Source organism: Scyliorhinus canicula, chromosome 1, assembly GCF_902713615.1.
Source record: "Scyliorhinus canicula chromosome 1, sScyCan1.1, whole genome shotgun sequence".
Lineage (NCBI taxonomy): Eukaryota > Metazoa > Chordata > Chondrichthyes > Carcharhiniformes > Scyliorhinidae > Scyliorhinus > Scyliorhinus canicula.
Window position 1 is genome coordinate 186,729,457 of NC_052146.1, and position 221,473 is coordinate 186,950,929.

Below are 221,473 nucleotides of genomic sequence, written 5' to 3' on the forward strand. Positions count from 1 at the left end.
TGGGGGGCCCTGCACAAGCTCAACCTCACAAGGTTGGTGGAGCAGATGGAGGAGGAGTTTAAGAGGTGGGATATGTTACCGCTGTCACTGGCGGGGAGGGTGCAGTCCGTCAAGATGATGGTGCTCCAGAGGTTCTTGTTCTTGTTCCAGTGCCTCCCCATCTTTATCCCAAAGGCCTTTTTTAGGAGGGTCAACAGCAGTATTACGGGATTTGTGTGGGCGCATGGGACTCCAAGGGTAGAGTGTTCCTGGAACGAGGCAGGGATAGGGGGGCTGGCGTTGCCCAACCTCTGTGGGTACTACTGGGCAGCCAACGCAGCGATGGTGCGTAAGTGGGTAATGGACGAGGAAGGGGCAGCATGGAAGAGGATAGAGGCGGCGTCATGTGTGGGCACGAGCCTGGAGGCGCTGGTAACGGCGCCGTTGCCGCTCCCTCCAACGAGGTATACCACGAGCCCGGTGGTGGCGGCTACTCTCAAAATTTGGGGGCAGTGGAGACGGCACAGAGGAGAAATGGGGGGCTCGATGGAGGCCCCGATACGGGGGAACCATCGGTTCGTCCCAGGGAGCATTGATGGCGGATTCCGGGGCTGGCACAGGGCAGGGGTTAGGAGGTTGAGGGACCTGTTTGTGGAGGGGAGGTTCGCGAGCTTGGGGGAGTTAGAGGGGAAGTTTGGGCTCCCCCCGGGGAGCATGTTTAGGTACATCCAGGTGAGGGCGTTTGCCAGGCAGCAGGTGGAGGGGTTCCCCTTGCTGCCCCCACGGGGGGTGCGGGATAGGGTGCTCTCGGGGGTGTGGGTCGGAGGAGGGAGGATCTCGGACATATACCGGGTAATGCAGGAGGTAGACGAGGCCTCGGTGGAGGAACTGAAGGGTAAATGGGAAGAGGAGCTGGGTGAGGAGATTGAGGAGGGGACATGGGCGGATGCCCTGGAGAGAGTGAATTCCTCCTCCTCCTGTGCGAGGCTTAGCCTCATACAGTTCAAGGTGCTGCATCGGGCCCACATGACGGGGACAAGGATGAGTAGGTTCTTCGGGGGCGAGGACAGGTGTGCTAGGTGCTCGGGGAGCCCAGCGAACCACGGCCATATGTTTTGGGCGTGCCCAGCGTTGGGGGAGTTTTGGAAGGGGGTAGCAAAGATGGTGTCGAGGGTGGTGGGATCCAGGGTCGAGCCAGGCTGGGGACTCGCAATTTTTGGGGTGGCAGTGAAGCTGGGAGTGCAGGAAGCGATAGAGGCCGGGGCCCAGGCCTTTGCGTCCCTAGTAGCCCGGCGGAGGATCTTGCTCCAATGGAAGGATGCGAGGCCCCCACGCCTGGAGGCCTGGATCTCGGATATGGCGGGGTTCATTAAATTGGAGAGCGTGAAATTTGCCCTGAGGGGATCAGTACAAGGGTTTTTCAGGCGGTGCCAGCCGTTTCCTGACTTCCTGGCAGAATGGTAGGGAAATAGGCCGACAGCAGCAGCAGCCCCGGGGGGAGGGGGGTAAGGATTGGGGGGAGGGAGAACTGTGCACATGGGTTTGTGGAGGGGGCTATCTCCCTCTTGTTTGTTTTTTTTTCTTCCTTTTCTTTTTCTTTCTTTGTTGTTTTTTCTTTTTGTTTGAAGTTGCTATTGAAGCTGGGGGGGCATTGTTCATGGGGTGTTACCGCGGTTGTATGTTAATAGAGCTAAGATGTTTATATTTTGTATTCTATTTTGCAAAAATTTCAATAAAAATTATTTTAAAAAAAAAGAAAAGACAGCACAACAGATTGAGAAAGCATCAATAACTAACTGAGTACATCCAGTAGGTCATTGTTTTACTGACCGTTCCTCTCCGCTTGCTTCACTAAAGAGGTAACTTTGAACTGCAAAGTCAATTTGAATGGCCAACAAATCAATGATACAAAAGGCCAGGCCGTGACTGATTGAGAGAAAGAATTGCCACACGTGTGCTATGCGAACATTTTCATTTATTCTTTTACATTTTCTTGCATGACTTGAGTGCTCATAACTTCAGTAAAATTGTCTCTGCATTCATGCACAAGAAAATCGCTGACTTACAATTACTGATACTGCATGCCAGAGAACAACCATTAAATTAAACAGTACAGCCACACCTGTTAAAGGCATTAATGGAGGAAATAGTACAACGGGCAATCATTCCAAACTGAGCTCTGCCCACTGGACACAACTTAGATCACAAAAAAATCGAACGCAAACAAATAAAAATGCAGTCTCAAAATGTTAGTCCTTTCTTTGACGAGCAGGCAAATATATCATTATAGTAAAGAAATCTACCTTAAAAAAGCTGATTCAGGTAACAGACATCAAATATCCTTTCAGTTAAACATATTCTTAATAAAGGTAAATAATGTGTGTTTTATAAAGACAAAGACTAATGCAAGACAATTTCCGTAATAAACACAAATCCGATATATGGGCAGAGGTATTAAACAAAAACACATAGGCTTAGATTGCAAACAACGCCCTTCTTGGTAACTCATAGGCACTTGATATACTAAGCTTTGGGTTCATTTGGAGGAGGAATCTTCACATCAGAGGGCTCCACCCCCCAGATCTCTCTAGCATACTGCTTGATGGTTCGATCGCTTGAGAACTTGCCAGAGCACGCAATGTTCTTAATTACCATCTTGGTCCATTCCCTTTGATTCTGTGAACAAACAAAATTGATTTGCAAAACATGACCAGGAAAAAAAAACTTGGGAAAATATACGGGCACGTGTGGCGCTAAGCGGGGGCACAGACACAATGTAGCCTGACTGAAATGAGGGAAATGTAAAAAGGGCTTTCAACCACACTTTGGGAAACTCAGTTTACATTTCTTCCCAGAAATAGAATATTAAGCGGTGGAGTGGGTTAAGTGTTCACCTTGGGAAACTGAGTTCAAATCTAGCACTGAGGGAGCTGATTAAAAATCAACTTTGTTAACTATCAAGGTCATAAATTAAATTAATCTGTACTATTTCAATTCTGATCATAGACTGTACCTGATGAAGATCCATGTTCCAACACCATGAATCCTCTCTGTGACGAGCACAAAACTCAACTGATTAACACAAATCAAATACCTGATCGGCAGGCATTCTACTAGCATCCCTTTGTGCCTCGTTAGCTGCTTGACTGAGGAACTTCTAGTTCTCCTGTCTCTGCTTAGATATAACTTAATAATTTTCTCCACTTGCCCCACCTTTGCTTCCACATTCACATTTAGTTTCCTACTTAGGATGGTGATTTGTCTTTTTTTTTTTTAAATTTAGAGTACCCAATTATTTTTTCCAATTAAGGGGCAATTTAGCGTAGCCAATCCACCTATCCTGCACATCTTTGGGTTGTGGGGGTGAAACCCACGCAGACACGGGGAGAATGTGCAAACTCCTCACGGACAGTGACCCAGGGCCGGGATTCGAACCCGGGTCCTCAGCGCCGTAGGCAGCAATGCTAACCACTGTGCCACCGTGCCGCCCGTGATTTGTCTTTTTTGCTGGTGGTATGATATCTGATGCTAAACCTTAGCCCTCTTTTCTGGGTAAGGCAATACCGGCGATGAACAACCACAGCACTTCCTTTAATAAGTCTGCCCCTAGCATTAGCAGCCATGATGCAGAGTTCAATTCACGCAATGGATATATTGGCTTTAAAGCACAGTAGATTGTGCTCTATCATTGTAACTATCATGAAAGAATAATTGATGGTCTGGGTGACCAATGGTGGAAGGATGAGGGTGGAGCAGTTGGAAGTCATGCGATGCATGCTTCCATTCGTCTCTGCCCCTCACAATAAAGCCCAGAGTTAACAGGTCAAGGAGTGATTCACCAAGTGTATTTGGAGACTGCATTAACCGGACAGTAAGCCCTGTATAAGCCTCACCTTATAAAGCTCACTAACTTTCTCTTGACTTTTGATGTATGCGGCAAAATCAGCAAACACTTTAAACCTGAAAGAAATTAAAGTGAAGTTTAAGTGCCCAATACACAGATCCTGCAAACAACCAGCCCAAAGAGATGGATTAAACAAACCAGTACTTAAAAACACAAATGACAGATAGTTAATTGCAGTTAATTGGAATAAATAATCAGATTGTGTACGTACGACCAGGGTTTCAAATGAGAATTTTAAAAAAAAAATTCAAAGAGCATTTAGTTTATTTTCTCTTTTGATACCCCAGCTAAATTAATACCTGCTGAACGGGTATAAAGCCTGGAGACAGCGCTAGGTGACTCTTTATTGGGGTGGAAATTGAGAATCTGGTGGCGAGGAGGAAGGTGGTATCTCACATCAAACACACAAAAAAAAGCTAGTGAATCATAGGGTTCTAAAGTAACATCTAGGGTAAATATTTGGATATCTAATATGTAGGTTCATTGTGTTTGGTATCTCAGTGGTTCTTGTTAAGAGGACTAAATCATATCATGGCAGGATAGACCTATTCAAGGCATCTGAACAGAGCTGGGACAAATATCCTTAGGAGCAGGTTAACCTATGCCTTGGAGGATGGTTTAAATTAACTTTGTGAGGTTTGAGAATAAAAATGCAGTATCATAAAGTAGAAACCAGGTGCACAGAGAACTGGGAGAGACTGTGTTGAAAACAATAAAAAGAGTCACGTCGGATCATAGAATATATAAACAAGTCTAACTAATGTTTGGAGTGCATGTGTGTAAATGCACAAAGTATGGTTAATGGGGTCAGTGTGCTGTCGGCAAAGTAAAGGTAAAGTTGCCATAGTCCCAGGTGACCATAGGCTGCTTCCCCCTTGAGGGGGAGAGCCGACTGGTGGTGATTTAACCTGAGGATCACCACACTTCAGGTGAGGGGCAAGGTTGAAAAGGCGGGGCCTTCATGAATAACATCAGCCAGTACGGGAATTGAAAGCAGGCCTTGCTCTGTATCACAGACCACCTCTCTCGCCAAGTGAGCTAAACCGGTCAAAGTCTGCCAGGCAGAAATGTAGCAGGAAAATGGGACAGCCTGTGAAGAGGAGATAGATTGGGTGCCGTTTAAGTCCATTTCCACTAAAGGTAAATGGAGGGCTACCAATGCCTGAACATTTTATGATGAAGGCACTAGTGGGTAGGATAAGGTAGAATGTATACTGGTCGTATGATAAATATTAGCTGTGATGAATGTAAGAAATTGTTATATATTAGGTTTCATACTTGTGGCAGTAATGTTACTGATAGAATTCAGATTTTGTGGTTAACTATAGATTAGGTAAAAGGTTCAATAAAGAAATCCTGGTTGGAAAAATCCGTTAATCCTTAAGAGTAATTAAATAAATCAAAATATATTAACCATGAGAGTGAGGAAAAAGCTGCCCAGCTGTGAATTGATCAGATAAGACACACCATTCTCACATTTTGCAAGTTGTTTGAAGACTGCGAGCGAATACAAGGCAAAATAGCAGAAAATACCCTTTGTGTTATGGAGAACTGGGCTGACATCCCAGTTCAGTTTCGATGGTAATGGCTAGTCAGCCCGTAGTGATAATTTCTTGTAGAAAACGTGTTTTGCTCAGACCACCATGGAAAATTACCACAAATCATTTATCTCTTAAATTTGACAGACAGACACTTTGGTTGAATTAAGTGAATTATAAATTAGTTAAAGCCAATCACAGCTGCCAAGAGGACAAAACTTTAAAGATAGTAATCTTCTTAAAAAGTTCAGTTGTCGGGATGAGAAAATACCCTTTTTCTATTCCGGAATCACTCCAACCTATTTTCTGAAACCTATTCTGCTATCTTCTACTAAATCGCCATTTTTCTTTTGTTTAAAATCACTCAGTCATTTTTAATAGTGTGTATCTGATTTGAAGAATTACAGAGTTGTATTTTAGAACTCAACCACTTGCTAAAGACAACAGATCTGACTAGCTTGTTGCCGGGCTAGTTGGAACTTCCGAAATTTTATATTGAAAAATTGACACTAAAGGTGATGAATAAAGTTTCAAATAACTTTACCAAGAAGCGTAGTCTGGAATCTCTGTTATTTGGAAACTAAGAAGGGATAACGCATATCCAGGGTTCTGAATAGACACAGAGATCCAGCAGTTAAGAACACTGGTTTAAAATACATACAGGGAGTCTGTGTGCTAAAGCTGTTATTAAGGAATCATAAAATGGGAGGTCATGATTGATTCCAACCATTTACTGGGTTACAGATAAAGGGCTAATTGAATATTGGCTGATTGCTAGAGATTGCCTGGAAAGTAGCTAATTTATTATGGGTTATATTTAGTGCTAGCTAAGCAGGTCATGTGACCTCTTAGTGGGATACAGATAATGTAATTAATGGGAGGGGCCCGGTCTGTCTGTAGTTTTTGAGTTTTCCATAGGATAATAATAATAATCGCTTACTGTCACAAGTAGGCTTCAATGAAGTTACTGTGAAAAGCCCCTAGTCGCCACATTCCAGCGCCTGTTCGGGGAGGCCGGTACAGGAATTGAACGCGCGCTTCTGTACAATCCAGCTGTTCAGCCCACTGTGCTAAACCAGCCCCTAATTTGAGACGGACAAGGCTTTAGTTTTACCAAATGCTGCTAGGTTCTGCAGAAGTGTACTGAATCTGCTCTTGAAAGGAACTCTCTCCAAAGGTCTGCATAGCTAAGCAGTTTTGTTACCTTTATTTATAGGTGGATTTGAACTGCAGCAGGTATAGATAGCAAGTTTAAATATTTCTTGTGTTTAAGAACTGTTTAACAGATAATTGCAAAGCTCTTTCTTTGATGTCAATGTGGTTAATTCTGTGTTTAAATTAATAAAGTTTGCCTTAACATAAAAGATACCTATTGGTTAGAGTCATCGCTCCTGGAGTGAAGTATCCTTTCCTCAACAGTTTTACAAATTAAAAAAAAAATTGTTTGGCGTTCTTGTCCGACTTCCTAACAAATGCCGGAGTCTGATCCGGTATCCTAACACAGCTTAATATGAGGAACAGTCGGGCTGAATATAAAAAGTATGGAGTAGTGAAAATTAATTAAGGGCAAACACACAACAGAGGGATAGATTGGCAGCTGACATAAAAGGAAATCCAAAAGTCCTCTATCGGCATATTAATAGGAAACGGGTTGCCAGAGCCGCAATGGGGCCAAATGGAGACCTCTTGGTGGAGTAAGAAAACACTTACCTGGTGTTTATCAAGTAAGTGGACTTTGTCAAAGCTATGGTAAACCAGGAGGCAGCCAGATAATGAAAACAATAGATTAGGAGGTACTGGAAAGGCTAGCAGTAATTAAAGTGAATAAGTCATCTGGTGCAGATGGGATGCATCCTAGTTTCTGAGGGAAGTAAGGATAGAAATGAAGGTGGTTCTGGCCACAATCTTCCAATCCCCCTTTGATGCCAAAGGAATGGAGGGTTGCAGATGTTCAAAATAGGGGGGAAAAATGAACCCGTAATTTTAGGCCAATCAGCTAAATGTCAGTACTGGGAAATCTTTTAGAAACTACATTTTTGGGAGAAAATGAACAGCCCCTTGGACGGGCAAATAAGAGCCAACACGGATTTTCTTTATGGGTAAGTCCACACTGCATTTTGAATGTGGAATTAACTAACCTTCTGAGTTAATCACAACCGAGTTTGCTCTGAGTTGTGAATAGGATTACCCAAACCAAGGATTTTGGAAAACATGCCACAGCGTACTTTAAAAATAAATCAAAACACCTTCTGCTAATGGACAATTTGAGAGAGGAATGAATTGCAGATTGCTTTTCTTTCTGCTGTTAGTAACAGAAATTGGGGGCTCGTCTGCGATTGGCCCATTACAAGCAAACCAAAAGTTGATCAAACAAGAAAATCTGACCAAAGAATTTGAGCAAAGTCCAAATCTAAGACAACAGTGGAGTCAGATATACAAGGAACCAACTAGACACTAAGAGGACAAAAAAAAAAATCAGTGTATCATGATAGGGAGATATTAGAAATTTGAGTTCAGAAATGGGTCCAAAAATAAAGCAGACAATTTAAAGGTTGAAACAGATTGAAGGAAAATGCAGTTAACTTGAACTCAAAGGGATATGCCCATACCTGGTTCAGTCACATACTCCCATTCAGGCTTAAGCTTGTTAGGAAATACATAATTTGATTCACCAAACATCTATCATCTTTCAGGACATTCCTGCATGACCAGCCATTATCCCATTAACAGAGTCTGATTACCTAATGGTCTATTAGTGGAGGGAATGGCATAACTCTGGCCTTTTGTGTAAACAGGAATGGGCTATCAGCCAAATAACGAGAATCAATTTAAGTTTGTGGGAGAAGCTGTGTTTGAAGGACTGGGTGGAGTTTAGAGGGAGGGAGAGAGAGAGAGAGAGAGCGCAAAATATTTTTGGAACAAAGGCAGAAGCAGAAGGACAGTCAAGATGACAGGTCAGGAAACCCGGACGTGGAAGGCTGTGGTGAGCAGCCAGTCAGGCCATGGAGCCTGCTAGCTTAAAGATGTAAGCACCCATGGAACAGGTCATGAGAACTGCCACCAGGAGAGAAAGCTTTGAAAAAGGATTCTGAAAGAGATGAACTAACAGAAGAAAGATTGCTTTCTAAGTGAAAGTGCTGCCTTTGTCTGCATATGTTTTTTTAAAATTTAGAGTACCCAATTCATTTTTCCAATTAAGGGGCAATTTTTTTTAGTGTGGCCAATCCACCTACCCTGCACATCTTTGGGTTGTGGGGGTGAAACCCACGCAGACACTGGGAGAACGTGCAAACACCACACGGACAGTGACCCAGAGCCGGGATCGAACCTGGGACCTCGGCGCCATGAGGCATCAGGGCTAACCCACTGCGCCACCGTGCTGCCCAGGGATCTATTTTTTTAATACAAAGTTTTGTTTAATGGAACCTCCTGCGTTAAAATGAAGAAACGGCATTTAATCTGTTAGTGTTAGAACTGTGAAGTTTGAATGTTTAAATATTCTTTTCTTTTAATAAAGTTTTGATTATAAAATAACAAAGTCCAATTTCTTATATTACCATTCCTGGGAACGAATATATCTTTTCTTCACAGTCTTAAAACTTAAAAATGTCATGCGTCTGGTTCATTATTGCTGAGAGCTGACCAAGCATCTGTAACAAGTGGCTGGGTTTTAAAACCCAAGAAAATGACCACAGCAAATTCCCTTCACGAAATGCCGAGAAAATGACAATTTTAGATGTGGATAAAACCAAGAGACTGAACACAGCAAAACATTAGCTTCCTTAAGCACAGAACAACTGAAAGCTGTAGCTCAGGAGATACAATTGGAACCACCTACCCAGCAAGGTTAAAAAGTGAACTGATCTAGTTGCAGGGCGAGCATTTGAACCTTACCCATCAACCAGGTTAGGTAGATGGGGATTTTAACCCCGATTCCAGACCCTTTGAGAGGTGGGAAACTCAGAATGCAGCTAGAGTTTCAGGTGGAAAAAAAAGAGAAACTCAGGAGAGAGAGAGAGAGAGAGAGAGAGAGAGAGAGAATGATAAGCTCAGTAAAGAGAATGAGTGAGTGAGGGAGAGAGAATAATTAAAGCTCTGAAAATTAGAAATGCAGTTCGCAGCTCAAAGGGAGAGAAGGAGACCAGACACAGCTGGACACCTCTATCTACCTGGTGTGAGCCCCTATCTCCCTATCCCAAAATGAATCACGAAGGCCCTTAGCTATGCTACATTTATTCCCGAATTTGGAGGTAGTGATGTAGAATCCCTTTTTTGCCATTTTTAAGGAAGTAGCAGAGCTTCTAAAATGGCCATTAGATATCCGGACCTTTTTAATTCAAGAGGAGCAATCAGGGAGACTCCGGACGTGTCCACTAATTATGAACAGACCAAGGCTTGTATCCTATGAGTTAGTTCCAGAGGCACACTCGTTAGAAACCCATGGAGACCTAGAACCCGAATGGCTGAAGAAAATTATGTTTTTCTGATAGATCCACTATTTAAAACACAGCGCACCTATGAGGGATTATGTGACCGGATAATACTGGAAGAATTTTAAAACTGCTTACCCTCCAAGGGTGCACTTGGAGGAGCAGGGAAACCTCATGGCCAGGAACGTAGCTGCCACAGCAGACGACTATGACCTAGACCTGGAAACTCAGGTCAAACCACTCCTCTATGAATGGTACCGTCCAAACCTGCAACTGCTACCACGTAGAAAGACAAGGGCTAAAGCATGGAATCCCCTCCACCTACAAGTTCCCCTCTTAGCCCCACACCATCCCAACTTGGGAACTATATTGCCTTTTGTTACTTTACTGCCGCTGGGTCAAAATCCGAAACTCCTGAACCATGGACTGTAGCAGTTCAAGGTGGTAGCTGACCAGTGCCTTCTCATGGGCAATAGGGATGGGCAGCAAATGTTGGCTTTGTCGGCAAGGTTATTTCCATGAACAATTTTTTTAAAAATGCACTGCATAAAAGAAACAAGAAAACCTGCATCATGATACTAGTTAAAGCTTCTCGTCTCACTTGATACAGTGACAGAACTAGTCATGTGGCTGAGCCAAGCGCAGAAAAATTACAAGGCGCACAATCAAAATATATGCAAGCGTACAGATGCTTGAATTTCTCACATAACCTAATTTAAATTTAAAGAAAGGCAGCAGAAATTGTTGAAGATGCAGAAGAGATGCTTCCTTTCTTGGACAGCTGAGGTGTGTTGGATCTCCAGGATTCAGTGTTTTGACTGGTCTATTTTGTTTGGTTTCGCATCTCAGAGGTACTGGATGACAACACAAGACCTTTCCTGGACAGGACCCTGTACCAAGCATCAATCCAACTCAAAATCCAAAATTATTGGTGCACTTAGCTCTTGCTTAGCACCTATTGACCTGGCTCAGTGTAATGCCATGGGTGATAGCTTGGTGTGAAATTGTAGCCATCATTACTATCATCAGGTGCACACTTTGTAAGGCAGTATTTTAAAAATTAGTTTGGAATTGTGTTCTGAAATCGGAGATTACTGCAAAATTCTGTTGGGGAATTTTACAAGAGCTCTGAATTTCAATATATAACAGGGAGGTATATAAGCTATGTGTGCACTGCATCCAAAAATAGCATATTAATACTGCAATTAATATGGGCATCTCTGGCAAAGTCAGAATTTACTGCCCAAGTCTGGTGTAACCGGGTGCTTTCTAGGTCACCTCTGACTGAAAATTAACCGCGCTGGCTAAGGACAACCGATTTCCTTCCCCAAAGGACACTCGTGAACCAGTTGGCTTTTTAACACGGTAGTTAGCACTGTGGCTTCACAGCGCCAGGGTCCCAGGTTTGATTCCCCACTGGGTCACTGTCTGTGCGGAGTCAGCACGTTCTCCTCGTGTCTGCGTGGGTTTCCTCCGGGTGCTCCAGTTTCCTCCCACAGTCCAAAGACATGCAGGTTAGGTGGATTGGACATGCTAAATTGCCCTTAGTGTCCAAAAAGGTTAGATGGGGTTATTGGGTTAAGGGGATAGGGTGGAAGTGAGCGCTTAAGAGTGGAATGGTGCATACTCAATGGGCCGAATGGCCTCCTACAGCACTGTCTTATCTGTGTCTATGTCTATTAACATAAGTTACATGGCCAGTTTTACCAGATTTTTAAACAATTCAAATTCTCCATCTGCCATGGTTGGTTTTGAACTTTTTTTCTGGATGGCTCATCCAATAACATAACTATGGCAGTGGGTAATCCGTCAGTGGTTCATCTGTCTGATGGCAGTTACCTGTCATGATGCATCAACATGTTAACTATGTCTTTAAACTGCTCTGGCTCTTTCGGGGAGAAGTATCCACTACTGATCTGATCCATGGCTTGTCTCAGCTCTGGCAGTTTATCGAAGTAGTCTCTGGCATTGTACCTGCACAAGACACAAAATCAAAGAGTAACTTGTACACAAACCGTTTTTTCAAAAGTGCAATTAAGGAGCTTTAGGAAGAGGAGGTGGTCTATCAAGCTTTTTCATTCTTTAGTGCTCATCAGCATCTCAACTTTACCCATCTTTTCACAGTAAGTTGTGGATAAACCGTTTCCTGGGCTGTCCCTTTTTGTAATTATTTTTATTCAAATTTTTATCAAAACATAATTTTTTGCGTAACCATTAACAACATTTAACATAACAAAATAAATGTTAACCTTACATACAGAAAAAAGAGCAAATCCCTTAAGAGCCGGGCATGCCCAGAACATATGGACATGATCTGCAGGGCTTCCCGCACACCTCGCACATTTATCCTCAACCCCAAAGAGCTTGCCCATCCTAGTTGCTGTCATGTTTTCCCGGTGGACCACTCTAAACTGGATTAAGCTAAGCCTGGCACATGATGAGGAGGAATTGACCCTGTTTAGGGCATCCACCCACAGGCGGATCTAGCTCCCCGCCTAGCTCCTCCTCCCATTTACCCTTAAGTTCCCCCACTGGGGCTTCCTCCGCCTGCTGAAGTTCCTGGTAGATGTCAGACACGTTCCCCTCCCCTACCCAGGTGCCGGAGACCACCCTATCCTGTATCCTGCGTGGGGGTAGCAGCGGAAATGTCACCATCTGTTTTTTGAGGAAGGCGCGTACCTGAAGATATCTGAAAGCATTTCCAGGGGGCAAACTATATTCTTTGTCTATGTAAACTGAATTTCTCCTCAAGTGCTTTGAAGCTGGGAAAGGTCCCGTCTACGAACAGGTCCCCCATCCTTTTAATGCCTGCCCTATGCCAGCTTTGAAACCCTCAGTCTATCTTGCCCGGGGCAAATCTGTGATTGTTGCGTATCGGGGTCCAGACTGAGGCTCCCTCCACCCCCTGTGCCTTCTCCACTGACCCCAGATCTTTAATGCCGCCACCACCACCGGACTGGAGGAGTAGCGGGCCGGCGAGAACGGCAGAGGTGCCATAACAAGTGCCCCTAGGCTGGTACCTTTGCATGAGGCCGTCTCTAACCGCTCCCACGTCGACCCCTCCCCCAGTATCCATTTCCTAATCATGGCTATGTTAGCCGCCGATAGTAGCTGCAAACGTTCGGCAGCGCTAGCCCCCCCCCCCCACCCCCTGCACTCTAGGTACAGTCTCTTTATTCACGGGGTCTTATTTGCCAATACGAATCCTGAGATGATTTTGTTCACCCGCTTAAAGAAGGACTTGGGGATGAAGATGGGAAGTCACTGGAAGACGAACAGAAATCTGGGGAGGACCGTCATCTTAACGGTCTTCACCCTTCCCGCCAGAGATAGCGGAGCATGTCCCACCTTTTGAAGCCCCCTCCATCTGCTCTACCAGCCAAGATAGATTAAGCTTGTGGCGGGCGTCCTACTTTCGGGCCACCTGTATCCCTCGGTACCGAAAGCTCTTCTCGACCATCTGAAGCGGAAGCTCTCCCAGTCTCTTTTCCTGCCCCTTAGCTTGGATCACGAACATCTTAGGGCAGCATGGTGGTTAGCACAATTGCTTCACAGCTCCAGGGTCCCAGGTTCGATTCCCTGCTTGGGTCACTGTGGGCGAGATACTCCGCAAATGCGGAGAATCGTAAAGGCTGCCGTGGGACAGGCCGTGACCCACGGCAGCCTTCACGGCCACTTCCGGGGCCAATTCTCCCCCCCGGGCGGGGCTAGGAACGCGGCCCCGTGCGTCACGGCTGACGCGGCCGATGACGTCAGCAGCGCATGCACAGGTTGGACAACGCCAACCCGCGCATGCGCAGTTGGCGTCTTTCTCCTCAGCCGCCAGGCAAGGCGTGGTGGCTTGATCTTGCCGGGTGGCGGAGGGGAAAGAGTGCGTCTGTTTTGGACACTGGCCCGACGATCGGTGGGCACAGATCATGGGCCTGTCCCCTCCCGAGCACAGTCGTGGTGCTCCCATGCCAATCGGGCCTCTAGATGCCCCAAACGGGATCTGCCGCCCGTTTCACGACGGCAGCGAGCAGGTGTGTTTGCTGCCGTGTTGAAACGGGTGTGAAGGCCCGGCCGCTCGGCTTTGAAGAATCGCCGCTCGCTGTAAAGAACGGCAAACGGCAATTCGTGGCATGGTTCAGGCGTGGGGGGGGGGGGGGGGGGGGGGGGGGGGGGGGGGGGGGGGGGGGAGAATAGCGGGAGAGTGTGAAAAATGTCGGGAGGCCCTCCCACTATTCTCCCACCCGGCGTGGGGGGTGGAGAATCGCGCCCTGTGTGTGTGGAGTCTGCCCGTTCTCCCCGTGTATGCCTGGGTTTTCTCCGGGTGCTCCGGTTTCCTCCCACAGTCCAAAGATGTGCAGGTTAGGTGGATTGGCCATGCTAAATTGCCCTTCGTGTCCAAAATTGCCCTTAGTGCTGGGTGGGGTTACTGGGTTATGGGGACAGGGTGGAGGTGTGGGTTTGGGTAGGGTGCTCTTTCAAAGAGCCGGAGCAGACTCGATGGGCTGAATAGCCTCCTTCTGCACTGTAAATTCTATGAAATCTTGCTTTTCTTCTTGTTCAATTTTTTTTTTTTACATAGATAGAATTTACAGTGCAGAAGGAGGCCATTCGGCCCATCGAGTCTGCACCGGCTCTTGGAAAGAGCATCCTACCCAAGATCAACACCTCCACCCAATCCCAATGACCCAGTAACCCCACCCAACACTAAGGGCAATTTTGGACACTAAGGGCAACTTAGCATGGCCAATCCACCTAACCCACACATCTTTGGACTGTGGGAGGAAACCGGAGTACCCGGAGGAAACCCACGCACACACGGGGAGGATGTGCAGACTCCGCACAGACAGTGACCCAAGCCGGAATCGAACCTGGGACCCTGGAGCTGTGAAGCGATTGTGCTATCCACAATGCTACCGTGCTGCCCCGAAAAATTGCCAAAGTCCCTCAAAATCTGCATGACCTCCCCAACCCCTCTCGTGGGTCAGAGATGTACAGGAGCAGATCTTCCGCATAGAGCGAGACCTGATGCTCCTCCCTCCCACCCCGGACCAGCCCCTGCCAGTTCTTTGAAGCCCGCAGCGCTATTGCCAACAGCTCTATCAGAAGGGCAAATAATAACGGGGAGAGGGGGCACCCCTGCCTTGTCCCGCGGTGGAGCCTAAAGTATTCCGACCTCACCCTGTTCGTGCACACACTTGCCACGGGGGCCTGGTAGAGTAGCTGGACCCAACCTATGAACCCCTCACCAAAACCAAACCTTCTTAGAGTTTCCCACAGGTACTCCCATTCCACCCGGTCAAAGGCTTTCTCTGCGTCCATCGCCGTCACTTCTTCTGCCTCCCCTCCCTCTGAGGGCATCATAATGATGCTTAAGAGCCTCCGTACATTAGAGTTCAATTGCCTGCCCTAACCGAAGTCTGTCTGATCCTCCCCTATCACCCCAGGGACACAGTCCTCAATCCTAGCAGCTAAGATCTTGGCCAGCAGTTTGGCATCTACATTCAGGGACGATATCGCTCTACAAGATCCACACTGCAGTGGATCTTTCTCTCGTTTGAGGATGAGTGAAATCGAAGCCTCTGGCATTGTTGGGGGGAGGGTCCCTCTCTCTTTGGCCTCATTAAAGGTCCTTAGTAGGAGTGGGCACAGCAGTTCCAAAACTTTCTTGTAGAATTCTACAGGGTAGCCATCCGGCCCCGGGGCCTTGCCCAACTTCATGTTCCCTAGCCCCTTTACCATCTCCCCCAGCTCTATTGGGCCCCCAGTCCCTCCACCAGATCCTCTTCCACCTTTGGAAACCTCAGTTGGTCCATGAATTGCTTCATCCCTTCCCCTCCTGCCAGGGGCTCTGACTCATACAATTTACCACAATTTACCTAAAATGCCCTAAAGACTTTGTTCACTCCCTCTGGGTCAGTGACTGTGTTGTCATCCTCATCCCGAACTTCCGAAATTTCCCTGGCCGAAGTTCCCTTTTACGAAGTTGGTGAGCCAGCATTCTACTTGCTTTCTCCCCGTATTCGTAGACAGTCCCTTTAACCTTCCTCACCTGTGCTGTCGCCTTCCCTTGTGGTCAGCAGATCAAATTCCGCCTGCAGTCTCTGGCACTCTTTCAGTAGCCCTGCCTCGAGGGTCTCCGAGTAACTCCTATCTACTCGGAGTATTTCCTTCACTAGCCTCTCTCTCTGCTCTTTCTTTCTTCTCCCTATGGGATCTGATAGAGATCAACTCCCCTCTAATAACTGCCTCCAGGGCCTCCCACACCGTGGTCGGCGTTTCCTCCCCCATGTCATTATTTTCCAAGTAATTTTTAATGTTCCTCCTTATCCACCCACAAACCTCGTCATCTGCCAGCAGCCCCACACCTAGCCTCCATAGTGGGGGCTGACCTCCATCTTCCCTCGAGACGCAAATCCACCCAGTGTGGAGCATGGTCAGAGACTGCAATGGCCGAGTTGGCCCATCACCCTAGGGATCAACGCCCTGCTCATCACAAAGAAATCTATACGGGAATAAACTTTGTAGACGTGGGAGAGGAAAGTGAACCCCTTCGCCCTCAGCCGGGCGAATCTCCATGGGTCTACGCCCCCCACCGGTTCCATGAATCCTCTCAGTTCTTTAGCCGCCGCTGGTCGCTTCTCCGACCTGGGGTTTGACCAGTCCAATACAGGGTCATTGACAGTGCTGAAATCACCCCCCATAATCAGATTGTGTGAGTCTAAGTCCGGAATTTTACCCAGCATGCATCTCATAAATTCCACGTCGTCCCAGTTCGGGGCGTAAACATTCACTAGCACCACCCGAGTGCCCTGCAGTTTCCCACTAACCATTATGTATCTGCCCCTTTATCAGCCACAATACTTCCTGCCTCAAAAGCCACCCATTTGCTGACCAGAATTGCTACTCCGCTGGTCTTTGAATCCAGCCCCGAATGGAACACCTGGCCTACCCACCCTTTTCTCAATCTTGTTTGGTCCGCACGTTTTAGGTGCATCTCCTGCAGCATGGCTACGTCTGCCTTTAACCCCTTTAGGTGCGAGAACACGCGAGCCCTCTTGACCAGCCCATTCAGGCCCTGCACATTCCACGTGATCAGCCTGGATGCAGGGGTTTAACTCCCCCCCCCCCCCCCCCCCCCCCCCCCACCCGCCGACTAGCTATCCCTCTTTTTCGGCCAGCCACGAGCCCGCGCACCCCGCTTATTCGAGCCCTCCCATAGGAGGCCCCCCCCCCGACTCTCCCTGTTCCCCCACGTTGGCTCCTTTACTGTCAGCAAAGCAGCATCCCACCCCCCCAGCAGCCCCCCAGCAGCCCCACGATCTCAAACCCCCAAGTCAAGCACCCGCTTAACACTGACTCTCCCCTCATTACGCTTCCATGAGTCAGCTGACCCATGCTGACCCCGGCCGCTCCCGCCTCTGTCTCCGATTACTCAGGTGCCTCTTTTTTCGGGCCCCTCCCTCCCTAGGAAAAGCCCAACTTAACTACTTTACGAGCCCCCAAAGAACATTTCCCTTCCCCCCAACGAAACTAACAACAAACCCTGGGTGCAAACCCGGCCCCATAAAAGAAACGGCCAGAGGAGCGGCCCTACGTGTAGGGCCCCTCACCTCCCTCTGCAGCCGAACTCGACAAAAGCTGAAAACATGGCCAGAGAAACAGGGAACAAACAAAAATAAGAGGGAACAACATAATGTCGCTGTCCGGCTATCCAACAATTACCATCCCCACCAGAGTAACGTCCCAGTGTGGCTGTCCTTTAGGTCGAGTTCAGCTTTTCTTGCTTGATAAAATTCCACGCCTCGTCCGGTGTATCAAAGTAATGGTGGCGATCTTGATACGTGACCCAAAGCCTCGCCGGGTGCAACAGTCCGAACATCACCCCTTTATTGTGGAGGGCCACCTTAGCACGGTTGAATCCAGCGTGCCTCTTGGCCAGTTCTGCTCCCAGGTCCTGGTAGATGCGGATTACGCTGTTCTCCAACCTGCTGCTCCGCTCCTTTTTAGCCCATCACAGGACTCGTTCCTTATCCGAGAAGCGGTGGAACCGAACCACCATGGCCCTCGGCGGTTCATTCGTTTTGGGCTTCCTTGCAAGGACTCAGTGCACCCCATCCAGTTCCAGAGGCCGAGGGAATGCTCCTGACCCCATCAGGGTCCCCAATAACGTGGTCACAAATGTGCTCGCGTCCGACCCCTCCGCACCCTCAGGTAGGCCCAGAATGGGCAGGTTTTGCCTCTTGGACCTGTTTTCAAGGTCTTCCAGCCTCTCCTGCCACCTCTTATGCAGGGCGTTGTGTGCCTCCACACTGACGGCCAGACCTAGTATCTCATCCTCATTATCCAAGAGCTTTTTCTCGATCTCCTTGATCGCCTTCTCCTGCATTTTCTGGGTCTCAACCATCTTCTCCATTGAGGCCTTCATTGGAGCCAACATCTCTGTTTTAAGGTCAGCAAAGCAACTTCTGAGGAACTTCTGCTGTTCCAGCGACCACTGGGCCCACGCTGCCTGATCCGAGCCAGCCGCTATTTTCTGTTCCCGCGCCTGTTCCAGCCGCTTCTCGTTGCTAGTTTGTTTCGCCGTCCTGCTCCCTTCCATGAACTGATGCGGGGAGACTTCTAGCGCCGTTTGCCTGCCGAGTTTCATCGGAAAGGAGCCGCTAAAGCTCCTTGAAAAGGCCCGTTAGTCCGTTCATGGCGGGAGCTGCCGATTACGCGACCTACCCGCGCATGGCTGCCACCGGAAGTCTCTGGGCTGTCTTTTAAGGGCCATTTGAAACAGGCGAGGAACTAAAAGCGCCACAGAGGACAAAGGAAATAGGAATCACTGACTTTCACTGCAATGCTCTTCCTCTAACCATACAGGAGGAATATTGATGGGACAAGATTTTACAAATACTTTAATAGTACAAGTGGCAGACAGAAAGAGGTGTTGCCAAATAAATAGATTTTTGTATTTATTATAGTGCTTTTCACAACTTCAAGGTTTCCCAAAGCATTTTACAACCAAGGAAGCACCTTTGAAGTGAAGCCATGCAGGAAACACAGCAGCCAATTTGTGTACAGCACGATCCCACCAATGGCAATGTGGTAATGATCTGCTTTTAAAGGTGCTAATTGCGGGATAAATTCTGGCCAAGGCACTGGGCAGAGTCCCCCCCAGCTCTTCTTACTCTATTAGTGCAGGGAGATGGTAGATGGGGATTTTATTTAATGCCCCATCCAAATGATAATGGCATTTCTGACACAGTAACATGCCCTCAGTACTGTAGTGGAGTATTCACTTGTATTTTGTATTCAAGTCTTTGCAGTGGAGCCTGAATCCATGACCTGCTGACTCAGAGGCAGGGGTCAGACTACTGAACCATGGCTCAAAGGGACAGATGGATCTAATCGCTGTGATAAAGCACATTGTCATCTGTTATTTTATTACCAACCCCTTTTTATTAAGTGCCTCGACATCGTCCACTCTCATCCCAAAGATGAAGAGGTTTTCCTCTCCAGCCTCTTCCGCCATTTCTACATTGGCACCATCCATGGTTCCTATTGTCAGGGCTCCATTCAGCATAAACTTCATGTTCCCTGTGCCGGAGGCCTCTGTACCAGCTGTTGAAATTTGTTCGGACAGGTCGGACGCAGGGATCACTGTTACGAGAAATGAAGGGAGAGGGAGAAAAAAAACAGCAACTTAGCTCCTATGGTTTTAAAACGTTGACAATCCTTAATTCCTCTTTTGCTGGGTTCATTCTTTTTAAATACAGCTCATGCTACAACCACAGCAAATTACATTTATATAGCATCTTCAACATGGTAAAATGCCAGGGTGGCACGGTGGCGCAGTGGATAGCTCTGATGTCTCATGGCGCCGAAGTCCCAGGTTCGATCCCATCCTTGGGTCACTGTCTGTGTGGAGTTTGCACATTCTCCAGTGTCTGTGCGGGTGTCTCACTCCTATAACCTAAAGATGTGCAGGGTAGGTGGATTGGCCACGCTAAATTGCCCCTTAAGTAAAAAAAAAAGTACTGGGTAGCTTAAATTTTTTTTAAAAATGGTAAAATGCCCCAAAGTCCTACAGACATAAATTGACACCATGACATAGGAGATATTACAGCACGACCAAAACCCTGATCCAAGAGGTGGATTTTCAGCAGGCTCTAAAAGAGGAGAGAGATTTAACGAAGGCCTAGATAGCTGAAGGTACAGCGAATGACCCAAACTTGGAGAAATACTTGTACCAGTTCTTGTCAGTAGTTGTTTTACTGTCACATTATATATTTTTTTCTTACCACATAACATCCAAAAGCACTTTGCACCCAATTAAGTACTCTTGAAATCTGATCACTGCAGCGAGACAGTTGCAGCAGCAACTATTTAGTGCACAGCAAGGTCCCATAAACAATACAATAATAATCAGATCATCTGTTTAGTGATGTAAGTTGAGAGATAAATATTGGCCAGGACACTAAGGACTCCCTTGTTCTTCGAAGTGTCATGGCATCCTTTACATCCATCAGAGAGGGGAGGTGGGGCCTCAGTCTAACATCTCATCCTAAAGTCCAATTTTCCCTCAATATAGTGCTGTTGTTGCGATCAAATTGGTAGTCTCGAATCCACCTCGAAACTTTCTGACTCAGCAGCATAAGTGCCACGACTGAGCTACGGCTGACACCGGAGATAAACAAGGAATAGGGGCTGGTTTAGCACACTGGGCTAAATCGCTAGCTTTTAAAGCAGACCAAGGCAGGCCAGCAGCACGGTTCAATTCCTGTACCAGCCTCCCCGGAACAGGCGCCGGAATGTGGCGACTAGGGGCTTTTCACAGTAACTTCATTGAAGCCTACTCGTGACAATAAGCGATTTTCATTTAATTTAATTTCAAGAGTCTTAAGTTGATGTCAGAAAATGAGCCCCGTAATTGGAATTTTTTTTTTTTTTTAAAAAGAGCATCGAGTAAGAAGCTGTCACCATTGATTGAAAGTCACAGTTCAGCTTGTCTGTAATTATACACAAGGTAGTATTTTTCTTTAATGTCACTAGAAGAAAGGAACAACACCCTCTAGGGGTTCCTTTGATGGAGTGGTTGTGATACATTTTTCCATAAAAGCGAAAGAAAATCACGTTTCATTTTTGTGTTGAAAGTTTGCATTGACTCCTGAAAGGAAAATAAGTCGTTATGATCCACCTGCAAGATTGGTGGAACTGGATTCAATAATAACATTCAAAAGGTTACAGGGTGAATACAGTGCAGTGGGAATAATTGGATATCAGAGCTGACAGAAGGAAGATGAGCTGAATTGCTTCCATCTCTGCTGTATTATTCAAATTCAACTTTTCTGCTCTATGAAAACAGCCTTTGTTCCTACAGGGTTGGCGTTGATGGGGCAGAGCCCGCTCTATCCAATGTTTTTAATGGCCTTCAACTTGGTTACAGCCTGGAAACAGATATGGAGCCACCCAACCATAGGACAATGCAATCCCTGCTGTGTGTGCACTGTGCTTCAGCACGACCTTTGTTCAGGGTTCAGTAACTTTATCTTTAGGGATATCACCCAGCTCTGCCTCTGTCCATCTGCTCTTGATAAACTGTAAGCCATACATTTGTTGTCTCATCTATTCCATGGCTGCTCATCCTCCACCGTCTCTGTAAACTAAATCCTCCGAAATAACACAATTCCTTTCCTTAACCCATCTGCCTCTTGCTTTCTCTCCTCCTTTAAGACACGCCAAACATTTGTTCACCTGCCTTAATATCTCAAGTATCATTTTTTGTCCAACAATGCTCCTGTATATCGCAGTGCACTGAAAAGTACATTTAAAGGTGTTTTACGAATAGGTTGTTGTGGTTTACGTTTCCAGTCAATGCGAAGTGTTCACACTCAAATTTCTCAATAGTATTTGAGCGGGGCCAGAAATGTTATTCTAACTTTTTATTGGTCACCTGTGCAGCCAGATTTAGAATACTGTGCAGAGCATTTGACACACTATTGTCACAACACTCTGGGTTACTGCGCGGTCAATTCCAGCCACATTTCACCCAGAGTCGCAACACAGGTGAAATTGGAGTTTATTTAAAATACCCGAGGGACTCATTGAGCCCAATAAACTACAGCCGCCAGGTTTGTAACATTAAAACACAAGTAACCTTTTATTATGTACAATATTATAATTAAATGGACAGAAAATGTAACTCCCCCCCCCCCCCCCCCCCCCCCCCCCACCTTTCTAACTCGCCCCACTCTCTACACACAAAGGGGAACAAAGGTGGAGAATATTACAGGGCAGACTGTAGCGCTAGCAAGAACTAGGAGACCGGAGATAAACACTGCTGTGGGAGCAGGTCGGGAGAATTAGGAAGATGAGAGATGTGCAGGGTTTCGGTCTATGGGGAAGATCACCCCATTTTCATCAAATGATGTACCCAAACGCCTAACTATTTTAAGGGCCACAGGAGCTACGCAGGCCTCTTACTAGACAGGGTTTTCTCTACCTATGGAGAGTTAGTTCAATGAAGGCTTTTAAAAAATAAATTTAGAGTACCCAATTAAGGGGGAAATTTAGTGTGGCCAATCCACATCATTTTCGGTTGTGGGGGTGAGACCCACGCAACCACGGAGAGAATTTGCAAACTTTACATGGATAGTGACCCGGGGCCAGGATGGAACCTGGGTCCTCAGCTCCGTGAAGCATCAATGCTGACCACTGTGTCGCCGTGTTGCCCGTAGTTTCATGAAAGCTAAGGTGTGAATGGGATAAATGGAGATTACAGACGGGATTCTCCATTCTGGAGGCTAAGTGCTCCCACCAGCAGAAAATCGGGACTGGTCTCCGCTGGCGTTAGGAGCAGGGCCAAAGTGAGAGTCTCACTCCTGAACCATGCAAATGTATGCATCGCAGAGAGCTCACTGGATTCCATGGGGATCACGGTATCAGGCCATTTTGGACAGGTGACTCAATCACAGTATAGCGGCAGGACCCCTCCTCCCACAATGCAAATCCTGACACCACTCCCTGCTGGGGGGGGCATAGTAGTTAGCACTGCTGGCTCACAGCGCCAGGGGTTCAGGTTCCATTCCGACCTTGGGTGACTGTGTGGAGTCTGCGTGGGTTTCCTCCAGGTGCTCAGTTTCCTCCCTCAGTCCAAAGATGTGCAGTCTGCCCTGTAATATTCTCCACCTTTGTTCCCCATGCTATATTGCCCCATAAGTGTCCAAAGGTAAGGTGAGGTTAGGATGGGGAATTGGGCCTAGGAATGGGTGATGTGTTGGAGGGTCAGTGCAGACTCAATGGGCCAAATGTCCCCGATTCTATGACAAGGAGGGGCACCCCACCCCACCACCGGAATAATGGATCAAGTTCCCCCCCACAACACCACACTCCCATGAGTGTGCACCCCCCACCCCAAGTTCCACCCATCAGTCACCCCCTTCAGTCACTGCCCCCTGACATTGGTACTGCCCAAATATCGTAGGAAAACACAGTGGGTGGTACATGAGATACCAATGACACTACAGGTGTGAACTTGGAAAACTCAGGCAGCAGTCAGCAGACATTTGTCATGGTCAGGACTGCATAAGAATATAATTCAATTCTGTAGAACTTGTCATACATGTCAGGTACTAGCTAAACCACAACATGTATTTAGACTTTGGAAATGAAAGGAATGCACTTTCTCTCTTCTGCTGAAGTGAAAGAACTGCTCCATTATTCTGAAAGCAGTGATTGCCTGACACACCCTTTGCTATGAAGTGAAAAGATGCGGAGGGTATGATTCCTGTGACTGTCGGCAGTACCTTTCTCAGCCAGAGACACCCGGTAGTTCTCCAGGAAGATGACCTTCAGTCGATCACCCACAATGGGGTCATTGTTAACAACATTCCCAACAGAAGTGATGAGTTTGATGATCAGCTTGGCCATGTGATAGCCTGGAGCTGCCTGTAAAGAACAAGGGAAACGCATTAAGCAATGGGGCAGCCTGTGGAACAATCTTCATGTGCGTGCAAACCAAGATGCTTGGTACACTGGTAGACATCAGCTCGTCACTGTCAAGGAAGATGGAGAAATGCAGCTCCAACATGGCACAGAACAGTCCAAGGAGCTTGGAATCTATCCATTACATTGTGGAAGTGTTGGCCAACACCTTGGGGACCCAGCCAGAATGCAGCATCTGTTGGCTGCCTTCTCAGCCAATTGGAAACCACTCAACATTGCAGTGTTGCAGTGGAAGCTCAGATGGAATATGTCAGATCCATTCTTGCTGCCATGCAGAGTGCTGTCATCATGGCTACGGATCTGAGTGTTCAAAGGGGGACAGCAAACCTTCGCAGCACTCCAGCAATAGATTACTAGGATTGCGGAGATATGGGCGAGTATGAGGTCATTCACTTTGCTCGCAAGAATAGAAAAGCAGAATTTATTATAATAAAAAAAGCATGAAACTTGCAAATGTTGATTTTCAGAGAGCCTTGGGTGTGTTATTACCAGGGTCTCAAAGTTAGCATGCAGGTTCAGTAAGCAGTTAGGAAGGAAAATGGCTTGCTGGTCTTTACCACATAGGGAATAGAGTATAAGAATTGCCTTGTTACAATTGTACCAGGCTTTGGTGAGACAATTCCCAGAATACTGCTTGCAGTTTTGGTCTCCATATTTGTGGAAGGACATGGGTGGCATGGTGGTTTGCACTGCTGCCTCACAGTGCCAGGGACTGGGGTTCAATTCCTCCCTTGGGTCACTGTCTGTGTGGGGTTTGTTTGTTCTCTTGTGTCTGTGTGGGTCTCCTCCGCGTGCTCCAGTTTCCTCCCACAGTCCAAAGATTTACAGGTTAGGGGGATTGGCCATGTTACATTGCTCCTTAACATGCAGGTTAGGTTACGGGGATAGGGCGGGGGGAAGTGTAAATGGGAAGCCCCTTCAAAAGGATTGGTGCAAACTCGATGAGCCGAATGACCTCCTTCTACACTGTAGGGATTCTATGGTATACCTGCCTTGGATAGTACAGCGAAGGTTGGTGCCTGGGACGACAGGCTAAATAAATTGGGCCTAGATTCTATGAAGTTTAGAAGAATGAGAGGTTATCTTATCCAAATAAACATGATTCTGGAGGGGCTTGACATGGTAGACACGGAGGGGTTTATGCTGATTGACAAATCTAGAATGGGGTGCAACGTTTCAGGATAAGGGGTCAATAATTTAGGATTGAGATGAGGAGCAATTTCTTGATTCATAGTGTTGTGAACTTTTGGAATTAACATTATGGATGCTCCATCATTGAATATATTTAAGTCTGGGTAGACAATTTTGATCTGTCAGGGAAGCAAGAGAAAGGGGAGAAGGCTCCTGCCTGTGGAGTTGCAGCTCAGGGTTGCACTGAATGGTGAATAGCTATGATTTGCCGGCTGTGTCGCATCCCAAGTCAGACGTGATGCGGCTGCTAGATCGCGCCCAAGGTCTCTTCAGTCTTTTGCTTTTCCTTACCTTCCCTCCGATCAGGACTGTCCTTGGCACAAAGGTTTTGTTTGGGTCTTTTTTGATACCTGAAAGAAAAGAGAGATCATTCCAAAATAAAATGCTATTGTTGGTATCTTTGCTCTTGTGTTTACAATTAATATGAGAGCATCTATGATTATTAATTAAAATTATTATTATTAACTCAGCATTGCCGAACTTTAAAAATCCATTTTTGGCATTACTGGCAAAGTCAACAATAATTGGCAATCACTAGGTGTCCTTCAGGAGCTGATGGTGAACTGCCTAGTGCTCCTGCAGTCCATGACTGTGGCGCAACCACGATGAAGGATTGGTGATAAATGTTCCACAGAATTCTTAAAATATGTTCAGGAGAACCGTTTTTAAGCTATCATGTAGGAAGCCCAACAAAGAGCAGTTCTGGACTTAAACGAAATGCAACTGAGCAGGTGGAAGGAGCATCAATGGCGAGCATTTTGATGGCGATGATCATAATTCAGTTATCATAGCTGTGAGAAAAAGGCAAAGACAGACTAAAAGTAAACATTTTCAATTTGAGAAACGGTCAATTTTGAAAAGCTGAGAGGTGGTATGGTAAAAGCAGATTGGGGACGACTATCTGAGGGTAAATCAGTGTCAGAACAGTGGGAGGCATTCGAGGATTTGATAGAGAGAGTTCAGAACAAATATTTTCCTGGAAAGAAAAGGGGTGTGACTCTCAAATAAAATACCAATGGATGTCAAAGAGTAGAGTACAATAAGGCAGCAGAACAAATCAGAGCGAACCTAGCAGCTCAAAATTTGGCACCATAAGACGTAGGAGCAGAAAAAGGCTGCTCAGACCATTGCGTCTGCTCTGCCATTCAATGAGATCATGGTTGATCTGATATAATCCTCAACTCCAACTCCACTTTCCCACCTTATAGATAAGATCTTATTATAAGACCGTAAGATATGGGAGTAGAATTAGGCCTATTGATCGGACTATTGATCATGGCGGATATGTTTCTCATCCTATTCTCCTCCCGTCTCCCCATAACCCCTGATTCCTTTATTAATCAACAACCTATCTAGGTCTTAAAGACACTCAGTGACTTGCCCTCCACAGTTTTCCACGGCAATGAGTTCCATAGATTTACCAGTCTCTGGCAAAAAAAATCTTTTTTTTTTCAAACAAACCATTTTATTGAGGTATTGTAAACAGTTGCAGATGACAAAAAAAAAGCAAAAATGTGCAAACAGCAACGTAAAATCAATACTTCAATCAAACCATACTGCACAAGCCCGCTCCTCTCCCATAGACACTAACCGCCTATTTATCCCTCCTACTCTATTCTAATCTCTCTCTCTTCCTCTTCCCCCCCCCCCCCCCCCGGGCTATTAGGGAAGCAAAGGCCAAAACATCGGCGGCCTCTTTCTCCCCCTGGACTCCCGGATCTTCCGAAACCCCGGAAATTGCCACCCCTGGACTCATCACCACCCTTGTTTTTAGGACCCGGGACATGATCCCTGCAAATCCCTCCCAGTACCCCCTAAGCTTAGGACATGCCCAAAACATGTGAACGTGGTTCGCTGGTCCTCCCGCATCTAGCGCACTTACCCTCCACCCCAAAGAATTTGCTCATCCGAGCTACCGTCATGTGGGCCCGGTGAACGACCTTAAATTGAATCAGGCTGAGTTTACCCTACTCGGGGCTTCTGCCCACAGCCCGTCCTCCATTTCCCCGCCTAGCTCCTCCTCCCATTTAAGTTTCAGTTCCTCTGTCTGGAACTCTTCCTCCTTCATGAGCATCTTGTAAATATCCGAGACTCTACCCTCCTCCTTCACCTCTAGAGACTATTCTGTCTTGGATCCCTATTGGCGGGAGGCGTGGGAAGGATGGGACCTGCCTGCGGATAAAGTCCCGCATCTATAAGTACCTAAAGTTATTTCTCCTTACCAGCCCCTCCAGGAACATATCGCCCACCTTCCTCACCCCCGCCCGCCGCCATGCTCGAAACCCTCCATCCATGTTCCTGGGGGCAAATTGATGATTATCACATATTGGAGCCCAGACAGACGCACCCACCTCCCCCTACATGCCTCCTCCACTGGCCCCATATCTGCAGGCCACCCCCACTACCGGGCTGGTGGAGTACCTGGCCGGCAACAGCGGCAGGGGAGCCGTGACCAGGGCTGCCAAACTGGTGCCCCTGCACAAAGCCGCCTCCACCCGCTCCCAGATAGACCCCGTACCCACCATCCACTTCCTTATCCTGGCTATGTTAGCTGCCCAGTAGTAGTTGATCAGACTCGGCAATGCCAGCCCTCCCTCGCTGCGGCTCCTTTCAAGCATCGCCTTCTTCACCCGTGGGGAGTTTCCCGCCCAGACAAAGCTCATGATGATTTTGCAGGTCCTTTTGAAGAAGGACCGTGGGATAAAGATTGGGAGGCACTGGAAGATAAACAGGAATCTAGGGAGAATTGTCATCTTTACCTGGCCGGCGGCAGCGGTAGAGGAGCCGTGACCAGGGCTGCCAAGCTGGAGCCCCTGCACAAAGCTGCCTCCACCCGCTCCCAGATAGACCCTGTACCCACCATCCACTTCTTTATCATAGCGATGTTGGCCACCCAGTAATAATTAATCAGACTCGGCAAAGCCAGCCCTCCCTCGCTGCGGTTCCTCTCCAACATCGCCTTCTTCACCCGCGGAGATTTTCCCGCCCAGACAAAGCTCATGATCATCCTGTTAACTCTTTTGAAGAAGGACTGTGGGACAAAGATCGGGAGGCACTGAAAAACAAACAAAAATCTAGGGAGGATTGTCATCTTTACAGTCTGCACCTTCCCTGCCAGCGACAGCGGGAGCGCATCCCATCTCCGAAACTCTCCCTTCATTTGCTCCACCACCCTGGCCAAATTTAACTTGTGCAGCCTGCCCCAGTCTCGTGCCACCTGGATTCCCAAATACCGGAAATTTTCCTCAACCAGCCTAAACGGTAGCCCTCTCAATCAGTTCTCCTGGTCCCTTGCCTGTACCACAAACATTTCACTCTTGGCCGTATTTAATTTGTATCCTGAAAACTGGCCGAACTTCCTCAACATTCCCAGTATACTTCCCATCCCAGCCACTGGGTCCGACACGTACAGGAGCAGGTCGTCTGCGTAAAGAGAGACCCTATGTTCTACCCCGCCCCTCACCATCCCCTTCCATCCCTCTGCGGCTCTCAGTGCAATCGCCAGCGGCTCTATGGCCAGCGCAAACAGTGGCGCAAATCTACCCCGTACCTGAAGTAGCCTTACTGTATTACACCCCATATGTGATGCGGGGAGAGCGGGCAGCCCTGTCTGGTCCCTCTGTACAGCCTAAAGTACTCCGACACTTCTCTGTTAGTCCTGACGCTGGCCTTCGGGGCCTGATATAATAATTTGATCCAATCCACCAGTCCCTCCCCGAACCCAAACCGTCCGAGCACCTCCCATAGATAGTCCCACTCCACCCGGTCAAAGGCCTTCTCGGCGTCCATCGCCACCACTACCTCCACCTCCCTGCCCACCGGGGGCATCATTATCACATTAAGTAATCTTCTCAGGTTGGCCGCCAGCTGCCTACCTTTCACGAACCCAGTTTGGTCCTCCCCAATCACCTCCGGTACACAGTCCTCCATTCTAACCGCCAGTACCTTTGCCAGGAGCTTGGCGTCAACATTAATCAGGAGAATTGGCTTGTAGGACCCGCACGCCTCCGGGTCTTTACCCCGCTTCAATATCAGTGATATAGTGGCTTACGACATTGTCGGCGGCAGGGTCCCTCTGTCCCTTGCCTCACTGAAAACCCTCGCCAAGACCGGGCCCACCAGCTCAGAAAACTTCCTATAGAACTCTACTGGGTATCCATCCGGCCCCAGGGCTTTCCCCGACTGCATGGCCTTTAGGCACCCCCAATACCTCCTCCACTCTAATCGGGGCCCCCAGCTCATCCACTCGCCCCCCACCCACTATTGGGAATGTTAACCCGTCCAGAAACCTTTTCATCTCCTCCGGTTCTTCCGGCGGTTCCAAAGTATACAGCTTGCAATAGAAGTCCCGGAATACCTTATTCAATCCTGCCGGGTCCTCCACTTTGCACCCCTCCCCATCCATCACTCTACTTATTTCCCTGGCCGCCTCCCTCCTCCTGAGTTGCTGCGCTAACAGTCTGCTAGCCTTTTCCCCATGCTCGTACACCACTCCTCTCGCCTTCCTAAGCTGTTCCAAGCCCTACTCGTGGATAGTGCCCCCAGTTCCGCCTGTAGTCTCTGCCTCTCCCCGAGTAAAACCTCCCCCGGGGACTCCACGTGCTCTTCATCTATCTGACCCATTTCCCTGACCAATCTATCCATCTCTGCCCTGTCTGCCTTGGCTCTGTGGGCCCCAATTGAAATCAGCTCCCCCCGCACTACTGCCTTTAGCGTCTCCCACAGGGTCGCCGCTGAGACCTCCCCCATGTCATTCACCTTCAGGTAATTTTGCATACACCTCCGAAGTCTCTCACAGATCCCCTCCTCTGACAGCAGTCCCACGTCTAGCCTCCATTGCGGGCGTTGATAGCTCGCCCCCCCGATCTGCAGGTCTACCCAGTGCGGGGCATGGTCTGAGATAGTAATTGCCGAATATTCCGTGTTCTTTACCTCCCCTAAACAATCCCTGCTTAGTACGAGGAAATCTATCCTAGAATATACTTTATGGACGTGCGAGTAAAACGAGTAGCCCCTTCCTGTTGGCTGTCCCTCTCTCCAGGGGTCCACTGCCCCCATTTGCTCCATAAACCCTTTCAGCTCCCTTGCCATTGCTGGGAGTCTACCCGTTCTGGGACACGACCGATCCAAAGCCGGGTCAAGGACCATGTTAAAGTCCCCCCCCATTATTAGCCTGCGAAAGTCCAGGTCCGGGATCTTCCCCAGCACTCTTTTAATGAAGTCCACGTCATCCCAGTTCGGGGCATATATATTTACCAGCACCACTCTTCTCCCCTCCAGAATGCCCCGTACCATCAGGTATCTGCCCCCCCTGTCTGCGGCTATGCCCCTTCCAGATTGTTAATGTATATCGTGAATAGTTGTGGTCCCAACATGGACCTCTGTGGAAGACCACCAGTCACCGGTTGCATACTGAAAAAGACCACTTTATCCCCACTCTCTGCTTTCTGCCACTCAGCCAATCCTCTATCCATGCCAACATCTTGCCCCTATCACCATGGATTCTTTTTTTTTTATTTAGCAGCCTCTTGTATGGCTCCTTGTCAAAGGCCTTCTACAAATCCAAATAGAGCGCGTCCAGACCATAGGCTCTTATCCTATTAAAGTAGCCTTTTGTGTGGTGCCTTACCCAAACACTTTTTGGAAATCCAAGTATATTACACCTACTGGTTCCCCTTCCTCTACTCTGCTCGTTACAACTTCAAAGAATTCTAACCATCTTCAGCTGCTTCACCCATGACCTTTCCTCCATCACAAGGTCAGATGATTGCACAGTGTTCAGTACCTATTGCGAGTCCTGATATATTGAATCAGTCCGTGCCCGCATGGACCTTGATTTGGATAATGTTCAGGTTTGAGCTGATAACTGGCAAGTAACATGCACACCATTAAAGTGCCAGGCAATGACTATCTCCAACAAGAGAACCTAACCATCTTCCCATGCTGTTCAGCAGCATTACCATCACTGAATCCCCACCATAAACATCCTCAGGGTTACCATTCACAGAAACTTCACTACAACAACACACCATGGCTCCTTCGACAGCACCTTAGAGGCCACATAAATACAACAGAAGGTCAGAGGCTGGAAATTCTGTGGCAAGTAGCTCACCTCCTGACTTCCCAAAATCTGTCCACTATTTACAAGACAGGAGTGTGACAGAATACACTCTACTTGCCTGGATGAGTATAGTTCCAACAATGCAAAAAGCTAGACACCATCCAGGGCAAAGAATCCCATTTAATTAGCACCTCATTCACCACCTTAAACAGTCACTTCCCCCAGCAGCAGTGCAATGGTAGCAGTGTGCAGCATCTGCAAGATGCACTACAACAACTCACCAAGGCTCCTTCAACAGCACCACCTTATATTCATGAGGCCATGTTACTTGTGGAATATGGGACTTAATTTCCCTTTATAACATCTGACACACAGGGTCAAGTATATTACAGATCATTACAATGTGAAGTACCCTTTCCTCTACAATCACAAGTTAAAACAACAAAATGTACTGCAACGTTGAGGCATTTTCCATATTAGCTAGTCCCATGGCTAGAGTGAGATTGTCAAGTTGGGACCAATTTTGCCCTGCAGCATTTTCATGAAAGATCAAACTCATAGGACTCTTATCAGAATTTAAATTGTCCTCCCAAATGTCAAAATAGTATGTATAACAGTACTATCTCCCCATACCACCTACTTATAGCAGATGGTAACTAGCAGTAGCTGTGCAAGTAAGGGGCTGAATGTGAAGTCTTAGTCTCCTCTCAGCAAACCAATATTTGGTCATTAACAAAGAATGCATAATGGGTGTGACACTATATAAACCATTCGCAGATTGTGACTTACGGTTGTAGAGAGTGATAACATGTAAACAGTTCAATAGCTGCCTCTTATACTCATGGATCCGCTTCACATGGACATCGAAGATAGAGGAAGGGTTTATTTTGACCTTGTACTCATTTTCCAAATAAGCGGCAAATTTCAGTTTGTTTTCCTGAAATAAAACAATGTCACCTCAACAAATAATTCATTATGTTGCATATGCAAGTGCAGTCACTGTTATAATGCAGGAAACACAACAGATAATTTGCACAGAGTAAGGTACAACAATGATGAGGCAAGTGTTTTACGGATGCTGGTTCAAGGACAAATATTGGAGAGGACACCGGGGAGAATGCCCTTCCTTTCCTTCAAAAATATGCCAGGGTATCAAGTACATTCATCCAAGGGAGAAGAAAGAGCCTCAGTTTAATGTCTCATCTGAAAGACAGCAAAGACAGTAAGTCTCTGGAACAGGATTTGAAGCCACAATCTTCTGACTCAGCAGAGTGCTACCATTGAGCCAAGGGTGGTACCTAAGGATGTGTTGATGACACCTTACAATGTATGTGATCTATAATTTCAAACTACAGGAAAACAGCTCATTTAATTGTTAATTGTACCTGTTTAACATTGGCCACATCTCTAATGAAAGCTTCATTGTTAACGTGTTTCAACAATTCCTTCAGCTGGTCCAGGTCTGTGATGAAACTCTCTCCAATCCTCTGTGGGGAAAAAGATTATGTTATTCTCGCTGGCTAAATACAAAGTAGACTGAGACAAAGCAGGGTTTTTTGTGAAGGGCACGTTTCCTCACATTGTAATAACTGTAATATACTAATGGAAATCGTTAATATTGGAAAGCATCCCAAGGTGCTTCGCAGGAGATTATTGATTTTAAAAAAGGCACCATGTTACACAATCATGTATTAGGGCAGATGACCAAAAGTCTTGTCATAGAGATAGGTTTTGAAGAATGTCACAAAATAAGAAAAGGGAAGGGGTTACTGGGACGGTTAAAATCACAAGGCAATATCAAACGTTAGTTTTCATCAAAACTGCTGTAATATCGTTTAAGCTCTGCAAATCTACAGTTGTTAGGAGGACCTATGGATTGAATGATTAAGAGAGAGTAGAGAACTGTCGTTGCTCCCAATATATTCCAACTTCCTTCCTAGGATTCCTCCTAGGTTATTCATGAAGGCCCGCTTTCTCAATTTTGTCCCTCGCCTGTGGGGTGGTGATCCTCAGGTTAAATTTTTTTTTTTTTAAAATTCAGAGTACCCAATTGTTTCTTTTTTCCAATTAAGGGGCAATTTAGCGTGTCCAATCCACCTACCTTGCACATCTTAGGGTTGTGGGGGCTGGTTCAGCACAGTGGGCTAAACAGCTGGCTTGTAATGCAGAACAAGGCCAGCAACGCAGGCTCATTTCCCATACCGGCCTCCCCAAACAGGTGCCGGAATGTGGCGACTAGGGGCTTTTCACAGTAACTTCATTGAAGCCTACTTGTGACAATAAGCGATTTTATTATTATTATTATTATTAATAAAACCCACGCAGACACGGGGAGAATGTGCAAACTCCACATGGGCAGTGATCCAGGGCCAGGATTCGAACCCGGGTCCTCAGCGCCGTAGTCCCAGTGCTAACCACTGTGCCGCCTTAGATCCTCATGTTAAATGACCACCAATCAGCTTTCCCTGTCAAAGGGGAAAGCAGTTTATGGTCAACTGGGACTATGGTGACTTCTAATTCCTAGTTTTAGAGACAGTTTCCAAGGCTTGATTGGAAACACAACTTATACAGAAAATGAAGTTGGTAAAATAACTTAGAGGGTTACATTACGAGGACAGACAACATAAACTACACAAATTTTCCTTTGATTAGAGGACACTGAGGGGCAATCTACATGAAGTGTTTAAAATTATGAAAGGATTTAATAGGGCAGGTTCAGAGAAAACTTGACAAGGTAGGTTTAAATTTAGATCTAGGTCATTGAGGAGCGATAGCAGGTTATAAAAGGGGGGGTGGCACGATGGCGCAGTGGTTAGCACTGCTGTTGAATGGGGCCGAGGACCCGGGTGCAATCCCAGCCCTGGGTCACTGTCCGTGTGGAGTTTGCCCATTCTTCACGTGTTTGCGTGGGTCTCACCCCCACAACCCAAAGATGTGCAGGGTAGGTGGATTAGACAGACTAAATTACCCCTAATTATATATTTTTTAAAAAAAGGAAATAGAAAGGGTAGTAGAAATTTGGAACACACTCCACCAAAATGTTTTCTTGTTCCGATATCTCTCTGCCCCTCCAATTCACTACAACCTTTTAACACTAATCTTTATTAGTGTCACAAGTAGGCTTACATTAACACTGCAATGAAGTTACTGTGAAAAACCCCCAGTCGCCACACTCGGGCACCTGTTCGGGTACACGGAGGGAGCATTCAGAATGTCCCAATTCCCCTAACAAGCAGGTCTTTCAGGAGGAAACCGGAGCATCCGGAGGAAACGCACGCAGAAACGGGGAATACGTGCAGACTCCGCACAGAGTGACTCAAGCTGGATATCAAACCTGGGACCCGAGCGCTGTGAAGCAGTGCTAACCACTGTGCTAACAACTCACTGTTAATTTAACTTCTATCCCAATCTCTGCCAGGCAAAGAATTCTTACCTCAGCTATGATATCTGCAAGGCCAGGGTTGCATAGCAATAACCAACGTCTTGGAGTGATCCCATTTGTCTTATTCTGGAACTTATGTGGTTCAAGTTCATAGAAATCCTTGAAACTGGAAAATAAAACCAAAAGATTAAAATAAGGAGGGGTCTTATTTTCATGTTTGCATGGCTAACCTGATTTTGTGGTGACAGAATAGAGTGGAAGATGTGACAAAACAAAATGCCTAGAAGTAAATTGCATCCTGTAGCACAGATTGTTTTGGTAGGTTATTCAAAATGAGGGAAAAAAAGACATGCATTTATATAACACTTTTCATGACTTTGGGACAGCCAAAAACACTTCACAACCAATGGATTAATTTCAAAGAGTACACACTGTTGCGAAGTAGGGCTAAAATGGTGCTAAATTCAGGGCTAGGATTGCAGCAATAAGTGGACAATAGAATGATATCTTTTGGAAATCTGCTTTCTATTTGCTGTGTAGCGTTTTAAACATAGTTGGATGATTATTTCCTCCACAATCAAGCATAAGGAAATTGGAATGAGGACAATACGTAGAAGTTAATTCTCAATTTAATTTGTTGCATAATAATAACCCGATTATTTCAAATTAAATTGTAATATCAACAAAAGTATCATAAATAGCTCATTCATGTAACAACATTCACCCATACCAGTTTTTAAATGGACTGTCACAAGTAGAATCTGAGCCATATTCTATATATAAATTGCCCAACCGTTATCCCACAAGCAGTTCATTTGAAAGAGGGTTGCAACATAATATTGATGGTACAATGTAAAATGGATCTAAATAAGTGCCATGCCAGTCATAAAAATTGAAGCAATTTTTTAAATGTTTAAATTTAGATCTAGATCATTGAGGAAAACTTAAAATTAAAAGCACTCTGAAGTTACAGAAATGTTACATTTAACAAATGCAAGTTTATTTCATAAAATTGGATTTGCGAATGTCATCTTGAAACCATGATAAAAACGAAGGAAAATTTCACTTTACTTTATGCTCTATACTTAGGCTTTATCAGTTCGCATTTACCCAATGCATCAGGTTGAAATACAATTGTCTAATTGTACGAAAGGTTCACCAATAGCGGAGACTTAAAATAAATGTTTATCTATACAAACACACATTTATCGACTTTGACATATGCTCTTTCTCCATATCTGGCATAGCTAGAGAGACCATTTGCTTTGCCCTGGTATAAAATTGAGCTTATTTTCTTTGTTCACTCCCCTCTCCTGCAAAAAGATTTTCACCAAAATTTCTAATTTCTGCATCTTTTGATCACATTCTTAGGATGTGGGTGTCACTGGCAAGAGCAGCATTTATTTTCCATCCCAAGTACCTTTGAGGGCAGCACGGTAGCATAGTGGTTAGCACAATTGCTTCACAGCTCCAGGGCCCCAGGTTCGATTCCTGGCTTGGGTCACTGTCTGTGCGGAGTCTGCACGTTCTCCCTGTGTATGCATGGGTTTCCTCCGGGTGCTCCGGTTTCCTCCCACAGTCCAAAGATGTGCAGGTTAGGTTGGCCATTCTAAATTGCACTGAATGTCCAAAATTGCCCTTAGTGTTGGGTGGGGTTACTGGGTTATTGGGATAGAGTGGAGGTGTGGGCTTGGGTAGGATGCGCTTTCCAAGAGCCCGTACAGACTCGATGGGCCGAATGGCCTCCTTCTACGCTGTAAATTCTATGATTCTGTGAGAGGGTGTTGGTGAGCCTTCTCTTGAACCACTAAAGTCCCTGCGAAGGTATTTCTACAATGCTGTTAGATCGGGTTTCCAGAATGTTGACCTTGCAACCATGTCTAAGTCAGAACATTGTGTGGCTTGGGAGAATTTAGAGGTGATGCTCTCTCATATTCCTAGTGTACTGGGCTGGTTTGGCACACTGGGCTAAATCGCTGGCTTTTAAAGCAGACCAAGGCAGGCCAGTAGCACGGTTCAATTCCTGTACCAGCCTCCCCAAACAGGCGCCGGAATGTGGCGACTAGGGGCTTTTCACAGTAACTTCATTGAAGCCTACTCGTGACAATAAGCAATTTTCATTTCATTTCATTGTCCTTCTACATGGTGCAGTATGTTGGTTTGAGACATGCTTCTGAAGAATTCTTGGCAAGCTGCCGCAGTGTATCCTGGGTTAGGATGCCAGATGAGAACCCAACCATTTGCAATTTTTAAAACTGAGGAAATGTAACTGCACCACAGGAGTGATAAAATATACGTATTGGTCAGTGTTATGTTAAAACAAACTTTAATTTAAACACAGAACTAACCACATTAGTAACAAAAAAATAGTTTTACAAAAATAGCTTTACGTTAACAGCTCTTGAGTAAAAGAGAAAACCTTAAACTGGTTTCCTAAATCTGCCACTATATTTCAATTAAGCAAACTAATATATTTCAAATACCACTCATGAATAAAGTTAACAACCAAGTTTCTACTACCTATTCACTGTGCAAAATATTTGGAGAACCTTTCATGACCAAACTGAAACACTTCTATTCAGATGAGACTTCGAGGACAAACTGCCTTTTCAGAAAGACCTGGCTCATAGATCATAGAATTTACAGTGCAGAAGATACTCCTCCCATAACTACATCATCTGTACCCAAATCATAAGGCATTCTTGTGTCTCTTCTTACAGGATGCCCCTCGTCTTGTTTAGCCAGGACCAGACTCAATACCACTCAATAAAATATCTGCATCAGAGGGTCCTTCAAAGGTAAACCATATTGCACTAGCTAGATATCTGTAAACAAGTGAATGGTTCTTAAGATCTATGAGCAGAACACTTCACCTGCAAATTAATGTACCAAACATCCATCACATTCCTCACTTTAATGACCCTTTAATCACAGCTCTAGCAGTCTTACTGTCTGCATGCATCTTAACCTAGATTTTAATAACATTACTGCAAAAAGTCTAAAACATGACAATTTCTTACATTCATCACACTTGACATAACACATGTAGCCATGTTACACTACTGATGAATATTTATAAGTCGCTGCTTTTTGAAAATTAATTCAGGGAATGTGGGTATTGCTGGCATATATTGCCAATTACCAACAGCCCCCAAGAAGGTAGTGGTGAGCTGCCTTCTTGAACCACTGCAGTCAGTCTATGTAGTGTTGCTACACCCACAGTGCTGTTAGCGAGGGAATTCCAGCATTTTAATCCAGGGACAGTGAAGGAACAGTGATGTATTCCTAAATTAGGTGGTGTATGGCTTGGAGGGGTACAAGCAGGTGGCAGTGTTCCCATGCGGCTGTTGACCTTCTCCTTCAAGATGGTAGAGGTTGTTGGTTTTGAACTTCGAAGGAGCCTGGGTGAGTTTCTGCAGTGCACCCTGTAGGTTGTACACAGTTCTCACCTGTGTATCAGTGGTGGTGGGAGTGAATATTTGTGAATGGGGTGCCAATCAAGTGAGCTGCTTTGCCCGGAATGCTATTGAGCATCTCAAGTGTCGCTGCAGCTTTGTCCATGCAGATGAGTGGAGAGTAATCCATCACATTCCTGACCTGCACCTTGTAGATGGTGGAGAGAACATAGAACCTAGAAAAATACAGCACAGAACAGGCCCTTTTCCCATGATGTTGTGCCGAACCTTTGTCCGAGATTAAGAACAAATTAATCTACACCCCATCATTCTACCGTAATCCATGTACCTATCCAATAGCCGCTTGAAGGTCCCTAATGTTTCCGACTCAGCTACTTCCACAGGCAGTGCATTCCATGCCCCACTACTCTCTGGGTAAAGAACCTACCTCTGACATCACCCCTATATCTTCCACCATTCACCTTAAATTTATGTCCCCTTGTAATGGTTTGTTCCACCCGGGGAAAAAGTCTCTGACTGTTTACTCTATCTATTCCCTGATCATCTTATAAACCTCTATCAAGTCGCCCCCTCATCCTTTTTAAAAAATAAATTTAGAGTACCCAATTATTTTTTCCAATTAAGGAGCAATTTAGAGTTGCCAATCTACCTTACCTGCACATCTTTGGGTTGTGGGGGTGAAATCCAAGCAGACACGGGGAGAATGTGCAAATTCCACACGGACAGTGACCCAGGGCCGGGATTCAAACCCGGGTCCTCAGTGCCGTAGGCAGCAATGCTAACCACTGCGCCACCGTGCTGCCCGCCCCCCCCCATCCTTCTCCATTCTAATGAGAAAAGACCTAGCACCCTCAACCTTTCCTCGTAAAACCTACTCTCCATTCAGGGCAACATTCTGGTAAATCTCTTTTGCACCTTTTCCAAAGCTTGCACATCCTTCCTAAAATGAGGTGACCAGAACTGTACACAGTACTCCAAATGTGGCCTGACCAAGGTTTTGTACAGCTGCATCATCACCTCACGGTTCTTAAATTCAATCCCTCTGCTAATGAACGCCAGCACACCATAGGCCTTCTTCACCGCTCTATCCACTTGAGTGGCAACTTTCAAAGATCTATGAACATAGACCCCAAGATCTCTCTGCTCCTCTACATTGCCAAGAACCCTACCGTTAACCCTGTATTCCGCATTCATATTTGTCCTTCCAAAATGGACAACCTCACTCTTTTTAGGGTTAAACTCCATCTGCCACTTCTCAGCCCAGCTCTGCATCCTATCTATGTCTCTTTGCAGCCGACAACAGCCCTCCTCACTATCCGCAACTCCACCAATCTTCGTGTCGTCTGCAAATTTACTGACCCACCCTTCAACTCCCTCATCCAAGTCATTAATGAAAATCCACAAACAGCAGAGGACCCAGAACTGATCCCTACGGTACGCCACTGGTAACTGGGCACCATGCTGAATATTTGTCATCCACCACCACTCTCTGACTTCTATCGGTTAGCCAGTTTGTTATCCAACTGGCCACATTTCCCACTATCCCATGCCTCCTTACTTTCTGCATAAGCCTACCCCGGGGAACCTTATCAAATGCCGTACTAAAATCCATGTACACCAATATGGCCTCCCCTCTGGTCGGACAATCTACATACTGTATTAGAAAAGCTTCCTGGACACACTGCACAAACACCACCCCATCCAAACCATTTGATCTAAAGAGTTTCCATTCAATATTTGGGAAGTTGAAGTCACCCATGACTACTACCTGTGACTTCTGCACCTTTCCAAAATCTGTTTTCCAATCGGTTCCTCCACATCTCTGCTGCTATTGGGGGACCTATAGAAAACTCCCAACAAGGTGACTGCTCCTTTCCTATTTCTGACTTCAACCCATACTACCTCAGTAGGCAGATTATACTTGAACTGCCTTTCTGCAGCTGTTATCCTATCTCTAATTAATAATGCAACCACCCCACCTCTTTTACCACCCTCCCTAATCTTATTGAAACATCTAAAACCATAAACCCTCCAACAACCATTTCTGCCCCTCTTCTATCCAGGTTTCCGTGATGGCCACCACATCGTAGTCCAAGTACCGATCCATGCCTTAAGTTCACCCACCTTATTCCTGATGCTTCTTGCGTTGAAGTATACACACTTCAACCCATCTCCTTGCCTGCAAGTACTCTCCTTTGTCATTGTTACCTTCCCCACTGCATCACTATGTGCTTTGACGTCCTGAACATCGGCTACCTTAGTTGCTGGACTACAGATCCGGTTCCCATTCCCCTGCCAAATTAGTTTAAACCCTCCCGAAGAGTACTAGAAAACCTCCCTCCCAGGATATTGGTGCCCCTCTGGTTCGGTTGCAACCCGTCCTGCTTGTAGAGGTCCCACCTGCCCCAAAATGCGCTCCAATTATCCAAATACCTGAAGCCCTCCCTCCTACACCATTCCTGCACTCTCTCCCTATTCCTAGCCTCGCTATCATGTGGCACCGGCAGCAAACCAGAGATGACAATTCTGTCTGTCCTGGCTTTTAACTTCCACCCTAACTCCCTAAAGGATCCTGAAGACATGATCCGAGACATCCCTGGCCCTGGCACCCGGGAGGCAAATATACCTACCGGGAGTCTCGCTCGCGATCACAGAATCTCCTATCTATTCCCCTAACCATTGAGTCTCCTATCACTATTGCTTTTCTATTCTCCCCCCTTCCCTTCTGAGCCCCAGAGCCAGACTCAGTGCGAGAGACCTGGCCGCTAGGGCCTTCCCTCAGTAGGTCATCCCCCCCAACAATATCCAAAACGGTATACTTGTTTTGAAAAGGAACAGCCACGAGGGATCCCTGCACTGTCTGCCCTTTTGTTTTCTTTCCCCTGACCGTGACCCAGCTACTCTTGTCCTGTACCTTGGGTGGTTACCTCCCTGTATAACTCTTGTCTATTACCCGCTCTGCCTCCCGGATGATCCGAAGTTCATCCAGCTCCAGTTCCCTAACACGGTCTCTGGGGAGCTGGAGTTAGGTGCACTTCCCGCAGGTATAGTCAGCAGGGACACCGGTGGTATCCCTCACCACCCACATCCTACAGGAGGAGCATACAACTGCCCTAGCCTCCATCTCCTCTTACCTTACAGAATATAGCTGCACTGTGGACCAACTGGAAATCCGCCTTCCGACTCTGCTCCCAGTCAGCTGCACTCTCTGTAAACTCCCGGCTCCCTTCACGCTCTTCGAGGAAATGTAGGAAATGAAATGAAAGGAGCACCTTGCTCCCTCCTCGGGCTAACTCCCTCAGTCACCAAACTCTCACTATTACACTCAAATGCACCCAAATTCAGCACTCAGTGCAAACAAAGTCTGCACTGTAGCTGGCTCACTTTTATACTGTGAATCTAGCCTCTGAAAACTGGCCTAATCCAATTAACTAATTAACAAGCTCCAGCTGCAAGTAGCTGCAAGTAAAACCTTTGTTTAAAGCTGATTGAGAATTCACCTTCTTCTAAACCAAACAGCAACTTTTAATTTAATTAACCAAATAAAAGACTAGACTTTAGATAAAAAAATAACCCTTATTATCCCTCAGTCACCAAACTCTCACTACAGCACTCAAATGCACCTAAATTCAGCACGCAGTGCAAACTGAGTGGCTTTGGCAAATCAGGATAGTTACTCACCAGAATGCACAGCTTCTGAGTTACATAGAAACATACATAGAAAATAAAAGGAGGCAATTTGGCCCTTCGAGCCGAGCGTGCTCGGCCAATCAGCTGATCATAAGAGGTCAATTCCCTGACCCCGCCTTCCCCTCATATGGCTAGATCCCTTTAGTCCCAAGAGCTATATCCTTCTTGAAACGTTTTCATCTCAAATACTTTTTGTGGCAGAAAATTCCAGATTCACCACTCTCTGGTGAAGATCTTTCTCCTCACCTCAGTTCTAAAAGGTTGACCCCTTATCCTCAAACTATGACCCCTAGTTCTGGACTCCCCCACCATCGGGAACATTCTTTCTGAATCTACCCGGTCTAATCCTGTTATGAAGAATTTTATAGGTTTCTAAGAGACTTGCTTTAATAGCATGTGTAGCTGGTCAATGGCAACTCTTTTTTCTCAAGCCTTGTTGTCACTCACCCGCTTTATTGAATCACAAAAGTAGTAATGGTTGGTAAAACTACATCACTTTTGTAAGACCATAAGATATAGGAGCATAGTTAGGCTATTGGGCCCATTTGGTCTGCTCCGCCATTCAATTATGGCTTATATGTATCTCATTCCCATTCTCCTGCCTTCTCCCCATAACCCCTGATCCCTTACAAATCAAGAACCCATCTATCCCTCTTTTTTTTTAATTATAAACTTAAGAGTGCCCAATTCATTTTTTCCAATTAAGGGGCAATTTTAGCATGGCCAATCCACCTAGCCTGCATATCTTTTGGGTTGTGGGGGCGAACCTCACGCAAACACGGGGAGAATGTGCAAACTGCACACGGACAGTGACCCAGAGCCAGGGTCGAATCTGGGACCTCGTCGCCATGAGGCAGCTGGGCTAACCCACTGCGCCACCATGCTGCCCTCTATCTCTATCTTAAAGATACTCAATGACTTGGCCTCCAGAGCCTTCTGTGGCAACGAGTTCCACAGATTCCCCACCCTATAGCTGAAGAAAGTCCACCTCATCTCGGTTTTAAAGGATCGTCCCTTCAGTCCGAGGTTGTGCCCTCGGGTTTTAGTTTCTCCTACCAGTGGAAACATCCTCTCCACGTTCACTCTAGCTAGGCCTCTTAGCATTCTGCAAGTTTCAATGAGATTCTTCTGAATTTCATCAAGTACAGACCCAGAGTCCTCAACTGCTCCTCATATGACAACAGCCTCAACAGGCTTAAGCATCCCTTCATGAAACCAATTGTTTAGTCTGACACACTGATTTCCGTGTTCCAAAGATCCTACAACCATGCAAACGTGGAGATGGTGATGAACAGGCCTTCAGCCAGATCATCACATCTTAGCTATGATAATATCATTGAAAGTGACTTGCTACGATGAACAAATATGCTAAAACCTTGTTTGGTACTCGGTAGTGACGAGTGTGATGTTTGCCTCAAGTGGCAAGAATTATTTTTTTTTAAACTGACTTTAAAAAATGCTGAACATATCGTTTCATTAAAAACAATCCCAAAGCAATTACAAGCCTTTAAATCGCTGCCCACGTGCAATAATTATGCATGAATTAACTCTTAATACACAGGGCAGCATTATAAATTTTGCCCAGCGTCTATCATCCCATCGAAACAGTCAATCATGGTGGAAAGTTTAAAACAGAAAAAGTTAAGATTTCAGCTTACAACAGAGATTCAACTACAACTGCAATGCAGCGCCTGGATACTTCAGCTGCAAAGAAGAAATCAGTTGCCCTTTTCATAAACCAAAGGTGTGGCATCAAAAGGAGAGGGTCTTTAGCTCCAAAGCACTTCAGGGATGTTTAGCCAGATTTATGAAGGATATCCTACTTGAAATTAAAATAAACGACAAAAGTATCTTATTGTAAGTGGACTAAGTATAGAAGTTTGATAAGATGATACAGTAAGAGACATAGAAAGATGAAGGGAGAAGGAAAGATTTCTTCTGGTTCCTGTTCAGATATACTCCTTCGTTTCTATGGACTAGGGAAATTGGTTTGCATACTTGATAGTATTCTGAATATTTTGTCTGGAAATCAGGAGGTGCAAAAGTAATTTAAAAAATCAAATGGAATGCTAATCTTTATCTTAAGTGTCTGAAGTATTAAGAGGTGGAAGTTAGACTTCAGCATTGCGCAGACACCATCTAGAGAGAGTGCTGTGTTCAGTTTTAGGCATCACACTTCAGGAAAGGTATGATGGCCTTGGAGGGTTGTTCATCAGAATAACGCTGGGGCTAAAAGGGCTAAATTATGAAGAATTTAGGAAATTAAGGGGTGATCTAATTGAGATTTTTTTAAATGATTAAGAATTTGATAGGGCAGAAAGGTCAATGCTTTCTGTGGTGGAGGCAGCCAGGACAATTGGCATAACCTTCAAATTAGAGCTAGGACGTTCAGAAGCAAAGTCAGGAAACATTTCTTCACAACAGGAATTATGGAAATCTGGAACACTTTCAAAAAACTGTTGAGGCCATAACAGACATTAATAAGATTATAGATAGCCAAGAGAACCAAAGCGGTAGGGAACCAAAGAAGGTAATGGGAGTTAAGATACACATTAACCATAATCTAACTGAATAGCGGAACAAGCTCGAGGAGAGGAGTGGTCTACTGCTGTTCCTATATCCTCACTGCCAAGAGATTTGTGGTATCTCTCAAGGCTGAGCAAACAAAGAGCTTGTGGCCTTTGCTGAACCACGTTATCAGCTAAAACAAGAGGGATTCCAGTCAGCCAATGTGTCCAAAAACTCACTTAAAAGCTAAAGTTAACTCTTCCTTTAAACAAGGACAACCATTTATCTGCTGCTTAGACAACACTTACACTGTGCTTTTCACAATTTCTGAGTGGATTCGTGCAACACCGTTCACAGCATGCGATCCAACAACGCTCAGGTGTGCCATGTTAATCCTCTTGGGATCTCCCTCTTCAATTAACGACATGCGTGCCAGGCGGTCCATATCACCAGGATACAATGCAGCAATATTCTAGAACAGAGAGTGAGTACTTGGGTCAATCTGAACTGGTAAACATTAAAAGATTCTTATAGTCCTCTATCCTAATGAAAGAGCTGAATGGGTTATAACAAGGGACATCTAAATAGCAGAGTAGGGAACGATGCACAACCTTAGAAAAGTCCTATAAGCTGGCAAACAGCGTAGTTAACATTGAATCTTAGGTTACTATGTTCTCCGTTATTCTCCGAAAACATGTTTAAAAACTGAACATGCCCAAGAACAGCTTCACCAAGACAACTGGGACTGATAGTGTGAACAGACTTTGATCTTATTAACAATTATAATATGGGAGCAAGTGTTGCTGGATTTAACTTTTCCCAACTGACTGTAAAAAGCTATGAACAGTTACATTTTCCACAAAATGTTTAAAGGGATAAAGTACCATTCTTCAAACATGCCATATTTGATAGAAATAAGTGTTTTAAATACAACAGAGACATGACCGAAATATGGGTGTAATCAATTTTGAAGCGAGGGATCCTGCTGTCCTGGATTGATGGTCAAGCTGTAGCAAATGATCCATATCCATTACATATCTTGGAGTAAATCTTCACCTTAATTGCATGATTGAAATTTAAACCAAATTGTCACTCCACTAACATAGATAGAACTTTATATTGCACCTTTTCTGACGGGCTGTTCCAAAGCAATTTATAGCAAAAAAAAAAATAACTTTTGAAGTGTGGTTATTGTTGTAATTTAGAGAAAACAAGTCAACTGTCTCACAAAATCCCACAAACAGCAACGTGATAATGACCAAATCACTCTCTCTCTTGCTCCCCCCCGCGGAGCTGTAAGAATAATTCAAGGCGTCAATGAGGTTGAATGGTGAGGTTGGCTATGAGACTGAGTGCATGATGTAGGGTATGAAGTAAGCAAAGAGTTTGTGGCGTATGGAGATCAAAGTGGAATATGAAGTACGAGTGTGCGAACAAGGTAGCCTCTCATTGTCTCAGCCATTTATTTCAGCCGTAAGGCTTGGGCTGCCTTGAATTCTTTTTGCCTTTTATGTTTTTACTGCTACATCTTCCTTCTTTCCAAAGTGTCAGTTGTGCCACCTTGGGAATTTTAACTGTTTGAAATGCTTGGGCATGGGGTGGGGGAGTGCAGTAGTATACAGAAAACCCAGGAGTCTGAATTCTCCCATAGGTGTTAACTCCATCACTGATAAGTTCCCAGCCCAACGGTTGACTTCCAGTTGGACAGAGAATACTGGAGAAGAGGCTGCAGAACTAGGTAGGTCTGATTTTGAACCCAGGGGATAACATATTTAAAAATACCAACACCTCTTCTGGGAGTGGGTTGTGTTCTGCCTGAGTAAAAGCCAAAAGTTGATGGGTTAGAGCCAGTTTCCTGACATGTTTCCAATATCTTCGCCATTTAAATCCCATTTGCGCCCAATCTGACCCCCTCACCCATTTTATAACTGTCTCCAAAGGCTGCCTCTTTTTACTATATTGTGATAGTGATTTATTCCCCACTCACCCCTTCACATATCTGTTAACTTACAGGATACTGCGAGGCCTGGATAGAGTGGACGTGGAGAGGATGTTTCCACTTGTAGGAAAAATTAGAACCAGAGGACACATCTCAGACTGAAGGGACGATCCTTTAAAACAGAGATGAGGAGGAATTTTTTCAGCCAGAGGGTGAATCTCTGGAACTCTTTGCCGCAGAAGGCTGTGGAGGCCAAATCACAGTGTCTTTAAGGCCGAGATAGATAGGTTCTTGCTTAATAAGGGGATCAGGGGTTATGGGGAGAAGGCAGGACAATGGGGTTGAGAAAATATCAGCCATGACTGAATGGCGGAGCAGACTTGATGGGCCTAATTTTGCTCCTATGTCTTATGGTCTAACAGGGCTCGAAAGCTGGGAAATATGATGTTATTCAACACGAATTGGAAACCAGATGTTTGCTCAGTCTCAAGAGTTCAACAGGTTACTTCCTGAATTCCTTAGAAGGAAGAAGGACTTCACACTATCAGAGACCCAGTATTATCTTTGTTCATGTACAGGCCAAACTTTAATTCATCCAATGTTCTGTATCTTATCCCGCTGACCCATCGCCCCATCTCATTCTTGTCCCCCAATTCCTAAAGTAAAATTCTCATCCTCACTTTTTGCTCCTACAGATCTATGCCTTGCCTCATCTCTGTAAAAGATGGGTTGAAGGGGGTAGGGATGCACAAGAGGCCTTCATTGGGAGAAAGCAAAGTGCTTGGTGAGTTCTACAGCTGGAGAACTCGAGAGAAAGATGGAGGGGTGAGGCTGTGAAAGGTTTTAAATACAAGAATGAGAATTTTAAATGTGAAGTGTTGGGCGGGATGGACAGCCAATTTAGGTCATGGAGATTAGTGAACAGGATACGATGTAGGATTTAATTTAGCCTGTTGATGAGAGTCGAAGGTTTTAAGGGGTCGGATAAATAAAAAAAGAACACGTAGAATAAGGGTTTCACGCAATCTACCGATGCCTCACTCACCCCATCTCCTGAAAGAATTTTTAACAATCTTTTAATTCAGCCAACGGTGATTATCTGGGCTCTGCCATTCATGCAGGCGCAAGACATCTTGCTGCTGTATTTCTTCTCTACACCCTGCATCGGAACCCCTATCAGGTGCCAATTCCCCTCATTCGAGCTTTGATCTGATGCCAGCAATAAGTTTCACAAAGAAATGTAACATTTGACGAGGGCACTCATCAGTAGAGTGCAATTCTGCCAAGCTGTGTTAATTCAACGTTATTACAATTACGCAGCTCTTCATTGAGATTTTTCCCTGCCTGGAAGATGCTCTGTAGCTACAGAACTGAATTTAATTTTTTTTCCATCTCATAGGAAGTTTCAGGCCAATCCACTTACTGAAAATTCTGCTGATGTTTTGGCAGTTGTGACAAATTCCAAAACAGCAGTTCAGACAACACACCATCTTTTAAATTAAAAAAAAAACTCAACAGCTACTTAAAAAATCAATTTGCCCCATTTCCCAAGGTCCCTGGAAATTCCAAGATCTGGATCCACATCTTTGCCAAGAACTAATCAATTCTTCCTTGGGCCATAACCAGTGTACTATGCTTTGTTGAAATCTGTCCCTTAGGTTTTGAGATAAGCAGCTTACAGACAAACATAAGAGAAGCAAAAACATTACCTCTGCCCAGCTTCAGTGGCAGAGGTAATAATAAATATATAAAGTTTAATTGTACAACTAGCTTTCATAACATACATACTTGTGCTTTGTTTTTTTTTTAAATTTAGAGTAGCCAATTATTTTTTTCCAATTAAGGGGCAATTTTGCGTGGCCAATCCACCTAACTTGCGCATTTTTGGGTGTTGGGGGTGAAACCCACGCAGACACGGGGAGAACGTGCAAACTCCACATGGACAGTGACCCAGAGCCGGGATCAAACCTGGGTCCTCAGCGCCGTAGGCAGCAATGTGAACCACTGTGTCACTGTGCTGCCCTTACTTGTGCTTTGTTATTGCCTCCCTTCCCATCTCATTTCTGAGTTATGTTCTGATTTGAAAACACGGAGTCATGTCTCCCTGGACAACAAAGTACTTAGGCAGTAAAATGAATCCGGAAGGTGACGATACCAGCTTGATAAGAAAAGGGTGAACCAGGTTGAATATAAAAACTGTATAGAAAGTATAAAGTGGAAGTAAAACAGGGAATAAGTGGGTAAAGACAATGGGCGGGATTCTCCGACCCCACCGTCGGGTCGGAGAATCGCCGGGGGGCGGCGTGAATCTCGCCCCCGCTGGCCACCGAATTCTCCGGCGCCGGAGATTCGGCGGGGGCGGGAATCACGCCACGCCGGTCGGCGGCCGCTTGCAGCCCCCCCCCCCGCCGAATTCTCCGCCCCCCCCCCCCCAACCGGCGTAATTTAGACTAGGTCCCTAAATTACAACAATAACCACGCTCCAGGACCCCGGAGCCCGCCCGTGCCGCCAGGTCCCACCAGTAAGGGATGAAACCCACGCAGGCACGGGGAGAACGTGCAAACTCCACACGGACAGTGACCCAGGGCCGGGATTCGAACCCGGGTCCTCAGAGCCGTAGGCAGCAATGCTAACCACTGTGCCACCGTGCTGCCCAATAAGTAAGACATATATGGGGCAAGGCAGATTTTGAGGTAGAGATGAGCTGTAATCTAATTGACTAGCAGAACCGGTTAGATGGGCTGAATTGCCTAATCAAGGCCTTAGTGTAGGAGACCTCAGAGTTAGAATAAAAGAAGACAAGGAGTCAATAATCAGGTGAAGCTAAACCTGGGTAATAAAAGCCAGAAAGTGTAGAGGATAGTAGAACACAAGTGTGCAGAGGAAAAGACCATATGACGAATAGACCAATCAGTCTACTCCAGCCTTAAATATATTCAACGGTGGGCCATCCACAACCCCCTGGGGCAGGGAATTCTAAAGATTCACAACACAGAGTGAAGAAATATCTCATTTAAATCCTGAACAATCGTCATCTTATCTCAAAATAGTGTCCCTTTGTTCTAGATTCCCAAGCCAGAGAAACAACCACCCCATCAAGCCCCTTCAGAATCCCTCTGATTCTTCTAAACAACAAAGAATACAGGTCCAATCAATTCAGGCTCTCATCAGAGGGCAACCCTCATCCCAGGAAATGGAAAATTGAATCAGACAAAGAACTCTCAGTGAGGGAAGCAAGGGAAAGTGAAGGAGAGCATGTGGAAATTAATATTTCATACGTCCAAATGTTTCTGGTTGATTGCATAGATGATTGCTAAGTGTCTCGGCAGAAGATGCTCGAACATCTGAACTGGCCAGCGTTCCAAAGCCTCAGGCAGCACCGTGTGGTTGGTATAAGCACAGGTTCGTTTGGTTATATCCCAGGCCTTTCAAGAGAAAAGGAAAAAAAAAAAATCATACAATGTAAGAGTAACGTGAGGCACAATAGATCATAGAATTTACAGTGCTGAAGGAGGCCATTCAGCCCATCGAGACTGCATCAGCCCTTGGAAAGAGCACCCCACCCAAGCCCACACCTCCAACCTATCCCCACAGTCCAGCAACCCACCTAACTTCTTTGGACAGCACGGGCAATTTAGCATGGCCAATCCACCTAACCCGCATATCTTTGGACTGTGGGAGGTAACCGGAGCACCCGGAGGAAACCCATGCACACACAGGGAGAACATGCAGACTCCGCACAGACATTGGCCCAAGCCGGGAATCGAACCGTGGATCCTAGAGCTGTGAAACAACTGTGCTAACCACTATGCTGCCATAAGTGTAACATGCTTTGGTGATTCAGGTAACTTTGGTCCTGAGTCCCAATGCTCTCTACCATTAGTACTTTCCTCATCTCATGTCTGCGTATGTTTTGGACTAATTGGTAGAGATTGATTGCTATGATTAGTCAACAATGCAGCTAGCAGGATGGTAGATGGTGAACTAGATGGCCTATGTACACACTCGGCATTTTTATGTCAAATGATTCCTTAGGCAATCATCTTGCCATTCTCACACAATAGATTCCAGTCCTTTCTAAATAAAAAGGGAGAATTAGTAGCATCCCCCAAATTAGTGATGACCACTGGCAAAACGTTAATCACAAATGACGGAGTGGAGCCTGCACTTACGTGGAATAATTAGGAATACAAAAATCACCTACATAATTAAGTTATATCATTTCAGAATCAATCATCTCGATGAAAGTCTTAGTTAAAACAGTCTGTTTTAGGCTAGTAAAACCCAACTGGTTCACTTATGTCCTTTCAGAGAAGGAAAGCTGCTGTCCTTGTGCAGTCCAGTTTATATGCATCTCTTAATCCCACATTAATGTGGTTGACTCTTAATGCCCTCTCAAGTGGCCTAGTTAGGCATTCATTTGTGTCACCCACTATCCAATCCAGGCAGTAGCAGTTAAAGATGAAGGCTCACCACCAACTTTTCAGGGCAACAAGAAATGGACAATAATTGCCAGCATTGCCAGTGATGTTTTAATCCCAAGAATGAATAAGAGTGAAAACTATTGTAGATTACAGATGAACAACATTGGAACACATGTCTCACACCAAAAAGGTTTTCTTGACATAAATAATTAATGGATTTCTTTCCCAATTCATAGAATCCCTCCGTGCAAAAGGAGGCCAATCGGCACATCAAGTCTGCACCGACCCTCTAGAAAAGCACCATACCGAGGTGCACGTCCCCTCCCTCTCCCTGTAACCTCATCTACCCTGCACATCTTTAGGCTGAGAGGTAACCGGAGCACCCAGAGGAAACACGTGCAGACACGGGAGAATGTGCAAAAACCACAGAGTCACCAAAGTTCGGAATTGAACCCAGGTCCCTGGTGCTGTGATGCAGCAGTGCTAACCACTGTGCAACCGTGCTGCCCCAATCAATTCAATTAAAAGTGCACTGTCGGGGAAAAAAAGGATGGTGCAAGTTGTGTCAGACACAATGTGATGCTGTACTTCCTCACTATGCTGTTAACTTATTTTCTCCCTTCTCAAACATAAACAAATACTTCTAATGGTTGCATGTTATTGATGGCAGCTGTGTTTTCAATTTCAGATGAATTTAAGTATTTTGTTTTGAATGGCTGTTTTTAATGATTCAATCTCTGGATGCCCTGATAAAGTTTTATACAACTGAGTAGTCACCAGGAGACTTCAAAAGGATAATATTGTTCTGAAATTGAACATAGAAAATACAGCACAGAACAGGCCCTTCGGCCCACGATGTTGTGCCGAACTTTTGTCCTAGATTAAGAACAAATTAATCTACACCCCAGCATTCTACCGTAATCCACGTACCTAATCCAATAGCCGCTTGAAGGTCCCTAATGTTTCTGACTCAACAGTGCATTCCATGCCCCCACTACTCTCTGGGTAAAGAACCTACCTCTGATATCCCCCTATATCTTCCACCTTAAATTTATGTCCCCTTGTAATGGTTTGTTCCACCCAAGGAAAAAGTCTCTGACTGTCTATCTATTCCCCTGATCATCTTATAAACCTCTATCATGTCGCCCCTCATCCTTTTCCGTTCTAATGAGAAAAGGCCTAGCACCCTCAACCTTTCCTCGTAAGACCTACTCTCCATTCCAGGCAACATCCCACATCCTGAATTGGACTCGCAGGTAGGCCAGATCAGGTAAGGACACAGGTTTCATTCTCCAAGCACATTAGTGCACCAATTGGGTTTTACTGGCCAAAAACTAACTGGTTTCAGCAGGAACACCATTGGTGCAATAGCACAGTGACGAGGCTGCCTCTTTGCTGTGAACCCAAGGGTGGCATTTTTCAGAACACTCAGCGCATGGAATTTCGAGCAATAGGTTAGGTCACAACCAGTCTAGGTCCAACAGAAAATATTCACTCATGTAAACTAAATTTTGGTTTCAAGATTCCTATACAGAACATTAACTAAAGATTCAATAGGATGGACAGTCAGCATCGCAAACTGAATGAAACGTCTTGCTCATGAAATATATACGAAACCCATCTACCTTTGGTTACTTTTCCTAATATTTCTTTTTGATGGACAATATTCCTGAGAAACATCTTTGGATGTTTTACTACATTAAAGGGACTATATAAACATGTGTTGTTGCAAAGTGCCACGGCTGGTGTTTATTTGTTTTAAAATGAGAAATAGAAATTATTTGTCAAACCCATACCTTTTCCCAATCCAGCTTCTCCACATCTACTAGGATTCTCATCAGCTCAGGAATGGCCAGTGCTGGATGGGTGTCATTGAGCTGAATGGCGACCTGTGAACAAAGGAACATCAACTTTAATATCTTTTCATGAACCGATAGGATCATCAGGCTTACTGAAGAGTGAAGTGGGAAGTGAAGTAACAAATGCAACTTTTCATTGCGGGTTTGACTCTAAGTCAGTCCATTTATGGGACAATGCGATAGGCGTGTTCATTCTCTAACTTGTAGGTTGGCAGCATTACTTCCTCTACTTATATGCAAGTCATTTCAGTATTACCTCGAGGCTCAGTGGTGACTATCACTTTTGCCTCAAGAGTCAGAAGGTTGTCGTTTCAAGATTCACTCCAGAGACTTGAGCACATAACCTCCACTGGCACACCCGGTGGTGTACTAAGGAAATTCTTCAGTGTTGGAAGTGTAATTTTTCAGAGACATCAGTCCTCAATGGATGCAAAAAGGTTCTACAACGTTATTTTGAAGAGCAGAGACATTTTCCCCGTTGGTCAATATTTATTCCTCAACATCACCAAGAAAACAAATGATCTGATCACCATCCCAAGTGGTTTGTGAGAACTTACTGTGTGGAAATTGGCTTCCAAGTTTCCTACATTACAACAGTAACCGCACTTCAAAAGTACTTCATTTTAAAGCAACTTGGTATAGCCTACAGTCATGGAAGACACAATATAAATGCAAGAGTTTTTTTTTTACATTACTGCACAAGTCTTCTCCATCATGAAATGTGCCCTGCTACAAAAAGAACACATTTTACATCCTGAAGTGTGAGGTGTTTTATTTTGGCAAGAAGAAACAGAGGCAATATAAAATAAAAATACAATTCTAAAGTGTAGGACCAGAGGAACCCAAGGGCACACATGCACTAATCACTGAAGAATTGTAGGGGAGGCTGAGAAAGCTTCTAATATAGCAGACAAGATTTGGGGCTTTATAAGTGGGTTTTAGAGTACAAAAGCAAGGAAGTTACAATAAACCTGTATACACAATGGTTCGACCTTGACTGGAGTGTGGTGTCCAGACGTTAGGAAGAATATCAAGACATTGGACAGGATGCAGAAAAGATTCAGGAGAATAGTTCCAGCACGGTAGCATTGTGGATAGCACAACTGCTTCACAGCTCCAGGGTCCCAGGTTCGATTCCGGCTTGGGTCACTGTCTGTGTGGAGTCTGCACATCCTCCCCGTGTGTGCGTGGGTTTCCTCCAGGTGCTCCGGTTTCCTCCCACAGTCCAAAGATGTGCAGGTTAGGTGGATTGGCCATGATAAATTGCCCTTAGTGTCCAAAATTGCCCTGAGTGTTGGGTGGGGTTACTGGGTTATGGGGATAGGGTGGAGGTGTTGACCTTGGGTAGGGTGCTCTTTCCAAGAGCCGGTGCAGACTCGATGGGCCGAATGGCCTCCTTCTGCACTGTAAATTCTATTTATGATGAATGTGGAGCTTCTGTGACGTGGATAGACTGGAGAAGATGGGACTTTTTCTTTTTGTACAGTTTTTAACTAATGCCTGTATGATTATATTTTATGATGGAGGTAAAGCCAAAAACAGATCTCCACTTTTGCGTGGACAATAAAGTTCTATTCTATTCTCCCTGGAGAAGAAAAGATTAATATGAGATTTAATAGAGGTGCTGAAAATAGAGTCTGGACAAAGTTGATGAGGATAAAATTAACTGTTGTCATTGGCAGAAAGATTGAGAACCAGAATGTACTGATTCGACCCGAGGGCACAACTTCAGACCGAAGAGACGATCCGTTAAAACAGAGAAGGGGAGGAATTTCTTCAGCCAGAGGGTGGTGAATCTGTGGAACTCTTTGCCGCAGAAGGCTGTGGAGGCCAAATCACTGAGTGTCTTTAACACAGAGATAAATAGATTCTTGATTAATAAGGGGATCAGGGGTTATGGGGAGAAAGCAGGAGAATGGGGATGAGAAAAATATGATTGAATGGCAGAGCAGAGTCGATGGGCCTTATGGCCTAATTCTGCTCCTGTGTCTTATGGTCTTAGGTGATTGGCAAAAAGAAGTATACATGACATGAGGAATTTTTTTTAAAAATGCAGTGAGTGATTAGGTTTCTGCTCTGCTTGAGACTATGCTGGGAACAGATTCAATCATTTTTTTATTTAAAAAAAAAAATAAATTTAGATTACCCAATTATTTTTTCCAATTAAGGGACAATTTAGTGTGGCCAATCCACCTACTCTGCACATTTTTGGGTTGTGGGGGCGAAACCCACGCAGACACGGGGAGAATGTGCAAACTACACACGGACAGTGACCCAGAGCCGGGATTGAACCTGGGACCTCAGCGCCGTGAGGCGGTTGTGCTAACCACTAGGCCACCGTGCTGCCCAACAGATTCAATCATAGCTTACAAAAGAGAATTGGACAGTTATCTGGAAGAGAAAAAAAATTACAGGGCTATAGGAGAAAAACACAGGCAAGTGGGACCCGTGGAGTTTTTTTCTTCAATACTTTTATGGGATTTGGGCATCTCGTTTGTAGCCCATCCTAATTGTCCTTGAACAGTCACAGTGACTTAGTGGTTTGCACTGCTGCCTCACGGCGCTGAGGACCCGGGTTCGATCCTGGCACCAGGTCACTGTCCGTATGGAGTTTGCACATTCTCCCAGTGTCTGCATGGGTCTCAGCCCTACAATCAAAAGATGTGCTGGGTACGTGGATTGGCCACGCTACATTACTCCTTAATTTGGGGGGGGGGGGGGGGGGGGGGGGGGGAGGAGAATTGGGCAGTTTAAAACAGAGTGGCTTGCTAATTTCATTTTAAATTCCACCATCTGCCGTGGTGGGATTCAAACTCAGGTGTGCAGTGCATTACCCTGGGTCGCTGGATGACTAGTCCTGTGACAATACCAATATGCCACTGCCTGGTAGAGAGCCAGCACAGACAAATGATCCCGTTCTGAGCTGCAACTATTCCATCAATCTATAAACTTGCTGCCTATTGCAGGCACACAGCTCACAACTCTCATTAATTTAATCTGCCCTTCCTGCTTGGCAGAGCAATCAGTCCCATTAGCAATCGAAGTCCATCGATTGTTGCATCAAAACAATTGCTTATTTATGTACTTTGTTCATCCTGTTGAGTCACCTACACCAGTGCAGCTGTTTACTGTTTAAATATCAGGAATAAAGCCAGCTTCATTGACGGGATGAGGAAAAAGAGAATGAAAGAGACACAGACAAACAGGCGGATGGACCAAGAGGGACAGAGAAGAAACAGAGAAACAAATTGTGTGGGGCATTGAGCCATAGCGGCAATGAAGAAATCCATTTGGTCCATTAAGTTCCATCCCAGCTCTCAAGAGCAATGTAGTCAGTCTCATCCCTGCTCTATCCATGTAGCCGTGCAATTTTATTTCCCTCAAGTGCACAACAAACCTTCTTTCGAAATCAATTATTGATCATGTGTCCCTCCACAACCTTCATAAGCAGTGAGTTCTAGGTCATTACCACTCACAGCATAAAATTGTTCGTCCTCACATTTTCCCTGTGCTTCTTGCCCAAAACCTGAAATTTGTGTCCCCTCATCCTTTAAAAAAAAAATAAGTTTAGAGTACCCAATTATTTTTTTTTTCCAAAAATTAATTGATGAGGGAAAGGCCGTGGATGTCATCTACATGGACATTAGTAAGGCGTTTGACAAGGTCCCCCTCATGGCAGACTGGTACAAAAGGTTAAGTCACATGGGACATGGAGTGAGCTAGCTAGATGGATAAAGTACTGGCTTGCCAACAGGAGACAGAGAGTAAAAGTGGAAGGGAAGTTTTCAAAATGGAGATCTGTAACTAGTGGTGTTCCATAGGGATCAGTGCTGAATCCATGCAAATGACAGGTTTGTATGGACCAGCCAGTGCAGGGTGCAAACATTGATATCGCTGCCAATGAGGGACCAGAGCATGGCGTCGGAATCGGCACAAACCTTGATTTTATAATTCCCCCTGATTCTCCGCTCGATCGCGACTCCAGCATTGCGAAGCCAACATGTTTGGTTGTGGTATGAACACACTTTCCTTAGCCATCAAATCCTGGAGTGCGACGCAAACCCAGAGTTTCTGGGTCAGAGGCAGGAACATCACGGAGTATGACACAAGACCGCCACATCTTCTTCCTACTCCTGTAAATTTGACTGCAGGACTTTTGAACCTTCCTCTCTATGTCACCGGAACTGACGTGCACCACAACTTCTGGCTCACTCACTTCCCATTGAAGAATGTTCTGCATTCTTTGTGATTTCCTTTACCTTGGCACCAGAGAGGCAACACACTGTGGGACTCATGATGACGGTCACAAAAATATCCATCTGTCCCCCCAACTATTGAATCGCCAATAATAACTGCATCTCACTCTTTGCTGTTTACTCCTGTGAAGTCCATTTCCCATTGGCATCATGAGCTGGACTGCAATACTTCAAGGTGCCATCATTCCCAGCAGTCTGCAATGCTGAGTACTGGTTTATACAAGAACTAGGAGCAGAACTAGGAGCAGGAGTAGTCCATCTGGCCCCTCAAGCTTGCTCCGCCATTCAATAAGATCATGGCTGATCTTCTTGTGGACTCAGATCTATTTACCTGCCGACTTACCATAACCCTCAATTCCTTTACTGTTTGGAAAGTGGTACACTCCCCAAAGACACCGGAACTTCCTGACTCTTCTGGATGGCGATCCATCCACTATCCTGCTTCATTATGCAGCTGGAGACACTCCTATATTGGTCTTGGGGACCATTTAAAAAAAAAAAAATGTTTTATTCTTCCAATAAAGGGTAAATTTAGCATGGCCAATCCGCCTGCCCTGCATATCTTTTGGTTGTGGGGGTGGGACCCACACAGACAGATGGGGAAATGTACAAACACCACACGGACAGTGACCCAGGGCTGGAATCGAACCTGGGTCCTCGGTGCCGTGAGGCAGCAGTGCTAGCCACTGTCTGTGTGGAGTTTGCACTTTCTTCCCGTGTCTGCGTGGATTTCCTCTAGATGTTCCGGTTTCCTACCACAGTCCAAAGACGTGCAGGTTAAGCAGATTGGCTATGCTAAATTGGCACATAATAATTGGCAGGGTTACGGGGATAAGGTGGTGGAGAGGGTCGGTGAAGACTCGATAGGCCGAATGGCCTCCTTCGGCATTGTAGGGGTTCTATGGTGTCCCCTAGTCCTACGCTCACCAGCCAAGGGAAACATCCTATCGACATCAACCCTGTCACAACTTCTTCTATGCTGTAACCATTCTATGTTTACTGGAAATATTAGTGGCTTTTGAAGATTATGTTTTTTAAATACTTGCATTTATATAGCATCTTTTATATCCTCATAAGACCCCAATAGTGCAGTGACTGTTACAACGTGAACATTTCAGGAGCCAATTTGCACAGAACAGAGCAAACAGCAATGTGATAATGATCAAATTATTTGTTTTAGTGATGTTGAGATGAATATGGTCTTATTTTTTTCATAATAGTGGGTCTTTTTAAAATATAAAATTCATTTAGTCTGCGCATACAATTGGAGAGAATTCCTGACTTGTGCCTTGTAGTGTGAAAGGCATTAAGGAGTCAAGAGGTGAGTTACACAGTGTTGAATTCCCAGCCTCTGACCAGCCCAGTACTTATGTAGCAGGTACCGTTAAATTTTTGGTGACTGGTAACCGTCAGGATATTGATGGTGATATACTGCAAAGTAGATTCAATTATGCCCCACATAAATTCTGCTAATGCATCATCCTTGGGACGCTTACCTTGTCTGGGAAGGTTTCAAATGAAGTTCGGACTGGATCCCGACAACCAAACTTTGAAGACTTGAAGCGACGGATAATGTCCTGGAGTGAGGCAGCTACCACAAAGTATTCTTGCTTTAAACGGAGCTCTTTACCTTCAAAGAACTAAATGGTATGATGATATTTAACATTGTAACTTTCAGTCAAAAAGCCAACTACAAACTTAAGACAAATGTACTAAAACAGCGATATGGTCCCATTCATGATGTGTGTGTGTGTGTGGTGTGTGTGTGTGTGTGTGGGTGGTGTTGGGGGGGGGGGGGGGGGGGGAGGAGGAGGAGGAGGAGGAGGAGGAGGAGGAGGAGGAGGAAAGAGGGGAGGAGGAAAGTGGGGTCACTAAAGGTGGGACGGATGGCCCTGTCTTACCGCCAGTTATTACATAATTATTATTTCAGGCAGAAGACGACGACATTTGATCCATCTATCTCCCCTGATCAAGCAACTCACTTGGCTCATTTCGTTTATCCCTGAATCCAACTTGTCCACAAGAGCATATTCAGTTGCTTCTTGAAACCCACAAGGGCTATTTTCTGTCCCATCTCTCATGCCAGTTCCCCATACTTACCATCCTCCTGGTTTAAAAAAAAAAGTTCCTCATGCATTTCCAATTTTCTTTTGTAAACATGACGCACTATGCTTAAATTCTGCATACAGCAGAAAAGCTTACTCGGATTCAAGTCGTCCAAATCGTTCAATATATCAACCATTTCTATCATATTCTCTCTCAGTTTTTTTTCAGGTTAGTTTGCGTTAGAAAAATTCCTTTCTTCCCTCAGAGAACCTTAAAATTGCTTCAGGGTTATTTGCATTGATCTCGACTTTTCTGTTCCAGATTTGAAAATCTGAATTCAAGTTCTCTAACTGCCAAATTTCCATTTTTCTGGATTACTAATCGAGGCCCCTAAATTATTAGTGCAATGATTTATCTATTGTGCTGTAACATGGTAATTGAGGTTGCACCCATTTTGACTACTTTCCTCAAGTGCTCACGGTCAGATTTTCCAAGCCCACAACAGTGATCAGCTAGCATGTGCTGCTTTATGGGGTGGCCATCACTAAGGCCTGGATTTTCAGAATGATGTACAGCTCCGCCGCCATTGAGAAAATGGTGGAAGAGGCTGAAATCCAGAAACTGATACCTGAACACGGCACCTCGCATTTTCACAGGGGCAGGTCAGGATTTGCGCATGCACATTCCATGGGAGCAGGTGTCCATTTAAAACAGCAGCTACCTCTAGTAAGGTCGGAGTTTCATTAGCTTGCGCAGATTAGATCTGGCAATAGATCCGACAGCAGCAGGTCTAAACTTTATAAAGTCCTTTGGATAATTGGGGCACCCTTTGGATATGGTCGCAGGACATCTTTAGAGGAGGTCATGTGGGCGAGGTGCCCTTTGGACATGAAAACAGCGTAAAAATGCACAAACTCCTTCCCTTTAAATCTTTGAAAAAAACCATGGGGTTAAAAAAAAATTGTTTGCTATTTAATTGTTTACTTTAGCAGAAGCCTGAGGGAGCTATAAGTGCTGGATTAGTGCTGTATGACTGATTTCACAACCTACCATTGTCACAGCAGAATTCTAAAGGATTTTGTAGTTGAAGGAATGTAAAGATAGTGAATGTTTCTTTTCAAATGACTTGTTATTTTAAAATATAAAGTCTGCAACAGACACATACAACTCTATTTTATTCAATCTCAGCATAGGTCCTGAGGTCTGTTCATGATGGATACTATAAGAGTTGGCATGTAGGGTGTAAAGAGTGGTTGGGGTGGGGAGCATGGATTGGCACGAGTTGGAACTATGTTGGTATAGGAATTATAAAGAACACAGCAGCAAAAACTCAGGCCTAAAAGAAAGTGTCCGCTCTTTTCCTTAGAATTGCATAAAATGGAAGGAAACAGGTTATTGAGCTCCCCCCACCTCTCTTAATTTAACCCTTTCAGCATATTCTCCTCGTCTTTCCCCCCTCATATGCTTAGCCAGTTTTTCCTTAAATACATCAATGTTATTTGCCTCAACCTCTCATCAAGGTAGCAAATTTTGTAGTTTTGCCTGGATTCCCCAAATGGAAATATCTTCTCTAAAGCTACCCCATCAAACCCCTTCATAATTTTTCAGACTTCTACCAGGCCACTTTTCAGCCTCTTCTTTTCTGGAGAGCATTTGAAATACAGGAAGTACTTAAAAAGAGAACAACTGCAGAGCTATGGAGAAAGAATAGAACGGGACTAACTGGTCAGCACACGAAAAGGCTAAAAGATGCACGATGGCCAAATAGCCTTCTTGTGTTCTTTAATATTCAACGATTTCCTGCACTGAGAACAATGTCATCTTTCTTTCATCAGCCAAGGTTACTTCCCCCTCCACCCCAGTCTTTCCTTCTCTCAATCTCCAACATCAGCAAAAAGGAAGGGCACAGGAACTTTGCTTCATACTAAAACATTTCGCAAAGCGACAATGTAATTCTTCTAGGATGGCACCATCCTGAGACGGGAATTAGGACAATGGCTTTCAGGGCTCACCTTGGTGTTGGTGGTTTCTAGTAGTGTAAATGACTGGAATTTAATGGTGCCTGTCAGAGCGGGCATGATAGCAGGGGCACATGGAGAAACAGGTGGGAATACCCACATCCAATTCCCATCGTCAGGAGAATTTAGTTTGGGGGAGGACAGCCCCGAGAAGGACCAGGTATGGAAATCTTGCCCGCTGGTAGCAGGACATCAATTAGGGTCACGAATGAGCCACTTAAGAAGCAACCATCCAGGAGTCTGTTGGATTTAATTGTGGATCAAGGATTTAACGGGACTCGCAGAGTTTTCTGTGCCAGCCAATCTGAAAATCCTGTTTGGTCAAGGGACCCTACATCGGGAAGGGGATGGCCACTGAAAAAGCCACCCCATTTCCTTTGCATCAAAACCCCCCTGTTCTCCACTCATTGGGATCCAGTAATAATTCATTGTGAAGGCTGCAGAATTATTGGCATCTGGTGGTGCTGCTGGCAATGGAGTGCTGCTGGTCTCTGATTGGCTGGAAGCTCCTGGGGCCTTGATCACGTTGAAGGTAGATGCTGGCCAGTTAATTGTCCAACTACACTTTAATAATGCCGAGCCAACCGATCAGAAGCAGCATGCCATCAGTTCTCCAATTGGTGGGGGTAAACTTACATCACAAGAACAGAATTCCACTCATTGCCTACCGAAGTGGGGGATGGGCGGTGTGGCCCACAGAAAAAAGTTTGGAACTGCCTTGATAAAAGCAGAAGTTTAAGATAGCATACTTACATTGTCATTGGGATACAGCACTCGGGATATATTCTCAGCCAGGTTTCGATCCAACACAGCCTGGATATAGTCACCAACATTAACTATAAAACAAAACGTTTCCCCATTTAATACCACCATAAATTGAAAATAATTTCAACACAGGAAAAGCAAAACTCTTGTCAGTGTTTTGATCTGTCCGCAGAACCAGAGAAAGGTTACGGTGCAGCAAGAGGACATTTGTGCCTGCGCTGGCCAAAAAAAAGAAACTAGCCATCGTACCACTATGTCAGGACTGTATTCCCTTTGCCACCACCTCTTCTGGATCTGGCCTACTGGTTGTAAAGGAGACAGGAGATATCCATGGATGGTGTTGGAAGTGTCTGGGACATTGGCTCCAAAATCTGATTCTGAGAGTACGACTTATGTTGGGATATTGCTAGACTAGTATGCGAGACAGCTCTCCCAATTTTGGCACAAGGGCCCAGATGTTAGTGAGGAGAACTCATCAGTGTCACCAGGGCTGGGTGTGCCTTCACAGTGCTTGGGCCCAGGTCAGTGCTGCTTTCTCTCACCTTTCAATACAACTGAGTGGATTGCTAGGCTACTGCAGAGAGCAGTTAGGAGTCAACCACACTGTTGTGGGCCTGGAGTCACATGAAGGCCAAAGTGGGTAAGGGCAGTATATTTTCTTCCCTAAATGAATTAGTAAACCCGATGGGCTATTATCGCAATCCAGTCATTTCATGGTCAGCGCTACTGAAATTAGCTCTTTATTCCACATTTATTTAATTGAATTTAAATTAGGGCAGCACAGTGGCACAGTGGTTAGCATTGCTGCCTACGGCGCTGAGGACCCGGGTTCGAATCCCGGCCCTGGATCACTGTCCGTGTGGAGTTTGCACATTCTCCCCGTGTCTGCGTGGGTTTCACCCCCACAACCCAAAGATGTGCAGGGTAGGTGGATTGGCCACACTAAACTACCCCTTAATTGGAAAAAATAATTGGGTACTCTAAATTTTTTTATTTTTTTTAAAAATTGAATTTAAATTCCGGTAGCTGCCATGGTGGGATGTCTATGTAACATTAGTCCAGACCTCTGGATTACCCGGTCAGAAACATTAATGCTACCATCCCCTTAGTCTACCACATGAGCATTTACAACAATTCAACAACGTCCTAGTTACCAGTTTTAAAATCATATTTAAAAATTCTCAATCCAGGATGCAATTCATGGGGCTGGATTTTTCCTTTGGAGATGAGAATTGTTCTGCTTTAACTTACTTTTAAAATCTGCAGCAACTGGAAACTGCCACGTTCGGAGTGGGAGGGAGATGCAGTGTAACTGATCGGAAGCTCCAGGCGCTTGCAAATCCTACAGTCTTGTGCAAAGCTTTCTGTTCTTGCTAAATTCCCCTCCAATAAAGCAGCAACTTCAGAAATAATGGAATCAAACTAGGCTGCATGGGAGAGGTTGTGTAATGCAGAGCAGGGTACAAAATCCTTGCATGCACTTATGTACACGAGATACCATGCATTGTGCAAGGGTCCTGGCTTCCCTATAAGTATGGGTATTTGTACATATACAGGGCTGAAGTAAAACTGCCTTGGCTAAGACTTGGAAAGATGTATCGCCATTTCTACATTTGGTAGTCAGCTAAAACCAGTTATCAAGGGCGTTCAGTAGCACAATAAGAAAATGTTGCACATCCTACCCATTCCTAGGTTTTATTTCATGTTGATAGTACTCAAATATCAGAGTCAGAAGGTCCTTGCTTCAAGCCCTATTCCAGAGACTCGAATACAGGTCCTTTGGCCTGCACTGCAACAAGTGGACAGCACGGGCGACACAGTAGTTAGCACTGCTGCCTCACAGCGCCAGGGACCCAGGTTCAATTCCGAACTTGGGTGACTGTCTGCGTGGAGTTTGTACGTTCTCCCCATGACTGTGTGGATTTCCTCGATTGCTCCAGTTTCCTCCCACAGTCCAAACATGTGCAGATTAACCGAGGTTGTGTGGGACAGGGCTTAGTCAGAGTGCTCTTTCGAAGAGTCGGTGCAGACTAGGTGGGTCAAATGGCCTCTGCTTACACTATAGGGATTCTATGAATCTAAGAATGTAGTTGAAGAAAGAGTTCTTGCAGTTCCTGGCCAACATTTATTGCTGTTAGTGCCTCAAAAACCTAGAACTCCCCCTTCTAATTGCAGTGTGCATGCGCCTACAATGCATCGACTGCCATGGTTTAAGGTGGCTGCTCACCACCTTCTCAAGGGCAGTTAGGGATGTGCAACTAGTGCTGGCCTCTAGTGATGCTCACACCCCATGAAATAATTAAAAAGGTACTGAGGTAATGCAGTTCTGCTGGAGATCAGTTTCTCAGATGGGATGTCATTCATACTCAAGCCCTCCCAGGTAAATGTTAAATATCCCACGGAATTATTGGAAGCGCAGTGAGTCACATTATTGTTTGTGGGAGCTTGCTGTGTGCTATTTGGCTATGTTCCATAAATTACAAGAGTGATTACACTTCAAAAGTACTTCATTGGCTGTGGTGTACTTTGCGACATTATATAACAGTGCTCCCTCTAATTTCCCTTCAAACGCACGTGACGCATTTCTGGCATAGCACAATCCTTTGTGCGGTAGAGCATGCGCTCATCTTAAAAAGGAGCATTGCTTCTGCGCGTCCTGTTCCTTATATTGTTCCTGATTCTGCAGGGCCATGCACCCACACAGCTTAGAGGGATCAAGGTCATCAATGCAAGTCCTTTCTTTGGCAGTAAACAGCCTTTGTTCTGATGCGGTCGCACCCAAGATATTTTTATTTTAAAAATCAACACACTGAAGAATTTCTAACTGATTCACAGATTGCCTCCATGTTATTATGTTCAAACTGTGAAGACTAGATGTCACAACAAACAGTTCATAGCACAGTGCCAAAAGTTCTCAAGTTTATAATCTATTCAGTGAAGACTCTCAGCACTTCAGGGAGCATGTCACTCACCAATACTTACAGCACCATATAAAGGAGAAGAATGGTCAAGCTTTTAACTACCTCACTTCTGTACTGGAAACTAACAGCATTTAAATCTGCTATCACTAAGACTGGAAAAAGTCTGTAGATTAGTTCTCATTGCTGGAAATTTATGTTTTAAAGCCAGTACAACAAGACCTAACCTTTAACTAGCATCATAACCAAGCAAAAATATCCTATGGCACTTCAAAGAGTGTAAATCAGATGACAATTGACAACAAACCCAAGAAAATAAGATCAGAATGAGATGACTAAAAGCTTGGTCAAAGTGATAGATTTATGAAGTATAATGAAGGAGAAGAGCAAACTGGAGAGGCAGAGGGTTTTGGGGAGAAAAGTCCAGAGCTCAGGACCCAGATGGCCACGGGCACTGCACTAAGGGAGGAAAAGGAATTGGGAGATAGACCAGGGGTCAGAGTTAAAGGAAGTTGTTGGTGGAATGTCGGCCTGGAAACGTTCAGGATGACAGACAAGAGCAAAAATCAAGGAGGGATTTGAAAACGAGGATGATAATTTTGAAAATTGTGATGTAGACATAAACAATCCCATGGCAACTATTTAAAGAGGAGAGGGGGATGTCTTGCAGTGCCCTGGCCAACATCTATCCCTCAACCAACAACAAAAATTATTTAATTCTCCAGTTATTTGTTAGGAGGCCACTGGAAATGCGATCTAAGTGGAAATATTGGTGCAAACCAAAATGGAGAAGGCTCATTCGGGAAGGTACTGAACACAGAAAAATACTTTTTCAGAATGTGCAGAGGTAAAGTCAAGGCATCAGTGAGAACACTCAAACTCATCTAGCCAACCCTTCAAGCATCACCCGCCCCACCTATGGTAGGGTCTGCAGGTCACACATTGGATTTATCAACCATTGCAGAATCCATCGAACTGGTATAGAAGCAGGTCATCCCCACCCCGGAGCAACTGCCTAAGGAGGAGGAAGAGGTTTGGTGCAGCAGCAGAAAATTCAGAATTATGAACTATAACCTTCTAGGATTGTTAACCATTTGGAATTGTTCAGATATCTCCTGCAATTAAAGATTATTGTCCTAGATACGGTTGAAAGCAATTTTGTTTCTTGTTGTAAAAACATTGGAGATGGGGCAAAAAGGGCCAGTTGAGTGTGAGTAAGAGTTATGAATCAGCCAATCAGATAACGAAGATTGAGTTCACTTTTCAATTGACATGGAAAGCCAATAGAACAGACACACAGTGACAGGTGTTGGGACAGTGCAGTTGGAGGTCACTAGATGACAGCTTCTGGAATTTGTTCAGTTTCCCAGTGTGGTGACCCACCAAGGGTTCACGAGCAAACGTTATTTATTTGTTGCCCTACAGGCCAAGTTAGCCTCATTTTAGTGTCTTTGAAAGGAATGTCAGTTAGCACACACCTTGAAATAGAATGTGACTTGACACAAACCAGGATTGAGTAACAGGAATGGAATCTGTTTCACTGTTTGTTTGAGCAGCATTGTTGGCCCTGCACCAACACCCATCAACGCTAGGCTTGTTTAGTCGAGTGCAATCTGCTTCCGTGGCTGCAACCGTCATGGTGTTGTCTGTGGTCAGAATCTGCAGATCTTGGTGAAAGTTCGCAGCCAGTAGTTGAGTAAGATCTTTTAGAAGCTAGGGAAGCTATTCAGACCCATTTCAATTTAATGGATTAACTTCACAAACACAATGGTGATGTGATGGGTAAACTGGGTTTGCGAGGACTGCATTTACTGCAGCAGTGAGAGAGATAGGCTTCCAACACTTGAAGAAATGCAACTCGATTTTATTGAACTCTTAACTATCATACATACTTTAACTGTGGGTTGGCACTATGCTGACTTGACTGGAGACCTGAGGCTAACCTGACCAGACTAACTGACTACCACATGGTGTTTGTACTGGCTGCTGCTCACGAGCTCTGACTGTCTCAAGGGTGGATCCCGAGAGAGCAGGAAAACTAGTGCCCTCTGGCTTTATAGTGGTCGTGTCCTGTCTGGTGATTGGCTGCTGTGTTCTGTGTGTTCACTGGTCATCCTGTGTGTCAATCACTGCACCATCATATACCTGTGTGTATATTATGACAAATGGAACAACACTTGTTCCAGCTTTTATTTAGCAGCCTGCCTGCTTGGTGGTGACCTCAAGTATCAACTGATGTTGGCAGGTGACATTCCAGTGCAGTACTAAGGAAAGCTATACCGTCAGAAGTCCGCATTTCCAAATGGATGTAAACAATCTTCCCTCTCTGGTACACATAAATGATTACATATTTCAAAGAACATCAAAAGCATTCTCCCTGGTATAATCGCAAATATTTATCCATCAACCCAACCTAAACAGATTAATCAGTCATTGCTTTCTGTTATTAGTGGGATATTACTATTCATAAATTGGCTGAAGTATGTTTTCATACAAATAAACAAGGTTCCTTTCAGTCATTGGCTGTAACGCACATTGGAATGTCCCGAATTGATGAAAAGGCACTGCATAAATGCAACTTTTTCTTTTTAAACCAATTTGGTTTCATGTGCTGGACTAAAGATCGGTCTTTTCCGGTTTAGGTTTATCCTTCGCTACATTTAGGAGTCCATGATAAAAATCTAACTCAACAGTTCTACACAAGTATAAGCTACCATTTGTTTGCATTCTTAGAAAGTTTACAGGAGTGCTTCACCTGGGATGTAACAGCAGCATGCAGCCCATGGATTGAAATTAAGACTGGTGACAGGCATAGTTGTACAAGTGTGTTTAAAGAGGTTACCGTACCCTGGTTACTCCTCAACCAACACCACTAAAACAGATTACATCATCCAAACACTAAAGAAAAATACTGCAGTTGTTGGAAACTCTAAAACACACACTGCTGGAAATATTCAACATACCCAACGCTATATTTAGAGAGAGAGAAACAGAGTTAATATTGCAAATCTATGAGCTTTCATTCTATCTGATCATCAACATATGGTTGCAAGATCTTGCAGTGCATAACTTGGCTACATCTTTTCCCATGTTGCAACAGTGATTACACTGCAGAAGTGCTTCATTGACAATGAAGCTTCTGAGACTTTCTAAGATGGTGACTGTCCTTTCTTTCCTCAAGATTTAGCGCATCAATGCTGGAGGATCTGCACTGATTATTTGGCCATGTCCATTGCTCACAATTGTGTCCAAATCAATCAGGGAGAAATATTATAAAGGCAATAAAAAAGTTTTTTTTCTTTTTTTTGTTTATTAATTCTATATATTTTTGTTTAAATTAGAGATGGGGAGAATAGCTGTTTGATTGAGTGGAGTGGTTAAAGGTTGTGTGCAGTAGCCTGCTGGAACAAGTCAACACGAGTTGGCAATCCATAAGAAATGAAATAAAATGAAAATCGCTTATTGTCACGAGTAGACTTCAATGAAGTTACTGTGAAAAGCCCCTAGTCGCCACATTCCGGCGCCTGTCCGGGGAGGCTGGTACGGGAATCGAACAGTGCTGCTGGCCTGCTTGGTCTGCTTTAAAAGCCAGCGATTTAGCTGAGTGAGCTAAACCAGCCCCTGGAAACACAATGTGCTGAATTCACTGCTGCAGCAAAACTGGAGGGGGGGGGGGGGGGGGGGGATCACCACTCCATTCCCATTGGACTCTGGATGTCAACCCAGAATTCCGAGGCCCGAACTCTGATCCCCTGCTCATGGGGGCTGGGAATGCATTTAACAGCATAAAAGATTTGATTCTCGGCCAACTGTTCCTCTGTACTTACTTTAAAAATAGATCTGAAACTTGCTAGTTGTACAACACTCAGTTTCATGCAAATAAACAAGGTCTTTAACAGTTCTTCTGTAGCTGTATATTGTTATTCAGGTGAAGGAACAGTTATTTACCTGGCATTAACTGGCAATCATGTCCTAAATCTACAGCCCTCCAACTTTATATTACACACAGTTTGACCCATTCCCTGCCTTTTTTCAGATAGTTGAAAGTAATTAGCAACCCTTCCGCTCCCTACACAGTGGATGCCTCATAGTTCACTACATAATGCACTCAATAGTTCCAAACACTTTTAGAGATAATGCCTCCTTCTCACACTCATGGTGCCTCAGATAGTTCAAACTCTCTATACTGACCAATCTGCTTAAACACTGGGGCCGGGGTTCTCCGCCGGCGTGATTCTCCGTTATGCCGACGTCCAGGGGTTTCCCAACGGCGTGGGGCTGCCCCACAATGGGAAACCCCATTGACCGGCTGGCGTAACGGAGAATCCCGCCGGCCGGTCGGGGGGAGAGATGTGGCGCGGCGGGGCGGAGAATCCCGGTCACGGTGCCTCAAGTAGTTCTAAGAGTCTGGGGGGAGGGTTGAATTTAATCAGGCGAGATGGTGGTGGGTGGGTCCCCATTGTCACAATATACACATCAGTACATGATGGTGCAGAGACACACACTGACTGACACACTGCAAAACCAATCAACACACTCAACATAGCAGCCAATCACCAGTTAGGGCATGGTCACTATAAAACCAGAGGGCACTAGTTTTCCCGCTCATTCGGGATGCAGCCTCTGAGTCAGACAGAGCCCGCAGTCAGTAGCACAAACATCTACCATGTGCTAGCAGTATAGGCTGGTCAGGTTAGGCATAGGTCTTCAATCAATCTAACATAGTGTCGACCCACAGTGCAAGTATGTTCAACAGCTCTTAAGTTAATAAAATAGAGTTGTATTATTACAAGTTTTGGTAGCCTGTCTATGTTACTGCTAAGGTAAATGCATTCTCCACAGATCCAGAGTACCCAACACATCACCCATCACCTCCATTGTGGGAAGACCGATGGACTGCTTTTCCATCCTGCCACCAATTGAAGCCCTTAAGTGGGCAATTAATGCCCCATTAGGGGCCTCATCCCACTACAGCTGGTATTCCACCAGTAACAGGCAGGCCTGTCGCCATGCGGAAACGCGGAAACATGAAAAGTAAATTGTGAAAACTGCTTGCGGTCTTTGAGTATGCATCTCTTAATCTCTTATTTAAAAGTGACTCGGTGCCTGACAACGGGTCTCGGCACTGGGCAGTGGGCCCTCGTTGAGAGCCATCCTCTGGCCTTATTGCTGACCCCCGACACCAGGCATTGTCAAACTTAGGGGCGCGACCCCAGTAGGTCGCAGGCAGGTGTTGGGAGGGTCGCGGAGCCGCCGTTGCGGCGCTCCCAATCGCACAAATCTGCGCCCAACAGCCGCAGAAGCTGGCTGTTGATAACGGCGGCTGCAAGCGGCCTTCAAAGTGGCCACGAACATGTAAAAAAAAAAAAGCGCCGCATTGCGCATGCGTGCCAGATCATCGGCACGCTTGCGCAGAACTATACGCATGTGTGCCGATGATCGGGCACGCATGCGCAGTGCGGCCATTTTTAAAAAAAATGGCCGCAGCTTTTTGTTTACAAATTTGGGGCGGTTTTATTCATTTATTTTATTCATTTTATTTCTTTTTTTTTACAAGTTTAGGAGGGGTTTTTTTTGATAACATTTTATAGGAAAAGAACACAGAACTTTGGACAGATGGAGACTCCATACTTTCCGACACCAGAAGGCTTCACCTTCATCCAACACGTTCCATTGGAGGAGCGTGTATGAGGGCCAAAGGGACCCAAAACCATTTCCTCCATTTTTGTCAGCAGCAAACAAGGTAAGAGAAAATGATGGTCGCCGTGAAGGTTGGCCGGTGTGGGTCGCGAAGGTCGGCCGGGTTGGGTCCCGAAGGTTGGCCGATTGGTAAAAATGGGTCCCGGAAAAAAAGTTTGAAGAACACTGACCTACACCATACCAATCCCCCATGACACCAGCAGAAACCCAACCCCACCATCACTTACCTCTGGCCTGGGTCTCTCTGTAATCCTGGGCCTCCTGTGGCTGTATTTCCCTCAATGGCCAGTGCCTTCACAGTGGTGTTGCCGAGCAAATGAACTCCTGGCCACTGAATGGTCGGCAGCTCTCTGCAGGTCTTCCCGCTCTGGGTCCTGATCGCATAAAAGGTTCACCAACGGCCTGTTAATTGCCCGATTGGGGAAGGCCTATCAAATTAAAAGCCATTGGAGGCAATGTGGGTCAGTGGCGGAGAGCCCATTTATCACAATAAAATTCCCACAATGGGTGGTGGATTAAAACCCAAGAAAAACAAGTAGGTTTGAATCAGGTGGGAGGTTCAAAGTCTGATATTGCACTTTCCCAGTCCTACCCTACCACTGAGACTGGATGGCGATCAGGCAATCAACACGCTCCTAGGAGGTAGGTTAGTACCTGAAATGTGATAATGAGCTTATATGAGGTAGCTTTATCAAGATGACAACTTGGTGGATTCAAGAGTTGAGTGCCTTCACACCTACCTCCCAGATCCACATGCCCACCTGCAAACTGGCATCTCCCAACAACCTTCGCTCTAGAATCTCAGACCACCAGGCCCCCCAAATTCCCACCCCATCAATCCCTGGAGCTCTCCAGTTCCCCACCCCTCCTACAAAGCCCAACCTCTCCATTCACAGGATCAACAGTTCATCTGATCAGCCTCACCACCTCTGCTCCAATCAACTCCCTCCTCAGTCCAGCCCCCCTCCTCTAGCGCTTGCGTATCTGCTCCTGTGGCCTTCACTGCTCAGCTCCCCATGCGACTGAAAGCCATCCATCAATTAGGCCGACAACCAAGGTAAATCATGGATAAATGTGGAGTTAAACTCCACAGTGTGGGGAAAATCCTCAATCACAGGCTCCTCTCTACTTTCTGACCAAGCCATTCTCTGCAAGTCAGGCAAGTAAGAATTCCCCCAAACATCTCACGGATAGTTCAAACAGCCATTTGAGAATATCCCACTTATTCCTTACACATAGAGCCTCAGATACCTGCAACAGTAACCCGCCGCCAGGCGCATCGAAGACAACGGGACGAGGTGAGCAGCTGCCTGCCTCCACCTCTGATATGCATCCTGGGATACACCAAGACGTAGCGGTAGAGTTATGAGGGCGAAGCACATTGATGATCACCGAGGGCATCGCGTAGGGAAGGATGGCACCATCGGGAGAGGGGTATTATACGGCACATTAAACACCTTTTTGCACAACCATTATGGCTGTCACTTTCTTCTGCAATGCGTGCTGACCCCTGGACCCTTTGCCCATCTCTCCATGCATCTCCCCCACCCCCCCCCCCCCCCCCCCCCCCATCTGTGGCACCCACCCTCCGGCCATAGACATGCCCTAGAGCTGTTCGGATGTTGCGTGTGCAGTTGTGCCTCCCACAGTGTTCAGGCACCAACGTGTGATTGTAATGCTCGGCAATGACTCCCACATGAGGAAGCCTCTGACACTACAACAGCTGCTACTTTAAACACTTGTGCCAGAGGCAAGTGAATATGCAGTGATGCTTCACTCAGATGCCTAGGCTGCTCTTCAGCTTTTAGGCAGGGCTGGCTGGGGTGGTGGCCCCTGTCTGGGGGGAGGGGGTCGTTGTCCAGGGATGAAGCATTATTCCCATGGTGGTGAGGGGGAGGATGGCCTTACTCGTCAACGCAGGGGGTGGGGGGCCTCCCCATTCATAAATTCACATGGTGAAGTAGAGGGGCTCACTTCCCGGGCCCTGCTCCTAGCACCAACCAAGACCAGTAGTGATTCCCCACTGGTGGGAGCACTTAAGCTCCGGAATGGAGAATCCAGGCCCTGATTTTTAAAAATAATTAATTATGGGATGTGGATGGTGCTTGTTGGGTCAACGTTTATTGCCTTTGAATTGGGTTAGCCTGCTCGGCCATTTGAGAGCGCAATTAAGAGACAACCACACTGATCTGATGTATATGTAGTCCAGACCAGGTGAGAATGGTAGATTTATTTTCCAAACGACATTAGTGGGATTCAAACCCTGGGTCTCTGGATTCCTAGTCCAGCGACAATACCAGTCTGCTACCACCGCCTCGATGATACTTAACTGCAAGTCAGTCAGCCATTATCCCATCCCCTTTTATATATAATTGATAGGCAAAATATTCAAGAAAATGAAAAGAACACACAATTGTTTGATGTGCCCCATGTCCTCCTGCTCCTTGATAATGGGCAGCACTGTGGCACAGTGGTTAACACTGCTGTCTCAGTGCCAGGGACCCGGGTTCAATTCCATCCTTAGGTGACTGTGTTGAGTTTGCACGTTCTCCCTGCGTCTGCATGGGTTTCCTCCGGCGCTCCAGTTTCCTTCCATTATCCATATATGTGCAGGTTAGGTGAATTGGCCATGTTAAATTGCCCCTTAGCGTCCAGGGATGTGCAGGTGAGGTTGTGAGGTTACTGGGATAGGGCGGGGTGGAAAGGGGAGTGTAAAAATGGACAGCTCATTCAAAGGATCGGTGCAGACTCGATGGGCTGAATGGCCTCCTTCTGCGCTGTAGGGGTTCAGTTCCATGATTTGTTTCCCGGAGTTGCTTGTGCAATGTCCAAGAGAATCAAGAACAACTCTGGAAGGTTGGCAAAGCTAGCTATAGGTATTGTAAGAGCAGCATGCGACAATGGATGAATCACACAAAGTAGAATCTTCAAACCTGTATTGTTGACATCCACCGAGTGCTGGAATCCAGAAATGGCACAACGGATGGATACTCTAGAAGCAACATATGGGCTAGGAATAAAACACAACTAATGAGGGGCAGCACGGTGGCCTAGTGGTTAGCACAACCGCCTCACGGCGCTGAGGTCCCAGGTTCGATCCCGGCTCTGGGTCACTGTCCGTGTGGAGTTTGCACATTCTCCCCGTGTCTGCGTGGGTTTTGCCCCCACAACCCAAAAATGTGCAGAGTAGGTGGATTGGCCACGCTAAATTGCCCCTTAATTGGAAAAAATAATTGGGTAATCTAAATTTATAAAAAAAAACACAACTAATGAGATTTGTCACTTTTTAACTGACTTCGCTGGTGTTTCAGGTTGGAAATGATTTAATGAAGAATACCTTCAATCATTGGAATGTTTTGCTGACTGGTAAACTATGTACAGAGTCTGCATGCCTTCAGGACGGATCCAGACAGTTCTTGATTGGGGCACAGATTGAATCCTGTAGAAGGCATATGGTTTTAAAGATATCCATGTGATCTTCTGCTCTGAATTTAATCACCTGAAGAGGGTGGAGAAGAATTTCCCCACAGGCTTTTTAAAAATCTCATCTCGGACATCTTATGGCTGCGGGTAGCAAGCATCTAGTCATGGGACAGGGCTGGTTGATCAGCTAGTCCTTTCCAGACCATCAATTGTACTCCTATGCAATTCTTGTTGGGATATGGCAAGTCACTTTTAAACTACTATTGGCTGGCCAGTCTGCAAGATTAGCATCACTCTGAATATTCTCTAAATCCCCTCTGATTGAAAACTGACAAGCAGTCTATCAAAACTGTAAATGTTGACCAGCTCATTAGCATTACAAGGACTCCAGTTTAGAAACATACTTCCCAAACTGCTCGGATACCCATTGGTGCATTACACCTAACACCACAACCACTCACAGACTTGTGTGATTATTTTTCAATCAGAATTCATAAAAGGTGCCAAATAGATTCTGACCCTGGGAAACATTTCAGATGCGTGTTGCAATGACTTGTTTGCATTTAAGAACAACACATGACACACCGGTTTTCCTCCCTTGCACACAAAGAGAGGTAAAACAAAACCTTCACAATTCCATCTTCAATCTGACTAAGTGCCATGGAAACCATCCAGAACTCAGAACAGATGAATAGAGCCATTGCTTTAAGTTGGCAGAATCAACCACTTACAATTGAACAAAAAAAAGGCCACAAATGATTTGCTGCTGTTGTCTCTTTATAGCTGGGGGAGAGACTTTAAGAACTGGGCCAACTGCTACTCCAACCGGCACCGCCCACATTCTTTTTCACTGCCCTTCAATAATAGACCATTTGAACAAGGGAATACCAATACTGTCACCTATAATTTATTACACTGTTACTGTTCAGAGGAGGAAAAAATAGAAAAAACTGATACAAAGTTGGCGAGGCAAGAAATGGAGGCCTGTTTGTTGCAATCAGTTAGGAATTCAACTAGCAAGGAAACAAGCCTCCTTTCATTTAACTAGGCCAGGCAAATAGTCACCTGATAGCAAATAACAATGAACGATTTCTCCAGAAAACTAGTACAGGCATTAAGATTCATCCTCTCAGTTTGCAAATACTTAATGAAGAGGCCCACACCAAAAGGATCTTTTAAATGTTCAAATGGATTCAAGTAAATGCTCGTCAGGGCGGCACGGTGGTGCAGTGGTTAGCACTGTTGCCTCACGTCGCCGAGGACCCAGGTTCAATTCCGGCCCTGGGTCACTGTCCGTGTAGAGTTTGCACAGTCTCCCTGTGTTTGCGTGGGTCTCAATTCCACAACCCAAAGGTGTGCAGGTAGGTGGATTAGCCACGCTAAATTGCCACTTAATTGGAAAACATTATTGGGTACACAAATTTATTTTTAAATGGAACAAAGAACAAAGAAAAGTACAGCACAGGAACAGGCCCTTCGGCCCTTCAAGCCTGCACTGATCATACTGCCCGTCTAAACTAAAATATTCTAGCTTCCGAGGCCCGTATCCCTCTATTCCCATCCTATTCATGTATTTGTCAAGATACCCCTTAAACGTCATTATCATCCCTGCTTTCACCAGCTCCTCCGGCAGCAAGTTCCAGGCACCCATTACCCTCTGTGTAAAAAAACCTGCCTCGTACATCTCCTCTAAACCTTGCCCCTCGCACTTAAACCTATGCCCCCCCCCCCCCCAAGTAATTGACCACTCTACCCTGGGAAAAAAAGTCTCTTGACTATCCACTCTGTCTATGCCCCTCATAATTTTGTAGACGTCTCTCAGGTCACCCCTCAACCTCTGTCGTTCCAGTGAGAACAAACCGAGTTTATTCAACCTCTCCTCAAAGCGAATGCCCTCCATACCAGGCAACATCCTGGTAAATCTTTTCTGCACCCTCCCTAAAGCCTCAACATCCTTCTGGTCATGTGGCGACCATAATTGAACACTATACTCCAAGTGTGGCCTAATTACGGTTCTATACAGCTGCAACATGACTTGCCAATTTTTATACTCAATGCCCCAGCCAATGAAGGTAAGTAAATGATTGTCTTAATAAATGTTAATCTAGGGCAGCACGGTGGCCTAGTGGTTAGCACAACCGCCTCACGGCGCTGAGGTCCCAGGTTCGATCCCGGCTCTGGGTCACTGTCCGTGTGGAGTTTGCACATTCTCCCCGTGTCTGCGTGGGTTTCGCCCCCACAACCCAAAAATGTGCAGAGTAGGTGGATTGGCCACGCTAAATTGCCCCTTAATTGGAAAAAATAATTGGGTAATCTAAATTTATTAAAAAAAAGAAAAAAGAAAAATAAATGTTAATCTGACTTTAGGTTTTATGATTTATCATACTGTTTGATCACAGTATTATTTTATCATACTGTGAGGCAATAGTTAGCACTACAGCCTCATGGCCAGGGATCTGGGTTCAATTCCTGCCTCGGGTGACTGTTTGTGTGGAGTTTGCACATTCTCCCCGTGTCTGTGTGGGTTTCCTCCGGGTGCTCCGGTTTCCTCCCACAGCCCAAAGATGCGCAGGTTAGGTGGATTAGCCATGCTAGATTGCCCTTTAGTGTCCAGGGATGTGCAAGTTAGGTTGTGGGGATAGGGTGGGGTGAATGGGGGAAGTGGACCTGGGTAGAGTGCTCTTTGAAGGCTGGTGCAGACTCGATGGGCCAAATAGCCTTCTTCTGCACTGTAGGGATTCGATTCCGATTCATTGTTCTAATGTCAACACTTTTGAAACAAGATTTATTGGACGTTTTCATTATTTTAACAATTCATTGAACAAATCAGATACACCCACTAAAATGTCAGCATGAAACCTTTAAATTTGGTAAATCTTGGGTGGGATTTTCCGCCCCCCAGACGGGTGTGCCTCGGCAGCCTGCTGTTCACTGGTGGTGTGATTCCCTAATCCCACCGCTTGTCAATGGGATTTCCCACTGATGCCACTGGGAAACCCGTGGGGGGGGGGGGGGGTGGGAAAAGAGAATCCAAATGGATGGAGAATTTCAGACCTTGTGAAAAGCAAAATCTATTGGTTTTTTAAGCATGATTTATAAGGATTTCCAATTTTTTCAATGAATGTATGATTTACCTGACTTCCTAGAAGTACTTATGCAAAATGGTTAATCAAAATTATTGTAGTTACTTTAAAATATTTAATTTCTTTAAATGAATTATTTCAAATAAATCCAATTTAATCCTCTGCTCCAGTGCCTTTTCACTTTTTCTGCCCACACCGGTCTATGAGTTTCACTTGCACTATACAGTGCAACTGGGTCTCATTGTCGCTGATGCTGAGAGAGAATCTTTCCTTCTTCAAAATGAAATTTTCACCATGGGTTTCCTGGTAGGTAGGTGGATAGATTGATTTGAAGTCCAGAGCAAGTGCCGCCCCCATTGCTGGACCACCCATAGCAAAATCCAGCCCTTTGTTTTCTTTTCAGTTCAGAGCACAAATCCATGTCTGGTGGGTCACTAAGATCGGCTCTCTCCTCTGGACCATGTTTAAAGCTCAACCACACCCCTCAGGGTGCTGAAAACTTCACCCATGAACAAATAACTTCTCAGGGATAAAATGCAGTGAAGATTCTTCCCTGGCCTCCCCACCTGCACACTTCACAACTCCAGATATTCCAGAACCCTGTGAAGAAGGGGACATTGGTCACAAAGTCCACCCACACTTAGTCATCCCTAAATTACACCATCACCTGGAAGTTCCTCTCCAAGCCACTCACCATCCTGACTTGAAAATATATCGCCGTTCCTTCACTGTCGCTGGTTCAAAATCCTGGAACTCACTCCCTAACAGCATTGCAGGTGTACCTTCACCACATGGTCTTCAGAGGTTCAAGGAGGCAGCTCACTACCACCTTCTCATGGGAAATAACTGCTGGTCTAGCCAGTGACGCCCACATTCCATGAATGAATAAAAAATATCATGACCAGATCATCTGTTGGAGTAATGTTTGGTGAGGGATAAAGATTGTTCAGAACACACAGAAGAAAACTCCCCCGCTGTTACCTCGTAACAATGCTATGTTCTTTTTTACATCCACCCGAGAGGGTAGATGGAGATTCAGTTTAATGTGTCATCTGAAAAATGAAATCTCCCAGCTCCCACTCCTTCAGTGCTGCATAGTGTGTATCAGGCCAAATTTATCAAGTCTCTGGACTGAGATTTGTACCCATGAGACATGAGATTTGCATGTCTTTTCCAACCAGTTTCCACAACTTGTTTGTACCTTTATGCATCTGTTCCCTCAATGGGGCTGGATCCCGCAGCCATTAAAAAAACATCCTTTCTTCTCATTATTTCTCTTCAAAATCCTCCTACAAACATTTTCAAAATCATGGCTTTGATCTCTCCTCTTATCCCTTCAATCCCTGCTTAGATGCATTCTTTCGCAAAAGGATCACTAAATAGGCACATGATGGCAAATCGCAAGTCATTCATTGTACAATACATACAATAGTTATATTAGCTTGTATGATAACAGGGACAAGCTTTTCACAACTGCAGAGAAGTTTTCTAACAACTTACAGTCTTTCAGATTGAAGTCGTTGGGAGCCTTGGCAGACCACAGCCTCATGGTATTGACAGTGTTGTTCTTGAATCCTGGTACTGGAGTGTCATAGGGCATGGCAAGGACAACCTGTTTTCATTAACACAAGGTCATTATTTGGCACAGAGAACTCCTAACCAGCAGCAAAGATGCAATACTCCCCTTAGAAACAGTAGGTGATTCAACCCTTTGAATCTGCTCTACCTGTCAATGAGATTGTGGCTGATTTGCCTCTTAACTCCAGTTACCCTCCATTGTTCTATATCTCTTCATCCCCTTAGCTAACAAAACCCTATTGATTTCAACCTTGAAACTCCTTTGCCTCCCAGCATCTACAGCCTCTGATTATAGATCATAGAATCACTACAGTGCAGAAGGTAGTAATTCGGCCCATCGAGTCTGCATCGGCCCTCTGAAAGAGAATCTTATTTGACAATAAGCGATTATTATTATTATTACCTAGGCCCAATCCACCCATCCTAACCCTGTAACCCAGTAACCCCACCTAACCTTTTGGAAACTAAGGGGAAATTTTGCATGGCCAATCCACCTAAGCTGCACATCTTTGGACTGTGGGAGGACACCGGAGCACCTGGAGGAAACCCACGCAGACACGGGGAAAACTCCACACAGTCACCCAAGGTCAGAATTGAATCTGGGTCCCTGACCCTGTGAGGCCACAGTGCTAACCACTGTGCCCCCATGCCGCCGGGTGGAAAGAATTCAGATTTCCATTGTCTCTCGCAAATCATCCATCGATCTTCTAAACTCAAAGCGAATTTAAGTCATATTCGCAATCTGAATTTACAATTTAATCCTCTAAATCTCACGATTTTCACATATCTGCACGGTATACTCTCCAAAACCAATATAGACGGCGCAACATCGAGGGCCGAAGGGCCTGTACTGCGCTGTAATGTTCTATGTTCTATCCTTCCTGAGGTACAGTGCCCAGAACCGATCGCCATATTTCAGATGGAGCCTGACCAAAGCTCTGTACAATGGCAGGATGACTTGCTTCCTTTTGTATTCCAGGCCCTTCAGGTACAAAAAGCAATGTTGGCCTTCACCTTGCTGGGAATTGGCCAATGATGGAAAATTATTTTGCCTTACCTGGAATGTAACTTTTTTTTATGTACTGCATTTTTTTCATGCGCCATCAATTAAAGACAAAATCTCTTCGCCTTCAGACTTACAATGCTCAGTTACCTACCCAAGGTATAAACACCTATAAAGCATTTCAACATACTGACTGTACACAAGTTAATAGCACGAACACCTTTTTTCTGGCAAGAATTCAGTGTTGTATCCTAGAATGGCAGGTTATAGATTTGCGGGAATGAAATTAGTTTTCCTGTCTCGACATGAAGTATCTTGCTTTTTCTCATCAACCTCTCTGGTGGCACATAAAGATCATTCATGCAACAAAAGCATGAGCACAAACTGGTAACTTACCACCCCATGCCACTCTGCTCCACACCAATACATTGCTATCCCTCACCTCTTCCTGCCAGGAGTCATCTTAAAGAGACAACTATCTGAAAAATGCAGTGGATACAGATTCCACATGTGGTCAGGCTGACAAGGCACTTAGGCCACAAACAGAAACTGTCACACGAGGCCCTGGCTGCAATCGAAACTGACCATCTGCAAGAGCACTCAAGTCAACACAAACTCGTTATCGCTTTATGGATTTTGTGATTACCCACTCAGTTTACACAAAAGAGCAAGACCATACTATGAATATGTAATGAACTTCTAGACACCGATGATCAACTTTGCAGCAGGACGAAGGACAGACAAAAGAAGAATCATATTCCATAAGGGGCTGATGACTGGTCAGACGAGGGTGTTTCAGAAGACAATGGGTCTTGATTGAATCACCCTGGATAAACAGGGGCATCCTGTTTTCCCCATTAAAGTGTTGGGGTATCGATGGCATTGGAGGAAGTTCATTAGGTTGATTCCAGTGATGAGGGGTTTGTCAAATGGAGAGACATTGAACAGTTTAGGTCTATCCTCTCTAGAGTTTAGAAAAATGATGGAAGAGAAAATTGAGATATACAAGATGATAAAGGTATGGACAAAGTAGACATGGAGCGGATGCTTCCTTTTGTGGGGTATTCTAAAAGAGAGGTCGTAGTCTTATGATAAGAGGTAGCAAACTTAAAACTGAGTTGAGGAGAAACTACTTCTTCCAAAGGGTTGTGAATCTGTGGAATTCATTACCCCAGAGTGCAGTGGATGCTGGGACAGTGAGCAAATTTAAGGAGGAGTCAGACAAATTTTTATTTGGTAATGGGTTGAAGGATTATGGCAGGATGATGGACTTAAGGCCAGGATGAGTCAGCCATGAGCGAATGGCAGAGCAGACTCGATGGGCCAAATGGCCTAATTCTGCTCCTATACCTTATGAATTTATGGGACAATGGCCGGTTGTGGCCAGAGACCTATGACTCAAGCTGGCATACTAGTACAAAGGAAGGAACATTTGGAACAGATCTTTAGTGGTAACCTGGGAGTCCCCGAGGCACAACGATCGCAAGAAGAAGGGACCCTGGGTTTCGAAGCCCAGAGAAGACATCCACATCAAGTGACTATAGCCTGGCCAGCCTCCTTCACTAAGTGCGGGAGACATTGCTCAGCTGTGAGTCGGAGTCATACTCTTTGAGTGAGAGAATTGTGAATAAAATTGCGTTATGTTTTGTTCATCTCACAAATAAGGGCACCTGTGTAAAACTCGATTAATACACCGGTCGAAGTATCTGAATGGGACAGATACACCACATAGTAATTTTCAAAAGGGATATGTAATTGAAAAGGAAAGATCTGCAAAATTATGGGGAGAAAACAGCCAAATTGGGACTAACTGGATAGATCTTTCAGAGAACTGACATTGGAATAAATTTTTCCTGTGTGGTTTGATTCTATGAATACTTTTCTCAGTTTTTACACAAAAAAGGTAGGGAATATCTGGAACATTCTCCCCAAGAAAGCTATGATGATTCAAGCAGCTATTCTTTTGGCAGAAAATTCCAACGTTGGTAGAGTCAGCTGCTTTGATGGTGTGACTGCAATTTATCATCCTCCCCTAAAATAAAAGCAAATTACTGCGGATGCTGGAATCTGAAAGGAAGCTTTGACAACGAGTCATCGGACTCGAAACGTTAGCTCTTTTCTCTCCCTACAGATGCTGCCAGACTTGCTGAGATTTTCCAGCATTTTCTCTTTCGTTTCATTCTCCCCTAAAAATTCTACAATTTGCAGTTTAAGCAACACATACCTGAGTATCAACCCATTTGTCGCCACCTGCGGAATGCTCAACCCGCCCATAGAAATGAACAGGGAGCATGTATTCCGGCCTTGCCTTTTCCCAAGGGTTACCATAGCGCAGCCAATCATCAGCTTCTTCCACCTTTAAATTAATAAAAGTAAATAAAACAAACAAATCAATGGAATGTAATGGCTATAATTTATCTCCTACGGATCTCTGCCCTAAGGAAAGCCAAGTCTTATCTTTGGGACTGCCCCAAGGAAAGCAATGATAAACCATTCATGCTGCAGAGCAGGGGTTTGAGATTTCAGTCCCCTCTGTGGGTACAATTTATCTGGAATTCTCCGATCGGGAACAGATGGTCTCCCTGGTAAATGGTAAAAATGGGCAACAGTTTGTAGAAAAATGATAGATAACTACAATTTTGCAGACCCTACTGGAGGTAGCAATAAGGCCTCAGAGCTCATTGCATTAGGCCATGTTCATTGGACCAGGGCAAGAAAAATCATTTGTGTGCATGTCAAGGGACTAGGAACCAAGCCATTGGCAGTCCCAGTGGAGTCTCTGCTCCAGAGTCACTATTGCACTCTTAGAGCTCATGATCTCAGTTGCTTATCCTGTGACTCCACTGGGGGTCGCAACCCATTGTTTGGGAATCCCTGGTCTAGTCTCAGACCTTTGTAAATCCACTGTGCAAATGTTATTTTTTTTTAAATTTAGATTACCCAATAATTTTTTCCAATTAAGGGGCAATTTAGTGTTGCCAATCCACCTACTCTGCACATTTTTGGGTTGTGGGGGCGAAACCCACGCAGACATGGGGAGAATGTGCAAACTCCACACGGACAGTGACCCAGAGCCGGGATCGAACCTGGGACCTCAGCGCAGTGAGGCGGTTGTGCTAACCACTAGGCCACCGTGCTGCCCTCAAATGTTATTTTTGAGCAGCAGCTGTGGCTCTGTGGTGGCACTTTCTCACCTCTGGGAGAGAAGGTTGTGGATCAAAGCCTACTCCAGAGATCTCAGCAAAGTCATAGCTAATAATTACTCCTCAAACAAGATCACTGACCATTATCACATGCCTGTTTGTGGGGGCTTACCGTGCACTAATCTGGTCAATGCCAGTGAAGTGTACAACATGAATTTAGCACTGGATTTTAATAAGAGACCTGGGTGGGATGGGGTATCTAAATTTAGGGGCAGCATGATGGTACAGTGGTTAGCACTGCTGCGTCACAACTCCAGGGTCCCGGGTTCAATTCCGGCCTCGGGTGACTGTCTATTTGGTGTTTGCACTTCCCCGCCCCCGTGTCTGTGGGGGTTCCTACGGGTGCTCTGGTTTCCTCCCACAATCCAAAGATGTGCAGATTAGGTGGACTGGCCATGCTAAATTGTGCCTGTGTGTCCAAAAGGCGAGGTTACTGGGTTATGGGGTAGAGTGGAGGTATGGGCTTGGGTAAGGTGCACTTTCCAAGGCCGGTGCAGACTCGATGGGCCGAATGGCTTCCTTCTGCACTGTAAATTCTATGATCTAAATTGGGTAATTACTGAAAATGTATGCAGGGCTTGCATACATTTCAACCCACACAATGATCAACCCACACACATGCATTGCCATACAGGCAGGACACCAACTTGAACTTCATTTCCATTACAAATACTGTGCTGTGTAAGAATCAATAATGACTTGCTAATTGTACATTAATTGTTTCTAATTGTAAGCAGAGTGTTTTCAAAAGCTATATTGGCACTCTGAGTGGAGGGGATTACTTATTGTACCTAACTACTACATTTTAATGACTTGTATGTATGAGCCCCTGAAACACTTTGACCCTCCACATTTCCTGACTTTTCCCTATCTAAGTGATACTCAGATTGATCCTATTTTCATCTAAAATGGATGACCTCACACTTAACCAAGTTTACTTGCTAAATTCAAGGTGCCTTAGGGATTACATTTTCACAAGTTTTCAGCAGTAGATGAGCTGGGACAGGGGCAAAGTCAAGTGATGGCACAAGTTTGAGCTCAGAAGTTTATCTCAAGATCGATGAGTGGCATGGTAGCACAGTGATTAGCACTGTTGTTTCACAGCACCAGGGTCCCAAGTTCGATTCCCGGCTTGGGTCAGTGTGTGTGTGGAGTCTGCACATTCTCCACGTGTCTGCGTGGGCTTCCTCCGGGTGCTCCAGTTTCCTCCCACAGTCCCAAACATGCGCTTGTTAGGCAAATTAGACATTCTGAATTCCCCCTCAGTGTACCCGAACAGCAGCTGAACGTGGCGACTAGGGGCTTTTCACAGTAACGTCATTGCAGTGTTAATGTAAGCCTACTTCTGACAATAAAAATTAAATTAACCAGTGTCGAAATCCACCTGTCACAGTTTAATCCACTTCCATAATCCATCAATCCCTCTGTAATCTTACACTCTTGCATTACTTGCTACACTTTTAAAAATACATTTTCAGTACCCAATTTTGTTTTCCAATTAAGGGGCAATTTAGTGTGGCCAATCCACCTAGCCTGCACATCTTTGCGTTGTGGGGCTGAAACCCACACAGACACGGGGAGAATGTGCAAACTCCATAGACAGTGACTTGGGGCCGGGATCAAACTCGGGGCCGGGATCAAACCCGGGTCCTCAGCGCTGTAGGCAGCAATGCTAACCACCACTGCGACACTATGCCACCCATTAGTTGCTACACTAACCAATTTTCTGTCCTCGGCAAACTTAAGATACATGGCTCTCTATTTTGTGACCCAAAGATAAAATTAAAGTTGAGGCCCCATTAGGGACACTTATCGCCTCTTTCCAATTAAAGTTATTATCTAGTAAACCTACTGTGTTGTTGATGACCGAACCATTTCAATAATTTTCTTCATTCCAGGAGCTTTAATTGTAGCTGTCAGCAAGCTCGACTGCCATGCTAATTGTGTATCAGTTCGGTTTTAATTATTTTTTATTTGAACTTTTTTCTAAATTTAGAATACCCATTCAGTTTTTCCAATTAGGGGGCAATTTAGCGTGGCCAATCCACCTGCACATCTTTGGGTTGCGAGGGCGAAACCCACGCTAACACAGGGAGAATGTGGAAACACCACACGGACAGTGACCCAGGGCCGGGATCAAACCTGGGACCTCGATGCGTGAGGCAGCAGGGCTAACCACTGTGCCACCGTGCTGCCCTATCAGTTTGGCTTTAATTGTATTCAGGTGGGGAGTATGCTCATGCATATAGAAACAGAATGAAAGAAAGATTGTTGGTTGGTGTTGTACCATACAGTGTGTTTCTTGGTGTAGAAAAGCTTATAAGTGCATAAAGATTAGGCTCCAGTGTTCTATCCTTCACCAGCTAGATACAGCCTGTTAGTGGGCAGATAGCTGTATGTGAAGTAGTCAACCATCAATAACAAATACACTCTTTGTTCAATAGATCATTTAATCATTCCAGCAAACTCACCTGCCAACCATCATGAATCTTCTGATTAAAAATACCAAATTCATAGCGAATTCCATAGCCATATGCTGCCAAACCCAGCGTGGCCAATGAATCAAGGAAGCAGGCTAAATGCAAAAATAAAAACGATCAGCAAAAATGCCAGCATTGGTTTATCGGTATATTCACTTTTCAATGGTAGGTCACCGTGTTACAAACACAACATAGAACATACAGTGCAGAAGGAGGCCATTCGGCCCATATAGTCTGCACCGACCCACTTAAACCCTCACTTCCACCCTATCCGTGTAACCCAATAACCCCTCCTACCCTTTTGGGACACTAAGGGCAATTTAGTATGGCCAATTCACCTAACCTGCACGTCTTTGGCCTGTGGAAGGAAACCGGAGCACCCGGAGGAAACCCACGCAGACACGGGCAGACTCCGCACAGACAGTGACCCAGTGGGGAATCGAACCTGGGACCCTGGCGCTGTGAAGCCACAGTGCTAACCACTATGCTACCGTGCTGCCCAACGAACAGCTTCCAATCTGTTGTGCTTGTTTTTTTGCAGTACAATTTACCTGAAATTGTACAACCCATCGCAAAAAGCCTGAAGAATTGAAACTGCAAGTTGCACCCATTGAGTTTGTGAGATCTTTTGAGCTGGTTTAAATAAAAACTGTGCAAGAAGATGGCCCCACCCATAAAACTGGCCACATCCTGGTTTGAATTAATCACCATTGCACATTTCTGCCTATTACATCTGTTGTAATTGCCAAGGGTGACCTTCAGGTGTTGGGGGTCCTGGGGTCAAGCCCTCACTCACCTAATCTTAAAGATTCTGATGACGACCACCCCTCTGCAGCCTGACAGTGGCAGAAGGGTTTATTATTGATGGCCTGACCCCTTTGATCCCTATCGGGCTCCATCGTGCCATGGCTGCGCTTTGCCAACCTCGCACCAAAACCCACCTGGTGGATTTTCCTCACTGTGGAGGTTGGAGCATTGCGGGGGAAGGGGGAGATTTGGGTTTCCAGCGTGGATTAGGATGCTAATCGTTAACTTGCGCTTTCCCGCCGGCGCAGGGCCAGCGACGGGGAAGCAAAGAATAGCAACTGTCTGGCCCTCGGCGCTGATCCCGTTTTCCAGGCAGTGTTCAATTCTCCGCTCAACCTGGATTCCCGTTCGCAGCACCAGGGATTGGAGATTTACGTCCCACATCTAGAGTTTGGTGTACAGTTCTGGTCTCTGTATTTAAAAGAAAGATATAAACGGATTGGAAGCAGTGCAAAGAAGGTTTGCTCGATTAATACTTAGAATGGATGCGTTGTCTTAGGAGGAAAGGCTGGGCTCATATCTACTGAGGTTTAGAAGAGTAAGAGTTGGCTTGATTGAAACATACAAGATCCCATGGGAGGTTGACAGGGTGCATTTGAAATGGATGTTTCTTGTTGTGGGATCATCTTTAATGAGGGGCGACTTTTAAAAATAAAGGGTCATCCATTTAAGACGGAGATGAGGAAAATTTTCTCTCAGAGGGTTGTGGGAATTTGGAATTTTCTTCCTCAAAAAAGATAGTTGAGGCAGTCTTTGAATATCTTTAAGGCAGTAGATAGAGCCTTGATAAGCAAGGGGGTGAAAGGTTATCAGGGGTTAGGCAGGAAATGTGGAGTTGAGGTTAAAATTAGATCAGCCATGATCTTATTAAATGGTGCAGAAGCCTCAAGGGGCCACCCACTTATTTTCTTACTTTGTAGGTACTCAAATGCAATGTATTTTATAACTTAAGCAAACAAAAAATTATATTCTAAAACACTGCCTGGTTGCACTGCACGGCTTCATTAAAGATTTTATGTTCAGTCACAAAGAAATTAATTTGGACAGAAGTTTGCACCACAATTTCATTTTGGAAAACAAACAAACTTTGGACAGAAGCTGCAACCAAGTGGAAATTCTACCCCAAGGTGTCAGCTCCAGCACGCCAGGTAGTGCTCTGGCATTTGAGTCAGAATATCAGCCCTGATCGTATTGAATAGGAGGCTGAAAGGGCTGTACGTTCTACTCTTGTTCCTATTTTATATATTCTTGCACTCCATTTGAGCACAAAATCAAAGTTGGCACACCCAGTGCATGACTAAGGGAGTGCTCCTGTGCCAGGCGATGCCATTTTTATGATGAGATGTTAAACCAAAGGTTAGGTCTGACTTCTCATGTGAACATAAAGGATTCAAGGGCACTATTTTGAGGAAAAACAGTCAAGTTCTGTCCAATGTCTACAATATATTTATTCCTGAACAAAAGTCACTGAAACAAAATGATCACATTGTTGTTTGTGGAAGCATACGGTGTGAAAATTCGCTCTTATGTTTCCAACATCACAACAATGACAATTCTTTTTAAATTTAGACCATCCAATTCTTTTTTTCCCAATTAAGGGGCAATTTAGTGAGGCCAATACACCTACCCTACACATCTTTGGGCTGTGGGGGTGAGACCCACGCAGACAAGGGGAGAATGTGCAAACTCCACACGAACAGTGCCTGGGGCCGGGATCGAACCAGAGTCCTCGGTGCCGTGAGGCAGTAGTGCTAACCACTGCGCCACCGTGCCGCTCCCTCAAACAAATAACTAAATGCCAAAAAGTAATTTCAGATAACTGGAGGCTGTGAAAGACTATACATATGAAAAATTTCCCGAATGTTTTTCCAACAATTTATTAGGACAACTACAAGAAAATGGCTGCTGCCTGACTGTCCCAAACAACTGCTATAAGCGATTCCTCCCCCCCCCCCCCAAAAAAAAAGGCCCATTTCAAAGCTATTACAACGCTTAGTCCACATTTAAGCCACTCTCGTTTGCGCCTTGGGAGCCAGACTTGGACACATTGCTGCCAACTGGAAGGGGGATGGGAGATAGCACAGTGGTTAGCACTGTTGCTTTGCAGTGTCAGGGTCCCCGGTTCGATTCCCAGCTTGGGTCACTGTCTGTACGGAGTCGGCACGTTCTTCCCCTCTCTGCGTGGGTTTCCTCCGGGTGCTCCGATTTCCTCCCACAAGTCCCGGAAGATGTGCTGTTAAGTAATTTGGACATTCTGAATTCGCCCTTTGTGTACCTGTACAGGCGTTGGAATCTGGTGACTAGGGGTTTTTCACAGTAACTTCATTGCAGTGTTAATGCCTACTTCTGACAATAAAGATTATTAAATAGACACATTGGCAACAAGTCACTCAATCCTAGATTTCCCAGTGAGTTACAGTATTGAAGCAAAGTCCACATTGGGTTTGAACATAGCTCCCAGAAGTTTTCACATATAAATGTAAGGGAACAGCAGAGAAAGAAATAGAATTCAAATAAATATGTCTTAAACCAAATTCTAAAACAGTTTGTTTTGTGTGTGGGCAGAAAACACAGGTGGAAATAGATCTTATAGACTCTTGTCAAATGAGAACTCTGACTACCTGCCAATCGACCAAGACCTCCATTGCCAAGTCCAGCGTCTTCTTCAATTTCTTCCAGTTCTTCAATGTCTAAACCCAGCTAGGAGTTAGGAGGAGGGAAGAATAGAAGTTTCATCAAATAAGGATCAATCTTTGCTGATATTTCCTGTTCACACAAAGGCAAAACACTGCAGATGGTGGAAATCCAAAATAAAAAGGAAATGTTGGAAATACACAAGTAACAGAGTTAATGTTTCAGGTTGATGATCCTTCATCAGAACTACTCCACTAAGTTTTATTTTCATTCCCCTTTTTCTGTTCATCTCGAGTTACAATTGGTTCAAGGGTAAAACATAACTGCAGACCTGCCCTAGCTTTCCTCTGTTCAAATTCTTACCAGAATTCTGCATCAAGACAATTTTGCTGCTGCAACTCAAAGATGCTATTGCACATTTTGCAATTTCCTCCATTCATCAGGGGTAGCTATTTTGTCCCTCATACTGGCCTAGCCAGTGATGCCCACATTCTGGAAGTAAATTTTAAAAATGCCTATGTCAGTGCTTTGATGGGACAATTTAATAGAAGTGTTCAAAGTTGTGAAGAGTTTCAACAGAAGAGATGGGACAAAATGATTTTGACTGTTAGGAGGGCATGGGTAGGGATGGCCAGTAACCAGTGGGCACAGATTGAATATAATTGGGAAAAGAACCACAGTGGAGATTAGCAGAATTTTATTTTAAAAAATGAGCGAGTTTAAAAAAAAATCAAGCACCTGCTAGCTGAAAGGGAGGTGGAAGCTGATTCAGTAGTAACTTCCAAAGGTAACTGAATATTTGCTTGATAAACGTAAGAACATAAGAAGTAGGAGCAGGAGTAGGCCATCTGGCCCTTCAAGCCTGCTCCACCATTCAATGAGATCATGACTGATCTTTTGTGGACACAGCTCCACTTTCCTGCCCGAACCATAACCCTTAATCTCTTTTTTCTTCAAAAAACTATCTATCTTTACCTTAAAAACATTTAATGAAGGAGCCTCAACTGCTTCACTGGGCAAGGAATTCCATAGATTCACAACCCTTTGGGTGAAGAAGTTCCTCCTAAACTCAGTCCTAAATCTACTTCTCCTTATTTTGAGGCTATGTCCCCTAGTTCTGCTTTCACCCGCCAGTGGGAACAACCTGCCCGCATCTATCCTATCTATTCCCTTCATAATTTTATGTTTCTGTAAGATCCCCCCCGCATCCTTCTAAATTCCAATAAGTACAGTCCCAGTCTACTCAACCTCTCCTCGTAATCCAACCCCCTCAGCTCTGGGATTAACCTAGTGAATCTCGTCTGCACACCCTCCAGCGCCAGTACGTCCTTTCTCAGGTAAGGAGACCAAATCTGAACATAATACTCCAGGTGTGGCCTCACTAACACCTTATACAGTTGCAGCATAACCTCCCTAGTCTTAAACTCCATCCCTCTAGCAATGAAGGACAAAACTCTATTCGCCTTTTTAATCACCTGTAAACCAACTTTTTGCGACTTTTGCACTAGGACACCCAGGTCCCTCTGCACAGCAGCATGTTTCAATATTTTATCGTTTAAATAATAATCCCTTTTGCTGTTATTCCTACCAAAATGGATAATCTCACATTTGCCAACATTGTATTCCATCTGCCAGGCCCTAGCTTATTCACTTCCACTATTCAAATCTCTCTATAGACTTCCAATATCCTCTGCACTTTTTGCTTTACCGTTCTTCTTAGTGTCGTCTGCAAACTTGGGACACATTGCACTTGGTCCCCAACTTCAAATCATCTATGTAAATGGTGAACAATTGTGGGCCCAACACTGATCCCTGAGGGACACCACTAGCTACTGATTGCCAACCAGAGAAACACCCATTAATTCCCACTCTTTGCTTCTATTAATTAACCAATCCTCTATCCATGCTACTACTTTACCCTTAACGCCATGCATCATTATCTTATGCAGCAACCTTTTGTGTGGCACCTTGTCAAAAGCTTTCTGGAAATCCAGATATACCACATCCATTGGTTCCCTGTTGTCTACCACACTGGTAATGTCCTCAAAAAATTCCACTAAATTGGTTAGGCTTGGCCTGCCCTTTATGAACCCATGCTGCGTCTGTCCAATGGGACAATTCCCATCCAGATGCCTCGCTATTTCTTCTTTGATGATAGATTCCAGCATCTTCCCTACTACCGAAGTTAAGCTAACTGGGCTAATATTACACGCTTTCTGCCTACCTTCTTTTTTAAACAGTGGTGTCACGTTTGCTAATTTCCAATCCGCCAGGACCACCCCGGAGTCTAGTGCATTTTGGTAAATTATCACGAGTGCATTTACAATTTCCCAAGCCATCTCTCTTAGTATCCTGGGATGCATTCCATCAGGGCCAGGAGTCTTGTCTACCTTTAGCCCCTTTAGTCTGCCCCTCACTATCTTCTTAGTGATAACAATCGTCTCAAGGTCCTCATCTGTCATAGCCTCATTTCCATCAATCACTGGAATATTATTTGTGTCTTCCATTGTGAAGACCGACCGAAAAAACCTGTTCAGTTTCTCAGCCATTTCTTCATTTCCCATTGATAAGAAGGAATGTGCAGATATATGGAGAAAAAGCAGAGGAAAATGGAAGAATTGGATAACCCTTTCAGAGCGATGGCCCAAATAACCTCCTCCTGTGCTTTATGATTCACTGGATGTACAGTCCAATGCAGTCTCTCTGTTCATTAGCTAGAATGACTGCTCTTGGCTAATGAAACTGTGCGCTGAATGTTAATGTTTTAGATGTCGCATAAATCAATATAACTTCCCAAGTAATGAACATATGGTGCAGCAATAAAATCCTCTTTAGGTTGAAGTAGTGTGCTCATTGCTGCTAGGAAACTGCGCTTAGCAAAAAAATATTGAAGAACACCGAAGCATATTACTGCAAGCTGCAATGAGGTATAAAACAGAAAGATGATTACCTTCTGTGCAATTGTAGATTACCGGCACATTAATTTGTTCCATTTATATGTTTCAAATGGGATTTTTATAGCACTATGGTCAAAGGGAGCTAAAAAGCAATCTTTGGAGTGAGTACCAAAACCAACATAATTTTAAAGTTGTACAATAATTTTATTAAGTTATTAGCCGAAACACATACATAAAAGTAAAAATGAAAAATATTCAGCTTCGATGTTAAACTAATCCACCTAGTAAGAACAGTGGAGAAAAGCACAGTGGATAAAAGTAAGAACAGTGACTTGCCTTCCTTAAATTTAAGCTATACTCACTTGCTGACCAACAGTGGCTCCTGGACAAAATTGAGATATGATCTAAAAATTCTCATCTTTTAGTCCCTCCTTCCTCCCTTCCCCTGCAACAAGCTTGAGCCCCACAAACCTCTGAGAACGTGGGAGTTCCTCTTAGGTTGGGAACTTGTGGGCGGTACATTGGCGCAGGGTCATTGTCCATGTGGAGTTTGCACATTTTCCCTGTGTCTGTTTGGGTCTCACCCCCACAACCCAAAGATGTGCTGGGTAGGTGGATTGGCCAGGCTAAATTGCCCCTTAAATGGGGGGGGGGGGGGGGAATTGAGTACTCTAAATTTATTTTTTAAAGGTTGAGCACTTGTGCATCCCCCACTCCCTTCACTCCAACATTTTCAACTGTCTATGCCCTTTGTTCTAGAATTCTCTCCACTGCTCGTCCTTGAAGACGTTTCTCAAAATCTATTGCTTTGAACAAGCATTTTAGTCACCTGTCCTAAGATGTCTTTCTTCAGCACAATGTCACTTTTTGTCTGATTGACACTCCTGAAAAGTGGCCTGCGGTGTTTTACTATTTTAAAGGCAAGTTGTTATTTTTTGGGAAATTTAGAGTACCCGCAGCACGGTGGCGCAGTGGTTAGCACTGCTGCCTCACGGTGCCGAGATCCCGGGTTCGCTCCTGGCTCTGGGTCACTGTCTGTGTGGAGTTTGCACATTCTCTCCGTGTTTGCGTGGGTTTCGCCCCACAACCCAAAAATGTGCAGGGTCGGTGGATTGGCCACGCTAAATTGCCCCTTAATTGGAAAAAATGAATTAGGTACTCTAAATTTATTTTAAAAATACATTTAGAATACCCAATCATTTTTTCCCAATTAAGGAGCAGATTTTGGCGTGGGCAATCCACCTACCCTGCATATCTTTGGGCTGTGGGGGTGAAGCCCACGCAGACACGGAGAGAATGTGAAAACTCCACACAGACAGTGACCCAGGGCCGGGATCGAACCTGGTCCTCAGCACCATAGGCAACAGTGCTAATAACTGCGTCACCGTGCCGCCCAGCAAGTTGTTATTAACGTAGAAAGTCACTTCACAGAAGCAAACAGACCCTGAGCAGTGGATGACCAATAGTGTGGTGAGAGCAAATGAATGAGTTTTGAAATATGGAAGTAGAAAAGGAGGAAGTTTTCAGAAAGGGATTTCCAGAGAATTGGGCCACGGTGGCTGAAAACTAAAAATAGCTCAGATGGAAGGGATACACAGGAGGACAGTGAACCACAGGGTAAACGCTGGGGAGAGGAAGAGATTGCAGAGGAATGCATGATGATGATAAGAAATTCCAATTAAATATACTGGTAGCAAGGAGCATATGGATAATAAGAGACACTGAAAGGGGTTTTGGAGTCATGAACTCAGAAGGCCAAAAACCTGAAAGAGAGACAATATTGAGAAACAGTTGTCTCGGTGATTTATGGTGTTTGAAGGTCAAAAGTTGAATGGAATAGAGAAGTGATCGAGAGATAGAAAGTGGGCTTTCCACAGTAACTTCATACTTGTGACAATAAAAGATTATTAATATTAAATAGGTGGGGGAATAGGAATGGAGAAAAAAAATTATCAAACTAAGGACATACACAGAAACATACAGACATAGAAAATAAAAGCAGGAAGAGGCCATTCGGCCCTGTTCCGCCATTCAATTTTTAATAAACTTTTTATTGGTATTTCAAAATTATATACTTGCTGTTCGTTTTCATATATTGGGCAGTTACAAAGGTTCCCTCTTAGGTTTCTCTAATTACAGTGTGTTGCTGTCTGGTTTGCTCAGCCTACAATCCTCCCCCCCCACCCCACGGCTCCTCCCACTTTGCCCCCCCCCCCCCCCCCCCAAATTCACCTCTTTTTCACTGCTGTTCCCGATTTTGTCCTTGCTGGGTTTTGCTATCTCGCCTTGCTCCCTGCCCCCTTCCACTCCCTCGCTTTCCTCTTTCTATCTTGTCCTGGCTATTTCCCCCGGCTACTGGCTATTTATTTATTTATTTACTGGCCACAAACAGGTCTCAGAACAGACAGGTGAATGGCTCCCATGTTTTGTGGAAGCCCTCTTCCGACCCACGGATGGTGAATTTGATTTTCTCCATTTGGAGAAATTCTGATAGGTCGGACAGCCAGTCTGCAGCTTTAGGTGATGCTGCGGATCACGAATCAGGCAGGATTCTACAGCGGGCGATCAGGGAGGCAAAGACAAGGGCGTCCGCCCTCCTCCCCATGAAGAGATCTAGCTGGTCTGATACCCCGAAGACCGCCACTTTCGGGCATGGCTCCACCCTCACCCCCACCACTTTGGACGTTGCCTCGAAGAAGGCTGTCCAGTACCCAGCAAGTCTAGGGCAAGACCAAAACATGTGAGCGTGGTTGGCCGGGCCTCCTTGGCACCATTCGCATCTATTCTCCACCTCTGGGAAGAACCTACTCATTCGGGTTCTGGTCAAGTGGGCTCTATGTACCACTTTTAGCTGCATTAGGTTGAGCCTCGCGCATGTGGAGGTAGAGTTGACTCTGTATAGTGCTTCGCTCCAGAGTCCCCACCCTATTACGGACCACAAGTCTTCCTCCCATTTCCTCTTTATCGTGTCCAGTTCGGTGTCGACCCTCTCGAGAAGTGGTTCGCACATGTACGAACCTCATACATGTCACTGCTCTGCCATTAATTATGATCATGGCTGATCATAACATTTCAATTCCCTGATCCTGCCTTCCCCCATATGCCTTGATCCCTTTAGCCCCAAGAGCGATGTCTAATTCCTTCTTGAAATTACACAATGTTTTCGCCTCAACTACTTTCAGTGGTAGTGAATTCCACAGATTCACCACTCTCTGGGTGAAGAAATTTCCCCTCACCTCAGTCCGAAAAGGTTTCCCCCCCTTATCCTCAAACTATGACCCCTAGTTTTGGACTCCCCACCATCGCAAACATTATTTCTGAATCTACCCTGGCTAATAATCCTGTTAGAATTTTATAAGTTTCTATGAGATCTCCCCTCACTCTTCTAAACATTAATCAACATAATCCTAACCGTTTTAGTCTCTCCTCATGTGACAGTCCTGCCATCCCAGGAATCAGCCTGGTAACACTTTGCTGAGCTCCCTCCAAAGCAAGAACATCCTCCATTAGGAGGACACCAAAACTGCACACAATACTCCAGGTGTGGCCTCACCAATGCCCTATACAATTATAGTAAAACATTTCTATTCCCAAACTCAAATCCTCTCACTACGAAGGCCAACATACCATTTGACTTCTTTACTGCCTGCTGTACACTTAGTTTCAGTGACTGATCCACAAGGCAACCAAGGTCTCACAGAGTATCTGCTAGCTTACTTTCGTAATCAATCCTTTGGTCTGCCTTATCTGAATTTGAAACTGTTCCTAATCCTGCGGTCCATTACTTTTTCTTGCCTCTTTTTTGAATCTAATACTATCTCTAATTTCCCTTATAAGCCATGGTTTGGCCACAGTTCCTTTTCTACTCTTGCACAAAATAGGAATAAACAACTTTTGGAGTTCACCTATTTGTTCTTTAAATGCCTGCCATTGCCTATCCATTGTCCTTCCTTTCGGTAACGTTTCCCAGTTTTTCACAGCCAACTCATGCCTCATACCATCATAGTTACCTTATTGAGATTTTGGACTTCGAATCGTTTTAGAATCAACTACCTCATTATCCACCATGATAAAGAATTCTATCATATTATGGTCAAACATCCCCAAGAGTCCTGTCATAAATAGGTTGCCAACCAATCCTTTCTCATTGCGCAACATCTAGTCCAAGATGGCCTGTTCTCTTGTTGGTTCCTCAACATATTGATCCTGTAAACCATTCCACATACACTCCAGAAATTCCCCCTCTATTGTACGGTGATTAATTTGATTTACCAATCTACATGCAGATTAAAGCCACCCATAATCACAGATGTTCCTTTGAAACATGCATCTCTGATTTCCTGTCTAATGCTATTCCCAACATTACCACTACAGTTCGGTGGGCTGTATACCACCCCTATGAATGGTGTTTATTGACTCAACCCATACAGATTCCACATCGTCTTTGCTAATATCATTCTTCAATATTGTATCAATATTTTCTTTAATCAACAATGTAACTCCACCACCTTTTCTTTTCTGTCTGTCCTTCCTAAAAACTGAAAAGCCCTCAATATTTAATTCCCATCCTTGGTCATCATGGGGCCATGTCTCCATTATCCCAAATACATCATACCCCTTTACATCTATCTGCGCAACTAATTCATCCATTTTATTTTGAATGCTCTGTGCATTCAGGTACAAAACCTTAAGGCTAGTCCTTTCCTTGACAGGTCCCTATTATTTTTTAACAGTGTCATTATCTGATACTGGCCCTTGGTTTCTCTGCCTATCATTTTTCTTATTCTCCTGCTGTGATTTTTCTCTTGTTCTAGATTCCCTCTTTTCGGTATCCTTACATAGGTTCCTATCCCCCTTCCATAGTTTAAAAAAAAATTTAAACCCTCCCCATCCGCTCTAGCAAATGTCCTCCACACACACAAACAAATAATCAAAAACAGAATAGATACACTTCAATGCGATTTTGCTCCTGTTCAGTTGGCCAGTTTGAATGTATGTAGAATGTGATAAGACGCCTAAGCAGTGGAATTAAAAACCATATGACAAAATGATAATTAAACAACACTGTGAAAAGAAAAATTTCAGCACCATTACCCTTCACTATATAATTCTAAAGTAGTTGACATGCCTCAACCTAACCAATAATAGGCTCTTTTAATTCCACATTGGCCTATCATGTCTATGCATCAAATTGCTGAATATGAACTAGGGTAATATTATACTGCAATCCAGACGAGGTAACAGAATACTACAATCCAGCCAGCTGCACTGTTGTTAGGCACCATACCTGATACATGGCCTCATCACTGGCATTCTCTAGCCCCATGTTCACCATAGTGTTCTGCAAGGTTCGGCCCATGTAAAACTCAAGAGACAGGTAGTAGATACGCTGCAAAAAGAAGGGGAAAACAGTTTATTATAGCAGTGAAGAAAGGTGATAATAAAAGGGTTACATTTATATTGCACCTTCTGTGATCTGAGGGAACCCTGAAACATTTTACAGTGAGAAGTACTGTTGGGAAAGGCGGCAATTAGCTTGTGCACCAGAAAGTCTGAAAAACAGCAGTGAGATAAAGGCCCGATGATCTTTTTATCGATGCTAATTAAAGTTTTAAACATCTGTAGTAGAATCATGGCAGAGTGAAACCCATTCCAGGAACATATAGTGACTTTCAAAACTTCAAATGACAATGACATTTGACTCCAAGAAGTGACTACTCAAACAGCACTGGATACAGAACATAGTGGCAATGATTCTGTAATCCAGAGATCTGCATTAATAATCTGGAAAACATGGGTTGAAATTTAGTTGCAGATCCCAAAACTTGGATGAATTCTAGGACAGGAACCTGGAGGACACCATGAAGGAGATTTGAGCTGGTGGTCAATGAAGAGGACGCCTCCAAGTGCCCCATCCAATTAAGGACAGCAGGCAGCCTCCACTACCAGGAGGGACAATAGGAGCAACTAAGATCTGGACGGCTGACAGCCACACTGGGAAATGTGTGCGTTGCCTCTTTAGATAGGAGGTCATAAGGATACCTCAAGATGGAAGTGGCCTCTGAAGACTTGTAAATAATACAAAATATGCTGTGGCTGCAGCTGTCAGACCATCGTAGCAGTGGGGGGCCTCCTTACTCAGCAATACATTCTGTGACCCTCCTAGTGTTGCAGGATATGCCTCTGGCATGTCACTTGGTGGCTTTCCTCCTATGGGCTCCAGCCATATAAATGGGCTCGTGGTTTCTCGGGCGTACTTTTCTCAGTCACTTCACAAGCAAACACTGAGCCCAGTTCCAATTATGTGTCCTGTATGCCAAAAAACACATGTGAAGTAAACTCCTAAAGGGTCAATTAATCATATCCTTTATTAAGTGGCCACCATCTTACTTAATTTTAGACCAAAAGCATTCACTTTAGTTTGGCCACATGATAGCTTGAGTAACATTAAATGAAATGTTGCTTTTTTAAAAATCAGTATCTAAACAGCTTTCTATGAAAAAGGATATGCTCCATGATTGTGGTGAACCATCCCAACTTGTGCTTCATGACCCTACTCAAACCCACGTATCCACCCTATACCCGTAACCCAAACAACTAGGACATTAGGATACTACGGGCAATTTATCATGGCCAATCCACCTAACCCGCACATCTTTGGACTGTGGGAGGAAACCGGAGCATCCGGAGGAAACCCACGCACACACGGGGAGGACGTGCAGACTCCGCACAGACAGTGACCCAGCTGGGAATTGAACCTGGGACCCTGGAGCTGCGAAGCATTTACGCTAACCACCATGCTACCGTGCTGCCACATCTTTGGGTTGTGGGGGTGAAACCAACGCAAACACGGGGAGAATGTGCAAACTCCACACGGACAGTGACCCAGGGCCGGGTTCGAACCTGGGACCTCGGCGCCGTGAGGCAACAGGGCTAACCACTTGCGCCACCGTGCTGCCCTTCGGTGATATCATCTGATCACAAATTACAATTTCATTTCTAATCTCTACCTCATGACTATATCTCTCGACATTTCCACCATCTCTTCAGTTGTCAGAGTGCCATCAATTATCCAGTCCTGGATAAGTAGAAATTTCCTCCAACTAATATTGGGAAGGCTAAACTCAATGCCTTTGGTCTCTAACACAAACTCGATTTCTCTCTTGGCAACCACCTGACACTGAGCCAGACTATTCAAACCTTGGCATTGTATTTGATCAAAGATGCGTTTCCAACCACATTCCAAGACATTACTAAGACCACACAGTTCTGTAATATCACTAACTCTGCTCCTTCCCTCAACTAATCTGCTGATGAAACCTTGATCCATGCCTTTGTTATCTCCAGGCCTGACTATTCCAATGCACTCCTAACCAGTTTACTTTTTTCCATGCAAAATTCCTTTGCCCATATCCTAACTCAAATCCAGTCCCACTCAGCAATCACCCATGTTTTCTGACCCACACTTGTTGATCAAGGTCTTCATTTTAAAATTCTCATCCTTATTTTCAAATTCCTTCATGATCTCGCCGTCATGAACCTGCAGTAGACAATATTCAAAGGGGTCTCAATTGTTATGCATCTCCCGGTAACGAGGTTCGAACGGCAGTTTAGATAGAGAAATACAGCACAGAACAGGCCCTTCGGCCCACGATGTTGCGCCGAACTTTTGTCCTAGGTTAATCATAGAATTTTGGACAATTTGTCATGGCCAATCCACCCAACCTGCACATCTTTGGACTGTGGGAGGAAACCGGAGTACCCGGAGGAAACCCACGCAGTCACGGGGAGGATGTGCAGACTCCACACAGACAGTGACCCAAGTCGAAATCGAACTTGGGACCCTGGAGCTGTGAAGCAATTGTGCTATCCACAATGCTACCGTGCTGCCCTTAAGAAGTTAACCTACACTCCCTTATTCTACCCTAATCCAAGTACCTATCCAATAGCCGTTTGAAGGTCCATAAATTTTCCGTCTCAACTACTACCACAGGCAGTGCATTCCATGCCCCCACTACTCTCTGGGTAAAGAACCTACCTCTGACATCCCCTCTATATCTTCCACCATTTATCTTAAATTTATGTCCCCTTGTAATGGTGTGTTCCACCCGGGGAAAAAGTCTCTGACTATCTACTCTATCTATTCCCCTGATCATCTTATAAACCTCTATCAAGTCGCCCCTCATCCTTCTCCGTTCCAATGAGAAAAGGCCCAGCACCCTCAATCTTTCCTCGTATGACCTACTCTCCATTCCAGGCAACATCCTGGTAAATCTCCTCTGCACCTTTTCCAAAGCTTCCACATCCTTCCTAAAATGAGGTGACCAGAACTGCACACAGTACTCCAAATGTGGCCTAACCAAGGTTTTGTACAGCTGCATCATCACCTCACGGCTCTTAAATTCAATCCCTCTGCTAATGAACGCTAGCACACCATAGGCCTTCTTCACAGCTCTATCCACTTGAGTGGCAACTTTCAAAGAACAATGAACATAGACCCCAAGATCTCTCTGCTCCTCCACATTGCCAAGAACCCTACCATTAACCCTGTATTCCGCATTCAGATTTGTCCTTCCAAAATGGACAACCTCACACTTGTCAGGGTTAAACTCCATCTGCCACTTCTCAGCCCAGCTCTGCATTCTATCTATGTCTCTTTGAAGCCGACAACAGCCCTCCTCACTGTCCACAACTCCACCAATCTTCGTATCATCTGCAAATTTACTGACCCACCCTTCAACTCCCTCATCCAAGTCGTTAATGAAAATCACAAACAGCAGAGGACCCAGAACTGATCCCTGCGGTACGCCACTGATAACTGGGCTCCAGGCTGAATATTTGCCATCCACCACAACTCTCTGTCTTCTATCGGTTAGCCAGTTTGTTATCCAACTGGCCAAATTTCCCACTATCCCATGCCTCCTTACTTTCTGCATAAGCCTACCATGGGGAACCTTATCAAATGCCTTACTAAAATCCATGTACACTACATCCACTGCTTTACCTTCATCCACATGCTTGGTCACCTCCTCAAAGAATTCAATAAGACTTGTAAGGCAAGACCTACCCCTCACAAATCCGTGCTGACTATCCCTAATCAAGCAATGCCTTTCCAGATGCTCAGAAATCCTATCCCTCAGTACCCTTTCCATTACTTTGCCTACCACCGAAGTAAGACTAACTGGCCTGTAATTCCCAGGGTTATCCCTATTCCCTTTTTTGAACAGGGGCACGACATTCGCCACTCTCCAATCCTCTGGTACCACCCCTGTTGACAGCGAGGACGAAAAGATCATTGCCAACGGCTCTGCAATTTCATTTCTTGCTTCCCATAGAATCCTTGGATATATCCCGTCAGGCCCGGGGGACTTGTCTATCCTCAAGTTTTTCAAAACGCGCAACACATCTTCCTTCCTGACAAGTATCTCCTCAAGCTTATCAGTCTGCTTCACGCTGTCCTCTCCAACAATATGGCCCCTCTCATTTGTAAATACTGAAGAAAAATACTTGTTCAAGACCTCTCCTATCTCTTCAGACTCAATACACAATCTCCCGCTACTGTCCTTAATCGGACCTACTCTCACTCTAGTCATTCTCATATTTCTCACGTATGTGTAAAAGGCCTTGGGGTTTTCCTTGATCCTACCCGCCAAAGATTTTTCATGCCCTCTCTTAGCTCTCCTAATCCCTTTCTTCAGTTCCCTCCTGGCTATCTTGTATCCCTCCAGTGCCCTGTCTGAACCTTGTTTCTTCAGCCTTACATAAGTCTCCTTCTTCCTCTTAACAAGACATTCAACCTCTCTTGTCAACCATGGTTCCCTCACTCGACCATCTCTTCCCTGCCTGACAGGGACATACATATCAAAGACACGCAGTACCTGATCCTTGAACAAGTTCCACATTTCACTTGTGTCCTTCCCTGACAGCCTATGTTCCCAACTTCTGCACTTCAATTCTTGTCTGACAGCATTGTATTTACCCTTCCCCCAATTATAAACCTTGCCCTGTTGCTCGCACCTATCCCTCTCCATTACTAAAGTGAAAGTCACAGAATTGTGGTCACTACCTCCAAAATGCTCCCCCACTAACAAATCTATCACCTGCCCTGGTTCATTACCAAGTACTAAATCCAATATGGCCTCCCCTCTGGTCGGACAATCTACATACTGTGTTAGAAAAGCTTCCTGGACACACTGCACAAACACCACCCCATCCAAACTATTTGATCTAAAGAGTTTCCACTCAATGTTTGGGAAGTTGAAGTCGCCCATGACTACTACCCTGTGACTTCTGCACCTTTCCAGAATCTGTTTCCCAATCTGTTCCTCCACATCTCTGCTGCTATTGGGGGGCCTATAGAACACTCCCAACAAGGTGACTGCTCCTTTCCTATTTCTAACTTCAACCCATATTACCTCAGTAGGCAGATCCCCCTCGAACTGCCTTTCTGCAGCTGTTATACTATCTCTAATTAACAATGCCACCCCCCCACCTCTTTTACCATCCTCCCTAATCTTGTTGAAACATCTATAACCAGGGACCTCCAACAACCATTTCTGCCCCTCTTCTATCCAAGTTTCCGTGATGGCCACCACATCGTAGTCCCAAGTACCGATCCATGCATTAAGTTCACCCACCTTATTCCTGATGCTTCTTGCATTAAAGTATACACACTTCAACCCATCTCCTTGCCTGCAAGTACTCTCCTTTGTCATTGTTACCTTCCCCACTGCATCACTACGTGCTTTGGCGTCCTGACTATCGTCTACCTTAGTTGCTGGACTACAGATCCGGTTCCCATTCCCCTGCCAAATTAGTTTAAACCCTCCCGAAGAGTACTAGAAAACCTCCCCCCCAGGATATTGGTGCCCCTCTGGTTCAGATGCAACCCGTCCTGCTTGTACAGGTCCCACCTTCCCCAGAATGCGCTCCAATTATCCAAATACCTGAAGCCCTCCCTCCTACACCATTCCTGCAGCCACGTGTTCAACTGCACTCTCTCCCTATTCCTAGCCTCGCTATCACGTGGCACCGGCAACAAACCAGAGATGACAACTCTGTCTGTCCTGGCCCTTAACTTCCAGCCTAACTCCCTAAACTTGTTTATTACCTCCACACCCTTTTTCCTACCTACATCGTTGGTACCAATGTGCACCACGACTTCTGGCTGCTCACCCTCCCCCTTCAGGATCCTGAAGACACGATCAGAGACATCCCTGGCCCTGGCACCCGGGAGGCAACATACCTTTCGGGAGTCTCGCTCGCGACCACAGAATCTCCTATCTATTCCCCTAACCATTGAATCTCCTATTACTATTGCTTTTCTATGCTCCCCCCTTCCCTTCTGAGCCCCAGAGCCAGACTCAGTGCCAGAGACCTGGCCGCTGGGGCCTTCCCCCGGTAGGTCATCCCCCCCAACAGCATCCAAAACGGTATACTTGTTTTGAAGGGGAATGGCCACGAGGGATCCCTGCACTGTCTGCCTGTTAGTTTTCTTTCCCCTGACTGTAACCCAGCTACTCTTGTCCAGTACCTTTGGTGTGGCTACCTCCCTGTAACTCTTCTCTATGACCCCCTCTGCCTCCCGGATGATCCGAAGTTCATCCAGCTCCAGCTCCAGTACCTTAACACGGTCTCTGAGGAGCTGGAGTTGGGTGCACTTCCCGCAGGTATAGTCAGCGGGGACACCAGTGGTATCCCTCACCACCCACATCCTACAGGAGGAGCATGCAACTGCCCTAGCCTCCATCCCCTCTTACTTTACAGAATTAGCTGCCCTGTGGACCAACTGGACCTCCGCCCTCCGACTCTGCTCCCAGTCAGCTGTACTCTAAACTCCTGGTTCCCTTCACGCTCTTTGATAAATATAGGAAATTAAATGAAAGGAGTACCTTACTCCCTCCTCACCTAACTCCCTCCGTCACCAAACTCTCACTGTAGCACTCAAATGCCACAAGCTCAGCACTCAGTGCAAACAAAGTCTGCACTGTATCTAGCCCCTATTTATACTGTGACTCTAGCTTCTAAAAACTGGCCTAATGCAATTAACTAATTAACAAGCTCCAGCTGCAAGTAAGTCCAAGTAGAACCTTGTTTAAAGCTGATTCAAAATTCACCTTCTTATAGACCAAACTGCAACTTTTAAGTTAATTAACTAAATAAAAGAAATACTAGACTTTAAATAACCCTTATACTCCCTCCGTCACCAAACTCTCACTGTAGCACTCAAATGCCACAAGCTCAGCACTCAGTGCAAACAAAGTCTGCACTGTATCTAGCCCCTATTTATACTGTGACTCTAGCTTCTAAAAACTGGCCTAATGCAATTAACTAATTAACAAGCTCCAGCTGCAAGTAAGTCCAAGTAGAACCTTGTTTAAAGCTGATTCAAAATTCACCTTCTTATAGACCAAACTGCAACTTTTAAGTTAATTAACTAAATAAAAGAAATACTAGACTTTAAATAACCCTTATACTCCCTCCGTCACCAAACTCTCACTGTAGCACTCAAATGCCACAAGCTCAGCACTCAGTGCAAACAAAGTCTGCACTGTATCTAGCCCCTATTTATACTGTGACTCTAGCTTCTAAAAACTGGCCTAATGCAATTAACTAATTAACAAGCTCCAGCTGCAAGTAAGTCCAAGTAGAACCTTGTTTAAAGCTGATTCAAAATTCACCTTCTTATAGACCAAACTGCAACTTTTAAGTTAATTAACTAAATAAAAGAAATACTAGACTTTAAATAACCCTTATACTCCCTCCGTCACCAAACTCTCACTGTAGCACTCAAATGCCACAAGCTCAGCACTCAGTGCAAACAAAGTCTGCACTGTATCTAGCCCCTATTTATACTGTGACTCTAGCTTCTAAAAACTGGCCTAATGCAATTAACTAATTAACAAGCTCCAGCTGCAAGTAAGTCCAAGTAGAACCTTGTTTAAAGCTGATTCAAAATTCACCTTCTTATAGACCAAACTGCAACTTTTAAGTTAATTAACTAAATAAAAGAAATACTAGACTTTAAATAACCCTTATACTCCCTCCGTCACCAAACTCTCACTGTAGCACTCAAATGCCACAAGCTCAGCACTCAGTGCAAACAAAGTCTGCACTGTATCTAGCCCCTATTTATACTGTGACTCTAGCTTCTAAAAACTGGCCTAATGCAATTAACTAATTAACAAGCTCCAGCTGCAAGTAAGTCCAAGTAGAACCTTGTTTAAAGCTGATTCAAAATTCACCTTCTTATAGACCAAACTGCAACTTTTAAGTTAATTAACTAAATAAAAGAAATACTAGACTTTAAATAACCCTTATACTCCCTCCGTCACCAAACTCTCACTGTAGCACTCAAATGCCACAAGCTCAGCACTCAGTGCAAACTTTTTATATAATATAATATTTATATAATAATAAAGTGTGAACAGCTTATGGAGAAGAAACAGATTATAGACGATTGGGGAGGTCCCTGAGTTTTACATATGTTAATGTATAGTCAAGGGGAGGAGTTTAAAAGATGGGACATGTTGCCGCGGTCGCTGGCGGGCAGGGTGCAGTCAGTCAAGATGACGGTGCACCCGAGGTTTTTGTTCCTGTTCCAGTGCCTCCCCATCCTTATCCCGAAGGCCTTTTTTAGGAGGGTCAACAGGAGTATTACGGGATTTGTATGGGCGCATGGGACTCCGAGGATGAGAAGGGTGTTTTTGGAGCAGGGCAGGGATAGGGGAGGGCTGGCGTTGCCCAACCTGTGTGGGTACTATTGAGCTGCCAACGTAGCGATGGTGCGTAAGTGGGTAATGGACGGGGAAGGGGCAGCATGGAAGAGGATGGAGATGGCGTCCTGTGTGGACACGAGCCTGGAGGTACTGGTAACGGTGCCGTTGCCGCTCCCTCCATCGAGGTATACCACGAGCCCGGTGGTGGCGGCTACCCTCAAAATCTGGGGGCAATGGAGACGGCATAGGGGGGAGGTGGGGCGCTCAATGGGAGTCCCCGATATGGGGGAACCACCGGTTTGTACCAGGGAGCATCGATGGCGGGTTTCTTGGCTGGCACAGGGTAGGTATTAGGAGGTTGAGGGACCTGTTTGTGGATGGGAGGTTTGCGAGCCTGGGTGAGTTAGAGGGGACGTTTGGGCTTCCCCCGGGGAACATGTTTAGGTACATGCAGGTTAGGGCGTCTGCCAGGCGGCAGGTGGAGGGGTTCCCTCTGCTGCCCCCATGTGGGGTACGGGACAGGGTGCTCTCGGGGGTGTGGGTTGGAGGAGGGAGGATTTCGGACATGTACCACGTCATGCAGGAGGTGGATGAGGCCTCGGTGGAGGAGCTGAAGGGTAAATGGGAAGAGGAGCTGGGTGAGGAGATTGAGGAGGGGACGTGGGCGAATGCCCTGGAAAGAGCGAATTCCTCCTCTTCCTATGCGAGGCTTAGCCTCATACAGTTCAAGGTGCTGCATAGGGCCCACATGACCGGGACGAGGATGAGTAGGTTTTTCGGGGGCGATGACAGGTGTGCTAGGTGCTCGGGGAGCCCAGCGAACCACGCCCATATGTTCTGGGCATGCCCAGCGCTGGGGGAATTTTGGAAGGGGGTAGCAAGGACGGTGTCGAGGGTGGTAGGATCCAGGGTAAAGCCAGGCTGGGGACTCGCAATTTGTGGGGTTGCAGTGGAGCCGGCGAGTGCAGGAGGAGAAAGAGGCCGGTGTTCTGGCCTTTGCGTCCCTAGTAGCCCGGCGGAGGATTTTGCTTCAATGGAAGGATGCGAGGCCCCCAAGCGTGGAGGCCTGGATCAATGATATGGCGGGGTTCATCAAATTGGAGAGGGTGAAATTTGCCCTGAGGGGATCAGTACAGAGGTTTTTGTAGGCGGTGGCAGCATTTCCTTGACTTCCTGGCAGAACGGTAGGAAAAGAGGGCCGGCAGCAGCAGCAACCGGGGTGGGGGGGGGGGTGGGGGTTCGGGGGAGGGGAGAAATGTGTCCATTTGTTTATTGAATATGCCAGGTGCTTACCTATTTCTTTTTGTAGTTGCTGGGATGGGGGGGGGGGGGGGGGGGGGGGGGGTTGGGGGTGTTGTTAATACTGTTTTCTTGTTGTTACTAATGTATAGTCAAGGAAGTTAATGGGGGCAGATATCTGAATACACAGAAGGCATAATCAAAGAACAACAAAGGTATTATTGACCAGGCTCCGTGAAGAATGGGAGACAGTTACCATCTAGCAGTTTCAGAAACCGGACAGGCCAGTTTCCAGTCACCAAGCCTGAAGGCCAAATTTACTGCAAACAAACTTCCAAATCTTAGAGTCAAGGCACTGCAGAAAACCTTCGTAACAAGTTTTAAAATATCTTCAGTGGACCAAGAAAAAGACGGTTCTCAGATTTGAACATTCTCCCTGTACTGTGTGGTAACTATGGCTGGCTATTCAATTTGAATGTTGTTTGGGGAACAAGGGAAGTCTTAGAGTTCAGGTATTGTATGTTCTATAGAAACAGTGTGTGTTTAATACTTCATGAATCTTAAATTGCACAAGAGTAGAGTAGACTGGTTTGTGTGTATTTATCTTTTCTTTACTTTAATAAACAGTCTTTAATAATGGTTACCCGCCGACTAGGCTAATTACTCTCACTGGAGTTTCACTTGTCGCCTCATACCAAAATAAAACAAAACTATACACCCCTCCTCCTCCACACCAAAATAACCCCCCCGAACCAGTGTTCCAAATTGGGATACCCTCACAGATGTTTTTTTTTAAATTTAGAGTACCCAATAATTTTTTTTTCCAATTAAGGGGCAATTTAGTGTGGCCAATCCACCTACGCTGCACATTTTTGGGTTGTGGGGGTGAAACCCACGCAGACATGGGGAGACTGTGCAAACTCCACATGGATAGTGACCCAGGGCTGGGATTTGAACCCGGGTCCTCAGTGCCGTAGGCAGCAATGCTAACCACTGTGCCACCCCTGAGATACCCTCACAGATAACATCAGTGTGCTCTGTGATATTGCTTCCTCCCTATTTCTGGAATTGCGTGCAGCCCCATAAATCCATCGAGGTACATTCCTCCAAAGCCTCTTGTGCATCCCTGATTTTGTGCTCCACCAGTCGCAATCATGCCGTGAGATGTCGGAACTTTAAGCTTTGTAATTCCTTCATTAAACCTTGCTACCTCTTTCCTCCTTTTAGATGCTTCTTACAACCTAGCTTTACATCTCTTCAACGCCCAATACATCCAATGACTATTCCTCATCATTTTCTACTCTTATACCTGGAGCATGAAAGGGACAAACCAAACATATTTTTCCATCTGGCAAAGAATGAGAACATGTCAAAGAAAATAGTATCACCACATTTATATGTTTGGATATCCAATGACACAAAGATAGTGGCATTGTAGGCAGCAAAATTATAAGATTAAAAGTGAATGGCGAAAACTGTGGCAAATGGATTTTAATGTAGGCAAATTTGAGGTCATCAGCCTTGAACCCAAAACAGATAGATCAGGTACTCTTTAAAATAAAAAAAACTTAGAAACCGTGGAAGTCCAAAGTGGTTTGGAATCTGGTTAATGGATGATAATATCTTGGAAAGGGTCAGAAAATAATCAAAAAAGCCAACAAAATGCTGGTCTCCGCACTTAGAAAAGTAGAATTCAATGGGTTAGATGTTATGCTCCAGCTATGCAAAGCCCTGGTTAAACCACACAGCTGGAGAACTGGAAACAGTTCTGGGCCCCACACCTAAGGAAGGATATATGGAGGGAGAGCAGTGTAGGTTTACCAGAATAGGGCAAAATTACATAAGTGATTCCACAAACTGGGTTGGATTCTTTGGCCGCGCCCGCCGCGGACGGGACGTGGACCATGTTAACCTCGAGCGGGAATTTCTGGTCGGTTTTCGCTTCATTGCCATCTACCTCATTTCTGTTGTTTAGAAAGTCTAACACAGGGGTGGGCAAACTTTTCCGTGCAAGGGCCACATTCAGAAATTCACAATTTTAAAGGGCCGCATAGTATATTAAATAAAATAATTACTTCACCCGGTTATGATTCTGGGCGCCTCATATAGAACATAGAACAGTACAGCACAGAACAGGCCCTTCGGCCCTCGATGTTGTGCCGAGCAATGATCACCCTACTCAAGTCAACGTATCCAAACTATACCAGTAAGTAACCCAACAGCCCCCCCCCATTAACCTTAAAAAAAAAGAAATTAAAAATTTTTTTTTAATGACTTGGTGGGCCGCATAAAGACCTTTGGCGGGCCGCAGTTTGCCCACCCCTGGTCTAACACTAGGGTGCATACCTAAAAAAAATACACAACTTTCCATGAGTGAAATGTGGAAACACCTTTACACACAAGAGTGGTTGAAGTTTGAGGTTCTCTTTCACAAACAGCAATTAGCGGCATATCAATTGCTAATTTTAAAATCAGAGAGTTTGTTAATCCAAAGTATTAATGGGATATGGGACAAGGTGTGTAAATGGAGTTAGGCACCAGATCAGATATGACCTCTTTGAATGGTGGAATACGGTCAAGGACCAAATGGTCTATTCCTGTTCCTATAAATTATTTTTGAGATCCGATGAAAGATCTTAAACTTTCATGTTTCTCGCTCCACAGATGCTACCTGACCATCTGCGTTCTTCCTGTATTTTCAGCTTTTATTTCCTAAAAATTAAATTACCTGAGGTTATGAAATGTTTTTATTATGACAGACAATAAACCACTATCCCTTCTGGTTCCTGTGAATCACTAATCACATTTTTTCATTGTTGAGCAGGTGAGTTGAAGGGCCGAGAGCAGTCAGGAACAGCACAACATTTATGAAACAGGTTTGGTTATACCCATTGGCGTTTAGAAGAATGAATGAAAGATAACCTTATTGAAATGTGCAAGATCTTGAAGGGACTGGATAGGCACGATACCAGGAGGATGTTTCCTCTTGTGGGGTAGTCTGGAACTAGGGGATCCAGTTTAAGAATAGAGGTCTCCCTTTTAAGATGGAGATGAGGAGACGTTCTTCTCTCTCAGAGGGCTGTTAGTCTATGGAATTCTCTTCCCAGAAAGCAGTGAAGGCTAGGTCATTGAATTAACTCAAGGCTGATTAGTTACATTTTTAATCAACAAGAAGTCAAGGGTTATGGGGGAAAAGAGAGAAAAGGGAAGTTGAAACCACAAATAGATCAGTCATGATCTTATTGAATGGCAGAGCAGAAGCTTGAAGGATTGAATGACCTACTCCTGTTCCAAAGTCCGATAGTCCTTATATTTAATTTGGATAAGAAGTGCAGTAAATTACGATAAGTGCTCAGCACAATTCTGTATTTGTCAGGTTGAAAATATTTGAGGCGGAAATTACCGACTGTTCATGCCGGCAGGATACCGACGTCACACTCCCTCCCCAGGTTTCCCAGTGACAAGGTGTGCATTGAACGGGGAATCCCGTTGACAACGATGGGATCAGAAAATCACGCTGGCAGGCTGTCTCCTCCACCGAAATACACGCAATGAGTTGCTCAGTAAATCTTGCCCAACGTTGCCCAAACACACATTGGGTGCCAGGGCACCCTACAAGCACATGAATCTACACTGGTATCATACCTTTAAAATTGGTCATAGTTTTCCTATTTATAGTGAGTTTATAATATTTAACTTCTACAGGTGAAAATAATTGTTATCACGAGATAAAACACAAAGATTGGCACCAGTAGGGCAGCACGGTGGCACAGTGGTTAGCACTGCTGCATCACGGTACCGAGATCCCAAGTTTGATCCCGGCTCTGGGTCACTGTCCGTGTGGAGTTTGCACGTTCTCCCCGTGTCTGCGTAGGTTTCGCCCCCACAACCCAAAAGATGTGCAGTGTAGGTGGATTGGCCATGCTAAATTGCCCCTTGATTGGAAAAAATGAATTGGGTAATCTAAAATTTTTTTTTTTTTTTAAATTGGCACCAGTGACCCACATAGGCAGGAAAACAGAAGACAATTACTTAGGTGCCTGCTCCTGAGCTCTATCCAATCCTTCTAATTGGACACTGCATGTGTATGGCATGTTGGGTAAGGACAGGACGGGGCTAATCAACTTGCATTTAAATAGAACTTCTAACATAGCAAAATATCAATAAAATTGTGTTTTGAAAGAATGTTATCAGCAAAAAATTGACAAGGAGCCAGAGAAGCAGAAAGTTATGACAGGTGAGCAAAGCATTGTTAAAGTTCTGGGCTGGATTCTCCTGCTCCGCCTGCAGCAAGAATTCCACGGGTTGGCCGTGTAGAATGCAAAAATCCATTGACCTCGGGTGGGATTCTCCCGTCGCCGGGCGAACGCGGCTGGAGAATCCTGCCATTACTTTTTGAGGAGCAAAAAAAGAGAAAGGCTGAAAGTTTGGGGAGAGAATGCCAAATCTTAGGACCCAGATGAGTGGTAGCATGACGGTCAGTGTTGGGCTATGGATAATATGTTAGAATTGGAATTACTGAGCTCTGACGGTTGTAGGGTTGATGGAGTTTACAGAGCTGGGAAGGTTGAAGGATATCAACAATTATTTTTTGAAGTCAAGATGCTGGTAGACTAGGAACCAATGTAGGCTGGTGTGCACAGGGCTGATGGACAAATGGTGCAGGTAATGACGTATGCTGCAAACAGGAGGCTGCTCAACTGTGACAGCCCTCTAAAGTCAACAGTCTATTAACGCACAAAGGAAGGCAATTGCACAGTGACATTGCCATTGGATTATAAATCTAGAGACCCACAATAATGCTCTGATGATCCAAGTTTGAGTCCTACCACAGCAGATGGTGAAGTTTGAATTCAATTTTTGTTTCAGTGTGGAAAGTCTAGTGATGACCATGAAACTATTGCCTGTAGCCACCTGGGTTGGCCACTTCCCGACTTAAAATGGAGATTCGCTGAGAACGCAGGGAAAAATGGACAGTCTGAGAAAAACAAGCAGTTTTCAGAGGTTTCCTGTGTATTCGATTTGCAGAAGGCAGACAGCACTGAAACTGGCAGTAATCTACATATTAATGAGCGATTCCCAGACCCAATAGAAACAGTTAGAGATGACCGAGGTAAAACCAGACTCCTCGGCGCTAGCAGGGGTCCAAAACAAAAGAAGCCAACGAACACTTAAGGACCGCCCAGCGATCAGGGAACAGCCCCAGTATTGGGGAAATCAAATCCATTGATTGGGAACATGATCCAATCAACTGGAGCCAGGTACGGGGTCCGCCCAAAAGGGCGCGAAGCCCCTGGGGACTATAAAATAGAGTCAAAACAAGTCTAGCAGCTAACCAGCAGCTCGAAACAACCCTTGACAGAGACATGCCTAGCAGCTGCACAAACAAGTAAGTGTCCAGTCAACGCACGCTACTAGATAGGCGCTCCTGACCTTTAGTCCATACAAGCTGGAAGCCCGCAGCCCCAGGATCGAACGAGAGGCCCTGACCCAGTGGGTTCCTTTTCCAAAAGCTAAGTATTGGCCTTTAGTGGTAGAAGTAGTCTAGTTTTGTAGTATTTATGCATGAGTAGCGATTGACTGTGTATATAATAAATGTGTTTTGATTTGAACCTTACTAACTGGTGTATTGAGTTATTGATCAGCACTTGAACTTGAACCTTGTGGTGGTATCATAAAGATACCTGGCGACTCTAGAGCAAAGTTATAAAACAGAGCCAATTGAGTGTAAAGCACACTCACCAAAACGAGCAACATGCCAATTGTTGGTCAGGCCTATCTGGTTCACTATTGTCCTTTAGGGGAGGAAATCTGCCATCCTTACCTGGTCTGGCCTCCATGTGACTCCAGGTCCTACTGCCCTCTGAAAATGGCCTAGCCATTCAGTTCAAGGGCAGTTAGTGATGAACAATTTTTAAAATAAATTTAGAGTACCCAATTAATTTTTTCCAATTAAAGAGGCAATTTAGCATGGCCAATCCACCTAGCCTGCACATCTTTTGGGTTTTGGGGGCGAAACCCACGCAAACACGTGGAGAATGTGCAAACTCCACACGGACAGTGACCCAGAGCCAGGATCAAACCTGGGACCTTGGCGCCATGAGGCAACAGGGCTAACCCACTGTGCCACCGTGTTGCCCTAGTGATGAACAATTAATGTGGCTAATGATGTCCACGTCCCATGAAAGAAGTTTTTAAAAATACTTAAGATGGACTTTCACCTCCCCCCTCCCAGGCACCGCAATCAGGCTCTATGCACACAATTTACATAAAGCCCACCCCAGTGATAATGCACACAGCTGCAAGCAGGCCCCGGGGATGCAGACAGACATAGCAGCCATACCCAGGTAAGCCCTGAAGTTTGAACAAGGAGGGATCAGGGAGCTAGAAAATGGGGTGAGGCCTGTGAAGACAGTGATGTGGGTGGACTTTGAAGAGTGGGGCAATATTGTGTGTGTTTGGGGGGTGGGGGGGGTGAGAAATGTGCACCCTGTGGCACCCCCTGAATGAAGTGCACCCCCTTTCTTCCTGCCTTGTTCACAAAGTTTAAGAAAAAAAATGGCCTTCTCGTTCCTGCCCACACCCACGGGAAGCTGAAAAATTGAGCTGCTTTATTATTTTAAAGCTGAACTATGTTTGAACGAGTATCAAAGCAGAAAGAAAGGAGGAACTTGCGTTTATATAGCACTTTTTATATTCAAACTGCTTATAGACAATGAAATACTTTTATTAGTGTAGTCACTACACCTCAAAAGTATTTCACAGACTGTAAAATGCTTAAAGGTGTTGTGAAAGCATTATAAAAAATCTAGTTCTTTCTTAAACAAAGGCACATTATCCACCCAATTATTCAAACATAAAGCTGTTCAAAATGATTAACTGACTAGCTTTGCCGTGTCTGCGTGGGTCTCACTCCCACAACCCAAAGATGTGGAGGGTAGGTGGATTGGCCACGCTAAATTGCCCCTTTATTGGAAAAAAATGTATTGGGTACTTTAAATTTATAAAAGAAAAAAAAAAATGACTAACTCTGAAAGAATATGCACTGTCTCGGCAATCCAGCAAAGTGACTTAATGAGTGGCCAAATAAATCTCAGAAATATCAGGTGGTGTTTTAGCAAACTGTTTTAAAATATTTTTATTCAACGCATTTGCACATCCACAAAAAGAATAACAAAACAATTCAATAAACAAGCACACCCCAAATGCTCCCCTGATGCTAACCCCACCTCGCATCCTGCCTTCCCCATTCTGACCCCGTAACACTCCCCCCCCCCCCCCCCCCCCCCAGCTGACCCTTCAAACCTCCTGAAAGAAACCAATAAATATCCCCCACCAGGGCTCCCTTCCACTCCATCAACTCCTTATAGACATCCAACACCTCTTCCCCCCCCCCCCCCCCCTCCTCTATTTTGTCCTTCAGCAGCACCTTGTCCTGCAACCCCAGGGTCGGCAGCTCAGGCATGGACGGCAGCTCTTTCCTTACAAAGTCCTGAACCTGCAGGTACCTAATGTCACTCCCTCTGGGCAACTCATACATTTCCTCCAGCCCTGCGAATTTACCCCCTATAAAAAGTCACCAAAGCGCTCAATCACCACCTGCCATCACACCCTCATCCTCGTATCCAGCCCTATCGGAGCAAACCTATGGTTATTACAGATCGGTGCTCACACCGAGGCACTCTCCAGACACAAATGTTGCCTCCACTGCCCTCACACACACCCTGAGGGCCGACACCACCATTAGTCTCATGGAGTACCTGGCCAGCAAGAGCGGTAAAGACGACCTACTCCTGCACAATGCTGCCTCCACCACCCCCACATCAAACCCTCCCACTCAGCCCATTTCCTAACCATAACAATATCCACAGCCCAATAACAGTTCATCATATTCAGCAATGCCTGCCACCAGTCCCCTCTCCAAGAAAGCCCGCCAGGCCCACGGGGTCTTCCCCGCCCACACAAACCCAGATATCAGCCCATTGACCTTCCTGAAAAACAACTTGGGAAGACTGGGAGGTTCTGAAATACAAACAGAAACTCTGGCAGCACTGTCATTTTCACTGTCTGCACCCGTTCTGCCAGCTCATCCCACCTTGTCCCCTCCATCCCCTCCACCAGCCCAGCCAAGTTCAGTTTATGCAACTGCACCCAATTTTGTGCCGTTTGGAGGCCCAAATACCTGAAACTTGTCCCCAACACCCTAAACTGCAACTTCCCATGTCTCCTTTCCTGCCCTCAATCAGGAACACCTCGCTCTTTCCCATATTCAATTTGTATCCCGAAAGCTGGCCAAATTCCCCCAGGATCTCCATGATGCCTCCGATGCTACTCACTGGGTCCGAAAAATATAATAACAGGTCGTCCGCATACAATGAGACCATGTGCTCGATGCCCCCCCCACCCCCACTCAATCTTTCTCCAGGCCCTTGACACCCTAAGTGCCATTGTTAGCTGCTCTATCGCCAAGGCAAAAAGCTTCAGGGAGAGCGGGCACCCCTGCCTCGTCCCGCGATGCAGCCCGAAGTACCCCGAACTCACTTGATTCATCCACACGCTCGCAACCGCCGCCGTATATAGCAGCTGGACCCAATCCACACACGCCTGCCCAAAACCGAACTGACCCAGCACATCCAGCAAATACGCCGACTCCATCCGATCAAATGCCTTCTCCGCATCCATCGCCACCACGATCTCCACCTCTTGCCCCTCCAAAGGCATCATAATTACATTGAGTAGCCTCCTCACATTCGCCGACAACTGCCTCCCCTTCTCAAAACCCGTCTGATCCTCACCTATCAATCCCGGGACACAGTCCTCAATTCGGGATGCCATCACCTTCACATTCAGTAGCGATCGGGTGGTACAACCCACACTGCTCCGGGTCCTTGTCCTTCTTCAAAATCAGAGAGATGAAAGCCTGCAACAATGTAGGGGGGAGTTACCCCCTCTCCCTAATTGCATTATGCACCCTCACAGCAGTGGCCCCAGGTCTGCCCCAAACCTTTTATAAAACACTACTGGGAACCCGTCCAGCCCCGGAGCCTTCCCTGCCTGAATCGTCCCCATACCATCCATCACCTTCCGCAGCTCAATTGGGACCCCCAGTCCCTGAATCAGTCCCTCTTCCACTTTGGGGAAACTCAAACCCAGCCAGGAACCAGAGCATCCCCTCCCATCCGGCTGGGGGCCCCATCTTGTAGAACCTCCTATAGAATGCCTCAATCACCCCTTTCACCCCCTCCGGGTCCATCACCATCTTGCCCTCATCATCCCTAACCCTACCCATCTCCCTCGCCACCTCTCGTTTTCCAGCCGATAGGCCAACATCCTGCTCACCTTTTCCCCACATTCATACCGCCTTCTCTGTAGAAATTAGTCCAAACTCCATCTAAGACCCTGCATCTCCTTCAACTGCCTTGCCTCTGGCACCTCAGAATATCTCCTGTCCATCCTCAAAATCTCATCCAATTGTCTTGCCCTCTCCTCCTGCTCCGTTTTCTCCCTATGCACCCAAATTGATATGAGCTCCCCCCTAATCTTGAGTGCCTCCCACAGCATGGCAGTTGTCACCTCCATGTTGTTCAGCTCCATGTAGCCCCGAACGGCAGCCCTCATCCACTCACACACATCCTCATCCGCCAGCAACCTCACATTCACCCCCCCCCCCCCCCCCCCCACCCCCCGCTATCCACAAATCCACCCAGTGCAGTGCGTGGTCGGAAACCACAATCACCACAAACTCTGAGGCGGCCATCCTGCCAGCGGCGTTTTGTCCAACACAATCTGTGAGTACACCCGGTGCACATGGAAAAAGTATGAAAGCTCCTTTGCCCTCGGCGTCCCAAACCTCCACGGGTCCACCACCCCCCTATGTGATCCATAAACCCCCTCAACTCCTTCACCACTGCCAAAATCCTAAATGACTTGGGACTTGACCGATCCATGGTCGGATCTATGACTGTGTTAATATCCCCCCCCCCCCACCCCCGCACCACGTGACCATTTGACCGGCCCATTCACCCCCTCACGTTCCACGTCACGTGACCCTCAGGCCCACCTTCTGATGTCTACCGCCATCGATCCCTTCCCAACTGCCCCACACCAACCACACCCATGTCAGCAACCCTCCTCCCCTCCCCTCAAACAAAGAACAAACTCTATCCCCCACCCCACCCCCACACACACAGACCTTCCTCCTGGTAAATCCCCACTTCACTCCCGTTAACAAGGCCACTCAAAGCCTCCAATCATCCTTCCTCCCTCCAGCCGTCACCCCCCCCCCCCCCAACCGTCAACTCATAAAGATTAACAAAAAGGCACATCAACCATCGTTGCTCCCCCATAGGAACCTGGCAGTGACTCTCCAGGTCCTTTAACTTCTTCTGCATGGCCCCCACCACCGACATACACACACACCGACACACAGACACAGCAACATCCAACTTTAAAATTAGAACTAGATCCGATGCCAGGAATCATAAAGGGAAGTGGAAAGATGGAACGTCTCTCTCCTCCAAACAGTTCTTGAGGTAAGGCCGATTGAAAATTTCAAGACGGAGATTGACAGAATTTTGTTAGGCAAAATAGTGTTACGGAATCATGATAAATAACTGGAGTTAAGATACAGATTAATTATGATCTAACTGAATGGTAGAACGGATGAATGTGTCTGAACAGCCTATCCCAGTTACTATGTTTGTTCTTTTGTCTGTTGCTTTGAACAGAGATATCCATTCCAGTCCTGTCGCTCTTTATTCACAAAGATCTATATTTGAATGAAACTTTTCAAATGCCCAAACCATGCCACATTGTATCTTAGAAATATTTGCCAGCTTGATTCAGTAACATTACATACCTGAATGCTACAGCTGCAAAGATAAATCCAGCACCTCTGCCAAGAGGATACACCGAGCTAATTTAGCAAAACTTGCGAGGAACAAGTCTCAGTTTTCTAAATTGCCAAATGAAGTTCACAAGCTGACTGCATCACTTACTTACTTCTTGAATATGTCCTTTTTCTCAATACATTTCTGAACACTTTTGATGAATGTTGCTTTAATATCAGCCCAAATAATTTTTTAAAAAGCAAATCATTTGAGTATCGCAATAGTCGAGCTCAGTGATAGCACTCTCACCCTTAACTCTGAGATGGTCATCAGTTCAGATTTCCAACCCAGAGACTTGAGCACATAATCCAGTCTGAGACTCAGGTGCAGTATTGAGAAGGTGCCAACTTTCAGATGAGACATTTAGCAGACAGAGGCTGCCCCATTAGGTGGGCAGAAAAGATCCCACAGCACAATTTGAAGAGAAGGAGAGTACTGTGCCTTGAATAATAATTGACATTAACCAATACCACAAAAACTGCGGTTGCAGAACTACAATAACCATAGTACAAAAGTATGTTTATTATCTGAGCTGCAATTTGGGATGCCCTGAGGTTATGAAAGTGATTCAAGTGCAAGTCTCTTTTTTAAAAACTGACTCATCTCTACCATGCGCCCAGAGTTGCTAGGTTCAAGTGTAGCAATACACTGACGGATAGCAATTAAATCACTACAGCCAGGGCAGCACGGTGGTGCAGTGGATTAGCCCTGTTGCCTCACGGCGCCGAGGTCCCAGGTTCGATCCCGGCTCTGGGTCACTGTCCGTGTGGAGTTTGCACATTCTCCCCGTGTTTGCGTGTAATTTGCCCCACAATCCAAAGATGTGCAGGCTAGGTGGATTGGCCACGCTAAATTGCCCCTTAATTAGAAAGGAATTGGGTACTCTAAATTTTTTTTTTTAAATCAGCACAGACAAGCCAAATGAAGTCAAGACCTAGCTGTTCTCATAACGAAAAGTGAGCCAGCTCAGTCTCTCTCTCAACACAAGTCCAACTTTAACTCCCCAAGCATCTTATCATTTTAATAAATTGGTTAGAATTGAGGTTTCCAAATTTCAGTAATGCATTACACTGCTCATTCAGTGAGATATTTTGAATTGGTAGAGAAGTTGTGAAAATCATATCATATTTCTGAGAAAGCTTCTTCAATCATTACGTCAACTTGGCATGTTAAACTGGCGACCATAAAACAGAAATGTATCAGAAAGGAAATAATTTGAGCTCTATAGTCTGTAGTTTGAAAAACTTGAAAAAAGTGCCAGGACGTAGGGTTCAGCATTTTAAAATGTTTACACGAAGATACTGGTCAATTAGTGCAACAGTGGAGTTAATCCAACAGTACATGCACATTATACAATAATGCAAACAAACGTTCAGAGACAAAAGACTTTGTTAATCAGTTCAAGGATAAGAAACACATGAATACAGCAGCATACTTACATAATTAAATCTGCCTGGACATCAGGTTCTCTCCTGCACATAAGCATTTCTAGTTTCTGCAATTTATCCAGGTTGAATCTCATGTCTGGTTAGTTTTGAGGCCAGATTTAGATTAAGACCATTTAAGGCAAATAGGTTTGTTCTTCCACTCTACAAGGATTCAGCAACAGTTGCAATAATAATTTAGTGTCAGCCTTAGTTCAGAGGTAGCCGTGTGTCAAGAGTTCAACCTCACTCCAGATACTTGAGCACAACAATTAGCCGAGCACTCCCGGTGCAGTATTGAGGGAATGTTAAAGGTCCCCTCTAAACAGCGGCCCTGTCTACCTCCTAAGGTGAACATAAGAGGGGGGGGGGGGGGGGGGGGGGGGGGGGGGGGCTGGAGGGTCAGGTAGGGGAAAAAGGAAGATCAAGGGATTGATTTAATGTCAACGATGTCATGTACAAAATGCAACGGCAATGGGAATTGTTATATTACAGAAACAAAGTGTTGGTCCAGAGTAGGTGTTAGTGGTAGAATAAAGAATAGCTCTCTGTGAATACAATATATTAAGAAGTCTTACAACACGCTGTTAAAGTCCAACAGGTTTGTTTCAAATCACTAGCTTTCGGAGCACTGCTCCTTCCTCAGGTAAATGAAGAGGTAGGTTCCAGAAACATATATATGGACAAAGTCAAAGATGCAAGACAATACTTTGAATGCGAGCATTTGCAGGTAATTAAGTCTTTACAGATTCAGAGTGAAGGGTAAATCCAGGTTAAAGAGGTGCGAGTTGTCTCAAGACAGGACAGTTGGTAGGAATTTGCAAGCCCAAGCCAGATGGTGGGGGGGTGAATGTCATGCGACATGAATCCAAAGTCCCGGTTGAGACCGCCTTGGAGAACGCTTACCTGATGATCAGAGGGTAAGAGTTCTCCAAGGCGGCCTTCAGGACGCGCGACAACGCAGAATCGCCGAGCAGAAACTTTATAGCCAAGTACCGCACACATGAGTACGGCCTCAACTGGCAAATGACAAAACAAAATGGGAGTACAGATTTTGCAGCCTGCAGTTGTGAATTCAAATGTTGAGTCCAAAGGCCGCAAAGTGCTTAATCAGAGGATAAGTGTTGTTCCTCACTGGGCTTCAATGGAACATTGTAGCAGGCCAAAGACAGAAACATGAGCATGAGAGCAAGATGGTGAATTCTTTCCCCCTAGAAAAAGAGCCATATTGGTCTTGAAATGTTAATTTGGTTTCTCTTCACATAGCTGCTGAGTTTTTCTAGTACTTTGTTTGGCGTTTAAATTTTCAGCATCCACAGTATTTAGCTTTTAATAATAATCTTTAATATCACAAGCAGGCTTGCATTAACCCTGCAATGAAGATACTGTGAAAAGCCACTAGTCGCCACATCCGGCGCCTGGTCGGGTACAAGGAGAGATAATTCAGAATATCCAAATTAGCTAACAGCACGTCTTTCGGGACTTGTGGGAGGAAACCAGAGGAACCCATGCAGACAACGGGAGAACGTGCAGACTCCACACAGATAGTGACCCAAGCCGGAATCGAACCTGGCACTGTGAAGCAATAGTGCTAACCACTGTGCTACTGTGCTGCCCATGCTAACACAACCATATCAAACCTGCTGAAACGTGTGGTACTGTTGCTGTCTGACATACTGACCTTTACCTAGTAGAAGATGAACTCAAACTCTCCAAAGCTTCCTCCTACCCTACTCCCTCCAGACCATGACACCACATTAGAGCATCAAAGTATTGATTCCAGGACGGTCAGTGACTCATCTCCTCAAAAGACTTTCTCTCCACAGCCTCCAACCTCAGTCCCCCATCCAAGATAAGCCCAAGGGCAGTACGGTGGCCTAGTGGTTAGCACAACCGCCTCACGGCGCTGAGGTCCCAGGTTCGATCCCGGCTCTGGGTCACTGTCCGTGTGGAGTTTGCACATTCTCCCCGTGTCTGCGTGGGTTTCGCCCCCACAACCCAAAAATGTGCAGAGTAGGTGGATTGGACACGCTAAATTGCCCCTTAATTGGAAAAAATAATTGGGTAATCTAAATTTATAAAAAAAAAAAAAATCCAAGATAAGCCCAATTCTACCTCCTCCATACGCGCAATTCTACCTCTTTCTCCACATGCACAAATAGGATCATCCTGGTAAACATATTGTTTCAGCCTGCTCCTGCCACACTGAACTGATTTCTTCTTATTTAACATAGAACATAGAACAGTACAGCACAGAACAGGCCCTTCGGCCCTCGATGTTGTGCCGAGCAATGATCACCCTATTCAAACCCATGTATCCACCCTATACCTGTAACCCAACAACTCCCCCCCCTTAACCTTACTATTAGGACACTACGGGCAATTTAGCATGGCCAATCCACCTAACCCGCACATCTTTGGACTGTGGGTGGAAACCGGAGCACCCGGAGGAAACCCATGCACACACGGGGAGGACGTGCAGACTCCACACAGACTCTTACAGTTAACATTTGACTATATTTTTACTCCTCTTGTCCATTCTCACCTTATCTACATCCGTGGCTTTTCAGCGATTTTACAGTTTCCAATTTCCTGGCCATAGCCAGCAGCTCTTCACCATGGGCATCCAGTCCCCTGCAACTCCAACCCCCATCAAGACGGGCTGAATGGTCTCTGCTTCTTCCTTGAAAGGAGGTCCAACCAGTTTCCATCCAGCACTAGTCTCCCCTATCTGACTTAACTCGTTCTCTCATTAAATGTCTTTTAACTCAAAACTTCCTCCAAATAAAAAGTGTTGCTATAGGGACAGTACCCACATCAGTCTTGTTTATGCTTTTCTGTTTTTGGGGATATGTGGAACATTCCTTGTTCCAGTCCTATTTGGCGCCCCTTCCCTCAACTCTTCTTCCAGTATATTGATAACTGCATTGGTGCCATTTCCTGCTCTTGTCCTGAATTGGAAAACTTCAACTTTGCTTCCAATTTCCATCCTTCTCTCACCTTTACATGGGTCGTCTCCAATTTTTCACTTCCCTTTCTCAACTTCTCTGGCTCCATTTCTAGGGATATTTAACCAATATTGATTATAAACCCAATGACTTCCACAGCTACCATGAGTACATATGCTCACACCCTGTACCCTGTAAGGATTCAATTCAAATCTCTGTTTCTCCACTGCACCGGTTCTGATGATGCGATCTTCCATACAAGCACTCTGATCGGTCTTCTTTTCCTTAACTGAGGATTCCCCACCCCCCAACCATGTTTGAAAGGGCTCTCAAATGTATCTGACCCCAGTTCCAACACTTCTGCTCTCACCTTTCTCCTCTCTCCCTGAACTATAATACAGTTTCCCTTGTCCTCAGAAGCACAAAGGGACTTCAGAGTCCTAGTTCAAGATTCTCTTACAGTTAACATGCAGGTTCAGTTGGCATTTAGGAAGGCAAATGCAATGTTAGCATTCAAGTCGAGAGGGCTAGAATACAAGAGCAGCGAGGTACTTCTGAGGCTCTACAAGGCTCTGGTCAGACCGTATTTAGAGTAAGGTGAGCGTTTTTGGGCCCCGTTTCCAAGGCAATATGGTGGCCTTGGAAAGGGTCCAGAGGAGGCTCACAAGAATGATCCCTGGAATGAAGAGCTTGTCATGTGAGGACCAATTGAGGACTCTGTGTCTGTACTCATTGGGAGTTTAGAAGGATGAGGGGGATTTTATTGAAACTTACAGGATACTGAGAGTCCTAGATAGTTGATGTAGAGATGATGTTTTCACTGGTAGGAGAGACTAGAATCTGAGGCCATAGCCTCAGACTGACGATCCTTGAAAACCGAGGTGTTTTTTTACTTGTCCCACTAACATTCCCTTTGACTATGTGCACCATCTCTCACATCATTTAATGTCTCCCATCTTCTGCCCGATCACATACCTTCTCTTTTGTTTTTCTTCCACCTTTCCCCATTTCATCTCATGAGCCATCACATTTCTAACACTTCCCAGTTTTGATGAAAGGTCATGACCTGAAACGTTAGTTGTTTCTCGCACCACAGATGCTGCCTGACTTGCTAAATCTTTTCAACATTTTCTGATTTTTTGATAAATGGAAATAGTGTTTAACTCACTTGATTAAGTTTCGTTGATGAAGTAACAGGGAGGGTTGATGAGCGTATTATGTTTGAGGTGTTTATGGACTTCCAAAAGGCATTGATAAAGTATCACATATGCTTGCTTTCAAAGTTGAAGCCGATGGAATAAAAGGGAGAGTTGTCACATGGATACAAAGTTGGCTGAGTGACATGAAACAGAGTATTAGCAATAGTGGTCCCCCCTCCCGGCCCGTCCCCCCACCATCTGGAAGAAGGTATAAAATACGGTTCCTAGAGATCAGTGCTAGGCTCCTTATTTTTATTGATCTATGTTAATGATGTAGACTTGGGCGTACAGTGCACAAATTCAAAATTTGCAGATGACAATACTTGTGCCTGGTGAGGAGGATGGTGATGGGACTTCAAAAGGACGTCGAAAGACTAATGGAATGGGTTGACACAATGATGGATGACATAATGCAGAGAATTGTGAAGTGCTACATTGAAGAAAGACAATGTAAACTAGGCAATGTAAACTAAAATGATACAATTTTAAGGGGATGGTTGTACACATCAATCTGAAGTGGCAGGGCAGGTTAAGGCATTCAGGATCCTGTGTTTTAGAGGCACAGAATACAAAAGCAAGCAAATAAAGATGAACATTTATAAAACACTTTTCACCTCAACTGGAGTATTGTGCGCAATTCTAGATACCACTCCTTTGGGAAGGTAGTGAAGGCTTGAGAGAGATTGCAATAAAAAAGACTTGAGAGATGATTTCAGAGAGGCAAGGGACTTTAGTTAATTAGACAGACTGGAGAAAATGAGGTTGTTCCTCTTCAACAGAAAGTTGAGAGGTTCAACTTCCTCTTATTCAAAATCATGAAGGAGGGCAGATAAGAGAGAAAATTAGTTTCTACTGGTAGGAGGGTTGGGAATCAGAGGACACCGATATAATGGCGAACAGCAAAAGAACCAATGGCAACAAGAGGAAAAACATTTTACATGGAATGGTTAGGTTTAGAATGCACTGCCTCGGAGTCTGGTGAAGGCAGATTCAATTATGGCTTTCATAAATAAATTGGACCAAGCACCTGAAGAGAAGAAAAGGCAGGGCTACAGGGAAAGGACTGGGGCTAGGTGATCTGCTCTTCTTGCACAGAACCAGAATGGCCTCCTTATAAACTGTAACCATTCTGAGATTCAAATCAGTGAATCAGGGTAAATGAAGCGGAGTATATTTTTAAATGCGTATATGCTATGGGGCATTCATTTAAAGATTTACTGTATAACCAAACTAGACCAAACCCACACACGGCAAATTCAGGTCAAATCCATACCAGTTACCATATAAACACTCAAACTTCAAACCCAAGAGAATTTCACAGTATTTAAGGATTGCTTTTGACTGGATTACAACAGGCGCGGGGGGGGGGGGGGGGGGGGGTACTTGTTTCGCCAACAAGTCGAAGGCTTCCTGTAAATGTTTTTAAAGATAGTCCCCGATTTCACTACAACTCTCCAAATTATATAAACTATATTTTGTACTGCAAGAAGAGGATTTAAATCCAAAACCACAGAACACGGTGATTGTTAAAGTAGAACGTGAAAAAAATATATTCAAAAGCTTTTTAGATCAACATTCAAACGTTTTAAAGATCAACATTCACCGGTTTTAAACTAATTTGACCATGAGCCTGTGGGCGTTTTTGCATAGCCATTATATAAAGTTCCTCACTCTCACACACTTTAATTGCAACAGAGGAGTCCATTTCCAATGCAGTGTTGTGCAAAGTAGTATCAGTCGACGGTGGATAAGCGGAAGGTGTAATGATCCCCGTCCTAGATGGGACGTGACTGGTGGATTATAGTCCATTACCCACCTTAGGGTCCTTCTCGTAGTAGTACTGCTGGGTGCGGATCCACCGTCCAACCAGGTGGTCGCGGATGGTGTGAGCCAGGGCGAAGTAGTAATCCCGAGGGGTGGCGACATTTCTGTCCTTGACCAGTGTGAAATGCAGATGCCTGTTGAAGCTTTTCTTCAACTCCACCACGTCCCCGAGCTCGGCGATCCCCCTCACGCTTATTTGCTTCCTCCTATCAAAGTCTGTCAGTGGGGTGGCCATGGTATTCTGTTGAGTGGGTGGTGGTGCTGGGACTGCAGTGGGAGAGGCAGCAAGGTCTGCAGAGGACTGCGGCTCAGCTCAGACTGAACACAATCGTTGGCTGCACCCCGTCCTTCCTGCTCCGACGTGCTGAGTACGTACGGCTCTAGGCACAGGAAGGGGGAGGGGGAAAGGCAGAAATGGAAAACGATTGCGAGCCGGACCCATTGCAAACCATCCACAGGGAAAGCTGCACCAAAAGCAGGACTGGGGACACAGTCAATGCGTGGAGTAACAAATGCATGATCGCAGAGAGCGAGATTACAGCTTGCGCCCCCGCCAAATATGAAACAGAGGGAACGCCCCATAACAACCGATTGAGACAGAATGTGCCCCAACTGAAGCAGATTGATCCCCATTTAGTGGTGGATTGCCCCCCCCCCCCCCGCGCATATGGGGGGGGGGGGGGTGAGGGTCGGGGTACGGGGGTATGGGTAGAATAGGGGGTATGGGTAGAGTAGGGGGGTATGGGCATAGCTGAGGGGTTCAACCGCTATTGGTTGTATACCCATCACAGGGGCAACTTCATCTGCTGCCTATCCGTTCCACCGAACACCCTCAGGGCAGAGGCCCATCCGTGGTAATATGGTGAAGGTCACTTTAACTCCCACTGACCATGCCGGCCTCTGGCTGCACAGCTGAAAGCTATTGCTAATAGGGTATTGCCAATGTTAGTAATGGGAGTACTTCACCACTCCCAGTGGTGTTTTATGTGTGCTCCTGCTTTTGGCTGCAAAAGCCAAAGGCCTAGTTTTTATTTGCTGCTGCCCCTTCTGCTTCCATAAGGCATAGGGAGGCAGGCCTACTACAGTACTAGTCTACAGAAGGGGAAGGGGTGCTGATATAACTCTTCTGCAATGTGCTGTGTGAGTGTGGCTTTCAGGTAATTATTGTTCCTTTCTTGAGAGTGCTGCTGGGAGCTGCCAGAGGGAGAGAGAGAGGAGGTGTGCCTGACTGCATTTGCTGCCACTTGGAAACTGTGTGTTTTCTTGCTGCCACCTCTTTTGCTTCTGTTGCCTGGAGTGATGAAGGGGAGAGAGTGTGATGCAGCTACTGCCAGTGCTGACTAAGGGAAAGGGTGGTGGCTGATTTAACTGAGCAGCTTGCTGCAGGTATGAAGAACTGCTTTGCAGCATGCTAGTGCTTTTATTGTACTGCTAACTGTTCAATATTTCATGTCGGGAAGCCGTGTGTTGCTTGCTACTGCCTCTTTTACTTCTGTGGTCTGGACCAAGGATTGGGTGGAGATTGCGACCAGATACAGGTATTACAAGAGTGGAGGAGGGTGGCTCGATTCGACTGCGCAATTTGCTAAAGCATTAAGCGTTTGTTCTTGCAGCTTGCTGGTGCTTTTGTTGTACTACAGACTGTTTGTTTCATGTTTGGAAGTGTCTGTTGCTTGCTGCCTCCTCCCATTAATGTTGACAAATGTGAGGTTATCCATTTTGGTAGGAATAACAGCAAACGGGATTATTATTTAAACAATAAAATATTAAAGCATGCCGCTGTTCAGAGAGACTTGGGTGTGCTAGTGCATGAGTCACAGAAGGTTGGTTTACAAGTGCAACAGGTGATTAAGAAGGCAAATGGAATTTTGTCCTTCATTGCTAGAGGGATGGAGTTTAAGACTAGGGAGGTTATGTTGCAATTGTATAAGGTGTTAGTGCGGCCACACCTGGAGTATTGTGTTCAGTTTTGGTCTCCTTACTTGAGAAAGGACGTACTGGCGCTGGAGGGTGTGCAGAGGAGATTCACTAGGTTAATCCCAGAGCTGAAGGGATTGGATTATGAGGAGAGGTTGAGTAGACTGGGACTGTACTCGTTGGAATTTAGAAGGATGAGGGGGGATGTTATAGAAACATTTAAAATTATGAAGGGAATAGATAGGATAGATGCGGGCAGGTTGTTTCCACTGGCGGGTGACAGCAGAACTAGGGGACATAGCCTCAAAATAAGGGGAAGTAGATTTAGGACTGAGTTTAGGAGGAACTTCTTCACCCAAAGGGTTGTGAATCTATGGAATTCCTTGCCCAGTGAAGCAGTTGAGGCTCCTTCATTACATGTTTTTAAGGTAAAGATAGATAGTTTTTTGAAGAATAAAGGGATTAAGGGTTATGGTGTTCGGGCCGGAAAGTGGAGCTGAGTCCACAAAAGATCAGCCATGATCTAATTGAATGGCGGAGCCGGCTCGAGGGGCCAGATGGCCCACTCCTGCTCCTAGTTCTTATGTTCCTCCTTTACTTCTGTGGCTTGGAGCAAAGACTGGGTGGAGTTGGTGACCAGATGCTGGTACTACAGGAGGGGAAGAGTGGTGGCTCGTTTAAGATGCGCAACTTGAAGATTGTGAAGAAATGCTCTTGAAGATTGTTGGTGGCTTATTGTGCTGGTTGCTGGTGACTGTTTACTATTTCAGGTTTGGAGGGCATGCAAATTGCTGGTGCCTTTTGGTACTGTTTCTTGTTTATATTTAATGTTTGGAAGCCGTGTGCTTGCTGTTATAATGCCTGGAGGCTGTGGGCTTGTTTGCTGCAGCCCCTTTTTCTTCAGTGGCCTGGAGTCCGGTACCTCTGCCAGTGCTGGAAAGGGGTAGGGGGTGTTCTCTTGTTTTCCCGCTGTGCTGTGTGTCCGTGTGACTTTTCCAGTGCATTGTTTTGCTCATTCCTGATCGACTTTCCACTGAAGTGGGTTTACTGCTGGGGATGGGGAGGTCTCGGGGACGGGTCACAGGAGGGGGGGGGGGGGGGGGGGGGGGGGGGGCACGAGGGACGAATTTTTGGACTGTTCCCTTTTTGTAATTTAATGTTTGGAGGCAGTGTGTTTGTCTGCTGCAGCCCCTGTCCATGGCAGGAGTCCGGAAAGGGGTGCTCTTTCGTTCTTCTGCCATGCTCTGTATCAGTGTGACTTTTTGGTTCATAAGCTCATTAAAAAAGGAGCAGAATTAGACAATTTGGCCCATGAGTCTGCTCCGCCATTCGATCATGGCTGATCCCATCCTGGCCTTGACTCCTCCAACCTGCCTTCAAGCCATTCAACATAAACAGAGTGAGAGATAGTGACCCCCATAACCCAGTGAGATAGACTGCACCAATTAAAATCTGTCTTACTCCTCCTTAAGTTTACTCACTGTCCCAGCATCCACTGCACTCTGGGTAGCAAATTCAGATTCACAACCCGTTAGGAGAAGTAATTTCTCCTCAACTCTGTTTTAAATCTCCTGCCTCTTATCCCAAGACTAGGACCTCTCATTCTAGAATGCCCCACAAGAGGAAGCATCGCTCCACATATACTTTATCCATACCTTTTATCATCTTGAATACCTCAATTTAATCTTCCCTCATTCTTCTAAACTCTAGAAAATATAGACCTAAACTGGTCAATCTCTGGTTAGTCTGCTGCGGAAAGCTGCGGGAGGGGGAGGGAGGAGCAGTTTATTTCAGAAACTGGTAACTTCTTTGTACTGTTTATCATGTTTAATATTAATCTGGATTTGGTTTATTTGTATAACTACACTGTTGTGGCTTTGTGTTTGTATTGATACTTTGTAGTGAACAGGTGCCTGTGTGTAGGGTATGGTGCCTTTTCTTGTTGGTTCATGGTTAATAAAATAAGTAGACTGTTTGATTTTATCTTTTGGATAAAGATATTGTTGACTGCTAATAAACAAAATATTCCCAAATGGATTTCTCTGGGTAGACGTACCATGTTGAAGGCGGGTGTTACTGCTTGGCATTCCAATTACACTGGGAGGCCTGTGATGTGTTATCTGTGTTGGTCTAACATCGACTGCAACTGGATGCAGTAAAACGAGAAACAGGCTTCCGACACAGGAGATGGTCCAACACTGTTTTATTGAACCTGTTGATTGCTGTACATAATCTGCTGTGGGTTGACACTCTATTAACCTAACTGATAACCTCCTACTGGCTTGACCAGACTAGCTCTCTATCACATGGTGATAATGTTCATTGGCCTGTGCACTGTGACTATCTCCCTAGCCGTAACCTGTGAGAGAGGGAGAGCCTTAATGCCCTGTGGGCTTTATAGTGGTGGTGTCCTGTCTGGTGATTGGTTGTTCGGTGTGTGTGTGTTCATTGGTTATCCTGTGTGTCAATCACTGCCTGTCTGCATCTCATGATATACATGAGTGAATATTATGACAGCCTGGACACTAGAAGCTTCAAAACCACAGGAGCAGCAGCCAACAATCGAACATGCAAGAGATGGGCCGCAGCATTGGGGACCAGAAGGGAGGTATGTGGATCGTGGAAGGGGTATCAGTGTCCAGTCCCAATGCTGTTTCTGGTGGGATTCTGGGGTCCGGTGCCCAGGGTCCCCCTGCTATGGCCGGGGATGCACGTACAAGGATGGGTCCCCCAGCGCAACCGGGTCATTAGATGGCACCATGAGAAATAGGAATGTCAGGGTGGGGGAGGCTTGAGGGATTCAAGGATACCAGGGTGGAAGCCATAACTGATTGTCAGTCAGCGCCGAGATCCCAGGTTCGATCCCGGCTCAGGGTCACTGTCCATGTGGAGTTTGCATATTCTCCCCGTGTTCGCTTGGGTTTCGCCCCCATAACCCAAAAATGTGCAAGCTAGGTGGATTGGCCATGCTAAATTGCCCCTCACTTGGAATAAATGAATTGGGTATTCTAAATTTTTTTTTTAAAGAATTGCGAAAGAACAATTCTTAAAAAGACTTGCTGGCTGTACATACCAGAGGAATTTGATTACCGCACCTAACTTTGCATCATCAGAATCACCTATTCCCTCACACAGCCTGCCAATCCAAAAATGTCCCATTTATTTCTGCTTTCTATTTTCTGTTCATTAATGGACAGTGGCAGTGGTGTTAGCAGTGCTACGTCACAGCGCCAGTGACCACCTGGGTTCGATTCTGGCCTTGGGTAACTATGTGGAGTTTGCACGTTCTACCTGTGTCTGTGGGTTTCCTCCCGGTGCTCCGATTTCCTCCCACAATCCAAAGATGTGCAGGCTAGGTGGATTGGCCGTGATCAATGTGCAGAGTTACGGGAACAGTACAGCACCTGTGTCATGTCCTTGCAGTCTGGCATCATGTGGAGGAGGATACTCTCTCCTGGTGGCTGTCAAGGTCACCGCAGCTCTGAATGTTTATGCCTCAGGATCATTCCAGGGCTCCAAAATGTGTGGCATTTTACAGGCAACAGCCCAAAAGTACATCTGTGAAGTCACAGATGCCCTGTTTGCCCAGGTAGCTGCCTACATAAGCTTTGAACTGGATCAGGACCATCAAGACGCCTGGGTAGCAGGATTCTCCGACATCGCAAGGGTGCCCCAGGTCCTGGGGATAATAGGTGGCATTCATGTCGCACGTCATGGGACGTGGCTTCGTTTGTCTTCTCATGCTCTTCCTTCCACCCCCCACCAACACACCCAACTCATCCTCGCTCGCTTCTCATGGGATTATGGGTTTGTTCGTCTTCTCGCGCACCTCCCACCACCACCTCCACCTTCCCAGCATCTGTCTTACCTCACCCCATCGTGATGGGCTTGTGTTGGCACTGTCAATATACAAGACAGGAGGATGATAACCCACTGAGGTGAGCTCTGATGATCCTCAATCTATGCCACAGTCTGACTCCTGTCTGACTCACACCATGGGGGATGGTGGGGGGGGGGGCAGATCTAGGACAACCATGGTTGGGGGCTGGGCCTCAGTGCTCTTCTGCTATGTCTAGGTATGTTCCCAGGGTGCACATCAGAGGTGGAGGCAGCCTGCTGATTACCACGTCCTGTGGCCTTTGATGCCGTGGCTGGTGTCTTGTTGAGGGCCGGGGCTGGAGGGCTTGCCTTGTTGTGCCATCCTATTTTGCCCGCTGACCCCAAGGTGCACCGTTGTCAGTAGGGAAGGACTTGGGAGAGGTGTTGATTGCCTTTGACTCCCTGTAGGGCGGCTCTGGGTTAGCCTCCAGTGCTCCCTCGTCCCAGTCAGTGCTCATAGGGCTCTAGGGATCACCTTGGGATGGAAGGGCAGCTTGATTGAGCTCCAGCGATCCCTATGCTATCTGGCTCTGCCAGCCCTGGCGGCTCCCCATTGTCGATACCGTGGTATCGATGCTCAGTGACCGGGCCACACTCCACAGTGCCTCTGCAAGGTCCACCAGAGACTGGGACATAGAATCAAGGAGGCTATTCGGATCATTGAGTCTGCACTGGCTCTTGGAAAGAGCACCCACTAAAATCTACACCTCCACCCCATCCCAGTAACCCCACCTAACCCAAGGGCAATTTAGCATGGCCAATCCACCTAATTTGCACTTCTTTGGACTATGGGAGGAAACCCACGCAGACACTGGGAGAATGTGCAGACTCTGCACAGTGACCCAAGCTGGGAATCAAACCTGGAACTGTGATGCAACTGTGCTAACCGCAGTGCTACCGTGCTGTCCATGCTTTGGAGCACCATGACAATGTCCACTGAGACCGGGACATGCTGTCCATGCCCCAAGTCATGGTCGTCACTGACTGAGCAACTCCTTGGACATCACAACTCATGCTGCTGATGTCATGCTCCAGGCTTTCCACTGCGGTCACCACTCTAGCAGTGTTGGCCTTGGTGCCAGGCATTGCCAGCGCCATTTCCTGCGCCCATAGCCTTTGGGACTCCTCCAATTAGGTATTCACTCACTTGAATGTCACTGACGTTCTCTGAATCTCACCACCGCACCTTAGTGTCTGCATCAGCTCCGGGATAACCTGGTCCAGAGGCTCAACATCAGACTGGACTTAGCTCACCCAGGACAGGCAGCATCAGATGGAGATCCTGTGGGAGCATGGTAAGTGGGAGGGAAGATAACTATATCTGGCATGAACAACACAGGTCATCCGGGTAGGGACCGGTGGATACTCACCTCTGCGACGCAGGCCAAGATCGATGTCGGTGACCAATCTGTCCTCGGCCACCCGGAAACCTCCAAGGCATGTTCCTCATAAGGGGATGAGGACTTGGATGTTCGGCCACCCGCTGCCCATCTGTGCCCTGTCTCGTGATGTAGACCAATTTGTCCTGCGGAGATGTGCGCAGGTGGGCGCCAGGGTGTGCTGGGGCACAGGCACGGTACCAACCGCAGGGCCATCGGAGGGTGCCTGGGGTGGCAGATGGGACCGGTGCCAAGAGGCAGAAGACAGAGAGAAGGAATAAACGGGTCATTCTCACATTGACAGACTGTGAATAGTGGGCTACTGCAAGGATCAGTACTTGGGGCCCCAGCTGTTCACAAAATATATATCAATTATTTGAATGTGGGGACCAGATGTAATATTTCCAAATTCATGGATGATACAAAGCTAGGCGGGAATGTGTGTTCTGAGGGGATTTTCACAGAGGGTTGTGTATCTTTTGAATTCTCTACCCCAGATGGCTGTGGAAGCTCAGTCATTGAGTCTAAGGCTGAGATTGATAGATTTCTAATTAACAATAAAGTAAAGGGTTACGGGGATAGCGGGTGTAAAAGGCCAGTCAGCCATGATTGAATTGAATGGCAGAGCAGGCTCGATGGGCTGAATGGCCTGCTCCTGTTCCAATGAGCGCTGGCCATTGCCGATACCGCACTCGGGCCTTGGGAGGTGTGTAGTGCTAGATGTGAACCTGATATGTGTTTGGGGGGCCTTGCTGGTAGGGGGCTGAGGTTTGAAAGGCCCTGGGGAAGCGGAACATGGGCAGGTAATATCTGGGTGGGTGGATGGGTGGGGGTGCTCCAATGTGGCCAGGGGACTCATTTAACGAGGGAGCCCTCCGCCGCCAACCTGCACAGGGAAACCTGTCAGGCTGACCAATTGGCATGGGCTTCTCATTGCCAGTGAAATCCTCAATTGGCTTACCAGTGCACGACACTAACCTTGCTGGTGGTAAAATTACACTGGGGGCAAGGGTGAATGCGTAGCCGATGGGAAAGCTTCTTGCTGGATTTGAACCCCCCCCCCCCTCCCCTGTCTACCTTCAAGCCAGCCGCTATATCTGAATGCATGAAGCATTTAATATCAAATTAATAGCAAAGGTAGAAAATAATAGGTTCTATGTAACAACAATCACAGAAACAGAGTTGTGAAATGGCTAAGTTTGCGATCTAAGTATTCCAAGATAGTTAGCTTTGAAGAGGTAGGAGAAGGAACAAAAGTAAACATGGGTCCCTTAAGAGGCAGAGACAGGTAAAATTATAAAGGGGAAATAAGGAAATGGCAGGAACATAAACTAGTGCCTCATATCTGGCTTCATAGTAGAAGCTACAAATTGCGTACATATAGAAACATTGCGGAAATAATGGGGAATCATGAATCTACTCAAAATGATGAACGTAAAGAAATCATTATAAGCAAAAAAATTGTACTGGAAACTTAATGTGGCTTAGTGATAAATAATCCGCTTGACATAATGATCTGCATCATAGAGTTTTAGAAAAGGTGGCTGCAGAGATAGTGGAATCAATGGTTTTGATTTTCCAGGCTTTCTTAGATTCTAAAACAGTTCACAAGATTGGAGGACATAAAACATTTCTGTTAATTAAGAAAAAAGTAAAAATACAGAAAACTATAAAGCCAATCAACCTAACACCTGCAGTAGGCAAAATTCCAGAATTTATCTGTACAAGGTACGCCTAATATGATTAAATAAAGTCAACAAGAATTTATGAAAGGGAAAATATGTGTACAATATTTTTTAAGGATGTAACTGGTGGGTTGAATAAAAAGAAAATGGAAGTAATGTATTTGGATTTTCAAAAAGTGGTTGATAACTCCACAAAATTAGGATTCAGAGTAAATATGGTTGAGGCTTAGTTCAAGCCATAGAATCCTTACAGTGCAGAAGGAGGCCATTCAGCCCATCAAGTCTGCACCGACCCTCTGAATGTGCACTCTTATCTTGGCCCACTCCCTCGCCCTATCCCTGTAACTCTTCACATTAATCATGGACAATCCACCTAGCCTGCACATCTTTGGATTGTGGGAGAAAATCAGAGCACCGGGAGGAAACTCATGCTGACACAGGGAGAATGTGCAAACTTCACACAGTTATCCAAGGCCACAATCAAACCCAGGTCCCTGGCGCTGTGACACAGCAGTGCTAATGCCACTGCCACTGTCCATTAATGAACAGAAAATAGAAAGCAGAAATAAATGGGACATTTTTGGATTGGCAGGCTGTATGAGGGAATAGGTGATGCTGATGATGCAAAGTTAGGTGGGGTAATCAAATTCCTTTGGTATGTACAGCCAGCAAGGCATTTTAAGAATTGTTCTTTCGCAATTCTTTTTAAAAATAAATTTAGAGTACCCAATTCATTTTTTCCAATTGAGGGGCAATTTAGCATGGCCAATCCACCTAGCTTGCACATTTTTGGGTTGTGGGGGCGAAACCCACGCAAACACGGGGAGAATGTGCAAACTCCACATGGACAGTGACCCAGAGCCGGGATCAAACCTGGGACCTCAGTGCCGTGAGGCCGCAGTGCTAACCCACTGCGCCACCGTGTTGCCCTTTCTTTAGCAATTCAGAGAAGAGATTGGAAGTGTATACTGAAAGTCTGCAAGAGCTGGGCCCCTTTCTCTTGGAAGTATTGAGCACGAATATTTCAGAGAACCATCTAAGAAGACAAATCGATAACAAATCAAGATCTTTTAGGATTAAAACATAAGAATCTGCTCTGCACAGCTACACCGAGGAAGACAACTAAATAAAATGGTCACAACATAGAATCACCGCATTAAGACCAGCCAAATGCCAGTTAAGTGTATACTGTATCACTTTGATTCTTTATTTTCATTACAAAGTGTAAAATGTTTTATTCCACCACCGTTACTAATATGTATGTACAGGTCCCAAGGAATGTATTTGTGCATCAACAGTGGATGCAATTTACCTAGTTTGTTGAATTCAGGAAGTAGCTTGGATAAACTTTTTTTTAGAAAATATTGTATTCAAGGCATTTTCACATGTATACACACAAAAGGAATCAGAAGAACTGAACAATTCAATAAACAATAAAGAACCACACCCCACCTGCTCCCTTGATGCCAACCCCAGCTCGCTTCCTGTCGTCCCCATTTTAACCCCATTACCCCTCCATCCCTCAGTGGCCCTTCAATCCTCCTTAAACAACTTCCCCCTCCAGGTGAACCCCCTGCTGACACCCTCAAAGCAAACTTCACTTTCTCCAGCCTCAGGAATTCTGCCAGGTCGCTTACCCACACCCATGCTTTCGGCGGCTCCGGGTTCCATCACCCCAGCAAAATCCGTCTCCAGGCTATCGGGGTGCAAAGACCAAAACATTGCCCTCTCCTACCCCCTGGATTCCTGGGTCTTCTGGCACCCCAAATATTGGCACCTCTGGGCTTGGAAACACCTGCACACCCAGCGCCTCGGACATCAAATCCGAGAACCCCTGCCAGTACCCCCTCAGTCTCGGACATGCCCAGAACATGTGGAGTGATTCATGGCCCCACCCGCACACCGCCCACACCTGTCCTCTATCCCCGCAAAGAACCTACTCATCCCCGTCACCATCATCTTTGCCCTATGTACCACTTTAAACTGGATGAGACTTAACCTTGCACATGACGAGGACACGGTCACCCTCCGCAGGGCCCGCCCCCCCCCCCCCCCAAGTCTCGCCACACCTCCCCTCTTAGCTCCCCTTCGTATTTACGCTTAGTGTCCACCACCAGAGCTCCCTCCCACTCCATCAGCTCCTTGTAGACATCCGGCACCTTCCCCTCCCCTATTTCGTCCTCCGACAGCATCTTGTTCTGCAATCCCAGGGGTGGCAGCCCAGGAAAGAATGGCTCCTCTCTCCCGAACCTGCAGGTACTTAAAGCTATTCCCCCTGGGCTACTCACTACTACACTTTCTCCAGCCTGCAAATTTGCCCCCTAATAAACAAAGCGCTCAATCCCTGCCACCCGCCAGCCCCTCTATACATACCGCCCGCCGGAGCAAACCTATGATTATAGATCAGCGCCCACACCAAAGCATTCACCAGCCTCAAATGCTGCCTCCAATGCCGACACACCCTGAGGGCTGATGCCACCACTGGGATCACCGAGTACCTGGCTGATGAGAACAGTAAAGGTGCCAACAACAAAGCCCTCAAACACATACCCCTGCACTTTGCAACCTCCACCTGCCCCCACACTGACCCCCCTCCCCATGGCCCATTTCCTAACCAAGCAATGTCCGCCATCCGATAATAATTCATCATGTTCGGCAACACCAGCCACATGCCCCCCCCCCCCCCCCCCCCCCCCCCCCCTTGCCTCGCTCCAAGAAAGCCCGCCGGACCTGCGGGTCTTCCCTGCCCACACAAACCCAAAGATCAGCCCATTGACCTTCCTGAAAAATGACTTTGGAACAAAGATTGGGAGGTTCTAAAATAGAAACAATAACCTCAGCAGTACCGTAATTTTCACTGTCTGCACCCAACCTGCCAGCGACAGCATATCCCACCTCTTGTCCGCCTTCATCCCCTCCACCAGTCGAGCCAAGTTGAGTTTATGCAATTGCACCCAACTCTGCACCACCTGGATACCCAAATACCTGAAACTCGCCCCCACCACCCTAAACGGCAACTCCCCTGGTCTCCCCTCCTGCTCTCTATTGGAAACACCTTGCTCTTTCCCATATTCAATTTGTATCCCGAGAAAGGCCAAATTCCCCCAGGATTTCTATGATGACTTGAATGCTGCCCATCCAGTCCGGAATATAGATCAACAGGTCGTCCGCATAGAATGAGACCCTGTGCTCATTGCAACCTCGCTCAATCCCTCACCATTTCCTCAATCCCATTGCTCTATTGCCAAGGTGAAAAGCAAAGGGGAGAGCGGACACGCCTGCCTCGTCCCACGATGCAGCCCGGAATACCCAGGGGTTTCAGGACAAATTTTGGCATAAAATGGGTGAATCTTGTTGCAAGTAAATGAAACATAATGGGTGCGATTCTCCCATGCTGCACTGTATGGGAGAATCGCCGTTCGCGCCATTTTGTCCCACGCACCGGTCCAACGGCGGCAGGCGATAGTCCGAGGAGCGGAGAATCGCCGCCATTTGTGCCGGCGCATTTGGCGCGGCGATAATCGCGCGCTGCTGTCCGCGGCCGGACCGCCGATTCTCCAGCCTTCATGGACCGAGCAGCCGCACAGAAACGGCAGAGTCCCGCCGGCACCGTTCATTACCTGGTCGCTGCCGGCGGGAACTCTGCATGAAGGGTCGGGGGGCGGCATGTGGGGCGGGGAAAAGCGCTCCTTCACCGGGGGGGGCCTCCGATGGGGTCTGGCCCGCGATCGGGTCCCACCGATCGGCGGGCCGGCCTCTTCAGCCCCAGCCCTATTCTATTACACGGCCGGCCCCTGAATCCTCACGCCATATTGGGTTAGGGCCGGCGTGTTGAGGAAGTCCCCCGCGCATGGCGGGTTGGCGTGGCCCAAGTGTGCATGCGTGGGTTGGCGCAGCACCCATTTGGCACCAGCGCCGTGGGCCAGAATCGGTAGTCCCCGCGCCCGTTTCGTGCCGTTGTGAAACGCGACGGTGTGAACACTCGAGAATCGCGCCGTCTGAATCAATCTATAGTGCCATTAAATTGGAAATCCATCCCAAGCTGCTCACAGGAGTGGAATCAGACAAAAAAGTTCAACCAAAGGAATATTCGGACAGATGACCAAAAGCTTAATCAAAACTGTAGGTTTTAATGAGTCGAATAAAAGAGCCACACACACACGAGGAGGTTTAGGAGGGGAATGCCAGAGCTTAGGGCTGGGTGTGGGAATAGAGAAGTTGGAGAAGGGTTGCAAAACTGGACAGAACTACAGAGATTGGGATTTGTAACGTCTTAATCTATTGGAGTTATGCCTGTTAAAAGTTACACCTTTCGACCCATACATTTCTTCACCATCCCACTTTTGATCTCGCCAAAACCTCTGCATTTGGCGGCTTCTACAAAGGCGCTCGGTTGACTGCCGCCGAGCAAGCACGTTCCTGCCATCGTGCACGGCCCTAAGGGGTGGGGTCACGACCCCAGCGGGAAGGCGGTCGCGAGCGTTTGGCCGGCGTCCGTTGGGCGGGAAGCGCGCGCGCGAGTGAGCAAAGTCGTTGGCCGGTCGCGTGGTGAGTCCTCCTGCCTTTGGCCTTGACCAGTCCCCGCCCCTCCCAAAACAGCAGCAAAGCGGCGGATCCCGGAGGGTGGCAACGGGCGAGTCGGTGGGGATGAAGGGCCAATAATGGGGAAAGGAGCGGCGATAAACAAGGATTGGAATGGGGCAGTGGGAATGGGCTGAGGGCGGGTTTGAGAGGGACATTGGGGCCTCCGAGCCGGATCAGAGTGGACAGAGGGAGGGTGGCAAGGGACGCACCTGACTGGCAAACCTTCATAAATCCTCGTGGTTCCTTGTTTAGAAACCCATTCCGACAGCAAGTGATAACTTATTCATAAATTCAGATCTAATTTAACCCAGGATAGACTGTGTTTCAATCTGCCGTTTGGCGCAGTTAGGTAATTGGATAACCTGTTAAGTGAACACTGGGCACTGAATCAAAACCTATCTGAAACTGGGCAGCCTGAATATAACTTTTTAAAAAAATATATTTTTTATCGTAAAATATTTTCATTATAACAAAACAACAATGCTGCAGACCCCAATACAAACCACCCCCATCCCCCCCCGAACCCCAGTCCACCTTCCTCAGCCGTCCATAAAGAAAGCAGAACCTTAACAGAAAGACAAACCACCACCCCCCAACAGCTGACAGTAACCAGTTCCCCAAAAGAGTAAATAAAAGGTTCCAGTAGAAAAGAACCATTCCACTGACCCCCCTCATGGTATAGTTGATCAGAGGAAAAATAACTTATGAGCTATTTGTTGCAAATTGTTATTTTCACCATCAACCTTTTTTTGACTTACATTTTCAGTTCTGCCTTGAGCAGTCGGAGACACAATTATTTGAGTTGCCGATATCTGTCCTATATCCCACTGTACGTTTGAATATTTCCGGGCATATCTTTTTATTAAAACAGTAAAAAATATATAACTCTTGTTAGTTCAAGTCATTTTCCAATTACTTCAGAAGTGGAATCATTAAACAATTGGGTGAGGCAAGGGCAGCTGAATGTCATTACACTTTTTTGTTTCATAAAGCTTGTTTGTATCTTTCTATTCCCTTTTCACAGAGAGACAAGGATCAAAAGGTCTTTCCAACACAATTAAACATTACATGTTTATTCCTTTAGGAAGGACATGGAGGGTTTGTAGAATGGTGTAAAACAGAAAAACTGGAAATACTCCGATCTGGCAGCATCTTTGGGATGAGAAACCGTGTTTCAGGTCAATGACCTTTCATCAGAACCTGAAAAAGTTAATGATGCAACAGGTTTTAAGCAAGTACAAAGTAAAGGAAAGTGAGGCGAGGAAAGGACATAAGGATAGGTCTGTTTTCTCACCAAAGGCAAGAGATATTAAATGACAAAAAGGGTGATGGTGAAAGGCAGAAGGGTGTGATAATGGAACAAGTAAAGAAACACCTGACTTCCTCTGTCTCCATTTCTGGGCTGGACTATGAAACCATTGAATCCCACAGCTTCCTTGACTGCATTTCCTCACACTATGCTTCTTGTACGGACCCTATTCCATTTTCCAAGTTCTTTCCGTCACATCTAGTGATTCTTCAACGTTCCATATCAGTTCTTCTAATATATCTTCCTTCAGCATGCTTGAGGGGGCTGATGTGTTGGGTACTCTGGATCTGTGGAGACTGCGTTTACCTTAGCAGTAACACATACAGGCTACCGACACTTGAAATAGTACAACACTATTATTAAGCTAGGAACTGTTGAACATACTTTCACTGTGGGTCGACACTATGTTAGATTAAACTGAAGATATATGCCTATCCTAACCAGTCTGTACTATCAGCACATGGTAACGATCTGTGCTACAAGCTGCGAGCTCTGTCCTTCTGAGAGGCTGCATCCCAAATGAGCGGGAAATCTATTGCCCTCTGGCTTTATAGTGAGTGTGCTCTAACTGGTGATTGGCTGCTGTGTTGTGTGTGTTGATTGGTCTTGCAGTGTGTCAATCAGTGATTGTCTGCACCATTATATACTGATGTGTATATTATGACATCCCCCTTTTATAACAAAATGTGTGGTTGTAATAAATAATGTGTGGTGAGAATGTTCCTAACTACGTGTGGAGTGTGAAGGCATATTTACAAGACTATGTACATAAAAACTAAGCTATTTACATGGGAAGGTGTCTAGTGCAGATGAATAGTATGCAACAAAATAGTAACTAGAGCAACATTATATACAAACCAGTGAATCGATTAAACAAAGCAACGAAACAATTCAGAGAGTCCATAAATTCAAAAAGTTCATAAATTTAGTCTTCGAGGTGGGCGACGAATTCTGGTTGACCAAATGAGCATTTGGCCCTGTTGAGGCGGAGGCCATGCTCATGTATCCGTCTGAAGACACGCTGGAGGTGATTAATATGCTCCTGCGGGGTGGTGGACCAGATGATTATGTCGTCCATGTAGACGCGAACGCCTTCAATACCTTCCATCATCTGTTCCATAATCCTATGGAACACTTCTGATGCAGAGATGATCCCAAACGGCATCCTGTTGTAGCAATATCTTCCAAAGGTGGTATTAAACGTGCAGAGTTTCCTGCTGGATCTGCCAGAACCCCTTTGAGACGTCTAGCTTGGTAAAAAAACTTTGTGAGCCATCTCACAGGTGAGTTCTTTGCGCTTTGGAATGGGATAGTGCTCTCTCATAATATTGCAGTTGAGGTCCTTGGGATCAATGCATATTCTCAGTTCGCCGGAAGGTTTTTTCACGCATACCATGGAGCTGAGCAAGTCGGTCGGTTCTGTGATTCTGGAAATCACTCCTTGGTCCTGGAGGTCCTGCAGCTGCTGCTTGAGGCGGTCCTTGAGGGGTGCTGGGACCCTGCGAGGTGCGTGCACCGCAGGCGTGGCATTCGGTTTCAATAAGATCTTGTAGGTGTACGGGAGCGTGCCCATGCCCCCGTGGTATCAGTTAATAATGGCATCCAGCTGCGCCCTGAAATCAGTGTCCTGAGAGGCAGACGCGTCAGCAGGAGACAGGGAGTGAACCCTTTGGACCAGGTTCAGCAGTTTGCATGCCTGTGCACCAAGCAGGGAGGCTTTGGAGGATCCCACTATTTCAAAGGGAAGGATGGCTTTAAGTGACCTGTGCACCACTTCAAGTTGGCATGAGCCACTGGCAGCAATGGCATTGCCATTATAATCTAACAGCTGGCAGGCTGATGGCAGGATTGTTGGCTTGACACAGAGGCTTTCGAGGTCAGACCTCGCAATGAGATTGGCGGAGTCGCCGGTGTCCAGGCGGATTCGGGATCGGTTGACCGTGAGGGCGGCACACCACTCGTCGTCCGGATCAATGCTGTATACCGGTAGAGGCTGGACTTTTTGCTTCGGGGGCACCTTGTGTTTGGTAATGATACCGACTCAAAAAAGGTGCTTTTGGGTCCTCGGTGTCAATGTCAGGCAGCAGGTCAGAATCGGGTTCGGTGACCGTGGGTTGGATGGCGCGGACATCCCTGTGTAGCTGGTTGAAGCGACGATAGTTGGCAGGCTGAGCAGACCTGCATAAAGCAGCATAGTGGCCAAGTTTGCCACATTGTCGGCAGCATCGGGATTTTGCAGGACATTGCTGCTTTAAGTGGGCGGAGCCACAGTTGCCGCACATTGTAGCGTCAGTACACTCGTCGGTGTCACCGTCCCCTCATTCAGTGCGCGCATGCGCGGGAGGCCGTGAAAAGCGCGTGAAATGGCCGCCCTCATCCAGGCTGAGGCCCTGGAGTTGCTTGATTGCTTGTGCCCGTTCTGCCTCGTGGGGACCCTGCCGCGCCGCTTCAGCCGCTTGGATGTGTGAGTATCGATTAGGGGCCTTTACCTTATCTGTTTAATTTCCCATGTTCTGACCTCACCCCTTCTCTGATCCCAGAATCATGACAGGGTTCCGTTTGTTCTCGCCTTCCACCCCACTTGACTCCATATTCAATGTATTAGCTTCTGCCACCTCCAACATGATGCCACCACCAAACACACCTTCCCCTTGCCTCCTAAGTGGACTGGTTTCTCTGGCACCCTGGTACATCCCCAATAACTCCCTCCCCTTCTCACAGTATATTCAAACGCAAATACTTGAGATGTAAAACCTCCCCTTTATCTCCTACAATTTCATTCCCACCATACTCCTGGGTGAAACAGTAATTTGCTTGTACTTGGTATACTGTATTTACTACACATGATGTGATCTCCTGGACATTGGATAGACCAAATTCAGAATAGATGTCCACTTTGTAGAAGATCTCCATATGGTCCGCAAGGGTGACTGACACTGATTTTTCAGTCACATACCATTTTCCTCAGCCTCCTACACTGTTCCAATGAAGTTCAATATAATCTTGCAGATCAACTTTTCAACATCCGATTAAGCACATTACAACTGTCTTTTAAAAAAAATAAATTTTAAAGTACTCAATTCACTTTTTCCAATTAAGGGGAAATTTAGCATGGCCAATCCACCTACCCTGCAGATCTTTGGGTTGTGGAGACGAAACCCACGCAAACACAGGGAGAATGCGCAAACTCCACATGACAGTGACTCAGAGCCCGGATCGAACCTGGGACCTCGGTGCCATGAGGCGGCAGTGCTAATCATTGCACCACTGTGCTGTCCCACTTTACAACCTTCTGAACTCCACGCTGAATTCAACAATTTCAGATCATAACCTCTGGCCACTTTTTTGGGACAGGTGCTATTGGTGATGATTTTGCTCTCAGTTTGAAATGTGTCATGCCCAGTAAAAGGCATGTTGTAATCTGGAAACATGGTTTGTGCACATATGTAAACCTCTGGAACTGCCTTTATTTATTTAACAATGGACACCGATGAACAGTTAAGATGGCTGTCAAATGGGTCAGGTGACCGTTGCAACTTCAACACTAACTCTCTAGCTTCTGCAAAGTTCAGAATTTATTCATACTGGATGGCAGTGTCCCCCTTGAATGGACATGCCTGGACATAATTTCTTTGTGGAATTCATACCTGTTATTGTTTGAAGCTTACATCAAAATATAGTCAGTGGACTCCTAAACTCCATGTCTTCAGGTTCGCAATATAACAAAGGATAGTTGACAAGACCAGTCATCCAAATGTTAAGTGTGATAGACCACCATTTACCTTCAATTGCATATCAATGGCTGTTGACCATGTGACTGAAACTGGATGTCTCACACTGAAATCCTTTTACCCCAAAACTCAAAAGGGGACGGGGGGACGGATGCTGTCTGAAAAAGGACAGTGATAAGTCAACAGCTGCAGAGAAGCACAATGGGACCTTTGCCTCTTGAATCCATATGCTTAAAAATGTTTTATAAAAGCCTCCCAGCCTAATTCCAAAGTTCTGAAGAATTCACCTGTAAAGAAATTGGACTTCCAGACACAATGGATGCCGGACTTCATGATCTGCTGGAGTCTTTTCACTACAGGAACCCTGTAGCAACCCTGATATCTGACCCCCAGCTATCTGTACTTACCTGAACTACAATTCACAGTAGGAAAAAGCATTCTCTTCACTGGACCTGAAAAGACTCATGAACTGTTAACTATTTATTTTGATTTAATACTTGTCGAAGTGTACTCTCTTTAACAATATCTTTCTTGAATGTGTGGTGTGCGATTGATGTAGTATTTAGATCTTTTGGGTGCGCATGAATAAATAATCCTCTTTGTTTAAACCCATGAAAGTCTGTTGGTGGTACTTTTAACATTGACCACACCCTAACAGGTGTTTAGAAGCCACCTACTTATCTATCTTGGCCTGGAAAGGGCACAGAATATGCTTTGGGTGAGGGACTTCAATATCCATCATGAAGGATGTCTTGGTAGTCCCACCACAGACCGAGCTGGCCAGGTCCGAAAGGACATAATTGCTAGACTGGGACTGCAGCAGGTGGTGAGGGAATTAAAAAGGGACAAAAACATACTTGACCTCATCCTCACCAACCTGCCTGCTGCAGATGCATCGGTCCATGGCCATATCGGTAGAAGAGACCACTGCACAGTGCTTGTGGAGAGAAAATCCAGTCTTCACATTGAGGATACGCTCCATCGTGTTGTGTAGCACTGCCACTGTGCTAAATGGGATCGACTTCAAACAGATTCAACCATAATCTGCAACCTCTTGGCCTGGCATAAGCCCCAATCTACCATTACCACCAAGCCAGGGATCAACCCTTGTTTAATGAACAGTGCAGGAGGGCATGCCAGAGCAACATCAGCCATACAGAAAAATGAGGTGTCAACCTGCTGAAGCTACAACACAGGACTACCTGTGTGCCCAACAGCGTGAGCAACAAGTAATAGAACTAAGCAATTCCACACAAATGCATCAGATCTAAGCTCTGCAGCTTGCCACATCAAGCCATGAATAGTGATGGACAATTAAACAACTCACTAGAAGAGGAGGCTCCACAAATATCCTCATCCCCAATGTTGGAGGAGCCCAGCACATATATGCAAAAGATAAGGCTGAGGCACTTGCAACAGTTTTCAGGCAGAAGTGCTGAGTGGATGATCCATCTCGGTCTCCGGAGATCCCCAGCATTGCAGATAGCAGTCTTCAGCCAATATGATTCACTCCACGTGATATCAATAAACGGCTGAAGGCAACTTCCGGTGGCAACCATGGAGTGAGCGGTCGCGCACACGGTGGGTCCAGCTCAAAGGTGTTGGTTTAGGCACTTCATACCCGTAAGTGCGGTAGCTCTGGCAGTAAAGTGGTGCAAAAGGTGTAAAGGGAGACGTTCTCTCTAAGATTGTTATGTCTACTGGTTACCAGACCAGGCAAAAACAAAGACATAGCTAAGACGCCAGCAAAGTGGTGCAGTGGTTGCCTCACAGTGCCGCGGACCCAGGTTCGATCCCGGCCCCGGGTCACTGTCCGTGTGGAGTTTGCACATTCTCCCCATGTCTGCGTGGGTCTCACCCCCACAACCCAAAGATGTGTGGATTGGTCATGCTCAATTGCCCCTTAATTTGGAAAAAACGAATTGGGCATTCTAAATTCAAAATAAAACAATTATTTTAAAAATTCATGCTAAATAAATTGCCCTTAATTGGAAGAAATACTTGGGTACTCTAAATTATAAACAAAAGACTTGGCTAAGGAATTGGAAGAGACCTACTACAGAGGCAGCAGGGGGGGTTGGCGTTGCCAAAATTGCTTCATTATTATTGGACGGCGAATGTGGACAAGGTGCGGCGATGGTGGGAAGGAGCAGGGGTAGAGTGGGTTAGGATGTAGGAGGAATCCTATAAGGGGTCTAGTTTCAGGGCTGTGGCGATGGCAGCATTGCCAACGGCTCTGAGTAGATATTCAGGGAGCCCAGTGGTACAGTCCACAGTGAAGATATGGAATCAGTTGAGGAGGCATTTTAGGGTGGAAGGGATGTCGGTGCTAACGCCGCTGTGCGAGAATCATGAGTTCGAGCCGGGGGGGATGGATAGTGTATACAGGAGGTGGAGGGAAGTGGGGCGGTCAAGGTGAGGGATCTGTATTTGGAGGAAGGGTTTGCCAGACTGGAGGAGCTAAGGGAGAGGGTAGAGCTGCCGAGGATATGCTCCATCAGATAACTCGGGTGAGTTCAGGTATCTGCAGATTAGGGATTTGCGCGAAAGGTCTGGTGGGGGTTTCCGGGATACACCATGCTGGTGCGACTGCTGCTCCTGGATGTGGAAGGGGAGGGAAGAATTGGGGATATATACAAGTGGCTTGGGGAGCAGGGAGGTGAGGGGTGGTGAAGATCAAAGAGAAATGGGAAGCAGAGTTTGGAGGGGAGATCAATTGGGGAGCATGGAGTGAGGCACTGCATAGGGTAAACGGGAACCTCCTTATGTGCAAGGACGAGCCTGATACAGTTTAAAGTGTTGCACAGGGTGCACATAATTCGGGCGAGAATGAGTGGATTCTTTCAGGGGGTAGATGAGTGTGTGAGTTGTGGGTGGGGCCCAGCGAATCACACGCACATATTTTAGGGTTCTGAGAAATTGGGAAGATTCTGGGAGGGAGTCTTAGCCAGGGTAGTGGAGGAGGAGGTGGACTCGGACCCTTTGGTGATATTTGGGGTCTCGGAGAAGCCGGAGCTCATGGAGAGGATGCAGGCCGATGTCTTGGCCTTTGCCTCTCTGATTGCATGGCAGCAAATTTTGCTGGAGTGGCGGTCGGTATTGCCACCAGGGGTAGCGGCTTCGTCGGGCAAGCTGTACTGTCCTGCGATTAGAGAAGATAAAAGTATGAGTTAAGGGGCTCTTCAGGGGGGGTTTGAGGAAAGGTGGGAGATGTTTGTGGCCGTTTTTGAGGGGCTGTTCGGCATGGGGGGAGGGGGGGTGAAAAAGGGGAAAAATCTGTACAGACTGTATAGATGATTGTTGCGACATATGTTTCCCGTGGTGTTTGTTCGCTGTAACCTGTTTTGACATGTATGTAATAAAATACATTTTTAAAAAACAGTGGGAAAATTTTTCCCACATCCAATCTCATCAGGATTTAATATGTCTATGAAGCAGCACGGTAGCACAAGTGGATAGCACTGTGGCTTCACAGCGCCAGGGTCCCAGGTTCAATTCCCCGCTGGGTCACTGTCTGTGCGGAGTCTGCACGTTCTCCCCGTGTCTGTGTGGGTTTCCTCCGGGTGCTCCGGTTTCCTCCCACAGTCCAAAGACGTGTAGGTTAGGTGGATTGGCCATGATAAATTGCCCTTAGTGACCAAAAATGTTAGGAGGGGTTATTGGGTTACGGGGATCGGGTAGAAGTGAGGGCTTAAGTGGGTCGGTGCAGACTCGATGGGCCAAATGTCCTCCTTCTGCGCTGTATGTTCTGTGTTCTGTGAGATCCATAACCCAAAGGTGTGCAGGTTAGATGGATTGGCCAAGCTAAAATTGCCCCTTAATTGAAACAAAATAATGGAGTACTCTAAATTTAGTAGAAAAAAAAAGCTTTTCCACACCGCCTGCTGTACCTGCATGCCAACCTTCAGCGACTGTGCCACCATGACACCCAGGTTTCGTTGCACTTCCCCTTTCCTAAACTGCCACCATTCCGATAATAATCTGCCAAAGTGGATAACCGCACATTAACTCACTATATTGCATTTGCCAAGTATTTGGCCACTCAGCCAGCCTGTCCCAAGTCATAAGGGGTGAAGATATGAGAGGTGGAGATGTTGGTGTCTGACCAAAGCGACTGGATTGTGTCCCTGGTGGCGGAGGTGGGGGCCTGGGAGACTTATGCAAGTCGCTGAGGGTGAAGGTGAGGAGCAAGAAAACCGGTCCAGGTGGCAGAACCTACTGATTGTGGGGCTGCTAGAAGATGTGGAAGGAATGGGTGTCACAAAATATGTGTCAAGATTTTGACTGGGCTGGCGGAATAGGGAGTGCTGGACAAAGCCCCAGAGGTGGACAGGGCTCGTAGGTCTGTAAGGCTGAGAGCAGGGGAGCCGCTGCGGGCGGTTATGGTGCGGGTGAACAAATATGTGGAGAAGGAAAAGAACTTGTGATGTGCCAGTGAGACTGAATGGGAGAGAAACCATGTCCAAATATATCAGGATATTGATGCGGAGCTGGCAAAGAGACGTGTAGGATTCAACATGGCCAAGGCGGCGTTGTGCCGAAGTAAGTTTCAGTTTGGGGTGTTGTACCCTGCAAAACTGTGGGTCACAGTCGAAGGCCAGGAGTACTATTTCAAAATGCCAGAAGAGGCAAATGACTTTATAAGAGACCATAAACTGGGGGAGAACTGAGAGTTGGTGGGAGATGGAGGAGCTGCATCGGTAAAGATTGGAGGGTATGACTGATGTATGGTGGCGGAGCGTAGGGGCTTTTCCCCCTTCTGTTTTTTTGTTGCTATTGTACTATGGGGAGTTGTTCGTTTGTATGGGGGTAGCCCCCACCCCTGTCTGTGGTGTTTTTCATTTGGAGGGGATGGATTGTGACTTGGTTGTTTTATATCTGCCGGTGGCGTTGGGGGGGGGGGGGGGGGGGGGCTTTTGAGTGGGAGCTGCCATACTGGTAGGTAATGCTGGTGAACGGAGGCGAGGTGGGGAAGGAGGCAAAGAGCTGGGGGGAGGGGCGGGGAGGGGAGATTATGATGTAGCAGAGTTGGAGACTGAGCATGATCATGGATGGAAAGGGGGGCCACCTTGGGTGGCCCTATATAGGGTGGTTTTAGAGGAGGCAGAACCAGAGGGGGTGGATGGTAGAGGGATTGCAGGCGTAAGCCTTCGGTAAAAATTGTAACGTGGAACGTCCAGGGGTTAAAAGGTCCCGGGTTTTTGTGCACCTGAGGAGCTTGAAGGAGGTGGGGTGATCTTCTTACAGGAGACGCACCTCTATGTGAAGGACCAGGTTAGGCTGAGGAAGGGATGGGTGGGATAGGTATTCCATTCGGGGATTGACTCAAAGTCGTGGGGAGTGGCCGTTTTGTTGAACAAATAACGGGACTTGTGAGGGCCAAGGAAATACGGGACCTGGAGGGAAGATATGTGATAGTGAATGAGGTGTCGGAGGGGATGCCGATGGTACTAGTTAATGTGTCCGTGCTGAATTGGGATGATGTTGGATTTGTGAGGAGTTTGCTGGGATTGATCCCAGATTGCATTCGCACCAATTGCTTATAGGTAGAGATTTTAATTGCATGATGGAACCAAGGTGGACAGGTTGAGCCCCAAGTCAATGGGAAGGTTGAGGATGGCTCAGAAGTTGAGAAAGTTTATGGAGTGGATGGGAATGATTGACCCGTGGACATGTAAGAACCGGGGGGAGGGGGTACTCCTCCTCACATGTGTGTAAGGTGTACTCGAGAATTGATTTCTTTGTGGTGAGCCGGGCGGTGCTGTTGGGGGTGGTGGGGGGGGGGGGAGTATGCATTTATTTATTTTTTATAAATCTAGAGTACCCATTTACTTTTTTCCAATTAAGGGGCAATTTAGCGTGGCCAATCCACCTACCCTGCACACCTTTGGGTTGTGGGGATGAGACCCACGCAGACACGAGGAGAATGTGCAAACCCCCCACGCACAGTGATCCGGGGCCGGGATCGAATCTGGGTCCTTGGTGCCGTGAGGCAGCAGTGCTAACCACTGTGTCGTCCTGTACACTCTGTATTGGCTGGAGGGGAGGCTCAGCGAGAGTAAGATGCAGAGGCCGGGATGGAGGCTAGATTAGGGTTTGTTGGTGGACAAGGAGGTTCTGAAAAGGTGAGGTCAGCGATCGCGGAGTATGTGGAAATCAATCAGAACGGCGGCCACATTCTGGGAGGCGTTGAAGGTGGTGGTCTGAGGGGAGATTATCTTGTTCAAGGCACCGGGGGACAGGAGGAGGAGTATGGATGGTTAGTGGATGAGATTGTTGAAGTGAACAGGAGATACCCCACCAAAGATTTGCTCGTGGAGAGGAAGAGGTTGCAGGGGCAGTTTGGTAGGTTGATGACGGGGAAGGCAGTGGGGCAGTTAAGGAGGGCGAGGGGGGTTCAATATGAATCTGGGGTGAAGACGAGGCGCATGCAGGCCCACCAGTTGAGAAGTCAGGCTGCATCCAGGGAAATTTCAACGGTGAGGTGAGAGAGGGGGGATGCAAAGGTAGTGTCAGAGCCAAGGGAGATAAATTAGGTGTTCCGGGGGTACTATGAGAAGTTATGTAGGGTGAGGCCAGGTGGAGAGGAAGGGCATATGGGATGGTTCCTGGGCTGATTGGAGTTTCCAAGGTTGGAGGAGCAGAGGAGGCAGGCATTGGAGGAGCCGCTGGGGCAAAGGGAGGTGATTTACAGTATTACGGGGGATGAAGTCGGTGAAGGTTCCAGGGCCGGATGGCTTTCCAGCAGAGTACTATAAGGCATTTGCAACGGAGTTAGCACCACATTTGTTGGGGATGTTTAGTGAGTCATTGGAGAAGAGGGAGCTGCCAGAGACACTGACGCAGGCGTCGATTCGTTAATCCCGAAGAAGGGTAATGATCCATTGAATTGTGGGTCATATAGGTCCATTCCATTGCTGAACACTGACATGTAGGTGCGGGCTAAGTTGGTGGCGGGGAAGGATGGAGGGATGTGTGCCACGGGTGGGGGCGGTGGACCAACAGGGTTTTGTAAAGGGAAAGCAGCTCTCCAGTAATATCAGTAGTTATGCTGTTGGTGGGGTGGGTGCCAGAGGTTATTGTCACTACGGATACAGGGAAGGCTTTTGATCGGATGGAGGTATTTATTTGAGACCTTGGGTAGGTTTGTGTTTGGCCCGAAGTTCATGGCGTGGGCGCGCTTGTTGTATGTAGCTCCAGTGGCATATGTAGTTATAAATGCGACGGGTTCAGTGAGTTTGGGGTTGCACAGAGGTGGAAGACAGGGGTATCTGCTGTCGCCATTGATGTTCGTGCTGGTGATTGAGCCCTTGGCAATGGTCCTTGGGAGGTCAGTGGAGTGGCAGAGGATTGTGAGGGGGATCAGGGAGCACCAGGTGTTTCCATACGCTGACGATTTATTGTTGTTTGTATCGGATCCGTTGGAGAGTGTGGGTAGGGTCATGGGAACATTGTAGAGGTTTGGGGCCTGAGCTGGACACAAGTTGAATGTCGGGAGGAGCGAGGTGTTTCCGGTGAATGTGACAGGGCTGGGGGCCAATTTGGAGATGTTGACATTTAAGGTAGCTTGGGAAAGGTTCAGGTATTTGGGGATGCAGGTGACGAGGGAATGGGCTACATTGCAGAAGTGGAAAATTACAACTTTGGTGGAGGAGATTAGGTGGGATTTTAAGAGATGGGACACCTGGCGCTGGCAGGGAGGGTGCAGGTCATGAAAATGAATGTGCTGCCAAGGTTTCTGTTTGTTTTCCAGATCCTCCCGATCTTTCTCCTAAAGGACTTCTTTCGGAAATTGGAGACGGTGAACTCAAGAGTTTGTATGGGCGGGGAAGGTGCCGAGGGTAAAGAGGGCCCTGCTGCAGAGGCAGAAAGGGGGGTTGCCGCGCCCGAACCTGCTGCATTATTATTCAACAGCGAATGTGGAGAAGGTGAGGAGATGGATGGGATGTATGGGAAGTGGAGGGAGGCGGGACTGGAAAGGTTGAAGGACTTGTATCTGGAAGGGCAATTTATGGATTGGACGAGTTGCGGGAGAGGTTTGAGTTACCAATTTAGTATGCAGGTGTGGGACTTCAGAAGATTGCCGGGGTATACTCTGTTGGAGCAAGTGCTGCTCCCAGACAGGTCGGGAGAGGGGAGGGGTGGGGGGGGGGGTTATGGAGACGTAAGTTGTGAGGATCAAGTGTAAATGGGATGAGCAGTTGGGGGGGGGGGGGGGGGGGAATAGACTTGGATCTGTAGTGTGAGGCGGTGCGCAGAATTAAAATCTTTTGCTTGTGGATGAGCTTGATTCAGTTCATGTTAGGGCAAAGGGTGCATATGACTTGAGCAAAAGATAAGTGGGTTCTTTCAAGGGATGGCCAACAAGTGCGAGAAGTGAGGGCGAGGACCGGTGAACCATGCGCACAGGTTCTGTGGTTGTGAGAAGTTCCTACAAGAGAGGATCTAACCATCACCCCATGACATTCAATGGCATTGCCATCGCTGATAGCCCACAATCAACATCCATGGGGTTACCATTGATCAGAAACTGAACTGGACTAGCCATATTAATAATGTGGAATCCTACAGCAAGTAACTCACCTCCTGCACCCCCCCCCAAAAGCCTGTCCATCATCTACAAGGCACAAGTCAGGAGTGTAATGGAATACTCTCCATTTGCCTGGATGAGTGCAGCATCAACAACACTCAAGAAGCTTAACACCATCCAGAGCAAAGCAACTTGATTGCTCCCCTTCCACAAACATTCAAACCCTCCACCACCAATGAACAGCGGAGCCTTGTGTACCATCTACCATGTGCACTGCAGTAACTCACCAAGATTCCTTAGACAACACCTTCCAAACTCCGACCACTACCATCTAGAACATGCACTTTCAAAGTCGGGTTCGGGTGTCGAGAGGGTCGCGGAGCTGTCTGTTGCAGCGCTATCCATTGCGGAAATTTGCGGGCAGCAGTCAGCTTTTAACAATGCTGGCTGCGAGCAGCTTTCAAAAAGGCCGCGACCATATTTTAAAAATGCGGCCGTACTGTGCATGCGTGCCCACTCATTGGTGTGTATGCCCAGCCCCCCCCACCCCCAGCTGAGACACCACAAAATACTCACTCTTGTCTAGGTTCAGCTTGTACCCCGAGAAAAAGCAAAATACTTGCAGTAGCTCCAATATTCCCCCTATCGACACACTCGGTTCCGACACATACAGCAACAAGTCGTCGGCATATAAGGACACTCTATGCTCTATCTCCCCCCGCACTATTCCTTTCCGTGCTCCCGAACTTCTTAATGCGATGGCCAACAGCTCAATCGCAAGTGCAAACAGCAGGGGGGGACATCGGACATCCCTGCCTCGTCCCACGGTGGAGAGAAAGGTATCTCGAGCTGATGTTGTTTGTGCGGACACTCTCCCTCGGCTCCTTATATAGTAGCTTTACCCAGTTCACAAATCTTGATCCAATCCCAAACCACTCCAGACGCAGCTGGCATTGTTAAAAGCCGGCTGCTGTGCGCGAATTTGTGCAATCGGGAGCACCACGACAGATGGAGAGGCTTAAAGGAAGTGAGAGAGAGTTAAAGAGGCAGGGTGTTTTAAGGAAGATTTTCCAGAGTTTCGGGCAATAGCAGTCGACAGTACAGCCGCCAATTGTGGAGCAAAGGAAATAATGCACAAGAGGCCAGAATTGGGAATACAACAAAAGAAGGTTAAAAGCAGGCTGCTGCGGTTGTTGCCTGCAATGTCGACATCACGTGCCCTCCATTTTGTCAGCAGCAAACAAGGTAAGAGAAAATGGTGGGTCACGAATGTTGGCCGGCATGGGTCCCCAAGGTTGGCCAGTTGGTAAAAATGGGTCCCCGGAAAAAAAGTTTGAAAAACACTGATCTGGAGAAGAGCAAATGGAGGTGCCCGTCCAAGTCACTCACCACCTTGACTTGGAAATATATCGCCATTCCTTCACTGTTGCTGCGTCAAAATCCTGGAACTCCCTCCCTAATAGCACAGTGAGTGTACCTACACCTCAGGGACTGCAGGGGTTCAAGAAGGCAACTCACCGCCACCTTCTGTAGGGCAACTAGGGATGGACAATAAATGCAGGCCTAACCAGCAATGGCCACATTCCATAAATGAATTTTCAAAAAACACACTAATTACGGACAGAAGGAAAGGGAATTTGGGGTTTCAGTTTATCTCTCCTCCCTGTCCGTAACAAGCGTGAACTCCATTTTCTCTCTCCACAGATGCTGTTGAAAAAATGCTGAGCATTTCCAACATCAGCAGTACATTGCCTTTTTTTACTATTACGATTCCAGGGATGGGGATTACAGTGACATGAATAGAACAAAGAGAATTGTTCCTTGAGGAGAGAAGGCTAAGAAGAGATTTATTAGACGTATTTCAAATGATGACGGGGTTAGAGTAAATTAAAAGAAGCCATTTCTGATAGCTGATGTGTTGATAAGCTGAGAGCACCAATTTGGGGACTGAAGAAGAACCAGGAGCGACATGAGGATTACATTTTTTACCCAATGTATGGTTAGGATTTGTAATGAACAAAAGAACAAAGAAAATTACAGCACAGGAAATAAATTCCCCTACCCTTCAGGGGACCATATCCCACTATTTCCATCCTATTGATGCATTTGTCAAGACACCCCTTAAAACTCACAATCTTGGGCAGCACAGTGGCGCAGTGGTTAGCACTGCTGCCTCATGGCGCCGAGGTCCCAGGTTCGATCCCGGCTCTGGGTCACTGTCGGTGTGAAGTTTGCACATTCTCCTTTGTTTGTGTGGGTTTCACCCCCACAACCCAAAGATTTGCAAGGTAGACTGATTGGGCACACTAAATTGTCCCTTAATTGGAAAAAAATTAATTGGGTACTCTAAATGTAAAAAGAAAATCAAAATAATCACTTAAATAGTTATTAGATTAAGTCACGATTAACTATGTGGTCCCTGGCGCTAGATTTTTACTGTAAAATTTAAATGCAAAATACTAATCTCTGCCCTTGGGCTTAGTTACTCCTCTAACTAGTTAAGTAATTAGTTTTTTCAATGTTTTTATTTCAAATTTAACACAGATTCCCTACCAGCCAATCAGGTCACAGCTTTACTGTGGCGTCACTTTGGTTCCCCCCCCCCCCAAATGTTCACAATTTGAAAACACAGTGGGACACAGACACAGATACCACTTACCTCCTCAGACTGCAGTCCCGATATGAAGGACTCACCAATCCGTTCTCTCCCCTGTTGTCATCTGCAGCAGACAAGGCCACTCCCTGTAAATTTGTGCAACAAATCAAGGGATAAAAGGCACCTCCTCCCACCATCTGCGAATTCCCGCAAACACGGGGAGAATGTGAAAACTCCACACAAACGGTGACCCAGAGCCGGGATCGAACCTGGCACCTCGGCGCCGTGAGGCAGCAGTGCTACCACTGTGCCACCGTGCTGCCCTCTTGGGAGTGAATTCTGAATGGCTCATTTAAATAGGCACAGTAAGAAGTCTTGCAACACCAGGTTAAATTTTAAATAGGCCTGAGATGATTCATCTCTTTCTCTCTCTCTTTCTCTCCCCCCCCCCCCCCCCCCAAAACACACACACACACACACACAAAAAACCTGTTACTTTAGATCAAAGCAGTTCCAATCAGTGCCTTTAGGTCAGTGTTTTTCAAACTTTTTTTTTTCCCGGGACCCACTTTTGCCAACGGGCCAACCTTCGGGACCCATGCCAGTCAACCTTCGAAATCCATATCCCGTTCACTTCCCCAGTTTCCCCCAAGTCTAGACCTTGATTGGGACACTAAAGCTTCCTTTCACCAGACATGGGAGAGAAAGAAAATCATCTAGTTTTCCGGTTCTCAATCACTATCTAGTAATCCCTGGTGCAATAAACTTATGTCAACGTTTGAGTGAGGACAGGATAATTGAGCTAACGGACCCCCAGAATGCAAAGTACTGAATTTGAAACAGACAATACTGGAAATAGTCAGCAGATCAGGCAGCACTTGATGGATATGATGGAAGGCCATCGATTTGAAAAGCTTAGCCATTTTTTTATCACTGAACTTGGAAACGCTGTTCAAAACAAAAATGAAGGGTAAGAGAAAGTAAAGGCATATCCTTATTCAGTCATCCTATCTCCCCTTTCTCAGCAACATGGTGCCTTCCATATTCCGAGTGTTGAAACTGCTGAGAGTTATGTGAGCTGGCTGAGTTGTGTGATTGAATACATCCGCCTTCACAGAGACGTGAAATTAGCAGAAGCGGCAGGAATTTAATTAAAATAGAGTGAGAAGGGAATTACAGTTTTTGTGGTCAGTGGTGTGGAGGGATTTAAAACATGTGCAGGATCACAAAACAGTCTGAATCCCATTTGCAGATCTTTCTAAACAGTCCCAATGGTTAATTCTATTCCGCAATTAGAACAGAATTTCGGATAGGACCATATAAATGTGCCTCCGAGCCAACGTGCAATTTCACCTCGATCATTTAATGAGAGTTGGTGACTCACTCCCTCAATCAATAGACAAATAAATCGATTAATTACGATATTTAAAGGGAAGCACGGTGGTGCAGTCGTTAACATTGCTCTCACGGTGCCGAGGTCCCAGGTTCGATCCCAGCTCTGGGCCACTGACCGTGTGGAGTTTTCACATTCTCCCTGTGTTTTGCGTGGATTTCGCCCCTCAACCTAAAGATGTGCAGGGTAGGTGGGTTGGCCTCGCTAAATTTCCCCTTAATTTGAAAAAATGAATTGGGTACTCTAAATTTTAAAAAAATCTACGATATTTATGATCTTGCCGATCCTGCCCTTCAATACAGAAGTTACCTCCAGTGCTTTTACAATTTGGTAGGTTAATCAAATGCCACCTTAAACACTCTTCTCTGATCAGCGTCCGCCATTATCACATTTTCAGACAGAAATGCTGAGCACAAATTAGAGAAGGATTTTAAGCTATGAAGCCCCGCTCTTCTCACCTACAGTGGTTGATACACGGTCACTTCTCCTGAGTTGCATATACTCTACCATGACCTTTCTTTTTTTTAAATAAATTTAGAGTACCCAATTCTTTTTTTCAAATTAAGGGGCAATTTAGCGTGGCCAATCCACCTAGCCTGCACACCTTTGGATTGTGGGGGCTAAACCCACGCAAACACTGGGAGAATGTGCAAACTCCACACGGACAGTGGCCCAGGGCCGGGATCGAACCTAAGACCTCGGCGCCGTGAGGCAGCAGCACTAACCACTGCGTCACAGTGCTGCCCTCTAACATGATCTTCCTGATAAATGCACATCTATCAGCTCCTATGTCGTCAAAAACAATTGCAGTGCACTGAAATTGCTTCTTTAAAATAATTAAAGAGGCAAAATTGATAAACATGAATCTGGTGCAATAAGCTAGAATTTCTAACTGTCAAATCTGTCCTCATTGTAATTGTTTAAGGAGCGGACTGAATTGACGTTTTAGGTAGGATTTTCCCTGCATGCTTCTGAATGCTGCTGTTGAGAAACTGCGCTAGCGGCTAATGGGTAATGAGCAGCAATTCGATCCTGCCTCTGCGACCCTTCTGACACTCCACTTTGGAAACCCTGCTTTAGGTGACTGACAGTTAACTGCCACTCAGTTATGTGAGTGGGTGGGGCAGCCCCAACAGTCTAACCAATTCAATTCCCACCTAGCTTCAAATTCCCAAACTCACTCTTCGAAGTGTCTCACTCTGGCTGTGTCTTCTTTGGCTCACTGGGAGTGAGTTTCGAATTGCTCTTTTAAATAGGCCTGAGATGAAACCCCCACCCCCCAAAACCTGGTACTTTAGATCAAAGCAGTTCCAATCAGTGCCTGTAGGTAACAGTTACCTGTCCTCGGCCACCGCAGTCACCTCCACATCCCGTTAATCGAATATTGTGATGATTATGATGTCCAGCAGCCCTCTGCCAGCCTGGGCCCTCTCCCAATGATTGTGGGAGAGCTTCTTCTGCGGAGACACAGGGGATCATTAGCCACATGCGTGGGCCTCGTTAAGTGGACCAATAAATTGAATAGCGCTGCTGGCCTCGCCAGGCTGAGCGCTGGGAAGCTTGAGGCAATTCCCGCTCACTACCACACTTAGAAATATTTCCGGAGAATCACGCCCTATGTGTTTCAATCAAATTGCCTCTTACTCTTCTAAACTCAAGTGGATACAAGCCCAGCCTGTCCAACCTTTCCTCATAAGACCATCAGATTTTCCCAGTTTCTAATTGCACAGTCATAAAAAGGAAACTATCAATTGTAATCCTCTATTAGACAGTGTGACCTCGAATATCACCATCAGTAAGAGCGAAAATAAACTCTAGCCCAATTGGGAGAAAAATTTAATGTCTTGCATTTCCATATTGCCTTTCACGAACACCAGTATATCCCAAAGATATTTACAGCAAGTTAAGTACATTTGATCGGAGCTGGAAAGTTACAGGGATTTATTCCAATTGGCAAAGTGGAGTGCAGCAGGAAGAGCGGTCAATCTAAGCGTAGTTGGACAAGATGCCGCAAAATTGCTGCATACAAGCTACAGTGGATGTGTGAGGATGGCACAAAACAGACAGGATGGCAGAGCATGATCGCCGGTCGCCTGGTAGGAGTAGCAATACTGTCGTCATTGTCGTAGCATTAAAGATGTAATGGTCAATTTGTGTACAGCAACTTCCCAAAATAAGATAATGACTTTTTTTGTGATGTTGATTGAGGAATAAACATTGGCAGGATATCAGAGGTAATTCCCCTGCTGTTGAAAATATGCATTCAGGGCCTCAGTTCAGTGTGTCGTTTAAATCTTGGCACGTTGACAGCATAGCACTCCCTCAGTACTGCACTGAAGTATCAGCTTTGATTTTGTATTTAAGTCCTGGCCTGGGACTTGAACCCAGAACCTTCTGATTGAAAAGTGAGAATAATACCAAATTAGCTGTCGGAAAATCTAGCATATTTTCTGACCAACTTGATAAACTTCACTAACCCATAGATTCCTTCAGGAAATTTCCAAGATGTCAGAGTTTAACACAGCCACATTTACTAGTTCCATGTGAACCTGTTTCAAAGGGCAGACATCTTCTGGGAAAATAAATATTATTTGTCATTTTACCTGACTATCTGCCTATATACTTTATAGACATGATGTCGGGTCCAGCTATATTTGTCTTCAAGGCCCAGAACTTCTGTTCCAGGAGTCGGACCCTGGAGTTACCCCAGAAGATGTGCTCGGGGACGCCCCACAGAAGTCCCCATGTATGGACTGCACGGGAATTGCCTAGGAGTTTAAACATCCATTGGGCAATTACCATGCACCTGGAACCATCCGAAACCCCAATTTAAATTGGAGTCTTTGGACGGTTCTGACTCTTAGCAGAATAGTTAAGCAGGAAAAATTGGAAGGATTACAACTACTTCTAAGTCTTGGGTATCTATCTATACTATAGACCACTCACCTGCTCTGACTCCCTGCTGGACTGCACTCCCAATACCCTCCTGATTACCTTCCACACCCAGCTACCCTCCCTGACCTCCAGACTTCCCATGACCACCCTCCCCACACCTCCTAACTACCCTCCCCACAGCCCCTGACTACCCCCCGACTACTGTCTCAACTCTCCTCAACTACCTTCCTAACATCCCCTTCCCAATGCGCCGACTACCCTCTTGACAGCCCCAACTCCCCCACCCATTGACTACCCTCCTGGCCTCCCCCCTTCGCCCTCCCAAACGATCCTCCTGACCCCCCACCCAACCATCTGAGCCACCAGAATCTCATCCCTGAACTCCCTAACCCCTCACCCACTTGTCTTCACACTTACCTTGTCTCTGATTTCTCAGTGACTAGGACCTTTTAAATGTAACTACTTTGGTGTATCAATAGAGGGTGTGACTTCACATCCCCTAATGTGCTGCACTGCACATTTCTCATCAGGCCAGGAAGGAAGATTGTGTGAGAAATGGGCAACTCCCGACCTGGGTAAGTCAAAAGGAGCAGAGTAGCAATCCGATGCTGATTGTAACTCAAGGAATTTCTGGCCCCAAATATCCTACCGAATCTACAGTATTCAATGATTGCATAATTTTAGAAGCTTGATCACATGTCATGAGTGTACATTTGACCCTAACCTTCTAACTATACCCTTGTAGTTGAGAGCCTCATGCTGTTTCTCTGCATTCTCTGTAAAGCCTCAATAAGAATCATCAGAGGTGAGGATTAGGGTTGGCTACAATGACAAAAGCCTAAGTTTTACATAAGCCGAGTACAGTGATTATAATAAAAGCAAAATACAGAGGATACTGAAAATCTGAAATAAAACAGAAAATGCTGGAAAGACTCAACAGGTCTGGAAGCAGCTGTGGAAAGAAACAGCTTTTCACGTCTGTATGACTTCTTCAGAACTGAAGTGGGGTAGAAATGTGATGGATTATATAGTTGGAAAGGAGGGTGGAGAAAGTGGACCAGAATAGAAGGTCAGGACTAGAGCGCAGTATAACTATTGCTTACTGTCATCAACAGGTTTAAAGCTCTGTACAATGATTTCAACATCACACAAGCACAGGAATTTTGTTTCTGAACCAATGGGGAACAAGTCAGTTTCCTCCTTGGCTGGTATTGGGACAACACTTGGAAGAAAACTGGAAGAGCAAGGCTTTGATAAGGTACACTTTGATAGAAGTTTGCAACATACTCCTTGGAAATTGCCTAAATGGGGTAGAGAAATTGATCCTGTGTGCTGGCTCAAAACCTGTAACATCTCTAACTTTCTCCAGTTTTGACGAAAGATCATCAACCTGAAACTTTAACTTTGTTTCTTTCTCCACAGGTGCTGACTGATCTGCTGAGTATTTCCAGCTTTTCTATTTACTTAATTCATTTTCAGCATTGGCAGTATTTTGTTTTTGTACTTGTGTTTAATTCACTGCCACTTCTCTTCCAGAACGCCTATCATCAAGATCTTCTGTCTGGCAAGATTTACATTTGTCTCTTTTACCTTGTTTGCCTTCATTGCTTTCCGCTTCTCTTCTCATGTTTGACCAGGTGTCTACTTAAAGTCAATTTCAAACCCACATCTCCTTCTTCACCAACAATCTTTGGCTCTAACTTGTCTTTTGGATATTCCAACTGAATTTTCACCCTTCCTTTTTCAGATCCACCATGGTGACAGTTATCTCTATGATCTTCAGCATTCTTTGAATCGCTGTTCTTGCATCTATCCAAGATCCATGCTCAAACCATTGCCCTCACATATCCTCTCTTGATCTCCCTTCAGCAGCATTGACTTGTTCTCTCGGATTGTTGCAGTTCCCTTTCATCCTCTGCTTCATCTGCCACATTAACAATTTTATTTTTCTTTCTTTTGGGTGGCAAGGAATGTTCAAACTCCACACGGACAATGACTGGGGTCGGGATTGAACACGGGTCCTTAGCGCTGTGAGCCAGCATTCCAATTTCATTCTTTGCCCTATTTTCATTATCCCCTCTGACTCCAAATAGTCACCTCCACTTCATTCCTGTACCTTACTGAATTTTGATCTCAGCAGGACGCTGAACTTTTCTTCCTTTGACCCTGTGCCCACTTATTTAGCCAAGTGCCTTACCCCTAGTCCACCCCCACACTACAGAGCTTTTCTCCTGTCTTCAGCATTCACCTTACACTGGGACCCTCCCACTCTCAATCTTTTCATCGAGAACTGCTGCTGTGACATTGGCCATCTTAATTTCTCGAATTGCTTTATTCTAACCTACCATCCTCTGGAACATGCAGCACTCCATCCCAATCCTAATGCTGTCATTAAACATGCTGACAAGGTCAGCTTTGTTGTTTGGTGAACAGGGCTCTTCCTTATAGAAGCTGAACGTTGTCTCCTACTTCCCCCTGGACCAATCCTAACCATCAGGCATCATGCTATCATTTCCCAAACCGTGACTGACTGACGTCTCCTCTCGAGATGATTCCTTCAAACAGCCTCCAATCTCAGTTTCCCAACTCCGCCAAAGCCCGCTTTTAACTCCTTCTCACGATCCACAAATATGTTTGTCTTGATATAGCCATAATTATAGCCTGTTCTTGACCTTCAAAACTTATTTTTTTTTAGAGAAGTTACAGTGCAGAAGGAGGCTATTCAGCCCATCGAGTCTGCACTGGCTCTTGGAAAGAGCTCCCCACTTAAGCCCACACCTCCCCACCCTATCCCCGTAACCCTAACCCACCTAACCTGAGGGTAATTCAGCATGGCCATTCCACCTAACCTGCACATCTTTGGACTGTGGGAGGAAACCGGAGCACCCAGAGGAAACCCATGCAGACAAGGGGAGAACGTGCAGACTCTGCACAGACAGTGACCAAACCGGGAATCGAACCTGGAACCCTGGAGCTGTGAAGTAACTGTGCTAACCACTGTGCTACTGTGCCTGACCTCTTTGTCCAGTCTCTTCCAACCACATCCGCGACTCTCCCAATGCCCTCCACACATTAGCAGTTTCCAGGTCACGCCCTAAACACCTTAATTTTACTGTAGATTCCAGACCTGTTAAATCCCCATTCCCCTACCCAGGATTTCTTGAAAGGAGGCCCACCCGACCCTCATCCACCACTGTAGTTAGCTGGGGTTACGAGGAAAGGGTGGAGGTTGGGCTTAAGTAGGGTGCTCTTTCCAAGAGCTGGTGCAGGCTCGATGGACCTAATGACTTCCTTCTGCACTGTAAATTCTATGATTGTACCTTTCTCCACTTGGCTGAGCACATGCTTATGTTGAAAAGTTCTCCTTTGACAAACTTCCTCCAAATAAAGTAATTTGGTATAGGAATCCTTATGGACCCTGACAATGCCTTTTTTGTTGTAGGTTGCATGGATCATTCTTTGTTCTAGTTTGAACTCGGATCCCCCTGCTCCCCATTGACGTATCTGTACCACTTTCTAGTCTCACCTGAAGCTAGAAAATCTAATCAACTTTGCTTCACATTTCCACCCCCTCTCTCTGGTCCATCTCCGACTTTTCATTTTCTCAACTTCTCTATCATTTCTGTGGATAGACTATCAGCGCAATGATTCCCATAATCATCAGATAGACCTGATCGGGAAACTTGGGGGCAGACCTCAATATGATTGAATTTACCCTGCAGTTTGAGAGGGAGAAGCTAGAATCAGATGTAACGGTTTTACAATTGAATAAAGGTAACTACAAAGACATGAGGGGGGGGGGGGGGGTGCTGGCCAGACTGGATTGGAAGGGAAGCCTAGAAGGGAAGACAGTGGAACAGCAATGGCAGGAGTTTTGGGGAGTTATTCGGGAGGCACAACAGAAATTCATCCCAAGGAGAAGGAAGCATGCTAAGGGAAGAACAAAGCATTCATGGCTGACGAGAGGTCTGGGACAGCATAAAAGAAAAAGCATACAAGGTGGTGAGGATTAGTGGGGAACCAGAGGATTGAGAAGCCTTTAAAAACAAGCAGAGAACTACTAAAAAAGCAATAAGAGGGGAGAAGACGAAATATGCGTGTAAGCTAGCTAGTAAGATAAAAGAAGATAGCACGGATTTTTTTCAATATATAAAAGGTAAGGGAGACGCAGGAATAGATATTGAACCACTGGAAAGTTAGGCTAGAGAAGTGGTAATAAGAAACCAAGAAATGGCAGAGGAACTCCATAATTACTTAGAGTCAGTCTTCACGGTGGAAGACACCAGTGGGATACGCGAACTTCAGGAGAATCGGGGCAGAGGTGAGTGTAGTGGTCATCACTAAGAAGACTGTTCTGGGGAAAATGAAAGGTCTGAAGATGGATAAATCACCTGGACTGCATGGACTACACCCCAGGATTCTAAAGGAGATAGCTGAGGAGATTGTGGAGGCTTGGTGGTGATCTTTCAGGAATCACTGGAGGCAGGGAGGGTCCCAGAAGACTTGAAAATGGCTAATTTAACACCCCTGTTTAAGAAGGGAGGGAAGCAGAAGACTGGAAATAGGCTGGTTACCCTGACTTCAGTCATGGTAAGATTTTAGAGTCCATTATTAAAGATGAGATTGCGGAGTACTTGGAAGTACATGATAAAATAGGACGAAGTCAGCACAGCTTCATCAAGGGGAGGTCATGTCTGACAAATCTTTGGGGCAGTAACAAGGAAGTTGGACAAAGGAGAACCAGTGGATGTGATCTATTCAGATTTCCAGAAGGCCTTTGACAAGGTGCTGTATAGGAGGTTGTTAAATAGGTAAAGATCGCATGGTGTTTAGGGTAAGATATTGGCATGGATGGAGGATTGACAGACTGGCAGAAGGCAGAAAGTGGGAATATAGGGGTCTTTGTCAGGAGTGCAGCTGATGACTAATGGTGTGCTTCAGGGATCGATGTTGGGGCCACAACCTTTCACAACATACAGTAATGATCTGGAAGAAGGAACTGAGGGCACTGTTGCTAAGTTTGCAGATGATACAAAGATATGCAGAGGGACAGGTAGTATTGAGGAAGCAGGGGGGGCTGCAGAAGGACTTGGACAAGTTAGGAGAGTGGGCAAAGTAGCAGATGAAATACACTATAGAAAAGTGAGGTTTTTTTTAGAATTTACAAAGAAAATTACAGCACAGGAACAGGCCCTTCGGCCCTCCCAGCCTGCGCCGATCCAGATCCTTTATCTAAACCTGTCTCCTATTTTCCAAGGTCTACTTCCCTCTGTTGCCGCCCGTTCATATACCTGTCTAGATGCCTCTTAAATGATGCTATTGTGCCCGCCTCTACCACCTCCGCTGGTAAAGCGTTCCAGGCACCCACCACCCTCTGCGTAAAAGACTTTCCACGCACATTTCCCTTAAACTTTCCCCCTCTCACCTTGAAATCGTGACCCCTTGTAACTGACACCCCCACTCTTGGAAAAAGCTTGTTGCTATCCACCCTGTCCATACCTATCATTATTTTGTATACCTCAATCAGGTCCCCCCTCAACCTCCGTCTTTCCAACGAAAACAATCCTAATCTACTCAACCTTTCTTCATAGCTAGCACCCTCCATACCAGGCAACATCCTGGTCAACATCCTGGTGAACCTCCTCTGCACCCTCTCCAAAGCATCCACATCCTTCTGGTAATGTGGCGACCAGAACTTCATGCAGTATTCCAAATGTGGCCTAACCAAAGTCCTATACAACTGTAACATGACCTGCCTACTCTTGTACTCAATACCCCGTCCGATGAAGGCAAGCATGCTGTATGCCTTCTTGACCACTCTATCAACCTGCGTTGCCACCTTCAGGGTACAATGGACCTGAACTCCCAGATCTCTCTGTACATCAACTTTCCCCAGGACCCTTCCATTGACCATTTTGTCCGCTCTTGAATTTGATCTTCCAAAATGCATCACCTCGCATTTGCCTGGATTGAACTCCATCTGCCATTTCTCTGCCCAACTCTCCAATCTATCAATATTTTGTTGTATTCTCTGACAGTCCTCCTCGCTATCTGCAACTCCACCAATCTTAGTATCATCTGCAAACTTGCTAATCAGACCACCTCTACCTTCCTCCAGGTCATTTATGTAGATCACAAACAACAGTGGTCCGAGCACGGATCCCTGTGGAACACCACTAGTCACCCTTCTCCATTTTGAGACACTCCCTTCCACCACTACACTCTGTCTCCTGTTGCCCAGCCAGTTCTTTATCCATCTAGCTAGTACACCCTGAACCCCATACAACTTCACTTTTGCCATCAACTTGCCATGGGAAACCTTATCAAACTCCTTACTAAAGTCCATGTATATGACATCTACAGCCCTTCCCTCATCAATGAACTTTGTCACTTCCTCAAAGAATTCTATTAGGTTTGTAAGACATGACCTTCCTTGCACAAAACCATGCTGCCTATCACTGATAAGTCTATTTTCTTCCAGATGTGAATAGATCCTATCCCTCAGTATCTTCTTCAACAGTTTGCCTACCACTGACGTCAAGCTCACAGGTCTGTAATTCCCTGGATTTTCCCTGCTACCCTTCTTAAACAAAGGGACAACATTAGCAATTCTCCAGTCCTCCGGGACCTCACCCGTGCTCAAGGATGCTGCAAAGATATCTGTTAAGGCCCCAGCTATTTCGACCCTCGCTTCCCTCAGTAACCTGGGATAGATCCCATCCGATCCTGGGGACTTGTCCACCTTAATGTCTTTTAGAATACCCAAAACTTCCCCTTTCCGTATAACAACTTGACCTAGAGTATTTAAGCATCCATCGCTAGCCTCAACATCCGTCTTATCCCCCTCCTTTGTGAATACCGATGAAAGTACTCATTAAGAATCTCACCCATTTCCTCCGTGTCCACGCATAAATTCCCTCTCTTGTCTTTGAGTGGGCCAATCCTTTCCCTAGTTACCCTCTTGCTCCTTACATACGAATAAAAGGCGTTGGGATTTTCCTTAACCCTGTTAGCCAAAGATATTTCATGACCCCTTTTAGCCCTTTTATTGCGCGTTTGAGATTCGTCCTACTTTCCCGATATTCCTCCAAAGCTTCATCAGTTTTGAGTCGCCTCGATCTTACATATGCTTCCTTTTTCATCTCAGCTAGTCTCACAATTTCACCCGTCATCCATGGTTCCTAATCGTGCCATTTCTATCTCTCATTTTCACAGGAACATATCTGTCCTGCACTCTAATCAACCTTTCCTTAAAAGACTCCCACATTTCAAATGTGGATTTACCCTTAAACAGCTGCTCCCAATCCACATTCCCTAGCTCCTGCCGAATTTTGTTATACTCTGCCTTTCCCCAATTTAGCACTCTTCCTTCCAGACCACTCTTGTCATTGTCCATGAGTATTCTAAAACTTACGGAATTGTGATCGCTATTCCCAAAGTAATCACCGACTGAAACATCAACCACCTGGCCGGGATCATTCCCCAATACCAGGTCCAGTATGACCCCTTCCCGAGTTGGACTATTTACATACTGCTCTAAAAAAACTCTCCTGGATGCTCCTTACAAACTCTGCTCCATCTACGCCTCCAACACTACACAAATCCCATTCGATGTTGGGGAAGTTAAAATCTCCCATCACAACCACCCTATTGCTCCTACATTTTTCTATAATCTGTCTGCATATTTGTTCCTCTACTTCATGCTCACTTTTGGGAGGCCTGTAGTAAAGTCCCAACAATGTTACTGCAGCCTTCCTATTTCTTAGCTCCACCCATATTGCCTCAGTGCTCGAATCCTCTATCGTGCCCTCCTTAATCACAGCTGTGATATCATCTCTGACGAGTAATGCAACTCCTCCACCCCTTCTACCTCCCTCTCTATCCCTCCTGAAGCATCTATACCCTGGGATATTCAGTTGCCAGTCCTGCCCTTCCCTCAACCAAGTCTCAGTAATACCAATAACATCATATTCCCAGGTACTGATCCAAGCCCTAAGTTCATCTGCCTTACCTGCTACACTTCTCGCATTAAAACAAATGCACGACAGACCACCTGTCCCTTTGCGTTCATCATCTCTTCCCTGTCGACTCTGCCCCTTAATCACATGGAGTTTATTATCTCGTACCTTACCGGCTTTAGTTGCTGCTTCTTTACTGACCTCTAACTTCCTAATCTGGTTCCCATCCCCCTGCCACATTAGTTTAAAACCTCCCCAACAGTGTTAGCAAAAGCACCCCCTAGGACATTGGTTCCAGCCCTGCCCAGGTGTAGACCATCCGTTTTGTAATGGTCCCACTGCCCCCAGAACCAGTTCCAATGTCCCAAAAATCTGAACCCCTCCCTCCTGCACCATCTCTCAAGCCACGTATTCATACTGACTATTCTTGAATTTCGAATCTGACTGTCCCGTGGCACAGGTAGCAATCCTGAGATTACTACCTTTGAGGTCCTACTTTTTAACTTATCTCCTAACTCCCTAAATTCTGATTGTAGGACCTCATCCTTTTTTTTACCTATATCGTTGGTGCCTATATGCACCACGACAACTGGCTGTTCACCCTCCCCCTTTAGTATGTCCTGCAGCCGATCGGAGACATCCCTGACCCGAGCACCCGGGAGGCAATATACCATTCGGAGTCTTGTTTTCAACCACAGAAACGCCTGTCTACTCCCCTTACAATTATATCCCCTATGACTATAGCCCTGCCAGCCTTTTTCCCGCCCTTCTGTGCAGCAGAGCCAGCCACGGTGCCATGAGCCTGGCTACTACTGCCTTCCGCTGGTGAGTCATCTCCCCCAACAGTATCCAAAACGGTATACCTGTTTTGGAGGGAGATGACCGCAGGGGACACCTGCACTGCCTTCCTGCTCTTTCTCTGCCTTTTGGTCACCCATTCCCTGTCTCCCTCACCAATCCTAATCTGCGGTGTGACCAACTCACTGAACGTGCTATCCACGACCTCCTCAGCATCGCGGATGCTCAAAAGTGAGTCCATCCGCAGCTCCAGAGCCGTCATGCGGTCTAACAGGCGCTGCAGCTGGACACACTTCGCGCACATGAAGGAGTCGGACATCGGCCGCGTCCCTAAACTGCCACATTGAGCACGAGGAGCATAACACGGGTCTGGGATCTCCTGCCATTTTTAACCTTTACCATAACTGACTACAAACTATACTATCAAATAATTAATAAGTGAAAGGAACAAAGATTTTACTTACCAATCACAATACTTACCAAAACACGAAGAGTTAAATTTCTCCCAGCTGCTGCTAATTGGAGCACTTTCCTTACCAGCCAATCAGATCTCTGCTTTGCTGTGATGTCGCTCTTTAATGAAGCCTCGCCCTGTCTCTCCGCTCTTTAATGAAGTCTCGCCCTGTCTCTCCACGCTCTTTAATGAGATTTCACCCCTGTCTCTCCGCTCTTTACTGAAGCCTCGCCCCTGTCTCTCCGCTCTTTAATGAAGCCTCGCCCCTGTCTCTCCGCGCTCTTTAATGAAGTTTCGCCCCTGTCTCTCCGCGCTCTTTAATGAAGTTTCGCCCCTGTCTCTCTGCTCTTTAATGAAGCCTCGCCCCTGTCTCTCCGCGCTCTTTAATGAAGTTTCGCCCCTGTCTCTCCGCTCTTTAATGAAGCCTCGCCCCTGTCTCTCCGCTCTCTTTAATGAAGCCTCGCCCCTGTCTCTCCGCACTCTTTAATGAAGCCTCACCCCTGTGCAGAAGGAGGCCATTCAGCCCATCGAGTCTGCACCGACCCTTGGAAAGAGCACCCTACACTTATCCCAGTAACCCAATCTAACCTTTTTGCACACTTAAGGGAATTTAACGTGGCCAATCTACCTAACCTGGAGGACTTCTGGTGGCGGCCATAGAGGAGTAGGTCGCACATTTGACAGCTCCCACCTGTGACGGACTTTTGGATTTTTTTCTCCCCTTTTTTCCGGATTTTATGGGATAAATCGGGGAAGAGTGAGACAGTAAGGAGAAATCCCCCTCCAGTGTATGGAGAATAAGGCCAGAAGTGGCTGTGCGAGAAGACAAAGTTCTACAAGGAAGACGCGAGCAGAGCTGGTAACACGGGAAAGCATGGTGGAGAAGCAGGGCCGCGGGGAGACGGCACAGTGGTCGACGGGGCAACTGGTGAAGTTTTTTGAAGATTGCTTCGCCAAGCTTGAGAAGGACGCGCTGGACCCGATCAAGGCTTCGATTGGTCAGGTGGTGCAAAATCAAGAAATCCATGGACGTGCGATCCAAGAGGTGGATAAAGGTGTCCGAGCACGAGGAATACCTAACCGTGCTGGAGACCAAGGTGGAGATGATGAATGACCACCAGAAAAGAATGAAGGAGAAGCTGGAGGACCTGGAGAACAGGTCCAGGACGCAGATCCTGAGACTCGTCGGCCTCCCTGAAGGCAGTGAAAGATTGGATGGGAGGGCCTATGTGACAAACATGCTGGAGAAGTTGATGGGGACTGAGGTGTTCCTTCGGCCCTTGGAAGTGGACAGAGCGCACAGAGCCCTTGTGAAGAAGCCCCGAATGAACGAGCTGCCGAGGGCGATGGTGGTACGTTTGCACTGATTCCTTGACAAGGAACATGTTCTGCGGTGGGCCAAGAAAGAACGGAGCAGTGGTGGGAGAATTGTGAGCTGTGTATTTATCAAGACCTGGGCGTGGATTTGGCCAAGGGGCAAGCTGGGTTTAGTGGGGCAGCACTATTTTTAAGAACTGGGTGAAGTTCGGGATATTGTACCCAGCCCTTCTGTGGGTCACATATGCGGTACGGGATTTTTACTTCAAAACACCAGACGATGTATTGACTTCCATCAAGTGAAAAAGACTAGATGTGAACTAAAGACACTGAATCCTTGGAGAGTATTGTAGTGGTGATTTGTTGACAATCACTATTGTGCTGGTTTGAATAAGTAATGATATGTGCATTAAGGGGCTGCTTCGATGGCTAAAGTTAACTTTGTCTTACTGGGAGGTGGGGGGGGGTGGTTTCTGTGGTTGTTTTTCCACTGTCTTTTCTGATGTTTGTTTAGTAGGAATGTGACGCTTTGAATATGTTTGTCCAAGTGGGGGGCAATGGGAAAGAACAATGGGGAGACAGACTGTTTGGTGCATGGGTGGGAGCTATCAAGTCAGCGTGATCAGCTGACTCACAGTAGCACAGTGGGGGCGAGCAGGTGTTAAGCTGGAGCTTGATATGGGGGGTTGGTTGGGTGGGGGGGGGCTGCGTTGCTGACGGGAGGAACTGTTACTAGGGGACAAATGGCAGGTCGGGGATGGCGAATGCCCGAGGGGGGGCTCGAGGAGGCCGGGGACGCGAGCTGGAGGCTGGCCTAAAAAGGGTGATGGCTAGTTGGCCGGGGGGTGGGGATCTTAATCAACAAACGAGTGGCATTAGAGGCAGGGGAAATCGTGTCAGACACGGAGGGTAGGTACATAATGGTGAGTGGGAAGCTGGAGAAGGTGCGGGTGGTACTCGTGAACGTATATGCTCCGAATTGGGACAATGTGGAATTTATGAGGCGGGTGTTAGGTAAGATCCCAGACTTAGAGTCACATAACCTGATTATGGGAGGAGATTTTAACACAGTCATTGTTCCGGAATTGGACCGGTCAAAATCCAGGACAGGGAGGGTGCCAGCCACGGCAAAGGAATTGAAGGGGTTTATGGAACAGATGGGGAGAGTAGACCCATGAAGGTTTGCACGGCCAAGGGCGAAGAAGTTTCCTTTTTTCTCCCATGTCCACAAGGTATACTCCCACATCAACTTTTTTGTTCTGAGCAGGGCTCTAATACTGGTGGTGGATACTGAGTACTCAGCAATCGCAGCGTCGGAACCTGCCCCATATTGGGTGGATCTACGGGTTAGTTTGGAGAGAGGACAACGCCAGCTATGGAGGCTGGATGTGGGGATGTTAGCGGACGAAGCGATCTGTAGTCCATCCAGAACTACCTGGAAACAGTGGTCAGAGGGGAATTAATCTCGATACGGGCCCACAGAGAAAAGGCGGAACGGGCTGAGAGGGATAGGTTAGGTTGAGGCGATACTCCATGTGGACAGGAGATATTGGGAGGCCCTGGACACGGGGCTACTGAGGGAGTGGAGAAGGTTACAGCTGGAATTTGGGCTGTTGACTACAGGGAAAGCGATGGAACAGCTGAGAAAGGCAAGGGGGGTGATTTATGAGAATGGGGAAAAGGCAAGCAGAATGTTAGCGCACCAGCTCAGAAATAGGGAGGCGGCCAGGGAGATAGGGAGAGTAGAGGTGGTATTACGGTCCTGGACCCAGTGGGAATGAATGAGGTGTTTCAGGACTTTTAGAGCAAATTATATGAGTCGGAACCCCCGGCTGGGGTGGAGGGGATGAGGCAGTTTTTGGGTCAATTTCTCTACTGAATGTGGACGCCAAACTGCTGGGTAAGATACTGGCCACAAGGATAGAGGACTGTGTCCCAGGGGTGATAGGGGAAGACCAGACGGGATTTGTAAAGGGCAGGCAACTCGAGGCCAATGTTCAAAGGCTTTTAAATGTTATTATGATGCCCTCAGAAAGAGGGGAGATGGAGGTGGCGGTAGCGATGGATGCGGAGAAGGCTTTCGATCGGGTGGAGTGGGATTACCTGTGGGAGGCGCTGGGAAGGTTTGGGTTTGGTGAGGGCTTCATTGACTGGGTGCGGTTGCTCTATCAGGCACCAGTAGCGAGTGTGCGTACAAGTTGGCTGAGGTCGGGGTATTTTAAACTACACTGAAGGCGGTGCGCCAACTGAGACGAGCAAGGGATGCAGTTTATGAACATGGAGATAAGGTATGTTAGCAGGTCAGCTCTGGAGGGAGACAGCGGCAAGGGAAATTCTTCAGGTGAGGGAAAAGGCAGGGAAATAGGTGGTGGCTCCAGAGCGGATTAACAATGTTTTAGAGGAGTTTTATGAGAGGTTGTACAGGTCAGAGCCACCCAGGGAAGACTGTGAGATGCAGGAATTTCTAGATGGGTTGGAGTACCCGAGGTTAGGGGAGGGGACAGGGCTACATTAGAAGGAGCACTAGTGGAGCAGGAGATAAAGGATGCGATTGGGAGGATGCAGTCCGGGAAGGTGGCAGGGCCGGATGGGTTTCCGGTGGAATATTATAAAAAATTCAAGGATAAGTTGGCACCCCTGATGGTGGGGATGTTTGAAGAGGCGATAGGGAACGGGATGCTGCCACAAACCTTGGGGCAGGCATTGATTTCACTGTTGCTAAAAAAAAGATAAGGATCCGACGGAGTGTGGGTCGTATAGGCCCATATTACTTCTGATTGTGGACGCAAAAGTATTGGCGAAGGTACTGGCGAGTAGGCTGGAGGCGTGCCTCCCGAAGGTGATAGGTGAGGATCAGATGGGGTTCGTGAAAGGGAGGCAGCGGTTTTCAAACATTAGGAGGGTTTTGAACGTCGTTATGGCACCGGCAGAAGGGAAGGAAACAGAGATGGTTGTGGCATTGGACGCTGAGAAGGCGTTTGACCGGGTAGAATGGGGGTACCTGTTGGCAGTTCTGGAGCAATTTGGGATTGGACCAAGATTTGTGAACTGGGTAAAACTATTAAATAAGGAGCCGAAGGCGAGTGTCCACACAAACAATATCAGCTCGAGATACTTTTCTCTCCATCGTGGGACAAGGCAGGGATGTCTTATGTCCCCCCTGCTGTTTGCACTTGCGATTGAGCCATTGGCCATCGCATTAAGAAGTTCGGGAGCATGGAAAGGAATAGTGCGGGGCGGCGATAGAGCATAGGGTGTCCTTATATGCCGACGACTTGCTGCTATATGTGTTGGAACCGAGTGTGTCGATAGGAGGAATATTGGAGCTACTGCGAGTATTTGACTCTTTCTCGGGATACAAGCTGAACCTAGACAAGAGTGAGTATTTTGTGGTGTCTCGGCTGGGGGTGGGGGCAGGGGTGGGGGGACTGCCATTCTATAAGGCAGGGACTCATTTTAGGTATCTGGGGGTGCAGGTTGCCCGGGAGTGGGGGAGGCTTTGCAGATACAACACCATTAGTTTAGTGGGGAGAGTGAAAGCCGATCTGGCGAGGTGGGATGGTCTCCCTCTGTCACTGGCGGATCGGGTATAGGCGGTTAAAATGAACGTGTTGCTGCGATTTCTGTTTATTTTTCAATGCCTGCCGATTTTCATGCCAAAAGCTTTTTTCAGGGAGATTGAGGGAAGGATTACATCGTTCATAAGGGGAGGGAAGGTGGCCAGAGTGAGAAAGGTGATGCTACAGAGGGAAAGGCAGGCAGGGGTTTTGGGTCTCCTGAACCTGATGTACTAACACTGGGCGGCGAATGTGGAGAAGGTGCGGAGCTGGGTCAGAGGGGTTGATTCCCAGTGGGTCAGAATGGAGGAGAGTTTGTGCAGGGGGTTGGACTGAAACTACTAGCAACAGCGCCGCTCCCGATAGCTCTGGGAAAATACTCAAGGAGTCTGGTAATAGTAGCTTCATTGAAAATCTGGAGGCAGTTTCGCCAACACTTCGGTTTGGGGGCCGGATCAAGGGAAATGCCATTTCGGGGGAACCACAGATTTGAGCCAGGGAAGTGGGATGGAAGTTTTCGGAAATGGGAAGAGAAGGGGATTAAGACGCTAAAAGATTTGTTTCTTAGGGGTCAGTTTGCAGGATTGAAGGAGCTGGAAGCGAAGTATGGGCTGGAGCAGGGAGAAATGTTTAGATACATGCAGGTTCGGGATTTTGCCAGGAAGGAGATACTGAGCTTCCTGGAGGGACCGGCCTCCACATTGCTGGAGGAGGTGCTGACGACGAGGGGACTGGAGAAGGGTAGTGTCAGCGGTGTACGGAGCTATTTTGGAAGAGGATAAGGCACCACTGGAAGGGATCAAAGCAAAGTGGGAGGAAGAATTGGGAGAGGTTATAGAGGAGGAGGTCTGGTGTGAGGTGCTCCAGAGAGTAAATGCCTCCACCTCATGCGAGGTTGACTGGGTGGTATATAGAGTGCACCTCACGAGGGCGAGGATGAGCCGATTCTTTGACAATAAGCGATTTTCATTTTCATTTCATTTTCAAGTTTGGGAGCACTGATGAAATGAAAATCGCTTATTGTCACGAGTAGGCTTCAATGAAGTTACTGTGAAAAGCCCCTAGTCGCCACATTCCGGCGCCTGTCCGGGGAGGCTGGTACGGGAATCGAACCGTGCTGCTGGCCTGCTTGGTCTGCTTTATAAGCCAGCTATTTAGCCTTGTGAGCTAAACCAGCCCCTATATAACGGAAGATAACGGAACCTCTTCTTTTCTCGCTGGCTCGATACTCCACAAGTCCGGTGGTGGTGGCGGCTCTGAGAATCTGGGGGCAGTGGATGAGGTATAAGAGAGGGGAGGGAGCCGATTTATAATAAACATCGGTTTGTACCGGGTATGCTAGATGGTGGGTTCTGGAGATGGCAAAGGTCAGGAATTAGGAGGATGGGGGATCTATTTGTAGACGGGAGCTTCCCCAGCTTGAAAGCTTTGGTGGATAAATTTGAATTGCCAGCAGGGAATGGGTTTAGGTACCTGCAGGTGCGAGACTTCTTGAGAAGGCAGGTTCCGGCTTTCCCGCTGCTGCCGCCACAGAGGATACAGGACAGAGTCGTCTCCAGTACCTGGGTGGGAGAGGGGAAGGTATCAAATATTTACCAGGAACTTTTTGAATTCGAGGAAACACCGGTGGAGGAGCGTAAGGGCAAGTGGGAAGACGAGCTAGGAGGAGAGATAGAGGCGCGTCTGTGGACGGATGCCCTAAGCAGGGTTAATACATCCTCATCATGTGCCAGGCTTAGCCTGATCCAATTCAAGGTAGTCCACTGGGCACACATGATGGTGGCCTGGATGAGCAAGTTTTTTTTAGGTAGAGGACAGGTATGCGAGGTGCGTGGGAAGCCCAGCAAATCGTGCCCACATGTTTTGGGCATGCCCGAAGCTCAGAGGGTTTTGGCAGAGTTTCGCTAAGGCAATGTCCTTGGTACGGGTGGTGCCGAATCCAGAGGTGGCGATCTTTGGAGTGTCAGAAGAGCCGGGAGTTCAGGGGGCGAAAGAGACCAATGTCTTGGCCGGAGACGGGCCTTATTAATGTGGATGGACTCGAAGCCCCCGAATGTAGAGACCTGGGTTAGTGACATGGCTGGTTTCTCAGTCTTGAGAAAATAAAGTTCTCCTTAAGAGGGTCAATGGTTGGGTTCACCCGGAGGTGGCAGCCGTTCGTCGACTTTCTCCGGGAAAATTAAAATGTCAGCAGAAGCAGAATTCCAAAGTGGGGCCGGATTGTTGTTTTTTGGTTGGGGTGTGTGGAGAAGATTGTGATAGGGGTGGAAATGTTTATTGTGCCATGTTTATGTCACTGTGAGTGTTATTATTATAAAAACTTCCAAATATCCTGATAAAAATATTTTAAAAACAAAATCTACCTAACCTGCACCTTCTTGGACTGTGGGAGGAAACCGGAGCACCTGGAGGAAACCCACACAGACACGCGGAGAACGTGCAGACTCTCAACAGACAGTGATCAAGCTAGGAATCGAACTTGGGATCCTGGAGCTGTGAAGCATCTGTTCTAACCACTGTGCTACCGTGCCGCCCTCTTGTTCAATTTGGGAGGAAAAGGCTCAGAAAAACAAAGGGACTATTTGGAGTATTGTGAGCAGCTTTGGGCTCTATATCTAAGGAAGGATGTGCTGACCTTGGAACGGGTCCAGAGGAGGCTCACAAGAATGATCCCTGGAATGAAGAGCTCGTCATATGAGTGGCGGTTATGGACTCTGGGCCTGTATACGTTGGATTTTAGATGGATGAGGGATGTCTTATTGAAATTTACAGGATACTGAGAAGCCTAGATAGCGTAGACATGGAGAGGATGTTTCTGCTTGTAGGAAAAAATAGAACCCGAGGTCACAGCCTCAGACTGAAGGGACTATCCTTTAAAACTGAGATGAGGAGGAATTTCTTTACCAGAGGGTAGTGAATCTGTGGAACTCGTTGCCGCAGAAGGCTGTGGAGGCAAGTCACTTTAAGACAGAGATAGATAGATCCTTGATTAAAAAGGGGTTATGGGGAGAATGAGGATGATAAACATACAAGTCATGATTGAATGGCGGAGCAGACTCGATGGGCCGAATGACCTAATTCTGCTCCTATGACTTATGGGTCTTATAATTCCCTGTAAGGAATTTATTCGGTACTCCCAGTTTCCTTGTCTCCATTGCATCTGTTCTGACGATACCACCTTCAACTCCAAAGCCTCAGAAATGTCCTCCTTTTTCCTTAAGAGAGAATTTCCCTCTACCCTGGTTGGTAGGATTGTTACCCTATGTCCCATTTCCTGCACTTCTGCCCTCTCCTCTTTCCACCCTTCGAGAACTACAGTATGGTTCCCCTTGTCCTCACTTTCCACCCCACATTAAACAAATCATTCTCTATCATTTTTGTCACCACCTGCATGGTGCCACGATGAATTACATCTTCCCCTCCCCTTTCAGCATTTGGAAGGGACTGTTCTTTTCACTTGACCCACAGTTCTATCACACCCAAAACCTGTACCTCTTCCAATGCAAGCAAAAGAGAAGGAACACTGGCCCGTTTCACCACCTTCTTTCCCATAATGTGGAGCCTCAAACACTCCTTCCAGGTGAAACAGCGATTTGGTTATACTTCTTTCAATTTACTCTCCTGTATTTACTTGTAACGATGTCGTCTCTACACTGGAGAGAGCAAATGCAGATTGGACAATCATTTTGCTGAACATTTTCTGCAGTCTGCTAGAATGACACTGAGCTTCCATTTCAATTCTCTGTCCCACTTTGACCACTCTCTCCTCCACTTCCTACAATGTTTTAATAGCAACAACTTGTAACTATATAGCATTTATAATATGGTAGAATGTCTCTCACTCCACCCCTATACTGCCTCCAAACTAATATTTGGGCCATTAACTGTTTCTCTTTCACTGATATTGTCTGGTGTGCTGCGTATTTCTAGAATCCGCAGTATTTTGCCTTTGTTAAGGAGCAGAAGGATCTGGGGTACAGATTCACAAGCAGCAATGTAGATTGATAAGATATAAAAGAAAGCAAAGGCATTCATTTCTCTAAGGTTAGAATTGAAAAGCAGAGAAGGCGTGTTAAACTTGTATAAAATTTTGGTTAGACTACACTTGGAGGACTGTGATTAGTTCTGGACTCCACATTATACAAAGATTTAGGGAAACTGGTGAAGGTGCAAAAAACTATTTACCAGAATGATACCAAAACTAAGAAGTATTACTACTATTAGGAAAGATTGAACAGGCTGGGGCCCTTTTATCTAGAAAAGCAAAGACTGATAGAAATCCTTAAGATTATGAGAGTTTGAAACAGTGAAAATGGTTTTACTTGCAGGCAAGAGCAGATTGGGAGATAACAAATATAAGATAGTCACCAACAGATTGAATAGGGAATTTGGGGGGAACCCCTTTACCCAAAGTGGTTAAAATGGAACTTGCGACCACAAGGAGTAGTAGGGTGAAGAGCATGGATACACTATAGAAGAGCTAGATAAGTGCATAAGAAAGCAATAATAAAAGAATATGTTGATGAGGCTATGTGAAGAAGGGTGGAAGGTGGCTTGTGGGTGCAAGCACCACCATATGTGTGTTGAGCTAAATAACTTGTTTCTGTGCAGTATGTACATAAAACATTTATGTACAGAGATATTCATGGTTACAATTGTCACTGCAACCTGCTATGACTGTCATACACATTGGTGTTTGTCTGTACATTTCATACACAGACATTAAACTCTACATAAATTAAACCGTAATGCACTTACTGTAAGAAATTTACTATTTTTCTTTTCTCTTTTTCAGGCATATGTAGTGTTAGGCCAGTTCCTTGTTTTGAGAAAGGATGACGAATTGTTTAATGATTGGTTGAAAGACATCTGTGGAGCCAACAGCAAACAAGCTGGACAGTGCACCACTTGTTTACAAGAATGGTGCAATGCCTTCCTGTAGTTAATATTTTTGTCCAAAGCATGTATCGATCTAGGTTAAAGAAATGTGTTGCAGACTAACACCAATTTTCCCATGCTTGCTAAAGCTTATCTTAAGCATATTTCACAACTTACGATCCAGTTTAAATAATTGTTTTGTAGACAAATCAATTCTACATGCAATATCAGTCCTCTGATACAGGCTTCAATAAATGCTTTTGGCCAAACTTGTCTGTGTGCCCTTGCTCTTATAAAGAAAATAAGGAAAAAAAGCTCAGCATAAATTAGCCATAAAACTAGTAATCTAAAAAAAGGTTAAGGGAAAAGTGAGATACTATAACTGAAAATAACCTGTTTTCCAATGAGGAATGTTGACTTTTAACCATCATTGTGTATATTTTTAAAATAAATTTAGAGTGCCCAATTATTTTGTTTCCCAATTCAGCGGCAATTTACACTGCACATCTTTGAGTTGTGGGGGTAAAACCCCATGCAGACACGGGGAGAATGTGCAAACCCCACATGGACAGTGAGCCAGGGCCTGGATTGTCCTCGGGGCCATGAGGCAGCAGTGCTAACCATTGTGCCACCCATTATCATTATGTATTTTAAATATTTAGGGCAGAATCCATCCTTTACAAAAGGAAAGTATACAAACAGTTTAAAATCTTTAGAATTTCACCCCAGCTTTACATCTGACACCAAAGCTTCACAAATCAAAGTTTTTAAAAAATGAGTATACTGAGCAAAAAACGTTGGAGGAATTTGCGAGGGTCAGAGATTTACGTTTGCCTGAAGATGTATTTTTTTTATAAATTTAGAGTACCCAATTAATTTTTTCCAATTAAGGGGCACTTTAGTGTGGCCAATCCACCTACCCTGCACATCTTTGGGTTGTGGAGGCGAAACCCACGCAACACTGGGGGAATGTGCAAACTCCATACGGACAGTGACCCAGAGCCGGGATCGAACCTGGGACTTTGGCGCCATGAGGCAGCAGTGATAACCACTGCACCACCGTGCTGCCCTTTGCCTGAAGATGTATGCATCATACTCTCAAATTCTCTGCTCTCTACTCTTGTTTCTGACATAGCACATTAGCATATGTTCATCTTTACTGAGTAAAAAGATATTTCCTGCAATAATTAAAATGTCTGCCCCAGTAGAGTGAATCTCCAGGAGTCAGTTCTGGAGGGTGTGGCCTCCACACAAAGACTATTGCTTTTAGATAGGGGACCCGGGATAGCTTTCAGTACAGAATAATAGGTACCCCATTATATTTTGCAGCTGCCGCTACTGGGGAGCACCTGTACAGTTGAGAGCTTTGTGGACTGTACTTTTACAGGTGTGGTCACCCACAGCTTAAGAATATGTAGAGAGGGGAGGGAATGAGTGACTGTCAGACAGTTAAGAAGGACCAGGCAGGTAGTGCAAGTGTCTGCAGTCAGTTCTCAAAGAACTTAACTAGAGCCTCACCCTCCATTCCCCCACCCCCCAAAACCTAGGAGATTTGGAGAACTCGGGACAGAAAAAGAACATCCAGATCGTCAGTCTGTCAGAAGGAATGGAGGGTTAGGCTCTTGTTAAGTTCTTTGAGAACTGACTGCCACGTTTTCTTAAGCTAGATGTGAAGGCTGGGCATTTCAAATTAGAAAGGGCAAACTATCTTGTCTTCGAGGCTGAGGGACAATCGACGCCCCAAGACCTATAATCATTCACTTCCACAATTTTGAAGATCGCCAAAGGATCCTGGAGATGGTGAAGTGTGGTGGGACCTGGCTCAAGAGGGGATGAGGATTTCCGTTTACTAGGACTTTTCGGCGGCGATGCAACTAAGCTGTCGAGGCTGCAACGAAATTCAAAGGCAACTTGAAACAGCTGGAATGAATAATGTCATGCATTATCCAGCAACCCTGAAAATGTTATCCGGTGAGTCCTTGAAGTCTTTCAGTGATCCAGGGGAGGCGCAGTGGTTAGCACTGCTCCCTCACAGCGCTGAGGAACCGGGTTCGTTCACACCCCGGGTCACTGCCCTTGTGGAGTCTGCACATTCTCCCTGTGTCTGTGTGGGTCGCATCCCAACAACCCAAAAAGATGTGCAGGGTAGGTGAACTGACCACAGTAAATTGCCCCTTAATTGGGGAAAAAAGGAATTAGATACTCTAATTTTGAAAAAAAAAGTTGTTCAATGATCCGACTAGTACCTTGGACTTCATTGAATCCACAGAGGACAAGGAGTTGGACTGATAATCTGCAGCCTGGAAAATGTGAAATCCAGATTTTCTCCCTGCCTCGTTTGTCTGATTTTATTGTCATATGTCCTGCTTAATGGGACGTGTTAATATCTGAGCGCTGTAATGAATGACCGCTTCTTGTTTTTAAGTGTCCTAGAGACTTATTATTTGTGAGCCACGTACTAATTATCCGTCGTCTTTTCATATTATATCTTCTCCTTAATCATGTCAGAACCAAGTGGCGCTGTTGCTGAGAGGTGGCTGGAGGGTGCAAGTCTTTATGGGTGGGTTCAAAATGCCGGAGGGGCATTTGGCTCCCATTGCCTTCTTTGCTTTTTTTCCTCTCCTTGTTGAAGAGGTTGTTTCCTGATGGTAGTGTCAGTGTGGCTATAGGGTTAGCCCAGCGGTCCTCTTTTTTTTTTGTTGAGGCGTGTCCCCTTAGAACAATTGTAGTTGCACTTCTTCTGCATTTGTGTTATGCTGAGGTTTCTATATTGTTGACTATATCCTGTGTTGGTACAGGTAGGTCTTTTATCCGAGAGAAAAACATGTTATGAATATTCTGGTGTCTGATATTCCTTCCGATGGGGGAGGGGTGTTATGGCACACACCCAAATGTGACATGTCGCAGGCGGTCACACGTAAGGTAGCTCCCGCTAGAGTCATTGGTTTTTGGTCTTTTTCACCTGGTTCCCGGGGGTAATTGGTGGACGGATTTATCCCAGTTGAGAGCCATTTGTAAGAGGATATCAAAAAACGCAAGAAAGAATATTGGGAAGAACATGTGCAAATATATAAATGCCTCAATAAAATATTTTTTAAAAAAAAGAATATTGGGAGGAAAGAAGTGAGCAATAGCCCTCCTGAGGAGCTGAACAAGGTGCAGAGTCCAGTGGGGTCGAAGATGGTGGAGGCAAGTCGTTGGGTGGGGGCATACCTATTACCGTGGATAAGCTGACGGAGGTAATAGCTGTTGCATTTGAAAGACAATTCCGCAAGCATTTTGAAAGGCAAGGGAGGGAGATGCTGAAGATCCTCAAAATATTGGTGGAGGACACATTGGTCCTGGTAAAGGAAGCATTGGGAAAAACCTCTGAGACGGTGTGGGAGCATGGTGGGATGCTGAAGGGAGTGAAGGAAATGCTGTCGCGACATAGCGATCAGTTGGCCTTGCTGGATGCTGAACTGCAGACAGTTGAGGACAGGAACAAGGGCCTGAGGGCTAAGGTTGAGGACCTGGAGAATAAGGCAGAACCTGAGGATCGTGGGGTTGCCTGAGGGGGTAGAGGGCCTGAGGCCGGCTGAGTATTTGGCAGCGATGTTTACGATGTTGGTGGGGGAGGAGGACCAGGTCCCACCCATCGAGCTGGATAAGGCCGGTTGCTCTGGGCGAATGAACCACCACGAGCGGTGGTAGTATGTTTTCACAGCTATTGGATGAAGCAGAAGGTCCTGAAGTGGCATAGAGAATCAGGAGGTGCAGTGGGAAGGTAGCAGTATTCGCATACACCAGGATGTTGCGGCAGAATTGGCCGTGGGGCCATTAGCAGGACAAAGTCAGCGCTTTATAAGAGTGGCAAGCATTTTGGTGTGGTGTATCCAGAAAGGCTAAGAATTACGCATAATTCCAAAGACCACGGGCGGGATTCTCCGCTTCTGGGTAAATGCAGAGTTTGTGGACAGCAAAACTGGTCATAGAGTCATAGATGTTTACAGCATGGAAACAGGCCCCTCGGCCCAACTGATCCATGCCGCCCAGTTTCTATCACTAAGCTACATCACTTGCCTGCATTTGGCCCATATCCCCCTCTACCCATCCTGCCCATGTAACTGTCCAACCTGGATCGATTCAGCGACTGTGGAGGGGTTAGCACCAGTGCCACGTGCAACACAATCTATTCCAATGAAAAATGGTGCGCAATTTGCCAGGTCTGTGATTGACACTCATGAGGTTGACAAGCTGCAGCCACACATACACATTACACTCCCCACACACCTTCATCCCAGCCACCAAGATGGCACTGGTTGTGCTGGAGCGAGCCCATCTAGCTGATGGGCCGGCTGGGGCCAGAGGGCACCCAGGGAGGTGGCCTGGGCGGACACTTATATGACCCGTGGCGCTACGTTCACAGTGGGCTGTTAGCGGTGTCCGCAGCTGCATCGCTACCTTGTCGGCTGCGGCAATCGTGCTCCATGCCCGTCTACCCCGACTCCATAGCCCACCACCTGCTACTCCCAACAGCTGTGTTAGAAGCCCCCCGGCCAGCAGCACAACTGTCAGAAAACTGGCGGTATTGGACACTTTCCGTATCCCTTCCTCAGCAGCCACGATGCAGGTTTCACGATTTTTAAAAGCACAAGTGAACCGCGCCATCGGGAACTTGGCTCATCGGAGGCAGAAAATCGCGTAGGCCCTGGGAAATACCGTGTCAGGCATGCTAATAGCATGCAAACGGTGTGTACTGTACGTGCGTTCCAGACCCCATTGACGGTGTTGTTGAGGTGGTGGAGAATTATGATTTAACGTCAAATTGGCGCCCGTTGCGATTTTGATGTCTGAACTTATTCTCCGCCAATCATGTTTCACAATTTTGGCATCATCCAATGGAGAATCCTGCCTCACAACTTCGAGACAGCAGAGGAAGAAGAGGCTTTCATTTAAGCCCAAGGACCTGGATTGAACTGAGGAGGTTTGAATTGAGCTTTGCTGGTTGTTGTAACGGGTTTGCATGTAGAAATTGTTGTGAAGTTGTGTTGTTTCTTATTTTTCACTCTTCCACTTCCCCTTGTATAGAGTTGTTAATCGAAATTTGTGTGGTTTGGTTTTATTATTTTTAGTTTTGAAGGCGTATATGCCTGGAGAGAAGGGGAGGGATGTTTGATAGTTTCAGGGTTGAAGGAAGGTGTGGAGGAGTTTCAATCCTGGGGTTTAGAAGAATGAGAGGAGATCAACTTGAGGTATAGATGATGAGTTGTAAGTTAAAGTAAATGTGGAGTAGATGTTTTCTCTTGTGGGGCATTAAATTCACTACCCAAGAGTGCCATGGATGCTGGGACAGTAAGTGAATTTAAGGAGTGTGGTGAATGTAATATAGATGTATATATGTTAATTCACACTGTCTTTGTAAGCGCCGTAGCGCTATCCTACCACTAGGGGGAGTAGCGCTGGGAGCACTCAGGAACTTGTACTGTGCTCCACCCTTGGCTCCGCCCACGACTCCTGCCCCTAGTGCAGCTGTATAAATACCCTTGTCCAGAGTCAGCCTGAGTTCACTGAGAGTTCATCGACAGGTAACAGGCTGGCTCTGAAGTAAGTCGATGAAAGCCTAGATTCACATCGGAAACACGTGTCTGGTGAATTGATGGTTCCATCAATTTAATCGACTTAAGAACAGTAAAGATCGATTATGGAATCGGCCCTCAAGCCTGGACGCCTGGAACTCAACCCACAGGATGCAGAGGCTAAAGAAATCTTCTCCCACTGGATCTGGTGCTTCAAGGCCTACCTGGCCGAAACGAGCACAGCCGAAACGACAGAGGATCAGAAGCTAAGTCTACTGCACGCGAGGGTGAGCCACAGAATCTCTACGCAACTAAACTCGGCCAGTTCACATACTGCGGCGCTAGCAGTTCTCGAAAAAATGTATGTAAGGCCCATTAATGAAGTTTACGCTCGCCATGTGTTCATGACTCGCCGTCAGCGGCCTACGGAATCACTCGCCGAATTCCTAAGGGAACTTAATAATTTGTCCAATGACTGTAATTACCAAGCGGTTACCGTGGCTGAACACAGGGAATTGGCGGTACGCAATGTTTTTGTAGCGGGCCTCAGATCTAACTATGTGCACCAACGACTGCTGGAAAAGGGGGCCCAGGACTTAGAAACGACTGTGGAAGCTGCTACCACGATGGAGGTCTCCTTCCGCAGCCTTAACTCGTTCCCCACGGACCCCGCGACCCAATCATGGGCCCTCGACCAGCGACTCCCCCAGGCCTGTGCTACGCGGCCGCCCAGCCACCATGCTGCCCCAGCCAGCCACTGTGCTGCTCCAGCCAGCCACTATGCTGTTACAGCCTGCCATTTCTGCGGCCTGAATCAGCACCCACGGCAGCACTGCCCGGCCCACAACGCGACCTGCAGCAGCTGCGGGCGAAAAGGGCATTACGCAAGAGTGTGCCTCGCAAAAAGGGCCCCAGTTTCCAACTCCCCAGCGACTCGTAGTAATCGCTCCCCCCACTCGCAGCCCCGCGGGACCCGAAATGCTGCGGCCTATGCCCCGACTCCGCCCACTCCAGCTACGTGCGATCCATGGGGGCCGCCATCTTGGAAAACCTCCACCTCGCGGCCGGCCACGTGCGACTCATGGGGGCCGCCATCTTGGACGCCATCTTCCTCGCCGCCCGCCACGTGCGTCTCATGGGGCCCGCCATCTTGGACGCCATCTTCCTCGCCGCCCGCCACGTGCGACCCATGGGCCCGATCGGCATCTCCGCGCTCGGACAACTCAGCGGAGGAATTCGAATTCGACTATGAACTCAGAGGGCAGTCATCACGGGGCCACTCCAGCACAGCTGATCGAGCCGCCGACTACCCGCAACTCAGCGCGGTCACCCTGGACCAATCACGACCAAAGAATCTATGAAACTCGATGGCAGAGGTCCATATCAACGGGTACAAAACGCCATGCCTCTTCGACTCCGGGAGCACGGAGAGCTTCATACATCCAGACCTGGTAAGACGCTGTTCGCTCCCAGTTTTACCCGTGCAGCAAACTATCGCGCTCACTTCAGGCTCCCACTCAGTCCAGATCCAGGGGCGCACCGCCGTGAGTTACTCGAAATTCAAACTCTACCTTTTGCCCGAACTCTGCGCGCCACTCTTATTAGGCCTAGACTTCCAATGCAACCTCAAGAGCCTCACCCTCAGCTTCGGAGGGCTCCTGCCCCCACTCACGATCTGCAGCCTCGCTACGCTGCGAATCCCCCCCCTCCTCTCTTTGCCAATCTCTAAGGACTGTAAACCCGTAGCCACTCGTAGCAGGCGGTACAGCCTGCAGGATAGGGCATTTGTCTGAGCAGAGGTCCGAAGGCTACTCAGAGAGGGGGTTATAGAGGCCAGCAATAGTCCCTGGAGAGCTCAGGTGGTGGTCTTTAAGACCGGGGAAAAATTCCATATGGTGGTCGACTACAGTCAGACTATAAATAGATTTACGCTCCTCGACGCGTATCCCCTCCCCAGGATTGCAGACATGGTAAATCAGATCGCCCAGTACCGGCTCTTTTCCACGGTGGATCTGAAGTCTGCATACCACCAGCTCCCAATCCGCCCGGAGGACCGCCACTACACGGCATTCGAGGCCGATGGCCACCTCTTCCATTTCCTCCGGGTCCCTTTCGGTGTCACTAATGGGGTCTCGGTGTTCCAACGAGCAATGGACCGAATGGTGGACCAGTACGGGCTGCGGGCTACCATTCCGTACTTGGACAATGTCACCATCTGCGGCTATGACGAGCAGGACCATGACGCCAACCTCCACCGTTTTCTCCAGACGGCACAGAAACTGAACCTCACGTACAACAAGGAGAAATGCGTTTTCCACACATCCAGACTAGCCATCCTCGGCTATGTCATGGAAAACGGAGTCCTAGGCCCCGACCCGGACCGTAGAACTCCCTCCCCCTCATTGTCCCAAGGCCCTCAAACGGTGCTTGGGATTTTTTTCCAACTACGCCCAGTGGGTCCCTCAATATACGGACAAAGCCCGCCCACTCTTTAGGACCACACGATTTCCCTTGTCAGCCGAGGCACGCCAGGCCTTCGATGGCATCAAGGAGGACATCGCCAAAGCGGCCAAGCGGGCGGTGGATGAATCCACCCCATTCCAGGTAGAGAGCAACGCCTCAGAGGTAGCTCTAGCAGCCACGTTAAATCAGGCAGGGAGACCAGTTGCATTTTTCTCCCATACCCTCTCCGCTTCAGAACTCCGACACTCATCAGTCGTGAAAGAAGCACAAGCCATTGTGGTGGCTATTCGTTACTGGAGGCACTACCTCGCAGGTAGGAGGTTCACCCTCATCACCGACCAAAGATCGGTTGCCTTTATGTTTGATAACTCGCAAAGGGGCAAAATAAAAAATGATACAATTCTTCGGTGGAGGATCGAACTCTCCACCTATAGCTACGATATTAAGTATCGACCCGGGAAGCTCAACGAGCCTCCGGATGCCCTATCCCGCGGGACATGCGCCAGCGCGCAGATCGACCGATTAAAAGTCATCCACAATGACCTCTGCCACCCGGGGGTCACCCGGATCGCCCACTACATCAGGGCCCGAAACCTGCCTTTCTCCAACGAGGAGGTAAAAGCGGTCACCAGGGACTGCCCGATCTGTGCGGAGTGCAAATCGCACTTCTATAGACCAGACAGGGCCCACCTGGTCAAGGCTTCTAGGCCCTTTGAACGCCTCGCGATTGATTTCAAAGGACCACTCCCCTCAACTAACAAGAACGTTTACTTCTTAAATGTCGTAGACGAGTTCTCCCATTTCCCATTCGCTATCCCGTGCCCCGACATGACCTCCCACACAGTCATTAGGGCCCTACATAGCATTTTCACCCTGTTTGGTTTCCCCAGCTACGTACACAGCAACCGGGGTTCGTCCTTCATGAGCGACGAGCTGCGTCAGTACCTGCTCGACAAGGGCATTGCCTCGAGCAGGACTACCAGCTACAACCCCAGGGGGAACGGGCAGGTGGAAAGGGAGAACGCGACGGTCTGGAAGACCGTCCTACTGACCCTCCGGTCTAGAAAGCTCCAAGTCTCCCAGTGGCAGGAAGTCCTCCCAGACGCGCTCCATGCTATTAGGTCCCTTTTGTGTACGGCGACCAACCAGACCCCCCCACGAGAGGCTCTTCATTTTTTCCAGGGGCACTACCACTGGGGTCTCACTTCCGGCATGGCTGAGGACGCCGGGCTCCGTACTTCTGAGGAAACACGTCAGGGCGCACAAAACCGACCCCCTTGTTGAAAAGGTGCGCCTGCTCCACTCCAAACCCCAGTACGCATTCGTCGAGTTCCCTGACGGCCGTCAGGACACAGTATCCCTCTGGGATCTGGCTCTACGCCTCCAGAAGGACCTCTCACTCTACACCCCATGCTGCCGCCCCCTTGCGTTCCCGAGCCCACGAGCTCGCTCCACCTGTTCCGCGCCCCCGCGCCGGCCAGCCCCCAGTCCCCGGTCGAACCAGGAGAGTATGAAGCTCAGATACAACCCTCCCTGGAGTCCGCCATCGTACCCCAGCACACAACACCCATCCAGCCACCGCAAGAGGCTGCAATCCTGGTGCTCCGCAGATCTCAGCGGACAATTCGACCACCGGACAGACTGACTTTATAGACTAGACCACCACCCCCGCCGGACTTGATTTTTTTGCAGGGGGTGAATGTGGTGAATGTAATATAGATGTATATATGTTAATTCACACTGTCTTTTGTAAGCACAGTAGCGCTATCCTACCACTAGGGGGAGTAGTGCTGGGAGCACTCAGGAACTTGTACTGGGCTCCACCCTTGGCTCTGCCCACGACTCCTCCCCCTAATGCAGCTGTATAAATACCCTTGCCCAGAGTCAGCCTGAGTTCACTACGGGTTCATCGACAGGTAACAGGCTGGCTCTGAAGTAAGTCGATTAAAGCCTAGATTCACATCGGAAACACGTGTCTGGTGAATTGATGGTTCCATCAAGGAGGAGTTAGATTTTTAATTGGTAATGGGTTAAAGGGTAATGAAGAATGGGCAGGATGGTGGAGTTGAGGCCAGGATGAGATCAGCCATGATCGAATGGCAGAGCAGACCCGATGGGCCAAATGGCCTAATTCTGCTCCTATATCTTATGAACTTGCATTTGGTGGTTTGGGTTTTGGTTCCTTTCTTTTATTGTTTATTTATGTGAATTGGGCACTGAAGGGTGGGTGGAGCACATTGCTAGCAGGCTGAGGTTGGCTAGTGAACAGGAGCGAGGTGGGGTGAGGGGCTGAGACTTGCTGGACCCTTTTAACCAGGTTTCAATGAGCCAAGAATGTGTGAATAGTTTGGGGGGGGGGGGGGGGGGATGAGGAGAGATGTTGGTTTGAGAGGAAGTTTATTCTGAGACCAATTTAGTTCTGAACATACTGATTTACGACCTCATAATACTGATCACATTTCTACCTGCTGTTTATAACTTCCAATTGATGTGAAACTCGGTTTTGCAAAATACAACATTTTTAAAAATACAAACACCAAAGGAAATTCACAAATCCTTATTAAACATACACACACTCATTCATCCACTCAGATCTTGGATCTCTACTTTGTCGGGTTTCACAAATCCTTATTCAGCACACACATACACATTTATCCACTGAGATCTTGGACCTCTATTCTGTAGGGTTTTAGGTACTCTTAACAAAAATTGAGACCCCTCCATTCTGATAAGTCCTATCCAGGAGTTTTCTGCCTCTGTTAATCTTTTCCACTCTTGTTTCATTGCTTCAACTCTCTTGACCGTGTTTCAGAGCAAGAGGATTATTCTAATTGCCATTTTTCAGATTTCCAACTTCTGTTCCTGGTTGTCCCTTTCAGATCAACTCTGAAATTAAGGTTAAGTAACCTTTCTGGGCCCTATCCAAGGCACTGTCTTCCTGTTTTCGTTAAGGATTTATTGGTTATTGGTCTGTAAAGGTTTCTAGGCTTTCCCTCACCATCTGCCTCACTCTAAAGATGATTTATATTTTGGCCTCCTTTTACCAGTAATGGATGCAAGATTTTTAGTGCTGTCACCAAGATGTCTTGCAGACTTTTTCTCAGGATCAGTATCTTCTAGTCTACTGATTTTCACACCCAACCTGAGTTTTATGTCCCCTTGATCCACAGAATATCCTTACAAAGGTCAATCACACATGACTTTCCAAACTAAACTCGGCAGGTAAAGTTTGACTCACACACAGACCAGAAACTTCTACTATTCTAGCCTTTGTGCCTGTTAGAAACTTCTAATATTCTAACCGTTGTTTGGGAACTAGAAATTTCTAATAGTCTAGCCCATGTGTCAGTTAGAAACTTCTAATATTCTGGCCTCCACTCTGCTTAACTAGAAACTTCTAATATTCTAGCCTCGCTTTAACTAGAAACTTCTAATATTCTAGCCTCCACTCTGCTTAACTAGAAACTACTAATGTTCTAGCCTCGCTTTACCTAGAAACTTCTAATATTCTAGCCTCCACTCTGCTTAACTAGAAACTACTAATGTTCTCGCCTCTCTTTACCTAGAAACTTCTAATATTCTAGGCCCCACGTTGGGCGCCATGAAGTTTAAAAACTCACCACTATTCTTAGAATTCCCCCTATACCAAAAAGGGTCGATATTCTAAATGGTGAACAGGGATTCTCTCTCCCTGACTCCTATGCAGGCTTAGGTGGGTGCTATTCAGGTCAAACTACGTTTTCAAGTTATCCCCCAGTATAACCCATACCTTCACAGAAGAATTTTACCTACTTACCACTTAGTAACATCGATATCTTGGATCCTGCATTGCTAAGTAAGTAAAGTAGGCTTTGTAATAACCACTGTTTCAGGTTAAAACTTTTAAGTTATTTTATTATTATATTTTTTTCTTTTGAAAGAAGCAATCACTGTCTTTACAGAAAAGTAAAAAGATCTTGCTTCTGGATTCTCCTGGTTGGTTGAAAAGACCTTCAGGTCCACCTTGACAATCACTTTTCTTTATCTTTTGGTCTTCCTTAGATGTATTTGCTGTTCTGCTCGGTTGCTATGCTCTATCTTTCCTAAGTACCGAGCTGTGAGAGCTGGCTCTGAGCTGATTCTCTCTCTTCTTTAAATTCTGGTCTTCCTTAGATGTATTAGCTGTTTTAGCTCGGCTGCTTTGCTCTGTCCCATTCCCATGACCAAGCTATGAGAGCTGACTCTGAGCTGACTCTTGTTCCTTCTCTGCTTCTCTGCCCCTTTCTCAGGATTTATATATCTTTCAAACAGTTATTGTTTTTATGACTTTATTATCAAGTAACTTTTATTTCACTTGGATTGTAAAAGGTACCTTTTAATCTAAATATTTCTAACACGACTAAGTATTCATTTTGAGCATGACCTCATATAGATCTCTGATTACATTTTTTCCTTTGTGATGTTCAAAAATGCTTTGATTTCAAAGGTAGTTTGACTTTTGATTCCTGTCATTTCGATAGTTTTATTATTATCAAATTGTGTCCCCAGCTCATAACTTTGACTTTGATTTGGGTCTAATTTGTGTTCTCGTAGACACGGTGTCTCCAGCTTCCCATATTCACCTGCTGTCAGCAGAATTTCACACCTCTAAACATTTGTCACCTTATTCAACTGAACCTCATCCATTCTTTTCCAGCTGCTTACCGAACTTCAAAAGGAGGTGCGAAACATTGCTTTTAGCTGTATACTAAAATTCACTGATTGTGTCTTGAAAGACCTGCTTGTTTTGTTTGCTAAGCCTGCTTGACCAAGACTATCTGCATTTCACAATCCTCTCCTGGCAGCTGCTGTTAACCCTTCGTGGGTTTTTTTCCTACATTGTCTCATGTTTCTTAAATCAGGTATTACCAGACTTCCATGTTTCAAATGACATATCTTTCCATATTTTCAATTACAGGGGGGAGGTGGATGAGAGACCCCCAATTCGATTGGTCATGTGAAATGTGTGGGGTTTGGGAGACTCAGTGAAGTGGGCGAGAGCTTTCCCTCATTTGAAGAGTTGAGGGCTGATGCATTGTTTTTGCAGGAGACCCACATGTGAGTGAGGGAGCAGATTAGGCTCTGTAAGGGTTGGTTGAGTCAGGTATTCCACTCAGGCTTTGATAGCAGAGTAGTGGCAATATTTTTTTTTTTAATTTTTAAAAATTTGTATTGGCAGTACTAATTAATAAAAGCGTTCTGTTTCAGATGAGGAAGGTGGTAGCAGACCAGAGTTGCAGGTATGACATAGTTATGGGAACGTTGGAAGGTAAGTTGGGGGTTTTGGTGATTTAAGCTCCAAATTGAAGAGGATGTTGGCTGAAATACCAGACTTGGACACATACCAGTTGGTCTTGGAGGGAGACTTGAATTGTGTTTTGAATCCTAAGTTCAATTGAGGAGGCAGGCGGCCTGAGAGATTGTTCAGTTCAGGATTTGGGTGGTGGACTAGTGTCTGCGCCAGATAAGTACCCAATTATTTTTTCCAATCAAGGGGCAGTTTAACGTGGCCAATCCACATCTTTGGATTGTGGGGTGAGACCCACGCAGGTGCGGGTGCAAACTCCACACGGACAGTTGAGGAAGTCCGGACAGCTATTTGGCAAGTGCAGACTAGCAAGGCACCGAGGCCGGATGAGTTCCCGGTGGAATTGTATAAAAGGTTTGCTGATCGTCTGGTACCTTTATTCGTGGAGATGATCGAATATTCAGTAGCACGGGGATCTATTCTGGAAATAATGGTGCAAGTGTCCACCTTACTTCTGTTAAAAGTGGATAAGGACACGGTGCTGATGTCCGGGGCCGCACAAGCGCACGGCGGCGCCCTGCAGCGGCCGCGCCATGCTTCATGGCGGACGCAGCCTGCGGACCTGGACAGCAAAAATAGCCCTCCTCTTCGGCCGCTCGTGCACCCAGACCACCCCCCACAGTGCCCCCAACCATGATTGAAGCCACCCCTGCCCGTGGATCGGCCCTCCTCCGACTGGCGGCGCTGGACTGAGTCTGCAGCTGCCACGCTGAGCTCACGGCAGGTGAGCCCACGTGTCCCACGTCGTCGGGAACTTGACCGGTCGGGGACAGAGCATTGCGGGGTGGGCTCAGGTAATGGCCTGAGGCTGTGTGCGGCCTAGAGTACCTAGTGGTACTCCTAGTGTGCGCTGCTTTTCAGGGGGCGGAGCATCGGGGATTCCCCTCCCGCCCGTCGAACAAAATTTTGGCTTCGGGGATCAGAGAATCCATCCCCTATTGTGGCATGCATCAGGATTCTCCGTTTTGCCGGCTGGTCAATGGGGTTTCCCATTGTGGGGCAGCCCCACGGCATTGTGCTGACAGAAAAATGGAGAATCCCAACGACGGAGATTTCAGCTCTAAGTGTTGACGCCAACGGAGAATCCGCGGACTTTCATGTCAGAAAAATCGGTGCCACACCTTGCACCGATTCCACTACTACTAATGGGCTAGCAGCGGCGCGATGTGGAACGCAATCAATTCTAAATAAAAACGATGCAGGATTTGCCGGGTTCGTGCTGGACACTCGGGAGGCTGACAAGCTGCAGCTGCACATAAACAATTCCCCCCACCCCCAACGCACACCATCTCAGACAACAAGATGGCTACAAGGAGAGCGGCCCCAAGATTTACCGACACCGAGCAGGACACCCGCTTCGATGCGGTGGAGGAGAGGCGGATGACCGTGTACCTCAGCCCGGGAAGGAGGCTGCCAGGTGCCGCCGTCCAACGTGCCTGGGCGCAGGTGGCAGAGCCAGTCAGCGCTGTGGGCAACGTCGCCTGGTCCGGGATGCAGTGCCAAAGAAAACTGCACAACTTCCTCAGGATAAGTTGGCAGCACTGTGCCCTTGGCATCGACCCCGCCCCCTCCTCCTCCTCCCCCCCCCCCACCCCCTTCCCCGGCGACGGCCAATCCCCACCTTGCCCCGCATGCCAGCACTCATATCAGCTCGGACACCAGCCCAAGACTCCGGACCCCCAGAGCTCGGGTCGGTGGATGACTGATTTCCGTCACAACTGTCTCCAACACCCTTCACCATCTCAGAGGCTGACACCTCGGTTAGGCACTTTAGTGAAGAAGCTCCTGGGACACTATCTGCTACCACACAGCTGATCCGGTCCAGCAGGTGGAGGTAGGAGCAGCTGAGAAGCCGGATGGTCAGAGGGCAGGCCGACCCCAGGAACAAGGTGCCGTTCAGACAAGTCCCGGGCTTCTGGAACATCTAGTCCCAACCACAGTGGTGATGTAGTCAGAGAGCCAGGGACTACATGAGTGGATGTCGGCAAGCATCCAGCACCTGGAGTCCAACCACGTGCAGGAGCAGGTGGTAGTGCCGACCATGTGTGCCACCCAGGCCAACACCGCACGGGCAGCGTCAGCAGTGGAGGCATTGGGGGCGCTGATTTCGGCTATGGATCAGCATGTCCAAGGCCTGGGCATTCTACGCAGGCGCTGGCTGAGGCCCAGGATACTGCTCCCCTCTCGCAGGCAACCATGTGTCAGAGCTACCTGGACATTGCAGTGGCATTCTTCAGCGTGGCCCACTCACAGCGGGCCATCGCTGAGAACGTCGGCGGCATTGCCCAGGCGCTGGCTGGCATGGCACAGGCACTGAGGGAGGTGGCCCAGTCCCAGAGACGGATGCTGCAAACCCAGACAGATGGTCCACTGTGCTCCATAGCCCTGAGTATGCAGACCCTGGCTGAGACCAGAGCGGTCTCCATGTCTGGCAGTGCCCCATGGCAGGATAATCTCAGGGGATGGTTCAGCTTGCACCCCCATGGAGTAGCCAATGGACACCCCGAGGGATGAGGTGATGGGCCGTGCCGGTAACTCTGCAGGGGAGGTGCCGGAACACCGCAGCATCCCGGACTCCGCCACCCCCTCCTGACGCTGCCACTGGCGGGCAGAACAGGGTGGCCTCAGCATTTGGAGGGGGGTGCGGAATGGTGCAGACCTTGTGGGTGGCCCGTGCTCCCCACCCTCTACCGCCTTCCCAGGGTTTTAGTGTGAGCGTGCGATGGAATGGCCAGCCCGCATGCACAGATCACCAAGGTGGAAAGTGCTACCTTGGGCAGGATTCAGACATTGTCACACGATGCAGAGCACAAGGGCTCATCGCAGAGCAGGTTGTCATCGCCCTCCATCCCATGAACCAGACCCACTTTTACTGCCAACCTAGAGTCCCCATCTCGTAGTGCTGCAGGTGTGTATCACGGAGGGGGTACAAGTGGAGGATGGGGTTGGCGGGTGGGAAGTGAAGGGCTGTGGAGGTGGTATGTGGTGCCCGTGCCCCTGGCCGCCCCCCCCTCTCAAACAGCCCCCCCCTCCCCATCCTAGTCTGTGAACCTGGAGGCGATCAGAGCGTCCCGTGCATGTTAGCCCTGGCACACACATTGTGCAGCCTCCTGTGTCTGCCTGGTCCCATGTTCTGCCCATCCTCCCTCTCCCCCGCATCCTCCTCGTCGGACCAGGCCTGCCATTCATCCTTCTCCTCCTCTTCCAGCACGCTGCTCCTCTGCTACACAATGTAATGAAGGATGCAGCAGACTGCCACGATGCGGGTGACCCTCTCAGCATCATATTGGAGGGCCTCCCAAAAATGGACCAGGCATCTGAACTGCGTCTTCAGGAGGCCGAAGCACCACTTGAGCACACTCCTGGTCACTGTATGGGTGTCATAGCGGGTCTCCGCGTGGCCTGTGGCCTCCAGATAGGTGTCATCAGCCATGGCCGCAGCGGGTAACCCCTGTCACCCAGGAGGCAATCCCTCAGCTGGCCGGGGACCTCTCAAACATGTCAGGAATTGCCGAGTGTGCCAGGATGAAGGTATCGGGCGCAGAGGTGTGCCATCATCTGACATATCTGGCTCACCAGAGTGTCCCAGGAGCCTCCTCACTAAAGTGCCCAACCGTGGTGAGTGTCTCTGGGATGGTGAAGGGTGCTGGAGACAGCAGTGACGGGAAGTCAGTGTCATCCTCAGACTTGAGCTCCGGGGTATCCTGAATCTTGGGTTGAGGGCTCACGGGGGGGGGGGGGGGGGGGGGGGGGGGGCAGCTGTGGCACTAGCTGGGGTGGGACCCGGACCCACCCCATCCCCAGCAGGTCCTGCAAGACACGAGACAAGACACATGATTAGATCACGGGCCAGGAGGGAGTGAGGGTGAGGATGAGAGTGTTGTGGGGTAAGGGTGGTGTGGCGTTGAGAGCAAGTGTCAGGGTAGTGTGTGGTGTGGGCTTGACACACACGTCACAGGGAACTACAACTCAGCAGCGTCTCACTTCCTTGTCCATGGCTGACCCCCACCCCCACACACCTCCCTTTCTTCTGGACCGCCAACCACATCAAGGGCCCTCTACTCTGCCACGTAATGACTGGTCTTCTCCTGGGGCGGGGGGGGGACAGAAAATTACAGTGTTAGTTTGTGGCCTCAGTGGCCAGGGCACCCGGACATGGTGGACCGGATGGTTTTGGCCACCCTGTGGGTTGTGTGTGTGTGTTGGGGGGAGGGGGTAGGGCTACGAGTGTGTGGGATGCGGGTTCGTGCCAGGGGCACAGTGCTGCTTACTCATCCTGGCCGCCCTGGAGAGGTTGTGCAGTTTTTTGTCCGGCACTGCTGGCCGGTACGGACAGTGTTGCTGACAGCGCTCGCCACCTCTGTCACCTGCACCCAGGTACGGCGAATAGCAGCAGCTGGCAGCTACCTTCCCAGGCTGGTGTACAGGGTCAACTGTCTCTTCTCTACTGTGTCCAGGAGGGTCCCCAGCTTGGTGTCTGTGAATTTCAAGGCCGATCTCCTTGCTGCCATCGTGTTGGCTGGGATGGTGTGTGCGAGGAGTGAAGTGTGTATATGCGGCTGCAGCTTGTCAGCCTCTCGAGTGTCAATCCTGAACCCGGTGAATCCGGCTCCAGGTGCAGCGCCAGGTTTGCTGTCGTGGAACTCCATGAATCCTGTGTCAGCATCAACACTTAGTCTCAGAAATGGAGAACTCCGCTCCTTTTGTTTCTTAAGAAGGAGATAGTGGGCAAAGCCTTGTTACAGGAGACTCATTTGCATGATGAGGAGAACTTAATGTTAGGGTGGGAATGGATGGGAGAGGTCTTTTTTGCTTCTCAATGAGCAGCAGGGATGTGGCAATTTTGGTCAATAAGAATGTCCTCTTCAAAGTGGAGAATTATGTTCAGGTTAAGGGTGGCAGGTTTGTGATTGTCAAGGGGTCAGTACATGGAGAAACTGTCTCAATAATAAATGTTTGTGGCCCGTCTAACTGCTCGCTGTGGTGAATGTAACTTAGTAATTCACACTGTATTTACCAATACCATTGTAAGCGCAGCAGCATTATCCGACCACTAGGGGGAGTAGCTCTGGGAATGCTCAGGAGTTTGTACAGGGCTCCACCCTTGCCTCCGCCCACGACTCCTCCCCCTGGACTGCTGTATAAATACCCATGTCCAGAGCCAGCCTGCAGTTCATCGAGAGTTCAATGGGTAACAGGCTGGCTCTGTAGTAAGTAGATTAAAACCACTGTTCATATCTTAAAGCACGTGTCTAGTGAATTGATGGTTCCATCAATTTAATCTACTTAAGAACAGTCAGGATCGATCATGGAATCAGCCCTCAAGCCTGGACGCCTGGAACTCAACCCACAGGATGCAGAGGCAAAAGAAATCTTCTCCCACTGGCTGCGGTGCTTTAAGACCTACCTGGCAGAAGCGAGCACAGCCGAAACAACAGAGGAACATAAGTTAAGTCTACTGCACGCGAGGGTGAGCCACAGAATCTCTACGCAACTAAACTCGGCCAGTTCATATACTGCAGCAATAGCGGTACTCGATAAGATGTATGTAAGGCCCATTAACTAAGTTTACGCACGCCATGTGTTCACGACTCGCTGCCAGCGGCCTACAGAATCACTCGCCGAATTTTTGAGAGCTCAATAATTTATCAAATGACTGTAACTATCAAGCGGTTACCGCGGATGAACATAGAGAACTTGCTGTACGCGATGTTTTTGTAGCGGGCCTCAGGTCTAATTATGTGTGCCAAAGACTGCTGGAAAAGGGGGCCCAAGACTTAGAAACAACTGCGGAAATTGCTACCACGATGGAGGTCTTCTTCCGCAGCCTCACCTCGTTCCCCGTGGACCCCGCGACCCAATCATGGGCCACCGACCAGCGACTCCCCCAGGCCTGTGCCACGCGGCCGCCCAGCCACTATGCTGCTCCAGCCAGCCACTATGCTGCCCCAGCCAACCACTATGCTGCTCCAGCCAGCCACTATGCTGCTCCAGCCTGCCATTTCAGCGGCCAGAACCAGCACCCGCGGCAGCACTGCCCGACCCGCAGCGCGACCTGCAGCAGCTGCGGGCGGAAAGGCCACTACGCGAGAGTGTGCCTCGCAAAAAGGGCCCCAGCTTCCAACTCCCCAGCGGCACAAAGTAATCGCTCCCCACACTCGCAGGCCCTCGGGACCCGAAACGCTGCGGCCTATGCCCCGACCCCGCCCCCTCCCGCCACATGCGATCCATGGGGGCTGCCATCTTGGCAAACCTGCACTACGCGGCCGGCCACGTGCGACTCATGGGGGCCGCAACTTTGGACGCCATCTTCCTCGCCACCCGCCACGTGCGATCCACGGGCCTGACCTGCATCTCCACGCTCGGACAACTCATAGGAAGAGTACGACCTCCCCGGGCACTCGTCACGCAACTCGGCGCAGTCACCCTGGATCAATCACGCCCGAAGCATCTGCGAAATTCGATGGCAGAGGTCCAAATCAAAAGGGTACAACACGCCATGCCTTTTCGACTCCGGAAGCACTGAGAGCTTCATACACCCAGACCTGGTAAGACGCTGTTCGCTCCCCGTTTTCCCCGTGCGGCAAACTATCTCGCTCGCTTCAGGCTCCCATTCTGTCCAGATCCAGGGGCGCACCGCCGCGACACTCACAATCCGAGGCGCTAGCTACTCAAAATTTCAACTCTACGTTTTGCCCAACCTCTGCGCGCCACTCTTATTAGGCCTAGATTTTCAGTGTAACCTTAAGAGCCTCACCCTCAGCTTCGGCGGGCCCCTGCCCCCACTCACTATCTGCAGCCTCGCTACGCTGCGAATCTCCCCCCCCTCTCATTGCCAATCTCACAAAGGACTGTAAACCCGTAGCCACTCGTAGCAGGCGGTACAGCCTGCAGGATAGGGTATTTATCAGATCAGAGGTCCGAAGGCTTCTCAGTGAGGGGATTATAGAGGCCAGCAATAGTCCCTGGAGAGCTCAGGTGGTGGTCGTTAAGACCGGGGAAAAATTCCGTATGGTGGTCGACTATAGTCAGACCATAAATAGATTTACGCTCCTCGACGCGTATCCCCTCCCCAGGATTGCAGACGTGGTAAATCAGATCGCCCAGTATCGGCTCTTTTCCACGGTGGATCTGAAGTCTGCATACCACCAGCTCCCAATCCGCCCGGAGGACCGCCACTACACGGCATTCAAGGCCGATGGCCGCCTCTTCCATTTCCTCCGGGTCCCCTTCAGCGTCACTAATGGGGTCACGGTGTTCCAACGAGCAATGGATCGAATGGTGGACCAGTACGGGCTGCGGGCCACGTTTCCGTACTTGGACAATGTCACCATCTGCGGCTATGACCAGCAGGACCACGACGCCAACCTCCACCATTTTCTCCAGACGGCACAGAAATTAAACCTCACTTATAACAAGGAGAAATGCGTTTTCCGCACAACCAGACTAGCCATCCTCAGCTATGTCATGGAAAACGGAGTCCTGGGCCCAGACAACTCCCCCTTCCCCATTGCCCCAAGGCCCTCAAGCCCAAGGTGCTTGGGCTTCTTCTACTACGCCCAGTGGGTCCCTCAATATGCGGACAAAGCCCGCCCACTCTTTAAGGCCACACAATTTCCCCTGTCTGCTGAGGTGCGCCAGGCCTTCAGCTGCATCAAGGAGGACATTGCCAAAGCAGCCACGCGGGCGGTGGATGAATCCACTCCCTTTCAGTTTGAGAGCGACGCCTCAGAGGTAGCTCGAGCAGCCACTTTAAATCAGGCAGGGAGGCCCGTTGCATTTTTCTCCCGTACCCTCACCGCTTCAGAACTCCGACACTCCTCAGTCGAGAAAGAAGCACAAGCCATTGTGGAAGCTATTTGTTACTGGAGGCACTACCTCGCAGGTAGGAGGTTCACCCTCATCACCGACCAAAGATCGGTTGCCTTTATGTTTGATAACTCGCAAAGGGGCGAAAGAAAAAATGATACAATTCTTCGGTGGAGGATCGAACTCTCCATCTATAGCTACGATATTAAGTATCGACCCGGGAAGCTCAACGAGCCTCCGGATGCCCTATCCCGCGGGATATGCACAACGACCTCTGCCACCCGGGGGTCACCCGGCTCGCCCACTACATCAGAGCCCGAAACCTGCCTTTCTCCAACGAGGAGGTAAAAGCGGTCACCAGGGACTGCCCGATCTGTGCGGAGTGCAAACCGCACTTCTATAGACCAGACAGGGCCCACCTGGTCAAGGCTTCTAGGCTCTTTGAACGCCTCGCGATTGATTTCAAAGTGCCACTCGCCTCAACTAACAGGAATGTGTACTTTCTAAAAGTCGTAGATGAGTTCTCCCGTTTCCCATTTGCTATCCCGTGCCTCGATATGACCTCCCACACAGTCATTAGGGCCCTGCATAGCATCTTCACCCTGTTTGGTTTCCTACTGACCCTCCGGTCTAGAAAGGTCCAAATCTCCCAGTGGCAGGAAGTCCTCCCAGACGCGCTCCCACCGCAAGAGGCTGCAACCCCGGTGCTCCGCAGATCACAGCGGACAGTTCGACCACCGGACAGACTTACTTTGTAGACCACCACCCCCGCCGGACTTGATTTTTTTGCAGGGGGTGAATGTGGTGAATGTAACTTAGTAATTCACACTGTATTTACCAATACCATTGTAAGCGCAGTAGCGTTATCCGACCACTAGGGGGAGTAGCTCTGGGAATGCTCAGGAGTTTGTACAGGGCTCCACCCTTGCCTCCGCCCATGACTCCTCCCCCTGGACTGCTGTATAAATACCCTTGTCCAGAGCCAGCCTGCAGTTCATCGAGAGTTCAACGGGTAACAGGCTGGCTCTGTAGTAAGTAGATTAAAACCACTGTTCATATCTTAAAGCACATGTCTAGTGAATTGATGGTTCCATCACTCCCATTAGTTTATTGTTCAGGCTTTTTCCGATTTTGAGGTGTTGGCCTCAGTTAATTTTTTTATGGGTGGAGACTTTAATTGTCACCTGTGCAGAGTGCTGACCTTGGTGTGCGGAGGTGATAGGTCTGTACTTTCGTTAATATATCTTATGTGTCACCGTACTCGTATGTCACTCGATAGATCTTGGAACTGAGCTTTTGCAGATGTCTCTTATCAAGTCAGTTTTCTTGCAAATACAGAGTTTTTAAAAGTTCGTTTTGTCCAAGCAAGTACAGATGACTGAGTTAAATTCAACAAAAATTCCAGCTCTCGATAATTTCTTCTAATTGAATACACAATACAGAAAAGTTGAAAATAAACAAAATGGCGGTTCAAAGCGAAAGTGCAGAAAGTAGCTTCCGAAATTAAGTAAGATGATCCCGGAATGAATTGTTCCAAACCGGCAGTACTTTGTAAGGTTATGGTTATCTCCAATGTCTTTCCCCTTTCTGGCTGTGATTGGGTTAAAGTTATTACAGTTAATCCAATTCGATTGAGATGTCTGTCCATCAAATTTTAATATGGGGTGATTGAAATATGTCTCTCTCATTAGCCTTATCCGTTGTCACGAAAACAGTTTCTGGGAATATAGCTCAGAAACTTTAAATTAGCAAAATGTGTCCTTGGTCTGTCTGGCTTCATAATCTTGATGTTTCTCATGGGATTGAAATGAGCCGGGATCGAACCTGGGACCTTGGCACCGTGAGGCAGCAGGGCTAACCCACTGCGCCACCGTGCTGCCCTTTAACAAACCATTTTAAGAAGCCATTTTAAATCTTGGGCCATTTATTCCTATACACTTGTTATATACTAAAAGGGTAGATTTATACTAAAAAGGAGGACCTTGCAAGCCAGAGATAGGAATTTTTCTTTTTTCTCAGCCACCATTGGAATTGACTGTATGTGCCTAGGACTATCCTACCGTGAGTGTTTGAGTGTCCCCTTGCTCTATGGGAAGCATTGTAATTTCTGATCATGCTCCTGTCTTCCTGGACGTTTTGCTTCTCCCCCCCCCCGATCTGTCTAGGTCATGGCAGTTTGATGTCCCTCTGCTTAGGGATAAATCCTTTACTACATATTTTAAGAAGCAGTTTGAGATTTTTTACTCGGTCAATTCCCCTTCTGATGTCATTCCTTCCTGGGAGACCTGCAAGGCCTATGCTAGGGGGTTGGTTATTCCCTACGCACCTAGCAAAAGGCAGAGAATGCTTGAGAGCCAATGGCAGTTGGGGATTTGTTAGAGGAGAAGTAGAGGTGGGCTCCTGGCAAACAATTGCCGAAGGACATTAATGTAGCTGGGGTAGCCCTCGATTCTTTACTGACTCAGCAGGCCAAGAGAAGTCTAAGGTTCGTTTAAGCAAAAGCTGCGTGAGTTTGGGAATAAGCCGAGTAAATATTTGCCGTTTTTGGTTAAGAAGAGGGCAGACTCCGGGACTAACCCTCTGTGCAGAACTCAGAGGTGTGTGTGTGTGTGTGTGTGGGGGGGGGGGGGGGGGGGGGGGGGGTTGCTGGTAGGTAGTTAATTACAATTGAAGATATTAACAGGGCATTTAGGGATTTCTATGTTGGCATGCATGGACCGCTTCTTTCCCCTCAAACTCCCTGTGGTTTTGGACGATCAACACTTGGCCCTTAGTGCTCCTATCTCCAAAAATGAAGTGGCCATTAGGAGCTTCAGTGGGGGAAGGCCCCAGGGCCAGACGGTTTTGGGTGTGAGTTTTACAGGGAGTTGAAGGATTTTTTAATGGATCCTTTGGTTGGTATGTACTGTCACCCCTTTGAGGCAGGACTACTGCCAGCAACGCTTCGGGAGGAAAAGCATCCCCCTGATTTTGAAGATGGGCAAGGGCTGAGAGAAATGCGGATCCTGCAGGCCAATCTCACTTCTGAATTTTGATTTGAAGTTGTTGTCTAAGGTATTGGCGAGGCAGTTAGAGAGAGTTTTACCGATGATTGTCCAGGAGCATCGGACTGTGTTCATAAAGGGTACGTTTTCCAGTAGCAGTGTTAGAGGGCGAATGTGATCCAAGTTTTCCAGAAGCCCGCACTAGATGGGCTGGTTTAGCACAGGGCTAAATAGCTGACTTTGAAAGCAGACCAAGGCAGGCTAGTAGCATGGTTCAATTCATGTACCAGCCTCCCCGAACAGGCGCCGGAATGTGGCGACTAGGGGCTTTTCACAGAAACTTAATTGAACCCTACTTGTGACAATAAACAATTTTCATTTCATTTAATTGCACTAGATGGGCTGGTGATCTCCTTCGATACGGAGAAAGCCTTTGACCGGGTGGAGTGGAATCTGATGTACACACTGTAGAGATCTGGGTTGGATGAGGAGTATATTAAGTGGATTCAGACATTGTACCATAGCTCCTTAGCGGCAGTACTCACAAATGATTTTAGGTCTGAGAACTTTGGGTTGCAGAGAGAGACCAGGCAGGGGTGTCCCCTATCCTGCTTGCCTTTAGCATTAGCCATAGAGCAGCTTGCGGTTGCTATTAGGTGGGACCCCTTGATATCGGGGCAAGGTTGTGGGGTAAGATTACACTTCATGTGGATGATGTGCTGCTGTTAGTGTCAAAGTCGGATATCTCAGTTCCCACTATTATTAATGTGGTGGATAGCTTTAGTGCCTTCTCTGGTTGTAAGATTAATGTTACAAAATTGGTTATGCCAGTGGGAGAGCTGAGGGGCAAACCTCTTCCTTTTAGGTGATCCTGTTGCGTTTCAAGTGCCTGAGTGTTACAACGACCCCTTTTAAGAAGGTTATATGGAGCTAACCTTCCTCAGTTGATTGCTTCTATTTAAAAAAAATATTTTTGTTGAAAACATTTTCATTTGAACAAAATAACATCATAATATAATGTAAAACAGATGCAGTTGATTGCTTCTATTAGATTGGATTTATAAGGGATTGGGTGAGGAAGGACCCTGCCTCCATTTGGCTCGATATTGAAGCAGATCAATTGGTTCACCTTTTGCAGGTCTTGTTATTTTAGGGGGACAAAAGGACAGGTTCTGCTAAAAGTGAAAATCATATTATTGTTAATGCTCTGAAGAGCGTGGAGAATGGTCCGGCAAGTAGAGGGGAGATCTAAACTGACTTCAGCTCTCTCTCCCATCCAGGGCAGCCTGGACTTCCCACCAGGTCTTATGGACCAGCGATTCGATACTTGGAGAGATAGAGGTATTTGTAGGCTGGGAGACATGTTCAGTGATGCCTCCTTGTCATCCTTTGAGCAGCAATAATTTGACATTCGGAGATACTCCTTTTTGAAGTATCTGCAACTCAAGAGACTTTATCCTGAAGAAGACAACCCTGCATCTTAACTCCTCTATTTCCCCAGTGGAATAAAAGCCCAAGTTCTGCAGAGCCTAGACAAGTGATTAGCAAATTCTATGATGCCTTGTGTTCTAAATCCTGTGTTAGTTCATTGGGTACCTAGCAGTCTTGGGAAAAGGCCTTGGAAATTAATATTGATGAGGAGACACAGAGTAGTACATTAAATTATGCCAATAAAATTTCAGTTTGCAATAGAATGAAGGGGACTCAGTTCAAGATACTGCACAGTTTACATATCACACCTGGTCTGAGACACAGATTTGATCCAGCTTTATCCCTAAAGTCCCTGGTAAGTGGACACGGATCAACAAAGGGAACCTGATGAGTCTGGTGGAGGATGAAGGTTCAACTCAATTTTATTAACTATTTCTAACTAACTAGCACACAATGACTGTGGGTCTAAATGATGCTAATTTAAACTAGAGACCTAAGCCTTGTCCGAACCAGTTGATTCTCTCAGCACGTAGTGTGAGTCTGTGCTGGGCTGGATGAGTTCTTGTTCCACTGAGAGGCAGCACCCAGAATGAGCGGGAACCATGGTGCCCTCTGCCTTTATAGTGTGTGTATTCTAACTGGTGATTGGCTACGGTGTTTGTACATGTTGATTGGTCCCTGTGTGTGTCCATCAGTGTGTGTCTGCACCATGATATACTCGTGTATATTATGACATCCTCCCTTTTATAAAAAAATGTTGATCTAGGCATGTGATAATAAATAGTGTGGGTGTGTGGAGAATGTACCTAGCTACGTGTGAGGTGTGAAGACAAATGTACACAGCTATATACAGGGAACAAGACTATTTACAGAGGAAGGTGCCAGGTGCAGATGATTACCATAAACTGGAACAACCAACAAATCTATTTACCATTTACTGGACAACGAATGCAACAACAAAGAATATGGGAAGAAGAACATTTCAAAAAGTCCACATATGTGCAGAGTTCATAAGTTCAATCTCTGAGGTGGGCGACGAACACTGGTTGACCGCCTCAGGAGCCGGGAGGGCTGCAGCACCGTCAGGGGCAGGCAGGGCGACCGGAAGCGCCACACAGTCCACGGCGGGATCAGTAGAAGAGCTGGTCGGAGGATCCTGTGACGACTCTGGAACCAGGCAAAGAGCATGCCTGTTGCGGCGCTGAATGGATCCATCCAGTAAGCGGACAAGGAAGGAGCAGGGGGGCCACCTGCTTTAGAACGACAACAGGCGCAGACCAGCCACCATCCGGGAGGTGGATGCGAACCTTGTCGGGTGGATGGATGTCAGGAAGGTCAGCAGCCCGTGAGTCGTATGACGTTATCTGCTGCAGTCAAGACATGTGCATGCGGTGGAGCACGGGGACATGGTCGAGGTTGGGAGCAAGAATTGATGGCACCGTCGTCTTGAGGGTGTGGTTCATTAGTAGCTGAGCAGGCGAGAGGCCGGTGGAGAGCGGGGCGGAGCGATAGGCTAGCAGAGCAAGATGGAAATCTGAGCCGGAGTCGGCGGCCTTGCTGAGGAGCCTCTTTTCCGCCTTCCAATTGGATTGGGGGTACAGGGGACTGGACGTCACGTGCTGGAAATTGTAGTGTCAGGCGAAGCCAGCCCATTCCTGGCTCGCAAAACAGAGGCCATTGTCCGACATGACCGTCAGCGGAATGCCATGTCGGGCAAATGTCTCCTTACACGCCCTGATCACAGCCGAGGATGTGAGGTTGTGCAGCCTGATGACCTCCGGGTAACTGGAAAAGTAGTTGATGATGATGACGTAGTCCCTGCCTAATGCATGGAACAGGTCGATGCCCACTTTGGTCCAAGGCGATGTGATGAGCTCATGGGGCATCAGGGTCTCCCGTGGTTGGGCGGGCTGAAAACGCTGGCAGGTAGAGCAGTTGAGCACCACATTGGCGATGTCATCATTGATGCCCGGCCAGTAGACGGCCTCTCTGGCCCTGCGACGGCACTTCTCGATCCCTAAATGCCCTTCATTGAGTTGCTCCAACACCAGCTGGCGCATGCTTTGTGGGACGACGATGCGATCCAATTTCAGGAGCACCCCGTCGACAACCGCCAGGTCATCACGGACATTGTAAAATTGTGGGCATTGGCCCTTGAGCCACCCGTCCGACATTAGGCGCATCACCCGCTGCAGAAGTGGATCAGCCGCTGTCTCGTGGCGAATTTGCATCAGTTGTGCATCCGTAGCTGGCAAATGAGAGGCAGCAAACTGGACGTGAGCGTCTATTTGGCAAATGAAGCCGTCATGATCACATGGAGTTGTGATCGACCTTCAGAGGGCATCGGCAACGGCAAGGTCCTTGCCAGGGGTGTAGATCAGTTGAAAGTGGTATCTGCGCAGCTTGAGTAGGATACGCTGGAGGCGAGGCGTCATGTCATTCAGGTCCTTCTTGATAATATTTACAAGGAGGCGGTGGTCTGTTTCAACCGTGAACTGCGGAAGCCCATAGACGTAGTCGTGGAACTTCACGACTCCGGTGAGAAGGCCGAGACACTCTTTCTCGATTTGCGCATAGCGCTGCTCTGTTGGAGTCATCGCCCACGACGCATACGCAACGGGGGCCCATGACGAGGCCCCGTCTCATTGCAGGAGCACGGCTCCAATCCCCGACTGACTGGCATCAGTCGAGATTTTGGTCTCTTGTTGGGTCGAAAAAAGCCAACACTGGGGCCATGGAAAGCTTGGCCTTCAGCTCCTGCCATTCACGCTCGTAAGCAAGGAGCCATTGGAAATCTGTGGTTTTGCGAATCAGGTCTCTGAGGGCCGTGGTGTGTGAAGCAAGATTCGGGATGAAACATCCCCAGGAACCGGAGAACCGCTTTCTTGTCCTCGGGCGTCTTCATGGACGTGATTGCGCCAATCTTGTCCTCGTCCGGACGCACACCCCCTGGTGGGAGATGTGATCCCCCAGAAACTTAATGTTCGACTGGCCGAAGGAGCATTTGGCCCTATTGAGGCGGAGGCCGTGTTCGTGGATGCACCTGAAAACGCACTTAAGGCGGGCAATGTGTTCCTGCGTGGTGGTTGACCAGACGATAATATCGTCTACATAGACCCCCACATTGCTGTCGATCCCCTCCATCATCTGCTCCATGATCCGGTGGAAGACTTCGGACGCAGAGATGATGCCGAACGGCATTCGGTTGTAGCAGAACCTGCCAAAGGGTGTGTTGAACGTACACAGCTTCCTGCTTGACTCATCTAGTTGGATCTGCCAGAAGCCCTTCGAGGCATCCAGTTTTGAGAAGAGCTTGGCGTGGGCCATCTCGGACATGAGCTTCTCCCGTTTCGGAATTGGGTAATGGTCCCGCATGATATTCTGATTCCGGTCTTTGGGATCAATACAGATCCGCAGCTAGCTGGACGGCTTCTTGATGCAGACCATGGAGCTTACCCAGTCTGTGGGTTCCATGACCCTAGAAATGACTCCTTGGTCCTGGAGGTCCTGGAGCTGTTGCTTGAGGCGGTCCCTGAGGGGTGCTGGGACTCTGCGAGGTGCGTGAACGACAGGTGTGGCGTTGGGCTTGAGTAAGATTTTATACGTGTACGGGAGCGTGCCCATGCCTTCGAAAACATCATGGTATTGTTGGATTACGGAGTCAAGTTGCGCCCTGAAGTCTGCGTCAGAGGATGCAGACACATCGCTTGAAGAGAGAGAGTGTACTCTCTGCACTAAGTGGAGCAGCTTGCATGCCTGCGCACCCAGCAAGGAGGCTTTTGAGGCAGCAACAATCTCGAACGGGAGGTTGACTGTGTGAGCACGGTGTCACCTCAAGGCGGCAGGAGCCGCTGGCGGCGATGGCATTGCCATTGTAGTCGAGCAATTTACACGCAGATGGCAGGATAGCAGGCTGTATGCAGAGCTTGCGGAAATCAGATGATACGATGAGATTGGCAGAAGCGCCAGTGTCCAGGCGGAACCTGACAGGGGACCGGTTGACCGTAAGGGTGGCACACCACTCATCATCCTGGCTGACGCTGTGGACGTGGACTGGTTCAGTGCCACAGTTGGGGGACATCCTGTTGGAAGTGATGACGCCGATTTGGACCGGGACCTGTGGGTCATTGCAGGCATAATCGGAATCAAGGTGTAGAGTAGGCTCATTGATGGCAGGCTGGATAGCCCTGACGTCTCTGTGGGGCTGGGTGGACCTTCGAAAAGCAGCAGGCATGGAAGATCTGCATGTTGCAGCGTGGTGGCCTCGTTTGCCACACTGCTGGCACGTCGGGACTTCGCGGGACATTGCCGCTTTAAGTGGGTGGAGCCGCAGTTGCCGCAGGCCGGAGCATCGGGATGTTCGTTGCGCCACTGCGCATGCGCGGGGCGATCCAGCATTCAGCATAGCGCTCACCTGCACGAAGCCGTCTATGACATCAGCGTGCTCGCTGCGTGTGGGCGCGGGACTCTGCGAAAAACGTGCAAAATGGCCGCCATAATTCAGGTCCAGAGCCTGAAGAGATTTTATCATCTGGACCCGTTCTGCCTCGTAAGAGGCTTGCCGCGCCGTTTCAGCAGCCTGGATGCGGGAGTAGCGCGTGGAGGCATGTTCATGAAGCACACAGATCTCAATGGCTGTGGAGAGAGTGAGCTGCTTTACTTTTAGTAGCTGCTGGCGCAGGGGCTCAGATTGAACAGCAAAAACAATCCGGTCACGAAGCATGGAGTCAGAGGTGGACCCGTAGTTGCAGGACTGCGCAAGGATGCGGAGGTTCTTACCCTGGGTAAGGCTTGCCCTTACCCTGAATTCGCTGCTGAAACATGTATCTCTCGAAACTCTCGTTGACCTCGGCCGCGCAGTGGCTGTCGAACTTCAGAATTATGGTCTTGAACTTCGATTTGTCCTCCCCCTCATCGAAGGTGAGCGAGTTGTAAATGTGCAGAGCATGGTCACCGGATGTGAAGAGGAAGAGAGCAATCTCCCGTGCGTCCGAGGCAGCTTCCAGGTCCCTGGCTTCGAGGTACAGCTGGAAGCGCTGTTTGAAAAGTTTCCAGTTCGAGCCCAGATTCCCGGCAATGTGGAGAGGCGGCGGCGAACGAATGGAGTCCATTCTGTAGGATGGCTGGAGACTGGTGGAAGGCAGATCACTGAAGGGTAGGTCTCAGAAGTGTGAGCATTCCTCAACTCCTGCTATCATGAAGTGTTGGCTAGTGTAGACTTGAGAGATAAACAGACACTTCCAACATAGAACAAGGTTCAACTCAATTTTATTAACTATTTCTAACTACCTAACACACGATGACTGTGGATCTAAATAATGCTAACTTGAACTAGAGACCTAAGCCTAGTCCGAACCAGTTATTCTCTCAGCACGTGTGGTGAGTCCGTGCTGGGCTGAATGAGTTCCTGTTACATTCAGAGGCAGCACCCAGAATGAGCGGGAACCGTGGTGCCCTCTGCCTTTATAGTGTGTGTATTCTAACTGGTGATTGGCTGCGGTGTTTGTCCATGTTGATTGGTCCCTGTGTGTGTCCATCAGTGTGTGTCTGCACCATGATATATTGGTATATATTATGACAGGTACAACCTCCGCAAAGCCATCCGAGATGCCTAGAGAGAATATCAAACCAAGCTAGAGTCACAGACAGACTCTCGGCAGGTGTGGCAAGGCCTAAATAACATAATGGGCTACATAGCAAAGCCGAGCAGTATCTCCGGCAGCAGCGCAGCCCTCCCTTATGAACTCAACGCATTCTATGCTCAGTTCGAGCAGGAACCAACAATCCGCTGTCAGATCACAGCTTCCGAAGTCAGATCAGCCTTCCTTAAAGTGAACCCGCGGAAGGCGACAGGCCCGGACGTGCACTCAGAGCCTGCGCGGACCAGCTGGCAGATGTGTTCGTGGACATCTTTAACTTGCACCGACTCCACTCTGAGTCCCTACCTGCTTCAAGAAGACCACCATCATACCGGTCCCAAAGAAGAACCAGGCAACGTCAAAGACTACCATCCGGTGACCCTGACTTCAGTCGTAATCCCGGAACGCCTTGATCCACTTCAATTCGCATACCGTAGAAACCGGTCCACAGCAGACGCCATTTCCCTGGCCCTACACTCATCCCTAGAGCATCTCGACAACAAGGACTCCTACATCAGACTCCTATTTATTGACTACAGCTCCGCCTTCAACACCATAATCCCAGCCAAGCTCATATCAAAGCTCCAAAACCTAGGACTTGGCTCCCCACTCTGCAACTGGATCCTCGATTTTCTGACCAACATACCACAACAACACCTCCTCCACAATAGTCCTCAATACCGGTGCCCCGCAAGGCTGCGTACTTAGCCCCCTACTCTACTCCCTGTACTCACACGACTGCGTGGCAAAATCTGGTTCCAACTCCATCTACAAGTTTGCTGATGATATGACCAGTGGGCCGGATCTCGAATAACGACGAGTCAGAATACAGGAGGGAGATAGAGACCTAGTGGAGTGGTGCAGTGACAACAATCTCTCCCTCAATGCCAGCAAAACTAAAGAGCTGGTCATTGACTTCAGGAAGCAACATACTGTACACATCCCTGTCAGCATCAACGATCAACGGGGCCGAGGTGGAGATGGTTAGTAGTTTAAAATTCCTCGGGGTGCACATCTCCAAAAGTATGTCCTGGTCCACTCACGTCGACGCTATCACCAAGAAAGCACAACAGCGCCTATACTTCCTCAGGAAACTAAGGAAATTCGGTATGTCCACATTAACCCTTACCAACTTTTACAGATGCACTATAGAGAGCATCCTATCGGGCTGCATCACAGCCTGGTATGGCAACTGCTCGGCCCAGGACCGCAAGGAACTTCAGAGAGTCGTGAATACCGCCCAGTCCATCACACGAACCTGCCTCCCATCCATGGACTCCATCTACACCTCCCGCTGCCGGGGGAAAGCAGGCAGCATAATCAAAGACCCCTCCCACCCGGCTTACTCACTCTTCCAACTTCTTCCATCGGGCAGGAGAATCAGAAGTCTGAGAACACGCACGAACAGACTCAAAAACAGCTTCTTCCCCGCTGTTACCAGACTCCTAAATGACTCACTTATGGACTGGCGTCATGAAAACTACACCCCTGTCTGCTTCACCCAATGCGGTTATGTAGTTACATTGTGTACCTTGTGTTGCCCTATTATGTATTTTCATTTATTCCCTTTTCTTCCCATGTACTTAATGAACTGTTGAGCTGCTTGCAGAAAAATACTTTTCATTGTACCTCGGTACACGTGACAATAAACAAATCCAATCCAATCCTCTGTGAGGTACTTCACTTCAACCTTGTCGAAGGCCTTTTCTGCGTCCAGGGAAATGATCACCTCTGGTGTGCTTTCCCCGGATGGGGTCATTATCACATTCAGAAAGCACCTGATGTTCGATATTAGCTGCCTGCCATTGACAAAGCCCATCTGGTCCTCCGGGACTATCTCTGGCACTCAGCTCTCCAGCCACTTTGCCAGGGCTTTTGCCATGATCTTTGCATCTGTGCTGAGCAGCGAGATGGGCCTGTAGGACCCCAATTCCATTGGGTCTTTGTCCTTTTGGGTGTCAGCGATATTGTGGCTTGTGCCAGTGTTGGTGGCAGGGTGCCTCTTACTAGCGGGTCTGTGAAAATCTCCCGCAGGTGCAGGGCCGATGCTGCATGGGGCTTGGAGGTATATAGCCCCCCAGTCGAAGGTCGCAATGGCCTCGTTGATCCTTTCCAGCATAGCGACTTGCCTGCCGCTGGTGTCCCTAACCTGGACTATTTTCCTCCTGGTTGCCTGCTTTCTCAGCTGGTAAGCCAGCAGGCAGCTGTCTTTGTCTCCGTGTTCATAGACGGTCCCCGATGTCTGACGGAGCCGGTGCACTGCTTTCCCCGTAGATTTACTACCCCTAGAAACACTGCTCACCCCACTATAAATAAGTTGATCCTAGTGTATACCCCATATACCTGGGAAAAGGAAAACTTCTTCTCCCCTGAGTGTATGAACCTCCGTGGGTCCACTGCTCCATGAAAGTCAAAGCCATTTTTGACTTTTTCCACAATTTGGGGTTTGATCTGTCTGTCCGTGGGTCCTGTAAGCAGTTAGTGACCCCCCCCCCCCCCCCCCCCCCCCGCCCCCCCGCCCCCATGATGAATCGGTGTGTGTCTACGTCGGGGATTTCCAGCATGGTTTTCTCCATGAATTCTGTGTCATCCCAGTTGGGCGCATACACGTTTACAAGGACCACTGTAACCGTATTCGTCACTGTAAATGCTGTCCGGGCAGTATGGCCACCTCCCTAGCCCCCGTCCCATTGCAGGAATGGTAGGTCTGTCCCACCCAGCCCTTTCTTACCCACAGTCAGTCCTTCTCCCTCAGGTGGGTCTCTTGTAGGAAGACTATGTCAGCTTTCATACTTTCCAGGTGGGTGAATCTCTGAATCTTTTCACTGGAATGCTAAGATCATAATACATAGGAGCAGAATTACGCCACTCGGCTCACCCAGTCTGCTCTGCCATTCAATCATGGCTGATATTCTCCTGCATTCTCCCCATAACCCCTGATCCCCTTATTAATCAAGAACCTATGTATCTCGGTCTTAAAGACACTCAGTGATTTGGCCTCCACAGCCTTCTGTGGGAAAGAGTTCCACAGATTCACCACCCTCTGGCTGAAGAAATTCCTCCTCATCTTTGTTTCAAAGGATTGCCCCTTTAGTCTGAGATGGTATCCTCTGGTTCTAGTTTTTCCGACAATTGGAAACATCCTCTCCACGTCCACTCTATCCAGGCCTCGCAGTATCCTGTAAGTTTCAATAAGATCCCCCCTCATCCTTCCGAACTCCAACGAGAACAGACCCAGAGTCCTCAACCATTCCTCATACGACAAGTTCTTCATTCCAGGGATCATTCTTGTGAACCTCCTCTGGACCCTTTCCAAGGCCAGCACATCCATCCTTAGATACGGGGCCCAAAAACGCTCACAATATTCCAAATGGGGTTTGACCAGAGCCTTATAGAGCCTCAGAAGTACATCCCTGCTCTTGTATTCCAGCCCTCTCGACATGAATGCTAACAATGCATTGCCTTCTTAACTGCCGACTGAACCTGCACATTAACCTTAAGAGAATCATGAACAAGGACTCCCAAGTCCCTTTGTGCTTCTGATTTCCTAAGCATTTCCCCATTTAGAAAATTATCTATGCCTAAATTCCTCCTTCCAAAGTGCATAACCTCACACTTTCCACATTGTATATCATTTGCCACTTTATTGCCCACTCTCCTAGGTTGTCCAAATCCTTCTGCAGCCCCCTTGCTTCTTCAATACTACCTGCCCCTCTACAGATCTTGTATCATCTGCAAATTTAGCAACCGTGCCTTCAGTTCCTTCTTCCAGATCATTAATATACATTGTGAAAAGTTGTGGTCCCTGCGCAGACCCCTGAGGCACACCACTAGTCACTGGCTGTCATCCTGAAAAAGATCCCTTTATCCCCACTCTCTGCCTTCCGCTAGTGAGCCAATCTCCTATGCGGCACCTTGTCAAAGGCCTTCTGGAAATCTAAATAAATTATGCCCACTGGTTCTCCTTTGTCTAACTTCCTTGTTACTTCCTCAAAGAACTCTAACAGATTTTTCAGACATGACCTCCCTTTGACAAAGCTATGCTGACTCAGTCCTATTTTACCATGCACTTATGCACTTCCATGTACTCCGCGATCTCATCTTTAATAACCGACTCTAAAATCTTACCAATGATCGAAGTCAGGCTAACCGAATCGAAGTCAGGCTAACGGGCCTATAATTTCCCATCTTCTGCGTCCCTCCCTTCTTAAACAGGGGTGTTACATTAGCCCCTGACGTTCCAGGTGACTATTCGGACGGAGGTTTCTGTCCACAGCCCATCCCGTCCTCAGCGCTCCAGCAGGATCAACCATACGTCCTTTGTGGATGCGCCCCTACACTGCAGGGTTTCCCTTTATTAGGGGCCCATCCAAGATGTACGCCATGTGGATGTGCCCATGCACTCCAGGGTTTCTCTTTGTTTGAGGGCCCTCCAAAGTGGCTGTTTGCGGTGCCTTTTGTTTTCCTTGCCGCCATGTGCGATCTGTCGTAGGCAGCCGAGTGCCCCCCCCCCCATTCCTCGGCTTTCCCCCTGGGTCTGTCTCCCCACCCCCCACCCTCGTCCCTACAAGTTTCCATACTTCCAGCCTTTCCCCACATGTTGACCCCCTATTGTCATCGTTGAGTTTTTTTCTCCATCACAGGCACCCTCTCCCCACCAGCCTCCCCCGCTCACACTTCCTTGCGCTAGCTTGCCTGCGAGTGTGATTCCCTGCCCTCTTGGGTTGATCTATACCTTTCCCTGACTGATGCGTCTCTCTTCCCTCCCCCTTTTCTCCTCCTCACCCCCCCTTCATCTTGCTGTTCTCACCCCCCTCCTTTCTGTGACTCAACGTCAGATTTGAAGATAAGGCGTTTCAATCCCACGCAAATAATCTCGACATTTATTGTTGACAATTATGGTAAGTGTATGGTTCACTGCTGGTTTTTTGCCTTCCCAGCCCATGCTTGTGCACAAATTCATCTGCTTCCGATGGTGTGGTAGAATAGCATCCCCTGCCCTGGAAAGTCACCCAGAGCTTGGCTGGGTACAACATTCCAAACTGCACATTGCTCTTATAAAGGGGCACCTTGACTTTGTTAAATTCTGCCCGACGCTTGGCCAGGTCCCAAGTGGGCTATTTTGGGTCAGCCACCTTTCAGGCTTCCACTCAGCAGGAAATCACAACATGCTTACTTATATGTTCAATTCCTCTCATATTAAAGGATGGCATTCCATTATCCTTGTTAATAACTTGCTGTACCAACATACTAATGTTATAATAATAATCTTTGTCACAAGTAGGCTTACATTAACACTGCAATGAAGTTACTGTGAAAAGCCCGAGTCATCACATTCTGGCGCCTGTTCAATTCACCAGACAGCACGTCTTTCGGGCACGTCTTCATTGAATACAAATCAACTCAACCCAGCCTAAACTCGAGCATTGTGCCTGGTCCTAAGCACCACACTCGGACGGATGTGAAGGAATTACAGAGGGTGCAGAAAAGATTCAACAGAAAGGTTTCAAGAATGAGGAACTTCAGTCACGTAGAAAGATTATAGATGTTGGGACTGTTGTCCTTGCAGAAGAGAAGGTTGAGAGGAGATTTGATAAAGGATTCAAAATCATGAGGGGACTGGACAGAGTAGATGGGGAAAGCCCTTCCCACTGGTGGAAGGAGTGAGATTTAAGGCAAGTGGGAAAAGGCATAAAGACGACAAGGAATAGCTTTTTCACACAGCAAATGGTTAGGATCGGGAATGCAGTACCTGAGTGTGGTAGAGACCGGGTCAAGTGAGGTTTTCGAAAATGAATTGAATCATTATCTTAAAAATAAAAATTGCAGGGCTACAGGGAAAAGGCGGGGGTGGGGGGATGGGGGTGCGAGAAGTGGCACTACGTGAATTGCTCCTTCATAGGAGCAGCACAGGCACAGCAGACTGGCTTCCTTCTGTAATCTATGATTTAGTTCAATAGGTGCCAGTCACCAAATACTCAAATGGGCACTGAGTAGCAGTGAGGAAATTATCGTGTCTCTGAGCAATTACTTGGGCTGCTAAATACATAAATTATTTTTTTAAAGTGTTGGTTACTGGCAAATTCCAGTCCTGAGGAAAGACTGAACTCTGCAAGGTGGTGTGTGTTTTGGAAATAATCCCTTTTCAGGAGAATGAAGTGTTTCTATACAACAGTGGTAAATATTTACAACTAAGCTCTTCATGCCCAGGATTTACTTTGCTGCCTAATATTAATTCTTAAAGGAATTTTCATGTAATGTGCGTAGGATCGCTTAAGTCTTTGGTTCCATTAAAATATGGTAAATGTGAACACAGCACCAATTTAGTTCCATAAAATACACTAGCCAGAAAATTTGTGTTCTGGCAGAAACCTGTGCAAAGTGGCCAGTGAACCTTCAACAAGATCAGGATGGTAGAGCAAAGCAGGATAAACCCAGCATGGTCTGACAGCAGGCTGTAGCATTGCTTTGAGCCATGAACATCACTTCTATTAAGTAAATGCAAGCAAACATCCCGAGGCAGACCCCAGCAGCCTTTACAGGATCGTTGCTTGGGACACTAGACGCAGACACTAAAGTAAACTTGCCAAATGTGGCATTATGGCAGCCCCCCCACCACTCCCCCGTTTCCTTTCTCAACAGGGGGTGAATATGGTAGTATGACTAGAGGTACTACGGTACCTGGGAGTGCTGAGCCACCATTGGTGGAGAAGGCTCGCTGCTCATTGGCCCAATGGTTTGTATTTCATTGGTCAGAGTGTAAGGTAGCTCCGCCCAGTGAGGCAGAATATAAGAGCCCGTGTTTCCCAGAAGCCTGCCTTTTTTGTACTCGAGCTGCTGGGGAAACATCTTGTTGATTAAAGCCTTCAATTCGGACTACATCCTCGTCTCAGTAGTTATTGATCGCGCATCAATTTAATCAACAAGATTTTTTAAAGATGGAGCTCTGCATCAAGCTGGAGTGTCTGCAACTCAGCCCCCACGCAGCAGCTACATTCAAGCATTGGCTAGCTTGTTTCAATAGCTACCTCAGCACGGCAGAAAACATACCGACGAGGGAGCAGAAGCTGCACATCCTGCACTCGTGCGTAGGTCCCGATATCTACACGCTCATCGAAGACGCGTCCGACTATGATTCCGCCATGGAACTACTCAAAGGACACTACACCCGACCGGTGAATCAAGTTTACGCTCGGCACTTGCTGGCTACGAGGCGGCAGACCCCTGGTGAGTCATTAGACAATTTTTACCGTGCTGTCCTTGTACTGGGGAGGAACTGCGGCTGCCTGCAAGTTTCTGCTAACGAGCACTCCAAACTCTTAATCCGAGATGCCTTTGTTGCAGGTATGCAGTTCCCACAAATCCGCCAGAGAATGTTAGAGAAGGAAACTTTGAGCCTCACGGAGGCACGGGCCCTCGCTAACTCACTAGACGTTGCTTACCGAAACGCCCGCTCATACACCCCCGACCGCGCGGCGGCCCCCGGGGCAGCGTGGAATTATTCTTCCCCTACGGACTCTGAATCACCTCAGGCCTGTGCTGCAAGACATCCTGGAAACCCCGCTGGGCCCCGTTGCTATTTTTGTGGACAGGCAAAACACCCCCAACAGCGTTGCCCAGCCCGATCGGCAATGTGCAAGGGCTGCGGTAAGAAGGGCCATTTTATGTCAGTCTGCCAAGCCAGGGCGGTCGCTGCGGTCCCGGGCGACGACAGCTGGACGCCGCCCCGACTCTCTCCACGGACCCCGTGCGGCCCGCGAACTTCACCGTCCTCCTCCCCCAACGCTACGTGCGGCTTCCGGGCGCCACCATCTTGTTCTTCCGACACCACGTGCAGGGTACGGGCGCCGCCATTTTGTCCAACCCCGCCATGTGCGACCAGTGGGCGCCGCCATTTTGGACCGGCTCCGAGGACCCCAGCGCGGGTGACTACGCACCACCCGATGACGACTCCGATCTCCTGCCACGACTAGCATCAGTCACCTTGGACCAGTCTCGACCCCGCACCCTCTCTATAGCGACGATGAAGGTGTTGATCAACGCGCACAAAACGTCCTGTCTGCTCGACTCTGGGAGCTCGGAGAGTTTCATACCCAACACGGTAAGACACTGTTCTCTTCCTGTCCACCCTGTCAATCGAAAAATCTCCCTGGCCTCGGCCCCCCATTTGGTCGAGATAAAGGGTTATTGTGTAGCGAACCCCTCAGTCCAGGGGAGTACAAGAATTACAGGCTTTACGTCCTCCCCCACCTCTGCGCGGCAGCCACACTCCTGGGGTTAGACTTCCAATATAACCTCCAGATTTAAATTCGGCGACCCTATACCTCCCCTCACTGTCTGCAGCCTCGCGACCCTCAAGGTCGATCTCCCCCCCCCTCCCTGTTTGCAAATCTCACCCGGGATTGCAAACCCGTCACCACCAGGAGCAGACGATACAGTGCCCAGGATCCGGTCTTCATCAGGTCCGAGGTCCAGCGGCTTCTGAAGGAAGAGGTCATCGAGGCTAGCAACAGCCCCTGGCGAGCACAAGTTCTGGTGGTAAAGACCGGGGAGAAGAATAGGATGGTCATAGAGGGTGGGGTGATGACAAATCAATTAGCCAGCAGCTCTCTGGGATTGAAGCCCCATGCCCAGTCAATTCACCCTTCTCGAAGCATTAAATTGTTGAGGCTGCTATGGTCAGCAGGGATGGGTTTCCCACCAATACTTAAAATCTTGCACACAGAAAACCTATGACACAGATGGAGGCAATAGAGCCCATCATTTCTGTACCAGTTGCTGGATGTTCAAATTGATAATAGCAATGAGGCAGAGGACCTTGATGAACCTCAGAACCAACAGTGAATCTTAAGAATTGAGAATTAAGAAAAGTGAACAACAAACAAGGAAACGGTGAATTATAATCAAATTAGGTAAAGAAAGATGGAGAAAAAAAAGGTAAAAATTGTAAATGTTTAATATTTTAAAACATTCTTCAAGAACAATTTACTACCTGCAGAATAAGACTCCACAATTTCAAATGTTAATTTCCTGGCGAGGTCGAGTGGCATTGCAGTCTTGTCATTCGGTTTAACCCGTTTGCAGTGTAAATGTACCAATATCTTGAAACTCACAGGGGGATTGAGAGCAAGCTAGTTTTTGTGAAGCCACTGGAAGAGTGATGCAAACTGACCAGCAATTTGTGGAGATTCGCAACTCATGGGTATTTCTTCATTGTCACTATTTTGAGTTGTTTGCACAATAACAGCAAGCAATGTATTTCCCGGCAAATTCTGTGTCCACGTTCTGCAAATTTCGTTTCTCTAAAAAATGACTTTATGACCTATAATCAATTGTAAGGACAATATAATACTGCATAAAATCTTTAAGAAGTTTCTGAAGAGTTTTTAAAAATCAGAATTATTTAATGAACAGCTTATAATTGGGAAGAGAAGCTGCCGGTAAGATATAATGTGCTACAAATTCTCAATGTAACCAAAGTGCACAAATCAAACAAAAAAAAACCACTCGGGTTGACTTTGAAAGTTATTGCTATTCTCTCTAATTGCATATGCCTTCTTTGTCCTTTTCCTGGACAGACAGGAATCAAAATGGCTCTCCAACAAAATGGATGAGAGCCAGTTTATTCCTTCCAGAAGGTTGTGAAGTCTTTGGGAGAGGGCATGGAAGGGACTAGAGTGATTCCAGGGATGAGGGTTACAGTTTATGTGGTGTGGATTGACTGGGAGAAGTTGGGCTGTTCTCTACAGAACAGGGAAGATTAACATGAGACTTTGATGTGTTGCAAATCATGAAGGGTTTAGGGATTAATAAGGGAATCAAGAATTTTGGGGAGTAGCAGGAGAATGGGGATGAGAAACATCAGCCATGATTTAATGGCAGAGCAGACTCAATGGGCCGAATGGCCTAATTCTGCTTCTATGTTTTATGGTCTTATCATAGTCTTAAGACAGTGTGTCCAATGGCTGAACGGTTGAAAACCAGAGGGCACTGATTTGTGACTGGTAAAATAAGCAGAATTGACACAGGAAAAAGAAGTTTTACCAAATTAATGGTATACATTCCCTGATAGGGTGCTTGAACCAGTTTCAATAATAAGTTTCAAAAGGGAATTGAATAAAAACCTGGAAAAAGGAAGTGTAAGTATTAGGATCAACTGGACTGCTCTACAAAGGAGCCAGCATAAACCTGATGGGCTAAATGGACTACCTCGTGTTGTTCAATGCTGCAAAAAAAAAAAATGTAACTATCGAAGAACACTTGGGTCTCCATGAGAAGCCCAATAAGTGACAAAAGTTTCACCTTTCTGTTCAAAAGTTCAACATCAACAATAATGCATAATATGCTTAAACAATTGCTCGGGCCAAAGGGCCTGTTCTATGCTGTACTGTTCTATGTTCTAAAGCTACAAGTTGTACACCAAAAATTAAAATTTCACACCATATTTGGGAGAGATGTTTATTTGCAAATTCGGATTCCACTTTCAATTTTTAAACATCGTGCACGGGTTACGTAACAATATGTATTTATTAAAAAAGTACAAATAAACCCACTTGTAATCAGGCGGGGAAGGAAGAATGGGTGTTTAAATCTCATTGGATGAACAAGGCAGAATGAAACAATGGTACAATCACGTTGGTTGCTCCGGAAATTCTTAACTTTCATGGGGAGAAATCGGAGGAAGAGTGAAATTCTGTCCACCCTCTGGATGCACCCGTATCTCGGTCTTTAATCCCAGGAACATTAGCCAATTTTCAGTGGATACCAATGTCACTTACACTTCTACCAAAGCGAAACATTGCGATACTGGAATCAAAAACTGAAAATACTGCGCAGACCTTTTTCCATTCTCCATATTTCCCCATTGCATCTGTTCCGATGATATTACCCTCCATGCTAATGTTACCAATGTTTTCCCTTTTCCTCAACTGAGGGTTTCCTCCGCACATCCTTCATCATGGTTTTTAAAAAATATATTTTTTATTCTCCTTTTTCACATTTTCTCCCAAATTTACACCCACCAACAATAAACAATAATCAGTAACAAATATATCAATCCCCATATCAGTAACAACGGTCCCATCCTCCCACCAAACCCCAAACATTAGCCCGCATGTTCACACAAACAAATGACAAGGAATTAGGGATCACCCATAGTCACCATTAACACACGCAGCCCCCCTCACCCCAACCCTCCCACCCACATGCCTCAACTAATGTTTGATGTCATCCAGTTCTTGAAAGTGCATAATGAATCAAGCCCATGAATTGTAGAACCCCTCCATCCTTCCCCTCAGTTCAAACTTAACCTTCTCAAGAGTCAAGAATTCCAACAGGTCCCCCTGCCACGCCAGGGATCCTTTGCCATGGTTTAAAAAAATAATAATTTAGAGTACCCAATTTTTTTCTAATGAAGGGCAATTTAGCGTGGCCAATCCACCTACCCTGCACATCTTTGGGTTGTGGGGGCGAAACCCACACAAACACGGGGAGAATGTGCAAACTCCACACAGACAGTGACCCAGAGCCGGGATCGAACCTGGGACCTCAGCGCCGTGAAGCAGCAGTGTTACCCACTGTGCCGCCATGCTGCCCTTCCATGGTTGACTGAACTCTGAACCCCCACACTTCTGCTATCCCTTTTTCCATTTCCTCTCAGAAGCACTACAGGATTCCTTGCCCCACCCCTTTCAAACAACTAGCCTTCAGATTGAATGGACCATTATCTGCCACGACAGTGAAGAAATCTTTCAGCACTCCAGAAGGATCATTACCTCAGCAACACCCTGAGCTACTCTTTCAGCCCTGTCCCTTCCCATGCAAGTGCAAGAAATGCCACAGATGCCCTTTCATTTCATTTTAGCTCCTCCCTTCCTGCCATCCAAGGCCTCAAACACCATCCAAGCAAAACAGCAATTTATTACCTCTTTCAGTTTAATTTGCTTTTCATGATGCTGCCACTTTTACACTGGGAAGACCCAATGCAGATGGAGAAAATGCTTTGCAGAGTACACCCACAAAGCATGACCCTGGGTTTCTGATTGCCTATCATTGAAAACTTTTTCTGGCCTACCACCACTCCGGTTTCTTAGTTTTGGCCTCCTAGACTGTTCCAATGAAGTTCAATACAAGCAAGGAACAGCACAGTTTCTTTCATTGGGCGTTTTACGAACTCTGAAACTTAACATGGAATTCAACAATTTCAGATCATAGACTATTTTTTTGGGTGGCAGATACAGCTATTGATTCTGCTATTCCCACTTACACCTTCTCTAGAAACATCTTTTGTTTCTTACTCGTCCCATTATCATCACCTTTTGCTTTGCACCAACATCTCTTATAATTTAGTCTCTTCTGCCTTCGCTCGCATCACAGGCCTACCCTTTTATTCTCTCCCCCTCACTGCCTCTGTAATTGCTTAAAACTTGTTATATCCCTAACTTTTTCAGAACTGACAAACGGTCATCAACTTGAAACATTAAGCCTATTTCTCCATCTACAGATGCTGCCTGGCTCCTAATTTCATTTTCAGTGCTACTCGGCACTTGCTTCACATATCAGCTGGGGATATATCACTGCAGCATTCCCCACAGGAAAAATGGATTGACTGTGTTAGGTGAAGATATAGAAAATACATTACAAAACCATTTCATTTAGCACTTTCCCTAAATGGCATCTATAAGGAAACTGGAAAAGTGATAATGGATGTAGTCTTCCTTTGAAAGGAAATTAGGTCATCATGCAGACACACAATGTTGGGAACAAGGTCATAAGGGTTCCAGAAGCACCCATTTCCAATTCAGACAGGACTTTGGACAATCTACTAAGGAGGCAGAGACTAGGGAAAACCAAGATTCTCCTCAAATATTTCCTCCACTCTCCCAAATAATGGTGATCTTTTGATAACAGATACCATCATTGTTTTGTCTTTCAGTTATAGGTGGAGTGCTGGATCAAAATTGCTAGTGATAGCGAACAGCTTTTATCTACATACAAATTGAGTTCAAATAATCAATTCCTTATTTTCCACAAAAACAAGAATTTTACCT

The 221,473-nt window shown here is 46.8% G+C and overlaps 2 protein-coding genes across 10 annotated transcripts; one reads left to right on the forward strand and one right to left on the reverse strand.

Moving 5' to 3' along the window:
• Positions 1–1,934: 1,934 nt before the first annotated feature.
• Positions 1,935–124,724, reverse strand: pygb (phosphorylase, glycogen; brain). Its single transcript, XM_038804729.1, has 20 exons — positions 124,347–124,724; positions 96,401–96,502; positions 88,204–88,282; positions 84,767–84,870; positions 81,317–81,448; positions 78,012–78,123; positions 61,376–61,458; positions 58,055–58,198; positions 52,240–52,332; positions 49,298–49,444; positions 44,388–44,551; positions 34,517–34,631; positions 32,469–32,570; positions 31,873–32,020; positions 25,314–25,372; positions 23,633–23,774; positions 19,280–19,487; positions 11,691–11,825; positions 3,873–3,939; positions 1,935–2,655 (listed from the first exon to the last, which is right to left on the reverse strand). The coding sequence occupies exons 1-20, from the start codon at positions 124,587–124,589 to the stop codon at positions 2,503–2,505; spliced, it is 2,532 nt and encodes an 843-aa protein (XP_038660657.1). The 5' UTR covers positions 124,590–124,724; the 3' UTR covers positions 1,935–2,502.
• Positions 124,725–124,855: 131 nt separating this feature from the next.
• Positions 124,856–177,483, forward strand: LOC119970321 (barrier-to-autointegration factor-like). Of its 9 annotated transcripts, XM_038804764.1 has the most exons (5): positions 137,691–137,762; positions 138,883–138,957; positions 150,592–150,766; positions 159,368–159,510; positions 177,132–177,483. In XM_038804764.1, the coding sequence occupies exons 3-5, from the start codon at positions 150,658–150,660 to the stop codon at positions 177,276–177,278; spliced, it is 399 nt and encodes a 132-aa protein (XP_038660692.1). In that variant the 5' UTR covers positions 137,691–137,762; positions 138,883–138,957; positions 150,592–150,657; the 3' UTR covers positions 177,279–177,483. The 9 variants fall into 9 exon arrangements, with proteins under 9 accessions (XP_038660671.1, XP_038660708.1, XP_038660700.1 ...); XM_038804743.1 differs by lacking the exons at positions 137,691–137,762; positions 138,883–138,957 and adding an exon at positions 124,856–124,975; XM_038804780.1 differs by lacking the exons at positions 137,691–137,762; positions 138,883–138,957 and adding an exon at positions 125,337–125,511.
• The last annotated feature ends 43,990 nt before the right edge of the window (positions 177,484–221,473 follow it).

Excerpts from the sequence above, each read along its gene's own strand:
- pygb (XM_038804729.1), bottom strand. The coding sequence starts at position 124,589 with ATGGCCACCCCACTGACAGACTTTGATAGGAGGAAGCAAATAAGCGTG. Across the intron at positions 52,333-58,054 it reads TTGAAACCTTCCCAGACAAG|GTCGCCATTCAGCTCAATGA; the intron begins GTAAGCGTCCCA and ends CTTTGTTCACAG. Across the intron at positions 23,775-25,313 it reads CAGTCCTGATCGGAGGGAAG|GCAGCTCCAGGCTATCACAT; the intron begins GTAAGGAAAAGC and ends TGTTCTTTACAG.
- LOC119970321 (XM_038804743.1), top strand. The coding sequence starts at position 124,871 with ATGATCGCAGAGAGCGAGATTACAGCTTGCGCCCCCGCCAAATATGAA. Across the intron at positions 124,976-150,591 it reads ATGTGCCCCAACTGAAGCAG|ATCCTCCCGATCTTTCTCCT; the intron begins ATTGATCCCCAT and ends TTTGTTTTCCAG. Across the intron at positions 159,511-177,131 it reads AAGAGCAAGGCTTTGATAAG|GCATATGTAGTGTTAGGCCA; the intron begins GTACACTTTGAT and ends TCTCTTTTTCAG.